Below are 288,358 nucleotides of genomic sequence, written 5' to 3' on the forward strand. Positions count from 1 at the left end.
AGTGGCACACTGCCTTCCAGAGCACCTGAGGACAGGCACCCTGGCAGCAGCACTCGTAGGTCCTGTCTGCCTGAAAATGTCTTAAACTTGGTGTTCCAGAGCACGGAGATGCGGGCCAGAAACATTTATCTCCACATCTTCTTTTGCTAATTTGAACTTTTGACACAGGGTATCACACTGTAGCCCACAGAGTCTTGTCTTTTTCCTGATCCTCCTGCCAAGTGCTGGGAGTGCAGGGGCCATCATGGCTGGCTTCAAAGTACTAGCATAGTTCTCTGTTAAGCCCAGAACCATCTTGCTTTTGTGATTCCTGGGCCTGGACACCTGAAATGCCTCGGAAGATCCTAAAGTCTGATTATAAATATTTGTTTGCAATCTTCTCCACTGTTCTGGATGCTGGGTGAGTTTTTTGCATATAGACACTGTGTCCTACTGGCCTGGTAAACTTTTAGGTGTAATGTCCTTGATAACATCTTCATTCTGCTCTTACATTCTAGACTTTTCTCTGGGTAGTTGTTGGAATTTCTAGGTGGAGCTATACATTTTGTTGTATTTATTTATTTTTTTTAAATGTCCTACATTGGATTTAAAACACATTTTTTCCCTCATGATTTCCATTTGCTTTGTCTTCTACTCTTGTATTTGATGCTGTTCTTTTCTATTTGGCTTGATTTTCAATAGTTCTTTTCTACTGTACTTACCTTCTTCACAGTTTCCTTGTGTCTAGATGCAACACACACACACACACACACACACACACACACGGGAGGGAGGGAGGGAGGGAGGGAGGGAGGGAGAGGGAGAGAGGGAGAAGGAGAGCATTAGTTCACTGTTGGTGGGAGTGTAAACTGGCTCAACTAGTTTGGGAATCAATGTGGAGATTCCTCAAAAAGCTAGAAGTAGTTGATAAATCTATCATCTGTGTGGTGGTTTGGATAGAGATGCTCCTTTCAGAAGGCAAATTTTGCCAAGTAAAAAGCCTAGTGCCAGGTTTGAGATACCTCCCTTCAAGTTGTTAGGGAGATCCCCGGGGGGAAAGTCCAAAATAATACAAGCTATATTGCCATTTGTGATGGGTACTCTTGGCTTTCAACTTGACTACATCTGGTATGAGTTACAACTCAAGCAGCTGGGAACACCTGTGAGGGATTTTTCTTAATTAAATCATTTGAAGTGGGAAGACCCACCTTTAATCTGGTTCACACTTTCTGTGGCAGCCTATATCAAGCATGGTGTGATGGGGCATGCCTTTAAGTCTGTGAGTTCAAGGGCAGCCTTGTCTACAGAGCGAGTTTCTGGACAGCCAGGGCCATTACACATTAAACCCTGTCTTGAAAGAAAAGGAACTTTGGCTCTTAGTCTGCTTGAGCTCATTCTTTCTGGCAACTTCCTTCCTTCATTGGTATTAGAGCCTACTTCTGCAGGATTTTGGAGTATACTGAGGACTACTTGAGACATCCAGACTCCTGGAGTGAACAACTGTTGGATTCTTGGACTTTCCATTGGTTGACAGCCCTTGTTGAACTAACTGCACCACAGCCTGTAAGCCATTTTAATAAACCCCCTTTATACCATTCCCTAAGTCATTCGTTCTATCAATCCTGTGTTTCTAGACAATTCTTTCTAATGCTCCGTTGATCTTGATTTCTGTCTAGAACTTGAAGGTAAGACTCTATTGCTGAAGACACCATATACTTTGGCCACTGGATATAGAGAATTCAGCTGGCACTGAGAGGAAAACATCCTCCCTGCTGGCTAGGTTTCATAGTTCTGAGAAATGCTTCCAGGAGAGAAAACAGTTATAAACACTGCAGGCTACAGCAATGACCAGCCTGGAAAATCTGCCCAAGGGCACAGCAGTGGCACTCACGTTGTAGGAGTAGCCAATGGCCTTTTGATTGGATTTAAAGCTTGCTCCACAGGAGAAAAAACACATTAATATGTCCAAGAACACATGTCTGGAGGAGTTAATAAACCCTAGGGGTTCACCCACTATTATTAGTTTGATAAATGGACATAATATCAAAGTGTCCTTCAAATCTCTATTAGTGAGGCTCTCACTCCTTATCAGGGAAGGGAAGCTTCTTTGTGCACTATCTGGTGGCTAACACAGACATTCACAGCTGTTCAAAGAGCAGCGCATGTGTCTGTGTTATGTGCTCAACCATAAACAGGACATCAATATCATACCCATCACCTCTAAAGCTCAGGAAACATCACAGAAGCAAAGATGTGATACTTGTAAGAGCCAGCAACTGGAGAGATCCAGGACAAAGCCGTGTCTTCTAAATATGACTAAATCACTGGACTCAAGAACCCACCACAACTGTGGTTACCTGCATAACACTTGTCCTAGATCAAACCAATGAACATTCCAACCTGGATGGGCCAGGAGCGCCAAGAGTCTAGTCTTCCCACCTACAGAAGGAGATATTAATGCTTACTGGATGCTAGGGGAGGAAGTGTCAGTTTTCTTTAATGATGTGGTCCCTGGTAGGCTGGCCACATTCTAGTGGGTACAACACAAATGAGGCTCTGAAGGTTATTATTATTTTTAAGAGGACATAAAATTAGGAGAGGAACTCTGATGGGATGAGATGGAGTAGATCCAGTAGGGGTTAGGGGAGGAGTGTGTGTTTGCCTGTGCCTGTGCCTGTGCCTGTGCCCGTGCGTGTGCTTGTGCGTGTGTGTGTGTGTGATAAGAAAGCTTTGTAATCATGTATACAATTTTAAAAAGAATTAATAGAACCATTATACTAAAAATAGGTGGCATGCTAGAGCAGGGCTTGTGATGCTAACCTCTAACACAGCCACGTGTCCAAAGATCGGGGCAGGAGGATCAAAAGTTAAGGCCAGCTTGCTCAAGAGAGTTCAAGACCAGCTTAGATGAGGGAAGTTTACTTTGGTTCGTGGTTTCAGAGGGGTCAGTCCATGTTCACTGGGCTCCATTGCTTCTGGACTGTGCTGAGGTAACTCATCATGTGAGGGCTTGGAGCCAGCAGAGCAGAGCTGCTTACGTCAGAATGGCCATGAAGGAGACAGAGTGAAAACGAGAAAGAAGATGATGGCAATGTACAGCCCCTAAGATCTCAACACCTTCCACCAAGTAGGCACGGCCTTCTTGTCAGCACTTCCTCACCATGCCATTTAATTATAAATCTATCCTCGAATCCATCGATGGATGCAGAGCCCTTGTGTTCTGATCATCTCTGTAGAGCCCCTCTTCTGACTGCTGATGCATTAGAGCACATCTTCAACACCTGGGCTCAGGGAGGGATGTTCACACTCAACCACAGAGAATCACTATTGTATGTGTGCGTGTGCATGTTTTCCCAGCATTATTTTAATCTCCTGTTTGTTTAGTTTGCTTTCCTTTTGTTTATTTCACAGTGTGTCTGGACTTCAGTCTGAAGTAGCAGGATCTCCTCAGATGTCTGATAGCCTTTAGTTTTAGAATCTTTCGTCATCTTCTTGAAAGTTTTGCTTCCTCTCTTTTCAGCTGACTCCTCTATGTCCTGAATCACAGACTTCCTATTTCTTGGTTAATTTCTTTCTTTGGAGTAGCATTTGCCAGGAACTTTCTAAGAAACACAGAGGAGGTGATTTTGTGAGCTCTTAACATCTGACTACACATATTTTCCTTCTTTTATTCATTGTTTTACCTATAGGATGAGTGGCTTGATTAGAGATGGAATTCTAGGTTGCAAATGAGCTTCTGTGGAGCCTTCCGATGTTTCACTCAGTCATGCTCAGGCTTCCAGTGTTGCCGTGGAAACGCCTGATGCCATTTTAAGCCCTGCCCTGTGTACACCATCAATCAGTTCTCCTCTTGTTTAATTTTTTTTTCTGTCCCTGATGTTCTGAATTTCATGCCTTCTCATGTCTTCAGTGATTTGTTCCATAATTCATGGGCGTTTTCAAAGCAGAAACTCACATCCGTGAATTCTGGAAAATCTTCTCTCTTCTGTTTGAAGGTATAGTTCCCTGTCTTCTCGCTGCTCTCCCACTCTGAAACTCCTGCCAATGAGATATTAGGCTTTATGCTTTGAAGCCCCCATTTCATATCGCTCCTTACTCGTCATCTTATACTACTTTCCAAAAATATATTTCATGCAACCTTTCTGCTTTTTAACTGAAGGTTTACTTCAAGATGTGATTCTTTTCTATTTATTCTCTAAGAATTTTGTGTAGTCTCTGGGTATTCAGTTAAAAATAGCATTCTGTTTTAAAAGAATGTTTCTCCAATAGTCTTTATTAACTTTTCCAAGACATTAGCTTCAACTTCAGCTTTTCCACATTACCTGTTTTTGTGTCCTCTCACTTGAGTCCTCTATCTGAATCCTTCTTTGCTTCTCTCTTTGTCACAGACCCTTCATATTGGAGCCATTTCTAATGTGTAAAGGATTCTATAAAGGTCTGTATCCCAGACAGAGATACTCATCATCTGAGAGAGTCCGTGCAGAGACACAGCTTGCCACATTCCAGCTTCTCTGGGGGCATTCTGGTGGTGTGGTGGTTTGAGTAAGAATGGCTCCTGTAGGTTCATGTATTGGAGTGCTTGATCTCTAGTTTATGGAACTATTTGGGAAGGATTAGGGAATATGGTTTTGTTGGAGGAGGTGTGTTACGGGAGTTTGAGGTTTCAAAAGTCCACACCATTCCCAGTTAGCACTCTGTCTGCCTCTCTGTCTGTGTCTGTCTGTCTGTCTGTCTGTCTGTCTCTCCCTCTCTCCCTCCCACCCCAAACCTCCTGCCTTGTGCTTTTGGCTCAGCTACTGCTCTAGTGCCATGTACACCTGCTGTCATGCTCCCCACCATCAGAAAATGAACACTAAACCTCTGGAGCTTTGACCAACCCCACAAACTAAGGACTTTCTTCGATAAGTTATCTTGGTCATGTGATTTATCTGGCAACAGAAAGAAAATAAGACAGGTGGAAGGACTGAGTGTCTCTTTCTTGAGGTCTTTCCTTTTGAACTGGCAAACTTTTCCTGAGGAAACTTTCCATGCCTCATGGGGATGTTGGATAGAAGCTGGAGGCTTAAGTCCTACCTCTTGTTTGTAACTTCTGGTTACAAACAAATCCCTTGTAACTTCTGGTGCTTTATTTCCAGTACCTTCTTGCCATCCCAGAGACACAACACACAACATCTCTGGGCCAAGTTATCCTGAGAGTCACCCATGTAGTAGCTCACTTAGATAGGAAGGGGATCTAGAGGTTGGTGTGGGTCAGGCCTGATGCCTTTCTAAAGAATATGTGCACTACTGACTCTATGTTCAGTTCCACTTATGCTTCTGGAAGCATCTGGAAGCTCTGTGCCTTAAGCCTTTGAGGCACCTGAGCAGATTCTGGCTGGCTGCTTATGCTGTCCTCTCTCCCTAGACATTTCGCTTACTTTTTGGGTTTCCCCTTCCAGCTGTCTTTGTCCTTTTCTGGCTTCTTAGTGGAGGTGGAGGAAAGAAATATATAATCAAATGTGATTATGCCACAGGACTGTAGACTCCATGCTGATATCAGACACCTCTGCAGTCTGTTCCTTTCCCTAGTTCCATTCTGACTTGGGGTTAAGTTTATCTCTTTACCAAGTTCCTCCCTTATGTTGTTTCCCTGCCTTCTGCTCTTCCTCTCATCCTCCATGTCTGGTGTCTCCTTTTTGACACTCTCCAGCTGTGTTCTGCCTTCTAAGAAGTCTTCCTTAACCCTGTCCTGGCCCTGACTGGCCAAGATTAAGGAAAAGACCTTGCTCTGCTGTCTTCAACTTGGTGCCAATGCCCCCTTGGCCCACCAGTCTTGCTTGCCATGGAATTGTCAGCTTTATGAAGGAGGGCTTGCTGCAGACTTGCGGAAGGTATGTGCTCCCATTTACCCTGTCTCCCCAGCTGAACCCAGTGCTAGGGTAAAGAAGCTTCGGATTTGTTGGATTCATAAATGAATGCTATAATTAAAGTATGATTATATATAAATTATATACTTAATATATAATTATGCAAGTCATAGATTGATGTTATAGCTCATTTATGGGAACATTAAATACTTGACAACTTAATGAGCCTATAGTCATGAATGACCGAAGTCCATTTTGGTATGGGCAGAGGGCAGAAAATGGGGAACCACCCAGGAGTTCTCAAAGAAGTCCCTATAAGTCACCCAGACCTGGCCTCCCTGAGCCCCTAAAGAGAAAGCAGACGGGAGTTGAGCCACAACAATTCATCTTCTATAGCTGACTTGCTGCTGGAGGTGGAGCAGAAGATCCAGGGTTGGGGCACTATGTGTGCCTCCTGCACCAGCTCCATCTGGTCTTCTGAATGAAGCCAGAGAGGCAGAGTGTCTCCATGGGGAACCAGAGAGTCTGGACAGTGCCTCCAGCCCTCTCCCTTGGCATTCTGATATTGCTTGTGCTGCTATTTCATGCCATCACAAAATTCTCTGACCATCTCAAATCCCCAGCCCCTCTTTCCACTGCTCCAACTGCAGGGGCTAGTTGTCAGTCTGGCTGGCTCAGTCTCCTAGCAAACATTTTTTGTTCCTACTACCTGACACATTGCCTGTCTTGGGTGGACCTTGGCAGGAGCACAAACAGGCACAGGGCCAGGACTCTGGAGTGAATGTCTGGGTGTGGTACAAGAGTCCCTTACCACCCCTGCCCTGGTTTTCTTGTCTATAAACCATGTGTGAAAACGACATCAATTTATTGGATTGTTGAGTGGGTTAGCCACAAATTGCTGAGAACTCTGCCTGGTTCACACCCACCTTACAAAGTGTTTCCCATGATCACCAAGCAAGTGCTTAGGAAAGATCTGCTGGGTTAATTGAATCAGGTGTTAGCAGTGGGATTATCACTCTGCTCTGGCAACCATGGCCTCCCTGTTGGACTTTCTGCCTCCCTCTGATCTCTTTCAGTCTGCCCTCTGTTCTGGATGCTCACAGCTTTGGGGAGGTCAAGCCTATTCTGCTCAACACTGTTCTGTTTCTCTGCCTCTCCCCAATCCCACATGCACATGTGCACACAGATTGCTGAATGTGTTCACATCCATGGGAGTATTTGCTCTTCCCATGCTCTCTTATGCTCCAGTCTGATCCCATTCTCCCAGCTTTCTCTCCTCTCTCTGCAAGCTGCTGTCCAGTTTTTGGTCCTGGAAGCCCTCATGATGCCTTTGGCTCTGTTATCTTCATCCCTGGAAGGCAATTATTTTCAGCTATATCTAGTGCTAGAGAGGTTCCCCTGTTAGACTTTCCCATTTTGTTACTCTCCTGAACTTCTTGAGGAGGCTCCCATCACAACTCTTTGGCCTATAGGAGCCCTCCACCCCCATTTTTCGATGAGCCCCACATGGACCTTAGGAAGAGCGTTGACCATCTCGGCCACAGTGACTTCCTTCTGCTTCAGTGGCTTTCTGTTCACCTGGGGAACAGTATTCTGAGGGCTTCAGGCTAAAGCAGTTCTCTTGTTTGTCTTGGCTGGGTCTCAGAGTTCTACTGGGCTCAGGACTGGGTTTGCCTTTTCTGCTCACCACTTCTGCACTATCCCATTCATCTCTCCCGTCTCTAGGCCCTTCCCTCATTACCCAACTTAGACTTAAAGGCTTAGGGCAGAGTTGAGGGGGAGCTGTCCTGTTCCATCAGCAGCTTCGCCTATGCCCCCCCCCCCACCATCATACCTTCCCATCTGCTCTTTGCCCAGCTCCTGAGTTGTTGAGGAGACAATGGAAGTAAAGCAAGGGAAAGGACTTGCACAGAGGTAGCGAGTGGAGCTAGGATTGAGTTGTTTCAGTTGTGGGTATGAAGAGTATTCCCTGGCCTCCCGTCCCCCACACCCTGGCAGCATCTCTCTTCTCCCATTGACATTAACTCTTCAGTACTCCACTTGCTACTGGACCACTTGTGCCATCCTGAAGGCATGGCCAAAAGTATTATGTGGTGAGGAGCTGTCCTGAGGCTGAAGTGCTGAGGGATCAAGCACCAGTGCACACGAAGGGCACTGTCCAGGGTGGGTCCCGGAGTGAGTGCCTACTCCAGTGTTCCTTTCAGAGGGTGCAAGGTTTGTTTGCTCTGTGGGACTTGAAGTCTCATCTCAAAGGCCTTTTGCATGGCCACCTACAGCTCATCTGTCACTTTTACCTTAGTGTGAATGAGATCATGTTTTTTCTGTGAGTGCAGCCTCTCATTATTGAGGGCCCTAGAGATGGAGATGGAAATATATTTCCTGAGTTCACAGCCTACGCCAGGTGGTCTAGAAAGACTCCCTAAGCCTACATCTCACAGCCAAGGCTGCTCCTCTGGGCCCCCTGAGACACCCTTGTCACCATTCTCTGCCTGTGCTCCCTGAAAGGAGACACTGAGTAGACACACAGGAAGCTGCAGGGTGGCTATGGGCATGAGGAAAAGAGAGCAGACCCAGGGAGAAAAATGAAGTCCCTTGAACATTAGCAAACCTCTACTCTCTGCCTTGACCTAGCACAAATCCCCAAATTCCCAGGGTTGCCTTTCTTTGGGGAGGACTGTGGGAGGAAGGGATAGTCTTTGTTTTGGGCCCCAGCCTGGCCTTGTGCCCTTTCCCTCTGAACTGAGGGTTATGTCTTCATTGTTGTTTTTGCAGTGTTTTTGGCATCTAGAGTGAACTCTGGTTGCCATGGCAACTCCAGCAAGGGAAAAAGGGAGAGGGTTGAGGGTACTGAATATATTCCACTCTCGGCTCCTTTTCTATGTGGGGGTCTATGGAGGGCTAAGGCTAAGACTTTCCCCCAGATTCCCCCCCCCCAGCACCCCATATCTCTCCTGCCTGGCTTGACTTCATGCTGGCCACATCACCTTGCTAGCAAGATTCCTTTTCGAGTGAAACCTGGGCTTCCTTCCCTGCAGCCGAAGGATGTGTTAGAATGGGGGAGGGGGGAGACCTCAAAGAAACATCCCCAGTTGGGAAACCACACAGACCCCTAGTTCTTCTGGGTACAAGGGAACAACAGGCAGGGCAGGAAGCCATCTAATTGCTTAGAGAGTCAAGAGGCCTTGCTCTCCCTTCTAGGCCTCAGCAACAAAGGTGTGGAAATCACTCTAGTGACTTGAGAGTCAGGTTTCTCAGGGTATCCAGGGAGCCCTCCAACACCTCAGGCTTCAGAGGCCTCTGCTGAAGTTCTTGCCTACATGTTCTACACTGAGAGGAAGGAGCCAGTGTACCAGGCTCGTCCTTTGCTGACTAGGGTTTGGCCATTTTCTTTCTATTCTCAATCTCTAGCACAAGTCTGTCCCCAAACAAGATCTGCAAGGATGCCTGCTGGGTGAAGGAAGGGGTTCTTACAGGAAAAAGTGAGCAAGTCTAGGGGAGACTCAGGTGAGGGTGGGGGGTGGGGGGACACTATGTCTCTGTGGAAGATGCACTTTTGAAGATGCTCCAGGTAACAGAGACTGGCCGGCCACTTCAGAGCACCTTTGGCTCTATATTCTATACCCCTGACACCAGTTGGTAGTGGCTGTCTGCCCATATATTTCACCTCCTTCCTTGGGTGATCCAGTGAGGGAGAGGCAGAGGCTTGGGGAAGCAAATGAAGAAGGTAGAAAAGAAAACCAGAAGCAGAACTAGTAGGGGGGAGGGGGCGGAGGGGAGGGGGCGGAGGGGAGGGGGCGGAGGGGACAGGGGAAAGGAAGGATACAAAGCAGAGGAGTTGCAAGAGGGAGTATCCAGAAACATGATGAAGCGGTTCCACATCTCAGTCTGTGCCACCTTCAGCCTGACAAAGCAGAATCTGTGTGTCTGTTGTGAATGTGTCCTTGGGGTGTCTTTATCTGGTGAGTTTAGATTCTTAGGCTGTACATCAGATCACTCTAGGGCTCTAACCTAGTTCCTTGAGCAAGCTGACCAGAAACTGGCTGCTTCCCTGGTCTTTAGATACCCCGTCCTTGGAACCAAGAGGCTTGTGATATCTAAGAGAATGTAGGATAAATCTACCCAGGCTTAGATGCCTCCCAGATGATCTCTAAGTGATTCAATGGCAAATACTTTAAATGCTTTCAGCTTCTGTGTGATAGTATCTAAATGGGACCATACCAATACTTTCCCTTGGAGGTGGTGTGAGGTTCGAATTAGGCAATCCAGGTAGAGCATTAAGCCTGGGCATCATAAGGATTGTAGAAGTCTGTGCTTTTGTTCCTCAGAACCTTCTGTGTGGATGAGGAAGAAGCCTACACTGAACTGCGCATGGTTCCTTGCTCACAGAGAGGGGTCAGTGATCCTGGCTCAGAAAGCAGCCAAGGATAGCATTAGAGCTCATGCTAAACAGGAGCAAGCAGCACGTTTCCAATGTCTGATCCCCTCCTGGGCTTTTAAAAACATTTCCTTTCCTCCTCTATCTTTGATGAAGTGTCCACTGTACAGATGAGGAAACTCAGGCTGGAGGAAGAGAGGGGCTTGCTCGGGTCACATGGAAGATCCAAACAACTAAAGAAGTGGGGACTCACTGCCCAGGAGGTTCCTTTCAATGTGGACTCTGGCAGAGAGCTTGGGGACTGTAGGAGGACAGGGGACAGGCTCAGTTCCTGCCAACGGCACTCATTACCTCCCACTTACTGTTCTTTTGCTGATTCTGAACAGCAGGTACCAGGTCTTAATGCCACCATTGCCTCTCCACATCAGGAAGAGAAAATTGGACTAAAATGGCTTGGTGCTTTTACCTCACTGTTTGGAAGGGAATGAAATGACAGCATAGGGCAAGTAGGCAGAGAAAGGATGGTTTCTGGATGGAATCAAGGCATGCCAGACTGCAAGGGGCTCAAAAGCGGCAGTCCCTGACCTGATACCTGGGGAGAGGCAAAGGTAAGGGCTTAGCAGGGCTCAGACCTCTCACTTACAAGATTTAGGTGTCTGAACCTCCTCCAGTGAATGAATGGTCTTTAAATATATTGGAGGGCATCTCCATGTGGGGCCTGTCAGAAAGACAAGGTTCACCTATAAATATAAGGTGGTTGAAACCACTGAGGAGAAGACAAAGCTTGGTACTCAGCTGGATTAGTGAAGGGAACAGGGAAGCACCAGAGCACCAAGCAAAGATGTCAACTTTCCCTGGGGCTGGGAAGAGAGGAGCCTCACTTGCCTAGCATGCAGTGTGCAAGAGAGGCCATAAACGCTGGGCGTTAGCTTCTCTTATTCATGCATCATCCTGAGACTTTCAGCCTGTGGCTCAGGACAAACTAACTATACAGTGCACTTCCTACAGAGATTGGGTTCTGTCCCCAGTGCAGGGGCAGCCTAAGTGCTACTGATAAGATGATGGCTGGTGGACCACTGTCATTGAGAGGCAATCAGGGGAGAATCAGAGGCACAGGAGGAATGGTAAAAGGGCTGAAGGTCTGCTCATTGTCATCCAGTGCTCCAGAGGCAAGTGAAGCAAGGTATGGGCCTGGTAGGAGCTTGTGGAAACCTGTCATAGCATGAAGTCTGTGGATAGAAAAGCCCAGATCTCAGAAGCCATGGCAGGACAACTGTTTCTGCTCCCGAGGAGCAGTTTGGGGGACATCTTAAACATCCTGAAATGTTCCTTCTCCCATCACTGTGAACAAATATACCTGAGCAAAAGCAACCTAAAGGGGGAAAGGTTTCTTTTGGCTTGTGGTTCAGAAGTCATGGCAGGGAAGACAAGAAGATGGAATGCTTGGTCTGTGGTGCACCTAGAAAACAGAGAAAGGATAATGACAGTGTTCAGTGGGCTCCTTCCTCCTTTTCTGTGTGCGTATATCATCTGCATGTATGTGTACAGTGTGTGCAGGAATGTACATGTCTGTGAATGTGTGTGTGCAGGGGTGGCTAGAAGTCAATGTCACTGCCTCTCTATTGCTCTCTATCTTATCTTTTGAGATAAATGTTTCTTACATAACTGGAATATCTCTAGTTTGGCTAGACTAGATCCAAGCTTCCAGGATCCACACTTCTGTCTTTCAGGAGTGGGATTACAGGTAAACACCATCATGCTCAGTCCATTATGGACGCTTGGACATCCAAATGCAGGCATTAGTGCTTATGAGACAGGCACTTTTACAACGCCATCTTCCTGGTACCCCCTCTGCTTTGGATTCAGTATGGAACTCCAGCATTTTAGATGGTGCTGTAGTTACTTTTCCATTGCTGTGACATAACACCATCATGGAGACAATGGAAGAGAGAATTTATTTGGGCTTTCAGTTTTAGAGGGAGAGTCTATAATGATGATAGAGGCATGGTAGGAAGCTAGAGCAGGAAGCTGAGAAATGACACTTTCAACCACACACATGAAGCAGAGAGCTAACTGGAAGTAGGATGACATTATGAACTCTGAAGGTCCATTCCCAATGACATATTCCTCCAACAAGGCTGCACTTTCTAAAGGTTCTATAACATCCCCAAAATAGAGCTATCAACTAGGTACCAAGTGTTCCAATAACTGAACCTACGGGGACTTTTCTCATTCAAATCACTACAGATGGTGCCATCTATATTCAGGTGAGCTTTCCCTCCTCAGTTAAGCCACAGTGGAAACATCTCACAGATATGCCAGAGATAACAGATGTTCATCATTAATGTCCCACGTGTTTACTAATCCTATCTAGTCCACAACTGAAACTCATGAGTCTTATCCCTTTCAGCTTGACACTCAAACATCATAAATTGTAATATTTAACCCATAACATTCCATCCATCATCCTTCTTAGGCTCATGGAGATCTCACAAATGGAAAAATGCATTCATTAGAGCATCAGAAGTTCTCATAGTCTTAAATACTAACACTTGTTCCAAAGCCCAAAGGTTCTTTCAAGACTCAAGGCAATCTCTATACAAAAGCATGTTGAAACATCTAAACCACAATAGCTCATGGTAAATATCCCCTTACCCAAATGAAGCAAGGAAAGATCTGGCTAAAGCAAGGCCAAAACACAAGAGGGAAAACATTAAGTCTTTCAGCTCCATCCATGTTCAGCCCCTGGGGATCTTAATGACATCATCTGGGCTCCAATAGCCATTCCTCTGTTGATGCTACACGCAGCATATATCAACTCTCTTTCTCTTGGTCCAGATCCATTCAATGCAGCAGCTTCCTTCTACAGATTTCCCATGGTTTTAACATCACCAGCAGCCATAGGTCTCTACCGAAGCCTAGGCTTCACCCATTACATTTTCACATAACTGAGACACACACACATGGACTGCCCTAGGTTGCTTTCTGAAAACGTGACCCAGCCTCCATGCCCCTCAGCTTGTATTGTGCAAATCTGCAAAGCAGCACCACATGGATGATACCTCTAAGTTCTGCTCCCAGCTTGAGATGTAGCATGGGACCTTTATGCCACAGTGGTACTGGTCTCTATGCCAGCTGGGGTTGTCTCTTACAGGAAGCTTAGCTGATCTCTGCCTCTTGATCTGCTGTTCTGCAGGGGTCTCTCAGCAGTCCCTACCTCTTATCAAAGTTTGGAGAAGTAGGAACCTGGTGAATCTGATCAGTTTCAGGGATCAGAAAGATAACAAACAAACAAACATGAATGAACCTGAAAAAACAAAACAAAACAACAAAACCTTCCTTCATGTTTGTCTAACATAAGGACTCCCACATTCCCTTTAGTGAACAGGAAACCCCTGAAGAATTTTCAGCCCACTCTCTAGTCTTTGAAAAGACTTTGCATTCCTAAAATATTTTATTTTTTCCTACTTGTAATTATGTGTGTGTATATGCATTTGAGTATGTGCAGGTGATAGTAGGTGCCCATGGTATTTAGAGACATTGGATTCCTCAGTACTACAGAGTTGTGAACTGTTTGATTTGATGCCAAGAACTGTACTAGGCTTCTCTGCAAAAGAAGTATGCAATCTAGCCTTTGAGCCATCTCTCCAGTCTTGAATATGCAGTTTTTTAAGGGGGATCCTTCGAAGTGTGGGGTCTTACCATCAAGGAGAGTAAATGTTTGGTTTCTCTGTAACTGTTCTAACTTCATTAACAGTTATGGTAGGCATATCTACACGCCCCTGTTTACAACTTTAAATTGCCTCATGCTGTTTCCTTGTCAGGCTGCACAGAGGTTTTTCATTTGGTTGTTTCTTATCTTTCTGATCCCTGAAACTGATCAGATGCACCAGGTTTCTAGTTCTCCAAGCTTTGATAAGAGGTAGGGACTGCTGAGAGACCCCTGCAGAACAGCAGGGCAAGAGGCAGAGACCAGCTAAGCTGCCTGGGAGAGACACTCCCCAACCTTCGGAGCTACTCTCAAGTTTTGGGTTTTCAGATTTTGTGAGCTATCACCCATGCTAGGATGAGATGAGATTTGGGTAATGCAACCACCTTGGAGTCATTTCTGCCTCTATATGTAATCCATCATCTGCACTCCTGCCAGCAACCCAATAAAGCTCATTGGTTCATAAGTTTGGACTCTGCTGTCACCCTTACTTTGCTCTGTTATCAATTCCCTATCTCAGGTTAGTGGGATTTAATTCACATTTTCCCGGAAATACTATCACACAACAAGTTGACAGTCAAAATTAGCAATTATATGGAAATGATGTAGAAGCCAAGATTATAAGGAGTCTATTCTTGTGTGTGTTCAAAATTCATTATTTAATTATATGTATATACATATATACATACATACATATATATACACATACATATACATACACACATATATGTATGTACATACATATATGTGTATAATGTTCTTATATAATATATTTTGATCACATTCTTTCCCTTACTTAAGCTCCTCTCATATACTTACTACTTCCCTACCTGTCAAACTTAATGGTTTTTTTTCTTTTTCTCTTTAAAAAAAAAAAACACCTAGAAAAGTAAAAACAGAAACAGAAAATGAAAAATGAAAATCAAAACAGACAAACCTAAAAAAGAGAAAATAAATTAAAAAATAGCAAAACAGAACAAAACTAAAAAGTACAGGGAAAGAGGGGACATGGGGAACTGTCTTAGTTAGGGTTTTACTGCTGTGAACAAACACCATGACCAAGGCAAGTCTTATAAAAAACAACATTTAATTGGGGCTGGCTTACAGGTTCAGAGGTTCAGTCCATTATCATCAAGGTGGGAACATGGCAGTATCCAGGCAGGCATGGCACAGGAGGAGCTGAGAGTTCTATGTCTTCATCCAAAGGCTGCTAGTGGAAGACAGACTTCCAGGCAATTAGGGTGAGGATCTTATACCCACACCCACAGTGACACACCCCTTCCAACCAGGTCACACCTATTCCAACAAGGCCACACCGTCAGATGGTGCCACTCCCTGGTCCAAGGATATACAAACCGTCACATTCCACTCCCTGGTCCGCATAGACTTGTTCAAAAACATGAGTCTATGGGGGCCATACTTAAACATAGCATAATGCAAACTGCATTTAGTCCAACTTTCAAAGTCCTCAATAGTCTATAGCAGTTGCAACAATGTTAAAAGTCCAAAGTTCAAGGTCTCTTCTGAGATTCATTCAACTTAATTAACTGTAATCTCCAAAGCAAGGCAGGAAACCAGCATGGGCAAACTCCAAACTCTGCATCTCCGTGGCTGATGTCAAAGTGGTCTTCAGATCGCCACTCCTTTTTCATCTTTGTTGACTGCAACAAACTGCTTTCTCCTGGGCTGGTTCCACTCCCTGTTAGCAGCTTTCCTCAGCATGTATCCCATGGCTCTGGCATCTTTAACATCTTTGAGTCTCCAAGGCAATTTCAATGTTACAGATTCTTGTTTCAGTGTCTGGGATTCCACTTGATATTTTGGACTCCTCCTAAGGACTGACATCACTTTTCCAGCTCTGCCCTCTGTAGCACTCTAAGCTCCGGTTGATCCACTCCACTATGACTGCTGTTCTTGGTGATCATCCCATGGTACTGACATCTCCAATACACTGGGGTGTTCCACTCCAACTAGGCTTCACCAATAGCCTCTCATAGGCTCTCTTCAGGGTGCCAAGCCTCAAATCCTTTGCATGACCCCTTCAATCCTGGGCCATCAACTACAGCTGAGGCTTCACCTTCTCCAATGGCCTTCCCTGGCCTCGCACAGTGCTAAGCCTCAGCTGTTCTTCATTACACCTTCATGCCTTCAAAACCAGTACCACCTGGGTGACTCTTATACATTACCAATTCCAGCTGCAGCACGAGGTACAACCTTGGCTATCTCTGGAACACAGCTTCTTTGTGCTCCCAGAAAACAACTCCCAGATTTCAACTCAGTGATGCTGGTCTCTTCTTAATCATTGCTAATGTCTTAGCTCCTGCTAACCAGCATCAATTGTCTCAGTAGTTCCTTCCATTCTTAACTCTAGAGCCAGAGCCACATGGCTGAAGCTCCCAAGTTCTGCTGCTTACAGGATCTAGAACATGATTCCCTTGTTAAGACTGGTTTTATGTTTTCTAAATCCTTCACTGCCTAAGCTTGGCTATCCTGGTTCTTGCTCTGTAGATTGACCTTGAATGCAGAGATCAGCATGATTGTCTCATGGGATTAAAGGTATGTACCGACATGCCTGGATCTAATTAAGCTGGGTAGAATCTTGCCCCAAGGTCCCACTTCCTTAATCTGTTATCTCCTAGAACACAAGATTTTGCTCCATTTCACTTCCTGGTACTCCTTTAATACTCGAACCATATATTTTATATTTTGCCTTTCTAAGCTTGCTATGCTTGTTCAAACTTCTCTTTGTGAGAATTAACCAGAGAACAAAGTCTCTGCTGGGCTTTTTTGAAACTTCCTTTGTCAATGCAATTAATGCAATTAATCCAAGCCTCTTCACCTTAGCCTCAGGCAGACTTTTCAGACAAGGGTAAAAAGTAGCCACATTCTTCACCAAAATACCACAAAAACAGTCTTTATGCCACATACTGAAAATCTTCTCCTTTGAAATCTCTTGGGCCAGGTCAACACAGTTTAAATTACTCCCAACAACAAAGTCTTCCGTATTCCTACTAGGATGACCCATTAAGCCCCATTTAAAGCATTCCACTGAGTTCCAAATCCAAAGTCCAAAAATCCACATTCTTTCAGATAAAAGCATGGTCAGGCCTATCACAGCAATACCCCACTCCCAGTACCAACTTCTGTCTTAGTTAGGGTTTTACTGCTGTGAACAGACACCATGACCAAGGCAAGTCTTATAAAAAACAACATTTAATTGGGGCTGGCTTACAGGTTCAGAGGTTCAGTCCATTATCATCAAGGTGGGAACATGGCAGTATCCAGGCAGGCATGGCACAGGAGGAGCTGAGAGTTCTATGTCTTCATCCAAAGGCTGCTAGTGGAAGACAAGACTTCCAGGCAATTAGGGTGAGGATCTTATACCCACACCTACAGTGACACACCCATTCCAACCAGGTCACACCTATTCCAACAAGGCCACACCTTCAGATGGTGCCACTCCCTGGTCCAAGGATATACAAACCGTCACAGGCACATAGAGTTCTTTTATCACAGCCAACTTCCTATAGCCTGCCCTGGGTGTTTTTGATAAGCCTAGTGATACTCCATTGGAAAACCTGAATCAATTACAAATAGCTTTCTTGTTAGGAGCAGGACTTTGTGCCCACTTCCTCTTCTTGGGGCTGGTAGTTTGTCTGGCCTTGTGTATGCTGCCACAGTCCCTGTGAGTTCATGTATGTTTCCGTACTGTTGTTGTTGTTTTGGAGTTGTCTGCCATCTCTGGCTGTTAGAATCTGTCTGCACTCTCTTTTGTACAGATGCCTGAGCCTTGATGGAATGGATATGATACAAATATCTCACAGGGCCAAGTGCTCCAAAGTCTCTTACCCATGGCATGATGCAGTATGGCTTTCTTTGCTAGTTACTATCTTCTACAAGAAAACACTTCTTTAACATGGTTTGGGTGATGCTCTGATCTGTAGGCAGAGCACTTAGGAGTCATTTTATTGCTGTGTTCTTTTAGAAAAATAATATTAAGTTTTTTATAGACTCATGACCTATCTAAAAAATCAGGGTTTTGGCCACTTTCTTAGTGTCATGTATGGCGTAAATCCAAGTTTAAAAAATGGTTGCTTACTCCCATGACATTTGTGCCCTTATTGTACCAGAATGTTACAGGTCGGGCTCTTGTTGTAGGTTTCAGACTTTATAGCTTGGTGAAATTAGTGAACACCTTTCTCCTTCTATAGTGTGCTAAGTACCTTTCAGCACCCCAAATGCTAGTCAGTAGGTGTGAAGTTTCTGGCACCAGCTTAAAGTTCCCATGTTCAATGACATAAATTGTGTCTTCAAAAATAAGGCCTTATCATGAGGCTCAGACAGCCAATCGCCTTGGTAATAGCATGCTATGTTTGGGGAGAATCTGTAGGCAATGCCTCAAGAATGTAACTCATTTCTGGCACTGAAGGTTTTACTTGGTGGAATATGATGTCTAGTTTGGGCAATGTTTACCCCATTATACGGTGACTCCATTTAAATTCCTTTTATTTATGTTTGTATTTCACGGTGCTTCTGGAGTAGTAAGTTTCTGTATGACTTTGCAAAAGGCCTTTGTTATTAATTGTCCTTCCCCATACTTCCCCATTTACCCTGATTTCCCAACACCCTCCCCATTTAATCCTCCCATTCCAGGTTCCCATTTATGTTTTTGTAAAACTATAAGCTATTTCCCTCCTTTGGAAGATCGCCTTCTACTCTCTAGGTCCTTACTCGGCAGCTAACCTATGGGGTTTTATGGAGAAACACATATATAAAAAAATCTTGAGAGATAACATCTATATTTATGAGACAGCATACAACTTTTCTTTTATTTAGGTTTTGGTTAAGGAGGTTAATCTTGTACTTGTGAGATAAGACACGACTATGCAGCTGCTCTGTCCTCTCACAGATCATCTACTCTGCATCTTTCCTCTGCCCTCTTTCCTTCTTTTTTCTCCCCCTCACACTTTTAGAATAGACCTCACACTAGGAAGAATAGAACACACATGTCGGAGTATGTCAGCATCTAGTGGCCTGGACTTTCTCCCCTAAGGGTATAGGTTTATACAGAGATGGTGTCTGCATTTCATACTGGCACACCCACAAGCTATCACTTGGCATCTCTGATAGATATTTAGAAGAACACTTAGGCTGGGACCAGATTTTGAAATAACAAAGACCTCCTGCATATTGAACATTAGGGTACTGTCCAGGAGAGTTCAGATGCCCTGTGTAGTTTGGTACAATAGTCAAAGCCCTGTACCTGACATACCATGAATGATAGAGACTATTAGCATCCTGTAGTGGGTGCTGATAGCACAGGCCCTTGGCTCTATACTTGGAGCTCCTGATGTTTTTTGTAGCAGCTGTATTATTCTCCTAGCTGATATGCCTGGATACTCAGTCCACTAGTGAGTAGTGGTTTATCTGGATTGAAAACCTGAAGAGGGAGGACCAAGGGAGGTTCCTTATACTCATGCCCTCAACTGTAGCACTTTCTCCAGAGACTCCCTGGATTCTACTCTAGAACTCAAGCATTTTTCAATTATGGAGAATGCCAGGATATGTCCAAACTATGGCTTGCTTGAAAGTGGCTGACTGACAACATAAAGGAGCCCAGAGGGCTGTAAAAGCATGGAAGGGCTTCAGAGAATGCTGTCCAGTATGGTTTCTAAGCATGTTTAACATCAGGGCTACAAATCTAACCAGGCAACTCAGTGACTAAGACAGATGACAGCAGAATGAATCTGACTACAGTAGGTTCTGGCCCAAGGCCTGCTGACTGATCTCACACTTCCTGCCCAGCCAGGACAACCCTTGGAATGTCCTTGGTTATCCCCTTGGGATAACCCTGGGGAGTCCTAAACTGGTTGTATTTAGTGCTGTTTGAGATGCTGTCTTAGAATTCCCATTGCCAAAATGAAACATCATGACCCAAAGTATGTTTGGGCTGAAAGAATTTATTTGGCTTATACTTCCACATTGTAGCTCACCGTTGAAGAAAGTCAGGCAGGAATCTAAAATCAGGACTGATGCAGAGGCTGTGGAAGGGTGCTGCTTACTGGCCTGCTCTTCCTAGCTTGCTCAGTCTGTTATAGAACCCAGAGGTGATCTTACTCACAATGGGTTGGACCCTCCCACATCAATCACTAACTAAGAAAATGCCCTACAGACTTGCCTTACAGCCTGAACTTATGGAAGCATTTTCTTAATTAAGGTTCCCTACTCTCAAATGACTTTAGCTTGTGTCAAGTTGACATAAAACTACCCAGCATAGATGTTGTCCACAGATTTCTACTTCTCACATTCCATATCCACCTAAATGGTTTTCAGATAGGTTCATTGGGGTTAAGACAAAGGAGTAACTTACAAAAATGGCTTTGGCATAGCCAGGGACACCAATGTAGGTTCCTACATCTTAGCCTGGCTTCTCCCAGATGCCCCAGAAAACTCCATCTTCCTGCCTGATGATTGAATTCCAACATCTCTGTTTTAGAGAATAATTTTATTGTCCTGATTATGCATTTCAATGTTCTAAGCCACCTCCCATCTGCTTTGGAGGCAGGCCGAGGAAACACTATAAACGCCTATATACAATCATTATGCTCCCATTGACCATTCAACTCTGGCATCTGTTACCTTGTGCAATGGAATAAAGGAAGATGAATCTGATCATGGATCTCAACAGGATCATAGTCAGTGTGAGGTTAGCAGCAGAGGTGCTAGACCCTGGGCCCACCCAGTGGGAAGATGGGATGTCATAGCCCATATACCTGGCAGGCATTGTGATGGTCTGTAGGCCCATGGTGGTTACGTACCATCCCTGCTTTTAGCACGAGTCCTATAGGATCCACTGGCTACAATCTTTGCTAAGTTTGCTAATGTTCCATGCCTCAGTTTCCTCATTGGCATTGTGATAATAAAATCAGCCCTCTTGTTTGAGGCTTGAACCTTGGAGCTTTGGCTTGGACTGTGGCAAGCAGAGGCCTGTCCCAGAAAGCAAAAGTCTAGGGGGGGGGGAACCCAATTCTTCACTCTGTTCTGGGATCTCATAGGCCTGTGTGCCATCTGAAACATTGTTTTGTTGAATCTGTGTGAGTGCTACTTTGGGTAAATGTGTAACAGGCAGAGTAGCCCTTTGCTTGCCACAATGGACGAATTTAAGGAGTGTTAGTTTCCTCTGCATTAAGACATACAGGCTATCCTGAACGCCATGAGGTGGGAAAGAATATTAGAGGTGATGGGAGCAGCTGAGAAGGCCAGGCTAGACCAGAGGAAAATTCCATACTTATCAATTCACCCATTTTCTGGATATGATCTATGTCTGGTCCCTGGTTGGTATCCTGGGGTAGGTAAGTATGTCTTTATAGGTCTTGCCCACAGTAGCCCCTATGCCAGGGGAAACAGGGTAGATATACAAAAGCTTGCCTGGTGTGTGGAGACACCAGAGGCTGGGGTTGAAGTACAGCTCTAATAACATGTAAATGCCAAACTGATTGAAAGGCATCCCGAGTGGAAGGAGCACATAGACAAACAGGGACAGGAGACCATCAGGTTGCAGCAAGTTGCCTCCCGACTGCTTCCCTTGGCCACCTCATTCAGTGAGCTCAGCACTCTTCCTGGGGGCGTCTCCCTTCCTGGAGGAAAATTCAGAGCTGTAGTAAACGATCGACTGTCTAGTCTAGTTCTGAAACAGAGATCAAACCTCAGTGCTGCACAGATTAACAGTATATATGCAAACTCAAAGTCTCACCAGGACCTTGGAGAATCAGAGAGGCCAGCGGGAAGCCCGAGTAAGGCTAACAGGGGCCCAAAGGCTTCTGGGAACAGGGGATGCCAGAAGAGGAGAAAGCCTTACTAGGAGAGCTGAGGTTACTCAGCCCCATCGCACGGCAGATGCAAGCTGGGAGCTTCTTCATATTATGCCTCACTAAGGAGACAGGCCTCTTCTCAGGCACAAGGCTGACATGTTTTGTTTTCCCCAGATGGGGATAATCAGCCTGTTAGGGAGTAGGGATGACAGCTCCAGCAGCAGGCGGGGGCTGGGGGTGGGAGGCCCCAGGCTGCAGGCAGCTTCCAGCTCTCAAGGGAGCCCAGGCTGCCTGTGTGACAACCTCCAGCAGGTGGGGATTTCTGTTTGCACCACAGAGAGGGCTGTGGAGTAATTTAACTCAGTTACATGAGCCCTGAGAATCAGCCTGGATCCCCTTTCCCTTTAATTTATGCCCAAGTGTCTGATTGAAGAGCAGCAAGCCAGTCTTCCCCAGTTCCTCTGGAAAGGTTGATCAGTGGCCCTGCCTCGGGCTGAACTGGGCATCTCTAGATCTTGTGCAGAAATGTTGAGTCTGGCTGCCCTCTTCACTTCTTTGGGAAGACGGCCATAACTCCTAGTCCCTTGCTGAGATTCTCCTACCCCTACCAGCTCCCCAGCCCTCAGCTTCCAGTCCCATATCCCATCCCTTCACTAGGATCTGTGTAAGGTTCTTTCTTGGTTCTGGTTCTGGTTCTGGTAAGGGTGAGGGCAGAGGTTCCTGCCACTTAAGGGGACGATGCCCAGGCAAGCCTGTTCTGAAGCTTGGCCAAGGTCTTTGGCTTGCTGATAAGCGTTTCTGAGCACTAGGCTAGGAGGACATTTGTATCTTGTCCTGAGTCAGGGCAGAGCCAATGTGATGTCAGTCATTCTTCACCCTGAGGATAATGGGTTTCCTCCTTGAGGGTCTCTAGGGATCTCAGAAGACCCAGCATCTGCAGACTGCAATGGGCTCTTTTTCTATTTTCTTATCATCCTATGTCAGCTTTCATTATAGGAGATCAGGGTAGGTTGGCCTTTCTGAGGGGCTTCATCCCTGGCTCTGTCAAAAAATCCTCCCAATTCTAGGGCCGAGCCAACTCAAGGTTTCTCTGTCATAGCCCTTGGCTTCTTTCCCCAATCTCTTCTCAGCACCCCCTTTCTGGGTCCCACCCAGGATGCAATTTCCATCTCTATGTTTACTCATTGGCTTTCTGCATATCAGAGTTTGGAGTCTCCTTCCATCTCCAGCTGTTCCTGGGAACAAGTTTAATAAGGACCTTTAATAAAGTCTGGGGTCTTAACCGGGAAAACCTGCACGTTTATACCCAAGCCTGTGTGTTCCTCTGTCTGTGTACCTGGCCATCAGAGCCCAGGGTGAGCCAGAGTACTAGCTTAGTCTTCAGCACTTCCCCTCAGTGAGCTGGTTAGCCAGGCTCTGCACCTCAGTCCCTCATGTACTTAGTGGTTGCATCCCTGTGAGACCCCAGCAGTATGCAGACAAGGTTGTTGTCCCCCCAAAAAAGCACCTCTGGGACCCCAGGCCATCTGGCCTTCTGCAGCCTCGTGGAACAGCTTTTCTCCTCTGTGGTCTCCCTGGCAACACAGAGCCACCTGCCAAGCCTGCTGCCGGGGCCTGGTGCCCGAGCCGATCTTTAGTGCCACATAGAGATGGCTGATGGCAGGAGCCAGGGTGAGGCTCAGCCTTCCCAGCTGTCGCAGTCAGCAAATCACACAAAGGCTGAGTTGGTGGGGGTGGGGTGCTAGGGCCAGGGGTCCTGGGAAAATAGCTTTGAGGTCCTGGCTGTACCCCTCACAGTGACCTTTGCTCTCCAAAACACTCTGTGGGCTTTTGTGACCTGGACCTCGGTTTCCCTACCTACCAAAGGAAGGAGCAAATTATCTATCTCTCCAGTTTAATGACTGAAGACAAGAATGGAGTTTAGATACAGAATAGACCTCAGGTAGCTAGTGGCCTTTGGACAGCTGCCCTAACTGCCCTACAGGTCTTTGTAGGGTGCATGTCTAATGGGCATTTATTACCAAATATCCCCAAGACCCAGAAGCTACTATGACCATTGCTTCAGACTGCTGGGAAAGCATTCTTTCCCAGTCTCTCCCAAGACCACCAGCTTCTGGTGGCTGAGCATCTATCAGATCATAGGCACTCTGTTAAGGACACCATTGCTTTCCTGTCTTGAGAAATTAAGATGTTAGAGCTGCTTCTGAGAAAGGAGTCCAAAGGAAGGGTAGGTGTCCGGGAGAGCTCCGGAGACTGCTGCTTCTGAGCACAGACAACTGGGCAGATCAAGGACAGGACAGGAGGTGCCATTATACTTCAGCAGACTTCCAGGTTCAGAGCAATGATTCAGTAGCTTCATCTAGCCTGCGGCCCATAGGTTCCTAGTCAGGCCTTGGATAGCAGTGGAAATGGCTGATTGTAGAGGGTTTCCTTTGGAATTAGGTAACTATTACCAAACAGCAAGTCCATGGGGGTTCCCCTCAGCTGCCGTAGCCCCTTTATGTAAAAGAAAAAGATGCTCTCTTTTTCCCAGACTTGACTCTATGGTGAGTGGTCTTCATTCACTTACACCTCCACAGGCTATAATTGAACCAGAATTGCTATCCATTGCAGACGGCCAAGCAGAAACTGAAGAGCAGCAACTCCTTGACCAAATACTAGAAAATCCAGGGGCAATTCCTGACCAGTCTCATGGGGGAGGTTATGTTGATATTGAGCCTGAGACCCAGAGGCCAGAACAAGGGCTTCAGTTCCTTCAACAAACACTAATTGAGATCACCTGCCTTTGCAAAGGAAGGGCTTGAATCAAGACAGACAAGGTCTCTTTGGTTTTGGTGCTTGTGCTATATAGAGAAGAGACTAGAATAACAGCATGGGAGGTGGGCATGGAGATAGCTATACCTTGGGATGAATAGTGACCGTAGAGTATTGGTAGATCCGGCATGAAGAAACACATCTAGCAAGATGCTTAGAGCTCTAAGCTACAACCCATGTAAGAAGATGGATAAACAGAGTAAAGGTCAAAGGGAGAAGCAAAGCACGTGGAGAGAACAGGTGGAGAGAATGAACTTGACCTGTCTCATATCACGTGAGGAGGCTGCAGGAACTGCAGCTAACGGTTGAGGAGGATGGAGGTGATGCCCTCTGCAAACTAGGGCCAGATGTGACACTGTCAGCTCCAGGGAAGGGCTGGGACTTTATCTTCAGCACGGTGGGAAGCCACGGCAGCAATTTACAGTGCTTGAGTGAATATGCTGTGGGGGAACCATAAAGCAAGGGGACTATTTGCACTCCTACTGGCCAGTGCCATCATCACTAGGCACACGTGGTACTTGAATGTTCTGCACATGGCTGGTTCAAATGCAGATGTGGTGGGAATGTAAAATAAATGCTGGATTTCAGACTTGGCAATGAAAAAGAAGGCAAAACAACTCATTCATAGTTTATGCTGGTAGAATTTTGAAATAACATTTTGAATTTAGTGGGCTTAATAATATATACTATTAAAGTGATTCCCCATGTTTCATTTTAACACAGCTACTAAATGTTTTGAAATTTTACATATGACTCCATTGTGGCTCCCATATTTTTCAGTGGGGGCAATGACAAGTGGCCAGAGATAATCTTGATTAACAGGTTCCTATTTCTAAGCACCACCCTGGTTTCCACATACCACTTGATTTTCACAACTGCATAAGGGACATATCATTCTTATCTTTGATTTATACATGGGGAAGCTGTGTCCCGGAGAGGCTAATTAACTCACCCAAGGCTGCACAGACACTAAGCACATAGCTGGCTGCATAGTCTGGGTGCTGAATCACTTCCTCTGGGGATGAGGTCTGCCCGGGGTGGAAGTGGTGGGGAGGGGTGAGGAGGAGTGAGTCAGAACCTGCGGGGGCTCAGCAGGCATCAGTGTGGGACCACAGCAGGTACAGGGAAGCCTAAGGAAAGACAAGGGATCCAAAAGGCACAGGGGATCTAGGTGTGGACAGCAAGAAAGAGTGCTGCCATTCATAGAGATGGAGCATGAAGGCTGAGAAGAGAGCCCCAGGAGATCTGTGTGTCCTGTCGAGAAGGTGGATAGATTTTCAATGAGATGTGGAGTGTAGCTAGGTATTGTGGGCAGAGAGCCTTAGAGGTCAGCAGGACGACCTAGAGAGTTCAGATGTTGAGTGAAGGTCCTGAGTACAGCAGGAAGAAAAAATGGGGGCTAGGAGAGGACCTCGGAGGCAAGGACAGAGAGGCAAGGGGCAAATGCATCAGGGTGGAGGTGATGGTGGGCATAGTTCACTTTCACGCTCATTGGAGACATCTTGAGAGATGCCCAAGGCAGGGCATCCTCAAGCTAAGCCCTACAGGCACCAAGCTCATCCTTGATCCCCAAAAGCTAGGTAGCCAGCCCTTCCCATGAAGGGCTATGTCAAGTAGCCTCAGATATATACGAGCTCTTCAGAATAGACAGTGACCCCAGAAACTTATTCATTTGGGTGTTGGACACACACTTTCCTGGGAACACTACTTATACAACAAGACTGGATTCTGGTTTGACAAAAGACTTGTGGTCACCTGATTCCTGGTGCAGCCTTGTCTGGCTTCTACTCTTAGCTGGCCTGTTCCTGTCTGTCTAGGGCTGGATTGGGCTCTCCCACCCTTTCATTAGAGCTGCCACCCCAGCTCTCCAGGTCCTCTGTCCCCATCTGTCCCCATCGCTAATCTCTCCATCTCTGGCTTCTCTTCAACTGCACTGCCTGTGGAAACAAGTGCCTTGTCGATGGAAAAGCCCTTTGGGGACAAACACAGGAAATTAAGGAGTATGCACAGTAAGAAAATCCATTCTTCTTGGATTTCTGAAATCTGTGTTATGGCTTCTGCTGAATGAGTGGGATCTTTTAGCCATTACTTAGGCCCATGAGGTTGGCCACGTGGATACTATTAGGATAGTATCTGTTGGGGATACTACTGGGATAGATCTGGTGAGATTCCGCCACACTTTGTCTGTGCTTCTGGGGCTGAAAGGCCAATGGTTGTCAAGATGTCTTTGGTAAAATGAGCCTTCAGGTCATTGGCTAACACCCAGGGCAGATTTGCTGATGGTCAGCTGAGACGGGAGTATTGTGACAGAGGAGACATATGCACAAGTATCCAAGATGTATGACTCTGAGTGTGATGTGCTAAGGGATAGTTTTCCTCAGGGATGAGATGGAACCAACCACCCTAGGTTTCAGTTCATCGGGTTACTGTTGCTCTTTGGGACTCTGGTTCTGACTACAAAATGAAGGTACAAAATGGATGGGTTTGGTTTAAGGTCATTTCATATATCACTCAGTCAGAAGCCTTGGCTGTTCATCTCTATGCTAAGACTCACAAGAGCCCCAGTGAATAGTGTCCAGAGCCCTGAATATAAAGGCAGAAACTGCTCCCCTCTCACTTCCCAGGCCAAATGCTACTTTGAAACCAGGCTTAGATGGCAGCTTGCAACCAATGTATCTGAAGCCTCTGCCCAGCAAGGGGGATCAGCTGTGTGAGTTCTAAAACCTCGTGGAGGGCAGAGAAACATGGCTAAGCTGTGCATGAAGAAATAGAAACATGGCTGCCATAATAGCAGGTGACCCAACAAGGGAGGTGATAAAGTACAGGGGGACACAGTAGCCTTACCTGAAGGAGGAAAGGCAGAGTTGGGTGGTTGAGGTAGAGACTCCTTTAATTTACTTGAGTTGTTTCAATATATCCCAGTGGGGTAGCCTGTTAGGACTTCCATGAAGAAGGGGGAATCAGCCACTCACTGTCCTGGCCTCAATTCCTTTTTGTTGTCTCACCAGTGTTCCAGGAGCCATCTTATTAGATCTAATGCCATATACAGCAGATCAGGACTCTTCGAGGAGTCACAGGAGCCTCATCAGGCAGGGCTTTCATTGGGGCACAGTGACAGCATCACGAGATACAATTGACTAAGGATTTAGAGTTTGAGATTGGCTCAAACACTCTATATAAGTGTATGTGCTGTGCAATAAACTCAAATCTGCACCCTGATTCCTGGGATGTGAGCCTCTCACTACCGCCTCCCCCATCCCTGCTCCTGTTCCCACATCTACCCTGGGGAGCAACAACAGTAGAAGATGGGGGCAGAAGAACCATTAGGATGGGGTCTGTGAGGCTAGTTTCACAGGCAACCTTGTGTCTTGGTAGGGCTAACCATAGTTCTCTTCCTTTGTAGATGGGATCAACAAAACCACACGGTCAGTTATAAGGGGAGGAACTGATAGCTTGAATGCTTGTGAGCCTGCAGTATACACCAGTGCTTTCAGACAGGACAGCAGCTGCAGTGACAGAACTCACATACTGGTCCTACACAAAGGGCTCCTTCCTAAGGAGTCCCGTGGTGGTGCACATTCCCTGGTCGTCGTTGCCTAGGTCAGCTGCAATGCCTAGAGAAGCTCCTGACATGCTGTGTGTGGGAGGGAAGTAGGCAAAGAAAAGAGGGTGATGCCACTCCAGAGCCCTTTATTGCTGAGAGGACAATATATGTCCAATCTGATTTCCCTGTCATGTTCCCCATGGCCATTGCCATGGGCTGACTGGGCAATGGCTAAGGGTCATCACTCTTTTCTCATCACCAGGCAGGAAGAGGAGGTGTGAGAGGCCCTGTGGGGACAGGTGCTGAGTTCAGGTCTTCTCACTGTGCCCCTCCTCCCTGAGCCTTCTATCCTGGTGTTTCAGTTATCATCTATCCAAGTAGTTCTGCCCTTGGTTGCTCATGAGAGTCGAATGGGGAGCTTTAAGAAATCCCAATGCCAGATCTTGTCTCAAATCCCTTCCATCAGAATTTATACATTGTGCCTGGTTAGCCGAATTCTGAAATAGTCTTGCGCTGCCAGGGTGAAGAACTCCTGATTTGTTTCTAACCTCGTGCTTGCTCTTCCAAATTCAATCTTTCCTGAGATCCCCATTTGCCCCATTGATATCCCTTCCTGAGCTTCCTTTAGGATGCCTCAAACCCATCTGGCCCAAGTCCAGTTCTTAATCCACGTGAAGTCTCTCTCTCTCTCTCTCTCTCTCTCTCTCTCTCTCTCTCTCTCTCTCTCTCTCTCTCCAGGCTCCTGCCCCCATCAATGTATCTACCAGGTAGACAATCACACAGCCTGGTGACAGCCATAGAATCTGCCAGCTTCAACCTCCAAATGCCTCGTGGCTAGTCCATCATTCTGAAGATCTGCCTCATCAATAGTAACAGTGAGCAGCGGTGTCAGAATGAGAGAGAAGCAGACGCCTTCCTTGCATACTAATCCAGAAGGGCAATTCACACATAAGCCGGGTCCTTCTTGTGAAGAAGCAACACTCTCCTCTTCACAAGGTTACTCTGGGCTACACGATCACACGTCTGTTCCCGCCAATGGGAAGAAGAAAGCGAATGGTGCATCCGTGATTCTCCCTTCAATAGAATATACTCAATGTTTTCATCCCAGTGCCCTGGACGCTATCACATACTCATACCACCTGCTCCTCAGCCCCACTAGCTGTGCTCTTTAGATGGCCTCTTGTTTCTCCATCTCTTTCTCTCTCTCTCCTTTCTACAATCTCCTAGTTCAGACTCAACCTGACTCTGCAGCCAGCCTTTAAGTTTTGTCCTCTGCACCCTCCAGCCTCCTTTCTTTTTTGCATCTTGGGAAATACTGGTCCTCTCTTTAACTGCTTTCCTCCAAGCTGAAGGTTAAGACCCCTGACCATGTGATCTAACTCTATAGCTCAAATTCAGTACCTGTCTTTTGCTGACTCTCTAAGCACATGGTCTGGGTACAGTGGGTCCCATGCATGCTGTACCTTTTCTCCATGGTCTGTGTTTTATGTTTTTTCCACTATAGTTCTCCTGACTCATGCTATTTCCCTGACTTGACCTTCAAATCTAAGATCAGGCAACTTCTTTGGGACAGCATCTTGAAATCTGGTTGGGATCCGAATGACCTGCTTCCCAATGTCAACATTCTAGTTGTGTTCCATTAAGAGCTTAGTCATTGCTTAAATGCTGTGCATTCCATTTGACAAAATGGCCTAAAGGATGCATCCCAGCAATTTCAGTGTGGCACTGTGACTAGCCCTTGAAAATCCTCACTGACACTGCTTGCTGCACAGATTATGAGCAATATACGTGGGAGTAAAACTCAGGGTCCCGACTCCCTAAGAACTCAAAGGAGATACCTTTGAGTAGGGGATGAGCAATGGGAAGTGTGGCGATAGCAGACTCTTGTGTTCAACGTGGAAATACAGGCCTGGACGTGTCCCAGACCTGCTAGGATCAAAAGGGCTGCTACACATGTGGGTCTGGACCTCTGGAGTGATGTCCTGCTTGGATCAATGAACACTGAATTCTCTATCTGGATTAAGGAACTCGAAAAAGGTAGATGCTTACTGAAAATGTAGTGTGATGGATAGTCTTTATTGCCAGCTTACTTAGACAGAGAGACATGACCTAGAGAATTAGTCGAAAAAGTCTATGGGTGTGTCCATGAGGGTGTTAATAGAGAGGTACTTGACCTGTGGGATAGGAAGTGATGTGGGAGACTTGCCTTAACTGTGAGTGGCATCATCTATTAGCCTGGGGACCTGGACAGAATGAAAGAAGGAAGAAGTCAGCTAATGCACAGCGTGCAAAGTGTTGCCATGTCTCCCTCCCCTTTCCCTCCTCCCCCCTTCCTTCTCTCCCCTCATGGCCACCAGGAGGTAAGTGACTTCACTCCAGGTGGTGCTGAGTTTAGTCAGCAAATAGCTTCTAGGAATGGCCTCAGCTTGGGTGCTGAGGGAACGAAGAAAACACAACCACCCAGATACATAAAGAAGCTGGAATTGGGTGGGCTCTCAAATGAAGAAACCTCAGTACCCCAGAAGCTTAGCATGACTATTATAAAGAATTGTTAGAGAGAGGCAGAGTGAATCAGTCATTGCAATTGTGAACAAGACACAAGATCATTAGATACAGATAAATAAGGAGGTAAGGTTTATAGCAAACAGCTTGGTCAATGAGGCAGGTTTAGCTAATATCAGCATGAGCAGTCTCTGTAGGGAACAGTCTTCAGGCTGTAAACATCTATGAGGAGAAAGCTATGGTGGAAATTTTCCACACACTCTATCAACATCTACTAATGGGGCAGAAAGGAAGGCTTTGGAATTTCTTCTCTAGCCCAGAGTCTCACTTCCAGTGGGGAAAGAGGAATTTGCTGTTTTCTGAAGGGTCTGAAACTAGGGTCCTGGATGTGGCTGTGTTCATGTCAACAGCACACTTTCACTCAGGACCTACAGAGTGGTTTCCTTCATAGTCGCTCACCAATTCTATTACCAGACTGCATCTCCATCTCCAACAAGATGACGCTGTTCCCATCATCCATGTCTTGACTCTGGGTGGGACTAACATCTGCCCACTGACCTTCTCTTAGACTCTGGAAAGAGACTGGAAGGACATTTGGCACAAAGCTACTTCTGAAATTAATGACACACACACAGCAGGGCAGGATGAGTTCAGGAGCACGGGAAGGGAGCCTAAGCTGCTGTTACTTTCTAGAAGCGAGCAGGTCTCAGGGAACAGACGGTTCTGTAAGAAGAATCCTGCCTTCTGAGAGAGCTCTATGGAGCTGGAAGAAGTTCAAAGATGCCCACTGCTTGGAGACTCTGAGTAGGGTCAGGGCTCTGTCCTGAATGAAGATTACAGGTCATTTTGTGGCCTGAGCCAAGGCTTTCTCAGAAGCTAGGATTAGAGGCCAGTTTGAGACAGGGTAGGGGGCCAGGCCTGGCTGGGATGCAGTAATGGCTGGCTTGAGTCTATTGTGGGCATGCTCAGGGCTTCTTAGGAACTTCTGCCATCTTTTCTGGGCTCAGTCTTTCTACTCTCCAGGCTCTGGGTGTCACCGTCCTTGCCTTAACCTCCCAGTCATTCGTGGCACAGACTCAGGGCTTGAGAATTCAGCTACAGAAAACCTTCAGTATCTAAGGTTCTCTGCTGACTGAATCTGAGGACTGTCCTGATCAGGGGGGAGAGGGAAGTGCTGGGGCCTGGGGTCCTGCCAGCACTGGCAGCTGGATGAGCAGCTGTAATGGGATTAGGACCAGTTTTGCCCACCTCCCTCCCCCAGTAGCCTCATTAGGATGCAGTGTTGGCTCTGCTGACTGGGCCAGGCAGCTCTGTCCCCTCCCCCAGCTCTGCCAGTGCCTAGCAACCCTCACAGGGGAGCCCTTTCCCACCATTCTGTCCACCAGCCCAGCCCTAGGCACACACAAGCATCACTTGCCTTTAAAAAAAGAAAAAAAAAAAAAACACTGAAAGGGAGCCAGCTGGTCTCTCCAGATCTTCCCATGATCCAGTTCTGAGTTTCTTCTGAAAGTCTAGGTTTCCTTTCCAAGTGTCCTGCTTCCTATCAGTGATGCTCGGGTAGTTTTATTGTGGAATCTCTGAGTCATGTAGTCTATTCTAGAAAGCCAAAACCTTCAGGATTTTAGGGCAGGGGTCTCAGACTTGTTAGGCTGGACTGTGGTACTTGGTGACTGTGTCGCAGAGGAGTGTATGATCTAGAAATGGGGCCTATGGCTGTGGATCAGAGTGACACAGCCAAGAGATGCTGGGAAAACAGAAACTTCCTTTTATTCTCTGGAAATTCGGTTTCTGAGGGTGCCTAGGGAAGCTGGGATTCAGTCTTCAGTTTCACAACAGTGTCCAGCTCCCCTACGCTGGGGCTGGAGCAACAAGTGAAGGAAGCCTTGGTCCTCAGGCAGTTTGTGTTGGCTTAGGGGAGACAAGTCTTACAGAAAGAAACAGGTGGTGCATAGCATGTGCACAGAGAATGATGTGGAAGAAAAGGGCAACAGTGGTGTAGCTGTGCATTAACCCTAGCACTGCCAGGAAGGAAGGAAGGAAGGAAGGAAGGAAGGAAGGAAGGAAGGAAGGAAGGAAGGAAGGGGATCTTTGGTCTAGCCTGGGCTAAGTAGGGAGAGCCTGCCAAAAGCAAGCAAGCAAGTAAACAAACAAAAGTAAAGCAAACAAATTGACAAAAACAATATAAAAAAAGAAAATTAGCAAGCAAGGAAAAAACCTAACTTTATTTTTACATGCTTACCCTATGCTAAGCATCATACATCTCTCCAAGATACAAAGACATACACAGGCACACACACACACACACACACACACACACACACACAAATACACACACACACACACACACACACACACACACACACACACACATTTCCCTAACAACCTTAACTACCCAACACTTTTATTTAGTTTTGCTTTCTCAGTGAGGAAATAGAGGCACAGGAAGTTAAATGTGTCAAACTGGCAGTTTGAACCCTGAAGGCTAGTTCTGAAGTGTCTGTCTTGCCAGTATTGCTTGCTTCAGTGAAGCAGGAGGAGATGACAGGGCTCATGGTGTCCGCGATATGTGAGCAAGACTGAGGAAGGTAATGAATGCAGAGATCTGAAGAAAGGGTTCTGAGCAGATGGGTCCCTTCGGGAGTGGGCTGGTGGCTTCTCCCAGCAATAAGGATGATGGAGGTAGCCCCTTAGTCTGGCACTGAGGGAGGCTTCCCACAGGGGGACTAGTAGAAGCAGCAGGCTCAAAGAGATACTGAGACTAGCATCTTATGAAGATGCCTCAGCTCACCCCTGGCCAGAATCCTTCTGTAACCTTTCCCTCCAGGCCAATGCAGATTAGTTTCCTCATTCTGTGGAAGTGTCCTCAAAACACAAAGAAGCGGCTAAAGAGACAGCCTGGTGACAGAGATGGTCAGTCAGGCTAATTAAGAATAATTGCAAACACCTCTCTCTCTCTGTGGTGGCCATGCCAGGGTGAAACAGATCCAGGGCTGATTTCCACAGGAACCTGAAGAGAAGGGCAGGGGTCGGGGAGGTAGCTGAGCATCTTCGACTCTTCTTGCACATCTATCTCCTGATACACAGAAGTAGCATCAGTGACATTAGGGTTGAACTGAGAGGGCTGGCAGCACCTTTGGACAAACGACTTTGTCTATCCAAGACTTGGGTTCTTCATCTGCATACATATGATTACCATGTCCCTAACCTATACAGCTTGATGAGTTCCTAAGATGACATCCCAGAGCCTGTCACATTGTAAGCTCCTGAAGAGTGCTGCATACATTGTTTCAGCCTTACCCTCTGTGGCTTTGGACAGGTTGATGTAGTTATTTTTCTCTGTCCAGGGCTTTGGACTTCCCACCGAGGTATAATAGCCACAGGGGTTGGAGACTCACTTGTAATCAGCCCAGAGTGGATGCCCAATACTGGGTATGCAACCAGATAAGCACAGCCTCTGACTTCAGAGACCTGCTGTAGCAGGGAGTTCCAGTCCAGCCCTCATACTCCATGATCCAGAAGATGGGGACTGTGGTAGGTTAAAACTTAAGTACCTACAGTCCCTGCCCCTGGTGTGCAGTCCCATATTCTCCCACCCTCTTGGGTGTGGACAGGACCTATAATATTGCGTGATTTTGATTTCCTGATTGGAGCTCTTATGAGTCAAAGGGCAATGGATCTTGCTGATGTTACTGAGTCTGTTTCCCAGTGAGTTGCCTTTAGGTGTGGGAACAGGGAACTTTGAAAGATCTTAAGCCCATCAGATGAGCCCTTTGAGAGAGATATCAAGGGCTGAGAGGCAGCATAATGCTGAGGGTTACAGTGGCAAGATTGGGCTCTCAGCAGCACCTCTAAAAGCTAAGGCCCAAGTTCTACAACCACAATCGACTTAATTTAGCCAACCCCCTTGGGATAAGACCCTGTGCCTCCATGGAAACCCTGGGCTAGGTCTCCTTTTGGTTGATTCCTTATAACATTCCAAGCAGAACCAATCCCTGAATCCATGGAACTGTGACGCATACCGGGTATATTACCTTAAGCCATTAAGTTTTCAGTAACATTTTGAGTGACACTAGAACATCAAAACCATACATACTCGGTCTTGAGTATTTGCAAAGCCTTACGCCAGACCCTTCCCACCAGCTCAGGGTCTAGAGCCCAAGGACCCTATGAATTTTTTGCAGATAGTTCTCCCCATCAGTCACAGCAAAACCATTATTTTATCAGCGGCCAACATGTTCCCAAAGTTGATCATCAAATAACATTCTATTTGCTCTACTTTTAATATAATTATCAACATCATTTGTATGACATCGACTCAGGTCTCAGCCTGTAATAGGCCCTCCATTATTCTGAACTGCTTTTTTTGGGAATGGCTGTATTCATGCCTCACACAGGCTGCCTCCTCCCACACGAATTATCTGCAATTTCTATACCCCTGTGCCTGCAGAGGCTCTTTATTAGAGCCAGGAATGGTGTGGGGCTGGGGCAAACTGTCATTTTTAGCGCAGTTAAGACAGACTTCAGGAAAGTGCAGGGGCAGTAAGTGGGAACTGGCTTTGACTGTGGTATCTGCAAGGAGGGGGCAGACGTGATGTACGAATTTATTGTGACAGGAGCTAGAGCTAGCCAGGGGTAGCAGACCCACTCCTAGCTGAGGGTAGGTATGTGCAAAGTGGCCTTGAATTCATGTGTCCGATTTGTGATATAGGCTGGAGTGGTACTTTCTGCAACTGAAGAGGCTGTGCACAAATACCAGGTGTGAAGAAGACAGAGCAAGGGATGTAGGGATATGAAAAGAATCCTATGGGGCAGGGGCGGGAGCAGGAGAGAGAGAGGGGGAGGGAGGGAGGGAGGGAGAGAGAGAGAGAGAGAGAGAGAGAGAGAGAGAGAGAGAGAGAGAGAGAGAGAGAGAGAGGAGATGGTGTGAGACAAGAACTATTTCATTCTCCATCAACTATGGGTTCTAAGAACGTCTGGCTCCCATGAGTAACCAGTTGAGTCCCTGGGGAAGGCACTACAGAAGGTGAATGGGAAATGTCACTCATTCTCTGACAAGCATTGCCTGAGAGTGATGAAGCCCTGCCTCTGCAGACAGGCCCTGCGGTCTGCTTTCGATCCCTCAGGAGGGAAGATCTCTATCCCAGAGGAGAAGATGTATATTCTGAGCATGAATCTGCGTGTGGTACCACCCACTGGCTCACACCTCTGGGGGTGCATGCTGCATGGAAAGGCGCACTGAGTATGCATATTTGCCTCTGCACTCCTCCGGGCTGGACAGACGATTTGCACATCTATGTACCTAGGTCGGAGAGATGTAGGTCTGCACACAGGTCTCTTGCTTTTCCTCCGGGATCCAAGGAATTATTTATCTCATCCAGTCTACCCTGACGCCCATACGTTCCAACTTCCCAGATGCGTAAGTTTTTATCTACGAGTTAGGGAGGCACAGGGCTGGTTCTGATCGGAGACCTGCTCTGCTGGTAGCTATAATGCCTTGTAACTGGAGCATCATTTCTGGTCCTGAGCCTTATGAGTGACAGCCCTAACTCTTGCCCCTGTCACCCCCCCCCCCCTGCTTCTCATTCCAAGTAGTCTTTGCCTCACTCATCTCTATCCAGGGCTGGGCTGTGGAATGGGTAGGGGCCAGAGAACTTAAGCCTGGTCTTTGAGGAATGCCCAGTCCCTCTGAAGATGCTTCTCTCCTTCTCAACTCCAGGTAGCTTCCAGGGCACCTCAGGGCATTTCAAGTACACCAAGGCCACCATCTGCACAGCATGGTTCTAGACAGAGAACTAACATGCGTTTCCTTTTATCTCAGGGTGTCCCTAGGTCTGGGGATCAGACCCACCAGGTCCCTGCTCTGACTGTGTGAGCAGACCACTTTGGGAGGCTTGCACGCAAGGCATGGGGAGGGCTTCTCACAGTGTTCCAGAGCACTCCAGCTGTATGTTAAAATACCCTAGGGAGCTTTCAAAAAACACTCCTACCCGAGCCTCTCCACAGACCAATTATCTAATTATCTGTGGTGGTGAGGCCTGGGCAGGGGTGTTTTTTCAAAGCTTGTGAAGAGATTCTGTTGAGAATAGTTAAGAAGGGTCCTTTCTCTGAGCAGACTTGGTTCTACAGAGTGGGAGCCTGCCAGGGATGCCAGGTCTTTACCCCGAGACACCTGTGTTCTGGAAGGTACCGCTTATGTCTGAGTGGCGCCAGGGCTGGGCTTGTGTCACGGAAGGAATGGCTGTGCAGGAGAGATGAATGCTGGGTAGGGTGACCTGGCATTCATCTCCCTCAGTCCCTCATCTCAGGAAATTGAATTAAAACCCATATTTTTCAGCTGCTGCCTGCCCAGCTGGCTGGCTTGTGGAGAGGGATGAGGTAGTGAGCACCTCAGGGTAGGAACCATGAGTTTCCTCATTCTCCAATTCTGGGAGGGAAGGCACCTCAAGAGGGCTCTGGGAACCTTTCGTTCCTACCCCAATGCTTTCCAGAGCCAGGCAGCGAGGGTGGGGACGGTAAGCTGCGAAGCATGGAGAGTCAAGGTTAGAATTTGAAGTTGGCTTTTTGGGTGAGTGACCATAGAGATAATGGGAAATCTTGGCTCTGTTCTTGGTTTGGGGCACCAGAATTGGTGTAGTTCTTATTCATAGGAACACATTTGTTAGGAGAGCCAGAGACAAATCCCCGAGTCAGGCACATGACAAAGAAGCCCATGCTGGGCCTACAGAATGATGGAGGGCATAACTCACAACACATTCATCTGCTGGGGTCTGGTAAGTCATCTTTGTGCTCCTGTGAGGTGAATCAACTAGGAAAAAGCATCGCTCTTGGATGACTTCAGGCATACCTGGCTCTTAGGTTGGGTACAAGTAGTAAGTCTGACTGTCCTCTACCTGGAGTCTGCCAGGGACTCACCTTCAGGCCATAGGCTGTGAAGCAAAGGGAAGACATGTGGGTTTACATGAATGTCTCATTTCTTTCTGCACAGCTGGTTGCCTGGATAGAGGAAGACACCCACCATGACTGTCTTTCTCATATTCCATGATGTGCACCTGCTAACACACAACAGAAAGCAGGGCTCTGGTTCCCAGACACAGACATGAAGAACCAGCAGTATGTAATGAGCCAGGAACTGGATGCACAAACTCAAAGCGTCAGGATTCCCGTAGTGGAGTGATCTGATCTACTGTGGGTAAGTGATTGCATCTCCCCCTCCCTGGCAGCCCCTAGTGCCAATGTCCCATGTTTCATGTTCCACTTCCTATGTGGAGGCTATCAACAGCCCTGCCTCCCCTTGAATGTCTCGCAGTTTGCAGAGTACTTTCACAGGTGACATCTCATTTGATCCGTCCTACATCAAGGCTGGAGGCCAAGTAGAGAAGCTGACCTCCAGTTTGGGAAAACAGACCAGAGAGAGATGCAGTGCGTTCTAGAGCTGCTCCTGATTGACTGCTGACTTCTGCCCAGCGTCTAGCTGTACTCTCCCTAGAGGGGGTCCTGACCACTCTTAAGAGAGAAGACATATTCTCCACTGCTCTTCCTTTGGAACATGGCCTGAAAGAACACAAGCGAGTGCCAGCTGTCTACGAGGTGACCAGTGCTTCCTGGACTAAGTGGGGAATCATAAACTTGCTGTCTGTATATAGGACACTCCATACATCTTTCTGGAGCATCAGGTTGCTTCCTATTCTTAGCCTTTCTGTTTTCATTGTGAAGTCGGATGTAAAATGATCATGTAGGTCTTACCAGTTAGGGTTCTGTGTGGCTCCCATTCATGGGTCTTCTCCATCTCCTTGTCCTTTTGTTTTCAGCTAGACTGACCTTGCTAACAAAAGGCTCAAGTTCTTTCTCCTTCCCTCTTCTTCCTTGAAGGTTCTTCAGAAGGACACACATCAAGGGTGGCTCAGAACTTGCCTGAACAGGCAATGACAGAAGCCAGTTGAGACTAAGTGATGGGGATACAAAGAACTCAGGATGCTGTGACTGGACACAGTTATGCCAAACTGGAGGTGGCAGGATATTGGCACTGTGACCTTATTTGACTGAGTTCTGCTCATTAAGCTCCTGCTTATCAAATTGTACCAGAAGAAGGGTGAGTACACCATATCACCAACAACAATAGTAATTTGTTTAGCATCAGTGAATATATGAGCCTAGTACAAGTTTGCTACTGGCACACAGACTGTTCCTACACAATGTTGTTCTTCTCATGAGCCCAGAAATAGAAACGATGTGGTGCAGGTGAAGAAGTGGAGGCTCAGAAACATCAGGCCGCACACCCAAACTCCCAGAGCTGGCAGGGCAGTCTCATTTATTTTTAACAGACTTCCCGTAAGCACCTCTACTCCTTTTCTGGCTATAGAGGTGTTCTCTGGGGTGTCACATTCGAGGACATCTAGATAGGCACCTGCAATTCATCCCTTCTAGACCCCTGACTGTGAGCAGAGGAGGGCCCAAAGAGGGCCAGGGACTTGCTCAGGTGGCAGGTTGCCAGAGGAGGCTTGGAACACAGAGAAGAGAGGGAGAGGGCTTTCTCTAGTGGATGTTTTGCTGTTGGACAGAAAGGTGGTGAGCCCTGAGGAAGGCACAACTCAGCCCGGAAGCTCTGCGACAGAACTGGGAAAGGGGGGCTGTTACCTCCGCCTCCGCGCCCTGGGTCCCTGCTGCAGCTCTGGCTTGTGTCAGCGCGGTGGTCCTCATCCAGCTCCCCATCTCTGCCCCCGGCCTAACCCCGCCCCCCGGGCTCTCATTGGCCTGCACCCCACCCCCCGCCTGCGAGGTCTGCCGGGGAGGCGGTGGTCTATCGCCTCCCTCGGCCCCGGGCCTGGCTGCGCAGCAGAGGCGGCGCCTCTCCCGCAGGACAGAGCCGGTCGAGTGGCACAGGGTGGGCTAAAGGAGACGAGGGACGCCTCGCTCCGATTCCCGACTGCGACTGGCTGCGACTTTGGAGCAGCGCGGTCCCTTGTGCAGTACGCACACACCGCGGCGCAGGGACACACAGACTTGGCTGCTCGCGGCCACACGCACCGAGAGACCAGGCTCGGCGCGCGCTCCGCGGCGCACACGCTCCAGCCAGTGCGGCTCTGGGCGCGGATTCGCGGGTTGCGCGTCCTCCTGCACCTTCAGCCCCTGCGCCCAGCAGTCCCGACCAGCCCCGAGGCCATCAGGTAAGGACCACTCCTGGCCTGTCCTTCTGCTCCGCACTCGCCCAGCGCCAGACCCTTTTCCAGCGGGGCCCTTGGACCCCTCCTTCAGCCCAGAGGTCTCCAGGAGCCGCGTGCTCTGCCAAACCCAAAGCCAGCGAGGGCCAACGCGGGGCACAGAGTCGGAGCCCATCCTCTCCCGCCGCCGCGGGCTGCCTACGCTTCTCTCTGCTCCATCCAAGTGTCGGACCGTGGCTTGGAGCACATTATTGTAGACCATTCAGTGAGTATCGGCCTAGCTGTCTCAGCCTTTTCTGGTGCCAGAAAGAGGCATTCAGGGGCACGAATGACACTACGGCCAGAGATCCCCCAGAGCTCGATCTCCCTGTCTCCAGGTCGGACCAAAGCGCCTACGTGGATTTGGAAAGAAATGCTGGAGGGTCTCTTGGGAACTCGGTTCTACAGTCTGCAGGGCGTTTGAGGGATGAGCTGCGGAGATAAGATAGGGATCAATTTAGTTTGTGCCCCCAATAGAGATAAGCTTTAGCATTGTTTTTAAAAGGATAGCCCTACGGCTATAGGACTATCCTAAGGATAGTCTTTCCCCGGGGCTCGGGGAGAGGTTGACCAAGAGACGCTTGGGGGTTGGTGGTCTAACAAGGAAACGCCCTGCAGGGCCTGTGGGGGAAAATCGCTGTGGGAGTGGGGTTGCTGTAGTGGGCCCCTCCGAGACCCCTGATGTTTGTTTTAAAGGCCCAGGCTCTGCAGTAGCTAGCTGACTACTGGGAGCAGGATCATATTGTCAGCAAGAGCAAGGGACCAGGCACCAGTTCGTGGAACTAGATCTTCAGGAGCAAACACGCAGGAAGGGGATGGCGATGGCATTTCCCTCGCTGCTAGGGAGTGGAGCTTCAGTTCTAGGAACCCAGAGCCTTCTGGACCACCTTGGCATGAGAGGGGGTCTGGCTAATTCCTCAGTCCATTTCAGGGCTGCTGTGACTACTTTTCTTTACTTCAGGCTGTATGTCCCATAATTCCCTCATGGCCTAAAGAGAGAGAAATAGGCATCTGTTTGGATTTTTTTTTCCCTGTGGCAGCTCAGGTGCATTCCTGTGAGGGTATGTAGGAATTTAGAGCCCATACAGAGGACGTGGAAGGCAGTCTGCCCCCAGACTGCAGTTGGACTGAGGCAGACCATTCGGAAGGTCAAGCTGCAGGCTGGAGGGTGGCTGTGGGTTTGGGACAAGGGTTACTTGTACTGTGATGAGGCCTTTTGGAGCCCAGGGATAGCAGGTAGCTCTTTGCTCAGAAGGCCTTGAGATGCATCTGATATGGTGGCAGGTAAGGCTGGAGGAGCCCCCATTCCCAAGTGCAGGCCTAGGACTCCTGCTCCTCATTGACCTTGGAAAGAACAGGCAAAGGCCCCAGTCTGGACACAAGCCAAACTCTGAACACACAAATTAAAGACAGGACATGCTGGAGCCGGCCTTGAGCCAGATCTTCTGACCAATCCATCAACAAGTGTGTGTGGTGTGACCAGGAGTCAGATGTGGTCCCTCCTACTTTCTGCCATCAGTAGTGGTTCATGGGTGGTGGTGCATCTGTGCTGAGATCCCCAAGGGTCTGTCTGTCTGTCTGTCTCTGTGTATCGAGGAAACATGTCTGTGGTGAGCCTGGAGGAGGACCTTTTCCTGTACTCCCAAGACTGAGCCAGGCTAAAGCTCGCATTCACATCCTGTTTTGTGTGTGTGTGTGTGTGTGTGTGTGTGTGTGTGTGTGTGTGTGTGTGTGTGTGTGTGTTTCAGGCTCGTGGGGGGCTGATTGGGGAAGCACTTTGGAGCTCTTGTTTTCTCACATGGTCACCTCTCTGTCATGCTCCTACTTCTGGACACTCCTTTCTTCCATTTGTATTGAATGGTGACATGGACTCAGTGGATATTTATAGATCAGCACCCAGGTGGGAGTCTAGAAAGGACAGTAGCTAGGGCCACAAGGCGGTTTTCTCACTGAGGAGGTGGTCTGGCAGGGATGCGTTCTGTTCATCGTTCAGGATTGTTGACCAAATGGCAGAACCCAGGGTGCCCAGTGCAGAGGTTTGCCTAGGATCAGGAGTGTCATGCTCACCTGAGAGTCACTGGCTTTGGAGCTGACCCTGAGGTGACTGAAGGGCCTGAGGATATGTGTGAGGAGAGCTGTGATGCCCCAGGCAGGAGAGGTGGGGGCTTTTTTACCCCCAGAAGGCAGAGAGGCCTCAGAAGCTTCCAGCCACCTCTGACTAAAAGGAGCTGGGCTTGTACGTCTGAATGGATTGGCCCTCACGCTCCAGCTGCCTGGGAACATGGAGGCAGGAAAACCCTTCGCTGTGATGTGTTTGTACTGAGCTCTGGATGCCGTCAGAAGCACACAATAATACCCACCCCCACACTGACACACAGAGGAGTGACACACAGCTGGGAAGGCATGTACGCGTCCCTTGATACCTGCCTGGGCGCCGGGATGAGAGAGGGAAGTAGGCAGCAACAGAAAGACATTCTCACGAAAGGTCTGGGAACATTTGGTCACAAAGCCAGCCTTAATGAAGGTTCAGGTGTGTGTGTGTGTGTGTGTGTGTGTGTGTGTGTGTGTGTGTGTATACACTGTGTTGCAGGAGCCTAGAACATGGGATGTGACTCCCCCCTCACCCTCCCGTGAATCTAGTTAGTATTTTAGACTCTGTGGGCATTGCACTTGACTATAATGACTTTGTCCTGCACAGAGGATATATGAACAGAAACTAAACTTGACTATGTTTTAACAAACATTGCAGACACCCAATATTTTGATTTCATGCAATTCATTATTCAGGCAATTCCTTTTTTAAAAAAAATTCCTGGCTACTTAAAAAATGCATTGATTAGAATCTGTACTTGACTTTCTGGCTGTTCAAAAATTAGGAACAAAGTGAATCTGAGCAGCCAGGAAGATTTGCTAGCCCCTGGGATGGAAGGTTAGAGGTGAGAGGGTCTAAAAGGTTGAAGAGAAAGGATGTCTGATCTGAGGGCTCAAGATGCCTGAGCACAAGCTGTTCCACTTGGTCTCCAAGAGGCATCTGTCTGTCAGTCCTGGGGGAAGTCTCCACTGTACTCAGGGGATGCCCCCACCCTTGCAGTGTAGCTGGAGCCAGCACACCTTAAATACCTCTGATGTTGTCTTAGCATGCTAATTCGTTCTTGAACCCCTTCTCCTGTTCCTCTTAAGAGGGAGAAGGCAACCCTAAATCTCACCTTGGGTCTCACAGTAAACTTGGCAAGACCTCAACAGCCTTGTTCAGGGCTGGGGGCCAGAGGGTAGAGCGAGTAAGTGCACTGGTGGGCTTCCAGGAGGTGGTGTTCCAAGGCTGGGGTGGTCTCTCTCCTCCCTGCTCTCCTTGAATTCTGAGTAGTACCTGGCTTCCTCAACCTTCTCTCTGGCAGATGGGCATGTAGCGTACTGGCTGAGAGTACTGGCAGCCACTATGCACCTTGGAATCTCCTCACTGAGAACCTATGGCTCGCAAGCTCACCCTCCCCTCTGCTTCTCTCTTGCCCTGCTGTCCTCCTGGGACCTTTCTTTCCTGACACATCTTCCAGGGATACTTCGTTGTCATGTTGTCTCAGACCTCAGAATTCTGCCCACTTTCCATCAACCTAGTCCTTATCCCAAATGGCTCTCCGGTGGCTCCGCTCAGTGGCCATGAAAATCTCTTCCCTTGGTGGGGGTGTAGCAATAGTTTCTCATTCAGTGCCATCCCCCTTTCCTGGCATAGCCCTTCAGTGTCCCTAGCTGTTAGACTGGCTCCAGACTCCCCTACCTCCTCCCTGCCTCCTGCTGTTTTGCTCTAGAGGTGGCTCTAGTGGAGGGCATGTGTGGAATCCAAGTCTGTATGGAGAAGGGAGGGATGGACCCCTGATGTGCTCTGTCCTCTTTAGGTGCTCCTTAGGGCGAAGGAATTCAGGGTGCAGGAAGGATGCAGAGAGACACCAGACTTCCACTGATTGTCTGGAGCAGCTGAGGGAGGAGTTGTGAGTGGCCTGCAGCAGAAGCCATGCCCCCGCTGAGAGTAGAAGGTGGCCTCTGCTGGGTTTGGTGCAGTGAGGGTGCTGAAGGGTCTGCAGATCCCCCCTTCTTCTGACTAGGAATGTCTCGAGGTCTGTGAGTCACCAGTTCTTCAGTGCTGACTGGTGATGCAGCCCTGGCTCTCAGTCCCTGCTCAGCTCAGCTTCAGGACTGCTAGGGCCCAGGGAGGGCAGACTTTCTCTGGGTGGAGGGGTGGGCATGTTCTGGGGGTCTCCAACACTCCCCGCAGTCCAGTCCACATCCCATTCCTGCTTGGCACATCTCTAGGCTCGCTATCCCATGTAACCTTGGGGAACACCCTTCCTACTGGGATGCTTTCTGTGTCTTAGTTTCACAGTGATGAAGCAGCTTTTCAAGTTGATCTCAGGCAGGATGGAAATGTTCTGTTCATAGCTGCTCTTCCTGAAGATTGGGCAGGTACAGGTAGGCTTCACATCTCTGCATGTGACAGCCAGGAGCAAAAGATCTTCACACCTCTGATGGTGTGAGAGGTCACATGGGGGTTCAGCAGGCTCCTTTCCAAATGACAGAGCAGCAGAAGTAGAGGGGTTTGGAGCCACATTTTAGTTCTCTGGGATGCTCTCTGTGTGACCTTGGAGAAGTTGCACAGACTTTCTGGGCCTCTGTTGCCTCCCCTATAGAACGAGGAGAGTGCCAGGATCTCCTTCGTGTCAGTCAAGTTACAGGAGTTGATGGGTATTCAACTTGGAGGTGTACACAGCACATACTGACCATTAGGAGATAACGAGCAGCAGGCTGGCTGTGCCCAGTGAATGTGATACAGGGTGGAGGTGATTGTGCAGTGGCACAAGAATCATGAGCACAGAGAGGGAGACACCTCACAGACGCCAGGCTGTGGCACATCCTCGAAGTGCTGCCCATGGATCAGGCATGGCTGTCATTCCCACTTTGCAGACAACATGCAGAGGCTGAGCAGGAAGCTTAAGTACCTGGCCTGGGGTCAAGGCTAAAATCTACAGGGGAAACTTCCCACCTCCGTTCCACTAGGAGCTTGGAGGCAGAGCTTCCCTGTTCTCTGAGCCACCTGCCCGGCACAATTTGAACCCCAGAGAGAGAGAGCAGGGGGCATGCAGGGGAGTCAAGAAAGGGCCTGATGTCCCTCCTTAGGGTGGGGTATTTGACAGATCTGTGGTGGCCTGACTTAGTCCATGACAGGGACACCTGCATCTCTAAGGAGTTGTGAGGCAGAGGTAGCCTGGGAAAAGAGGAGCATCAGTGTCACATCTTGGAAGGCACAGAACACTGTGCCCCACAGAACACTGGAATGCAAGCACCAGGGGCCGCTGGGAAAGGGTAGGGACTGGAGAAAAACACCCGGAAGAGCAGAGAGTGGTGCTCTGTGAGGTCTTCAGAGACAGGAAGAGAAGTCAGGGACTAGATGAGGCAGCAGTGGTATCCAGGACCCTTGCTCAGTGATCGCCCCATCTGAGACATTCACCCGTGTGCATTCATGGCTCCTGTGTCAGCACCATGGATATCTCCCTGGGTTATGATCTGTCTAGGAGACTGTACCATAGAACTGAGGGTTCCTGTACATATCCATGGAGGCATGCATGATATGTCTGAGCTCATATCCTCACAGGAACATTTACTGTACATGGTTCGGGGTTTCCGTGAAGGGACATATGAGGAGAGGGGAGGGAAGTTGCCATCGCAGATGATCATATTGATGCTTTCAAGTGGAAGCCCTGGGATAAAGGTGCTTTAGTGTTTGTGGATCTGACATGTTTTTATGCTCCTTTGCTTAAAAATGAGGTGCATGGAGAGAGAGAGAGAGAGAGAGAGAGAGAGAGAGAGAGAGAGAGAGAGAGAGAGAGAGAGAGAGAGAGACTCCCTACCATCATGTTCCCGCCACCAGAGGGAACCTTAGAGCTTCAGCTCTGTGTCCCTGTGTAAGTCCCAAGGTTCTCACACAGGTTAAAACAGACCCACTGTAATCCACATGGCATCAGCTGAAGGGCCAGCCTGGCAGGGGTCCCAGGCTGCACTAGGCTGAGAGGGTCTGGGATGCAGAGGAAGTAGAAGGTATGCCTGGTCCTGAAGGGCTTCCCTGGGGGCCACAGCTCTGTTTTGGAGTCTTTAGATTACTCAAGGTGAACCCTGAGTTCAGAGGACATCCCATTCTTACTGGTTTTTCTGACCTGAACTAGCTGGGAAAGATGGCCTCTAACTGAGGCCTGCTGAGGTCCCCAGAACTCGATCGTCTCCCATCCTAACCAAGCCTGAGGTCATTTCTGCAGACAGGGTCGGGATCTCAGACTGGTACAGGCAATTGAATACTTTTGAGGAACCACCAGTGTTGCACCCATGGTGCCTGTACCCACTAGGAGTGGATGGGGCCTTGGGGGAGGTGCAGGCCCTTAAGCCTGTGTGCCTGACCCCTTTTCATCCCCCGGCTTCTCCCAATCTACTGAACCCTACGTGCTCCCTTCCCTGGGTACCTATCAGCTATCGGAGATCTCCTTACCATCTCCGAGTGAGTGAGCTGGAGAGGGGCACTCTTCTCTCTTTTTCTTCTTGTCACTGGTTTTCTTCCTTATTTTGGATGTCTGTTTATTACCCAATTGAGCCAAAAAAAATGTTGAAAGAGGGTGTTAAGGCCAGGCACTTAAGGCACAGAGGCATGGGAGGTAAAAGCTGGACCCATACGGTGCATGGGATATAGGGGCAGGCTTGTTTCACATCCTCGAGGCGTCCATAGTGAAGAGCTTTTTGTGTTAGCTGTGCTCTGAATAGGGCTACTTAATAATCCTTCCCACAGCAATGGAGTAATGACCACCATCGCTCTGAAGGGATGACAGCACTCTGCTTAGCAGGGGCAGTGTGTTGCTGCTGCAACGAGTAGCCTCATGTACGTTGCTCTCTGTCCAAGGGCAAACCTTTCCCAGTGCAGAGCTCCTGAGTGGCCAGGCATTTGTGTCAATGGTCAATTTTAGAAGCAGAGCAGGCTCAGGTGGAGTGTGAGCTCGGTCCCCACCATTTCTCTGGTCCCTCCTGGGGTCCTGGTCCTCATACACCTGTCCTTGAGGTCCAACAGCACTGTGATGTGACCACACCCTTTAGAAGTCAAAGTGTTGTGAGACGGGGTAAAAGGAGAACGTGATTGTCCCAAGTCTGCACTGAGAGCAAAGAGGCCCTTTCAGAGTGAACAGATGGTATAGAAGCTTGCTTCTCCATACCAGAGCTGTGTGGAGTTAGCTAGGTCACACAGGCTAGAGAGGCGTCTCGCTGTCCCAGTCCGCTCAGGGATGCTGGCTTCTATCCCGTTGTCATCCTCTAACCCCCGGGACATTATTCAGTCTGCCATGGAAGAGGTGGACCCTGTACTTAAGTGAAGCAGCGGACAAGACATGTGCCTGGAACAAGGGAGCCTGCGAAATGTCACTGCTAGGTGGGCATGCATATGCCAGCCAAAACTCTGCTTCTGTGTGGCGGCAGAGAATGCTGAGACGTGGAGACAGCTGGTCTATGCAGAGGAATTAGCTGCTCTGGAGTGCTCTAGTAGCCCGGTGGCTGAGCTGGCATGTACCCACCACATTCAGTGCCCTACTGTGGGCGCAGGGCATATGGTGCTCAACTCGTGTTGGTGGGATGGAAGAGTAAAGGGGTGCAGGCCCCAAGGGTTAACCAGGGCTGGAATCCTGGCCTGGGAACCCCCTGCAGGTGACACGGTGTGCTGTCTTTCCTTCCCTTCAGCGCTGCATGCACAGTGGAGGGTGGTGACTGACTCCCCAAGGCTGGGAGCAACAGCCAGAGACAGTGGCTGGGAAGCACCATGGCCAGAACCCTGCAGCTCTCCCTGACTGCTCTCCTCCTGCTGCCTATGGTAAGGGCCCGGCGTCTGCCTCTACGACTGTACCGAGCCTCCCTCCACCTGGAGGACCAGTGACTTCTGAGTACTCTCAGCCAAGCCGACCCAAAGCTGGCATTTCTGCCAACAACCCTCCCTCACCCCGGTCCCTTTCCGCACACACCACAGAGTTGTTACAGAACTTGCAAATCTGTTAAGATGGTGACGTGTGCTATGGCACCTAGAGTTGCATGGTATCTGGCTAGCTCAGCCGTGCTCAGGGTCCCTGGTTAGGACCACATGATGGTCTTCTGGTCCTCATGCCACGAGGCCCTCTGACACCTAAATTCAGAATCCTGTCCTCTGTTCGTATCTCTCTTGAGCAAGGGTGAAGATCGGGAGTGAGAGGAAGAGGGTTCCATTTAGCTCCATTTGGGCCAGGGCGAGGCTGACCTCAGAGCCTGAGGTCACCCTCCTACTCCTCTTCCTTGCATGTCAGGACATGCACATCTCACTTGCAGTGAGCAGGTGGGATTGGATCTGTCTTTGTACATGGTCCTTGGCAGCTCAGATTCCTTGCCAAGAGAATCATTCCTGACTTAGGGTTTGATGGACATGAACTTGAACATCATCTATCATGATAGCAGGGTATGGCTGTGAAGACGCTGGACCTGCTCTGGGACCTGAGCTGAGCTTTGTACCTGTCTTTCCCCTTCTGAAATTGAGTGGAGAGGAGACCTGTGAATCTGACCGTTACCCTTTTGTCTGCCGTGGAAGGGCTTTTGTTAACGTAGTTCTCAGTTCATTAGCCCTCACCTCCCCATAAAGTGCAGCAGGAGCCAGAACATCAGATTCAAATCCTGTTACCCTGCCTACTAAGTCATGTGACTTGAAACAAGTTAAATAACATCTCGACTTGGTTACACGTTTGCAACAGAAAATGAAGTAAACAAAAGTAGTTCCTTCTTCCTAGTGTTTCTGCGTTTCTAGCATGGATGCACATACATACCCAGCCACTAGAGGGCAGTGCATGCAATTGTTAATGTCACTATAGCATGGAGACTGAGGTTTAGGGGCCTGTGGGACTCACACATTGAGTTGGGGCCTGGGGATAGCCCTCATGGCATCTGTTACACAGCAGATGTTGGTCTGTCACCCTCCTGCCACACCCATCCCTAACACGCTTCTCCTGAGTTGAAGCAGAGGGGCTGTCAGTGGGCTCCATGTCCTCTCATCGTTTGTTCTCCATATCCTATAGGCTATTGCTATGCACTCTGACTGCATCTTCAAGAAGGAGCAAGCCATGTGCCTGGAGAGGATCCAGAGGGCCAACGACCTGATGGGCCTAAATGAGTCTTCCCCAGGTGAGTGAGGCAGGGGACAGTCTTGGTGTCCTCAGCGTCCACAGGTTAGCCTTGTAAGACTGGTGGAAGGGTGTGCATCTCTGTAGAAACTGGGGCCACAGTGCCCCATATCTGCAACTCTCAGTGACATTAGGTGGCTCTCCTTGTGCCAGTTTGAGCTGAGATGTTCTGGGTGGCTTAACGTGGCTGCTGTTTTCTCCTGGGTCTGGTCTGGAGAGCAGCTGCCAGCACACTTGTTCATAGGCCACCTGGGACCAGCCGCAGCAGGAATGCAGCTGTTACAGTGGCTGGGCTACAGACTATCTGACCAGCAGGAGTTCCTACTTGCTGGCTCTAGCAGAAGCCAGGGTGGAAGGCAGCAGTCAACCCCAGGGCTTCCCCCAGTGTGGGGCTTCTATGGCAGCTGCTGTGTCAGATGCTGCATGTATGGTCCTATACACCTTTACTCTGTCCCTCCAAATGATTCCGAGGATTTCAGACAGTACCTTCTAACAAGTTCATGTCCTGAGGGAGAGGCACAACTTCTGGTAAGATTCTAGGGATCTTCTTCCATCTGCCCCAGAAGGAGCAGGGGAGGTTGGGTGGGCATCTTGGTTATGCCATGCCTTTCTCCTGCTCTGGCCTGCAGAACAGGCTAAAGCTACCTAGTGGTGGGGCTCCAGGGCTCCACTAGAGCCTTAGTGGTACACCTTTCCCTCTGGACTCAATAACCATCTGCCTGAAGACTTTATTAATCTGCAGCCCAGTTAAACAGAATTCCTGCTGGGCCAGATTCATGCAGCTTCTTCGCAAAGACTGACCAGGGGAAGGTGCTCCCAACATAGCAGGGCTGCTTTGCTGCCAGACTAGAACTTTAGCCCATATCAACCAGGGAGACTGAGGAATGGGGACAGATGGGTACACAGTGGGAGGAAACCCAAAAACTGTGTGAAGAATCTATGATCTAAGTGTCTTGTTTGTGTGGGTGGGAAACTAGGTCCTGAAGGCAATAGCTACCCAGTGCCTGTCTACCATGTGGGTAGAAACCATAAAGCCTGCCTCCTGACATGGAGTTGTTGGTCCCAAATGGTGGCTCTTAGAGGGGGAGGGGAGAGAGATGAGGGCTTACTGTGTGAGCCTGTGCACAGTGTAATTACACTCCTCAGCTGAACTCAGGTCCAAAGGAGCTGACAGGACAGGCTTGCTCGTAGGTCTGAGCATAGCCCTAATGAAAGGATAGGCAGATGCTAGTGGGAGGGGCTCCCCTGGTAGCTTCAGAGAAGAAGAGGTAAGGACTGGGAGGAGCAGGTAGGGCTTGAATAGCCTGGAATACCCAGAGGACCTTTTAGGAGACCATCCACAAACCACAGTGCAGATTAACCTAGAATCTTAGCTTGGCATAGTTAACTGACATTCAGCAGCTCCCAGGAGGTTCTGGTGAGGCGCTAGAGCCATGAAAGCCAATCCAAGGGAGGGGTGGATGTCGGACTTCAGGTGAGCCGGGAGCAGAGGAGAACACTGACGGTGCAGGGCATGTGTAATCACTCCTACTTCATAGATGAAGAAAGGGGTGTAAAGAGAGCCTGCACATTACTTAAGACTGTAGTTCATTGTGAGCAGAGCCTGAATTTAGACAGTTGATGTCCTCAGTCACTGGAATGTACCGCCTTAGGACAGCACACCCTGAACCCTAGCATGATTTCTACGTCACCTGAAGACATGTGCTGCCTTAATTTTCTTGGGCGAAATGGAGGGGAGAGTGATACCTAGCAGCTGCAGTCTACAGGAAGCTGTAGAGGCTTGAGGACTTCAGGGTCACTACATCTGTGAGGCTCCACATAGTGCAGAAAGCTCCAGGCTTCCCACCTTCTTGCTAGGTCAGAGGTAGATGCCATTTGGAGAGCTGAGAACCAGCTCTGGTTTCAGAGAGCTGAGGAGAGGAGGGAGGGTGAGAGATGGAACCTAGGCAGGGGTAGCCTAACTTATCCAGGTGAGAGCTGTGGGCTAGCACTTACAGAGCAAGCTGTAGCAGAGCAGACATGTGTCCTCAGCGTTCATACGTGTACTCAGCTTGTCAGCCTAAGTGAGCAGTGATGGGCGTTTCCTTCCATCTGAGGGCGCCCACTCGGAGTTCCTTTCTTGCTTCTTTGCCCATCACCTTGAAGCCCACACCAGGGTGGTAGAGCCTGTGTGTACTTTGGGATAGGTCCAGAGGTACCAGCTCCCCCAGGCCACTCCAATACTGCAACTGGAGAGGCAAAGTCTTTCTGCTAACAGATTTCTTCCCTGCTGGACGCATAAGCAGGAGAGAAGTTTGTGGAGGAGAAGAAGGTCTTAGGTCTGTGTTCAAGAGGGGCCTGCACTGATCAGAGCAGAGCCCCATGAAGGCAAAGGGTGCTTGCATAAGTGCTTCAGTGGTGGAAGGGTCTATTGAGGAAGGGCGAGGGCAGAGGAATGGAGTCCCCGGGGAAGGACATGCTGAGTGTAGCATCCCTCAAGTCCCTGTCTGAAAGTCCCATGGTATGATCTGCAAAAACAGGCATCTGGGCAGGCAGGCGCTGGGCACCTTGCCAGGGTTCAGGGTTTAGGACAGCTAAACCCCGTTGTCAGCCCCCAAGGGAGAGCCTTCATGTCTTCTGAGCCTCATATGAGGCTCACGCCTGCCTTTAGGAATGAATGTCTTCACCCGGGTCTTTGAACTAAACAATGTGTCCCTAAAGCAGGGCCCATCTCACTGTGCTGTGCCGTGCCATTGAAGTCCTTAGGTACACTTTAAGGTGTCTGTCAATGAACAGTCCTTCAGCACACACAGCCAAGGTCAGAAACATCTGGACTCAGATTCCAAGGAGGTGTGTCCTCAGAGCCTGCCTCTGTCTGACTGTAAAGTTTATACAAGTGTAACCACCCTAGAGAGGGAGCACCCCTACTGCTGGGCCCATGCGATGTCGGATGGGCGAGAAAAGGCCAAGGAGCAGGTGAATCGGCCCAAGATCTCATTATATTTGGACGTGACACAGGATTAAGAGCCGTGTTGATAGCCTTGGTTGGGGAGAGCAGGGGATCAGTGAACTGTACTCTCTCTCCCCTTGCCTCTCCAACTATGTTGTCCCTGAGCAGTGACCAGCACAGACAGTACCAGAAAGTAGTGACAACTTGGAGACACATTTGAAAATGAAGAAGAAAGCCTGCCAGTTTGCTTCGGTGCCTGCCCGGGACTGTAAACACAGCGCAGCTTTCATGCTTATGCACACACAGCCATTCGGCAGCTTCTCAGTGTCAGGGCCAGCTGAGAAGGGTGGGGTTGGGCAGGCTCTGAAACCACCACACAGCTCAAGAATACAGACCTCGGTGGTTGGGTCCGCACTTTGTGCAGTCGGGAGACTGTAAACAGGAGACATGAGTGTAAGTGGCGTGGAACAATGCTTTATCCTGTGAAATAATGATAAAAGTGCAGTTCACTAGATCTGTGGACCCAGAGCCTAGTCAGTTATTTTACACCGTACGTAAATGTGCTTTTTCACATGACTGGCAATGAGGTTGTGTTCCCACCAGCATCCACACAAGCAGGCTGCTGGTGGGGATTTCTCAGCTCTAGTATAGGTTAGGAGACAGCCATGGCATATCTAGGAAGCTGAGTCTGTTGTAGTAAAAGCTTGGGTTTTTTGGAAGCAAGGACCATATGTGACACTGTGTGGTGGTCCCCATATTCTCTCATCTCCCTGTCTTCAGGGTTGGAGACGCCACCCCACCGTCTTGGGCATGTGTTGCAGGGGACTCTTGGGAGGAAGATCAGGGATGGAGGTTTATTTCATTTCTCATTCCAAATCCCTGAGCCCATCTCCGAGCCTGGCTCTGCCACATGACATATGAAGCAGTTAGAGCCAGAGGTGCTGTCACTAACGAGTCACATGCAGAGTCTCAGCCAGCCCTGGGTGGGTGCCCAGAACTCCTGACTGGGGAGTTCCCTTTCTGCTGCACTGCCTGTGCCCTTGGAGGAAGAGGAGAAGGAGTTGGGGCTGGTCTATGCACAGCAGGCCATGTAGGCTCATTCTTTGATCCTTCCATCTGGATCAGGGCTTGTTTGTCTAGACTGTAGCCAGTAGGGCCTTGGACTGTGAGCATGGGGACCTTCCTGTGTCCAGGAAGAGCTGGTCTTGCTAGGTTTCAGTACATACCACATGCTCAAATCGATGAGCAAGGTCTGAAGTATTGTGGCCGGTCAGGAGATAGGTCTTCATGCTGCCTTTCTAGACTTGTCCCAGAGAGCGTTCAGGTGCCTTGACCAGCTCCCCACCCCCATTGGCCTTCTAGCTGCTCCAACACTGACCAGGACCAACCACGAGAGACCCTTGCTCTGAGAATCTTACCCTACGTAGGGTTCATAGGAACCTGACTGAGGGGTTTTCTCAGACTCATATTTTCCAGAGCTGGTCCTGTCAGAACTCTCCTGACGGTTTGTTAAGCACAGACTTTTGTGGTCCCAGGGTATCTCGTACCTAGGTCTGAGTGGGGCCTGAGTGTCTGCAATCCGGGAGGCTACCAGTTGTGTTTCTGGCTTTGGGTCACACTTGGAGACCTGTTGCCTTCAGCTCTGCTTTTTCTCTCCCATTATCAGAGGGGGAGGGGAGGGGGAGGGGGAGGGCTGCTCATTCGATGAAACAAGAAACCTTGACTGTCAAGTGAATTTCAGGAAATTGAGTTGTTTTTCACTTTCAAATTGTGTGCACAAATGAAGGCCTTTCTTTAAGAAAGCCTGAATATCCCTGGATGGGTCCTGAAAGGAAGGGAGGATCTTGGCTTTGTCTGTCACTCTGGTGTCTCTGGGCTCAAGAGTTTTGAACTCTATGTGGAACTGGACAGAAGCATCACCATGACAACCTCTGATTAGCTCTTCATTCTGTATCCTTCAAAGACTAATGGCTCATGCATTCTCTCTCAGCTCTATTCCTGAGTATATTCTGCCCCCCCCAGCCCCCCTTTTCCCCACTCCCTGCTGTCACAGGAGTCACTGCTGCTTGGCATAGAGTGTCAGGGGGAATGTGGGCACAATCTTTGAACTGTGCAGTAGCACTCCCTGGCCCATGGTGCTCTCATTTCTCAGTGGGGTTTGTGTAGATGGAGCTGGGAGAGTTAGGGGTGGGGCTGGAGTAGAACTGCAGGGGAAAGGGGTTAGGGTGGGGGAGGAATCAAGTGAAGCTAGCTCTAAAGAAACAAGGCCTGCCTTAGAGGAGGGCAGGGAGGAGGGTGTTGGAGCATCTCTCTGGAACTGGCGTACCTGGCTGCTGTGTCCTGCTTTTCCTCTGCTGTCTTCTTTGCCAGCTCCACTTCTAAGCCTTGGCATTCTTGTGTGTTCTGTGAACTCATTCTCTCACTGGATAATCATCTACCTACCCTGACCACCTCACCCATTCTTGTCTGGTTTAATTTTGGCTCTTACTATCATCTCAATCCAGCATATGTGAGACCAAACATGATTCTCAACTTGTCTAAATTCTCAAAATTTGACTGCTAACTGGTCCTTTTATTGTGGTCGTCTAACCAGCCACCTACTTTTCTACTTACCATCTACCCACCCATTGCCCACATATCCATTTACCTATCTATACATTCAAACATCCATCCATCCATCCATCCATCCATCTGTCTATCCATCCATCTTCCCACCCATTTATGTCTTCATCAGTCCATACAGGTGCCCAAGTCAAAAGCCAGCCTGACATCCATCAGCACTTTCTTACCGCCTTTGTAAGTGAGTCAGTGAAGCACAGGGTATACTGCAGTTATGAGCCAACTTACAACTCCAGAGTGACTTTTTTTTTTTTTTTTTTTTTTTTTTTTTTTTTTTTGCTTATACAAGTCATAGATTGCTATGTTAGCTTTAGTGAGGAGTTAGAATTTAGCTTTGCCTGGACATTAAGAGACCCAGGTTCCCTGCTGGAACACTGATACCCTTTGTATGTGGTCTCGAGGATGCTACTGAGAAGAAAGAGATAGAAAGATAGAGGTCCTTGAGGGTAGCATTAGAGACTAGGTCACCTCTTTGATATCCTTTCCAAGGGCTTAGAGTTCAGGGTAGTAGTCACATGAGTGACATGGGTGAGTACCAGTCATCTGTGGCACACTCCAGCTCTGTCCTTCATGCCCCGCTGTTCCTGTCTCCAAACTGTCCTACATAGTCCTATCTATCTTTGCTGCCATTACTCCGAATCAAGCCCTTTCATCCTCCCTGGGATACTACAATACCCTGGCATGGCCTTCTGTCTCACTCTTGCTTATCTCTCTGAACCACAAACCTGGATACTCGGTCTGTCTGTCTGTCTGTCTGTCTGGATCTCTGCCCTCTATGGCAGGCAAAGAAAGGTCCTCTGCTACTATCTAGAGATAAATGTTAACTCTCAGCTCCCTAAACCTGCAAATGTTACCTTACCTGACAGGGTTTTAGTGTGAGTTCTGATGATAGGGAGAGTGTCCTGGGTTGCTTGGGAGAATGTGGTATGAAGTCATTAGCATCTTTAAAAGTGAGAGAAGACAGGAGAGCTGAAGAGCCTTAGGATGCCAGGCTGCTAATTTTGAAGCTGGAGGAAGGGACCATAAACCAAAGAACAGTGGTGACCACTTGAATTTGGGGCTGTTGAGGAAAGGCTCCTTCCCACAAGCCTCCAGCAGTCTTGCTGATGCTCAGTTTTAACTAGGTGAGACTCATTTTAGGCCCCTGACCTCCAGCATGGTATGACAGTAACTTGTGCTACCCCAAAACACTGAGTTGTCCCCCATCCCCAGTAGGAAATGAGCCTACACCTCACCCAGCAGAGCACTCCTAACCACTGTGAGCTCCGTGAGGCCCAGATTGGCTGCTTTATCATCCTGCCCTGCAGGACTCATTCACCGAATCTCTTGTACTAATGAATTAGTGAGAAAATGAGAAAGCAAAGTAGAAAGGGGAGAGAGAGAGAAGGGGAGAGGAGAGGGAAGCTTAGGCATTGTGAAGGCTTCTGCTGCCACTAAAATTAACTGCACTGCGCTGTGGAAACTGCATGCATTCTGTGTGCGTGGTGGGGACATAGGTTTCTGTCCTCAGCTAGAAAACCTCAAGGCCCTCTTGTGAGCCTGCCTTCTGCCCCAAGTCCAAAGGTGGTCAGTTGTTGTGAGTGAGGTCTTTACTAGGTTCTGGGGTCCTAGAGATCTTGTTCTGGGCTTTCTTTCTATCCTGGCCTCGTGAGAAGACAAAACTGGCAACAGAGAAAAGGACTGGGAGAGTTTCCAGGCTTGTGACAGGTAGATCATTGGGAATTTCAGACAAGGAACTAGACAGAGGAGCCAGAAAGTAGTCCCAGTGGCATTTGCTATTCCTAAGACACCAGCAAGTCCTGTTAGCCCACAGTTCCTGATTTCAGCTCTGACAAATCCAAGTTGGGGTACCAACAGATACTCAGCCCTTGTTCTGACACTAACCTGTAAATCACAGCCTAGAAGACCACAACATAAATCTGGTGTCTCCTAGGCAGGTTCAGAACGGGGGCCCTGCCTTTCCTCCAACCTTGTCCTCTTATAGCTTCTTGTGCATCTAACACAGGAAAGGCACGCAAAACTCTTATTAAGGACGTGCATTATTTTACCCTGCCTCTACCTCTGATCCGCAGCTCTGGATCCTGGCTGCTGCCACTCCCTGCTCCCCAGCCCTCACATTCATGCCCTCTCACCCCAGCATTGTCAGCTGGAATAGCATCTGGTTGTGCCAGGGCCTAATGTTCCACATTACGGGAACATCTGCTGGCCAGGGATTCTGGAGTATGGGCCAGACATGGTCATACTCCATGGGCATTTCACAGTCAGCATGGGCCATTGCAGCCGAAGATGTACTGTTGGGTCTCTTTCAAGGACATGATGTCACGGCCAACTGTGCTTTGCTGGCGAGACATCCTGGGTAGACAGGAATCATTGATAGCTGCTTGTGGAGAAAGGTGGCTTTCCTCCTCTGGTCCTCCGAGTCCTTGTCCACTTGGCCTCAGCATACAGAGGTTCACAGCATACAGAGCTTTAGCATGTCTCCTAGCTCCTAGAGGGCGTCACTGTATGAGCAGGATGCCACAGGCCAGTGTCGCTAGTGTGAATGCCAAAGTGGCAAGAGCTAACTTCTGAGAGACCTAGAAGCTGGGGATGTCTTCTGCTGCCGGAAGTCATGACTTGGACAGAGGAACCATGATGACATGAAGCCTGCCCCAGGCCGTCACACTCAGGTTTCCTCTGAGCTTCTCAGTAGGTGGCCATTTAACTTCTGTCTCCCCAGTGGGGTCACCCCTCTCCTAAGGCCTGATTCCCAGAAGCCTCTAGTGGCAATCAAGGAATTAAGGTCAGTGGTAACTCCAACGTGTATGGATTGTGGTGCTGTTCATAGAATTGTCTACGTTGGAACTCATTTGTTCCCCTAACAGTACTGGGAGGCAGTATGTGGGCATTCACTCACTTCCCGATGGGACACAGGTTCTCCTGTCTGTATACTCCCTGTACATAGGTCAGGTTGCTTTCCTGAAGGTCTCTGCTGCTCTCTGACCTCCTGTGTTTCTGCATCGCTCTCCAGCCCACTGTACCTTTGTCATATGCTCTTTGTTAAACCCCAAGTATGGTGTCCTGGGGCTCCCTCCTCCTTGCTCTTCTTCATCACATCCTTTCCTTGGGAGACATGACTCATGGACTGGAAAGATGGCTCATCCATTAAAGGCTAGGCTCGCAACCAAAAGACATGTTGTCTCACCACTCAATTGCTCAAGGGAAGCAGGCCTGGCAAGGCCAGGTAGGGATAAGGACAACAGGTGTCATACCTAGGAACTGTGGTGTGAGGCATACCGATTTTCAAGGTGGATGATATGGAGTCACCAAGCTCTATGTGTATTTGGAAAGGATTTGCTCCTAGCTGAGAGAGATCTAGGAAGAGGCTGTGGCTGTGATGTCAGCAAGAGCTTCTAGCTCTGATGGATGTCTGAAGGGAACCAAGCAGGACTTGATGCCACCCATGATGTAATGGGAGTGAATGACTCTCAGGGATCTAGCTGGGCTGAAACAGTGTGGGTTTAGTAGGAGGGTCTGGGTGGATTCTAGGACTCCCACGTTGGACTTGGCTTTGGCCCCTCAAAGTGGGAACATGTAGCAAAAAGCTGACCCTGGGGTTAACACAGAGAATGGCTGGAGGCCAAAGACTGGAGATGTCTACATGTCATTCTGTTATGTCCCTGAGCAGGGTGAGCTCATCCAAGGTGAGTGGGCGGGTAGCCCAAGACAGGATGACTTCCAGAAGCTATAGCCAGTCAAGTGGGCAGAGTCTAGGTTGGCTGGGGTTAGAATTGTTCTTCAGACTTGGCAGCCAAGAGGTTGTCGATGACCTTGATGAGTGTTGCTGCAGTGTAGAGGAGGGGCAGAGAGATGGTGGCCAGAGGACAGCAGAGGGCTCTGTCCAGGAGCCGTCAGACCCAATCGGAACCAGTCAAGCCTGACACTCTCTTCTTCCTCACTGCTTACCCTAGGGAGACTTAGTGATTCCTGAGTACCTCTCTGTGAACCTGTCCCTTCCCCTCTGCCAGCTGATCCCCACGACAAGGCTTTGACCTTGGCCTCTTCCAGGACTCTGCCTCCATCGCCTTTCTGTTCCAAGTCTTTCCACAGTCACTTCTGAGCGAGCGTCTCTCAGCTGGGCAAGCTGTGACCTCACTCCAGGTGCCAGCTTTGTGGGTGGCAGCTTCTTGCTCTAGGTCTGGGCTGAGAGGGAGGTGGGCTATGGGGGGCAGCCTCAGAGCTGGTTTGACCTCAACCCCACCTTCACGGAGAAATGAGCCTCACTGTGGTGGCTATGAGGCCAGACCCCAGAATGGCAGCCAGGCTGGGAGGACAAGAAGAGGAGGCCTTCTACAGGGACCCCTGCCCTGCAGTTCTTGCAGTGCCTTTGTGGACTACTCTTGGGGTGTTTTTCTAGGTGCGGGAGCAAGCCTTCCTCACACAGGAAGACTCACCTTCTCTCCTTGTAAGCTCTTTGCTCTCTGCAAGAGCCAGCTTCACAGCAGTCCATGCTAAATGTGCTCATGTGTGTGTGTGTGTGTGTGTGTGTGTGTGTTGGGGGGGGGGGGCAGAGTGCGCTCTCAATACCTAATAGAAATAACTTAAGGGAAGATGATTTATTTTAGCTCTCAGTTTCAGGGGCTTTGTGTCTGGTCAGGGAGGCACAGGGGAGCAGCCCAGCTCACATTATGGTGCCTCAGAAGTACAGGGATCAGTGGGTGCCAGCACTCCATTAGTTTTCTCCTTTCCTCCTGCCCACCCACAGATAGTACTGCCCAGGTTCACGGTGGCTCTTTCCTCCTATGTTAATCCTCTCTGATGATGCTCCCACCATCACCAGAGCAGGGCGAGCTTATATTTAAAACTAGCCACTACAGAGGGGCATCTCAGTGTACACATCAGTTTTATATATACACCACACACACACACACACACACACACACACACACACACACACACCACTCACACACACACATGTGAGTGAGTGGTGTGTGTGTGTGTGAGTTTTGTGCCTGTGTTTACCTGCACACGTGGGATGTGTATGGTGTATCTGTATCTGATTGTGGCCCTCTCCTCCAGGTTGCCCTGGCATGTGGGACAATATCACATGTTGGAAGCCTGCTCAAATAGGTGAGATGGTCCTTGTGAGCTGCCCTGAGGTCTTCCGGATCTTCAACCCGGACCAAGGTAAGGAGAACTCAGAATCTCTCCCAACTGTGCTGGTTTAACCTGCAATCCACACAGCCATGCCTCTTCCTGGAACTAAGCTTTAAAAACTCAGCTGCCCCCCAGGTGGCAGCTGATAGCTGGCCGGCAGGATGGAATGGTGCCCTTCATGCTGGTATAGGGAGAACATGGAGACACCACTTCTCCAGCACTTCACCTAGTGCCAGGTCTGCATTGCCAGGTGTCTCTCAGGGCACGTGAGAGCAATCTGGGCTTAGGCACAGAGTCCATGGCAACACTATTGTCTACCCCACTGGGCACCTTCAGCAAGGCAGATTATCACTCAAATTGTTGGCCTGCCAGATGGCCATGTGACACAGTGGCTGTTTCCCCAGGTGGTCTGTGAGGATAAAGCCAGGTCACCTATGGAGATGTATGTAGCACAGCACCTGGTGCATTTTGCATATTTAATAGTAAAGTTAGCTGACATCATCATAGTTACCATGATGACGACATAGGCAGAGATGTCTCAGAGGCCCGTCGGAAGATATGGATGGGACTGTATGACCAAACACCCTGTTTTTTTGTTTTTGTTTTTTTTTTTTTGTTTTTTGTTTTTTTTTTTCTGAGACAGGGTTTGTCTGTATAGCTCTGGCTGTCCTGGAACTCACTTTGTAGACCAGGCTGGCCTCGAACTCAGAAATCCGCCTGCCTCTGCCTCCCGAGTGCTGGGATTAAAGGCGTGCACCACTATGCCCAGAAAAACACCCTGGTTATAGTTAGGGTTTCTATTGCTGTGAAGAGACACCGTGACTACATTCTTTAACCACTTGATGTGGGCAGATGCCCAACCCTCCAGCCTAGCAGCAGTCTGCTAGTCCACCAGCACACACACACATGCTAAGAAAGGGCCGTCTCTGGTCCTTGCTGCCCTCAGATGGTCATGAGGATTTAGAGGAGGAGGAGAGAGGTCCTGCTCCACTAACCCAGGCTGTCTAAGAGATGGCCTCAGACACCAAGGAAAGTAGCCTGTGACATGTAGATATAGGCTTCAGGGACATATGTGAAGGCCTGGTGCCAGGAAACCAAAGCTGTCGACTGCAGACTTCTGTGGAACTCACATGTCATGTCTGCTCATGGTCTCTGGTACCAGGGACCATGATGTCACTGTAGAGTTCCCGGGACAAATTGGGATCCCATGAGTGGGTGCAGTGGCGAAGCTGTGATATTGGATCCAGAAATGTGACTAGGTTGGAAGAAGACAGGACCCCCATGGGCCTGACTTCATGGAGGGGATATCTGGCCCTGCCTGTGAGGCCACCACCAGTGGCTTGCAGGGGGAGGGGAGAAAGAATAGTATGCATTAGAGTCTGGAGCCTCCATCCTTGACTTTCTATCCAGAGCCCAGAGAAGGCAGGGTTTATCTTGATACCCCACCTCTCCTTATCCCACATCTTACCCTCCTCCTGCTAGTTGGGTTTCTGAATGCTCCCATCCTGAGGGCTCTGTGACGGAGAGCAGGCCAGGGGGTAAGCGCTGGAGGAGGCTGTAAGCAGAGAGAGTGAATAGGGGGAAGATGGAGGCTGTCAGCGACAGGGCCTGTGATTCAGCTCGCTCCTAAGATTGATTCCTCTGCACGGCAGCTTAATCACTTCCTCCATGTGCCCATTGCTTTACTTCAGTTAGTTATGGGAAGCTCGTGGCACATCCTCTCTTCGGCAGGATTCCAGCCACAAACCCTTCCTTTCCTACAGCCGCAGTCACAAGAGCTGACAGGAAGGAGGGTAAAATGATTTCCCTCAGCTGCTCCCGCCTCAGGGAGCAGGGATGTTATTTACACCTGCCTCTTAATGGTTCATTAAAGCAGGGCCTTTAGCGCCTCTCTTCACAAGCTTGGTAGTGAGACTTGCCCTCCCCACGGAAGCGACTGCTGTCTCATTTGCTCTCACCTTCCCAGGAAGCTCACTCATGGTGCTGTTGGCCTCCCTGTGGTGCTGGCTTTCTGGGGGCCCTGGTCAGTGCCTCCCCTTCCTCCTGTGCTGACCTGGAGGTGGAGTTAGATCTGCCCCTGCCCCTGCGAACTTGCTAGGTTGTAGCATGGGTTCCTCAGGCCTTTGGGACCCTACCTGGGGTTTCTCAGAGTTGGGGCAAGGGGTGGCGCGAATAGCCTGTGAGAACAGATCTGACGTCAGTCCTGGTCACCTCTGCATTTCTACTCATGTTCTCTCTCTTTCTCTCTTTCTCTACATACAGTCTGGATGACAGAAACCATAGGTAAGAGGACCCCTGGGAGGGCAGACGGAGTTTCACTAGCCCCTCAGAGCCCAGCCTGAGGATGCTCCTGGATGCTGGGATGATGGTGGGGCAGCAATCATAGAAGGATCATCAGGGATCAACTCCTTCCCTCCTCCCCAGAATTTGCCCATCCTGGAGGGGGTAGGAGGGATGGAAGACACAGTGTTGGGCTTCAAGGCCCTTTCAAGCTGGGTCAGGTGTTTGAATCACCAATGGAGAGATTGGAAAACATCTGTTTGTGTGCATAGTGCATGCATGTTCCTATGTGCAGGACAGCCCTGTTCTTGAGTTCACACAGACTCTTTCATCCCAGCAGCTACGAGGTGGGAATGCACAAGGTAGATTATGCAGTCAGGACAGGAAGGAGGTCAGGGCAGACTTCCTGAAGGAGGTAACACTTCAGCTTAGAAATGGGATTTTGAAAAGTCGAGAGGAAATGGGATTAACTTCTAGGCCATCTTTAGATAAATATAAAGGTTATGGAGTGGGGAGAAAACTGTCTACAGATAAACTCTTTGGGCTTTGGGTGTCCCTTTGGTGAAAAACAGACTTGGAGTAGAGGCAGGATTTGAACTTCAAAGAAAACTTCCAAGCCCCAGGCTTATTCACTCCATTTCCTCCCTCCATGAAGGCTCTCTGGTGGGGACCATTACCACACACCACTGTGAGCATCACAGCCATGCAGCTGCTGCTCTGGTGAGACTGGAGCTGCCAGAGACAGTGAGCCAGAGGGAAGTGTGGCTCCCGAGGTTCCGTCTCTTGATCCCCCGCCCACTCTCCACAGACTGGGCAGCCCTAGTCTTAGCTGATGGGGCAACTGATAGGCAGGCACAGCATTCTGACTGACCCATGCTTGTGTTCGCAGGGGATTCTGGCTTTGCTGATAGTAATTCCTTGGAGATCACAGGTGAGGGATGTGCTGGAGTCACCTTGGGCTGGTGGGGTGGAGGGCAGCTGCTTTGTAGCGGGGCTTTCTCCTCCGTGTGCTCTAGAGTGTGTACCTTCTCTGATAGAGCTGTGTGTTGTCTTCTTGGAAGATGGTGCCCAAGTACCCAGAGAAAAGACTCCATCATGCCTGTAACCATGTGCTGTGGGGGAGTCATGGGTATCTTGGGGCCTATCATGGACTGTAAGTGGGGAGCCTTTGTACTACAAGGCCTTTGGTGGTTTTGAACTCCCCGTAGAAGTTCTCAGGGTTCAGCTTTGCACTTCAGTCAACTGGATGGGGCCGAGCCATGCACCACTCTGAGCATCACAGCCCATCACCCACAGCCCTGGTGAGCCTGGAGCTGCAAGAGGCAGGGTGTCAGGAGGATGTATGGCTTCCCTGTCCCAATCCAGCTCTCTGCAGACTCAGTAAAGGGCAGATTCCGGGGTCTCACCGGAGTCTCTGATTTAGCCAGCTGGGTGGAGGCCAGATGCTTGGCTACCATATCTAGACGTTATGGTGGGACACTATCAGGGAACGTGCTATGCTGCTATGATGATGCTGGAGCCAAACAGTCTAGCGAAAGAGATGCTGTCATTCAAGGTTTGGCAATCTGGAGAGCGCCCCATCTTCCGGAGATTTCTATCAGAACAATATTCATAGAGCAATTTTGGGAACAAAAACGTTTATGTTTTTTCAAGTCTACTTCGTGTTATTAAAATAAAGAGGGAAAATAACAGAAAAGAAATGGCTTTTCCCTCTAGGAAGCTTTTTTTTTAAAAATTGATTTTCAAGTTTCTGTACCCTCTGTCTCTTTCTTCCTCTTACCTCTATGAGGTGGGCACGTCGGAGTTTACTGAAGCCCAGGGAGGGCAGTGGCTCAGCCACTCTGACTCTCAGTTGAGATGGGGGAGGCATTCAGACATTCTGAACTGTTCCGGGGACCTTGCAGGGAGGCTGCCAGCAGCAGCTGGAGACATACTTTTCTGAAAAAGAGACAATCTGATGAAATTGCTAACAGTGACCCAGGCTGCTGCAGTCCCTTCTTGGCTTGTGTCACGGGTGTCAGAGAAGCTGCAGAGACTCTCCCATTCTGGGTAGACTGTTCTTGTGGACAGGCTCTCTGCTCTATCATTCCTCCCAGGAAGGGTATGTCCAACTCTCTGACACCTTCCAAGTCCACCAGCAGGAGTAGATGCTGGTTAGAAAAGAGAGGGGGTAGCCAGGTGGTGGTGGTGCACGCCTTTAATCCCAGCACTCAGGAGGTAGAGCCAGGCAGATCCCTGAGTTCAAGGCCAGCCTGGTCTACAGAGTGAGATCCAGAAGAGCAAGGACTACTGTCTGGAAAAATGAGGAGTCTTTTCCTCTCTCTTTTGTTCTGCACTGACCTATTGCCTCCTTGTAGAGCTTTCCAGAGACCACCTTGATCACAGAGGACAAGCAGTGTGTGCTCCAAACACCCTGTCCACCGAGGTCTCTTACCACACACTAGTCACTTGCCCCTGAGACCCATAGACTGACTGTATCACACACTCCAGGATGAGGCTGTAGCATCTACACTCTACCAAGTCCACAAGGTGCTACAACTGAAATTTGAAAAATCTTGATTTTTGTCTCTGGAGATTTAAGATAACCCTGAATCCTGTTCCTTTCCATATGCCCTAAGAGATTGGTAGCTCTTGGGCTGCCAGGTAGGGGCCATACTCAGGTGCTAGCAGGAAGAAAAGGCCTACTTGCTACGTGCTCTCTTGGACCTTAGTAGCTCTCACCAGCTCGGGAGAATGACGTGATGTCATTCAAGGCCGAAGCAACCCACTTATGTGAAAAATAGCCTGCACTCTGCTTTGCAGGTAACAAGCGCCTCTTTCAGTAGCTGTGACTGCTCCATCCCTCCAGCCTCCCACACAATGAACTTTAAGTCAATCCAAAGAGAAGGAATGCACATTGGTGATGGGAGGCAGACGAAAACTCTGAAAGGCAAAAATGAAACAACAAACAAAACTCCACTGAGTTTGTATCTTTGTAAGGCTGGCGGTAAAATAGAGTATGCCTGGGCTTGCTAAAAAGCAATAAAGCCAGGGGATTCATTGGTGTGAGATGTTACAGCTGCTGGTAGACACCCAACAGTCACCCACAGAAGGAGGCCTTGAATATCCTGAATGGCTTGTTAGGGACCCTGGGGTTTGGCTTGAGCATAGCATTTGTGACAAGTTTCTAGGTGGTTTCTGCACATTGACATTTTGAGTAGTGCTGATCTAGGGTCCTGGGTGGGCTCCAGATCTTATTCTGTTCAGTGTTCAGGAATATTACAGGAGAGATACAGACATGCTGGATTCTCAATTAAGGGATCAGGTCGCTCATTCACCTACTCTCCATCTCCCTTGCCATTAGTGAAGGACACATGCCAATCTTCGGCAATCACTCCATCTCATGCCTTCTAGCTTGAGCCACCCCGTTGAACACATGGACTTTCAGGAAGTCCCACTATGAAATCATTTTCAGGGTCATTTTGAGCCATTCACACGCCTTGCCTAGTTTTCTGTTCTCTGCAGACATGGGGGTCGTGGGCCGGAACTGCACTGAGGATGGCTGGTCGGAGCCCTTCCCCCATTACTTCGATGCTTGTGGGTTTGATGACTATGAGCCCGAGTCTGGGGATCAGGTAAGTAAGGTGATGGCTTAGTTCTGAAGAGCTCAGGGCTGTGGGAAGCACTCATGAGTGCCTGCCTGCTGTATACTGAGCCTGGGGCATAGAGGGTAGGATGTTGTTCATTCACCCTGTTGGGTTCTGTCCCCACAAGTTGCCCAAGTACCCTCAACCATGGCTACTTGTTCAGGACACTGTCCTCCAGATAGCCCAGAAACTGATGACTTAATTCTGGGTTTAGCAGGGAGCTTCTTCAACCTGTATTCAGGCTAGGGCTGTGTTCAGGTCTGATTGATCAGTGCCCTGCCTTCAGTACATTCTGAAAAGGTTTAGAGTACTGACCCTATACAGAGAGGAACAGGCATCCAGCCAGGAGTGGAGTGATGGCAGAGATGGGGGAGATGTTGGGCCCTAGGGCCTGGTCTGGGACACTGGGTGTGGGCCCTAGGGTGGCAGTGACTGGTCCCAAGCAGAGCCCTGCATGTCCTGTGCCCTGCTCCAGGATTATTACTACCTGTCGGTGAAGGCCCTCTACACAGTCGGCTACAGCACCTCCCTCGTCACCCTCACCACTGCCATGGTCATCTTGTGCCGCTTCCGGTGAGAGCCCAGTAGAGTTAGAGCCAGAATTGTCCATCCCATCATCCCTGGAAAGTCCCTTGGAAGGCAGACCCTGTCCCTAGTAGAGCAGATGGGAAGGTGGCCTGAGAGGGCAGCTGTATGGGACCACACAGTCAGACAATCCCTTCCAGAATTTCCTTTGCTTGCTTGCTCTAATCTTCCTGGTTTAGGTAGAGAGGCTATAGGAGGGAGAAGTCTGGCCAGTGGATGACCAGGGTGGGGAAGGCAGAGGGTTATCGAGGTGGGAGAAGAGGGTAGTCTGGGAGAGGGACCCCATTAAGACAAACCATGAGTAGGCCCAGACCAGCCCCACCCTGAGGGTTCGAAGTACTGGGAACTCATGGCCTTCCCATCCTGGTCCATGTAGGAAGCTGCACTGTACCCGTAACTTCATCCACATGAACCTGTTTGTATCCTTCATGCTGAGAGCTATCTCTGTCTTCATCAAAGACTGGATCTTGTATGCCGAGCAGGACAGCAGTCATTGCTTCGTTTCCACCGTAAGTGAGTGAAGCAACTCAGTACCCCAGGACTCTGTCCTGATAATACCCTACAGGGAATGTGTTTATGCAGGTGAAGGTCTTATCCTAAGTCTTGTGAAAGTTCAGGAGTTACAGAGTGGTTACCATAGCCAGTATATAACCCCACTCCAATACAAAACACAGCCAGGCCCTTAGCCTCGTTCTTGGGCCAGGAGGGCTAGGTGAGAATGAGGCTCAGATAGGGATAAGCTAGTCCCTTGGCATGCTACCAGTCATGTGGCATTTTGTGTGCCAGCTGCCCAGGGTCTTTGTCAGTGCCTTCCCAAGCACAGATGTGTGAAGGAGGTATATGCAGAAGACTGGCTTTTGATACGCTGGGATAAGAACAGACTAGCCTCGGGGGCTTCATTAGAAGGACATGTTTGGAGGATCTGATTGAGAAGAGATTTTCCATGGCTAAGGTATGTGTCTCCACCTTCGATGTGTCCAGATCCTCGTTTTGTAAGCAGTCTCCTGTGGGGGAATGCCTACAGTTTTAGGCTTTGAGATACCTGAAGCTGGGTATGCCAGTGCTGACAGGCCTCAGGATTTCCCTTCATCCTGTAGAGCTGCACTTCAGGATTTACCTGGGGACAGGGCAGGGAGCTCAGCTTTCTTCTCTGGCTGCCTCTGTAGGTGGAATGCAAAGCTGTCATGGTTTTCTTTCACTACTGCGTGGTGTCCAACTACTTCTGGCTGTTCATTGAAGGCCTATACCTCTTTACACTGCTGGTGGAGACCTTCTTCCCTGAGAGGAGATATTTCTACTGGTATACCATCATTGGCTGGGGTAGGTCACTGCCTGGGTCTGGATGGGCTCAGGCCACTTGGTCACCTGTGTCCTTGGTCCTAGCTTAGGAGGCATTGGATAATAGAGCCCATACGAGGCTGTGAGCTTCTTGTTTCCTAGAACCCTCACTTTTTAACTTTCTTTTTGTGGGACCCCCATTATACTTAGGAATCATGTTAGGAGACAAGATGGTCTGAAGCTGGAGGAGACAGAAAGTATGGGAAGAAGCTGGACTATGAGGAATAATAGGATCCCCAGGAACCCCAAGGCTAAGAGTATCCTGGGCAAATGGGGCTTCCTTTTCTTGCCCTCCAGGGACACCTACTGTGTGTGTAACTGTGTGGGCTGTGCTGAGGCTCTACTTTGATGATGCGGGGTAAGTACAACCAGTGAATCAGGCTGTAGTAGAGTCTATTGTATGCATGGGCTTCAGTGTCTGCCTGGCTTCATGTGAACCCCCCAATGTGTTGATCTGACCAAAGTGCAGCCTTGGGTACCACCTGAGTCCTCACCCCATGGATCAGTCCTGTCTCAGCTCCAGACCAAAGCTTGCCCTCAGGCCCTTCTCCAGCCCTTACTCTTCGTGGTTAGCCTTGTCTTAATTGACAATCCAGCAGGAGAATGGGTACATTTCTGAGCTCATCTACTTTGGGGCAAATTTGGTGAAGCTCTGAACATCTGGTATCGTTTGGAGGTCAGGAGAAGGATGTTGAGTGTGAGGTCACTCTCAACCCCAAGGACCCCGGATCCGAATGGGAGATATGTCATTTCCTACGATCTCACTATGACCCTGATTCTTGGACTACAGTCTCTGCCATGACAGGAACAGAGAAAAAGCAGGCCTTGGGTGAAGGGTCTTCTAGCCAGACTACCTCAACCTCCAGATTTCTCTGGTCAGGGGTACACAGAGGGTGAGAAGGGCAGGCACCCAGCTAGTCATGTGCTGCTCTGCGGGGTCTGTTATGATTTCTCCTCTTTGCCCATCTTTCAGATGCTGGGATATGAATGACAGCACAGCTCTGTGGTGGGTGATCAAAGGCCCTGTAGTTGGCTCTATAATGGTGAGTGTCTTTGGGGCAAAGGGGGGTGGGCAGAGCAGGCAGAGAGTATAGAGAGAAGGGAAAGAAAGGGTCTTTGTCACAGCTGTATTATATTCTGTAGCACTGGCACACAAATTATTCAGTTACTCTAGTGTTGGATAAGCCTATTATTCTATTTTTAATCCTCATGGAAGGTGCAATCCTTATGGAAGCTGCTACTAGGAATAATTTCATGAATATTTATGAGCATTTGTAAGATTTTTTTTTTCTTTAAAACGGATCTCTAGAGGCGGAATTGCTGGTCAAATGGATATAGATTTAACATTTCAGATATTTTAGCATTTTGTAAATGTGCTTTAACAGTTTACATCTCCTCTGGAAAGGTGACTCCATCCCCCAGTCACTCCCTGTACTCCCAGTACCATCATTTGATGGTGTATGGTCCTGTGGAGGGGGAGGGAGGCTCCTGAAGAGCATGTCTGTTCCTCTGTGTTGGATGTGGGTTTAAGCACTTAGGCTAAACAGCATTTTGGTGGCTTATGCTTATGTCATTCTTGTGAACTTTTGTTCTGTCCTCTAGCAGATTGTCTTTTTGATCAGGCAAAGAGCAGTGACTTCTCTTCTATACTTTGTCATGTTCCTGGCCAGCATGACTCCCTGCCCTGGGATCCTTGGGCTTCCCCTCTCTGATTGTCGGCCTTATTTCTTGTTTATGGAGGATTCCCATCAGCGTGAGCTATACAAATCTCGTAATTGCTTCACAGCATTGTTGTGGTGTAGGTTAACAAGATGTATCTTTAAGAAAGGTTCTATTAAATCTCTGTCTTTACTAAAATGCTATATATATATTTTTTACATTTCTATTTTTGATGGCTGCAAATTTCCCATTCTCAGTCACTTTACATAAACGTATAGGTTGAAAAGTTATCATTGTGGACTGGAGACCTTCACTTTCATACTACTAATATGCTTGCCCAGGGGACTGTGCCAGCTACTGTGACCCTGTATGTTTTACCAGGTTATATACAAATTTCTCATTTGTTCTGTTGAATTTTTTTTTTTTTTTTTGCACATCCACTTAGTTAGGTAGACTTTTGGACAGGAAGTGACTTGACTTTTAACTCATAAGAAAAGGTCTGGTGAAGATCTGCGTTGAATTATATACCAATTTGGAGGAAAATCGATTGTCTCCAAGAATATAGCAAAACACCCTGTCTGTCCAGGTTTTCTTTGCTTCCTCTGAGATATTCTCCAGCCTGGGCACTGATTGAGTCTAGGGTTCTTTCCTGCCCTGTATCATCTGGTGGGTTATTGGGGCCATCCAGGGAAGAGATCAGCTTTTGTGGCTTCTTGGCTTAGTTACATTTTTGAATTCTCTCAAGAGTTTAATCCCCTTTTTATTTGGTTCACATGGGGTTTCTACATAGCAAATTATGCAACCTGTAAATGAAAACAGCCTTTTGCCCATCTTTCCCAATGTTTGTTCCTTTTATTCCTTGTTTTTATGGAGGACAATGTTGGCTCTGGTTTTTGGCAGTTGCCTTGCATGCAATTGGGCAAGTTTCTTTTCCTGGTTGGCTTTTGTGTGTGTTATAAAACCAAGCACGGGTACTTCATTTTATCAGACATGCTGAAGAGATCATGCTGTTATGACAGAATAGCACAAATGTACTATTTTGGTTTTTCTCTAGTGCTGTGGATATATTCACCTGACTTTGAGCATGTGTGGTTGTGTCTTTGCGATAAATCGCTAGGAATAAGATTCTGGGACACAGACTCTGGGCGCTTACTGTTCACATGGCTATGGCCAGGGAGCAAGAGGCATCCTTCCTGTGTTCCCACCTCTGTGCTGATGTCTCTATTACTAATTGCTTGCCAGTCTCTCAGGGATGGTGGAGCCTGTTCTTCTCATTGACATAGAAGGCATAGCAGAGCGTTTCTTTGTATTCTAAGGGTGAGATCTTTGTGGGCATGATCCACCTGCTCTTTCCATGTACCACCAATTTCTTCTGTTCCTTAAAGGTTCTTCACTATTCACCAGGTGTATTAAATGTCTGTGTGGGCTTAGTCTTGCATTCCTGCATGGCTTTTGTTTTGTTTTGCCTTTTGAAATAGGGTCACACTACATAGCCAAGGTTAGCCACAAACTCATGGTCTTCCTTTTCCTACCCCCTTCTTTGTCTGTATCTGTCCCCACCCCCCCCCCTCTCTCTCTCTGTGTGTGTGTGTGTGTGTGTGTGTGTGTGTGGGTCCGAGACCAATCTCTAGTGTTACTCTTCAGAATTCTGCCTATTTGGATTTTTTCTTTTTTTGGAAGGGTTTCTCACTGGCTTGGAATCCAGTCCAGGATCTGCCTGTCTCTGCCTCTTCAGCCCGGGGTTTCTAAGTACACGCTGCCATACCTATCTTTTCCCCATTTCTTAGCCTGAGTCACCAGGAATCACACTCAGTCCTCGCCCTTGGGAGGCTTTACTGGCTGAGCTAGCCCTGTGTCCTCTTTTTGTTTGGTTTTTGAAGCAGGATCTTTGAGACTTTGTGCTTGTATGCTCTGAAATAATTCCACGTCTGGGAAGCCGCCTTTTGCTTACACGTTTGTAAGGTGACCTAGGCCTGGTGCACAGGCTGTGGACGACAGTTAAGCGTCCTGATGATGCCATTGCTCTTCTTGCTTTCCCCCTTAGAGGCTGGCTTTCCTTTAGGGAAGCTGATCCTGTTCTTGCTCAGTTTAGTTTTCTGGGTTTGGTCAACGGTCTCTCGTGATTTGAAATAGTCTGTTTATCTCTTGTCTTGTCCTCTTCCTCACCCCTAGATATTTAATTGTACTTTCTCCTTGGCAATATTTGCTGAGTTAATTCCAACATTAATTAGACAGCGGCAGAAGCAGGAACAAGCATGGTAGGGCAGGGGTGTGCTTTGTTGTTCTAACTGATCCAGGAAACAAAGAAAAAAAGCAAACAGGAGCTTTTCTGAGTAAGCCTGCTATGGTTTCCAGTTTCCTTATCGTGACTTTTTACCTTCATCAGTTTCTTTCTTAGACTCAACTTGAAGGCAATCCTTCCGATCATTCCTCGGCTTTTGGTTGCTTAGTTGTTTTTAGTAGCTGTTATTGTTTTTTAAAGAATCGTGTTGTTCTTTTCTTGAGGGCGACTTTGGCTCTGGCCCAGAGATGTGGCTGTGCCGTGCAGTCTTCTTGTTATGCCTCCTTTGCATTTATTTGCAGCCCTCCCTCCCTCCTCCTTTCTCAGTGCACAGGCAGCTTCCCACTTTGTTTGGGAAAGCATCTGTCCCTGATGGCACACGCTGCTGTTGCTGTTCCCAGGCAGCCCTCTAATTAGGAATGCTGTGGCTGCTTTCCTGTATTCCACTACTCTGAACATGAACTTTCTCTCCCCACCCCACCCCACCTCTTTATCTCTGAGGCAAGGTCTTGCTATATATACAAGGCTTCCCTGGAATGCCCTATCCTCCTGCTTTGGCCTTGAGAGTGCTGGGATTACAGACCTGCATCAGCACCACCGGGCTGGGCTTGGGGTCACCTGTGTGACACCTCTTCTCCATCACCTTTCTCTTTCTGCTTCAGAAAGTGCTCGCCCCCTGGCTTACTCTCCGTGCTCTCTATTTCCAGGTTTTTGTGTAGAATTATTATTATTATTATGTTGGATGTTTTCCTTCATTTGAATGACTCAGTGAGAAGCAGAGAAGTCTGCAAGGGAAGTTGCGTGGCTAGAGAGGGTCCTGTTAGGGAGTCCCAGGCTGGGCGGAGATTTGAGTCTGTCTTTCTTTCACTCCCTAGGTTAACTTTGTGCTTTTCATCGGCATCATCATCATCCTTGTGCAGAAGCTGCAGTCCCCAGACATGGGAGGCAATGAGTCGAGCATCTACTTGTAAGTATGCCATGCGGATATGGGACTGCCACAGCCGTTTCCGACCACATGGCCTGCACGCAGGTCACAGGCAGGACAAAGCTTGAACTTTGCTGGCAGGTTGACCTAGCATGGGCAATTGCAAGATTTCTTCCTGATTAAAGTGCCTGTGAACTACAACTGCCCTGCCAGGCCTGAGCCAACGCAGAGCGCCTCAGCTCCATGGACATTGCATGGAAAGGGAAAGAGAGAAAGGGAGACAGAACCTCTACAATGGCAGGAAAATTATTGGAGAGCCCCAGATTCCCTGGGGTAGCTAAGGCCTTGGTTGTTTGGAAGCTGGCTTTCCTTTGTGGAAGCTGATTCTGAGAAGATGAGCAGATGGAGGCGTGGCTGTGATAGGACACACCCCACATCCATGGGCGGAAGCTTCTAAGTGCCTGGCAGTCAGCAGGGGGACTTTCTCCTTGGTTATACACTGCATGGGGATTCTCTTTCTGGTACCTTGCCTCAGGACAGCCCTGTCCACCTCTGTATCTGTGTGGTTTTTCTGCCTCAACACCTTCTGTCCCTATCAGAGGAACATCAGCTCTGTGATTGCTACTGAGTTCAAGGCTTCCGCTGCGTTTATAGACATTTGTGTTCCAAGAACCAGCTTTTCAGTGGCTACCCTAAAAACACATGACTACCTCAATCCCAGCCCTGTCCTGTTCTGAAATCAGACAGAGCTCCTGCTGCCTCACCTTCGGGGCTCAGGAATGGGTTATGGGGTATGGAGATACATCTCCACACTGATGCCAAAGAGAAAGGTCATGGGGCTCTGTAAGGTGAATCTGAAGGGTGTAGCAGCCAAGGATAGCTGAGAGGTGTGAGATTCTCACAGCATCACTGGGGTCTTCCTTAGAGATCCACCCTCAGGCTCACAACCTTCATGGCTTCCCTGAGAAAAAGGAGGAGGATCATAGAGAGAGTGAAGCAGAGGGTTCTACTAGCCATTCTCTTAGGGAGAGAAAGAGCTCTGCAAAGAGACTGAGTGCCAGGTCCTCCTCCAGGCTCCTTTGACGGGGAATGAAACTGCCTTTCGTCCTTCTAGACTGCAGGGTACCACCTCTTCTCCTATGCTGGTGGTTAGCACAGTGCTTTTATTATATAACACATGTTCTCTGCCTCTGCAATAATGGCACAACATTGAAAAAGGACAACATTGTGGTTTTTTCGCTGCCCATCCCCATCCCTGTTTCATGTTTTTGTTATTTATTTATCCGCTTATTTATTTATTTGCCAACTCTTTATTTGTTCATTTTTTCATGTTTTGCCAGTTATCTATTTATTATCTTAACCAACCCTCACTTCTGTATCTGTGATGTAACAGGAAGTTAACATGGGATATAAGCCATGACATCTTGGTAGGGCAACGGTTCTGTTGTTCCTTGCCCTGCACTAGAGAGATAACCTTGTCCCAGAGTCACAAAACAGGCCTCTTGTTCCCCTCTCCTGCCTCCCTGTCTAGTGTAGGAAGCTGAAGTCATGCCTTTATGTCTGGCCTCAGTTTCTCCTGCTTGCCTGTGAACTGGCTCCCCTACTGACTGTCACCTCTTTGCAATTGGGACTGTCGAGAAGCTAAGTTAGCCTCATTCTCTCCTGAGCACTGCCAACCTTTCTTTGTCTCCTCCCCTTCCTGGTAGGATTTGGGTCTTCTAAGGCTTCTGAGCCATCTTCTTTGGGCTCAATGGAAAGATTCCTCCAGCTTCTCCCTACTTTGCCTATGTAGAGATATGCATGGGAGCTCAGCCTTAGTAAATAAAGATGCTCTGGGAAGTCTAATCATATTTGCCATCTCAAATGCCCTGTCCCAGACAGCAACACTTACTCCTGGCCTAATGGGTCCCTTCCTAATGCATGGATAAGAACCACTTGTGATTAGCACATGGTTTATATATTTGATGTTTTCCAGAACAATAAAGAAGCAGCTAGTTGGTTTACTCTTTAATGTAAAAACTGTACAGGCTTAGCCAGGGCTATTTGGTAGAGAAAACCAAACCTATGATAATCTCCAAAGACTAAAAACTCAGGTGGATGATGTCTGTAAGCTAGGGAAAGGCTAAGGCTAGACCAGGGATCAGCTTGCACCTGTTGGATTCAGCCATATGTCTGGTGTCACCAGGTTCAAGGATACCATGTCAATCCTGGCGACAAAGCCTCCGAGAGCTGCAGAGCATGTAAAAGCACTTGCACACAGTTGATGCTCACAGACAGTACAGAGCCATGGCAAGCTGGGCAAGCCATCACCAAGTAGAAGCCTCTTTTACAGCAGAGGGCATAGTGTCCCATGAAGCTTGGTGAATCCTGCAGGAAGGAGCTAGGCTGTGGTTACAGTGCAAGCAGTGGGCACCAGAGCTGGCTTGTGTTGTCCTTCCCTCATAGACTAGATGCCCCCCCTTCCTTAATATAGAAGTACTCCACTCCAAGGGCTTTAGGGGATCTGGCTCTAAGGGGAGGCTCCTGCACTGGGGAAGAGGGAGAACCTAGGGTGGGCTTGGTGGGAGATTCCAGGGCTGTGCCTGGGGCCCCAGATGTGTGTATTCTTCTGTAAAGCCCTTCCTGGTCTGCCCACAATAGCTCTCTGGTTTTTTCCTCTGTTTCCAGAACAAATTTAAGACTGAGAGTCCCCAAGAAAGCCCGAGAGGACCCCCTGCCTGTGCCCTCAGACCAGCATTCACCCCCTTTCCTGTAGGTTGGTTCCAGCCATTCAGATGCTAAGGGTTTGTTCACTGTCAACCAATGTGCTCCTGACTCAGCCTTGAAGGACCTGCTGGAAATGGGGCCTTGCCAAGGGCGGGGTGGGGAGACTGGGCCTGCTTTAGGGTCAGCAGGGCCTCAGATTAGGGCTGTGTAAGCATTCGGTTCTGGGCTGGGCAGAGTTAGCTTGTTTTGGCCTGAAGCCAGGCACAGCTCCCTGACTCTGGAGGGTGGAGGGGAACGAGGTTTTCTGGAAGACTCAGAGTGAGAAAGGAGTGGCTCAGGCCAGTCACAGAGTACCTTGGCTTCGTTCTCATTGCCATGACCTGCTCTACTCTTAGAGACGGGCGTTGGTATCTACCTCTTAGGTCTGAGGTGGGGCCAGGAAACCTATGTGTAACCTTCTTAGGGATTCCTCCATCACATCCTTGGACAGGCTCTGTGTTGCATGGTAGGCTTTCAGTCAGGATGTCCAGCAAGAGGCTTTGCCTACAGGTCTAGTCTCTGCCTTCTAGTCCCTGCACCCCATAATGCCCACCCTGTTAAGGAACATCTGCCCCCAGAGCTCTGTCAGGGATGATTTAGGGAACTTGTCATCCAAAAAAAACCAACCAACCTAATAATAATAATAATAATAATAGTAATAATAATAATAAACCCTGGAAAAGAAAACTGCCCACTAAGTCAGGGGTCACAAAAAATTGAGCCTGGTATGGACCCCCTCAGGGAACCCAGGTTCATTCTGCCTACGCGAGGAGGAGGAAGTGGTGTTGAACCATACCCCAGCAGGGATGCTATTTCTGAGAACTGCTTCCTGCAGACCGGGCAGAGTTGCAGGGAAGAGTAGTTAGCATCAGAAAACTACCACGTTCTATAGACTGCCAAGGAAGCACTATTACATGAATTCCTAGGGTCCAAGGTGGAGAAGATGGGAATGCTCTCTGCACAGGCAAGGGCAGTGTCTGTATACTCTCCTATAGGATGTTTCCTGGGGCTGCAGTCCAGCCAGGTCTTTACATAAAAGGCTCTGTAGAAACCGTGTGCCAAATCACTGGGAATAGACGTGAGAGCCGAGACCCTGGAATAAATAGCCTTGACCTTCTTGCAGATGAAGAGAAGCCATGCCAGAGCTGGGTGGGCCTGGAAGCTGAGGCTCCCTCATCTTCAGATGAGCCTCTGCGTCAGCCACTAGCCAAATTCCCACAGGCCAGCAACTCCCACTGACCAGCAGAGGTCTCTGTCTTGAGTCTCCCATGCTTCCTTGGACTCAGGGTGGCCCTCCAGGCTGACCTACGTGATCTCTAGGTGACACCGTGCTCCCTTCTTGCTTAGTTGTCCTTCGAGTTCCATGCTCACCTTTCCCACGCTCCAGGTCAGCTCTTCTGCCCCTGGGCATCTTGTTGCTTGTCAGCGAGTCTGTTTGTAAGTCACTGCAGGCCAGGGTCAGGGTCTTGGGAGAGGGCCTCTTCCCCTCTTTCTCTGGAGACAGTCTCCCCTGAGATCCCTCTGGATGTCACCCTTGCTTTTGTTGCTCCTTTAGGTGACCTTCCTGTCCCATTCCAGTGAACTTCTCATTAAACTGTCCTTTCGCTATTTTCAAGATAATTTAAAGGAAAATCAGAGGAGCCCATTCTTACTATAAGATGTCATGGATTCCCCAAAGGGAGGGACACGGGAAGTGTTGGGGGAAGGGGAGAGGTCTTAGAGGAGAAAGGCTAAAGCTTAGAATTCAAGGTGGCACTAGTTGAGCAACAGATATGCAGATGTGCAGTAACTCAGACTGGTCTTGGCTCTGGTGTCACACACACACACACACACACACACTCACACACACACACACACACACACACACACACACACACACACACACACACACACCAATCCCTTGTCATTCACAAGAAACTTCTGAGATCCATGAATACCTTACAATAGGGCTTCCTCAGTCCATTCCCAGACTGTGATTGAAATGCAGCTCCTGAGCTGGTGGGTCAGTAGGCCAAGGAGGCATGTAGTCAAGTACTGTTCCTGCTGCTGGGCTAGGGACTCCTTGAGTAGCAAGGTATTGAATAACACCTACAAAATGGGCCTCCAGCATCCACCAGCTTATAGGTGATATGAAATGAAAGATGCCGTCTATTGAATGAGCACCACAAGCTTGGAAGGAAACAGCCTGCTGGGCAGACTGCAGTTTGCTTGGCTTATCTGGAAATTAGCAATATGTGCTCTTGCCTCAGCAGAATAACATGTCCCCAGACACTAGTTGTCTTTAGATCCACTCTCAGCTGGAGTCAGACAGCAGCATGTCTTTGGATGTCCAGTACCTAACTGCGTCTGCATATTTGTCCTCATTGGCATCTAACACCTGATTATGCATTCACTAGGCAGTATGAGGTGCCTCAGTTATCTCTGCATGGAGATTGTTATCTAAGCTGACAAAATTCTTGATCTCCGGTAGGGAAACTAGTGTCCCTGGGTTATGCCAGCTCAAGCCTGAGCAGGACCAGAAAGAATCAGCAGAAGCAGGAGGAGTATGTCTAGATGCCTGTAACTGAAGGCAGTAGGATGCACAGCCAGCCTGGGCCCTGTGCTGCCTCCTCAAAGCAATGTGTGTCCTCAGGCTTTTGCTCTTCATTCCTGTTCATATACCTGGATGGAGCAGTCTAGCTGAGCATTGTCCTATGGCACTCTGCAAATGGCCTGTGTTTCTGTGTCCAGCATCACCACTAGCCATATGTGACTAGTAAGCCCTGATACCGTGACTAGAATGATCGAGGAAGTAGAGTTTTCTTTCTATTGGATTTTGATTAATTTTCATTTGAATAGCCACTTAGGATAGTGGCTACCTTAATAGGTAAGTAGAGGTCTAGACTAATGATCAGCCCATTAAGCCCGGCTTGCCCCTGCTCTCCTGGCTTACACTGAGAGGAGGTTGGAGTGAGGCGAGGAGAGATAGTCACAACACATGTGGTGATCCTTGCTATCAAGCCCGGAAGTCTATCTCCTCATGCCAGCCATGTGTGAGATCTACATTGTGAGTGTCCAGTTATTCATCTTACTGGGTGACCTTGGCAAAGCGATGTTCTAAGTCTGGGGCTGATACCAGAGGTAGCCTCTGGCTTCCTGTCTGAATCCTATCTCAGGCCTCATCTCTCCTGAACATATCTACTTTTACTATCTACTTGCCTATTAGTGGCTCCAGTGTGTGTTTATGTGTGTTTGTGTGTGTTTGTGTGTGTGTGTATTACAACCATGTACACACATGTATACTTATGGAAATACATTCCCTTGTCCAAAGCTGACTGTTTTATTCCTTGGCTTCCCCATCTTACTCTGGTTGACGTCCTTAGCTTGTCACCATCTCCTCACTTCTCTGCCCTCCCCATGCCCTGTGAATTGAGTCTTGCCAAGTCCTACTGCAGTTTCTTCATTGCCCAATGTCCCCAGCTGACAGAAGTGCTAATCTTGTCACACCCAGCAGCTGCGTGCAGAAATGCTACTGCAAGCCACAGCGGGCTCAGCAGCACTCTTGCAAGATGTCAGAACTATCCACCATTACTCTGTAAGTGTGTGTGGCCGTGGCTGTGGCCGGGTGTCCTGGAGGGTTGGGGGATTTGCATGTTGCTGTTGTCGCCACTGCCTGGTGCTTGTGTTCTGCTGGGCTGGAGGAGTGTGGAGAGCCTCCCCGAGCCTCCCAGCCTACCCAATTCCTGGCTGTTGCATGTTGATATGTGCCTTGTGAGTTCCTTGCAGTCTTGTGGGTGGGGCTGAAGGGCATGTGGGTATTGGAGCTGTGGCCTCGCAGGGACATCTTGACCTGGCTGCTACTGATGCCTACCTACCTCGCTCCACCGTCAGCAGTTAGTGGCCCCCACTTCTCTGGGCTTTAGTCTTGGCAGCTGCAAAACTGTAAAAGCTCAGAGCTGGGATGAACTCACCATGTGCTGAGCACGTTGTGTGCAGCTTGGCTAAAGCTCAGTCTCCACAGGGCTCCTATAAGGTGGCTCCTTATGCAGTCTCCATTCTATAGATGAGAAACTGGAGCTTGACGAGGTGGAGTAAGTCATGTGACTGGGACGGCAAGGACAGGAGCATCCTAAGAATCACACCTTAAGTCACCCATGACACCCACAGAGTAGGAAGTGTGGCCTTCCTGGAAATCTACTGACATAGCATGGATAGCTCTGATGTTTTTGGAGCTGTAGGACTCCTCTTCCTCTTTGTGAGAGGAGGGCAGAGGTAGAGGCTGTGTCATGGTCTCTCTGGGTTGGTCACAGTTCACGGTGTATCAGCTCAGAGGTCTACAGGTCCCACACACTGGGTTCACGAATCCTCCTCATCTGTCACCACTCCCTGTCTGCCAATGGCCCCTGAGGTATCCCTGGCTGGCATCTCTGCCTATGCCAGAGCAGCATCAGAGCTGTGAAAGGGGACATACTGCTCGTGGGCCACACCCTGGGAAACCCTCTACTCAGAGGCTGTGGCTGGGAAGGGTCTGGAACTGTCCCTGAACCCAAGAAATCTAATGCCACTATGAATACTGGAGAGGCTTGGCATTTGGTACCCAGGTTCTGTTTGTCTCTGCTGGAGCAAGAACCCGGAGTGGGTCCACTGTAGAAGGGAAGCAGGGAGCAGAAAGCAGGACCCTCACCTGCTCCAGGACCCAACAGAACCCCCATGCACATACTTTTCTAGGCACCTCTTTCAGCTCTTCCAACTTCCATTCTATCTCCAGACACACCCTGCTGCTTTCTGGTGCCACATCCTGGGCACTGAGAGGCAAGCAGGACCTGGTTTCAGGGAGAGGTTGAGTTTTAAGGGTTCTAGCTTATGACTCTGGGTAGTTCTGTTGCTCTTCCATAGAATGGACATTTCCGTTGTTGACTATGTGCCTAAAGATATTTGCTGTGAGACCTAACAGATAAAAGAGGGGCCTTCTTCAGGGCCACTAGGTATGGACAGCCATGAGGACAGACTGCTAGAAACCTGAGTGGGCTCATTGCAGGAACTCACTCAGATCCCATTGGCCCTGTCCTGGTCTAGGGACCCTCAGTGACTATAGAATGTGCTGCCTTTGAGCAAGGAGAGGACTGTGAGACCCATAGTTGTAGGCTTCCTCTTTTCTGGGCTGAACCTTCTCCTAAAGGTCACCTCAAGCTCATTTTCCCCCTTTCCTTCTTCCCCAACCCCTGCTCTCTGTTCCTCTCCCTCCTCCTTCTTGTCTTCCCTCTAATAGAAGGTAAGACATCAAGGACCTGATACAGAAGCTAGTGATTTGACTTTTCTAGAAATCTGGATTCCATCAGCCAATGGAATGCTTTCTCCCCCAGAAAGACTCAGAGTGGGAGATGAGGGGCATACGGTAGACTTGCTCTCAGTCAAATAAATGGTTACTCTTATATATGCTGTCCATGTCTGAGGGCTCAACTGTGACAAGATATGGTGAAGCCAATGGTCCCGGGAGGATGGGTACAGCTGAGGGAAAACATCTAGAGAGGAGAGCTTGGCTTTTTGGGGGAGGCTACAGGGGGCCAGTGTCCTGGGAAGGGCAGAAATGGGGCCCTACTCTAGGAAGACCCTGTAATAATTTACTCCCCCAGCCCATGTGTATCTGATGTCCTCACTTTGGACTTCTGCCCCTGTACTATTATACAGGGTCTTGCCCTGCTCTTGGCTCTACACCAAGAGCTGAGAGCAGGAGAGGATCACAGAAGAACTGGTGGGCTCTCTTGCTGTCCCATCCTCAGGGTGGACATCCTTCCCACCCATTGACTCAGCTTCTGGGGCAGCGTCTCTCTCCTGTGCAGGCAGAGTTTCTGCTCAGTCTTCCAGTCCTTCCTTGAAGCCCTCCCAAGTTCTTCTTTAGCCTACTTAGAACCCTCCCTCCTGGTCACCAGCAATACACCAAATGTCCCTAGCTATACCCAGGCACAGAAGAGTCCTATTCCCAGGGGTCTTAGGAGAGCTATTTTTGATTTCATGTTGCTTCCTTCTGAGACAGGATAGGTTTGCTTTGGCCCAGGACTCTGGAATCCCATCCTGAGTTTTCCTGTGACTTTATACATTACTCAAGAGAGCTCTATGAATGGAACATTTTCAGTGGTCCTGGAGGATACCAACTAGGTACCCTGCAGACTGGGGAGGCCCCCACACAGCATCCTAGAGACCCTGGGCTAGGTCGCTTCCAAACTCTCTGCACCAGTAAAGGATGCCAAGTAGTCTGTAAACAGGAGCACTGAAGGGTAGCTAGGACCAACGTCAGGCCCTCTGCCCTCCATGCTCCCAAGCCCTGCAGTCCCCAGAACAGATGTTTGCTTTTTCCTGACAGACGGCTGGCCCGCTCCACCCTGCTGCTCATCCCACTCTTTGGAATCCACTACACAGTATTTGCCTTCTCTCCAGAGAACGTCAGCAAGAGGGAAAGACTTGTGTTTGAGCTTGGGCTGGGCTCCTTCCAGGTAGGCATGGTATATGCAGAGGGCATAGTTTGTTGGAAACTAAGCCCTGACCTCTGACCTACTGCCACCCCTGTAACCTTGTGAACCCTGACTTCTAACCTCAGGGTTTGTCTCTGGCATGAGTACCAGAGCAGATGTCCTCTGTAGTTCTGTCTGCTACTGTAAGAAGATGTAATGAAGTTTGCCTGTCACTGTGCCTGGGATCCTGACCGGGGACCCCTGAGTGACTTGAGAGGAAATCTCTCCATAAAGCCCAGGCGTTAGGATCCTGTGCTGTGTCCACATCCCAACTTCAGCCACACATTCCAGCAACAGGAGGACTGGAATTCTGTCTTATCCACTCTGGCACAGGCGATCCAGATACAGGGCTGGACACAGAGAAATGAATGGGCTGGATGTGTCTGGGCTGATGCTTAAATGAATGGGCACATGGTGCAGGGCAAGAGGAGGACAAGAACAAGGAGCGCTTAAGCAGCAGAGAATAGGCAGCTGTAAGCAAGTGTGTGCCTCGCAGAATGAAGCAGTTGCAGTGGGCTGTAAAGGGGAGTGTCCTTTCACTTGTTTAAATTAGCACTTGAGCTTGACAGGTCAGAAAATACTCTGTGCAATTGACTTTGGTTTTCACTCAAAGCTGTTTTCCCGGATTCACGTCCTTACTCTGATGAGAATGAGAGTCTTAGAGATGAAGTTCTGACCTAGAAATTACACTCCAAGGCTCCCATCTTTGTGTTCACTGGCATATTCCAACCATTTTTCCTCTGGCATTTCTAAATGACAGCCCGAGGCACTGAGGTGCTATGGACCTGGTTTTCCGCATTCAGGAAAAGGTTGCTTTGTTTGGTGTAGAAGAGCTAAATTCATACTTACCTGATGAAGTACTTACCACACATCCCTTGCTTCACTGTGTTGTGTATAGATGCAGCTTGCCAATGGAGGGCAGAGGAGGGAGTAGTGATAGATGAAGATAATGCGTGTCTATTCTGTTTAGGAGGAGTCCTGCTCCCAGGAGCCTGAGCACCAGTGACTTCCTCTAGAAAGGGCGAGTAGCTTTCATAGGACATGGGATGAAGGTAGTCTTTGGTGAGGGCAAGTGTTTTTCTAAGTGAGTGTGAGATCCGAGATGAGGTGTTTATCAGTGGGAGCTGCTCTATCAGCCATTTGGCTTCACAGAAGTGCTTGTCTTAGTGGACCAGGGCATTCTCAGCCTTACTTAGTGCCTTGGGCAGGTATACCCTGTCTAGACTGTGGTGTTTTCTTCTTTCTGGTATCTTTTTTAGCGCTTGTCCTCCCTAGTGCCCACAGTGTGTCCGGGGGTGTGGATGGGTCTCTTGCTGGTCGGCTCATGGCTGTTTGTCTTCTCTCCCCAGGGCTTTGTGGTGGCTGTACTCTACTGCTTCCTGAATGGGGAGGTAAGGCAGTTTGGCCACCTTTCTCAGCAGTACAGGTGGGGTTCATTGGGGAGAGACTGGGAGCAGATTTGTCAGGTGAGATCGTCCAGGTTGCCAGTAGTGAGGACAGGGAGTGAGTGGCTTAGCTATCAGTGTTATATGCTACCAACATCTCCTGACATCTCCCACCACTTCCAGAATCATTCCACTTCTGCCGATTGAGGCTACAAGTGCAGACAGAGCACTTCACTATACAGATATAGTGAAGACTCCATATCTGCTGAGAGCACAACCCCAGGTCTTCTCCAAAATGCATACCTTAGTGGGTAGGAGTGAGTGCCTATAGGTCATCAGGCTGTGATGGGCCATGCTGCTGAGCCACAGTGGGCCAGTTTGTCTGTCTATCCCTGCTAGAGCAGAGCTTACGGAGAAACCTGTAACCTTCCAGAGGTGATTCATTTCCAGAGCTATCTTTTGGGGGCCCCCTCTCTAGCCTGTTGGGGTAATAATCTGGAGCAGAGCCTAGGATAGAGGTGCCTGGGAAGTGATGGGGGCTGGCTCAATGGAGAGGAGCATTTGCCCTGAGGCTCTGGTCCAAACTTGGTCTTAGCAGGTTCTTCCTCTTATTTGCATCTAAGACTCAGGACAGCTAGCCTCCATGATGGGAAGGCCAACCTATAGTGAAGATCAGGATATAACAGATCAGATCAAGAGAACCCAGAGAGAGCCTTGCTTAAAGATCTTTGGGGAGCCAAGATGTGGGAGTATGGGCAGCTGGGTGGGAGTTTGCCAAGGGAGTGGAAGCACGAAGTGGGGAAACTGGGCACGGGTGTTGCTTCTAGTCGTGCGGCTTGTGTACTGCATAAAGGTTTTGGCTGGATGGCATATGGGGACTGAGGCTTTCTTGGCATGACCACCATTTACTATATGGAGAGCTACATGGGGAGGGGGGATATTTGTCAAGAGACATGGACTCTTTTATAACTCTGAGTCTCAGAAGTCTTCTCATCTTGAAAGCATCCAAACCTGTGGATTTCTAGGTCCTCTTCAGAGATGTTGATACCACCGTTCACGGGCTTTGGGCGCCTGGGATATTTCAGGCTGAGTAAATCTTATCTACATCCCAAAGTGGTAAACAAGGGCGAGGATCTTTAGTTGATGCAGATGCTTCGAGAAGTTGCTAGGAAAGACTTCTTGATAATTCTCAACAACCGGTGTTGGAGAGGCCCAATCAGCAGGAACTTTGCCAAGACAGAGCAGGGCAAAGCTGATGGAAACAGCTGGGGTGTGGGAGGTGGGTGGGCAGCCATGATGCGATGGCAGCTGGTGAAGCGCCAGGCCAGTTCACAGAAGGTACTGGGAAGCCACATGAATGTTGCTCATTGCAGGTACAGGCAGAGATTAAGAGGAAATGGAGGAGCTGGAAGGTGAACCGTTACTTCACTATGGACTTCAAGCACCGGCATCCATCCCTGGCCAGCAGTGGAGTGAACGGGGGCACCCAGCTGTCCATCCTGAGCAAGAGCAGCTCCCAGCTCCGCATGTCCAGCCTCCCGGCCGACAACTTGGCCACCTGAGCCCTGTCTCCCTTCTTCTTCTGCACAGGCTGGGGCTGCGGGCCAGTGCCTGCGCATGTTTGTGCCTCTCCCCTCTCCTTGGGCAGGCCCTGGGTAGGAAGCTGGGCTCCTCCTCAAAGGGGAAGAGAGAGATAGGGTATAGGCTGATATTGCCCCTCCTGTTTGGGTCCCATCTACTGTGGTCCACTGAGCCCAATTTGATATGTAAATACACCTCAAATTTGGAAAGTTGCCCCATCTCTCCCCCCCAACCCATGCCCCTGCTCACCTCTGCCAGGTCCCAGCTTGACCTACTGGGTCAAGGCCAGCCTCGGTGATGGCCTGATCCCAGGTACAAGGCCTTGTGAACTGAGTTTGAAACATGCCTGCTTTGGAGAGACTGGGGCAGTGAACACCCCAGCAGCCTTTCAGCAAATTGGCTTTGGACATGGACCCTTCTCAGCCTGTACCAAGTACTGCAGCTCAGTGTCATGAGCATCCTTTGGAGCAGGTCAACCTGAGGCTCCTTTGGCTTACATCTAAGTTGTCCAGGTGCTCAGCTCCTGTGTGCCTGGATGATGAGAGGGCTCTAGGGCTCTTTCAGTCAGAGACTTACATTGAGGTGGGGTGAGGGTCAGAGAAAGTTCTGGTGCTTTTCCTGTGCTCTAAGAGCTGAGAGCCAGAAATGCAGATTCAATTTGGAAGGAGATGGGATAGCTGAAGAACTTACCACGTCCATGACTGTGCCCTGACTCAAGACCGTATCATGTGGTGGCTTTATTTCTACACTTCTTGCCCACCATGGATGGCCTGAAGAAGCTGTTCTCCAGCCACAACAACCACAGAAAGCCCCTCGCTCTCCCCTCTCTGTTTTCCCATTAATCAAAGCCATGTCTAGAATGGGCCAGCCACCTTGCAGTAAAATCAATGAGTTCTGAAGCAACCTTCAATTTTCATAAGCCAAGTCTTGGGTCCAGGGAACTCCACAGTGCTCCCACCCCCACCCCCTCTACTGATTACAAGGAATCCTACATGCCATCTTCAGCCTGGACTCAATTACTAAACTCGGATTTGTCTGCAAGACTTTCTCCACGTGCCCTTGACATTGGAATCACTTGTGGGGCCTCCTAGGGTGTTTGGAGGTGATATGGTGTCTATCATGTGCATAGGCAGAAGCTGCTGGTAGAGGGAGTGGTGGCTTTCTAGTGCCCATCTTGGCTCTCCAGCTGCAAGTTGCACAGCCATAACCTAAGACTTTAAAATAAGGCCACACCCAGATTTGGGAAGGTAGAGGGGGAAAAAAAGTAGTGCCATGGGGCCACGGGGCCCAGCTTATTCCGTGTAGATGCTTGTTTTTGTCCCTGCCTCCGAGGAACTTGTTCATGATTGTGCTCTGAACTGCATGGGGAGTGTGGGGTGCTGCCTTGCTCGCTGTTATATTAAGTAGAAGGAGTTTTAGGATATTCGAGACAGTGCTTCTGGAGGAGCCATTGGAAAGACTGGAGAAGATTCTAATGGATAGGATTTAGAGATGTGTTCTGTGTTCTTGACCAGTGAAGTATGCTCTTGGGTCTTTGGCAAAGCTGGAAAGAGAAAGGGCCTCCTTGTTCTTTCCCAGAAACATTCAGTGGCTTGGACCAACCCCTGAGTATATACATTGGCTCTTTCCCCCCTGTACCTTATCTCTCCCCTCCATCCCCTCCCCTGTTCTGAGAACCAGGTTATCAGCCAAACAAGAATCAGTTGATCCCCTTGCACTTTGGACACTTCAATGGAGCCTGAGCTGCTTAGAAGCCTTGGTTCAGGATTCCAGCTGGGTTCATGACTGTGAACACAATGTGCCCTGTGCTGGGCCACAGCTTCCTTGTTTATGAAGTGAGGTGGTTTCTAGTGCTTTTCCAGGTTCTGCCTTAGTTAAAAACTAAGGCAGGTAAACAGAGATGAATCCTTGTGAAAAGCATCTAAGGGGTGTGTGTGTGTGTGTGTGTGTGTGTGTGTGTGTGTGTGTGTGTGCGTGCATGTGTGTATTAAGAGGGATGACATCCTGTTTATTTTCCCATTTGGATGCCACATGGTATCCAAAGCTGGTAGAGCAGCTATCATGCCTCAGGCCATGGACATTTGAATGGGAGCCTCAGGCATGATGTGCAGAAATAGCCTTCTACACCAGGCAGGGACAGGTTGCCTGTGGCCCCCTCAATCTGAGGTGCACCCCTTGGGCTATGGACCCCATTCCCTTGCCATCACCCCCGCCAGTGGGTCTGCTTCACTGTGGAAGGAGAAACTGTGACTTTCTGGTTGCATTACTGCAAAACAGCAAAAACCGAATAACCCGAGCCCTGCTGCTTTCTGAGCCCTGGGCCTGTGTCCTCCTAGAACTTCCAGGTTCCCGTTGCTTTGTTTTTCTGTCTGAAGGAATCTTTTTCTTAGTCTTGTGAGCAGATGTACCTGAAGGATTCTGCTGTTCCATGAGGGTCTGGCTCTCAGGCTGTAGGCAGTGATGGGGCAGCACAAGGCTGGATAAATCCCTTCCCTATTGACCTTCTTACATAGTGCAAGCAATAAGACTTATTGATCTGTGTGTATCCCAGTGTTCCTCTGGGGTTCTGTCTAAACACCAACCATCTTCTCTTGGAATGGGCCCCAGGCAAGGCTTGCAGCAATATAGCCTGGACCCAGAAAAGGGAAAACGATAAGGAAATTCTGTCTGGTAGGTGCAAAGGGCTTCATGGATTTGGAAACCTGGAGGCAGGAACATAGCAGATTTAAGGGGTACCCAGCTGTGGAAGGTCATTCCTGAGAAGTGGGGGCTTGTTTTATGAAACCTTAAAGGCCAAACGGACTGTCCCATTTTGGGGATCAGGACATCCCTGTCCTTATCTCCTGTCATAGCTGTCCAACTGCAGGGTAAGGAGCAAGTTGTGAGGAAAGGTCCTCAGAACATGGGATTCCACATGAGGAATCCTTAGGCTGCCAGGAAGCCAGAGGGGTTTAGAGGTGCTCAGCTTTGAGCCCCAGTATGCACTATGCTTAAGCTCTGACGACTCTTGCGTGCAGCGAGGAGGTCCTCCCTGACATGCTCAGCATCCCGCAGTGATTCCTCTCATAGCTCTGGGATGGGGCTTGGTTAGGGTGTCGTGATGGAAATAAACCTGAACCTGTTGCCCAGTACCAGGGCCTCTGCTGTTTGGTCTTCACTCTCTCTTCCTTGGAGGGAAAGCTACAAGAGACTCTCTTTTTAATTCCTTGAGTACCCTTTGCCCCACTTCCAAGAGAGGACAGCAAGTCCCCTGACACTGCAAATTTCATTTGAGCCTAGGGAGCTGGGAAAACAGTTGGGCCTAGTCTGTTTTTGAATTGCATTGCATTGAGTTGTACCGGTATTGCACAGCCCTGCGTGTGAGCCAGATGTAACACTCCAAGCAGCTGTGAAATGCAATGTTCCTTTTGCAGGAGTGGCTGTACCTGCAGAAAGCCCAGGGGTCCACAGTACAGTGCAGGAGAAGCAGCTGAGTTGGCCTGGTCTAAGGATACCCCCTAGCAAACTTGGCCCTCTCCATCTGTTCTGGGACTCTATACTTCCCTAACCTGGATCCCTGCTCTGCAATGAGGTGGCCGTGGTTACACCATCATCTACCCTCTAGCTAGGGATGAGGTGGAGGTAAAATGCTCCCTGTGAGTTTGCAAGCTCTGAAAACAACACCGCTGTGTGCTCATTCTTAGAGTGAAGACCCTGAAAGGTATCCCTTTGCAGCCTGTCTCCTGTTTTGAGCCCTTTAGGGGTAACTCATTTGTAAAACCACCAGCCTGAGCTCAAGGATGAGGCCACAGGGCTCTGGTGGACTTCAAATCCCAGCTTTACCGTCATCACTGTTCAGTTTTCTTCGAAGGTACGGATGAGGAGAAATCTTCTATGAGCAACTCCGTGCTGTCTGCCTAGGAATCCTTCAGTGGTATGGGACACTCCTCAAGTGAGCCAAATGCCCGTTCTTTCTCCCTTCCTTGAACTCCAGGTCCTGTGCTGTGTCTGTACTCAGCCATGTGTGTTTTGTCTGCTGTCTGTCTTCTGAGGCTTAGCATCTGTCAGGGCTGGGGTTGGTTCAGCCCTTGGTACTCCAGATGTGGTTCCAGGCTCCCTTGTGGGAGCTGGACCGGTCTGGGTTTAATCTCCCACAATAAAGATAAACCCCACGGACCTCACTGCTACTGCTGCCTCCATTAACGCTGTGCTCACACATTGTCTGGGATTTTAAGGATGTCAAACTGCTGTAGATGACTCAATAAATGTCTTATCGTTTTTCTTGGTGCCTGTAAATTGCTGAAAGTGGAGGGCAGGGGAAAGAGGCAGGAGGGGAGGGGACTCCGCCTCCCCCTTCCCATCTGATTATTCCACAGTAATGTAGTCTGCAAGGCCTTTGGATTCTGGAAGAGGGAAATGAGGATGGAGTTGGGACAGGTGAAGATGGAAGGGTGAAAGAAAGGAAGCCTTGGCCTTGAAAGGCCATTCACATGATGTGTGGAGCTCGGTTCACTTGGGCGTCTGAAAATGGAAGTGGCTTACCCCAAAGTCTTTGATGCTTCATGGCCTTTATGTTGTTTGGTGGGAGCAGCTGACAGATTCAGAAAGCTTGCCATCAGGGAGTGTTTCAGCTCAGCCCAGGTATGCCCTTGGCTGTCAGTGTTCCTGAGAGTGAGAGCCACCCCTCTCCCTGTCACACAAGGTAATGAATTCCAAGTAGCTCTCCTTTCCTCGAGGGCCAAGTGATTGTTTATAATTCTCTAGCTCATGATGTTAGTAAAATTTTAATTGCCAACAAAAGAATGTTAGGAAACGTCACAGAATTCATGTCAGGGGGAAGAACCAAGATGAGTTACCCAAAGCTACATGCCATGCCAGGAAACTGATGACCAGGTTGTTGTCACAGCAGCTGTCACAATCCCAACTGATGAGTCTGTTATGCTGGGGTATTGACATTGCAGTTGCCACTGCCTCTGAAGTCCACTGCTTGAGACATTTTTCCAGGAAAGTTGCTTCAGATATTTTGCCAGCAAAGCATCCCACATGTAGCACCCTGCCTGTGATGGTGCATTTCTTGTCAAAGCTGCATCTGGTAGCTTTGCAAGGGGCGGTTCTACCTGTGGGCATGACGCTTTAAGGGCTTCATCTGAAAGCAGGTCATGGTTACAAATCTGGGGATTTTAAAATCATTCCCAAAGTATTAAGGAGGCCTGAGAATAGAAAGTACTGGCCACAATGAACTGGAAGTCTACAGTCATTACAGAGCTAACTCCGCCAGCTATTGGACCACTCTGAAGTGACGCCAATGAGATAAATTGAAAGACAACAGATGTCAGTTTTCCACTTGGATAGGTCCTAGAGGCTCTTTCCCCTGTGTCTAGAAGGCTAGCTTGTTCTGCCTTTTGAGGCTGCACCTGCCCTTTTCTTCTTTTGGGACATTGATACGCCGTGTTCCTTGACTCAGTCTGAAAGATAATCTCTCGGTGAGTCAGTCTGCTGGCTGGACTCTTGGAAGACTTTCGTAGAGCGGTGGTCATCTGAACCAGGAAAAATGGAGGCTCCATATTTCATTCTTAGAGGTCATACTCAAGAAGCAAAGCTGACGAGCCAAGTTGGAAATATTGAGTTCCATATTAAAGTGACATTTCCTGGCAAATGTAAGCCTCAATCTTTGTCCTGAGCATGAGGCAGATTTCAGCCTCTTTCTTCCTATGTCCTTCAGAAGTCCCAAACTCCAGTTCTTCCTAGGTAACTCCTGGTTATTCTCTGTTAACAAGTGAAATCCCTTTTAGGCATCCAGGGTTCTCAATCTTTGACTGAACCGGAACTACCCTACATTGCTGGTCACACCTGCACAGTATCTGAAGCAGCATGGCTCTCTTAGTTTGGCTTTTATTGCTCTGAAGAGACACTATGACCATGGCAACTCTTATAAAAGCAAACATTTAATTGGGGTTGGCCTACAGTTTCAGAGTTTTAGTCCATTATGTCATGATGAGAGACAGGGCAGCAAGCACACATGGTGCCAGAGAAGAAGTGGAGAGTTCTACATCTTGATCCACCCACAGCAGAAGGAGACTGTGTGACATCCTGGGTACAACTTTAGCATGTAAGACTTCAAAGCATGCCTCTACAGCGACACACATTTCCTTCAGCAAGGCCATATTTCCTCTTAGGGCCATTCTCTATGGCCAAACATTCACACACATGAGTCTACGGGGGCCATCCCCACTGAAACCACCACAGGGTCTGAGTTTGGTTTTAACAGTGCTTGTGGCTAGCACTGCAAGAACTACTGTTCCACCCATCCTACTCAAGGAGATGTGGCTGGATAAACCAGTCTGTTTGTGAGCCTTGGACTTGAGCAGGGGTTCAACTCTTAAGGGTAGACAGTAAATAGACACTGACGATATGAGGTCACTGTCTCTCTCTCTCTCTCTTTTCTGAAAGTGAAAAGCATCAGGTTTATTTGGGGGCAGCTCTTGGGCTGATTCATCTCTCCTAAGGAGTAGGGCCAGGGAAATCACCAAGCAGATAGGGAGATGTGGGAGGGAGGGGGGATATGCCCATGCAGGGAGAAATTCAGAGAGAGAAATTGGTGAGGAAAGTGGAGAGAGAGAGAGAGACAGAGAGAGAGACAAAGAGAGAGAGACAGAGACATAGACAGAGAGAGACAGACAGAGACAGACAGAGACAGAGCTCACTGTTTCTCTTAAGAGGCCCAAAGATCCACAAGAAGATTGGCCTCTAGATGGCTTTTCAGGCTGAGTTCTGTAGACCACCAGAGATAATCTAAGGATCCAGATTCAAGAATACAAATCAACTTGAGCCACCTTGGAGATAATTAGGGTCAAATTTAGAGGCCATAGCTGAAAACCCCCAATAAAAAAGGCCTAAAGGAAGCAGAATTTTATTTTCCTCACATTGAGTCTGAAGTAGAGAGTCTAGAACTGGTACCGTGGCTTCACTGTCTCCCAAGGGGCTACTCCTTAGCATGTGAGTCCAGGTCCCAAGGTCAAAACGGCAGCTGGAACTCTGGATGGCACTTTACTCAAGAGTGAAGGGACAGAAAGCAAGTATCTTCCCACTTACTTCCCATTGGCCATTGTCTAATCATGTGACCACACCTCACTTCAAGGCAGTTGTCTTAGTCGGTATTCTATTACTGGGAAGATACTCAATAACCACAGCAATTTTTACAAGAGAAAGCATTTAATTGGTGCTGGTTTACAGTTTCAGAGGCTTAGTACATTATCGTCATGGTGGGAAGCATGGCAGCACGCAGGCAGACATGGTGTTGGAGAAGTAGCTGAGAGTTCTACATATAGATCAGCAGGAAGAGAGAGCTACTGGGCCTAGCTCAGGGTTAAGAAACCCCAAAGCTCACCCCCGGTAACACACTTCCTCCAACAAGGCCACACCTCCCAATCCTTCCCAAGTAGTGCCACTCTCTGGTGCCTAAGCATTCAAATGTATGAGCCTATAGGGGGTGGGGTAATTTTTTCTTACTCAAACCATCACAACTGGCAAACTAACATACCTTCTATTATGCTGGAAGGAAAAGTGTACACTGACTATAAAATGGTAGTTTATGTCATACTTTCAAACCCCCGAGTCTCTGGCAAGTCTGATGGTTCTCTCCTGGCTCTTCCCACATTTGTGGGAGGGTAGAGACTGTCTTTCTGTAAATCCCCACTTTATTTGAAACAAACAAGGGGCATGAATTGTCCAATGTGGGTCACAGAATGACCTTGAAGTCCCTCAAGGCTGATTGCTCCTACCCTCTGCAGCCTTGCTTACACCAAGGGATGGACATGTGCTTCAGCATTCTGGGTTTCCTTCAGTCTTTGAGATCCGTCATACGTCTGTATCTGTGAGTGTGCTTTGTGCTGTAGGATCTTCTTTGCTCATTACATTTTAACTTTTAACTTTAACTTTTTAATCAATGATCTCATTAATTAATTAGCTTTTCAATTAGGGTGATCTTAAGAGATAGTTCTTTTGGTGATGAGAACAAACATCATAATTGACATGAATTCATAATTGTCACCTCAAGCCAGACTCAAGCTAAATGCTTCTCAGCTTCTGGCTTTGTTAGGTTGCCCTCTAGTGGACATCAGGGTGTGGTTGTGCTGATGAGAGCTCAGTCCCTATTCAGTTAAGGATGCAAGATTAGGAATTTCCTGTGGGAACCTGGGTACCAGCCACTATTCCTTACACCCATTTTAGGTTAGCAGAGGACTTTTCCAGAAGACAACTTTGTCTTTTAGACATCATCATCATAAAGGTCATGTTTCTTTACCTGTGCATTTATTCCTGGGTTTCCATTAAGAGGAAGACCGGGTACAGCAGTGACCAGGCCTGTGACTTTCATCTGTCTATTCAGTAGCTACTTGTTGAGCCTTCATTCCTCTCTGGACTACTCTGAATGCCCCCGTTCTCCCCCACCCTTCATGTTCTGCTGAGTCAGCCATAAAGAAGGGAACAGAATAGGATTTTTGGTGGAAGTTGGTGCCGTGAAGAAAATGGAACAGTTAAAGAGAGAACACTCCTGGGGCAGGGTAGCAATTTTTAGAGTAGATAACCAGAAAGCCTGAGATGTAGGAATTTGAAAATTATAATGTTTTGAGCTTTACAAGTTTATTAGGATCTCCCAAATAGGCCAATTGGAAGAGCATCCCAGGTAAAGGGCCACCACAGGTGAGTGCTCTGGTGTTGGGGATGAGACTCACTCATTATGTGTAGTGCCTTCCTACAGATACCACGATAAATTGCCACAGGCCGGAGGAGGGGCTGTAAGACATCTGACATCTATTCTCTCACAATTCTTGAGTCTAGACATCAAGCTAAAGTGCTGTCGGGGCCGTGCTCTGCTTGAAGGCTCTGAGGAGAACGTTTATCTTCTATTGTTGAATCCCATATCTTGTAGGTGATTTTCTTTCAGCATTTATTGGCTTGGAGACACATCACCCTGATCTTCTTCCATCACCAGCATGGACTTCTCTACACCCGTGTCTCTGTCCTTGCTGTAATTTATTGTAAGGACACAAGTCCTACTTGATTTAGGGTTCACCACAATCCAGTATGATTTCAACTCATTTCTGCTTGAGAGACTTATTGCCAGTCTGGTTCCATCCATAGACACTCAGAGTCAAGACTTCAGTATGTTATCTTGAGAGATATAACTTACCTGTAGGAATGAAGAAGAGTTTATAGTTTCACTGGCTGACCTGATACTTGGGCTACTCATAAAGATGAGAACCCAAGCCAGGAACCTTGGAGGTAGGAATTGAAGCAGAGACCATGAAGCAACACTGTCTCCTGGCTTGCTTCTCATGGCTTGTTCAGTTTGCATTCTTTTACAACTTAGGACCACATGACTGGAATAGTACTGCTCCGGTGGGCTGGGCCCTCCAATGTATCAAAATTATCAATCAAGAAAATGCCCCATGGAAATACTTACAGGCCACATTGGTGAAGACAACCATGACCTTAATTGCTAACCTGGGCCTAACCTCTAGGCACAGTGCATAGCATGGGCACTTGACTGTGCAGGACTTCCGTGAGCTTCCTGTCCAGCACCACAGACAGCTCCGCGACACTGAGTTTTCTGGAGAATTCCTGTAGGTTGTCTGCTGTGAACCTGGCAGATGGTGGTCCTATGGGGTCTGATATTCCTAATATTTAGGGCTTCCTCTTTGACACAAAACAGGAAAAATGATGTTTTTTCCCCTTTTGTATGGCAACAATCATAAGAACAATGATAACGCTTTGGTGTATTCTTTATTGAACGTTTTTTAAAATGACATTGTTATAGTTAATTGAAATATAGTTTAGTCCTAAAGTTAAAATGGAGGTTTGTTTTTGTTTGTTTTTGATTGGCCTCTCTAGTGATGAAAACAGAATCCTCCAATTAAAAGCTCACATACATAACAGGTGATGGGTGTTTTACAGAATACAGCCTGGGTCCCTGTCTTTTTCCAGTACCAGAGGGCATCTTCATGCCATAATACCCCATGCCATCTAGCCCTGGGTATGGTAGGGAATAGAGCATAACAACTTTAAAGCGAAATAGCCTTTCTTTATCCATAACCCATAAAACCAGGCTGAACAGATCTCTGACAACCTCTCCTTGGATCGGTCACCAATGTGTGAGAGGGTGAGATGGAAGGAAACCGTGGTGCAGTACAGCTGTGTGCTCACCCAATCAGGGACAAACACATTTCTGAGATTCTGGCAACTGGAAACTGAGCAGTGGCTGAGTCCTAAGTCTATTGGTCACCGGAGGAAGAACCTTCCTCTGTTAAAATATATAATGTTCCTCTTCATGGACCCAGAGACTTCTAAGTTTCACCCCCTCGATGACTTTGTACGTTTCAGAAGCATTCAGTCACCCCTTAGATTCAAAACTTCTTGCTCAGCACTAAGAGGTAGTATGAGGAGATACTAACGCCCGTGACAATGTAACACACTTTGCACTCATAGTCACATGGTGTCTCTGTTTGTTTCTCTGTTGCTGGCTAGAAACAAGGTAGGGGGAAAGTGTTTATTTAGCTTACACTCTGAAGTCCATCTTAAGGAAAGTGAAAGTAGCCTTTCAAGGAAGGAAACTGAAGTCAGGAACTGAAAGAGAGATAGTTTCTCTGCTTTCGCTGTGTACTGGCTTGCTCCTCATGGCTTGCACAACCCAGGATCTCCTGATTAAGGGTGCCACTGCTCACAATGGTCTGGACCACCCCTTATCAATAATTTTAATAAAGAAAATGCCCCACAGATAGGCTGCCAGGCCAATCTGATGGAAACAACTCCCCAACTGAGTTTCCACCTTCTCAGGTGACTCTAGTCTGTGTCAAGTTGACAGAAGCTTACCATCACAGATGGAGAAGACTGGAAGAAAACCGATCAACAGTGTATATGATGTCACCATACTTACACCATCTAGGGATCCAGGAGTGTGTGACTAAGATGACTGTTTGTAGTTATCACTTCTATTTCCTACCATTCATTCCAAGAAGTTCCTAACTTGGGGAATAATTGCTCTTTCATAACTGCACAAATTATGCTCTCTCATAACAAGCCCACTTCCTGGTTAAATGGCAGGCCTGTGAGCTGCATGAGAAAGCTGCCTCCCAGGTTTCTAGGAAAGAGGAAGGAGCTCATTAGAGTGTGACATTCAGGTGCCACAGCCATCTGCAGTTAGGAGAGAGGAACTCGGTAGGAAACCCAGAGGTGAATCAGACAATGGTGGAGATGGGAGAGAGGCATAAAGAGAAACAGGGACCCTGGTACTGTCATTTGACCTATTGCATCTAGCCTTGACTGAAGGCTACTCTCCACCTCTATGATTTTTCTATGGACTGATGGTGAAAGGGTTGTTTGAACAGGTTGCACAGAGGTAAAATGTCTTCTTACAATTAATTTTTCAAATAATCGCACCAAAGTATAAAGACACATATGATACATACACAAAACTACTCCAGAGAGAGCACATGAATATATTATCTGCTTTAATTAACCTATTTTTCTTTTTAAAATATTTTGTTAAGTCTTTAAGACTTTCATACAGTTTATTTTAGCTTTGATTATATCTACCTCCTCTTACCTCCTCCCATATCTCTCCTCTCCACCTTTGCTCTCTACTCATTTCACTTTGAGTTTTCTTCTCCTTTCCCATTGAGTACAGTTTGAGTTGCCCAACTACCCTGGGGTATGGGGCCTGCTTTGGAGAGTGGTTGACTTATCAGGGTCATGCTGTTAAAGGAAGACTGTCTTCTGTGGGAGTCTCTGCAGATGCCATAGCCATCCGACTAATGATTCACACGGGGCAAGAAGGAAATACATTTCAAGCCAACACAGTAACTGGTGTTAGTCCAAACTTTTTGTGTCTTTCACACTGGGTAGTTTGTTTTAGCCATATTTAAGCAGAGCACAGTTTCGGGGGAAAATTTTTCCTGATAATCCACTCAATTCCCTAAGTACAATAAAGCTTAAAGCATGTTTACATGGAAACTCTTTATAAAGTACATATGACCTCTTCCATAAAGATGGATTCTATTGACTGAGAAACAATGGTCAAGATAAGAGTCTAGGGAGAACGCATGAGTAAGATAAACATAAAAGTCTGGGAGTCAGGAGTGCCCTGGTACTACAGATAGCACAGAAGTTATCTAAGCTATTGTAAAGCACATGTGACTCGAGGGTGGACTCTATTGACTGAGAAACAGTGCTCAAGTTGAAGGTCTCATGAGCAAGAGTCCGCGCTAAGCATCGTAGTCTGGGGAGACTCAAGTGTGTTCAGACCTTACAGACAGCCCAGGTCACCGGGCTGTTACCTATTTCCATTCTCTGCTTTCTGGGTGGAAAACAGGTATGCTTATCTTTCATTGAATAGACTGCCATGCATACATAGATATGGGGACTTGGGGACAGCTAGCAGGAGGTGCTCTTGGCTCAGGTGAGGGGAGGAAAAGGACCTGGCCTCAGGCTCCTGGCTAGAGCTGAGGAAGGGGGAAGTCTCTTAAGGAAATAGTTTGTCACAAGGAGGCAATGTTCAGTGAAAGGCCAGTCAGGAGAGGTGGAAGGCAGTTCTGATGTGACATCATCCAGACCTGACATCATCAGGAGGCATTGTCAACTTACAAATGCAAGAAAAGCTAAGGGTGGCATTTCTGGTGCTCCCATCTCTCAGCACCAAAGTGAGTGCTCACCCAGAACCAAATTCCACTGTCAGTTGTTGCCCTGTGAATTAAGATGAAAGTCTATCATTGTTTGGATAGCCTTCTGGTCTCAGAACAAAATGGAGGACTCCCTTCCCTGCTAGCTGGGCTTCCACTTTCTCTGACCTTGTTTTGGGGAGCCCAGACTCCCCCCACCCCCCACAACCTTTACCTACAAAATATCATAAAGCCTTAGTCAGATTACAGGTTCAACTTCCTTTCTCCTGATCAGAAGCTGTTCAGCTAGCGCCTGAGATTCCTGGAATGCCTCTCCAGGCTAGTGAGTTATCTCAGTATCTTAAACCTTCAGCCAGTGACTGTTGCCCACCCTGGATATTCTGATCTCTCAGCCCCCCAAGTTATGGAAGCCTTAAATCATCCTAAGTAAAGTTGATCTGCCTGCCCACAGCTGGTCCCTGTGTCGTCATTTCCAGGGTTTCCAACCCCTCTGTCACCTCTGTTCCATTTGCCTGCATAGAATGATTTTGGCTGACAATCACAGGCAGTAGTAAAGAGAGTGCTCTCAGACAGTGCGCTTGGCATTTTGGTGGTCCCTGAAACTGAAGCAGCAACCAGTTCTAATAACCATCCTAGCCACACAGCCTTGGGTCTCCGGATTTTCTTGTCTCCAGGTCTTTAATATCCCCCTTTGGGCCTTTTGATGAAGCACTTTATCCATCCTCCCTGTAGAGAGGATCCCGAGACAGCAGACTGGGGGCTTTTCTGGGACACAGAGAAAGCCACCAAGGAGCTGACAACAGACAGATAATGAGACTCAAGCCCATCAACAGAGGAAGAAAGTACATTGACAGGGGAGTTGAGAAGGAGGACCCCAATAACCAGGTGTGGTTGCCTGTGTCAAGTGCTGTTAAAGGCTCATGATGATTGGGCTACAAAGTATCTGTATTCGTTGTTTAGAAGTCGAGTAGCTTTGTTTTGAGCCACCCCTTGCTCAGGCTGGATGGGCAGGCCATTTTGCTTGTAGGAACAAGAGTAGCCTCCCCAGAAAAAGCGTAGACTCATGTGGCCTCCCAAGGGCTACCACCTGGAAATCTCTTCTAAGTGGCTCTATAGGAGGATGGGTGGGTGGTGGTGGTTTTACAGTCCTCTTTGGATCAGGTTGGTAGAGATAGACCGCACATGCTCAGAACCACAGGACTTCTTCCATTAAAGCGCTCTGCAACTGGTTTGAAGGTCAGAGGCTCTTGCCTCCAGATTGGATGGCCTTAGCCCAGGGAAGATAGAAACTGGGAGATTTCTTTGGAAAGAACCTGGATTCTTCAATCCTCCAGGAAGGAGTGGGCAGATCCAGGCTTCAGAATAAGGGTCTGGAAACATTTATATAATGGAGGAGGTCCCTGCTTGGAAAGAGGTTCCTATTCCCAGCTTCTATTTGCCCCTAAGGACACTGCTGGAAAAGAAACTTTCCACTGAAGCCAGGGGGCTGCAGAGTTAGAGAGAGGGCTAGGACAGACCGGTCTGTGATCTTTGACAGACATAAGTAAACACTCCCTCTGTGGTTCACTTAAGCAATAGGATCTACCCTTGGCCTTCTAATGTTTCCCATTTCGACTTTGAGTGGGTGCCTAAGGACCAGATGGGGCTCATCTCGGGTGGGAAGCACACACTCAAATCTAGGGAGATGTTTGCATGAGATCCGAGTCTCACAAAGTGGCCCGGGCACATGAACCCTGTGACTGATTGCTCCCTGGCCATAAGGCAGCACTCACTGACGACTGGGGTTGGGGTTAGAGGTCAGCCTTGTGAGCTTTTCAGGTGGCATGGTGGTGGAAAAAGCCTAGTCTGTCATTTGGTTATACCTTTTGCATCAGGAGCAGAGGGAGGCCTACAACAGGCCATGGCATGAGCACGGTTTTTAACCCAAGGAGCTAGAGAGAGAGGCGGGAAGCCTTGAGAATACAAGCAAGAACTGGGAAACATTTCCCCTTCCAGCAGTTTCCCTTATCTAGAGTTCTTCCTGGCAGAAAGAGTTTGGGCTGGAGGGAGGGAAGGTTGGAGTGGGGTGGGGGAATCAACTCATAGGTCTGCACTGCCCTCTGGTGGCCATTTTGTTTGATGATCGGTGTAACGCGCGCTTCCAGTCTAGGGAAACTGGCTCATTTCCACACAGTGCCTGGTAATGAGATAATGAGAGAAAGAACAAGCTTAAATATTTTCTATAATTAACACTGGGAAGAGACACTTACATGCGAAATATCTTGTAAGAAGAATGTGACCCACAGTGCACCGTGCAGGGCTTTTCTCGCAGGGCTTTTCTCTTTGGACTTCGCCGGCACACACATTTGTATTTCTGTATGATCACACAGAAAAGTTATTTCTGGAGACTACACATAAGGAGCCCTTTAGGACGTGGATTTGTGTCTAAGAACTTTCGCACTTAATTGTAAGCGTGAACATCTGCATCCATCTGGTTAGGCCTCAGATTTTCACGGCGGGCTTTGCTATTGTCTTCTTACTGAGGTTTTGGAGAAGACAAGTGAGAGAAAGGAGGGCTTCTCCCCAGGAGCTTAATGTCTGTAGGGAGGTTAATGAGTTCGGCTGTTCCTCTGTCCCTGTGGGCTCCTTATCTGTGAATGCAGAAAACCTCGAATGGAAAACTTTCTGGGAAAAGCGGTACTCAGCAGTCATTTGCATAACGCCCACATTGGGCTGAGTAGCGCAAAGGTCTAGACATGATTTGAGTCATCTGGGGGGAGATATGTAGATTATGCACACCATCTCGTACGACAAACTTGTGCAACCATGACACTTGGAAAGGCAGGAACTAGCTCCCTGTGGACGCGAGAATACTGGGAGTGGGTCATGAAGGGCTGCAGCCTGGGAGAATTCGGTATGCAGAGGAGCACACCCAGCAGATGCTACTTCGAATGCCGGATTCTCAACTTTTCTATCTCTCATTAGAAAACAAATAGACATCTAAGGAGAAATAAGAAAATACAATAAGATAAAACAAACAAACAAACAAACAAATTAAAGTATGAACAAAAAAAAAAAAAAACAAGCAAGAACAAGAGCCAACGAAAAAGCACAAGATGCTGAGACACACATGTTTGCACACTTAGCAATCCCATAAAAAACCAGAAGCCAATGTATATGACTGGCAATGTAGAAAATAAAAACTACCCGACTTAACATAATGAGACCAAGAACCTCCAAGCCAAAAAATATACACAAAGGACATGTAGGATTAAAAAGAGAGAGAGAGAAAATAAAAATAAAATAAACATAAAAACTAAAACTATAAGATTAAAAACAAGCCTTGACACAGGCTATGAGCCAAGGGACCTCCACAGGTGCTACCGGCCTTTTCTGCTGGCCATCAACTGCTGGGCTGGCAGCCTACGATTAGGAGTAGTTTGTTTCTCCAGTGATAAAACTTAATTTGCAAGTGTGTTTCAATTGTATTGATTGGAGACGGCTTCTGGGTTAGGGATGGGGGCGTGTGTCCACTTCTCCCTTCAGCTCTAGGATCCCATCTGAGGCAGACCTGTGCCGGCCTTGCGCAGGCTGCCTCAGGCTCTGCGAGGTCATGTCTACATTGATCGGTCCTGCTGTGGTCTTGATTCTTTGGCGTCTTCCGTTTCCCCTGGCTCTTACACTCTCTGCTTCTTCTTCCACCGAGTTCCCAGAGCCCCAAGGGAGTGGATTTGTTTGATACAAACATCCCATTTAGGGCTGAATGTTCCAAGGTCTCTCACTGCCTATTGTCTGCCCGTGGGTCTCGGTATTTGTTCCCAGCTGATTCAGGAGGAAGCTTCCCTGGTGATGGATGAGTAGGACACTGATCTATGAGGATAGTAGAAGGTCACAGGGGTCATTTTATTGTTGCTCTTTCAGTAGAACAGTGTTTGGCTTTCCCCTAGGTCATTGGGCTAACTAGTCTCAGGATCTTGAGTCTGTAAGAGAGCCCCAGGGTAAATCTGTTCTTCATGTCAGCTCCATCTAGGCTGATGCTCTAGAACAACAGAACAGCATGATCCTGCATGCCTTTCTATATCTGCAGCCTTGAGCAAAGGCTTCTCTTTCTGGTTTCCATGTTTTCTAAGTTAGGGTGTGTTTCATTTCCCCCATGCCTACGGGCGCAAGAAAATCCTCCACACAGGATTCAATGGCATCAAGAGCCTCTTTTACTTGTATCCTTCTGACCTGCAATGGCTAAACTCATGCATGTCCTTTTCCCATTAAAAGCCTCCTGCCTTTTCCAGCTGTGGTCCACTGCCCAACATGTTCCTCAGCTCAGAGTGTAGGTCTGGGTCAGAGTACTGTGGGGGCTTGACAGAGATAGGTCCATATATTCAAATACTTGGTCCTTAGTTGGTGTAATTGTTTGAGAATAATTATGAGGTGTGGCATTGTTGGTATTGTGTCATTAAGGGTGGGCTTTAAAGTGTGTGTGTGTGTGTGTGTGTGTGTGTGTGTGTGTGTGTGCGTGTGTAAATAAAGAGGGTTTATATATTAGTGTTGCTTACAGGCTGTAGCCCAGCTAGTTCAAGAATGTCTATCTACCAGTGGGAAGTCCTAGAATCTAGTAGTTGTTCATTCCATAAGGCTGGATATCTTTGCTAGTCTCTAGTACACAAGAATCTCTAATACCATGAAGGAATGGACTTGCCATTGAGAGTAAGGGCAAGCAGGGAAAGGGCAAAAGCTTTATTCTTCCATGTCCTTAATGGAAGCGGAAGGTGTGGCATAGATTAAAGGTGAGTTTTTCTATCTTTTCTAGTGTTTTGAGGAACTTCCCCACTGATTTCACACTGGCTGCACCAGTTTTTATTTTCACCAGCAGTGAATAAGTATTCCTGGAATTACCCCACATCTATTTTAGCATTTGACATTTTTTTTGTTGTTTGTTTTTTGACATTTTTGTTTTTAAGTTTTTAGTTATTCTGACTGGAATAAGATAAAATCTCAAAGCAGTTTTGATTTGAATTTAATGCTATGCATTGAATTAAAAAAATGTTCCCAGTCACTCGAGTTTCATCTTTTAGGAACCTTTTGTTTAGTATTATGCCTCATTTTAAAAATTGGATTAGTTTCTTGAAGTTTTAGTTTTTTGAGTTCTTTATATATTCTAGATACTCATCCTCTGTCAGATACACATTTAGTAAAGACTTTCCCCCATTTTGTATACTGCTTCTACACTCTTGGCTTCCTTTGCACTACAGAAGCTTCACAGTATGGGATCCCATTTATTAATTGTTAGTCTAAATACTTGTGGTAAAAAAGTTTTGTTCAGACATTTATGTCCTGTGTTTTTATACCCAGCTGTGATATATGAGAGCTTCAGCTGTGTTATGTTCTTGCCAGCATTTCATGCTGTTAGGGTTTTAAAGAGCTGTTTGTCCTTATCCTCAGGAGATATGACTGAATACCACAAACTGTACAATTTATTGAAGTCTCATACCATGGTTCTAATATATTTCATTTTCTGGTGGGAGTCTTAGGAGAGGAACTGAGAGGGAAATGAATACATACAAAGAATGGCTGAGGGCAGGTCTAGGTCTGCTTCTAATACCCCACTCTCTGGTGTCTTATGCACAAGCATTAATCCTTCCATAAACATGAGGCCATTTTGACCTAATACCTCTAAAGTCCCTGACCACATCTATTAATACTGTGACATTGGCTTCTGAATGGAGGACAAACCATCTTCCAGATACAGCGCTTTCTTTTTTTTTAAATTTAATACAATACTTTCATTAATTCTTTGAGAATTTCGCACAGTGTATGTTAATTATATTAATATGTTACTCCTTACCCAGACTCTTCCCAAATCCATATCTGACTCCAAATCTTCTCCAAACTTGGTGTCCTCTTTTTTTTTTTTAAACCCATGAACTCCAATCTTTGCTGCCTATAAATTCCTGGGGTGGGTGGGCCCACTGGAGCCTGGTTGATGTATAGGGGCTCTTAAAGAAAACTGACTCTCCTTCCCCTAGCAGCCATCATGTGTCAATAGTACCTCAGCAACAGGTATGCCTGTGGGGACTCACGAGTCCCTCTTCTTGCCTTGCTGGAATGTTTATTTATTTGACCTTGTACAGTTTCTGTGCTGGCAACTATAACTGTTGTGAGTTCATGAGTAGTGCTGTCATGTCCAAAAGTCACTGTTCTATTCTAGTCATCCCCAAACTCTGGTTCTTCCTGCTCCCTCTTTTGTGATGATCCCTGAGCACCTGTTAGTGTGTGTGTGTGTGTGTGTGTGTGTGTGTGTGCGCGTGCGTGTGCGCATGTGTGATCTAGCTGTCTCATTTGAGGCTGAGAACTAACTCACTCACTCTTATATTCTTTATACTTTGATCAGCTGTGAGTTTCTACATTAATCAATGTCCACTGTGCAGAGAAACTTCTCTGTTGGGACCTGAGAGCTGCAGTAATCTATGGGTCCAGAGATATGGATTTAGAGAGTAGTTTGATGCTATGCTCATTCAGTAGAATAACAATAGTAAGTGCACCCCTGAGGTTGATGGTCCCCAGCCATAGGTGTGCAGCCAGGTTTACACTACTGCACATGCATTTCCTCTTATAAAGGTGGCCTTAAATCCAGTCAGAAAGGGTTTGGTTAACCCTATAGTTACATACCACTATTACAACTCAGGGATCCTTTGCTATACTGGTGATTATTGTAGATTATTGTAGTTCACAGGGTTCACAGGTGGGTAAGACTCTTGCTGGATTCCTACCTCCAGACAGCCTACATAGCACCTTCTAGTACTTTAATAGCTAGGCAGCCAGGATGAAGCTTCCTAGTCAATGCCAACTTGGTTTCTCCATGTCCAGTGATCAAATTGTGTGGAATCTTCAGCAATGGATGCTACAGTCAATGTCAGGTAGGAAACTAAAGAGACTCACTGGTAATAACCTGTGGGGAGAACATAGATGTCCAACTACTCATGGTAATGACCATGTGGTACATGTACACAAAGGAGTTTTATTCAGACATAAAGAAAAATGAAATTAAGAAATTTATAGGTAAATAGGTAAAACTAGGAAACATAGAGTTAACCCAGACCTGGAAAGAGAAAAGATGCAAAGTCCTACTCATATGTGAATCCTACCTTTGAATCTTTAGATCTGTGTGTTTAACCCGGCACGCCTGCAGAAGCCACAAAACCAGAAAGAGGACATTGGTGGGCAGCAAAGGGGATCTTTTTTTTTTTTTCCATTTTTTATTAGGTATTTAGCTCATTTACATTTCCAATGCTATACCAAAAGTCCCCCATATCCACCCACCCCCACTCCCCTGCCCACCCACTCCCCCTTTTTGGCCCTGGTATTCCCCTGTACTGGGGCATATAAAGTTTGCAAGTCCAATGGGCCTCTCTTTCCAGTGATGGCCGACTAGGCCATCTTTTGATATATATGCAGCTAGAGTCAAGAGCTCCGGGGTACTGGTTAGCTCATAATGTTGTTCCACCTATAGGGTTGCAGATCCCTTTAGCTCCTTGGCTACTTTCTCTAGCTCCTCCATTGGGAGCCCTATGATCCATCCATTAGCTGACTGTGAGCATCCACTTCTGTGTTTGCTGGGCCCCGGCATAGTCTCACAAGAGACAGCTACATCTGCGTCCTTTCAATAAAATCTTGCTAGTGTATGCAATGGTGTCAGCGTTTGGATGCTGATTATGGGGTGGATCCCTGGCTATGGCAGTCTCTACATGGTCCATCCTTTCATCTCAGCTCCAAACTCCGTCTCTGTAACTCCTTCCATGGGTGTTTTGTTCCCAAATCTAAGGAGGGGCATAGTGTCCACACTTGGAAAACAGTAGAAGACACGTAGTGTGAAGGGGGGGGGGCAGTGTGGAGAAAGGCCTAGGTGGGAAGAGAGGTAAAAGGGCATGGCATTCATCTATTCATGCCTAATCCATTCTTCATCAGATGTGATTTACAAATATTCTTCCCAGCCTGTCTTCATTTCTCTAACAGTATGTTTAGAATCAAAGTTTTATATTTTTACAAAGCTGAGTGTCTTAAATTTCCAGGTTGTTTTTCCTAATTTTGTTTTCAGGGGGTATTTTTTTGTACAGTAAGAAGTAGGAAGTTTTTGAAGAATTTTAAGCAACATTTTGAAAGAAAATTAAAATAAAAATTGGTTCAATTGTAGACAATAAAATGATTGGAGTAGAAGGAAATTTTGAGAAAGAAAAGTTAGCTGTTGAAGTGAATTGAATGTGAAATGGGGGCTTAGGGAGCTCTGAAAAACCACTGTTTAATGCATTAAAATGTCACCTCTCTGCTCAGTTGTAGAATGCCATAGTAGAGAGCTCTATACATCCAAGGCAAGAAGACTCCAAATGGAGTTGTGGAGACCTCTGACTCAAGGGTGTCTTCTTTGCTCAATTCCATGTAGCTCCCTTTCAAATGGATTTCTTCTTGTGAATTTTAGTTTCTGAGTCAGGAAATACATTTTTCTACAATGTATTCTTCCAGTAATGATTATACCAGCTCAATATCCTTAAGGCAGAAATTCCAAGTCATAAACGCTTCCCACCCAAATCTGAAAAAAAAATTAAATGCCACACTCATGCCAAATTGTTAAATTGCATAAAATTGTCGTCCCCCAAGTAAGTTTGAAGGGTGTTACTGAGATAGACCAGTGGGGGAGGTGCCTGCCGTCAAGTCTGAGGATCTGAGTTCAATTCCCAGGACCCACATGGTAGACGGAGAGAACCGGCTCCAGCAAGTTGTCTCCTCATGTCAGCATTCCCTTCATAAAATAAGTAAACAAACAAACAAACAAACAAAAACATAAGAATCAAGAAAAGGAGTGAAGATTTGCCTTCAGGTTTTATATCCGAGGTGCATAAGAAATGACACACATCTTCTGTGGTTAGAATTGGGTCTTATGTCTTAGATATCTTGTTATGCGTATGTAAGAACTCTAAACCCTGAAATATTAGTTAAGATCCGTGCTATTCAACATGTATCCATTAACGCTTGCTTTATCACAAACCACTTCAAAACCCAGGGTCCTAAAATCACTATCGTTTACTTAGCTCAGGAATCTCAGCATTGACTTCTGGGATGTGGATCAGCAGGGACGGACCTCTTCTGGATTTTGCTGGATCCTCTTGCGTAGCTTGATGATTTTGGCTGAGCATGTCATATCTCTGCTTCACCAGGGTAGCCCAGGCCATTTCCTCAGAAGCTGATGGGAATCTAAGAGGTTAGAAATCTTTAAGCCAAACCTGCTGGAGGCCCAGGCTCAATCAGAAACTAACAAAATCATGTCAAAATTAATAAAACTATGTCAAAAGGCAGCAATGTGGAGGGAGGGATGATGCCCAGTCTCTTTGGCAACAAATGTATCTGAGGCATGGGCAATTTTGTGACATTCCTTGGAAAGAAAAGTATCCCAGAGACCCTTCTTTTCAAATTTGTAGTGATATAATTACATGAGAGTCTAACTTTTATTAAATTTGTCCTTACATGATTAGGGTCTTTAAAAAATGAGGCTGATTTAGGATCTGACGTGTAACTTCCAATTTCTGTTCTTCACATAAAACTGAGCAGCAGCGATATTTTCATAGGCTTCGCGTTGCCACAAGTGTTAAGTAACGATTGACCCTCCCTGGAGTTCTCTATTGGGGTACTTGCTGGAAGCTGCTCCAGTAATTTTCAGCAGTGCTTTATCTATGAGATGATCTCCCTCTTAGCTGTGCGGGGCTTTCAGATGCATTAATATAGCTTAATATCTCTTCCTGTTGTGTATCTAATTAAAAGCTTGTTGGATTTTCAAAGAAGAATTCATACACCCAAGCACTGGTAATAAAGTCTGTTAATAACCAGGACGAAAACATCACCATGGGACAACAGCAACTAGACACAAGGGATCAGGCAAAGACAGCCAGCCTCCTGAGCAGGCCACTGCTGCCGAGGTGAGCAGAGGATCGGTGTAGGGGTGTGAGTCCTGTTCCGCTCTGGACCCAAGGGTCCAGGTTCTGGAAAAAGGAGCTCATAAAGCTGCCCATTTGCCTTCCAGCTTCCAAATCCTTCATTCTTTCAGGGCTGCCCTTGGCCTCACAGGTCTTCACAGCGGGTAATGCTGCACTAGTAAGAATTGGCCACCAGATGGCACCAACTCTGCGCTAAAGCGCTCTCGGACTCGCACAGATCCTATGGAAAGAGCTATTCAGGAAGATGGCCTCTCCCGGAATTCCCAGCAGCTTGCTTTTCTCTTCCTCTTTTCACCCCATTAAAAATTAGATTCCTTCCAGAAGCATTTTCGCATGATTTTGGAGTTAGAGGAAATAAGTGTGTGTGTGTGTGTGTGTGTGTGTGTGTGTGTGTGAGAGAGAGAGAGAGAGAGAGGGGGAGAGAGAGAGAGAGAGAGAGAGAGAGAGAGAGAGAGAGAGAGAGAGAGAGAGAGAGAGAGAGAGAGAGAGAGAGAGAGAGAGAGAGAGAGAGAGAGAGAGAGAGAGAGAGAGAGAGAGAGAGAGAGTTGTTGTTAGGCTATCACAGTAGGGATAGAAGAGAAGGAGTTTGTGGGATCACAAGGACTTTAAGGGCAATCCTTCACTCTTACAACGCTAGGGGGCAGCCTCTCCTGGACATTCATAGCAGGTTGCTCTCCTTATATCTCTCTTCAAGTCAAACACTGAATGTCTTTCTCCTCTCCAACCCCAAATTATGTATTTTATTTATTCTTTTCTTCTTCAACATAGGGTAGTGACATCTCATCTATAACATCTGTTACCCACATCGCTTTCACACTCCAAACTCCCCCCGCCCCCCCCCCCCCCGTCTCTGCACAGCTCTCACCCCCAAGCATACCTGTTGCCATTGACAACATCTCCCTCTGCTCTGCCCCTCAGCCTTCCTCTCCTCTCCGCGGTTGCTGAATGGCACTGCCTTTGTTTGACCATAGTTTGATTACACAGGCCTTGATATTGACACCAGGGATCCAGCCGTGACAACTGCAGCTGAACCCTTACAGATGGCTCAAAGTTGGTGAAAGAAACGGAAACTGTGGTGTTCAAATGGTGACTTTGTCCCATGGGATATTTAGCAACGTGTATAGACATTTAAGAAGGGACTTTCCTCCTGGTACCTACTGAAGAGAGGGCAAGACTCCTGCTACTTGTCTTAGGATGCACAACTTGCAACAACAGATTGTCCAGCTCTCAAATGCCACGGGTGCCGAGGCTTACTGGGGGCTGGTAATCACTGCAGGGAGAATGACAGGAGACTCTGGCATATGGAGTCTACTCAAGACTTTCTGGGCCGACGTGCAATACAGAAAGCTGTTGGGCCACTCTCTTAGAACAATAGACATTATTCTAAGGGTCATTGAGTGCCACCGGTGGGAGATTTGGAGCCTTATAACCAGGGAATGAGATGGCTCCGTTTAGTCTCTGGCTTGAATCAGTTCTTGACTGGACCCTATGGAGAATATACTGGTATGTGATGATACTTCTAAAATAAACCGGAATTAACCATATTTATTTATTTATTTTATTAAACGAATAGGTTGGATACACATCTTAAGATATTCTGAAATGTTATCATTCTTTTCTTCATGGTCAGTACTGTGGTTTGGGTAGCGACCCCCAAAGGCATCCATATATCAAGAGCTGTTGCTCAGCCTGCCATGCTAGGCATGGGTAGAATCACTAGGAACTGGGATTTGGTGGAAGAACTTTGCTTCCCAGGATGGGGTGGAGGATGCCCTTGATCTCTGGTTTCCTGGTTACCACGTGGTGAGCAGGACTCCGGTCCTCACTTGATCTTCCCTTTCTAGTTCTCTCCAAATCCAGCCATTATATATATTCTATTCCCTTTCCTAGGGACATCTATCTGCACTCCTAACTCTGCAACTAATTTCTGTGGCTCTATGGATTGTAGCTTGGTTATCATTAACTTAACAGCTACTGAAATATTTATTTTTTTTCAAGACAGGGTTTCTCTGTAGCCCTGGCTGTCCTGGAACTCACTTTGTAGACCAGGCTGGCCTCGAACTCAGAAATCCGCCTGCCTCTGCCTCCCGAGTGCTGGGATTAAAGGCGTGCGCCACCAACAGTTGTGTTTTCACTTCGTTAGCCTGGCAGAAGTCATCCACTGGTTTCACATCTAATATTTCTTTACCCTGTCTTATAGCCTTCTAAGAAGTGGTCATCTTTGCTTAGATTTACTATTGATATCATATCTTTAGTAGTTTGGAAATGTTACTATATTTCATAATTTTCTATTCCAATTGATGCTTCTCTAAAGAAATAAAATGAAAATTTCCAGAAAATGGCCATCATAAACTTACAAATTACTTGTACTTTTAGATGTTTTTCTTGACACAATCATGACATCTGCACACAATCATTTGTCAAAATGGGAAATTATAGTCACAACAACACAGAGACCCGAGGATTGCTCTCATGGTCTGTCACTCCCAGCACGCGATGATTCTGTTTTCAAACTGAGCTTAGATTAGACCCTTGTAAGTTTCTTTGACTCTTACACAGTTGTCTACATTTCTCTAACTAGATTGAAAACACATTTAAACAAATTGTTTATGTCTTATTCAACACTTTTGCCATGAAAGTTCTAGTTTTTTCTTAAGATTTCTTTCTTGGGGTATATAATGTTTCTTTCATATGTGGCTTAGTATTGCTGAAATAAAATAAGAGGTGACCAGGTTTGTAGAATCTCTGAAAAGTCAAGAAAGACAGAGCCAAAGCTTCACCAGCTGAGCAGCCAACAAGCTCACAGAGCCACAGACTTTCTCACAGGGTAGGGAAAACAAAACAATTCTATTACTTTAAGCATTTTTCATAAAGTCTAGAAGCAGCTTGTAGGTGCACATACATGTGTGTGCACATGTGTGTGTGCTTGCATGTGTATGTGTGCCCATTCTTTTTGTTTCTTACATTGAAGTCCTTGATTCATTTGCAGTTGAGTTTTATGTAGCACAAAATGTGTAGCTATGCAGTGTTATTGACACCATTTGCGGAAGATACTATCTTTATGTATATTTTGGCCTCTTTGTCAAAAATCAAGTATTTGTAGGACACATGGACACATATGTGGGCACTCAGTTCTGTTGTGTTGATCAGTGTGATAAATTATGTCAGTAGCATGTTGTTTTTAATCACTATTACTGCGATGTGTAGTATAATTTACAGTCATAAATGGTGATACCCCTAGCAGTTCTTTTTTTTGTTCAGGATCAGTTTGACTATCTTGAATTTATTTGTGGTTCCATGTAAAATTCAAAATTAGTTTTTCAATCTCGGGAAGGAACTATGTTGAAATGTTGATGGGAATTGTGTTAAATCTGTAATTGCTTTCTGTGGGATGGTCATTTTCACAATATTAATCCCACCAATTCATGAGCAGGGGAGGGTTTTCTATCTTCTGGTATTTTCTTCATGTTCTTTCTTTTTATTGGTTATTTTATTTATTTACATTTTAAATGTTATCCCCTTCCAGCTTCCCCTCCACAAGCCCCTTATCCCCTCCTCCCTCCCCCTGCCTCAGGGAGAGTCCTCCCCCACTCGCCTACCCACTTCTGCCTCAGAGTGGCCCAGCGTTTCCCTGTTCTGGGTCATCAAGCCTCCACAGGACCAAGGGACTTCCCTCACAGTGATGCCAGATAAGGCAATCCTATGCTACATATCTAGCTGGAGCCATGGGTACCACCTGTGTACTCTTTGGTTGGTGGTTTAGTTCTTGGGAGCTTTGGAGGGTCTGGTTGGTTGATATTGCTGTTCTTCCTATGAGGTTGCAAACCCCTTCAGCTCCTACAGTCCTTGCCCTAACTCCTCCATTGAGGTCCTCACACTCAGTCCAATGTTTGGCTCTGTACAACTGAATCTGTATTGGTTTGGCTCTGGCAGAGACTCTCAGGAAACAGCTATACTCCTGTCAGTAAGCACTTCTTGGCATCAGCAATAGTGCCTGGGGGTGGTATCAACACATGGGATGGATCCCTAAGTAGGGTAGTCTCTGGATGGCCTTTTCTTCAGTTTCTGCTCCACTCTTTGTCCTTGCATTTTCTTTTGACAGGAGGAATTTTGGATTAATATTTTTGAGGTGGGTGGGTGACCCCATCCCTCAAATGGGCGCCATGCCTATCCACTGGGTATGGTCTCTCCAGGTTCTATCCCTCCCTTGTTGAGTATTTCAGCTAAAGTCCTCCCTGTTGGGTCCTGGGAACCTCTTGGATCCCTGGCATCTAGAACTCTTTAGTGGCTACCCTCTGTTCCCCCTCCCCCACTGCTACACACCTACTTTCAAATTCCTGATCCTCTGTACTTCTCGCCCATCTCCTCTCATATCTGAACTGGATCCCCCTTTCCCCCTCCCCCCTCTCTCCTTCCCAGATCCCTCTCTCCCTCTCCTTCCCAGAGATCATTCTCTTCCCCCTACTGAGTAGTACTGTAGCATCCACACTTTGGTGTGCTTTTCTTTCTTCCTGGGTTTCATATGGTCTGTGAGTTGTATTGTGGGTATTCAGAGATTCTTTTTGGTTAATAGCCACTTATCAGTGAGTACATACTTTGGGTGTTCTTTCATGACTGGGTTACCTCATTCAGGATGATATTTTTCAAGTTCCACCTATTTGCCTCCGAATCTCATGAATTCATTATTTATAGCTGAGTAGTACTCCATTGTGTAAATGTACCACATTTTCTGTTTCCATTCCTCTGTAGAAGAACATCTGGGCTCTTTCCAGCTCCTGGCTATTACAAATAAAGCTGCTATGAACATAGTGTAGCATGTATCCTTGTTATATGTTGGATCATCTTTTGGGTATATGCCCAGGAGTGGTATAGTTGGGTCCTCAGGTAGCACTATGTCCAATTTTCTGAGGAGCCTCCAGATTGATTTCCATAGTGGTTGTACAAGCTTGCAATATCACCAGCAATGGAGGAGTGTTCCTTTTTCTCTGCATCCTCACCAGCATCTGCTGTCATCTGAGGTTTTGATCTTAGCCATTCTGACTGGTGTGAGGTGGAATCTCAGGGTTGTTTTGATTTGCATTTCCCTGATGACTAAGGATGTCGAACATTTCTTTAAGCACTTCTCAGCCATTTGAGATTCCTCAGTTGAGAATTCTCTCTTTAGCTCTGTACCCTATTTGTTTGTTTGTTTGTTCTCTGGATTCTAATCCTTGAGTTCTTTGTATATTTTGAATATTAGCTCTCTATCAGATGTGGGGTTGGTAAAGATCTTTTCCCAATCTATGGGTTGCTATTTTGTTCTATTGACAGTGTCCTTTGCCAGACTTTGGCGTCTATATCTGGGGTCAAAAGTATATGATACCACAAGATTTAGGGGCTCCTGACATCTGGGATCATGGCCACAGGATGCTGGATTGTCACGTAGGTGGAGTGATTGTCAGGTGAATAGCTCTGGGGTTGCAACCTGGGGCTCTTGGTTATAAGATCACTCTATGCTTCCTTTTTGATATTTTTTCTGACTTATTGTGAAGTTACTAATAATTGGGATTCATGGAGCTTTACGTCTGCACTTATTTCTGTACCTATGGTTTGCTGTTAGACACATTTGTTGAGTTTTATATTTAACTGCTGTGTATGTGTGTCTGTTTATGTGAGTGTGTGCATGTTTATGGGTTTGTAGATGCACTTGAATATGTGTGCAAGTTCTGTGGAGGGCAGGGGTCAACCTCAGGAGATTTTTTTTTTTTTTGAGAAAAGATCTTTTACTTGGCCTGGAATTCACTGATACATCTATTCTGCCTGGCAGCAAGCTTTAGGGATCTACCCATCACCCATCTCTGCTAGGGATTACAAGAGCATGCCACAATATCTACATCTATATCATCTATCTCTATCTGTATCCTCTATATCTACGTGTCTATATATCTCTATATACATATATATCACAATATTATAAAGATACTTTAAATATTTATTTTACTTTTGGCGGGAAGTTAAAAGAGTACACTATAGTTTCAATGTAACAATCTAGTTTATACTGAGTTGATCTGAAGTAGTTTTCCAGTTTTTGTAAAGTATTGTCTATTTCTGCCATCCTCAGTTCCAAATACAGGTCCTTTAAGGACCTCAAGGAAAATTCTGTGCTGTTTATCAGAAAGGTTCCTCCAGCTGTTTCTTTTTGATGCTTTTGAGAATTTAGGAAACTGTTACTCATCTCCACTCAGAGCTGCCACCAAGGAACCATCGGCTTTGTCATCAGCCCGGCAGTGTAAAGTTAGGGTCAAGCTCATCTCCTCAAAGTCCTTTTGTCCAAAATCTTGGACTAAGCCTTTAAGCTCTCTATAATTTCCAAACACACACTGAAAATACACACTTGCAAGCACTTCAGTTGGTTTTTAGTAGGGAAGTTGGTTTGAAACCAGATTGTTTCTTTTTTTGCAGAAACCTCTCTACCTTTCTCTCTCTCTCTCTCTCCCTCTCTCTCTCTCTGTCAGATAAGTTTGTAGGAGATTTTAAGAGTTTTGTATAGCATCTAATCAGGAATTTGTATCTAATTAGAGAATTTGAAAAAAGTAAATGCTGGGAAATATCATGTATGTGTGTATGTGTGTACATGTGTGTGTGCGTGTTTAGGCATGGGTGCCACAGGGTGTGTATGCAGGTCAAAGGACAACTTGGTGCATTTGGTTCTCTCTTTCTATCTTCATGTGGCTTCTGAGGTTGCCCTTGGGAACTCAGGCCTTTACAGCAAGCACCTTTACCTGCTGAGCTATCCTGCTGGCCCAGGGAGATTTATTTGCCCCAGGGTTTGATTTAAACTTTGTTTTATATGAACTGGGTAGACACTTGTATGACTTTCCTATTTTACCCATTGATACAAAGTGTTTATAAGCCTGTGAAAGGACGCATGATGGATTATTTACTAACAATACACATGCATTGGCCTACCTGACATTGTGTAGTTGAGCTACATTTGTACAGATCCCATAGAGAGAAATATATCAAAACACTTCTGGTGGTGTGGTGCAGTTTCTCGCTGCTTCTGCAGTGTTTATTTTGACTGTTCTCACCTCTGCCTTACAGGGAGGTACAAGAGGATGGATAGAGGAATCCTGACCTTGCAGGACGGTCTTCATACCAGAAGTATGATCTTATTTGCATTTAAATGGATCATTCCGGCTAACATGTGAGACATTATTTGAAATAGCAAAAGACTGGAATGAATCTAAATGTAAATGAATACAGAGTGGTTAAATAAGTTACAATACATTTATTTAATGAAACATCATAGCAACTAAAAATAATTAGGTAGCTTTCTGTGTGGTAACATGGAACTCTTCCAAGAGTTAGCGAGAAAAGGAAGGTGTCGAACTGGGGAAGCATAGCGCTGCTGATGTCGTTTGCATGAAGAAAGAGCAAGTGAGCATGTTTTTATGAGTACCAAAAGTGTTTTTGGAATACTATGTAAGAATATGTAAAAGTTCCAAATGTCTACAATAGGCCCTTTTGAGGAATGCAGTAAGGTCTCTGAGGACCAAGATCAAGTAACTCTCAGTATACAGTGAATCCTTTGGATTTCCTGTTCTGGGTGTGTGTTGCTCATTTGAAAGTGTAAAGGAGATATACTTGATGTGGAAACTTAAGGGTTCTTGGGAAAATCAGTTGGATGGTGTTTTACTGGGGCAAACATCTAAAGAGAGGTCTACATGACGTGGACACAGGTGAAAGACCAAGGCAGACTTATGAGAGAACATTTAGCTGTGTCTACAGGTGAAAGAAGGTTCTGCTCAAATAAGCCTGTGAAAGGACGCATGATGGATTATTTACTAACAATACACATGTATTGGCCTACCTTACATTGTGTAGTTGAGCTACATTTGTACAGATTCCATAGAGAGAAATATATCAAAAACGTCTGGTGGTGTGGTGCAGTTTCTCGCTGCTTCTGCAGACTTTGGCTAATTGACAGAGTGACATCAGCTGAGACAGACACATGTGCTGAGACAAGACCTGTGGAGGTCATATGATGTTTGGAGGGTATAAATAGGACTCGAAGGACAGTGACTGAGCTTGTCTTACTTATAGAGTTAGCTGTATAATGCTTGTGAGTCTTTGCTGATCTTAGCTTCCCTGACACACAGCAGAGAGAACTACTTTCTGGTATTCCTTCTGGTCCCTCCTGCTGACTCGAGCTGAGGCTGAGGTCTGGCTGTTCCTGTTAGGTTGCTCCACTGTTGCGGATTCTTGTTTGCTATCCCGACTCTCTTGGAACTAGACTACTGGTTTATCTGTGAAGTATTTACGAGTGGATTAAGCTGCCACTACTAACCTGTGAACTGAACTGCCAATTTCCAGACAACACAGATGGGAGTTGCTCTAAAGAACCTTTTAAAACAAGCCCACTTCCCTGGTATTCTTTCTTTTCTACTGCCTTTGGTGGGTGGTGGGTTAAAACAGAGATTAAAACATTTAAGAACCACCGGGCGGTGGTGGCACACGCCTTTAATCCCAGCACTTTGGAGGCAGAGGCAGGCGGATTTCTGAGTTCGAGGTCAGCCTGGTCTACAGAGTGAGTTCCAGGACAGCCAGGGCTACACAGAGAAACCCTGTCTCGAAAAACCAAAAAAAAAAAAAAAAAAAAAAAAATTAAGAACCATCATTAAAAATAGGTTTTTAAAAAATTAAAGTTACATATACTTTAAAAGAAATTATGAGGCTGAAGACAGAGCTCCAAGGTAGTTAGAGTGCTTCTGTAGCATGCACAATGCCCCGTGTTCAACTGCAGAATCAACTAGTTGATCAATAAGCAAATCAAGTGGGTATTTTACCATCCTCTAGGAAAATGACTTTTCCTTGAAGCCTTGCTAAGCTGTGTGTTTCTTTGTTTTATTAAACAGTTATGTTTTATTAGATATACTATATATTTTATATAATTATAAGTGCAATCTTTTATTTTTTTATGAAAAGTGTTAATTTTTTGTTGCTATACTAAAATGCCTGAGATAATCAGCTTATAAAGAGAGAAGGTTCATTCAGGCCCACAATTTGGGAGGTTCTACTGGTTGATTTGATGGCTTTGGACCTGTGTTGAGCTAACAGTCATGGTGGGAGCATGTAGTGGAGCAGAACCTCTCACTCAGAGGCAATGAACAGATGACAAAGGAGGAGAAAGTGGATAGGGTTCCATGCTGCACTGAAAGAGTACTTGCCTACTGACCTGGAAACCCTGTCCATGCTCCATTTCTGGTTCTTTCCACAGTTCCAGGTATCATCACTTTGAGGACAAACTCACTCTGGGGACCAGGTACATGGAGCTTTGTATAACGTTCAAGATCCAAAGCATGGAGGAGTAAAACATTGCTCATATTTTCATAAGGTCTTCCAAACTGTTGCTTAAACATTTTGTTTAGCATTTTGTTTTGTCTATAGTTCACTTAATTCTGCTTTCAAAGTTAGTTGTTTATATTTTAAAGATTTATTTATTATTTTAATTTTTATTCGCTTTACATCCTGATCACAGCCTGCCCCCCTCCCAGTACCATCCCTACAAATACCTTCCCTCCCCCATTGCTGCCTCCCTTTCTCTGAGGAGAAGGGGAGCCCCCCTCATTGGGTACTACTTTGAGACTTCTAGTCCCAGCAGGTCTAGGCATATCCTCTCCCACTGAGGCCCAACCAGGCAGTCCAGGTAGGGGGGAGAGGGTCCAATGGTAGGGAACAGAGACAGAGACTATTCCATACTCCGTTTACTTGGGGACCCACATGAATACCAAGCTATACATTTGCTATAAATGTGTAGGAAGTTTAGGTACAGTTCCTGTATGCTCCCTGGTTGGTGGCTCAGGCTCTGCAAGCCCCCATGGTCCCAGGTTATTTGGTTTTCTGGGTCTTCTTATGGTTGTCCTTGACCCCTCCAGATTCCTCAATTCTATCCCGGAATCTGGCTGTGGGGGTCTCTGCATATGTCTCTGTCTACTGCTGGAAGAAGCCTCTAAGGAGACAGTTATGCTACTTCTTGTCTGTGAGCATAGCAGAGTATCATTAATAGTGTCAGGGGTTGGCTCTCTCACATAGGATGGGTCTCAAGTTGGGGAAGTCATTGATTGGCCATTTTATTTTATTGCAGTGGTTCACAACCTTCCTAATATTGCAATATTTAGTACAGTTCCTCATGCTGTGGCGACCCCCCCACCCATAACATTATTGCTGCTACATAACTGTCACTTTGCTACTGTTATGAATCATAATGTAAATATCTGTGGTTTTAGATGGTCTTAGGTGAACCCTCGAGAGAGGGTCTTCACTCCTCCAAAGGGGTCATGACTCACAGGTTGAGAACCACTGTTTTAATGTCTGATGTAGTTGTGAACACTGTTGTGAATGTCCCTACATTTGCTTCCTATAATTATCTCTAACATGCAGTGATTATTTGGTAAGGTTGAAAACACTGTGAAGAGTTGAGGAATGGTCAGAAATGAATGGAGAACATCCTCTGAGATTCCCAAGTAAGCACAGAGATTTCTGTTTGCTCGAACCTTCCTCTGTAGGGTAAAGCAAACAGAAGTGCTGCTCTTTAAGTATACGTACAGTGAAAATTGAACTCACAGGAAATAGTGTACTTTAAGAATCATTAATTATTACCTAATTACTTGCACCACTGTGGCATGGACAGAAAAATACTCTGTGATGATGAAGTTGTCAATTATAGTTGATAATTAAGGGGCCAGGTGCATGTTTAACGTAACAAGATAAATATCTGCCCAGATGTTGTTTGTCTGCTGCTTCATTACCAGGTAGCTTAGAAGATTTTCACAAACTAGAAAGGCTGGTAAATCTGTAACCTTCTGCACCAAGAACCTTCAGGAAATTTATGACTATAGGCAAGGCTTACTGGGTACTGAGGGTCATCAGATTTTCAGGAGGGCTGAAGGAGCCAACGCATTTGCACTGAGGCTGCCTTTGCATTAGCTGGGTATAAAAAGGTCAAAGGGCAGCAACTCAGAACTAGAGAGTTTGTCTCCTTATGCCAGAGACAGGGAGGGACTTTATGCAAGGTTTTAAATCCTAGTCAAAGAAGAGACAGCAAAGAACCAGTTCATGTCTGACCATCCCAAGGATCCCAAGATCTTTGCAAGAGGTTAAGGCTAGCAGAACTGTAATAAGATAACCCAAGTTAAAAGGGACTCTGGTAGGAAATGGCAGCAGAGGGAGCAATGGAAGTCTGATCACGTGATTCCTTGGCTTCATTTCCTAGGGCTGAAATGAAATGTCCCGGACTGGGTGGCTGAATCAGTGGACATTTGGAGGTCAGAAGTCCAAGGAGAAGAAAGGTGCTGGCGCTGCTGGTGCTGCTGGCATTTTTGAGACCCTCCAGAGGTTGCACATAGCTCCCACTCTGTCTTTGCATGTTCCTTTGTGCATGAAAATTTCATGTGTCTTCTCTTCAGAACACATCTGCCGGCCACACATGAGCCTAGCCTTTAATAGCTGAGCCATCTATCCACCCCTAGGGTCCCATTCTTCTGATCTCTCTTATTCATAATTATATCATTCAATTTCTCTCTCCAAATAGTAATATTTAGTACTTTAGCATATGAGATTGGTGGGGTTACAATTTAATTCATAGCCCTCTTCCTTGAGACTCTCCTATAGGACCTTTGTGGTAGTTCCATGCTGCCTTTCACATACCTCCTAACAGTCTATTTTTGCATCATTCCCTGTGGTCATGTTGATGTGTCTAACACCAAACCTACTGCCTCATGGCTTCTGTGATGGCTTTACTGTCTTTTAGGCTACTACAGCACTAGCTTCCTCCCTGCTGTTCCCTTACTCTAGTTAAAAGAGGTTTTGACAATGACATCATTTCTCATTATCATTATAAAGTCAGGAGCATTGTGTTGGAAGATGTTTTCAAACAAATCAAAGTAGAAGTAATTTTCTATCAAGAGACATTCATGAAAAAGTTGCAGGGAGAGAGAGGGGGGCCTCAGAGCTCAGTGGTTAAGAGCATTGCTGACTATTCTTGTAGAAGACTGAGGTTCCCAGTCATAGTTCCCAGTAGATAGATGGTATGGTGGTTTGAATATGCTTGGCCCAGGGAGTGGCACTATTAGGAGGTGTGGCTTTGTTGGAATAGGTGTGGCCTTGTCAGAGGAAGTATGTCACTGTGGGCATAGGCATAGAGGAGACTGGACTGCCTGAAATAGCCACAGCATAATTGTTTGGCCAGTTGGCTTTAACTGTGATGAATGAATTTTTCATTCTAGAATGAAAAATCTACCAGAAAAACAAAAACTAAAAACAAAACAACACAAAAACCAAAAACCAATCACAACCAAACCAAACCAAACCAAACCAAAAAAATACCCACATAAAAGAACTAGGATAACTAAAGCAACTCAGAACAAAATGACACTGTTGGAGATAGCACATCTGTTTTCAAGTCATACCATAGCTCCATAGTAATAAAAAAGGCATGGCAATGTCACAAAAGAGACACATAGACTATAGAACAGAATGGAAGGCCCAGATAGATGTCAATGTAGCTGCCTGAGTTTTGACAAAAATGTCAAAAATAAATGTTGGAATAAAGATACATCTTCTACAAATGGTGCTGTGAAACATGGCTTTAAACATGGAGAAAAATGAAGCTAGAGCTTTACCTTTGACCCTGTACAAAACTCAATTGCAAATGGATCAAAGACCTCAACATAAGGACATGGAATGGAAATTTTTGGTTTCTTTGGAGACTTAGTTGTGTCATGTGATGTTTTTCTGTCTTATGAAAGTTGCTGAAACAGATACGAAGGAGGATATTATGCTGAGAACAGACATATGGGGTTTTCTAGAAGTTGCATGGAAAAGAAGCAGGTGATGTTTTGCTAGAGTGGATGCTTGAGAGAACACGTGATGTTTGAAGTGGATATAAATATAACCCAATAGACAGTAGATGCTCTGTATGGTATTGGTTCACCTTGCCACTCTTTGCTGGTCATTGTGTGGCATGACTTCATAGAAAGAAATGCCACCAAAGGTTACATATATACACTCCTGATGGTGTTCTGGTGGCTTCTTGCTGCTTCCACATATTCTGGCCGATTGGCAGAGTCTCACAGTTTCTTCTGGGTAGAACTGCCATTGTTGATTCATGAATGGTGTTTGCAAGTGGATCAAGCAGCCAGTGCTGATCACTGTGAACTGCACTGCTGATATCCTGAGAACAAAGACTGGCTTTGCTCCAAATAAATTTTTCCAAACAGATCCACATTCTCCTTTACTTGATTAACCTTTCCTTTCCACTACCTCTGATGGGTGATGGGCTAGAAAGTTACAGCATTTAAGAACGCTTATTGAAAATAGGTTTTGCAAGGAGCTAAAGGGATCTGAAACCCTATAGGTGGAACAACAATATGAACTACCCAATACCCCCCAGAGCTCATGTCTCTAGCTGCATATGTATCAGAAGATGGCCTAGTTGGCCATCAGTGGAAAGAGAGGCCTATTAGTCTTGCAAACTTTATCTGCCTCAGTACAGGGGAACACCAGGGCCAAGAAGTGGGAGTGGGTGGGGGAGCGGGTGGGGGACTTTTGGAATAGCATTGGAAATGTAAATGAAATAAATACCTAATAAAAAACAAAATATAAAAAACAAAAGAAAATAGGTTTTGAAAACTATAAATCTATAAAGACCTGAGACCCAGAAACCATTAGAAGACAAAGTAGATCGCTTCTCGGCCTTTTGGCTAAGATCAAGTGTAGAAGAAAAAGTAGAGAGCATGCTTCAACTTATAGGTGCAGGAAAGGACTTTCTGAATAGTAAATAAGACCATAAAATGGACATCTCACAACACTAGAAAGGTTACATATAGGAAAGAAAGCTGTGGGGAAATGGGTGAGAATGCTGTTGTCAGGAGTCCTTACTGGTAACATGTTTGAAAGTGTGAAGAGTGCTGTGGACACACACTTTCAACATTTCATTTTTGTTTCAACATATTAATTGTGTACATGTATGTCTCCATTCCTAAGTCATTTAAAAAGTATGAATTCTGTCCCTTTTATCCTTCTTATGATTCCCAAGCAATACAAAGTGATGATAGTATTCCTTCCTGTGTATAGGCGCCCATCTGCTCTTTAATTTATACTCATGGGAATCAGTTTTGTATATACAGTGGACTCTGTTCCAAAGGGGATTTTCCAGTCCTGAGAAGTAGTAGCAGTCAAGGCATTTAAATTTCATCACTTACAATAAATTGGTCCCTGTTTGGAAAACACTTGAGAGCTAAATTATTTATTTAATCACTTTCATTTGTGAGAAGAGAACTAAGCATAAGGACCATATAGAAATGACTACTTGAGAAATAGTCAGTTTTTACTGTTCAGAGCCAACTAAAAATCCACATCCAATATTATGTTCATATTTTCCTCTTTTGACTCAGTTCACATAGTGAAGCTTAAGGAAAGACCAGGCAGGTACTCACTAAGTACACTTAGCTTCTCAAGTAGTTAGCTAGAAAAGGCAACATTTAGTAATAATTTACTGTGTAAATGCAATTATTTTTGGATATTAAAACATTTATTAATTTTTATTTTATATGTATAGATATTTGCCTGCACATATGCATATGTGTCATGTGCGGGTTCCCATGATAGTCAGAAGAGAATTTTAGAGCCCCTGGAACTGGAGTCAAACATGGTTGTGAGCTTCTGTGTAAATATTAGGAACAGAATCTGGGTCTAGAACAGAATCTGTTCTTAACGGCTGAGCCACCTCTCCATCCCCAAGTTAGGAAATTCTAGTATTGATTCTTAATTATTTTTACAAGACATTTGTAAGGCATCACTAATTTATTCATTTACTTGTTTAAATTTGTTGATCGATGATTCAAAATATTTCTATGTAGCCCAGTCTATCCTTGGAATACTATGTAGAATAGGCTAACATCAAAGTTGCAGTGAGCTTCCTCCCTTAGCATCCTGTGCCACTATGGCCAGCCCAGTGTCATCACTAGTAAAGTTGATTAAATAGAGGCAAGAGAGGCAAGCATGCTTCCAAGCTGTGATCTTATATGAGCCAGCAATAGAAAGAGGACTTGAGGCACATCTGTGGGACCCCCAAGCTCTCCTCTTTCCACCACCAAAGGTGTTTAGAAGAACTTGAATGTGCCATAGGAGTGGACTGCTGCAGGAAGCACCCTGCTCCAGTTGGCCTGAGGAGCTGGTTCCCACGGCCCTACTACTTGCTGTGTGTCAGACATCCCCCTCAGGCTCAGTTAAGCATCTGCTGCAAGAGGGAATTGTCCTTGCTAAAGTAAACAAATGTAAAATGTGCTCTTCAGTTTGGCTTTCCAGAGGGATCACATCTGCCCCTCTGGGGTAGGACTGGGAGTCACTTCTCAGTGTCTAACCTTGACAGGCTCTTTGTGCAGAGGGTGCTGGTGTGCCAAGGTGCTATGTTCCAGCAGACATGGGACTCCATTTGCATCAGTGGTGCTGACTGGGTGGGCACCTAGGTCCTGACTGTCTTGTATCATGTAGAATGGTCTAAGCAAGAACAAAATTGGATTTGGGTCATTCTATGCTGATGCCTACATGTTTGCTCTTTGAAAAAAAAAAACACAACTTCATGGAGTTACAAACTTATTAGTAATTTGCAAATCACTTTCCCCTAATTATTGTCATACTATATATATTTATGAAAGTGCAGTATAGAAATATATAAGGTAGACCATAAAAGTTTATTTCATTGTCTTACCACAGTTGCTTGTTGCATTTTCCATGCCTTTTATGCTTCATGCACATGCCAGAAATTATTTCTTGAAACAAGTGTATAAAAGGGAATTGTAATTTCTGTTTTTCCAGGTAATAAAAATGAGACACAAGATTCAGTCACCTACCTAAAAGGTCAAGACCATTGTCTTCATCATTGTCCAGGCTGGACTGAATTCTTAACTGCTTAGAAGGCTTTCTGTCTTGGCTGGAACAGTAGGCTTACTTACATGACTTCTCCCATAGCCCAGAATTTGAGTTGGAGCTGCAATAAGTCTGCAGTGTAGGCTTTTCGTATGTCCCCAAGATTCCTTAGGACTTGTTACAAATCCACAGCTGTGTGTGTGTGTGTGTGTGTGTGTGTATCTGTGCGGCGTGTGTGTTGATGTATCTTCTCTTGGACTCTGTGGCTAACATTTCACACACAGAAGTTTTTCACTTCTACATTTAAACCCTCTTCAGTTTTGCCTTGCCAAAAATGTCTTTCAGCTCTCACCAGATAAGCTTCCCATTTACTCAAGCGTAATTATCATCAGCACCAACGTGCTGAAGCAACTCATGAACTGTTCATACATCCAAACTTCCCCGTTCTTCCAGTGTCTCCACTCTCTCTGGGAAGAAGAGTTAAAAACTGCACCTGAACCTTCCTTGGCTTCTCTTTGACTTCTCAAGAAACAGAACTCACTTCAGAAAGAATTAGTGGCTTGTATGTTGTATAAGTACAAGAAGAAGAAGAAGAAGAAGAAGAAGAAGAAGAAGAAGAAGAAGAAGAAGAAGAAGAAGAACAACAACAACAACAACAACAACAACAACAACAACAACAACAAAATCAACAATGGAAAAGGGCTTCTAAGTCATTGGCTGTCAATCTTATCCTTCAGATAAAAGGCCCTTCCTGCCTTTAAAAACAGTAGTCATGTGAAAGTCTACCTAGGAACACTCCTCTCCTGCATCATGGGTTGAGAAGTACACTGGACTCTAGGATCTTTCAAGGTCTGTGTTAAATGAGATCTGTCAGTTCTATCTTGGGAGTAAAACAGCATTGTAGGCCCTGCTGGGGCTGACTCACCCAGAGCAGCACAGGATGCTAGAAAAGCCTTACTTACGGGAGCTTTCCCTTTTCTCTCTATCTTCAGCTGCCCGGTGCTTCCTGGTGATTGCCATCTGAAGTTGAGGTTTCTCTGGCCATGTCTGGCATGCTTTTCTGCAATTATGTAGATGGAAAATGGGCAGAGAGAGACATTACCCACCTAGTGAAGGGAGAAGAGAAACTAGCAACCTCTAAAAGTTGTACAGGAAGCAATATTAATTAAGAAAAAAAAGCCCTAGTTTTTAGAAATCATTTTTTTTGAGAACGATTAGGTCAATCGGAAATGAGAACAGCAGCTCAGCATCCATCATGGGGAACGAAATGAAGATTCCGTGGTTGGTGTGGGCTAAAATTAGTAGCAGGACAGATTTAGAGAGAACTAGCATGTTTTCTCCCTAAAGGGAAATGTGATCATTAGTCAACAGCTAGCTATGTTGGGATATGTACTAACTAAATATACTCTATACTTTGGAATCTCCAAGAATTTTCTAGGAACAAGTGTAGCTGGTTCATCTTTTCTCAATGAGCTGACTGAGGGGCTAAAAAGGGAGAGGAGAAGAAGGTACGCTCGCTTTATTTTTATTTTTATTTTTGTTATGTGAAAATACTCCTGGGATGTTGTGCTAAAATTGAAGGACTGCTTAAATTATTTTGTTAAATTTTAACTTAATTTGATGTTATGTGTATGATGTCTTATAGGCATGTATGTCTGGACATGTGTGTGCCTCGTGCCTATGGAGGCTAAAAGAAGGCATTGGATCTTGTGGAACTGGGGTTAGCGACAGTTGTGAGCTGCCATATGGGTGCTTGGAGTTAAACCTAGGTCTGTAGGAAGAGAAGCAAGTGCTCTTAACCACTGCACCATCTCTTTAGGTCTTGAAGGAACTCTGAGATAAACAGTCTGAGAAACTGATGATACAGGACCTATGATGAAACAGGAGCAAATTGACTTTAAGTCTGTGGAGTTATTCATGACTGTTAACAAATGTTTAAAGCCTTAGCCAGGTAATGTGCACAGTGCTGGGGTTACATGGAAAGGGATAGAACCATATCTCTGTGTTTGGCACACTTGCTATTCTAGAAATAAAATGAGGCTGATTCTATCTACTTCAAAAGAGCAAAGTAGGAATAACAGAGCACTTATGAAGGGCAGCGTTCCTCCTAACACAGGACTAGCATTTTTACATACAGATGTGTCCCACACAGGAAAGGGCTATTTAAGAATCTGCAACTCTTCATGTGGTGTCTGGGGGACTCATGCACATGATTCTTGTTTGGGAGAGGATCTTAGTTCTTTTCCTGTTTCCTGAGCTTGTGTTTCTGAGTCATAACATTTAATATAAGAAAAAAGTTGAAATAGCCAAATAATGAAGGGCTAATGGCTTAAACCAATTAAAACATTGCAAATATTTGCTAACCTTTATGGAGGGTATCCTGGGATGTCGGGAGTACTGAGCCATACTGAGCCATAAATACTTGTCTTACTTCCTTTCTCTGGCTGAGAGAGATGAGCATGTGCCAGCCATTCTGCAGTTGTTGTCATGATCAAATGCTTTAGAGAAACAACTTAAAGGTAGATGAATTTATTTTGATTCATGGTTTCAGAGGTGGAAACTCATTATCGTGGGGCAGGCAGAACAGAACAGCTCAATTCCTGGCAAGCAGGAGAGAGAGAGAGAGAGAGAGAGAGAGAGAGAGAGAGAGAGAGAGAGACAGAGACAGAGACAGAGACAGAGACAGACAGAGACAGACAGAGAGACAGACAGAGAGAGACAGAGAGAGACAGAGAGACAGACAGAGACAGACAGAGAGAGACAGAGACATAGAGGCAGACACAGCAAGGCACAGAATGACAGGGACAGCTAGACTGAGATAAGTAGATAGATAGGTAGATAGATAGATAGATGCCCACATAGGCTGGCTTTCTGCCCCTATTCTTTTATCACAGTCTCCCCTCAGTGAATCATCCTTGGAAATGCCCCCTCAAACAAGTTAGGTATGCCTTACTCCTATCCTAGGCATTTCTCAAATTCATCAAAGCCAGAACTGACCGCCACAAAGCTAACTCATAGGAAGCAAAGGAGCAGGGCTCACGCTGTGCCTTCACTTCCTGTGTAAGTGACTCTGAGACTGAACTTACATTTACTGATAAGTACATTAGCTCATGTGACAGTGTGTCAAAAATGATCAAACTGAGGGACAGGGAGGCCCTGTGGAAAATAGGAGGATTTAGTGTGTGGCTCATACCTAGGTTTTGCTCTATCTCTGCCTCTGTCCTTAATTAGGTGTCTCACAAAAGTGCAAAGAAGAGGAAGGGGACTCCCCAGATATAAAATTTTATTCGTAAACAGAACTCAGCTAGTGGAACAATAGAAACGGAAAACTCCAGTAATTGAAGATATTAAAACAATTCGTTCTGATTGTAGGAGCCATCCAGATCTGCCCCACTGGGGGTCACTTTGCTAGGTATTTCAGACTTAGTGTGGGAGGCATTGAAGGGATGGCTCTTTCCTCCTAAAGGAAGTTGGGAAATGCAGGCAGAGCACAGGAACTGCCTGGAATGTGGGCTGCAGCTTGCCCACTGGCTTTTCTCAAGTATCCCCCTCCACAGGCTTTTGCAATATTAATCAGTGAAGTCTCGAAGTGATCATTTGCTTCCTCCAACACTGCATCTTTCCCGCCTGCGGTCCTTGCCTACCGTCACCCAGCATCGCACGCCAGCAGAGAGATGGGCAGCAGAATGGGAAGCAGATAGATCAAAGCAGCCCGGTTTCCAGGCAGAAGAATTCTTCTGTGTTTCTCAGCAACGGAGGACTCTACCACTCTTGGAGAGTGTGTTGGATGCCAGATAACTGCAGGAGAATACAAATCTTCCTGCATAATAACCACATGCTCATTTTTACTACAACGCGACTGTCCTTTTGCAGAAAAACCTTTGCAGAAGCTGTTGGGAGAAGGGCGAGTTGGGTTGTATTAAGTAGTCTTATGTTAAGTATTTAGTAATCTCATCACCTCTACTAACGTTTCAGAAAATGCCAATACCCTGCCTGAGGAGGCCGGTAGGGAAGCTTCTTTTTATTAGTAGTTTATACTCTTTCATAGGGGGAAAACCCAAATATGGACACACATGTACACATATACACACATACATACACACACAGAGCGAGAGTGAGAGAGAGAGAGAAGAAGAAGAAGTAGGAGGAGGAAGAGGAGGAGGAGGAGGAGGAGGAGGGGGAATGAGAGAGGGAGGGAGAATTTCTGCCAAGTCAGCTTTTCCTTTTCTTGCATGGTTCTCACACCCAGTTTGGATGGAGGGCCTGTTGGCCTAAGTATCTTCCCCACCTGCAGTAACTTTACTGCAATCTCAGTTTTTTCTTGGTGTGTGTGTGTGTGTGTGTGTGTGTGTGTGTGTGTTATAACCTGCTTGGGCTTCTCAGTAGAGACTTGGCATTGTGGTGTTTCTTAGTTGTTCTCAGCAGTGGTTCCTGCTGCAGTGTCAGGCGGTTGGTCAGTACAGCCCGGTTTGTCAGTGATTTAGTGATGTGACCACTAGGCTTACGTGTGTGTGACTTTCTTGCTATATATGCATATTTCTTCTAATACTATTAAACAGATATTGTCCCCTCCCCCTTTCCTCATCCAAACTCTGCATTATGTGGTGGTCGTTTTAAAATGTGCAGAAAAGGACTAGATAACTTCACAGCAGAATTGGAGAGCGTGTGTACCAGGATCTCATCCTTTCTCCTCAGACATTCTACGGTAAAGCCACACAGGTGATGCGATTCGTTGCTGCCATCAGCACTCAAAGCATGTATTGAGAGAAGCCATTTGGGGGCAGAATTAAGGAGTTTAGGCCCTGATAGAGAAATAGCAGCCATGGCTGCCAGGAACAGGGGTGGCTGATCAGGGTGCTCTGGAAGGTCAGGGCCAGCAGAGAGCTCCTGTCTCTAACATTGCCCCTTGAAGATCACTGCTTGTCCTCTCTGTTACAATCTGATGGGAGATGTATGCATGTTGTCCATTTTAGTGAAATGGGCTGGCTGCCGTGTGGGAAGTGGACTGGGCCAGGATAAAGAGAAGCAAAGGAGTGTTAGCTATGGTTGCTACAACTCTGAGGAGAAATGAAGGTGAGGCCAGGAGAAGGGCCAAACTGTGACACAGTTTGACAGAGTTGACAGTGCTGCTGCCACACTGGGTGTGGCTGAGAGGGATCAGTCATGCTCAAACTTTAGCATCAGCAACTGGGCATGTGGAATTGCTGTTTACAGAACATGGAGATGAAGGTGATGACTAGACTATGGAGAAGAAGCAGGAGGTTAACCATGGGCACTGTAAGTGTGAGGGACCAGGTTTTCAGTGGAGGCACTGTGTTGCAGGTGGCTACATAAGCTTCGCATAGGTGGTGAAGGCCAAGGCTATGTGTGTGCTTCAGGATGTTAACGTGGAAAGGGCAGTAAAGGCATGGGTGTACATCTAAGTACATCTAAGTTTCCACATATTAATAGAGAAAAGAGGGGCATCAGGCCTGAGGCAGATCTCAGGGGCATCCTCACTGGAGACCAGAAAGGAGGAAGAGCCACGAGAGGAGACTGGGAAGAAATGGGTAGTGAAATAGAGGGAAAACTACGGACATCTAATTGACCATAACAAACAAAAACAAACAAAAATCCTGGTACAAATGGCCACTACAATGCTGATGAATGCCTAGGAGATTATTTGGGAAGAGAATACAGGGAAGATATCTGGACTGATGACATAGCCATGCATGGACAGATAGAGCAATATGGAGGTGCTCAAGACACTGAGCTGAACATAGGCAGATGACTAGCAATTCCCCTTATTTAGACCAGAGAACCTATGAGCACTGCATGGGGATCTTTATCAGGATTTTTGTTGGAGCAAAGTGTGGGACAACAAGGAATTAGAAGCTACTAAGACACCCAGCAAGAGCAAATTGCATCAAGTGTGTTTTGTGCACAAATGGAATATAATAAAGCAGCCAAAAATAATATGCATGTACACACAAACGTGTATACACGTATATAGGCATATATGCACAGATGTATATATATCAATACTGAATTGATTTCACATGTGATATTTAAATCATTTAAAATTTTCTTGGTGTTAGTGGAAACTGACCCATTGACTCTAGGTACCTTTTCATATGCTATTCAAACACTTTTACACTGAGCTATAACCCTGCCCTCTTTAGACATTTTTTTTTCAAACTTTGAGACAAGATCTCAGTTACCTAGATTGACCCCAGGCTCTTTCTGTACATCCGGTAAGAGTTAAAATGATCCTCTGGCCTCAGCCACATAGATACCTAAGTATCTGGGACCACAGGACTGGCAGAAAGCAAAAGGGAGAGAGGAAGGGAGAGTGAGACAGAGAGGCCACATTTATCATATGATGTTTCCATTATTTCTACTATATAAAGTTTAAAATGAGAACTTTACAACTTGGATGATGCCCAGTTAATATCACTACTTTTGCTTCAGGCCCCAGTGATGGTAACAGAGGAGCTCAGGGAAAACACAAGTAGCTTTTAGGATGATTTTGCATGATTAAAAGCAGGGCCTGTTAGGGATTCTGATGCATGCCATCAGATGTCAAGAGACAAGAAGTGCACACATGTCTGTGTCTCCCTGATCATGTCTGTGTCTCCCTGATCATGTCTGTGTCTCCCTGATCATGTCTGTGTCTCCCTGATCATGTCTGTGTCTCCCTGATCTCTCCTCTTACAAAGTCTCCAGGATTCACTCCCGGGCTCCCTGTTGATGTTGTAGAATCTCGTTCACTTCCAGTGCCCCCACTGCTAAGCATCATGGACCAAGTTTCTACTCTCATGGTGGATTAACTTTTGACACATGCCCCTAGAGGACGCTCAAACCACATCCAAACCACAGTTCCAGCTTTGCATTTCTTCTCAAACCTGCTGGCACTGGTCTCTGGACTCTTCATTTCATGCAGGATGTCTGTTCCCTTGATGCCTAGGTCACTGGTGTGTTTGCTGTGGCATTCCTAATACTTGACCCATAGTGAATGGTCAACACATGCTATGCAGAGATCCCATGACAGAGTGTGTGTGACTTTGTGTTTCTGTTAGTTTCCCACTTCTGTCTTTAGCTTCTTCCCTGATGGAGTTCATGGTGAGGACTAAAATTCCTGGTGAGAGCAGCAGAAATGCGGGTCCACAGGGAAGGAAGGGGGGTTGCCTCAGTCCTGAATAGGAGGCTATTTTGACATTAAAAGTTCTCATAGAAAGTTCTGCCCTGAGATCATCATGTGGCTGGGTGAGGTGCCAGAATTCAAGCTCTTGGGAGTGAAAGTCTTTGAAGCCGGGAGACAAATTTATAGACTTCGGATCATATGCTATTTGTTACAAATGACTTAGCAAAACAAAGTTTAGCGTTCCCAACTGAGCACTTCAAATAAAAATAGAGCCTTGCAGAGAGCATCACACCTTTCATTGCAAGAGAGAATACGTGCAGGCAATGAGCCCTTTCTGAAGAATAGCGTGATAGAATCAGGCAAGGTGGCTGCCCAAGGTGACTGGAGAATATCATGAGGAACTAGAAAACTCCAGTTACCAACACCACCTTACTCAAGCAAAGCATGATGGTTTGAGATGCCCCATGGCAGATCGTTCTCTGGTTCCAGTGTACTTAAAAGAGGTAAACAGGGGGAAGAAGTTCAGTGCAGCTATTTCATCTCTATATATTCAAAGCTTTATTGCTTGTACAAAAGTTAAAGAAGGCTTTGCCTTTTTTCTCCCATCTTGTCATGTCTGTCACTGGCCATGAACAAGCACTTGCAAGAGTCATCACCAGCACTAACAGATTGAATGAAGTGAGCAGAATGTGCTATGCATCTGGAGTGGGCCGCAATCAAAGCTGTCACTCATCTGATGTGCATAGTGGTGAGGCTGTAGTGAGGCGGGGGGGGGGGCATAAATTCTATTCATTCTGTTTCAGTCTTGGTGTCATTTGCACATATCGATCCCATGTTGGGAGCTGATGTTTCTCTGGATGCAGGGACGTCATCTCATGTGAGCCCTGTGTGATTTCACTCTCTGTGTGGCTTTTCTTGACTATCTCCCCCATACCTTTATAAATGGAATTGGCTTTATAAATGGAATCCTCTCTAAGCCCGTTTTGCCATTTATTATTTCTATGCCAGCACTGTAGGAGCCATCGTACACTGAAAATGAGCATTTGACTGTATCCTTCAACCACAGAAGACAGAGATCCAAGTCCTCTCCATTCTATAGCATTAGCCCAGGACTTGAGCCAGAAAGTGATAAATGGATGAGTCCAGGTATCTATAATGGATATGGACTAACTGTCATTTCTACTTTGTGACTAAACTCTTCCATGGGATATCTAATCTAGGTCTGGTGCTGTCCCTCCACCTATAGATAGGGTCGTGACAGGGGAAGTCTTTTGGTCTCTGAGATTAAACTTCCAAGAGTATCCAAGGTGACAAGGGTTACCCTGATGCTGACAAGGGTTACCCACCTGCTGATGGGATGGGTGGAGTCGCTGCTGATACTACAATGTGTGTCTTTTCTATTTTGACTTGAAGGTTTCACTGTCCAGCCTGTTCTAAGTGATTGACACACAGCTGGTACCTGTTTATCATTGCTTTTGGTCTGTCTTTGATTGCATACACATTTTACTGAGATTAGAGCTCACCTTTCTCCTTTAGCTTCCCCTGCATTTCTAAATGCAGTCTCCTTCTTAAAAGAGTGTCTCCTTCTTAAAAGAGTGACCAGACATTTTGAGTAACATTGGAAGGCTTGATACTGGAAGGTAGTGTTATCCATTCCAGGCACTTCTCCACAATGCAGGGTCAAGATGCTAGAGACAGACTCCCTACTTACCCTGAATGCAGAGACTTGTTTGACAAATACGGGGTTCATTTGACTCTCTAGGACCTAGTAAACCACACCGGGTAATTTATCAACAGGCCCTTAAGCTCAACTAATTAAACCTTTCTAAGATCATGTCCTGTCACGATGGCATGTGAGATACCAGTACATAGCTAACGTGACTTTTGATTCTTATTTGAAAAAAATTAATTGATTACTCACTGGTGGAAAGATTTCCCATTGTCTGTCTTGGATCCAGTGTTGTAGAATCACAAAAGTTCTATAGCTGGATGGATGGGGTAAGGATTGTACAAACAGGGCAACAAGAACTCTGCCTTCTATGCTGCCCCTGCCATCATAGAGCTGAGTGGTTTGGACCACTAACTCTACTTCAGTGGGCTTCATTCTGGTCTTTGCAGAAGATTAACATGTCTTCCATCTTCATATCCTCAAGCACAGGAGACCAATATCCATGAATTTGTTTAGTTGTTTTTTCTTTCCTACACTAGAAGGTTAAACTCTCTTTCAACAAACTCCAGGGAGGCAGGCTGTTTTGTTTGGATCTTCCACAGGCTTAACCCTCCTGGGATCCCTGCATCACATACTAGAATCCAGTGGTTCTCCCGAAAAACTACAAGCAAAAACATACCAAAATTTGTCCTTTTTCCATTGATTAAAAACCGACTTTCCATAGCTTCATAGGTGTCTTAGCTAAGTTTTGATTGTTGTAGCACGACAAATTTGGCACTTTGTGAAGAAGTGTGTACAGCTCATGACTCCGAGGCTAGGAATCTCAAGATCTGGGCACTGACATTGCTGGTAAGAGCCTCTGTGCTGCATGATACAATGGCAGAGGGGATCCCATGAGAAGACAGAGCATATGGGCTGGCTTGGACAGTCTCTTTCCTTATAAGGTCGCCAATGATGTTATTGTTCTCTGCTCTCATGACAGCATCTAATTCCTGTTACTTTTTAAGTGCCCTACTTCTAAATATCATTATCATATGGATTTGGGTACAGTTGATCACACGCACACACACACACACACACACACACTCACATACACACACACACACACACACTGGAATAAAAATAGTCCCTTCAACAAATTATGCAGGGAAAACTTGCTATCCATATGTAACAGAATGAAATTAAAACTGTTCATCCTTCACAAAAGTCAATTTGAAATTTATAGGAGGTCATATTGTAACACCTGAAACTCTGGACCTTCTAGATCTAGAAGAAAGTACAGGCAAAACACGTTAAGGTATATGCATAGGTAAGGACTTTGTAAAAAGGATTCCAAACCAACCAACCAGCCAGCCAACCAGCCAGCCAACCAACCAACCAACCAACCAACCAACTAACCAGCCAGTCAGCCAGCCAGCCAGGCAACCAGGCAACCAGCCAACCAACCAACCAACCAACCAACCAACCAACCAACCAGCCAGCCAGCCAGCCAGCCAGCCAGCCAGCCAACCAGCCAGCTAGCCAACCAACCAAACAACCAACCAACCAATCAATCAACCAACCAACCCACCCACTGGACATAAGTCTGAGAACTGACAACCTGAGAACTTACAAATGAAACTGTACAAACCCAAAAAGCTCCCACACAGCAAAAGAAAGCAGCAGGTGAAGAGAATTTGCAGGATGAGAGAAAATCTTTGCCAATTTCATATCTCATAGGGAATTAGTTTCCAGAACTTACGAAGAACTCTGAATATTAAATACCTCCAGGCAAAATCATCCAATCAATAAGTGTCTAATAAAAAGGAAGAAATAGAAACAGCCAGTAGAGATTTTAAAAAAAAAAAAAAACCATGTGCATCATCCTTAGACACCAATCAAGCTACTTTGGGATTCAACCTTGTTCCATTCAGAATGACCATCATCATGAACACACTGGTAAACAGATGCTGTGAAAATGAGGAGAAAGGGGATTCCTTAATCACTACTGGTAAGAGTGTGAGCTATGTAGCCACTGTGGAAGTCAGTTTGGAGGTTCCTTAAAAGAACTAAAATTAGAGTTATCACATAACCTAGCTGTACCACTCCTTGGTATATGATGCAGGGATACTAACATACACATCAATATACATGTAATGAAAAGAGAAGGGGAATGTGAGAAAGAGGAAAAGTCTAAGCGTGGGCAATGGAATTCAAGCATCCTTCAAACTGTAAAGACAAGTATTTAGATGGAGGAAGGCCAGTAGTGAGAGTAAGAATAAAGTATAGTGATATACTACATGCATGCATACATACATACATACATATGAAAATATAACAGTGAAATCTCTTTCTTTGTATGCTAATCAAGAATTAACTAAAAAATGTTCCTGAAATGAACCTCTAGGGGACATGTCCAAACCACAGAAATATCATTTTTGCAGAGAATTGAACTATTTCCTGTAGCAAGTAATGAACAAAGAAATATAGCTGCATCAAATACAGCAGAATTGATAACCTGTGCCTGGCTTCAGTGGTTAAAAGAAATACTCATGTTGAATATCCTCCTGCTTCCTCTCCCTTTTGGTGTTGTCTGGTAGTCACAGCCCCTAACCCCTCCTTGACACCCTCCTACCAGCCCAATCCACTACCAATTCTTCTTTTTATTGATTAATTTATTTATTTACATTTCAAATGTTGTCCCCCTTCTTGGTCTCCCCTCTGAAATCCCACACCCTTCTCCCTCCCCTTTGCCTCTAAGAGGATATTTCCCAACCCACCCATTCCTATCTTACCCCACTAGTGGATTCCCCCTTTGTTGGGCCAACAAGCCTCCTCAGGACCAAGCACCTCCCCTCCCACTCCCCTCCGTCTACTACATATGTAGTGGAGCCATGGACCCACCCACCTATGTATATTCTTTGGTTGATGGTTTAGCCTCCGGGAGCTCTGAGAGATCTGGTTTGCTGTTACTGTTGTTCTTCATTTGGAGTTGCAATCCCCTTTAGCTCCTTCGGTCCTTCCCTAACTCTTCTGTTGAGGTCCATGGGCTGAGTCCAATGGTTGACTTTGAGTGTCTGCATCTGTCTTAGTCAGGTGCTAGCAGAGCCTTTCAGAGGACAGCCCTACTGAGCTCCTGCCTGCAAGCATTTCTTGGCACTAGAAATGGTGTCAGGGTTTGGTGTCTTCGGATGGGATGGATCCCAAGGTAGGGTAGCCTCTGGATGGCCACTACCAATTCTTACGTGTTCCTGTTCCTTCATTTTTGACATCAGTGTGGTTTGCTTTGTCTTCCTTTGTGCAGGGTTTTCTATTCTTCACAGAGATGGCTACAGTGTCTTTTTGCTTTCTGACTTTTGGTTTCTTTTTCAGGTGATGTCAGAGACTTGGTTAGAACATCTCCCACGAGGCCAAGTTCTGGTTAAGACTTACCCAGGGCCTCAGGTGGACCTGACACAGCCTGCTGGCAGTGCTTGGCTGTGGACTGTTTTCATTTCTCTGGGTTTGAGTCTTGGTGGCTTAAATCCTGCTTTATCTGTCTGTGTGCTCACAAGTATCACATGCTTTCTGTAAACATCACTTTGCTTGCTGCAAGGTAGAGTTACTAACTGATCCAGCATTGACACCTAGGGTGAGATGGTTTATTTTGACTGTCATCTCAACTAGATTGAGACATACCTAGATGACTATGTCACATCTCTGGCTGTGTCTGTGACCATTCTAGAGACTGTTAGATCCTGAGGGCTAGGACTCAAGGCTTCAGGAGGCAGTGAGAAGTAGGTCACGAAAGGTGTATCCTTGTGGGCTGTATCTTATTCTGAACACTTCCTGCTCTAATCTACTTCCTGTCCACCGTGTTGTGAGTTTCCCTGCTTCCTGTTTATGGGAGTTAACTAGCATTGCTCCATCACTTCTTCCTTACTGGGATGGTCTGGGCCCTCTGAGGTAAGTGATACGCATCTTTCTTTCTTTCTGGTTGTCAGGTGTTATGATCACAGTGATCACATATGTCTTACAAATATGTTAAGGCTTAAGTGGAAAAATACATGCTTGGCACATAAGAATTATAAACAAAACAAACTAAACAAAGCCCACTAGCTGCACCCCACCCCACCCCAACCCCAGTCTGTCTCATGGTCTTCCAGACTTTGTCCTTTATATTTCTTTTCACACAGGTGTGGTGTGTACTATCCATCTGCCTTTTGTCACAGTGCTCAACTAGATGGTTCATTCTTCCTTACTCTGTACCTGGATGTTTGTTTTTGGATTTGAATACATGCAAGAATTTACATCTGACTCTATACTTATCCAAGGCTAGAACAGTCACTTAGAAAAAAAAAGTATTCTGGGAAATTTCATATATGTCCATATAATAAATAGTGAAACAATCCCCATGCCGTTACCATCCAACCTCAAAAATGATCAGTAAGTGCCGTGGTGACTTCCTTCATCTTTCCTGGAAAGGATCTTTGGGAAGCAGAGCATAGTCTTTGCCCCGTATTGTTCATGAATATTTCAGTACACACCTCAAAGTTATAAAGATCCTTTTTGAAAACAAACACATTTTTAATATCAAAGATCTAATCAGTGTTTAGATTGTTTTGCAAATGTCTTGTCGCTTGATTCAGTCTACTTGTTGTGTTTGTTGATGTGCTTCTCATGTGTCTTACACTCAGTACTTATTCCTCCTCCTCCTGCCCTGACAAGTTAGTTCCTAAAGAAACTGGATCTTTTGTCTTTGGAATTTTCCATGTCCTTATTTTTGTTTATTGCCTTCCTATTGGTGTGGTTTGACATATTCTTCTGTACTCTGTGGGTCTACAGACTCCATCAGGCGCAGGTTAGAGATATTTGTTGAGAATCCTTTATAGGTGACATTATGAAACCCGCCTAAGCCCATGGCGCACGCAGTTCTGGGTGTACAGAGGTATGAGTCACACCTCCTACACTGGGCACATGCTTCTCTTTGTGGCCTGCTTCACTGTTGGGGGTTTTAGCAAATCGACTTTTGCCTGTATCAGAATCTTGCACTGTGAGTTCTCCTTTAGTCTCCGTGATGCTTAATTTAGTAGATACAACATTGTTTCTGATACAGCATCTGAGTGAGTGGTCTGAGCAAGGATTCCCCCCACGCCCACCCCCAATGTGGTTTAACATCACCAGATCTACCAAATGGAAGAAAAATGCAGAAGAGAAGCAAAGTTTCTTTTGAGGTAATGGCACTCCTCTCCTGACAGGAAGTCTTAGAATGCCAGGGTCTATAGCTTTTGGACCCTAGGACTTGTACTGGTGACCCCCTAATTTTCTTAGTCACTGGCTTGGGATTGAGAATTCTGTTATAGGATTCCCCAGTTCTTTGTCTTGCTGATGGCTTGCCTTGGCACTTTTCAGCTTCTACAACCATGCGGTCTAATGTCTTCAGTAAATCTCTTATTACCTATCTCTATAACCCCATCTTTTTGGTTTTGTCTCTCTGGAGAACTGTAACACACATCTTTCCATATGGAAATTGACTTCATAACCAGCTTTTTCTACCACCCCAAACTTGTAGATCCAGATTTGAATAACAGCCCTCAATAATGCTATATTGATCATTGGGGTATTTTCATTTCGAGCTTATCCTGGTCCAGGCACTCACTAAGCCTTTGACATATGGTACTCATCTAACTTCCCGGACAACCTAACTGTGAAGGCACCTCCCTCCATCTTCCCATTGTGGTTTGAGAACTCCAAGGCAGACCATATGGCTCTTAGCCAAAGCAAAGACTAAGTCTATTTGTCAATAATTATTCCCTATGTTGAAAGCTTGCCCACGGAAGTGCCCTCACCTTGTCCTCCCTGCCCCCTGGGATTCTCTCCTTGACTTTCGTTGTGTGCCAGGTGCTAGACCTACTTAGTGGTTTGCTATTAATGATGAGGATGCTGTTAACAGTAGTTTGAGTTTGAAATGCCTTTAGAACTGCAGGGGTTGGGGATGGGGTGAGGTGAAGAAAAGGTGTTTACATACAATAATTAAAGGAGAAAACCGTGTGCTCTGGGGTTTAATCCTGACTTTGATACCTGTAGGCTGAGACTTTGCCAGTCACCATCTCTGTCCCATACAGGTCTCATAATAAAACAAGTAGAATGAAAGAATTCACTGAGGATAGTACTCAGCACATAGTAGGTATTCAGCAAATGTTACCTTTAGTATTCCGTGTTGAGACCCAACAGAAACACCAATAGCTTAACAACAATTTCTGTCTCACAGTGTGAACAGGCCATTTCTTCTTCTTCTGAACTATTTATTTTTTGTTGTTTTTTTCCTTTTTTTCCTTAAACTGGAGTTAGAAGGACGCTGCTGCCCACCCACCCCTCCCCACCACACACATTTTTAATTAAGGTATCTTTCCAGAAGGAATGCTTTAATCCGAAGTGATCACTTTGATACCGAAAGAGACACATTTGGAGGCTTCTTGGCGACGGGGAATTAAAGACAAAGAAGCTGAATAAATAGCAAGCAAAATGTTAATGTTTTGGCTTTGTGGTGTCTGCATGTGAGAGCCCTCCTTGTGTGGCTGTTTTGGCGGGCTCCTGTTGCAAGCCTCCAGAGGCTCCTTTTGTGCGCGGGAGCCCTGGCTGCTGGTTGTCACGCGGCCCCTAGAGGTCAGTCTGATCCAGGGATTGTGTGAACCACGCTGGCCGCGCCAGCAGCTGCTGGGGCCATGGATACTGCTGCAGCCAGGATCTAAGCTGCTCCAGCATCTACGACATTCGCGCTGCCAGAAGGCCTCTTCTTTCTGAAGATGGGTTTGCCAAAGTCTGGAAAGATGGAGTTTTCCCTCAGATGGTGATTAGCCTTGGTAGTAAAAAGAAGATACTTTATATGATTGTCTATATGGCATTGTTCTCTACTAAATTCATACTTTTCACTTTGCTGTGTTCCGTTTACTGAAGGCAAGAGTAACAGCGTGGGGATGGGGTAGAGAGGTTGGGATACCTTTTATCTAGCGCTTCATCTTACAAAGGACCTGAGTGAGGCTCAGATAAGGGGCAAGCAAACCCTGCTTTATGCTGGAGTTTTTGTCAGGGTCCTTTCCACTGCAAGCTTCTAATTGTTCTCTTAAAAACAACACCAAAAAGTCTTTAAGGGCTTTGGACGGATGTAAGAACTAGTTGGTGCTTCACAGGGAACCTAACATGCTATTAAAGAAAAATTATCCGGGAGTGCTTGTTAAGTCGTGGTATGGGTGATTTTACTCAGGACTCTCACAGCATGGAGGGACATGGCAATTCTGCCCTGCACTCAAGGCAGAGAGCTCGGCCTCCTCCAGAAGCGCAGCTGTAGCGAGTAGGGAGCATACCAGGCAAGAGGTCGGGTCCGCAGGTAGAAAAGCACTGAGAGGAAACATCAGGATGGAGGGGATTCAGGCAAAACCTACTTCCAGGATTGCTCGGAGACAGAACAGTGGTACAGATATTACCTGGGGGGAGGTGGAGTCTGAGCGTGTGGTTGGCTTTCATGGGGAAGCAGATATCTGGGTGCCATGTTGGGCTTTCGCTTAGGCTGACTTGGCAGCATACCAGCTAACTGCGGACTTCATGCAGCAATGCACACGTAGAAGGTTGGGAGCTTGACTGAATCTCTGCAGTCCTTAGCAGTGATTGAGATGAGGAACTCGGAGGCAGATCATCTGTACTTGGACGGGAGGTGGAGGAGACCAAACTTACCCACAACTGGGTAGATGGCGTCACTGCCTGCTGGTGCTCTGTGTACTCACCTGGGGATGGAGAAGGGTACAGGGCGTGTTTGCTGATACTGGTCACCATGGTTAGAAACAGTGAGAGGGAAAATTTTGAACTTGGAAGGAAAGGCGCAAGTTCTCTTTTTCATTCTTGGTAGCCCAACCTTCTCTTTCTAGCTTTGTTAAGTTTATTACAATAAATAAATGAATAAATAAATAAATAAATAAATTAAATAAAATAAAGTCCCATTGTTCTATCCCAGACTCCAAACACAAAGCACAAGTAAAGCTGAGGGCGTGTCCCATGGAGACAGAATCAGGATGCAGAAGTTAAGGGTTCGAGAAGAAAATCCTGCTCCAAGACATACTTCCAAGGAGGAACTCCCTAAATGTAGCAGTTTCCCCAAGCTTAGCTCCTAATAATGTCATGAGAGGCAAAGGACTCCCCATAGGACCTGGGTTACTTTACTTCTTTGTTCACCACTCAGCCTCAGGCAATCCACTCTTAACTTCCCAGAGGACACACCTTCCCTTCCACATCACACTTATTTTCCCATGCAGATACTAATGACAACGCTTCTGTTTGTTCCATCTTGTTGAATAAAACACTCACAGTAATGCCCTTAACACTCTTGCTCCACTAACTACTCTCTGCACGCAGACTCCATATCAGACAAGCAGTGCAAGTAGCCATCCACTACTAACCATTGCTGCCTGGCTTTTCTCTCTTGTCTCCTTTGACCTCACTGTGTTTGCAGTGTGTGAAGATCTCGCCACACACACATTCCCTCTCCTTGGCACTTACTCTTCCCTCTGGAGAAGAGCTGGCACTAAATTCTCCTCCCAACTGTCAGGTCTTCATTATTTGATGATTGATCAAGACCCCTCTATTTTTTTCTTTCTCTGCTCTTCAGCCATTCATTCCTCTTGGAATTATCCCCAGATCTGGTTACTCTCTTGCTCACTGGTGTTTCTAGATCGTCTTCTGTTTACCTTTTAGATTTTGGTACCAAGAAGAGATTATGGTGGCATGCAGATGGCCGTTTGTTCCAAGTTCTAGTTAATCTCCTGCTTTCTTATGAGAATTCATGGCATGATTATTAGTGTACTCCAGGAAAGTCTAAGCAGCTTTGATGCACACATTTTCCTCTGGCGTCATGGAGCATGCAGAAAAACCAACCAACCAACCAACCAACCAACCAACCAACCAACCAAAGAAAATTAAAAAAAAAAAAAACCTCCCAAAGTCTTGTCCCCTAACTGTCCATTGAGCACTGCCCTATGCTGTCCTTAATTTGTGAATTGTTTCAATCTCTAAACTTGAATCTTATCTTTTTTTTGGGTGTGTGTGTGTTTGTTTTTGTTTTTTTGTTTTTTGGGTTTTTTTTGAGACAGGGTTTCTCTGTGTAGCCCTGGCTGTTCTGGAACTCACTCTGTAGACCAGGCTGGCCTCGAACTCAGAAATCCACCTGCCTCTGCCTCCCAAGTGCTGGGATTAAAGGCGTGCGCCACCATGCCCAGTGAATCTTATCTTTTTTTTTTTTTTTTTTTCCCGAGATAGGGTTTCTCTGTATAGCCCTGGCTGTCCTGGAACTAAGTCTTATCTTATTACAACAATACCAACAAGTAGTTTTGCAGACTCTGACCAGACAATGAATTGCTTGTGATAAAAAGACTCTATCTCCCAGCTGTGTCCACCACAGAGCCCAGCATTTCAGAGGTGCTTAACAAATACTAGTGGAGGAAGGGAATGAACATGGAAGCCTGTAAACTGAAATTTCTTATTCACAATTATTCAGGTAATATTTTAAGACAGAATATTGTATAACCCAACCACATACCATTTGAAAGAAGCTGAGGAGGAGGGCAACCCCATAGGAAGACCAGCAGTCTCAACTAACCCTGACCCCTGAGATCTCTCAGACACTGAGCCACCAAACCAGTCAGCCTACACCCACTGGTACAAGGCCCCTTGACACATATACAGCAGAGGACTATTACCTGGTCTGGTCTCAGTGAGAGAACATGCACCTAACCCTCGAGAGACTTGAGGCCCCAGGGAGTGCAGAGACCTGGGTATCTTCTTGGAGACCAGAGAGGAGGAATGGGATGAGGAACTGTGAGAGGGGAGACTGGGAGGGGGCGGGCAACAACTGAACTGTAAACAAAACAAAACAAAACAAAACAAAAAACATCAAAACAACAACAACAACAACAAAAAAACTCCCAAAAACCAGAAGATTTTAATTGCAGTGATCAGCACTAACCTGACAATGGTTGATCAATGTATCACACATTCACTTTATTTTGCTAATATATAGCTTACATTTTTGGATCTTGGCAACAGGAATTCCAGTTTGTGCAATGCTGTGTTAAGATAAAGATATGGAGCTACCTAGGGTATTCCTGAGGGTTAAATGCATGCGGGCCAGGGCTGAATGCTGAGCTGTTTCTTTAGGAGGAAAAGCTCCTAATCTTTCATCATTCCTGGTGCGATGGAAGAGCTTTGGACAGACTACTGCAGTATGCCTGGGTTGTGGCGACAGCACAAGAGTATCCATGAAAGCCTTCAGCAAAGAGCCTGACTCACCATGAGCTTAGAGTGATAACCCCTCTATGATTGCTTTTATTTGGACAGATATGAGCCCACTCAATTGGATTAGCACCCAGTAAATTGTGCATTCATCCCGTCAAGTTGGTTTTGATATTTTTTAAATTAGTTTAGCTGGTTTGGTGCGCCTTAGCCAAGGATTGTGGTTGGCTCCATTTTTATCATATCAACCTTTTCTGTTTACTTGTTTGTTTTATTTCTTTGCCTGGAAGAGACAAAAGACCTGAGCGTGTTTCTTGTGAGCAGATGAACATGTTTGTTTAAGCTGGTGGCACAGGGCTGGGGTGAGAACGAGGTAGAATGGCCAGCAGAGAACCTTGTAAACACAGGTCAGGCCAAGGCAAAGAAAATGTTCTGGCTGGCTCTTCTGTGCCTGAATAGGTTGGGAAAACTAAACACAGGGAGTTTCCGCATCTACCGCAAGGTAGTTTAAGCAGAGGGTGCAACGTGCAGCATTCGATGCAGTTACACAAATCCGTGGTTTACCGAGGCAATGGTGACATTTTCTCCTTGTTTCCATCTTCTGGGATATTTTTTTCTTTTACAGGCATCGTTTGGCTGCTTCTGTTGAATGTGACTCAATGTCTACATTTGTCATTAGCGATGGCTCCTGACAGTTGTTCCCATGGACTGGTCTTGACCATTAAACTGTATTCTTAAAATCTGTTTATTCTTACTAATCTTGTTATTACCTAAACTAGATGTGATTAGTCAAACTTTCCATAAGAGCGAGGAGTTGCTTGAAATCACGTGGCTAGTGACGAAGGATGCAGGGTCCGACTGGTTGATGTCAACCTCATCATTCTAAGATTATACAATATGAGGCCCTGTCTCGTGCTTCTTTTACATGTTTTCTTTAGCCATTTCTGCTCATCTCAGGAAATCATGGAGACAGCAGCACACTTAAAAAAATAAACATTTTGGCTCCAAGCTTTAGAGGTTTCAGTCTATGGTCTTTTGTTGCCCATGGAAGGCAGCTCACCACTGGGGAAACTCACATAGTAATACTTATCACGGGCTGGTAAGATAATTCAGTGGTTAAGCACATTGGTTGCTTTTCCAAAGCTCCTGAGTTTGATTCCCAGCAAGAATATGATGGCTCATGACTATCTATGAAGTGATGTGATGCCCTCATGCAGACAAACTCCTCGTACATTAACACACACACACACACACACACACACACACACACACACACACACACAAAGATGGGCAGTGAAATGAGCAAGGAAAAGGAGGCTAATAGCTTCTTTCCCAGCACTAGAAATAGGAAATACATTCCTTATACTAGACCTCATAGCCTATAGGTTCCATTGCTTTCAACTCCATCACTTTCCACACAGCCCCAGGCTGGGGACCAAGCCTTCAATACACAGGCTTTGGAGGCATTTGAGACCAAAGAAGTAGCATAGAGAAAGTCTGATAATGCTGAGAACAAACCCTGGCGTAGGTCTATATGATATATGAGAGCGGCCCACGAGAGCTCTTCACTTTCCACATTACATAACAGTCAGAGTAGTTCTTGCTCGTACTCTGGAAGCGATGTGTGGGACAATGTGACTTGTCAGGGTCAAAGAATTGAGTTGGGATGGGACTTTCTCTCAGAGTGCAGAATGTAATCAGGTTTAGCACCCTGCCTTCCCATGTTCCCTCCACTCATTTGGCCATCAGCAATGGTATGAATTTAGAGGCTCTAGCAGACTGAGTCTCCAATCAAGGAGACCTGGAACAGATAGTGTAGTTGACTCACATCACAAAGCAGGAGTAAGAAACAACGTGTTGTCAAATCATATTTTGTATGCCACATATACTGGGAGATTTTTTGGTTATCTAATCTGTTTTGGTTGACACAGCATGAGATAAATCCACACTAATGTTTGACACTAACTGTTTAACCATCCAAAGACTTCTAGTGCCTGGGATATGCCCTTAATTTATTTCTTTGGATAATTCCACTGAGATGCCTGAGTGACCTGTGTGCTACTATGAATTTTTACTAAAAAGTACCTGTACATTCAGGTGGGAAGGTAGCACACCGGTGAGTGATTGTCACCCATTCACAAAGATCTAGGATTGATCCTCCCTAGTCCATGTAAAAAGGCTGTGCCGATGTGCCCGAATCTCAGCTGGAGAGATGGAGGCAGGTGGATCCACTGGCTTGCTGACAATACCTAGTTGGCAAGCCTCAGGCCCTGGTGGTAGGCATTGTCTCAAAAACAAGGTGGACAGTACCTGAGGACTGAAAGTCATGGTTGACCTTGGTCTCTATATGTATGCATACACATATGCATGCAAACCTGAATACATCCATGCACCGCTCACACAAATGCACATGTGTGTGCATCGTCTCCCTTTCTCCCTCCACATGTACACAATGTGCCAGCAGTGCTATTCTGTGCTACACAATCACCAACAATTTATTTTGGAACGTATTTCCTTAAACTTTCAGTACGTGCTTTCTTTCTCTCTCTCTCTTTCTTTCTTTCTTTCTTTCTTTCTTTCTTTCTTTCTTTCTTTCTTTCTTTCTTTCTTTCTTTCTTTCTTTCTTTCTTTCGTTACTGTGTCCAGCATGGCAAGGTCCTGGGGACCTGACTAGGTGGTGAGGGAATGAAGAAAGGACAGAGATGCTGAAGAAATGGCAAATCACACAGAGACGACCTGGATGCACACTCAGATGGAGCGGCATCAACTAACTACCTTAATAACCAAGCACTTCATGGTGATTTAGGGTTTTTTTTGTTTTTCATACTGTACAGGGGGAAGGGTTAGCTAGTCCTAGTCAGAAGTCTCTAAAGTCTCAGGCTGCAGTCATCTGGAGGAATACGGAAGCTGCAATAGCTAGTTTTTGTACACACTGGCCAATCCTTTGTAAACACTAATACAGAAGGAGAGCTTTACTGATTTTCCACAGATCTGAAGCCTTGGTCCTTGACATGGCTGTGGCCATGCCAGACAACACACATTGACTCAGAATTTCACTTGCTCTCTACACATTCACCTAGGTCTTTCTTGGCAACACACAGTTAGGTACTTGGTTGTTTTTTAGGGTAAAATCCTCTCGTATTAACTTGCATTTCCCCAGTGGATTGATGGTGAGATAGATCAGCACTGTAAGAGCTTTTAGATTCTTATTTCTGTCCCTCTGCTCACTCAAGAGCTTTATGAATATTTCTAGATGTAATCCCTACCATCTCAGTACACAGGACAGCTGGAGGGTGTGCTGTGTCCTCAGTGTAGCTACCACTGGAATCCATGCCTCTTAGTATCTCTCCTTAATGTTGAAAGTTCCCAGGGTCTGGTCTTTCGGGAATGCCAAGGACGGCCAGAGCATGTGTGAGAGCAGAGGCCACTGTCAGAGCCCAGCCACACTGTTAAGACTCTGTCTCTCGTTCTGTTCCTTGAGCATCTCTCCCATTTCAGATTCTCTCATGGAGGACCGGGTGGGCAGCCACGGCAGCAGCTGAAACTTTGACCCTGAGTTCTCCTGGGAGCAGCCAGCAGCTGGTTCCACAGCACATGCTGCAGGGGCTTCAGACTCACTACTCCTCCCAACCTTGCAGAAGGTCACAGCCCAAGGAAATGTCAGCAAGATACTGCTGCTGAATATGGGGGGTGAATCTGCTGAATAGGTCTCTAGCAGAAGTCCAGTGACCTCAGAGATGGGGTCCAAGGGGAAGGAGGTAGCTGCCACGTCTGTGCCATCTCTGCTCCCCTGCATGTAGTTGAGGATGCTGGCCTGCTAAGGCATCTCAAAGCTGAGTGGTTTGAAGGATTTTTACATAGTCATTCACGACAATGGAGCAGGATATATAATTCCTTTAAGGAACACTTGGTACTTTGGGGTGTTTCAGACTCTGTTGCTGGTTGGTTGGAATCAGCAAGTGGGAGGATCAATGATCAGAACTGGGCTATAGAGATGGCTCCTTTGCAAGGAGTATGTATGGCTTTTGTTTGATGTAAATGGCTCACTGTAGCCATATGGGCTTAAGGAAAACTAAGAGCCTTGACCCTGGTTTTCAGCCTATCTCAGCACTGTTGCTGAGGCTACCCATTGCATAAAGCCAACTGGAAACCCAAGAAGAGAACCCACTGGAGTAGTATGCACTAGCAAGAATCCTAGAGATTAGTTTTAGTTAGTTGAGAGTTAGTTTTAGAGGTTGGGGAGGGGTGTGAATCAAACAAAACAGTGACAGGCTATGAAGGGAAAAACAAAACAAAGCCAAAAACAGAAATAGTCACTCGAGACCAAGAGTTTGTGACTTAAAGGCATAACCAGAGTTTGGAGCTTCACTTTGTGGAGGAGGAAGGAGTGGAGCAGAGACACACGAAAAACAAAGGAGAGCAGGAAGACATGATGGAGAGCAGAAGGTATGTATGAGGGAGACATCTTGCTTACGGGAAAATTGTCTGCACTGATAAAAAGCAACCTCTCTTGGTTCCTACAGAGTGGGTTTCTGTTAATTCGGTTGTACTCTTTAGTGACAACCTGCTTTGGCCAGGTGAGGTCCTAGGAACTCAAGTGGCTTCTTCTTAGAACGACTCATACCCCTGCTCAGGGAGCAGGCTGTGTCTTTGGTTTCCAGGAGGTGCTGGCTTGAGCCATTGGAGACTTGAGTACGTCTTCTTTGTGCAGTCCACTGAATCTGGCTCAGAGCCGATCTGCATTCTGGGTAGTCAGTCCTTTTTTTTTTTTTTTTTTTGTCTTGCAACTTTAGAAAATTGTACTGCTTCTAGGACCCATTTTGGATGGAACAAAGAATTGTAGGACACAAAAGTTAGGGACCTTGTTTCCCATAGAGTGAGGGGCACTTTCCGAGTGTGTCTGCCTGAGTACTCTAAGGAAAAGATTCTCTGAACATCGCTAAAAGTTTTTAGAGATCCAAGAGAGTGAAGTTCCCAGGTGTGTGCGTGCATTTTCCAGATGGGAGGGGGGGGGAAACAGATTCGGTGATAGGATTTCCATTGTTAGATGCCTCTTGTTTGTCTGTGAAACTCTCTTGAGGGAGCTATACTGAGCCATGAATACTAAAAACACTGGTGTGTTTTTCCATGTGTGAAAACGTTACCCTTTGAAAAATCCAGGGCCCACCCTGGGCCACACATGTCGACTCCGGAGCTCAGCTGTTCTCAGCTTTTCACCTGCACCAACAGCCAAAGCAAAAGTGCTTTCGGCGCAGACACTGTTTAAAATGGCTGCGTTAAAAATACCACCCCAGCTTCGCGGATTTCTGGAACTGTCAGGCGCGTCTTCATTTATTTGCTCTGATGATGAAGGTAAGTCCTGGAGTAGGGCACAAGCCAGCTAAAAGTGGTGTCCTAAGTGAATGACGCAACAGCTTAGACACCCCCCATCTCCCACCCCCCAGTCACCATGCTTCAAACCTTGAAGAACCTGGCAGCCTGGCCTCTGAGCCCTGAAGTGGCTAAAGAGGCTAGAGGGTCAGCAGTTCAGGGGGACGGGCTAGCTGCCCACTCCCAAGGCTCCCTAGCTCCAGCCTATGGTAGGGAAATAGCACACTATGTGGAGGAAAAGAGATCTGTGTTTGGGGAGGAGGAGTTCCAGAAGTGCTGAGGGGAAAGTTTGTGGTTGCCTGAGGGGAAATGTTCAAAAACTATGTAAGGTTCTGGGTCTGGGTCCTGCATCCTCAGCTCAGGACATGGGCCATAATCTAGGTTTCTGTTTAGTTTCAAAGGCCACGTAGGTTTCAACAATCTCTAAAACAGTCAGTGAACCTAAATTCCAGTGGAACTTGTGGGCCTTTCTCATTGAGTGGCATTCACTTTGCGATTTCAGGCAAACATTTACCAAGTTCCCTTTTAGTCCTCCATAATGACTTCAGCTGCCTACCAGCCCACTAGCCCACCAGACTATTATTCTAATGTTCAATACAGGGTTTCCTCAGCCAAATTACATTCACAAGCACAAGCCTAATACGATTGTCTAGGACTCACAGGCCTTCCAACAGGGGGCGGTCCTGGTCATAGAGCAGGGTACCACTCTCCAGCTGGCCTTTGTGCTGGACTCAGAACTGCCAGCATTTCTCCCAGGGTAGTTGGTTCACTGCCGAGGCTACAAGAAAGAGGAAAGGGTTAAGAAAGGGGGCCAAGGTGAGGACTGCAGGCATATACAGCCTCGAGGATTTACTCCTGAGGAACGGAACAGTTGGCAAATCACCCAGAAGTTAGAGGAAAGGATTGTAAAAGGAGAAGAAAGAGGCAAACTACTCACCATGTGTTGATTATGAATTTTAATTACTGAGTTATCTGTTTAGTCAACGGCAGGGAAAGAAATGTGGGCAGGAAGGGCTCTGTGAATGTTCCAGATGATACAGTTTTGTTTTTTAGGAAATGCACAATTAGACTGTGTCTATACAACCCAAAGTAAAAGCAGATGTATCTGTCATCGGACTATTTTGATTAATGGGGAAATTTGGAACTTAAATTATCTGTTTCCACCAGTTATGTAGATCAAATGAACTGGATCATTGCCAGATCCGTATCCTTGTGGTGGGGTACAGAGAGAAATTTTGGGGTGATGGAGATCTGGGGACAAGATTCATCATGCACAGCAGCGGAACTGAAGTGGGAGGGAGAACACGTCACAAAGTAGATGAGGATGGCACCTGAATCGAATGATGAATAGCCATCCTGAGAGGTCATGGGCTTAGCTCACTTTCGAACCAGGTAGTCAACTTGGCCAGTCACACACTCTAGTTTGGAGCCATGCTCCTCCTATACTTCCCTAGAGCTGCTATCCTGTTGGGGCAGCAGTGGTCATCACCATGTTGGTTTGTGTTGACAGGGTTAAGTGACTGGGTAGAAGCAGAAGAGCTATGGCAGACATCAAATTCTTTCATGTTCACTTACTTTAGAGACGAAGGCAAGGATACAAAGACAGACTTCTTCCAGCATTTTGTTGACCCAGCCAGTTTTATTTCTTGATATGGCAGACAATACTGTCTGTTCTCTGAGGGTGTCAAGGAGCCAATCCTCTTCCTCCTCCTTCTTCCATCTTCCTCCTCCATCCCTCCCCCTTCTTCCTCACCTTTTTCTCTTCCTCCTCCTACTTTGGAACATTCTTATTTGTGTGTACACAGCTAGAGTTACTTTGCAGACTATGGAGTCAGTTACTCTCTTTCATATCAAGACTACTTGTGTACTTGTGTAAAGTAACAAGCCATCTTTGAGAAATGAGAATGATATCTGGGTTGTAGGGAATAGTGTTTCACCCCTCCCCCAATGACTTTTGAAGCAAAAATCTCTTGCAATATGGGTCTTTTTCAAGTTAACTGGTGTCTTTTATCAAAACCAAGAGGGTCAAATTAAAATAAAATGGAGAAAAGTATTGGAAATCAGTAATAAGAATGTATGCTTTGGAAGTGGCTGTAAGGATCAAACACTCATCAATGGGTGAATGGATATGCAGATCATAGGGCACACACAGTGGGGCAGCATACAGCCACGGAAGGAATAGAATACCAGTATATGCTACAACTGATCCATAGATTTTAAAAACATGAAACGAAACGATCCTGACACAAAATGGTACCCAATATATGATCCCATATTTATGAAATGTCTATAGAAACAGAAAACAGCTGGAGGCTTGTTATGGTTTGTATGTGCTTGGCCCAGCAACTGGCACTATTTGGAGGTATGGCCTTGTTGGAGTAGGTGTGTCACTGTGGGTGTGGCTGTAAGACCCTTGTCCTAGCTTCGTGAAAGTTAGTCTTATCCTAGTGCCCTTCTATGAAGATGTAGAACTCTCAGCTCCTCCTGCACCAGGCTTGCCCCAGTTAAATGCTGTCCTTATAAGAGTTTCCTAGATCATGGTGTCTGTTTCCAGCAGTAAAACCCCAAGACAAGGCTGCTGAGGGCAAATGGAAGAGGGGAATGGAATTCCCCTCCAGAGTATTGGGCTTTCTGTTAGGGTAATAAAATTTTCTTAGAGCTAGATGAAGGCGTTGGTTAATGGGTTAGTGGCTATACCAAATACACACTTTAAGCAGTAATCTTTGTGTTATAATTTCGGTTATATCTTAAGAAAACTGTCAAAAAAAAAAAAGCAAACATGTTTGAGTTATGCTAGTCTACTTCCTCTTCCTAATGACAAGGTATGGAGGTTAGGAACACTTTAGGGTTGTTTTCAATATGGAAACAAGGTCAGTTATCTAAAGGACCTTAGCAACCAGATCTTCCCATACTTCCTTTTCGAGGATCAGAAGTGATACAATACTGCCAGGGAAAGTTAGGAACAGATAGATCTAGGTTGGACTCAAATTGCTTGATAACTAGACTAATTTCCAATCCCAGAGAATATAATTGTGCCCTCAAAGAAGATGAGACAGCATTCTGAGACACTTATAATTTAGAACTCAAAAGTTCCTCAATGGGCATATGATGAAAGCTTTGTCAGTGGTCTGGGGTGCTCCTGGGAAGTAATGGGACATTTAGGAGGCAATGCCTAGTGGAAGGAAGGTAGTTCACTGGGAGACCCCTTGCTGGGGACACTGGGATCCTGTGCCATCTTTTTTCTTTGCTTGTTGACCACCAACAAGCAGCTTTGCTTCGTCTCTGCTCCCTGTCGTGCCATTGTTTCTTGCCACTAGTTGGCTCAACTAATGGAGCCAACTCATTGTGCTCGACACATCTAGAACCATGGGCCAAAATGAACTTTTATCCTTAATTTTTTTCTCTGTCCCACTTATTTATTATTTATTTCATGTGTGTGTGTGTGTGTGTGTGTGTATGTGTGTGTGTGTGTGTGTGTGTGTGTGTGTGTGTGTGTGTGTATGTATGTCTGTGTGTGTGTATGTGTCTGCACATATGTGGAGATCAGAGGATGACTTCCAGGAATTGGTTCTTGCCTTCCATCATGTGGGTTCTAGGAATTAAACTAAGTCATTCATTCGACTTGGACGTGAGTGTCTTTGCCTGCTGAGCCAGCTCTCTAGCTCTCTTCCTCCTTTTAAATTGATTCGTTGTAAGTACTTACTACAGAGACTGGACTCTGACCAACATATTTGCTCAATAATTTCTGTGATACTTTGAACCAACACAGTAGTGGCTCTAACAGTAATAATAATGGCAACAAAATAAACATGAGGTAATTAATATTTTAACTCATTTAGCCATTCTATGACATATATTTAAAAATATCACATTAATCATTAGTACACAAATATTATTATTTAAAAATATAATATGAAAATACAATGAATTTATTATAATATAGTTTATTGTGCCCTTGTTAGGTACCGGATAAGTAAAAGCAATACTTTTCTAGGTCTCCAGACCTATGAGGCAAGTGAAGACACTGGGCCCAGGTAAATTAAATGCATTTCCTCAGAGATTCATAGGTTTGGTGTTGAGATTTACCATCACTAGTGGTTATAGTGTTCTTAACTACCATATCCAATTCCTGAGCTCAATACTTTTGGGTTTTTTACACAGTAAAATTTCCAGAAAAAAATAAGGTAGTCATACTCTGTATTGTCTTGTTTGCAAGGTTCTGGTAGACATAGGCAAGATTCCTTTATTTTATGTTTGTTACTAAATATTAACCCCCCCCTGCGTGTGTCGAACCAGAATTACGGTATCAAGAGAAAACATTTTTGCACACCCCCCCGCCCTGTGTGAAATTGTTAAGAAGTATCTACAAATGTGTTTCATGTCCTTAGTAGTCAGGGGATTGCAAAGTAAAACTCCTTTGATAGTTCACTCCCGGCTTTCTAAGGGACAGGTTAGGGGATGTACATGGTCCGAGTGTTCAGGTTGTTAGCACATGCCATGACTCACAGTCTCTTACTTTTTTTCTGGTAGGGAATTTGCTTATGCATTTACGAACTGTATGGATAGCTTATCTAAGAATCTTCTTACTGGAGTCTGTTTTTATAGAACCATTCTGTAGCAGTTAAAGCCCCAGCAAGATCCAGATGTGTCTGTCTGTCTGTCTAGTTGGTGTTACTACAGTAAGATACTCGAGGCTGAAGTCAGTCAGAAAGCACAGGTTTCTTAGCTCACAGCTTTGATAACTACAATGAGAAATTGTATTACCCTGTGCATTGAGTTTCTGGTGAGGACCCTTAGGTTGCATTGTAACATTAGGTAGCTAACCATGGGCCCAGGGTGCATTGCAATAAGGGCAAAACTGCATCGGCACATAGACAGCATGCATATGTCACCACCACATTTGAGCAAGGACAAGGCTGGGGCCATTGCCAGGACAGAGAGAGAAAGAGAGAGAGGGGGAGAGGGAAGGAGGGAGGGAGGGAGAGAGAGAGAGAGACACAGAGAGAGAGAGAGCGCGCGCTAAGAAGAGCTTCACTTAAAAGGGGGTAAGATTTTAAAAGGGAGCAAGACTTTAAAAGGGAGCAGGCTTTGTGGAGAAAAGCATAGCCATTTCTGAATCAAGCTCTAGGAAGGAAGGAAAAAGTGGCTATCTTTGCTCCCACAGTTTTCCAATCAAGGCCTGGGTGCTTTTCTATGCTTAAACCTAACGGGAGGCCAAAACTTGAGAATCCCCAGAGGTGAGACTCATGCTGTATGTATAGCAGGGTAGGAGACAGGCTGGAGGGTAAAAAGACTAAGTACCCATTTATGCATCTCACGTCAGGGCAATGGTTTGCAGTGCAGGCATATCACCAGATAAGGCTGTAGGATGACAGGGGGATGTGAATTTAGGCTCGGGTAATTCATAGATGTGAGATCTGCCAGGACACCATAGGTTCCATGTTTTGACATTAAGATGCCGTAATGAGACTGGAAGAAGCTTAGAAGGCAAACATCCAACGGATGCATGTGTGAATGTCATTTTACTGTCAGAGAGACGAGGGGAAGCTGCAGTTTGAAGACGAGCTTCTAGCGGCTGCCATTTAGTGAATCCAGTCAGGAGGCTGCGAGGGCCACACGCTACAACAGATTGCTCTGGAGGTTTGCTTTTGAAGTTAGAAGCCAAATAGATGCACAGAGCATCCGGTCTTCCTCATTTCTATGCGCATGGAGATTTCATGGTGATATCAAAGAAAGTCAGATTTATATGGAAAGGGGAAATGATTTTTCTTCAGGGCCCCTCTTATTTTTTTTGTCAGACCCCATCAGGATTTGCTTCTTATAAAAATGATACTACCCACTTTAAAAGATTTGACAGAAAGTGACAAAGTCTGATGCCAGGAGTGGGGACTGTCATAATACTGATCACTCTTCACCAGATTCTCGCAGTGATTTCCTTGAAGCCCACCCTGGCTGGCTCTAGAGCTCAAATGCTTAGGCTTAATTTTCTTGCGATTTCAGTGGTAACTCAGTTTAAGATAAGTTTCTATCATTTTTAGTATCTGCTATCTTTCTGTTTTACACATCTAGGATTTCTTCTCAGAAGCTCTGTGGATCCAAAAGTTTTTACAGGTTTATATTTTTATTTCAAGAGCCATAGTAGGGCCAGTCATGGTGGTGCACTCTTGTTATTCCCAGTATCCGGGAGGTGAAGGAACGGCATCAGGCGTTCAGGGCCACCTTGCTACACAGCAAACTTGAGGCTGGCTTGGATTACACAAGACCCTGTATCCAAAATCAAAATAAACAAATGAATAAATGAATGAAAAAGCATCGTATCGGCATATAACTTGCCCTACAGATTTTAATTCATAATTAGGTGATATATAATACCTAATACAATGCAAATAGTTGTTTTACTATATTATTATGTAATAATGACAGGAGAACAAGTCAGCACATGACCAGCGATTGACCAGCGGTTTCCAGCTCTGCAATAGAATCTGCAGATGCTGAGCCGACAGGTTTTCTCTCTCTCTCTCTCTCTCTCTCTCTCTCTCTCTCTCTCTCTCGATGTGTGTATGTGTGTGTGGTATGACTTGCAGAAGTATTCAGTGAATTTGAAGCCTTTCCTGTATACAATGCTAGCAATAGATTCTATTTGTAGCTCATATATTAGTATGGGCTAAAATTTAAAATTAATTATTTATTAGATAAGAAAGACAAGCCATTGCTCAGGTTTTAAAAACATTAAAGGCTAATGTTTACCCATCTCTGCTCTAAGTACTTTATATATTATTTAATTTTATCCCCTTCCAAATCCTAGGAGAGTGAACCTAATAGATTTTGCCTGAGCTTTAGTTGTAATGAACAAGACGTAAAAATTATCCTCAGATTGGAAATTCTTGTTCACATTTGCTCTATTCTTTCACTTGAAGTGGCTGGATTTTACCAGAGCTGGTCAGTTCCAGGTGTGTCTTTGCAGGTTCATTTGTTCTCTAAAAGGATTTTTCAGGTCTTAGTGTTGGCAATAGAACTTCTCCAAGGATAGACCACAGCACAACACCTGGTTTTTACAAAGCCACTTCTGACTTGAGGAAACTTAAGTTCCAGCCGTATCCCTCCAACACTTCCAGTTATTGCAAAATACATATAAAAGACCCCAGGTGAATTTCATCCCAGGTGTATCCATTTGAGAAAAGATACAGTTTTTAAAACCGGTTGCCATCTCAGTAAGCTGGTTAGGCTCTTTGGTCTTCTCTACCATCTACAGGATTTTATCTCCTGACTCCTCACTTTCAGTCAAATTCCTAGTTCCTTGCCATACTCAAAGGTCCAATGGTTTCCTTAAATTGGATTACTTCTAGAAAAAACAACAACAAATTTATGTTTGCTATGATATAATTCTATGCCTATTTTTTTTTGTTTGTTTATTACAAAAATTGAAGACAGTCATTTGGGAACATCAAATGGTTCTTAGTCACTCCTTGGACCAAAGAAAGCAAGGTAGCACTATGAAAATACTTCTCATGCTTTCTCTCCCTGCTCTGAGGCAAAATTATCTCTTACGTGTCAGCAAGAGAGCATCCCACACACAAGTATAACAACTCCTTTTCTTGTCACTGTGACCAAATGTCTGACAGTTTGAGGATCCAGATCATCATGGTGGAAAGGCTTGGTTCAGCAGCACTGTGTAGTGGGAGGGTGTGACTCCGGCTTTCTCAGATCATGGCACACCAGGCAGGTGTGGGGTGGGGGACACAAAGAGGTGCCAGGCTTTACAAGCTCAAGGCCAGTGACCCAATTTCTCTAATGATGCTCTCCCTCTTAAATGTTCTACAACTTCACAAATCATGGCTGGTAGCTGGTGACCAGGGTTCAAGTGCACAAGCACACGGCTGTTATTTTATGCCCATCCTCAAAAACTAGTGTATGTGTGTGTATATGTGTGTGTGTGTACGCATATATGTGTGTGTGTGTGTATGTGTGTGCATATGTGTGTGCATATATATGTATATGTGCGTATGTGTGTATATATGTTTGTATATATGTATGTGTGTATATGTGTGTATTTGCATATATGTGTATGTGTGTGTGTGTGTGTATGTATGTATATATTTACTATGCATTGTGATGGTGTATGCTCCATGGTGTGTGCTCCATCCTGTTGTCCATCTAGCATCAGTGTGTATGTTTGCTGTTTCTGTCATGCACACACAGGGTGACGGAGCCATGGTGCCCATAGGGTACCAACCATACCTAAGGAGAAGGAATCATGTTTCAGCAGAGAGCAGGTTTTCCATCTGATTTGTGCCCAGAACATGTAATAAATGCAGCAGATTGCATGCTGCTTCTACTAAGAAACATACACACGCATTTCAATCACTTACGTTTTATTTTTTTATGATGCATTGGTGAATTGTATCCTGTTGCATTTGTAATTAGAAGGTGGAACAGATGTGATGGCTTTGTTTAAAGTGATATGTCCATTAAAATAACCTATACTACCAAGTAATTGTTTCCTCTAACAAGAGAGTCTGGCCATTGTCCTGCTGTTTTTGAGCAATTTAAGCAGACTATGAAAGAAAACATGTGTGTCTTCAGGAAATGTTGATCAATTATGGATGTCAGGAATTTTCGAGATGGACTTTACGTCTGTTTGTTGTTTTGCTGTGGATGCTCTCCCACTGCCCTTCTAAATTGAGATCATAATCAAAGAGTCAGTCTTTCCTCCAGCATCACTATTCCTTCTCCAATTTAAACAAATCCATCAAACCTATCCATATTTCAAAATAATCTAGGATTTCTTTTCTTTTCTTTTTTTAATTTTAATGAGAGGTGGTTTGTAAAGTAGAATCCTCATCTATCACTTGGTAATCAAACCCGTAGTCAATATTAGCATTGGCTCTTAGTTTGAACCTAAATGAAATGTGGGTTTTTGTTTTGGTCCGTGTCACTTTTCTGAAATCTGCAGTTATGCTTGATTGGGACAGGTTGTGGCAGCCAACACAGTTGCTGGCAGACAATTCTTCAATACAGCACAGACCGGACTGACCCAATTATCAGCCCCCTACCCCAGTACAAATGGCAGGTCCGAAATCTTTTCACCAATTTCTTCTCACAGTGCCAATGAACTTGACATCAATCCAACTAAAATAATCTTACTTGGTAGAACAGGTGCATGCTAATCCTCTGTACCCCTATAATTAAATACCCATGATTCCTATCTTTGCATTAGCGTGCTTGTAGACACATTCCCAAGCTTGAAGTTGCCATTATTTTAATAAAGGAAAATTTATATTAACTACACTCTATGATCAGTACACCAACTGAAAAAAAAACCCAGCATAATTTCATGCAAATTCCATTTAGGCTAAATTATTGTGTCAAATAATTTTTTGGTAAAAATACTCAGAATGGCTTAGTATGGGAAGCAGTGTTGAGGTAGAGCATATTATGATGGTTATAATGTTGGGTTCAGTAGTCTATGGTTTTGTTGTTGTTGGTTTTCTTTTTTTTTGCTTTTAAGAAGTCTGCAGTAATCATTGAGGAAACTACTTTTACTCACATGGGATGAGGAAAGAGTTAACTCTTTAGGACCCCTTTAATCAAACCAATGCAGTTTTATAATTGAGCCTTGGCAAATGTGTCTGGGGGCTTGTTTCCCTTGGTTCCATGATTTACAGTTTTTAAAATATAGCACGACTAGATTTCTGGTTGTGTGTGTAGAACTCCATCTCACCCTATGAGTTACTGGTCCTGAACTGCCAGATAGGGCAGCTCTTCAAGTCTGATCTGGAAGGTAGACACACAGAAGCCTTTGGGTCAAAGGTTATGAGATGACTTGAAACAACTCTGATTTTCAATTTTTCCTGGTCACTGGCTCTTTCTCCACAAAGGGAAATAATGAAAAAATTTCTTCAATTATAATATATGGAAATATGTCTATTTTCTGTATTTGTTTTAAAGAAATCTTTAAAATACCAATGAATCAATTGTCGACAAATTATTGGTAGCTATGAGTATCAAAAAACTAGGACCAAGAAGATATTTATTAACATTCTAATTTAGCATAGCAGTTCACTAACTATTTTTGAACATCCGATAGATAACACAGGAAGCCTCTGGGAAACTCTATGGAATGGCTTTTATTGGTTGTAGAAGTTTATCTGTCTGAAGTTATTTAGACACAATTCAACATGAAACTTTGGCTTTTAAAGCTTATTCACAGGACTTAGAGCTGCCTGTGTATTTAGATTACTTTCTTGTTAAGGTTTGATATTCATTAGGAAATAAAATACATAATGATTATAGCTAACAATAAAATATTATAACTAGGGATTTTTTTTTTCCCTAAATGAGTAAGTCATAGCTACAGTTACATGGGAGCCAGTAACTGAAGTGATTGACAGGTCCATTTGTTGCATCCCATCCCCATTTACTATATGTACATCTTGTAAATATAAAATAAATGTTGTCACTATGATCTTCAAAATAAAAGTTGAACTCTCTTGCATCTCTAAGTTAATTTAAAACTAATTGGTATTCAGTACAAATGCTTTTATTTTACAGTAGTTAAGCATGCCCAGAATTCTCAGTGCCATAGAATGTTTACAACTGTGCATAGATCCACTTGGATAAAATATCATTATTTCTTTCAAGCTGTAACATACAAGTGTAAGGTCCCAAACCAAGAAAATTATATTCAGGGGCCTTCTCCACTCTGAGCATTTGCCTTCTGAGGAAACACACCCATGGTGGTGGCTGGGGACAGACTTTCCCTTCCTGAGCCATGTCAGATGGGCACCATATAGTCAGTCAATGCCTAGATTTACAAAGAGGATACATAAAGCCATGTACCCCAGGGAGGCCTTGTGTAGAGAGAAGAAGCCAAGGAGTGCAGAGGAGTAAGAGAGACATTGGACAAGCTGATGAGATTAAATGGTGAAGAATCAGAGAACACTTAGTAATGTAACCTCCACTGAGCTCCCAAATCTAAATCTAGTCTCTTCTTAGGAGAAGGGGGCCTGACGGGGTGACTTCCGGTATCAACACCAGGAGACTGCAATTCACACGTTTTTCTTTAAATTTTATGAAAGTGTTCAATCTGAGATGGAAACTTTGTCTGTAGAGCATTTTCTTGACTGCTGATTGATGTGGGTGGTGCCTAGGGGGGGGGTATAAGAAAGGTGACAAATAACAAAGGTTCTTCTGTGCTCTCTGCTTCAGCTCCTGCCACCAGGCTCCTGTCTTGAACTCCTGTTCCCGTTTCCCTCGGTGATGAACTGTTATCTGGTGATGAAACAAATCCTTATCTCTCCAAGTTGATTTTGGTCAGGGTTTAATGCCAGCCATGAGAGAAGTGAGTAGGACCGGTGGTAATAACTGGTAGAAGCTAAGCTATTGAGTCTGGATACTTTTATCTCTGATGGTTAAGGAGAAGCTGAGATTTCTACTTCTTGTCCGAGAATGCAAGTAAAAGAGCTGGATGCATTTTCTTCTATAACCCCGGGAGCCCTGTACTTTGCTGAACACGTCGGAGATTTAAATGAGTGCACCTGGAGACGCTCCTTCAAGACTCTAGAGGCATACCAGTGGCCTAGCAAAGGTTCATTCACAAGCACAAACTGTCCTTCTCCACCTCCAAGAAACATAGCGTGCCTTTCTCAGTGACCTTGTTTCCTAAGTGTCCTATAGGTCTTCTTATCCAGACCCCTCATCTGCTTCTCTATTATTTCCCTTGGTGGTTTAATCACTCTCATAGCTTGACCAAGATCTAAATCATTATCTTGACCTTTCTAAGACCTTTCTGAGAATACCCAAGCAAATATAAACAAGTATCATTGGCAGATGATGCCAAGCTAGTGCCTACCTCTAGGTAGAGATTTTGTAACAGATCTACAATTATGCTCTTGTTAGTACCCAACAATTGAAAACATTTGGAAAAATTTTCATCTACATTGAATTTGTATGGTCATCATTAACCAAACAAAATGTACAGAAGTGTAGACATGATTTTCGTACTATTCACGTTGTATTGGGAATTATAAGGGAGCCTGAATTGGGGCTTTCTGTGTGTGTAGCTATGTGTACACACTTTACCACCTTTAATAAAGAACTTGAGCATTTGTGGTTATGCAGGCTTGTCCTCCTCCCACAGCAGAAAGCCAGAGCCTCTCTCAGCTCTCTTTCTCTTCCTTACCTCTCATAGCAAAGTTACCCCTCTCATCCCAGGGACCCTACTTCTCCAATGCCTGCCATTCAGAATCTTTGTATCTTGTACTCATTTCCACAGATCACCAGTCATATTTTTCTAAATAGTTGTTTTTCTCTCCAAATCCTTGTCATGTGACTTTATTAAATTATTAAATAACTTATTAAAATAAGACTAATTTTACCACACATAGTTCAGGTGTTGTAGTTCCATCAGAATAGTTCAGTGGTTTCTCATTGCTTCTGAGCTAACATGCAAAACTATTATTTCTCCTTATTATGTATGTTTTATCCTTTCTCCCCATCCTCTAGTTTAAACTTTAAACACCATGCTTTCTGCATTCAGATGTTTCACTTGCTCTTCGTACCACGAAAACAACTCAGTGTTCCAAGTGCTCACCTTCATCTTTCATGTTGAAGGCTCAGAGGGCAAAGGTGCTTTCTATCGGGCCTGATAACATGAGTCTTATTCCTAGATCCCACTCAGTAGGAAGAAACCTATTTCCACAAGTTGTCCTTTGACTTATGTACATGTTCAGTGACACACACACATACACACACACACACACACACACACACACACACACACACACACACACACCACACCTCCAGTGAATAATTAAGTAAATGTAGCAATCCAAGGTCAATTTGTTAACAGTGTCAATTTCTTTTCAGTACCTCTCCTTGGCTTGTAGGATATCTATCTTCACCCAATTTCCTTCTATCTGATTCTGTGTTTAGATGGGCTTGCACAATAAACTTCATGCTAACTTAATTACTTTTTTTTTTGTAAAAACCTGATGTCACATTCTGAGACACTGGAAACTTTGACAAGTAAATTTTGGGAGGTGTTGCTAAAAGTCTTTACTTGGAAGAGATGTAAACAAGTCTACCTTCCTCCTAAGGGCCCAACAAGGAACTAAGATGTGATGTCATCAATGTCCAATCTAGAGAATCAATGAGTTTATCTGGCTTGCTTATGCAGTGCAGACTGAGCAACTATGGGCTGAAGCATGGGTGCCCTTGAAGCAGTCACGCTGGAAGTCCTGCATCCAGCATGGATGATGGCATCCCTCTCATTCTTTCCCATCTATCTTCTAGCCCTACCCAAAGACCCTGAGGCCACATGCAATTAGGGAAGTATTGCATAGAACTGGTTGAGGAGGGTGAATAGATATTCATATGAGGGTCCCCTGACCCTTTCAGATCCCTTCCAAGAAAGCAGGTCAATAGTCAACAAGCCCAACTATGATGGCCTTTGGTGAGCAGCCCCAGCTGAACTGCTGAAGATGGAGCAGTTCAGCTTGGAGGATAGTTCCGTATAACAGGAGGACACAATTCAGCTCCGAATACCCATAGCAAATCTGTAGCATATCTCACTTTAGGTCTTGCATTCTTGGTTTCCGGAGAATATGTCATAACCTCATGAGAATGTGTGCAGGTTCATGTATTCTACATGACATTTGTCCATGTCAACCCTTAACCATTTAATATGATGCCTTGAATGTAGAATGTATACAATAAAAACTTAAGGTGGTCTAAGACCTCTCATGTGAACTATACAGACTGTAAATAGACAAATGGATTTGGTTTGGAGTCAGTGATTGCATTTTTTTTCAGTCTAGGGGTTAAACGCCAGGCCTTGTACTTGCTGGGCAGAGCTACAGACTCTGCCCTTCATTCAGGCTAACCTGAATCTCATGTGCTTATCTCGCTTTTGCCTCCTGAATACTGTGTTGTAGGTCACATTCATACATGTATGCATGCATGCCTACATACATACATACCAAGAAATGTGAAAAGTTTCAGCCACGAGTTTTCACACACCAACAGTAATTACAGGAGCTATCAACTGTGTGGGTTCTACCACATAATAGCATAAGTGAGCTCCATATATAGTTGGCTCTTCTACTGGTAAATGCAATGCATCCTGGGTCTGGCTCCTGTGCCCGAGCCACAGTAGCTTTAAACATCATTTGATGGCTAACTAATTTAATAATCAAGTTTTTGAGGAAAGTACTATGATGCTTACTTGGGCTATGGAAAAATTGAGGGGTCGATCACCAAACACTAATCAGTAAGCAGCAAAATGAAGCCTTGAACGTGAGCCACCTGGAGCCCTGACTCTCAGCTCTGAGCTCTGATCCCATTTCTATTGTGTAATTCAGTCCCATGCTGAGACATCGTTACTATAAAGTAGTGTTCCAGTGTCTTTGATAAAATAAAAAACTAACTTCCAAGTCATGAAATTGTTCTATACTCCCTTTAGAATTTCTGAAATATAAACACTTTTTTTAAAAAGAGAGTTTAACTTATTCTTCTAGACAGGCAAATTAAGGAGTTGGGGTAAAAAATGGATTTTTTTTTTTTTTTTTTTTTTTTTTTTTTTGGGTTGAACTGAGAAACCAAATCCAAATCTTTTGGGTTCAGACTGCATCTTAGAGACCCTGACCTAAGGTTGAACTTAAGTGAATGAACAGGCCAGAACCTAGCACCAATGTCCAGGTTACCCCTCAACAAGACCTGGGTCTAGCACCAGTTTCCAAGTTGTTACCCAACCAATCTGTACCTCCCGATTACAAGCCTGCCCCTGACACTTCACTTCCCAACGACAACCAATCAGGAGGAAAACAAAAGTTAAGTTTATGGTTTGGATCCCAGCACCAGGCAATTATGTTAAAGGCCATAATGGCCCCCCAACCAGATGTGTACCAGGCTAGATAACCCCTTCTTGCCTCTATAAATGCTTGCCTGAAACTGGGCTTGGGGACCCCTCCTGTTCTCCTGGGTCAGAGACAGTGGTATGACCCAAGCTGGAGCTTGAATAAAGAGATCCTAATGTGAATGCATCAGAATCAACTCCTTGGTGCTCTTTCTAGGGGTTCATGAACGTTTCCTGGCACAATAGAACTATCTGGCTAGCGGCCGGTCCACAGTGATCCTTTCCAAATGTCATAGTCGAAGTGTCACTGCACAGGCAGGGACTATAAAAAGACTCAGTTTTGTCTGCTAGCCAGTCTGTTAGCATATAAACTCAACTCTGGAATGCAATTATAAATTGGTACATTGTTACAGGGATGACTGATTCACTGGAGTATTTTAATGTTAAGAAAACAGATCAATATTAAAATTGACTCTGGTAGAAACGGGCAAGCAGAAAACCACCACCTTTTCAGGTCACCACAGGTGGATCTCTCGAGATGCTGATCACCTTGGGAAATCAGAATAAAAAGCAGTACAGAATTAAGAAAATAAATAGGTGCATAATATATCTTCGCTATTTTGCATGAATCCTGTCTTGATTAGCATATTTGTCCAAATTCTAATGGGGGTGGGGGGGTGTCTGTTATAGAGAAGTCCCAGACTATTTGAGCTGAAACCAACTTTCTGATGTTCTCATATCTTTTCTCCCTCCCTCCCTCCCTCCCTCCCTCCCTCCCTCCCTCCCTCCCTCCCTCCCTCCCTCCCTTCTTCCTCCTCTCCAGCTTCCCTTCCCCTAGTAAGGCTTTATCCAGAAAAGTCTCATTTGTCCTAAGAGCAAACACTGTAACATGGACCCCTTCTTCTCACTTTAGAGGAGAAAGAGCTCTTTTGATGTGCAGCTTTCTGCTGGGCTCAGCATAGCCCTGCCCTCTGGTGACAGCCTCTTGGCAAGTGAGGAGGAAGCAGGGGTGGAGGGAAAGACAAATGCAGGTGAATCAAGCAGGAACAGGTGCCTCCCGGGACTATTTACAAACAAAATCCAGTTAACCTTCTTCTTAGGATAATTCATTATATTTTGTTTAAACTCAAAATGCACAAAAGTAGATAGTTATTTTCAAAGATAATAAACCCTCCAGAGAGTCAAGATTAATATAATACAATAAAATGACCTCCAGGTGTGAAGCCCAGGTGGTATTTTGTAAGTAAGATAGACACAGCTCCTTTCCATATCTGGCGTCTACATCCCTGGATTCCAACAACCACAGGTTGAAAACATTTGAAAGGGAAGTTCATCTATGTTGAACCTGCACAGCGTTGTTTCCCTATCATCATGAACCAAACAATCGGCATAGTGAACTATAGACACGGTTTACATAGCATTTGCATGGCATCAAGCAGGTTGAGCAATGCTAACTTGGTTACAGGAGCATGGGCGTGTCAGCATATGCAAGTTAGTGCTCTACCACCTTATGCGAAGGACTCGAGCCTTCGTGGTTATCAACAAGGGGGTCTGCCTAAGAAAAAAGCCAGAAGAGTTGGCTCTTTTATGGTCTTGTAAGGTCAGTTTTTTTTTAGAAAAAAAAATTATCATTGTCATCATAGTCATCACTACTATCATCATATGCATGGGTATATTGCCTACACCTGTGGCTGAACACTACATATGTGCCTGGTGCCTGTGGGGTGGCCAGAGAGAGTGTTGAATCCTCTGGAAATGGTTATGAGCCACCAATGTGGGTGCTAAGAATTGCACCCAGGTCCTCTAAAAGAGCAGTCAGTGCTTTTAACCACCAAGCCATCTCTCCAGCACTGCAGAGTTAAGTGTTTTTAAAGGTGGTAAGGACGTCCAGGTACCTTAGAACTGTGAGCTTTGGACTGGCATGAAAGCCCAGATCTTGGTCCTCTGCCTGCTTATTGATATTTCTATCCTTTTTATTACTTGAGCAACATTTTGTCTTTGGTTTTATTTTTCAAATGGGGGATGGCTGACTTTTCCCTCTTGGGTGGTTGAGGCAATACTGAAAGAGATACAGTCATAAAGTGTGCCTTCAGGTAGACTCTTGCTAAGTGTCAGTTTTCCAGAGTGACGTGGATGCTGTACATGGGTTTGGTGCATCTTGGGTTTTTTTATTATTGTTATTATTATTATTCAGTTTTCTTAATTGTTAGTGTTTGATGCAAACAGAAGCAAAAGCCACCTGTTTAAATAGAACAGGGTAGGATATAGTGTCCTCATCTTATTTCTGGTAATGAAGAAGACAAGCTTACACAATATTAATTACTCCTTGTCAGCAATACAGTAAGGAGGACAGAGCTGGACACCCACTGAGTCACCATCATGGGATGGCAGGGGTTTGAGCAGAGTAGATATCATGTGTCACACTGTCACTGTCATTCTGTCATTCACTGGTGACTGGGGCCATATGAGGCCCAGAATAGTGCACAGCTGCTCAGCGCAACAACCAAACCAAAGAACATGGCAAGAGTTCATGTTGGGCTGGGCTTGAAAAATTCAGCATAATGTTTTCCTTCAATAACAGTGTGAAGAGACTTAAATTCTTCAATTTATATGTTTCGGTTTTGTGTTCAATTTTAAAGATGCCATATCATTATGTGGTTTTACTTTTCAAAATTGTGTTATTGGGAGACTGAAAATGTTTGTCTGATGATGAGCGAGTCCTTCTACCTGTGAGCCACTAACCCTCTCCAAGGCAGAGACAATATTTTAAGAAGCAAGTGTCATAGCACTTAACTCTATGCAGCTGCCAAACTGCTGGGCTGGTGATCAAACTTAGGGGATAGGTATGAGTTTTGTCAGAAGGAATCTCTGGAAATTTGGTAAAAAAAAAAAAAAAAAAAAAAAAAAAACCAACCCAAACCAAAAAACCATAAAAAAAAAAACAAAAAAAAAAAAAACAGCTGAATTAATTTACAGCCTAACGGCATTTGATCATAATTTCTCTTGGATGTGGTTTCTTGTTGGTAAAATATAGAAAAAAATCGCATGTAACGTCTTAGAGCACATGGAAAGTACATTCTCATGAAATGTACATGATTATATAGTTAAATATTTATGGGAACTTTTCATTTTTTCTTTTGCCATTCAGCCTGCTTTCAAAACATTCAAATATATTTGGCTTTTGTAACTTTGTTAATTAAACCTAAAACAGATGGAATTATAGAAATCTCAGGGTTTAAAATATCATCTTAATTGGTTTACAATCTATGTGACATGGAGTGCCACTCATAGTGTATAAAACAGATACTTTGGCTCCAAAGATGTGGCATGCCAATTAATTTTTCTTCTACTCTTTCAATTAAATTTTGTTCCTTTCATTATGATGTCCTCTTTCCTTTAGCTGGCTCCAAGAGTGTGATCTGCCTTAGCTGTGAGATGAGATGAAGCTTGGTAGCCGGAAGTCACATGGGTGAGCTTCTTTCTGAAAGAAGTTTGGGAGGATGTGAATCTGCTGTTCTAAGGAGAACAAAGGGTGCGAGCACAGCTTTGAAGCAGCACATGAGGTCACCTTGGCCCCAGCTGAGGCTAGCCCCTCTGACAGTGATTGTCTAACACACACAGGTCACCTTGGCCCCAGCTGAGGCTAGCCCCTCTGACAGTGATTGTCTAACACACACAGGTCACTTTGGCCCCAGCTGAGGCTAGCCCCTCTGACAGTGATTGTCTAACACACACAGGTGACCTTGGCTGCAGCTGAGGCTAGCCCTTCTGACAGCGATTGTCTAACACATACAGGCAATCCCAGCCCTTCTGCTTTTCTGGAATGGTATTGATTTCAAATACTCTTTCTCAAGACTCCACTAAGAACATTAATCTGTATCAGGCCTGTGTTCTGTTGCATCTGAACTGGCCCAGTAGTGGTGACTAGATATTGGTCTGGGGAGGTTTGAACAGGATATTTCATGTGTATCTAGGAGCCTTAAGATCAGGCATTTGGTCAGAATCTCCCAGTCTACTATTGATTATGATTGTGAGGCCCACAGCGAAGGCCTCCATTAAGTAAACCCACTTTCTCCAGCAAAGGGATGGTCATTAAAAAAATATCACCCTACAATTTTTTTTTTTTTTTGCTAACAAAATTAAACCCGACTGTTTGTTTCAAATATCTCAATTTGCCATTTAGATGTGATTTTAAACCCACCATTCCCCCCCCCATGTTGCCATGGTAACAGGTTTGGGCCCTCATGGGTGACAGAAAACCACCATAGTACCAGTTCTTGTTTGAACACACATGTTCACTGGCTTTCCTTCTGCCTTGAGGCAGGAGGAGCGGCAAGCCTGGAATCACCGCCTCCACAGCAAGGTAGATCCCAGCATCAAATAGCACTCAGAGCTGGGAAATCGCCCACAGCAGGGACAGATTACCTCTTACAGTCACTACAGAGAACATTCACATTCGAGCTTTAATGATCCCAGATAGAGCCCTTCTCCTCCCCACCAATGTGACATTTTGCAGACATTTTATATATCAAGGAAATATTTAATTGAAACGTGTTTCTGAGAGTGCCTACCGAGCTGGCTCCAGGCATCTTCCAACATGGCAGGGGTCAATTAAAAGAACCAATTGAGTGTTTTTTGACAACTTTAAAATATTTTTATAAAACAAGGCGGGGGAAGGAAGTGGACAAAAGTAAGGTGGAATCGCACGGAGCGTGACTAATGGCGCTCGCATGTTAAAGTCATGGGGAAAATGTCCTTGGAAGACAAATGAATTTTCAGCAGAATAATTAACTTAATTAACAAATTTGCATGCATATTCATCAGGCTATTGAAGTCTTTCCAGCCCAGCTTGATGAGCGTTGGTGTAATAATTGTCTCATTTACATTCTGCAATCTACTACAATTTAGGGCATGCAAAAAAGCCGACCTCTTCCCTTTGACTTTCTTTAGGACCCACGCAGTCCTAGAATCTTAGCCTTTGCCCACTCAGGAGCCTTCAGCTCAGGCCTTTGGAGAGAACCCCCAGAGATTTCACCATGACTTCCCATCCCCCACCCCTCCCTGCATCTCCTTTCTTTTCTTTTCTTTCTTTCTTTCTTTCTTTCTTTCTTTTTTTTTTCCCCCCTTTTGGTCCAGGTTTTTTTTTTTTTTTTTTTTTGCCTCTGCTTGCTCTCCTGGGTAAATCTTGGCACCAGTTCTGACTTCAAATCTCTTGGGTCGCCAGACTGCATCATGTAAAAATTGCCATTTCCCTCTATCTCTGCAGGGCAATCTTTAAAGGCAGCAAGGTGTGACGGCCCAGACTGGCAGCTTGGCACGTCGGAGCCCATGGATACCAGCACACGGGAATCTGGACTGTTCTCTCTCTCTCTCTCTCTCTCTCTCTCTCTCTCTCTCTCTCTCTCTCTCTCTCTGACAGCAGTCAGCAATGGGAACAAAAGGAATGGAGGGGGAAAAGCACAAATGTAGTTTTACATATTGTAGGCATATGGCCACAAGACCAGCAGAAATATATTTAATTACCAATTGCACGCATTAAAGAGAAAAACATTGGGGAGGGGGGAGAGAGACTGTAAGCACGGCAATATTATTCCCCTTTAACTTTTCACCTCTGTCTTTTCCTTTCTTCTAGTAATTGAGGATAAAAGGAAATGCGGATTAGAATTATAAAGGCTTATCTGCTGGAATCCCATCCAAGGTAATGGGGGCTTTGGCCTGACATGCTCAACAGTGGTAACATTATCTAAGGAGATGTAATAGACTTCTTTTACTGATTTTACTAATGAAATAGTTTTACAGTGGTATTTTGGGAGGCAAAGGAACCAAATTAGAAATAGACCATTTAGATCATCTTGCTGTGTGTTAAAACTCTATTTCTGATGTGACTAGCACACTAGTTCAGGCCTTGACAATGAACAAATAGTATTTTGAATTTTACATTCTTCTCCTTTGTTATGAAATCATAACAGTTGGCCCCCCCACCCCCGCACAATGGAGGTCCAGAGGTGAATCAGAGAGAGTCCTTGCACTGAGCGAGCACAAGCTTTCTGATCCAAACATGTATGTATATGTAGGATTATAACTGTGGACTATTAATTTATTAAGTGTTCCAAAATTATAAGTAATTAAAGTCAGAATCCTAATTCATGAGCTATCATGGCGCTGTGGCCCCAAGGTTCAGAAACGTGGATCAATCACACCCAAAGTCTGGGGAGCATAGATGTAAAGGGAGAATGGGGAGAAAATGCCGGGTAAGAGGGAGCTCACTGAATGCTTTGCAGAGCAAGGGACTGCTGGCAACCCATTTCCTAGGGTGCGATGAAGAACAGATGTCAAATACAGTGGGAGAGCAGACTGCTCTTGGGAACAGGGAGACCCTTGTGCTTTGGGGAAGAAGAAGGGGCAGAGAGAAGCTCTTACACTCAAGAAAGCAGATGCTAGGATTCTTCCTCCCGGTAGCACTTTCTTCCCAAAGCCCTTTTGGCTGGGGTCTCTAGTCCCCCGGCTGTGGGCTGCTATTGCCCTTGAGAGCAGAGCTGATGGGATTGTATCCAGCTGATCTTCCTTGGAGCCTGTCTCTGGACCGGAAACTTGTGATAGATGCTTTACTTTACGCAACAACTATAGTCCTGAAAAGTTTTTTGTTGTTGTTGTTTTTTTTGTTTTTTTGTTTTTTTGTAAACTTACTATTTTTGGAAAATCAACCTACATAATGAAAGCATTAGGAGGGCTGACTATTTAAAGGAACCCTGTTGTGAGTCTTTTCATACCGTACAAACCATTCCTTAATTAATCTTCCCACCCCACTATTATGCCAGCTCTACCTGGGCCTGCCTTTTAAGAGGCATATGACGATATAGTATCAAATGCATGGGGCTGTAAGTCAGGATTCAGAGCTAGTATGAGGCACTGCAGGTGCTACTGAACTGGGAATGTGCATGAATTTTGGCCCCTTCCATTGTCTACCAAAGGATTGTCCTAGAGGCCTGGGCAGGAACTATGGTTCCAGCATTCACGGTTGTCTTGTCCTTTTGGATTTTCAGCTTTCCATTTAGAAATAGGATTGCTATACAAAACAAAGAAACACATCTCTCTGGGTTCCTGGCACAACAGATATTGCTAAGGGTTAGTTTGTCCCTGCCTTTTCTGTTTTATTCACCTCTTAAAGACCACCTGAGAAAAAGACAGAAGTTCAGAGTGGTAGCAACAATCTCAGCTGATCTTAGCAGAAGGAAACATGTGAGCCAGGAGCCCTCTCCTATCCCCATGCTTCCTCAGAAGAAGATGCAGTGATACCCATCTTTTAGTGCTTTCCTTATCTTGAGCCATGAAGAGCTGACTTATTAGTGAGTTTGTAGACTTAGCCATTGGGGGAAGGTCTGTACATTCCAATATGGTAGCATTGGGCCACCTGCTTGCATGCTTTATGTGGACTGAACTCTGCTTGCTTGACTCTCCTCTTTGTTATCTGGCCCATCTCCATGGCACTGTGGTAGCTTTCACCTAAGGAAAGGTATGGAGATGTCCCACAATACCTCCCCCGTCCCGCTTCATCCTTCTTAGTCCAGTTGTAAAACTGTGTCTGAGTCAGCTTACTGGAACTTCCTACTTCTTTAGTGGCCCGTGGCTGAGGAAGGCAGGCTTGGACAGTTTATTGGTCCCCCAAAGAACTGTACAGAGCAAGTGAATCTAGTGCTCTGAATTTGACATAGTGTGTCTCCCAAACGCTCACATGCTAGAAATATCCTCAGTGAGGAGGTTCTGAAGTGGTGCAGGCAGCCTTTACAAAGCAGAACCTCCAGGAGGGCGATTAGACCCCTGAGGGTGCTGCCTTCAGGACGAATTAATACTGTCTCACTCTTGTGAGGGTAGCATATTATATAAAAAAATAAGACTGGTCCCTTCTCTCCATCTTTATTTGTCTTGCCATGTCATTTCTTCTGCTCATGGCTGTTTCTCTTGCTGTTTCTCTATGTTTTATGCAGTTGTAAGGGACGAGAGTCCTTACCAGGGTCTAGGCAGATTGGTCCCCTTACTTTTGGACTTTTAACTCACATTCCCAATTAAGAATAGAATAACCATATTTTATGAGGAATCCAGTTTCAGGTATTACAATACATAATGAAATAATACTTCTGGTTGCCTGTACATTGGAAGCTGGGGTCGTAGCTGTGCTTGGGGTTCAGGTCTCTGTGGATCACAGCATCCTAATAGTACTGGAGAGCGAGACCCTTGTAGGAAAGGGACAGCATCTCTGGCACTGCGGTAGGATGAAGGACCAAAGAGATAGCCACAGATTAACTTTGTGTCAACTTGGCACAAGACAGAGTAGCTTGGAAAGAGGGGACTTCAGCTGAGAAGATTCCTCAAATATATTGGACTGTGGGCATATCTGTGGAGGCATTTTCTTGATAAATGACTGATAGGTGGTACCAGCCCAGACAGGTCCTGGGTTGTATATGAAAAGCAAGCTGTGCAAGCCATAGAGAGCAAGCCAGGAGGTGGTGTTCCTCCATGGCCTCTGATTCAATTTTGGCAGTTAGTTCCTGCCCTGGCTTCCCTTCATGGTGGACTCTATGCTATTTAATGAAATAATTCTTTCCTCTCCTGGTTAATTTTCGTCAGTACTCTTTAGAACCAACAGAAAAAGAACTAGATCAGATCCAGTGAAGGTGTTGGAGAGCAAGACTCCTGCAGTGGGGAGACGGCAGCCAAGCACTGAAATGGGGTTAAGGACATGGTTTCTTGATGAGGAAGAGAGATCCCAAGGATCAGGGTGGAGAAACAGGTCCCAGCACGCTAATGTCCAGGCTCTGGTTCTTCCAGCCTGATAGACACCACCTGTCAACTATTCCCTTTGATCGGCATTTCTAAGAATCATGTGACCAGCTCTTTCCTTCTCTCTTCCTGATTTCTTGTTTTCTTATAGTTACTACCACATTTTACTTTACTTTTTTTTTTAATTAGGTATTTTCTTCATTTACATTTCAAATGCTATCCCAAAAGTCCCCCAAACCCTCCTCCCCCCACTCCCCTACCCACCCATCCCACTTCTTGGCCCTGGCGTTCCCCTGTACTGGGGCATATAAAGTTTGCAAGACCAATGGGCCTCTCTTTCCAATGATGGCCAACTAGGTCATCTTCTGATACATATGCAGCTAGAGACACGAGCTCCGGGGGTACTGGTTAGTTCATGTTGTTGTTCCACCTATAGGGTTGCAGACCCGTTTAGCTCCTTGGGTACTTTCTCTAGCTCGTCCATTGGGGGCCCTGTGTTCTTTTCCTGATTTCTAAGGGGAATGTTGGAAGTGAAGACACAGAGAGCCTTATAATCCTGGGACTGAAGTATTTTCGATCTTCAGCTGAAGCATATCTTTAGGGTACTTTTGTTTTATTTGGAGGCTTGGTTTTAGAAAGGGCAACATGGAAGAAAAAAGCCAAGGTTATGGTATAATAGATGCCATTTCTTGCTGAATCAGTTGTCAGAGAGCTCAAGTTTGCTTGGGGACTGCCCTGAACCATTGAAATGGTTGTAGGTTAAGAGTTTGCTGAAGTTACCTACCTGTTTAATGTACTTCTGAAAAATAGATCAGAAGAGATTCAGAGTCCTGAATGCTTACTCATTCATTAGCTTACTTGGGGTTTCTCAAGGACTTGCTCAATGCCAGGTACTGTCCCGATATTGGAGAGACAATGGCAAATGAAACAGAGCACTAGTCTCTGCTTTTCAATGACCGAGGTCTGGTGGGAGGGAGGGAAGGGGGCACCTCGTAAGTAAGGGATGACCACCTCTGGCAAGAGGTCTAAGCAATACAGGTCATGGATAACAGGGGCAGCTGACTCAGTGTAGATGGACACTGGATATTTTAGAGAAAATGATCTCTGACATTAGATCATGTAGTTCTCTACTCATATATACACAAGGCAAACAGTTGTGAATTATTTGGTCCTGTGCTTGTACTTTTAGGGCTGGGATTGAGTGATGAAAAAGTCCCTGCTCACAGTCCACATTAAAATGATTCTAGCACATCAATGTAAAATTTTATGGATTTAACCATCATGATGATGTGTGATGGATGAATTCTGGGTTAATCAACTTACATGATTCTTTATGGTTTACAAAATGTTTTCACACATCATTACAACCCACGTCTCCGTGTGGTAGCATTGAGAGGTTTTCAGGTATAATTCAACATTCAGATTCGAAAGGATGTTTCTAGTACCGGGTGCTGATAGATCATGGAAGCATTGTTTGTGCTTACATTTTTCCATTAGAGATGCCATGCTTGAGAGCCTGTTTCAGAAATTAGCAAGAAAGTCGGCTAGCAAATGCCACGAGAGACCTTAACATACCTCCATGTGCTTAAGGGCTGAGCACTGCACTTAGTAATACTTGTTTTAATGAACATGATAATTTTCTTCACATCCCATGAATCACTGCAGGACTTTTGGCAAAATGTGAGATCCTTGTGTGAGGCACAGCTAAGAAACATTACTGGATGTTGAGTGACAACCGTTTGTCCCTCTTTCAAGTCTTGTGGTCACTTAAGCTCTCCGGCCTTCTTGCCTCCATCCTCAGCATGCCTGCTGTGCACAATGGGTGCAGATTCAGTTTCCTTTATAGGAAATTACCCCACATGTATTTGGCAGACCTTGGTTATTTGGTGATTCAGAACGCTCTTAAACTGTAGCCCTACACCCTCCTCTGATTCAAGAATGTTTAATGCAGAGCCTTCAAGAAGGAACAGGTACATGCATCCATAAACACGAGTGGCTAACATGTAAATAGTGTGATTCTGCAGCTAGGATCATCCAGAACTTTCTTGGTTTCTGTTCTAGGAACCACCCTCTAATCTCCATACTTAGGCAACAAGGACTAGAAGTCATTACATAAATACAGAAACGTGCTTATATAATCAAACCTCAAGAGTGAAAAACCACTATCACCAAGAAAAACACAACCATGTAGTAATATTTAGTGTCCTCATTTGGAGCTTTCTGGAAGCCAGCCTTCACTGTAGGATTCTAGTGCAAATGGATTATGCGAATTGACCCCAGAAAGCATTAGCAAGAAAGAGGGAGATGAGACAGGAAAACAAGTTGCCATTTGGGCATCTGGGCCAGGAAACCATGGAATGGGGCAGCTTGTGCATGTGCCTCCCAACCATGCTTTCAGGGGTAAGCACCAGCTGTGTGGGCTGGCATTAATTTGATTGGTTGAGCCTAAGAACGGAATTGACCTCAGCTGTCAGGGAAAGCTTCCAACAGAAAGATGCAGGGAATGCAGATAGACATACTGCCTTTGTGGACTGACGTGGCACCAGCAGAGAGACGAGGAAACATGGACAGCCCTGCTATAGCTGTCCCTTCACCTCTTACTGTGCAGACCAGCTAGCCCTCCCTTTGATGATCAGCTAACCAATCCTCTTCCATATGTAATGGTGAGGACCAGGCTATTGGAGGTCTAAAAAGTACGACAGGATAATACTTTGGGATCATTAGCTATACATGAATACATACACGAGTCCCTCTCCATCCATGCTGGGATTTTGATTAGCTTGGTCTCATAAAGGTTGTGTGCATACAGTCACATGTGTACACTGAGCATGCCTGATGACTGTCATGTTCAGAAAACACTATTTCACTGTTGGCATCTACTTCCTCTGGCTCTTACGATGTATCTTTTTTTATGGTTCCTTAAGTTCCACAGCATATTATTCTTATGTGCAGAGTGAAGTGCAGTGTTAACTCTGCAGCCAGGCATCCAGACCAGATATCTGAGTTAGTGCCCAGGCCATGCCCTACCATCTAACCTGATCATGGATTTCCCACATGACCTATAAACACCTCCGCCAAATGAAAGTGCTTGAGTCTTTTTGCAGGAGGAAGGCTCAACCGTAATACCAGTGTTCAAGTAGCTTAACAGAGGCAGTGGGTGAGCTGAATCTATAGCAACCAGAGCTTGATGGCAGAGGGGGTGGGGCAGTTGTAGCTGTTGGCTTCCTTTGTAGGCCTTGAAGGGTGATCAGGGTTTCCTTGCCAGAGATGAAAGCGATTAAAGAGACTTCTTAAAAGACTATCCACTGTCTTGAGTTTTGATGTGAAGCTATTGGGTCCATTGTCTGCACTCTTTAGTTCCTACACAAAGTCTCACAAGAAATCTTGCTGAGTAGAGGAATGTAGCTGTTGGTCTTCTTCAACTTGAAAGAGCCTGATGAACAGGTCTTTTATACAGATGAAATCACTTTTTCCCCCTGATAGATCAAATTATTTTAGCCCCATCAGTAGTTTTTGTTGTTGTTGTTTCTGTTTCTTTGTTTTACTTAATTCTATCAGGCTCATCAACAGTGATCGTTCAGGTATAAAGACCAATGAATTCAGTCTTTATTCTTGAAGTCCTACCTGGTGTGCACAGGGAGTAAAGTAGTGTAGCTATGAGGTTAATAAGACACCGTCTCAATGCTGGATCTGCCTGTCTGTGGACACATGCTCCTGGGTAAGTCTCTTCCTTTTTGTGATGCTAAGGTAGGTTATTTTTAGTTCATCAACATTAATTTTTATTGGTTTTCATAAAATAATGTGTATGAAAAATTTTCCTTATCCCATCCCTGAACTCACATATGTTAGATGAAAGACAAAATGTCATGATAAAGAAATACACTCTAATGATAAAAAAGAACATGAAAGGATAAGAATCCAACACCCGGTAAATCGAGACAAGCAAGTGAAGTGAGACTATGATAATGAAGAGGAGTGGGCACAACAGTCACACCCCAGGGCAGCAAAACCAAACACATATCGTGAAGTGAGAAGGCCGTTTAATTTCTCTGGCTTAATTGTAACCTGCATTCTTACATGTTTCCTGTTGTAAGACACAGAAGATCGTAGGCAGAAAAAGAGCCCTGTAACCCATTTTCCCATTTCTTTCCCTCTGTTTCACTTTACTGACTGATTTATTGATTGATTGTGTGTGTGTGTGTGTGCGCGCGCGTGCACACGTGCTCACGTGTGTGTGTGTGTGTGTGTGTGAGCATGCATGCACATACCCTGAGTCTACCTGATAGTCCGTGGACAACTTGCAGTAACTTGTTCTCTCCTTTCAACATGGAGGTTCCAGGTGTTGCATTCAAGTGAGTTTACCTCTTGAGCCATCTCTCTGGCTTCTTCCTTACTATGTGGACTGTAGATAAAGCCCGGAATGTAGGCTTGTGCTAAGAGTGCTTGAAGGTATTGTTGTAGAGAATTCAGAGACATAGGTTTTTCAATAAAGACAGGCATCAATCTGACATAGAGGAGCTACAGGGCTTGGTTGGCTTATATTCTCTCTCTAATTATTTAATAGAGCTGCCTTGCTACCCCTTGGACTGCATCTGCTTCCTGTGTCTCCTCCTTATGGTATAACCAGGATTGCATTTTTAATGTACTCCTCTCATTATGCCTCTTTCAAACTTTAAGCAATTCCTACAGCCTTCATGTCAACTCTTTCTTTCTTAATTGTGTTTTCCATTTCATTTTGCTCATTCTCCTTTGCCTGAAATGGGCAGCTGTATTGTTAAGCAGATTGCCAAATTATCATCCCCTTTGGGAGTCAAATCACATAGCATCACCTCTCAAAAGCCATCTTTGGCATCTCTTCTTTCCAATGTCTGAATTCAGTTTCTCTTCTCCTGTTCTCTTAGCCAGTATTCTTTTATTATTTCCTATGCACTTGTGCATCAGGAATGCCACTGGAGGACATTTATTAAACTCTGTGTTAGTATAGCCCTACAACAAAAACAACTTGCAATCGTTATCCTATAGACTAAGGTAAGAAATAAAATAAGAATGCATTTGGTTCCATAATTATTTACATTATTTTATAAAAATTTAAACCAGTGTATGAGATACAAAATAAAAACAGAATGAAAGTAGAAAATGTATTTTATAAATAATATTAACCAACTCTTGGAAATATAAGAATATTTCCTATACAAATCTGTTAAACTATAAAAAATGTAACTCTAAAAATGTATGTTGCCAATGATTACAAATCATGAGTAAACAGTAGAAGAACAACTTGGAAAATATGATAAAGATTGGGTAACAACTTAGGAAAAAGCTGCATAAAAACATGTATGAATTAAATCAAATTTTAATAATCAGCCTAGAGAAGACCCATAACCTAAAGCGTGCTCCTGAATGGCATCAGCAGCAGGCTGGACCAACGTAGTGATTCAATGCAGTGATGCTATGACACCTAATTTTGAACTTGGCAAAGTACTTTTGGAGTTCATTGGCAGATAAAGTAGCAAAGAAAACGTAAAAAAAAAAGGGGGGGGGGAGACAATTAGAGGAAGCCAGCAGTTCAGTTTTTAAATTGTATTGAAGTTGTAATTCTTAAAATCATATTATTTGGTCAGCCCTCAGTAGCCAGGGACACAATACTCACAGAATCAAACAAATGTGGTTCAAAAACTTCTGAAAAATCTGCATGTGTTCTGAACACACAAGACTCCTTTCACAGTTTGGCAGTTATTATAAATTATCTAGAAGTGATTCAAAGAATCCAACAGAGTGAGGTCAGATCACATGCAACTGGTGGACCATTTCACTCGTGTATCACAGGTCTGGGTATCTACAGGGGTCCTGGAATCAGTCCCTGCACATAGCATATGCATGAATAGTCTACCAGATACCAGAAGGCACCCAACTATCAGAAGTGCTACTACCTAAAACGAGTGTAAAACAAAAGTGCACTTACCCATAAATACAAGAATGGGTGAAGCTGCGGGAATTGCAAAAAATTATTAAGCTTTACATTTTGCTCTTAAAGTTCATGCTGTGTACAATTTCCAGATTAATAAGTTAAACATAGAAGCAGTAAATCACTGGACTAAGGGAAAATGTACTTTGAATTTAAAACATTTTAAAAATATAAAATTTTATTAATTCTCTGAGAATCCCATACATTGTTAGAGTTTCCCTCTGTTTTCAATTTGTGTTTAATACATTGGCTTTCCAGCCCCATTCAGCATTCCATCTCCACCCAACTTTATGTCCTTTTTTTTGGTTGTTGTTATTTTTAACCCACCCTGTACAATTAGTACTGGTTACGTACTCTTGCGAGTGGCTGAGTATGTTCCAACAACAAGGGGCCACATACAGAAATAAATCTAACTCTCCCTCTCCTAGCATGTATAAATTGCCAGAAGATGGTAATTACTATGGCACATTGAAAAGACAAAGGATATAGGATGCTAGAAATATAGGGGTAGGAGGGTGAGGTGAATGGATGATGGTTTTGCCTGGAATGGTCCATGTCTCATGAAAAGACAGTGCAGAGTACAGATGTCTTATCAATGTAAATTTAAAAAACTTATTACTAATAAAAGGCAAATCCAACATAATAACATTTCACTTTTATATGACATGCACTTGAAAATAAAAGGTTGATGATGGTCTATGGAGATTTTATGTAATACAAGGAAATCCTGATTCGTGTAATTGTTCATGAAAGCAACGGGGTAATAGGATTAAAAAGGATTACCATTGTTTAAATATAATTGTTCTATACTGATGAATGCCTAATTAAAGTGTCATTAGAAATGTTAATGAAATTATGTAAAATTATTTATTTGTAATTTCAAAATTTGGGTCTAGTACACATTTTCCACAATGGGGACAAACTAGGAGTTATTATGGTAATCCAGTTAATGTAATGCTAAGCAATCTTTAAGACTGATGAAATACTGTAAAAAACACCTAATGAGTTGAAAATACATTTGTGCATAGAAAATGTTCCAAAAGAATATATTGGTATTAACTATAGGTTTAAACCTCTGAAGATAAGGTTATGGATGCTTACAAATAATTTCTCTTCTGATGTTTGTGCATGATACTTTGTAAAATTATATATAGTATGTATTAAAGACTGATTGTCAAATATGAAAATGGTAGAAAAGCTTAAAAGGCAATACATTGTTTGGCTTTTTGGTCTTGTTTTTATTAAAGTTTTATTGGTTTGTATTCTTTCAGATCCACCATCACCTTCCTTCTCAGCTCCTTTATTCTTTCCTTGGCTTTCCTCCGCTCCTTATGCATCTTCCTCTGCCTTGCTTCTGATGGGCAGGAATCACAGTGTGCGCACATTCTTTACACACTGTCAGACTGCAGCCAACAGAGGCATTTGGAATACCAGCCTCGCTCCTCATTCTCTGCAGCTTAGGAGAATCTTCCTATGTACTTTCTATGTTGTTTCTTGAGTTTCCTTTTCTGTGAATTTGTTTTCTACAGCCCTTATTTTGTTGTCTGCCTGCTAGTCCATCTATCTATCTACCTACCTATCTATCTATCTATCTATCTATCTATCTATCTATCTATCTATCTATCTATCATCATTTACCATGTATGTATGTATGTATGTATGTATGTATGTATGCATGCATGCATGCATGCATTTTGCTGTCTGCTACCATGACAGAATAACTGAGATCTTGAACTTAAAAGGGAAAACTGTTTTAGCTCAGAGTTTTTGATCCATGGTCTTATGGAATGTGGCTCTGTGCCTGTGATAGCACAGTAGACCATGATGTACACGTCAGTCAAAGGAGATCAGTTTGTGTTGTTGTATCTGTGAAGCAAAGAGAAAAAAAGGAATTCTTTATAAGTTCTTCCAGTGGCATGACTCCCTTTCTCTAGGCTTGAACTATCAAAGGCACCACAGGCTGATGTCAAAGCCTCTAACTCATGAACTTCAGAGGCTTTCTGGCCTAGACTTTGGCACTCTTTTACTCGTCTGTCTGTCTATTCATCTTGCTAATTTGGAAGTATCCTTTTCAGCCCTATTAAGCACCATTTTGCAGATCATCCCTTTCCTGAACTTTCTACAATGTCTATAGAGGAAACTAAGCTTTGACCTATCATTTTTTTAATTGTCTACCATTTCATCACTTTGTATTTCAGTCCAATCTCTGAGTTTTTATATCCCTTATTTCCTCTTTCCTTTCTCACATCTTTGATTTTTTTTTCTGAATTTCTCTGTCTATGGCAATACAAACTGATTAAGTTATTTTCTTTTACTTCGTTAAGCAAAGATTTTTACAAGTTTCTTTCTGTTATCCTTTTCCTCCCAAGTCTTCTGAAAAGTCCTTTTTCTATAATTCTTTTCCTTTTGGGGTTGCTCCATTCTCAGATGGAAACAGGTGGGAGGATGCTTAGCCCCTCTGCTCTGACCACTGGCATAGTGGCTGAGTCTCTTGGCTGGAGACACAGATGGCGGGTAGGTTGGTGAGCCCAGCAACTCACACATTTCCTGTCTACTTCTGCTCTCTCAGACAGAAATGGGATCCACTCCTACGTCCACTGCCGGCTTGCTAGCATATGAAACAGATGGACTGCATGGAAAACTCTAGCCCTGGTTTTTACTGATTCTATTTCTGTCTCCTCCCTGGCCCATAGTGCTTTATTTATGGGGACTACTATGCTGGTAGCCTACAGCCCAAGTCTTGCCCAGGTGTTTTCTGAAGAGTCGCCCTCTCTGTAGATAGGAATGGGGATCTGTGAGATGAGAAATCACCATCTGGATGTCTTAAAAAAAATATCATGTTCTCAGTGAATGACAAGCTGCTGGCTTTCTGGCCAATGGCATCCATGCACTCCTCAATGGAGGATCATGTGGTGGAGAAGATGCAGAAGTTCTTCTATAATCCTGATAGACAGTTTAGACTTTTCTTTCCTCCTAGGCAACAATGCACAAGGGGTTTCCTCCTGTTGTATGAGGCCTCATGCCAAAAAGGTCAGATTCTCGCACTTTGTTACTATATTCTTTGTTCTAGTTTTCATGGGTGTTAATGGAATTTATTACATCTTCAGTGCAGTTTGAATGCATCACTGGGGAAGGTACCACTGAAAGCTGATCCCTAGCTTAAGAGGCCTTATTTCATTCCTTATTTTGGATCATCAATGATCTCTACACTGAACGTTCTTAAGGAATGCTGGTCAGCCAGGCCAAGGCAGTCACAAAGAATGGTATGTTTGGGCTATTCTAAGTATTTAAGCAAATAACTTTTCATGAGTAAGATGCTTTTTCTAAGAGATTTTGAAATAGGTTTTTACTATTATTATTGTTGTTATAAATCAGGGTCTCACTAGGTTGCCCTAGCTTGCTTAGAACTTGCTATGTAGACCAGGCTGGCCTTGTACTCACAGAGGTTTGCCTGTCTCTGCCTCTGGAATTTTGGGACATATCTTAACTACTGCTTCTAAGATGTTCTTTTTCATTAATTTACTTATTTATTCACTTTATATCCTAATCATAGCTCCTTCCTCCTCTCCTCCCAGACTCACCCTCCCACTCCCTCTTCTTTGATCCTCAGCTCCCCTTCTTGGAGCACTCCCCCCACCAACCCTCCCTGGCAGATCAAGTATCATCAGGACTAAGAGCATCCTCTCCCACAAAGTCCAGACAGGACAGCCCAGCTAGGAAGAATCAGAAACAGCCCCTGATCCAATTATTGGGGAACCCATATGAAGACCAAGCTGCATATCTGCTGCATATGTGTAGGGGCCTAGGTCTAGTCCAATCATGCTCTTCAGTTGGTGGTCCAGTCTCTGTGAGCCCCCATGGACCATATTAATTGACTCTGAAGGTCTTTTGTGGTATCCTTGACCCCTCCAGCTCCCTCAATCCTTCCCCTGACTCTTCCACTAGACTCCCTGAGCTCTGCCTAATGTTTGGCTGTGGGTCTCTGCATCTGTTTCCTTGAGCTGCTGGATGAATCCTCTTAGATCACACTTGTGCGAGGCTCCTGTCTTTAAGCATATCAGAGTATCATTAATTGGGCCAGGGGTTGGCACTTTCCCATGGGGTGAGAAATTGAGTAAACAGAGTTTTGACTATCATTCTTTTATTGGTCTATCATTTTTATTATGTTACATTTCAGTCTAATCTCTGAGTTTTGTATCCCTTATTTTCATCTTTCATTCCTCACATCTTTGTCTTTTTCTACTGAATCTATCTATGGCAATGCAAACTAATTAAATTAATTTGTCTCAAATTGAGCCAGTCAATGGTTGACCCCTTCCTCAGTGTTTGCTCCATCAGTGTCCCTGAACATCCTGTAGGACAGACCTTGTTTCTAAGGTTCTGTGAGAATGCTGGTGTCCCCCTTCTTCCACTGGAAGTCCCACCTTGCCACATGAGGTATCTTTCCTTTATACAAACAATAAACAGGGTGAGAAAGAAATTAGAGAAACAACACCCTTCACAATATTCACAAATAATATAAAATATCGTGGTGTTACGCCTCTGAGGTGTAACTTCAATCAAGCAAGTGTAAGACTTTCATGACAAGATCTTCAAGTCTCTAAAGAAAGAAACTGAAGAAGATATCAGAAGATGGAAAGATCTCCTATGCTCATGAATCAGTAGGATTATCATAGTAAAAATAGCCATCTTGCCAAAAGCAATCTACAGATTCAATGCAATTCTCATCAAAATTTCAACACAATTCTTTACAGGCCTTGAAAGAGCAATTCTCAACTTCATATAAAAATAATAAAAAACTAGGATAACGAATATAATACTGCATAATAAAAGAACTTTTGAAGGTGTCGCCATCCCTGATTTTAAGCTGTATTATAGAGCAATAAACAGTAACAAAACCCACATGGTATTGACATAATAATAGACAGATTGATCAGTGGAATAGAATTGAAGACCCAGAAATAAACCCACACATCTATGGACACTTGGTTTTTGACAAAGGAGCCAAAATTATATAATGGAAAAAGGAAAGCATCTTCAACAAATGGTGCTGGTCTAACTGGATGTCTGAATATAGAGGAATGAAAATAGATATTTATCACCTTGCACAAAATTCAAGTCCAAGTAGATCAAAGACCTCAACATAAATTGGATACACTAAATGTAATAGAAGAGAAATTGGGAAATAGCCTTGAATGTATTGGTACAGAAGACAACTTCCTAAACAGAACACCAACAACTCAGGCACTAAGATCAACAATTAATTAATGGGACTTCATGAAACTGAACAGTGTCTGTAAGGCAAAGGATACTGTCAACTGGACAAAATGGCAGTCTACGGAATGGGAAAAGTTCTTCATCAACCCTATATATGATAAAGGACTAATATCCAAAATACATAAAGAACCCAAGAAATTAAATACTAACAACACAAATGACCCAATTAAAAATGGGGTACAGGTTTAAACAGAGAATTCTCAACAGAGGAATCTTGAATGGCCTAGAAGTGCTTAAAGAAATGTTCAATGTCCTTAGTCATCATGAAAATGCAAGTCAAAATGACTCTGAGATTTCATCTTATACCCATCAGAATGGCTAAGATAAAAATCTCAAGAGATGGCACATGCTGGCCAGGATGTAGAGCAAGGGGAAAACTTCTCCATTGCTTGAGGGTGTGCAAAGTTGTATAATCACTTTATAAATCAATCTTGTATTTTAAGAAAATTTGGAATAGTTCTCCCTAAAGACCCAACTATACCACTCCTGGGAATATATCCAAAAGACACTCTACCATACCACAAGGTATTCTACTATGTTCATAGCAGCTGTATTTATAATAGCCAGAAACTGAAAACAACCAAGATGTTCCTCAACCAAAGAATGGATAAAGAAAATGTAGTACATTTACACAATGGAATACGACTGTGTTATTAAAACAAGGACATCATGCATTTTCAGGCAAATGGATAGGATTAGAAAAATATCATCTTGAATGAAGTCACCCAGACCAAGAAAGACATGCCTGGTATAGATTCACTTGTAAGTGGATAGTGGCCAAAAAATACAGGACACCCTCACTACACTATACAGACTCAAAGAAGCTAAGGGCCCAAGGGTGGATGCTTAAATCTCACTCAGAAGGGGAAATAAAATAGACTTTGGAAGTGGATAGAAAGAGGGAACTGGGTGGGGCTAGGGGTAGGGAGGGAAATGGAGGTAGGGATCAGGTATGGATAGAACAGAGGTGGGCATGAGAGGGCTAGAGAGAGAAAGGGATTGGTGGGAGGGGTGCATCTCTGGACAAACCAAAGACTTGGGACAGGAGAGGCTCCTAGGAAGATATGGTGGTGACCTCCCCCCACCTTTGTTTTTAAAGATTTGAACTTAAAAAACAATGTGTGTTTCTGAACTCTTCTGAACTATCTGTAGATAAAAGTATAAAAATGAATAAATGCTTGAATCTGTAGTAAGAGTTGACAGCAAAGATGATACAAATGAAAAACCTAACGCTGAATGAGTGTGTGAGGTTAGGTATATTGCATGAATACTTTTGGTGCTGTCATCTCTGCAAGTACATACAGTTTTGTACCATTTAATAGATAGAAATGAAAGGTGACAGTAGCCTTTGCTCCAGTTCAATAAGGTTGGTGTCTGTTATAAGTAATATGACCATAGAAAATGAAGCAGACTCACCTGAGTTTGAATTTCAGAGAGATCATGAATATAATGTTTAGTATGATTGTATCCCAGTATTCGGGACTTGTAGGAGGTATCTGAACACTTGTAGTGACACCTTAAAGTTAAAACAGAGAAAAGGCCGAGGCGGCCAGGTGCTAGACGTTTGGAGACATTTGGTAGATTCAGTGCCGCTGCCACTGGGAAGAGAGGAGTCTATATCTTTGCAGCAGAGCATCCTGAGATGAGCCTGGAGACTCCTCACTTGTAGTCCAAGCCAGAAGGAGGTAGCGTGTTATGTTCCTGGATCACTGCAATTGGAAGACTGGATAGAACTATGTACCTAGCAATAGACCAAGGAGGTGAGGCTCCTTTTAGAGCTGTGCCTGCAAGACAGCCAGGATGGGGACCATATTTCCTTTGGATCAGACACTGTTCCATGGAGGCACTGAGCTTCCAGATGCTTTGCAAAATAATTCCACTGATGAGTACTTTCTTCATCAATAGATGACATCAACCAAAAAGAGATACCCCTCCAATTATAGATGGAGAAGTTTGCTCCAGATGATACCTAGTAAAGGGGGGGGGTATAGAAGGTAGGGTAGGAGGAATTCCTGTGAGAACTGGCTGGGTGGGCTAGAGAAAAGCCCAGAGAATGACCAGGGAGCCTGCATACAGATCCCTCACTCCCTTGGGTGGATCTTCATTCCTTATCACATATTAAGTGGATGCTATGTAGGTAATTTTGTACTGCCCGCTAGGCAATCACTTTTCTATTTTGGGGGATATGTCAAGGGATCAGGAGACACAGACACTTGTTCTTTAAGAGCATCTCACTAGAATACATCACAGATGGTATGCCAAGCTTGGTGAGCACGAAATTGATTCTATGCTCTACTTTTAGGCGGAATCAGAAGTCTGGGGGTGGCAGTGTACCAGTATTAACTAGAGAGCTCAGTGTTGATTGGACAGCCAAGGCTCAAGAGAAAAGGCTATACTACCCTATGAAGTATGTCAAATGGGTTTGTGCCCAGTTCATTTAAAATCTTAAGGAATAAATTCATACATAGTATAAATGCGATAATCATTTGGAACATATGCCATGCCTTTTCAATTGGCCAGAAAACAGTACATGAATAGTACTAGTGAAAGCTCCCAGATGCAACCATCAAATATTATAGAATGTATTTGTTATTGTTCTCATTGTAACAACAAAACACCTGACAAAAAAGCAAGTTCAAGAAGGGAGGGTTTATTCTGGCTTATGGTTCAGTGGAATGCAGTCTATCTTAGCATGGAAGGCTAGGGGTGGTGTGGTCTTTGGCCTTGGTCAGGACAAAGATGAATGTAGTACTTGGCTGGATTTCTTCCTGTTCCCTGTTTCTTCTTCATTTGACAATCAAAATTTATTATCACAGAAAGAAATGGGAGTTTTTGTTTTCTGGAGAAAAATGTTATTGTCAGTCCCTTTCTTTCTAATTCTTCACCTCCATGGATCATGGCTATGGAAGTGTGAAGACAAGGAGAGAGATTAAAAATCTGAGTGTGGTGGTTCATGCTCACCCTAGTGAGGAAAAGGCAGAAGGGGAAGAAAAAGATGAAGGGGTGGATGGAGGAAGAGGAGGAGGGAGGAAATGGATGAGGGAGGGAGAAAAAAGGGAGGAAAGACTTCAAGTTCTTGGGCAGCTTGGGCTATGGGGGTTGGTGGTAGTGATGGTTGTGGAGGTGATAGAGATGTTGGAGGTAGTGATAGAGGTGTTGGAGGTGGTAGGGTGGTGGAGGTGGAGGTGCTGTGATGTGGGCGGTTATGGTGGTGGTGTGGGAGGTGGAGGTAAGTAGTGACAGTGGTGGTGGTGGGGATAACTGAGTCTCGGCTACTTTTCTCTTAGTAACAGAAGGTGGAAACAACAGTAGCCAGCAAAGGTGGATAGTACCATTGAATAGGAACAACATTTGAAATGGCAAGACATGAGTGAGAGATTGAAAGAGAAGCATACTTTAAAATATGCACTTAAATAAGAAAAGTGTGAAGTTGGAGGGAGAACGTGGTGAAAGAGTTGAAGGGGAATGGAGGATAGATTTGATAAAAATTCATTACATTCATGAATAACTATTAAATAAAATATTTAAAAGGAGGCATTTAAATATATACAGTATATTTACAGAGAAAAGGATACAGTTTAATTTGAGCCTTCAGTTATGGCCTTTCAATTATTTTTGCTTGTCAAAATACTGAGTTCTAGCCAGTGTCATGGTTCCATTTATCAAGTGTTACACTCATGGGAACACATTCTGTTGATGATTAAAAAGGTAAGATATAAATAAAATGTGGTATAGGCCATCAATAGATTGGCTAAGTTCATGTGAGTTGATTCCAATTTTCAACTCTGATATTTTGAGGTATAAAAAGATGGAAAAAAAGTAATTGTGTAAGATCATGAATATAATTTAACACATCCACAAATCTGTTTTATAACACACAGCATTTAAGTATAGTGACTGTGTATATAAAAGGTAATTGATAAATATAGTACAGAGAGACCAGTTAAGGCTATCGGCTACTCAATAGCTACTAACAAGGTTCAAGGTCAAGCTGACTTCTTTGACCCAGAGAGATTCGCTGCTCTGAGGCTCAACTGCCTTGCAGCCTCCCTCTGTTTGGATGCCTCTGGATGCTGGTGTGCCCTTAGATGATCCAAAGAAGTCACTGTGAAGTTATTTTGTATTTCTAGTTAGTTATGTGGGCTACAGTATGGATTCTGCACCCATTTGAGAAGCTGAAAACTTGTGTAAGCCATCAAGGTAAGGTGAACCTGCATCTGCAGAGAAGTTTAGCCCTTGCCTCTAAAGGTTTAGTCATTCAGACTGGAGAAACAAATGAACAACAAGCAGATTTATAGGAGGAAAGGCTTTTAAAAATACCTTATTTATGTCCCAAATGTTGCCTCCCTCCTTGTCCCCCCACCTAGAGTTCTTCACCTGCTTCCCACTCCCCTTCAGCTCTGAGAGTGCTCTCCAACAACTCCCCAGAACCCCCCTTCCCTGGGGCATCACATCTCTACAGGATTAGGTGCATCCTCTCCCACTGAGGCCAGACAAGTCAGTCCTCTGCTTCATATATGCTGGGGGCCTTGGACCAGCCCATGTACGCTCTTTGGTTGGAGGAAAGGCTTTACAATTCATTGAGTTACATAAATGCACAAAGCCAGTTTGTAAGGCCTGTAGGCCTTCTTCATGCAGAACTCTATAGGGGCAAGGGTATAGACAATGTTACAAGGGCAGTAAATGACTATTAGGGAACAACAACAACAACAACAACAGAACAAGCCTAAGGGACCAGCAATATCTTCAAAGCTCTTGAGTGGTACTAGACTTACGTTCTTTTCCTCTTGATATGACTTTAATATTTCTTGGGAAAAGACCTTTCCATGGGACTGAAAACAATTGCCTTCTGTGGATGCTGAGCTAGCTGCTAGGTAAACGAAGGAACTTCAGAGAGTGTTCCTTGTACTTTAGAGGAACAAAGACGACCTGGAGACAAGAAGGCAGAAAGACGGCAAAGGGACCTTAGTTTTGAGAATTCTCTAGCTTGGCTTGTCTAAGTTTCACCCTTTGGAGGTACTGTTTTCCAGACCCTGCAATAATTGCTGTAGGTGACTAGGGTGTCAGTGTTTTTTTTTTTTTTTTAATAATTCTCTGATCCTCTCAGCAGCTATTGCTAGAACACTGGGAATAATGGATAGTTATCATAGGGTCGCAGTGAAATATCAGAACTTAATACACTCCTGTAATGATCGCTATATCCCTGAGACTCTTTGGGTGTCAGGGCAAACTGAGTCTACCTGGAAACTAAGCTCTGAGGGGAACAAACCTTCCTTGTGATAGCCCATTAGATATCTCCTGCTGGGATCTTGGTTCTTTATCCTGTCCTCTCAACTCACTGTTGTGGAGATATTTGCCTACAAAGAAAGCTTATCATGTTAATTTTCATGTAAGTCAGCAAGCTGCTAGCTTCCTGGCCTCCTGTTCCAGAACTTAGTCTTAACACTGTCTGTACTGCTTGTGAAACCTAAGTAGATGTGAGAAGTACCTTCCACTCCTGGAGTCAACTGTTGGCATTCAAATTCTGTGTGGTTTGCATAATGGAATACATTTCACCATATATTGTATTTTAAATTGTTTTAAAAACTCATACAATAGAAACAATTTGGTTATTTCAGTGTGGAATTTACTGAGGAATTATTGACAGTAATTGCATATGTATTAAATGTACGCAAGGAGATGTTGAAACACAAAGCACATGGTGAAATAACCAGGCAAATTAAATAACAGGTCAGTCACCGTAAAAAATTACTTTGTAGTGTGTGACTGTCTGTGCATGTGTGTAGAACAGTTAGACGCGACGCTATCTGGCCAGTTTTGTGTGTGGGCACATTGTTATTGATTATGGTCATCATGGTGTGTGTGTGTGTGTGTGTGTGTGTGTGTGTAAAGCAGTTAGAATATATCTGGCCAGTTTCGTGTGTGGGCACATTGTTATTGACTATGGTCATCATGTTGCCTATGATTATCTGCAATGTTTCTTCTTAGAGCTGAAGGCTTGGATTAGTTGGTCAACATCTCTCCATTTCCCCCAGTTCTTCATTTCTGTCAATCCTCAGCTACTCTTTCCTGACATGTGTGTGAGACTTGTTTCTCTGGGCATGAGTTATTTCACTTTACCAGCCCTCTGGGTTCATCAAAACTGCTGCATGTGAGAGGATTTCTTTCTTGTTTAAGACTGAGTAATGCTTAACTGCATACAAAGATTCTATATCTTTATCTGTCCATCCACTGATGACCACTTAGGTTGATTCTGTAACTTAGGTTTTGTCAGTAATGTTGCAATGAATGTACAAATATTTCTTTGCTATAATTATTCATTTCCTTTGACTATGCACCCCAAAATTGAGTTGCTGGATCATATGGTAGTTCTATCTTTAATTTTTGAAGAACCTCATACTGTTTTCCATAATGGATGTACTAATTTAAATCTCATCAACAAAGTGAGAAGAAAAAAATTGAGATGTCCTAAATTTAGTGACAACCCATAATAAGAAAGAAACTTTTGCCTCACTGCCTTGTGCTGAGATTACAAGTGTGAGCCACCATTGGCTTTTTACTTGGGTGTTGGGGATCGAACCCAGGCCTTCACACTTGTATAACGAACACCCATACCTTCTCTTAGCTCCTTAAGCAGATTTCATTTAGTGGCTAAAAAAAGTGTAAAAGAATGAAACAAAAGACAAATACTTCTGGTAGAAGACCAGCAGTCCAAAACACAGCTCATGAGTTCCTGGGAAACACACCCACCTTGTAGCTGTTAATCTTTAAGTACACATTGTTGATGGTTGCACTTCAACAACATTCTGATGGCTTCCCAAAACTACTTCAAAACCACAACTCAGATGTTTCCTCATCGGATCAGCTCAATCTAAGTTTAATTGTACAAAAGGGTTTAGATATATCCTAACTAGGCCACAAGCAACATGCTACTGGATCTTTCTCTAAAATAAGGATTTATTTCCATTAAATAAGGAAAGAAACCGTGGAGAGACCAAGTCCAAATAGCTATCTATGTATATTGTTTAACAGTAGGAGAAACACTTTACAGCTACGTTACAAATGGTCTTGCAAACTTTATATGCCTCAGTACAGGGGAACACCAGGGAGTGGGTGGGTAGGGGACCTGGGATGGGGAGGGTATGGGAGACTTTTGGGATAGCATTGAAAATATAAATGAAGAAAATACCTAATAAAAATAAAAATAATAAAATAGAAAAAAAAAAGAAAAGGCAGATGAAAACTTTTGTACAAGAAATCCAACCCATGCATCCATGTCTTCCTGTTGCTCTTCTTTCCAGAGTTGGTTTGACAAGTGCTGTCAGGGTCTGTTTTCCTGGCCCTTTCAGCAGCTTATTTATCTACTCAGTTCTTTCCAAGCTTTGATATCACACAGCAAAGCTCTGCTGCACTTGCTCAGCCACTTCTGTCCTTCCTGACTGCATGGAACATGTCCTTTTCATTGTCTGTGACTTCCAACACTCTTGATGTCATTGACAAAAGTCCAGAGAAATCATTTGTGCAGTTACATTGGCATATACTTTAGTAATCCTGCCCTTCAACTTGGCTTTTGTGGAATTCTGCCTGGGAGACCCCAATACATTACATGATTTCTTTCTTGTCACAGCTCAATCACTGTCCTTGCCAAATAGCAAAAAGGCTCCTTTGAGTTGTGCAGTTTGCTCTTTTGGTGGTTGGTCAACCATACTATTAGGATTTCTGGTTTTCCAAGCAGATCTAAATACCATGGGCTTTCTTGATTCCCCAGGATTTGGCTCCATGCTTCTCAGAAACATCACCCTAGGGAGCAATCTTTTTTCACATGGACCTTTGGGAGACATTAGTATATCCACATTATACTTCCTTAGAATAAAATTCTCTTGGATGCTGGATTCAATTGCTAATTTATATTATACTAGAGTTTGGATTCTATATTTGTGCAACATAATGGTGTACTTTTTTTCCTTTCTTGAATTAGGTTGTTAAGGTTTAATATAATATGGCAGTCTTATACCATAGCTATTGAAATGTATTCTCATTGCTGCGTTTCTGAAATTGTGTATAATATATTGACATTTTTCCCTTAAGTATTTGATAGAAATTTATCTAGACTGTTTTTATTGATCTGGATACCTTTTTGATGAGATAATTATCTGTCACAGATATGTATATATGACACACACATATATATACTCATAAAAATTTTCATTTCTTCTTGTGTCAGTTTTAGTATATTTTGTTTTACTAAAACATTTCTAGAATTTTTTTTATTTCATTAACAGCTTCAAATCTGTTGCCATTCAATTGCTCATAATATCTTCTAATTATAGAATTATCTAATTATATTCATAATACCTTCTGTATTAAAACCCATCTGATCTATAATGTCAGTTTTTTTCTTTATTTCTTGTTATGGTTATTTTTATCTCTTCTTTGGCTCTTGTTTTTGTAAAAGCAGAGTCACTAGGAACTTAACAATTTTATTAGATTTTTGCCTTTTTGATTTTTCTTATTGTTCCTCCTGATTCATTATTAGACTCCTATTGCTTTTATTTCCTCTTAACCCTGTTTTTCTAAATTTTATTGAGGTCATCAGTTGATTTATTTACTTCTAAGAATTTAAAACAAATTCCAGAATGTACATCTAAGGCACTGAATTTTTGTAATTGTGACTGTAGTTGCATTCTCTAAGATTTGATCTATTTGATACATTTGATTCATTACCATCCCAGTTTAAAATCCTTTTAACTTTCTTTTATGCATTTATATTTTTATCATGTTTCTCTTAAGTATCACATAGTAAGGTTTTATCTTAATTATTTAATACTAAAACATCTGTTTTAATTAGAAATTTTGATTTTATAAATATGTAATTATAAATACTAACAATGTAAAACTTTCAAATGATCTTTCTCTTCTGTTTTTTGTTCCTTGGTTTTGAAGTGATTGGTAATTTTTCTTCTTATTTTCCACTAGCTTGTTTGTGTGTTCATGTTTTGGTAATTTTCCTAGAGATGGCCATTCGTTATCTGTATTTGTTAATAATAAGTGAATTTTTATCATATCTAAGACAAAATAGGAACTTCAAAGGACACAGACCTAACATTCCCCTATCCCAAGCCTTTCTGATATCATTGTCCCATATTGCAAATCCTCTTATTATTGTGTAGTGCTGTCTTGACTTAGCCACAGCACACACATAGTCATGCCATTGCTCTTTGTCTCCCTGTGTTTTTCCCTGACTGGTAGTGTAGTCTCTTTAGTTAATGAATTTTTATTACTATTTACTTTATCTTGAAATTCTGGGGGCAATCTCTTCTGGAAGTTTAGAAGGTTGTTTTTTTATTCTATTTTATTTGGACTCAATTAAAAAAAAAGCTTTTCCTAAGTGAAGAATTCTAGTTGGGTAATTATCTTTATTAAATATTGTCTTCTATCACTCATGTTTCTTTTCAAAAGTCACATATCAATCTTTTAATGTTTTTCTTTTTGCAGGTGCTATGTTCATTTTGAAAGACTGTTTTAATGATTTTTAATTTTGCTGAGATTAATCATATTAAAGACTTCATGTTTTTACTTAGAATGACTTCTATTTGACCTGGCTGGAGTTTATAGTGATTTAACACATTTTATACATCTTGGAAATGTTTCAACCATAATCTTTTTTGAACATTAAATATTTGTCTCCTTTTCTATGATTCTCATTATGTGTGTGTGTGTGTGTGCTTGTGTGTAAGACAGTTCTGTTTTTAATATGTTCTATAACTGAGTACTGCGCACAGCTTAGTACCCTTGAATAATGAAATGCAACATGAAATGAAAGCAAGAGACTCATATTTGGATTCCTTGTTCTCCTCGCCACTTGTGGAGCCTGCTGAGGCGGCCCCTGCTCCCGAGTCTCAGCCCTCAATACTTCTTTCCCCTGTTTCTTTCTCATTTGCAAAATTGCAACTGAGTAGAGTCACCTGTTCTCTCCCCTCCTTTTACATCAGTCTTCATTGGTACCTCCTGTTGTCTTTAACTATTTTTTTTTTCTAAATTCAGTTATTTTAGTTCTTAATAGCACATAAGGTCTCACAGAAACCGAACCCAGTTGCCAACAATGGATTGCATTTTACTATTTTCCTATGTGGCATAATGTATCATTGTATAAATATTCTAAAATTTATGCATACTTATGAGTACTTACTTAGGTTGTTTTCATTATTTTTTTTTTTACTACAAAACAAAGAGCATAGAGTAACTTTATATGTATATTATTCCCCATCTGCAAATACTTAAAATCTTGAAATTACCAGAATCATACTGATTGATCATATAGGATGTATGGAGCTGAAGATTTGGCTCAGTTGATTGAGCGCCTAGCATTCAGGGGGCCCTGAGTTCAGGGGCCCCAGAACCACATAAACAGAATGTGACTACTTATCACAACACTCTGGAGGTGGAAAGCATGAGAATCCAAAGTTAAGGTCATCTCCGTACACAGCAAAGCTGAGGTCAGCCTTTTATAGAGGAGACTCTTTATAAAAAAGCAGCAATTAAAAACCAAAGAGAATATGCACTTGCATTTGGATGCATATTGCCATATTGTCTTCCTTGAAATGTTTACCAGTTTACGTTCCAAATATTGCACATGAACATGCCTATGCCCACAGCCTGACAACACAGTGTATTCTTTTACTTTTGGTATTTGTCAATTTGGTTGTTAAAGTTTGCCTCTTATTATAGTTTCAATTAGTGTTACTGTTTTTGTGTGAGAGATTGAACACCTTTCTCATGATCCAAGTTCCAAGTTAGCACACTGCTCTAGGGATTTGTCATAGACAATCAACATTTTCCAGGGCATGCTTCAGTGAATCTACTCGAAATTTTCTGCAAAAGAAGAGCTGCATCTTATAGCTCATTATTATGACATTTCTTTAAAAACCTGTAAGAAAAGGAGCACATTTTGAAGAATTTACTGTGGTTAAAAATTACAGCCATACATAGCATAGTATTTAATATGTTAGCTAGTCATTATAGTGGCTAATCCCCGGTGCACTCACAACGCTGTATAATTATTATTCAGGTCTTTTTCATCGTCTTGACACTGTGCCTACCAACAGTCTGCCCTCTGTCCTCTCCACACTTGGTATCCTCTGTTCACCTGGTTGCTGTATCATCTTTTGTTCTAGATTCTCCTCGGTGGAATTATATCTGTCCTTCCTTGAATGGATTATGTTAGTAAGTATATTCGCACGGGGCATCCTTATTATAGTTATCTATTAAAAACCCAGACATTTTCATGGATGATAGAATTCTCATATCTATTTACATTTTCTTTGACTTCCCACTTGTGTGTCAAATCTGTGAGGTTGTTATCAATGTTTTCTTTTTAGTGTTCCACAGTTTCAGCCTTTGATATGTTTTAAAAGAATGTCTAAATTCTCAAAGTGCTGTGAACAGGGATTTCATGATGCCAAAGGTCTCCTCTGCGGAAGTGATTCCTTTCTTCCAGCTTTATATGGGTTCTGGGGGATCAAACTCAGGTCTCTAGACTTGGGCAGTAAACATGTTTACCCACAGAGCCACTTTGTGAGCCCCAAGGTTCTCTTCAGATGTTGTGAATGTACTGCAGTTCTACATTTTGCGTGTAGATATATCCAGATTTTCTGGTCTCATCCAGTGGTAAAAGGGCCTTTTAGCTATTAATTATCTTCCTACTTCTGGGGAAAATCAATTGACATGTATGAGAGTTCACTTCTGGCTTCTATATTCCATTGGGTTGGTGCACACGTGTCAATCACTATAGCTTTGTAGTAAGTTTAGAAGTCAAGACATGCTTCTCCTCCAACTTTACTGTTCTCTCCTCAGCTTGTGTTCAATACTCAGGAGCCTTCCCAATTCCATATGAATAAGAGGATAAGGTTTTTGACTTTTGGGAAGAAATTGTTGTTCTGATAGGGATTTGGGGTAATCACCAAATCAGAAGATGCTTCAAGTGTTACTGGCATCCTGCCACTGTTAAATCTCTTATTGATGGCACAAGCTGTTACACGTATTCAGATATTTAAATTCTTTCTGCAGCACGAAGTTTCTTTTAGGGACAGGATATTCATTCGCCATTTCTGTCTCTTCCTAAGTGTTTCACTTCTCCAGTGACTTACTTCAGATCGAAATTGCTGTCTTAATTTCTTATACAGATTGTTTGTTGCTATTGTATGAAAACACAACTGTCTTGTGTATTGATCCCGTGCTCTGGAACTTTGCTGAATTTGTTAGCTCTAATAATTGTTTTCTTGATTTTGTGAATTTTTATATACAAAAGCATGTAGCCATTGAATAGGCACAGAATTTCCTCTTCCTTTCCTCACTGGCTCCCTTTATTTCCTTTCCTTCCCCTCTAGATCTTACTGGAGTTTCTGGTGCAGCACTGAAGAGCATAGCTGAATCAGCATCCCTTTCTGAGTTCTCTGGGTGGGGGAAGGGGAGCCGGGCTGGGGAGGACCTACAGTCTTTAGCTACTGAACATTGGCCATTTAACTTTGTGTAACCCAGGGTCTTCCAAATGCATTTGCTTATGGCTAAGCTACTCCTCACATTGGGGAACACATGTATTGATAGATTAGTACCTAGAATTAGTCTAAGATATCTGACCATTAGATCAAATTTCTGGTGTTCAGAATAATATACGCAACCTTTGACGCTTATCTGGTGACTTCACTTTTTAAGGTATTTTAATTTTATCTGACACCTAGCAGCTGTGCATATGTAAGGGTGTATTCTGACCCCTCAGTACATGCCTACAAATTTCAGTGATCATATCAGGCTAATTGGTAGACAGTCTCCACCTCAGTCCTTATATCTCTGCACAGGTATTATTCAAAATTCTGCCTGCTAGTTGCTTTGAAATATACACCTAATACTGTTAGTCATGCTTATTCCATATACAATACAATGTTAGAAGTTACTTCTCTTACTCTACTGTACCCTTGTGCCTCATGACTGTCTTTTTTTTCCAGGTTTCTCTAGCATCATCTTATTGCTTTTGTAACCAGTGTGGCCGTTTCCACTTCTGTTATCACCTTCGTAGCTTTGACATAGAAATGAGAACTTGTCTCTTTCTGCCTGGCTTATTTCACTTAACCCAATGCCCTTTAGGTTTGTCTATGTCCCTGCAAACCTAAGAATTTAATTTCTGTTCATGGATGAATAATATCCCATTGTTTATGTATACCACATTTTTTCAATGGATGCCTAAGTTGGTTCTGTATTTCTGTTCCACTATTTTTAAGGAAGCCATTTTATCTGATTCATCAGTTTCACCTATCTTTTAGCCAAATTCACAAGTTTAAAAAGAAGGAACTATAATCAAGCAAGCAAGCAAGCAAGCAAGCAAGCAAGCAAGCAAGCAGAAGTGACAACAGGCTAAAACCATGGAGTGGGTTGTAGCTGGTTCTGAGGGGTGGGCTGTCCTGGGTCTTGCTCTGGTCCTCTTGGTGTGCTTGCATGTCACAGAAGGAGAGCTTCAGAGTTTGTCTTTAATAACATGGTGTGAAACTTTGGGTATTTTCTTCTCCGATCACGTTTCCTTCCTCCGTCAGAACCCATCAGTTTTCATAGCACGCCTCTTCTCTGTGTATAACATTATCCCTCTAACTGTTGCGATCAGGACACTGCAAAGTCCCCCATGAGCACATTACTCCCAGAGAGTGAAAGGATAAGTAAGGACAGTGGTGGAAATGTTGACTTGCAAACTGGTGACAGGAGGACAGGCAGGTGGAAGACCTCACAGTGACCAAGCACAGTGACAGTGCTGTCAGAACGGGCTCAGCAGATCCCTCCAGCCTTGGGTGCACAGCCGCGTGATTGTATTTCTGTGGGGTTGACTCATAGAGCTCTTGTCAAATACGATCCTAACACTGATTTGTGTTAACAGGTCTCAGTTTTATCTGGTTTCTGTATGTACTCCATTTATTTGGGAAGTCAGACTCATAGAAAGTGTTACTTTTCTTTCCCCACTTGACATCTTTTTCCTCTCTTGCTTCCCACGGGAACACCTGAAGTTCCTCCGTCTCCTCCAGTGTTGTTGCTTTGTTTGGTCTTTCTGCCTGGGGTGGTTTGAGCCTTGATGACTTAGGGACATGTTCATCAGTCTTTCTTAGTGAGCCCCCAACACTTACCACCTATTACTCTGTCTCTCTTCTTCTGTAGATGTTTCCTGCATGCCTGCTAAGCAAGGAGATGGGTAAGCTATTTCAGAAGGAAGGGGGATTTGCTGACTCACTGATGTGGTCTGTGCAGACTTATCTTGATTGAACACACCCAAAGTCCCTAAAGCACTCCTTCTGTCACTTGGCTAGACATACTTGAACCAAACACCGTGATCAAGGGGTAGAAATTCATCTGGTGCCAGCCTGAGCCACTTTTGCCCATTCTGATGCCTAAGCAAAGCTCTTATTAGTGGGGTGAGTTGGTTCTTCACAAATCATCAGAGAAGAGGTACTAGAACGAATGAAAGAATGGCAGAAAGGCAACGCCTCAGTTTCAGGAAACTGATACAAGAAAGATTTAATTCAATCCTGAGTTAGGAGCACTGTGCCTGTGTTTTGTTGGCATCTGGTGATGCTTGCTGAGACTGGCATAGGAAACCTGTTTGTGGCACAGGAGCTGACACAGGAACCAAATGAGGGACTAACCTCTATGCCACAGGCAATGCTGAGACTGGGGACAAATTAAATCCCTAACTAGCCCTCTGCTTCTATCTGCCCCCTCTTCCTGACAGAACTTACCTCCTTCCAGTATATTTTAGGACTTCATTGTCTGTTCCTCTCTCAACCTCTCAGAATGTAAATTAATTCATATTTCTAGATCCCAGAACTCTGCCTGGAAGAGAATAGCACCAGGAAATTATTTGTTTGATAAAGCGTTCAGGAGTTGAACACAGATGTTTTGTTTAATTTTTCTGTGTGTTCTGGGTTGATGATTGTTATTCTATCTGATATTTCCCTCATTTCTTTGCAATGTTTTAGTGGGGTTTTCTTTTCTTTCCATGTTCTCATACTAGGAGTTGAATCCAGAACTTCACACCTACTGAGCAAGCACCCAGTGGATGAGCTACAAACCTTGTTCTATTTTTCTCTTTCATACTAATTTCTATGATCTTCAAAATAATAGATATTCACATATAACACCCTTAAAGTACCTTGGACAGCACCAGCACACACACAAGTCATGCATGGTAGCTTTATAGTAATTTTCACTATAAATTTTGCAGACACATAATGATCCTCTGTGATCAGAGTTCCATGTATTCTTTTTCCATTCTCAGCTGTCATTAATTCAAAGATTTCTGAACTTGCTGCTTCGGTTTTTTTGTACTACAAAAAGCACAAAGGAAGATGGGAGCCAAATTTGGTTTCCTTATAAACTAGACACTTAAATTGAGAAATTTTTTATAGTGGGCTGGATAGTTGTGGCTTTTTGTAGGGACTCAACCATGTTAGTAACCCAGAAGAGTCTTCCCGTTCTAATTATTTTCCATTCCATAGATGAGCAGTTCGAGCTGGGGCTTCCTCTCCTCTCAGCTCTATTCTGTCTCTGGTATATGGAATGCTTTGTCCTCACTGCTCCGTTCTCCTTACAAAAGTTTGGCATGCTGCCAATCCTCCCATAAGAAAAACATATTATGATCTTGCCCTGTTTTTCTCTTTTGTTCCAAGTCTATTAGAATTAACTGAATTTAAGTGAGTGACTTTACATACATCATGCAAGAACCAATTCATCTGAAGTCTTGCTTACTTTATAATCCCAATTTTACACTTCTGTCTAACTTACTCACTGTGCCAGTAATTTGGTTGTGAGTTTAAAGTTGTTTCAGAAATAAAAAGTTATAAAATGAGCCAACTAAATTTTCATTTGTGATGTCTAATTTAATGTGATGGTCACTGGGATATTCACTTGTGTTGGAATGGAGATCCAAGCCAAGGGGACCTTCTACATCCTTGAGTTTATAGTGGTGTTTGTGGAATGGTTTTAGCGTGGACTGAAGGCTCCTGAATCACAGTATTCCATAGATAATGATGGCTGCAGGCTACTCAGGATGATCTTAGCCTTTCCAAGTGAAGAAACTTCTTTTTGGCTCAGAAGATGTTGTACCCATCAGGGCAGACTATGCCGAGTATAAGTAACAAGCAACGTGTTAATGTCAGTCACTCACAACTACCAATTTCATTTCTGGATCGGGCTGCTACACAGCCATCTTGAATTAATGGACTTGACGTTACTATACTCACCTATAGTCACTGGTAGCTAGGCTGATGGCAGTGGTTTGAATAAGAATGGCCTCTATAGTTGAGTACTTAGTTACCAGGGCATAGCACTACTTGAGAAGGATTAGGAGGTGTGGCCAGTACTGAAGGAAGTGTGCCCCTGAGGGTGGGCTTTGAAGTTTTAAAAGTCCATCCTAGACTCATTCTATTTCTTTCTGTCTACAGATCAGGTTGTAGAATCCTCAACTACCTCTTGAATACCAGGTCTCTGTGTGTGTGTGTGCTGCCATGCTCCCTGCTATGGTAATAATGGACTAACCTTGGAAACTGTGAGTAGGCCCCAATTAAATGCCTTCTTTTACAGGAGTTGCCTTTGCCATGGTGTCTCTGTACAGCAATAGAACAGTGACTAAACAGAAGTTGGCACCAGAGAGTGGGGTATTGCTTTCTTGGACCTGACCATGTTGCTTGTTGGAAGAATATGGAAGACTTTGAGCTAGAGAAGTAATGGAACACTTTAAGTGAGGATTAATTGTCCATACTAGTAGGAACATGAAAGACTGTTGTAGAGAGCAATATAAATATGACCGTCCAGCTTAAGAGGTTTCAGAGGGGAAGAATATTTTTTAGTAAGTGACCTAGAGATAATTTTTTTTTAATTTGGGCAAAGAATGTGATTGCTCTTTGTCTTTGTTCTAAAAAATCAGCCTGAGACTAAATTGAAAAGTTTTAGATTAATGACCTTGGCAGAGGAGATTTAAAGATAGGCTATTGTTGATTCTGCCTTGTGGTTATCAGTGGTCATCCTCATGCAAATTTATAATGAAAAGGAGGAAGCTGGACAAAGAGAAATAAAAAATATATGGCTTGAGGAGGAAAGGAGCATCAGAAAATGTAACCAAGTAAAGACCAGCGCTCAAGGAGATAAAAAAGATTAAAAACAACAACAACAACAACAACAACAACAACAACAACCACCACTGCCTGATGCCAAATGGAATAAAGGGAGTAGTGACCTCAGACCTCAGGGAATTAAAGAAAAGAAAAAGCTTAGGCAGTTGAGGAAACCATTATCAACAGGAAGCCGGTGCAAAGGTAACTGAACAGGGTGGCCAATCCAGTACCACCAAGCAGCAGACGGTGGCAGCTTTAGCCACATATTTCTGGCTTTAGAGTCAAAGATACAAAATATGAGTAATGGAATCTCCCTCTCAGGCTAAGGAAAGACACACGACTGAGAACTGAGGTCAGGCATGAGTCAGGGTGAGCCTGCATGGACGCCCAGAGAGGCCATTATGTGAAGCTCTGAAGGAAAAGCCTGGACTGTTTTGCCTGATGTTGCAGATGCCAGAGTTGTGGGATACCTGTCGAGCAAAGCTTCAGTCAGATCGGTGTGGAACCAGTCCAAATGAGAGAAGTGGGTTTAAGTCAAGAAAGCTATGAGAAAATAACCCCTTCCCTACATCTTTCCAATGATCTAAATCACAATCAGGTGAAAGCAGGGTGAAACAGACAGGTGTAGCTACATAGAAGCCAGGAGCAGACACTTCCCTCAAGACTTCAGACAAACTCTGTGGACCAGTGGGGTACTCAGGAATAAGCAGGGCTCAGTAAAAACGACAACAAGCAACTTAGAAAAGAACGTAGACACTTTAAAAACAGAACAGAACGGAACGGAACGGAACGGAACGGAACGGAACAGAACAGAACAGAACAGAACAACAACACTCAGTGAAAGAATTTAATGACTGCACTAAAGTTAATAAAAGCTAACTGGAATGAAGTAGAAAACAAAGACTGGTGGAAAAAAGGAACCAACCCCCTTTGGAAGCTGAAAACAACAGCAAAGCCAGTGTATGGCAGAGTTTAAGTTTGAGAAAGAGGAGAGGGAATGACAGCAATGGTAAAAGGCCCTGGTGGGTGCTGAGGTGAGCGAGCACAGGATGCTTAGAATCTCAAAGCACAGAGATATGTATGGCCCTTGAAGGATGCCGTTCCTGAGTTCTTCATCTTCTCCTGGCCACACGAAAGGATGTAAAACTCTACACTCTTTTCAGAATGATGTGTAACAGAATATAAAACCTGACGGTGACTGTTTAAAAATGAAAACTACAAAATGACTGTCATTAAGAAAGAGCATCAATTTAAACAGTTGTCAGTGAAATATTTCCAAACTGAACAGGACTGTCCATCAAAATCATCCTACAGCACAGCGAGGCAGGCTTCACCACAGAATCCACAGATGAATGCTAAGTATCTATTAACTCAATCCGTCAGCATCTAAGACGGGAACCAGAATGGAAGCGTCACACTGGAGGTGTCACAGTGGCAGAGGAAGATGGTTAGCGTCGATCTCTGATTGAAATATCTCCCCACAATATTCGACGAAATGGGAGATTTTTTTTCCCCTCACCTGAGGAGCCACACAGACTCAGAAGCAACAAGCACACGGAGCCATTCTTATGGAAATAAAGATAAGAACATGCTTTGTTACCACTAGTGAGCACTTTCTTGAAATCTTGATAATGCAATGAAGATGAACTTGATATAAGATGATATCAAGAGCAAGTGGAACAGCCATGATTTCTAAGTGACATAGCCTTTCTGTGAGGCACTAATAAGACCATCTTGGCACTAATAAGACCATCTTGAATGAGTATATTCATTTATTGTGATAGTTTGAGTAAGAATGACCCTCATAGGTTCATATATCTGAATGGTTAGTTATCAGGGAGTGGCACTACCTGAGAAGGATTAGGAGGTGTGGCCTTGTTGGAGTAGGTATGGCCTTATTAGAGGAAGTGTGTGACTGGGTATGGGTATAGGGTTTTCAGAAGCTCATACAGGCCCACTGCTCTTTTTTGTCCAAATGTAGAACTCTTAGTTACTTCTCCAGAACCATGCCCTTCTTCATGACACCATGCTCCACACTGATAGCAATGGACTAAACCACTGAAACTATAAGCAAGACCCAATTAAATGCTTTCTTTTCTAAGAGTTGCAGTGGCCACGGTGTCCCTTCACAGAACACTGATCAAAACTCACATCATGCGTAATCTTATTTGAAAATTTAATCAACATATATATGCTACATCCACTCCAGTAGTGACAAGTGCGACAGGCCCCCTGAAAACCTGGGCGTTGTCCCGAGGCGAAAAGTTCACGGAAACTTAGTCTCCTTGGAATCATGGCATCCTGTATAAAGAATGCTCCAATGTCCGTGCTTTAATTGGTAAATGGATCTGTGCACTTTCCCTTAATATTGCTTTATTACAAGTGCTCCTAAGGATTGATTTTTTGACATAGCTAAGTTAGATTCTAGGCAGTCCTTGATCCGACATTGGGCATGGATAGCTAAGTTATTGCCCTACACAGGAATTTACCATTATCTAGGAAGAAGGAAGTTTGTGATCTAAGAAGGAACCAGAGGAGATACTTGGAACTATAGATAGCTGAGTTACACCCATATACAAGTATTTACAATGGCCTTGGGGGAAGGTGGACTATACAATAGACTAGAATAGGAACTATGGTGAGGGCACGAAGCCCTTGCCCCTGGCTTCTAAGATTAAGTGGACCTTAGGTGGAGCTGTTTTTGATCCCAGTTGTTAACATTGAATTTTATCCCCGTTGGTTCCTGCCAGTCCTTCTGTGTTTGCATTCCTCTGTTTTGTGTAAGAATCCAGTAACCTCCTTGTACCTTGTCAGTGTGTCACCTAACTTCCCTATTTTCTTCTGTATAAAAAGTTTGTTGCTCAATTTGACAAATTACATTCAGATCCACATTCCCTTGTGTCCAGTCTGTTTGTCACCCCAATTCCCGCCGACTCTATGTCCATCTGCCAGAACCCCTGATTCCCACAGATTGAGGGGGGTCGATTAGGCTCGGTCCATGGCATACACACACACACACACACACACACATACACACACACACACACACACACACACACACACACACATATATATATATATATATATATATATTAGAACATACATATTTATTTATAGATTGCGTGTAATTTTTTTCACACACACACATACTGTAAAATATTTAAATTAGAATAAATATCTCTTATACAAGATTAAACATATTTATCTTTTTAGATTTTAAAAATATATGATAATGAACTTTTAGGTTAAATAATATAACAAGTTAGAGAAGAAATATATTAACTATTATACTATCAGTGTTCAGTGGAAAATTCATTGGGATATATTCATGCTTAAAAGAGTGAGGAGAGATGGCTCAGTGGTTGAGAGCACTTACTGTTCTTCTAGAGGTCCTGGGTTCAAATCCCAGCAACCATATGGTGGCTCACAACCACCTGTAATGAGATCTGATGCCCTCTTCTGGTGTGTCTGAAAATAGCTACAGTGTACTTATATATAATAAATAAATAAGTCTTAAAAAAAAAGAGGTGGGACAATTGCCTAGGACAATGCTCATTTGAATTATCTACTGCTTACACCAGGGTGGGCTGGGCACCTCTACCTGAGTCTACCTCTCTACTGAATTTAAAGGACTTCTCAGAGCTATAAGAATGATACTTAAAAATGGACTTTTCCCTCTCAAATTGCAGTAAAAACGATTCCAAATGAAAAATCGACATGATTTATTTATTTATTTATTTATTTATTTATTTATTTACTTCTTTTTGAGAGCATGAGATAGGTGGAAACAATAAAATGTTTAAAAACAATACAAAAAATAAATAGACTCTCATGGTCAGGCACATTTCTGAGGTATGATATATTATATCTAACTTAATCTTTACAAATTTTTAAGTCTCAATTTGGCCTCAGAAAGTGTGCTGTATATTTTTATGTCATTGTGACCCAAGCTGAAGTCATTAGAGATGAGGGAACCTCAATTGAGAAAATGCCTCCCTAAGACTGGCTGTAGTTAAGCCTATAGGGTATTTTCTTAATAAGTGATTATAGGAGAAGGCCCAGCCCATTGTGGGTGGTGCTGGGCTGGTGGTCCTGGGTTATATAAGAGAGCAAGGTGAGCAAGCCAGGGGAAGCAAACCAGTAAGTAGCATTCCTCCACGGCTTCTGCACCAGCTCCTGCTTCCAGGTTCCTATCCTGTTCGAGTTCCTGTCCTAACTCAACTTCTTTCAGTGATGAAAGCCACAGTGTGGAAGTGTAAGCCAAATAAACCCTTTCTTCCCAGCCTGCTTTTTGTTCAATGGTGTTTCATCACAGCAGTAGCAACCCTAACTAAGATAGAAAGGGATACCTGGTGGGTAGCTTTGGAGCTTTAATGCAGTGTAAAAAGGGCTTAATACCGAGGTGTATTAATTGCTGTACACGACACGATCAGTTGGATTTGGATTTCCTACGTCAACAATCGTGTGGAGACATGATACAACAGTTCATGTTGTGTGTCGCGTTAACTGCTTGCAGAGGACCCCAGTTTGGGTCTCATCACCCATGTCTGGTGGCCTACAACCACCTTAAGTCCAGCCCAGGAGGGATCAACACCCTCCGCTGGCCTCCCCTGGTACCTGCACTCTCACGTGCAATTAAAAATAGTGTGAATCATGTCTAGAGCCCAGAAAAAGAAACTGCACAAAATGGTGTTATATTTCACTTACGGTTTATTCAAACAGAGATTTTCAGGAATTTTGTTTGTTGTTGTTGCTTTTTACTTTATACTTAAAATATTTATCTTCACGTGTTTGTGTGTTTTGTCTGCATGCATATATGGGCCTCACATGCCTACCTGGTGACTATGGAGATCAGAGAAACATTGTATCTCCTGGAGCTAGAGTTACAGATGGATTTGAGTCACTGTGTGGTTGCTTAGAGTCAAACTCAGGTCATCTGCAAGAGCCACAAGTGCTCTTAATCATTGAGCCATCTCTCTAGCCCCTGTATCCAGTGTTTAGAGGTGCAGGGTCTCACATAGACCCCCCTGCCTGGCCCTGTATCTAGTTAGCTATGAAGCTATGGATGACCTTGAATTCCGTTTTCTTCTGCTTGCCCTTCTTGAGAGCTGGATTACCCGTCTGCCCTGATGTGTGCTGTTTCTTTGACTACTCTGAAATAGCAGACCCCTGAAAAGCTGCATGTAATACAGTTAAGAAAGGCTTATATACAGCCCACATGTTACATTAATAACAATAGAGCCTTTTCATAGAAAGCAGAAAAGACCTAATCAATTTCATGAAAATATTTATATCCTAAACATTATATATTAAAGTTGAGATGTTAATATTCTAGAATGCTAATTGTGGGCAATGTAAAATTATATTCCCATTGTTCATATTTCTACAGCCAATTCTCTTCAAAGCAGAAGCATTTAAAAAAGAATAGCTCCTTTTAAGTTGAAGAATATAGTAAGTTTAACTTGTTTCCCTAGTTTGAGTTTATAATGAAAAATTGAACCAATACACATATTTTTTCTGCTTAAAAAGAAGTGGTAGTAGTAATACAGTTATTTGAGTGATTGTATTTGTGAAAACTGTCAAATCCAATTACCTTGCTTTTTAGCCATTTTGTTATTGGAAAGTGAAAACAAGCATTTTAATATGGGAACCAAGGGAAATTCTACCCTGCGTTTGTTTTCGAAATGGGTCTTGTCACCTTGCAAGGCTGTTTTAAGGAACCGTGTTTTTCCCTGGAAAGACAAAACCCTGATATGCTTCTTGGCTGGGGTTCCAGGGATCGGTAGGGCACCTGGGCTCTGGGGTGCTGTGTTCCACTAGGCAGGTTCTGTGATTGTGCACGGTCCCTGCGAGTGCCCAGTGCTGCGTGCTCTCCCGGCACAGCTCTCCATGTTAACACGCTTCTTAGCAAGACCTTAAATGCTGACTTCCACACAGCCGCTCTTGAGCTCGCTCCTGCCTCTCCTGTTTCCTTTTTGTTTGCTGCTATAAAACTGAACAAATGGGACCCAGGGACGTTGGCAGGGATCCAAACCAGAGTGAAACGCATCCTGAATTGGCCCCTTGCCCAAAAGTATAATTTTCAGCTGTGAGCTGCCCTTAATTTTGAAAATCATCCTGTAGCTTCAGGTTTTTAGAAGCATAGCAGCATTGTGTCGGTTCTCCAGGCACCCGGCTCTCGAGAAAATGAAAACAAACACCATCTCTTGCTTTGTCTTTGCATTAGCTCAGACTTCTTTGACTAGAGGATGCGGCAACTAAGGAAGTTCAAATGTAAGACAGCCAGCTTTTTGGCCCAAGTAACCTAGTCCAGTCAGCTTCCACTTGGAGCCTACCAGGATTCCCAGCTTGATTGCTGGCATGCTTTAAAACTAGATTTCGCCGGGCGTGGTGGCGCACGCCTTTAATTTCAGCACTCGGGAGGCAGAGGCAGGCGGATTTCTGAGTTCGAGGCCAGCCTACTCTACAGAGTGAGTTCCAGGACAGCCAGGGCTACACAGAGAAACCCAGAATCGGAAAACCAAAAAAAAAAAAAAAAAAAAAAAAAAAAAAAAAAAAAAAAAAAAATCAAAAAAACTAGATTTCTCTGTTTAGCAACAGTCTTAATATCAGTTTCAAGTATGTTGGGAGGACTAACAAATTGTTCTGCAATTGACAATATATTATTCAGTAAGCAGAACTAGGGTATAAAAGCATCAACATTGCTCTTATAATGGCATTTTATCAGGCTGTGTAGGGTAAGAACTTCCTAACTTCCTGGCTCCAACTTTCTGCTTTTATTGCCAAGTATTTGTTTTTAATCATTCAGAGTAGAGTCTTCAATTTCTTTTTCTTTTTTCTATTGGATATTTTATTTATTTACATTTCAAATGTTATCCCCTTTCCTGGTAAACCCCCTATCCCATCTTCATCCCCCTGCTTCTATGAGGGTGCTCCCCCACCAACACACCCACTCCCACCTCACTGCCTTGGCATTCCCCTGCACTCAGGCATCGAGCCTTCACAGGACCAAGGGCTTCTAGTTTAGCCAATTAAGACTCTCTTCTTTCCTCAGATGATGTCTGTAAGAACTGGAGGAATTTTCTGGTTGCCATTTTGCCTTTAATATTTATTAGCAGTAAGTTGTGCTGGTTTTCTGTTCTATCAAGTTAACGTCACATCTGGCAAGCTGATGGAAAAATCATTTGACAAAATACCATTGGCTAATGTTACATTCTTTTATTCTCCAAGTTGAAAAACAAACACACACAAGTGAAATTACTAACCATTTGAATTTGCAATTCAGATACAAATACATACAATAGACACTTCTGACTTCCAATTCCCAGGGTATGGGGGTTAGCTCACACAGCTGGTAACTGTTGACAAGTGGCATTCACTAGTTGCACGAATCATATCTTATAGTCTCTGAACAATATGGAAAACTACTCTCTCCTTTTGCAAAAGGGCTAAGGCATGCTTTGTTTCTAAGATTTTAAGAGTAGTAGAAACTTGTTTTAGAAAACAAGAAGAGTTGAATTCTTCTTCCAGCCTTTTTCCTTTCATGGCCTTGGAAGGAAAAATAAGCCACATTCAATTAAATGGCGGCGACGGTGGCAGCAGCAGCCGCAGTCACTGCAGCTGCAGCAGCCAAGTCCCAGCTTCGGTGCTGGGAAATCGCCTCTTATGGTTTGTGGTCTGCAGGGTTTGGGACTGTAGAGAGTCAGTGACAAACCTCTCGAACTGAGTATTTCAGATATTCCTGGAGAAGAGACAGCCCTTTGGTCCATGTTGCCTCCTCCCCTGCCTCTCTTGAGTTACTGATTTCTTACGGCTCTATTTTAACTTGTTTATTGGCTCATTTGCTATGACACATTTGCAGTTTCAGTTTGTCTTAGTGTTTGTTGTGTGACTCACACTCTACCTTCGAATTCTATCTAACCACTTTGTGCAGTGTATATGGACTTGGCAGCAGTGTGTGTCTTTTTCTTTTGCCCTGTGTGCTATCTTTGCTGCATATTTTACCTCTGAGTTTGCTATAAATACTTCCGTGTATTGGTTTTGTTTTAGAAAAATAAGTCCTCTAAAAAAAAGATAAAATGTTGAAGGATTGCATATTAGAGAATTTCTATACTGCTTTATTATTCAAGATAAAAAAGTACCCGTTCCCCAAGTTCTTTTAAGTTTGACTATATTGTAACCGTATCCATTGGTCTTTATTCCTATGGATAGTGTCAGATTTTCAACAGGTATTTTTAAAAATAATTTTCCATCTGCCTACAAGGCTGTTTGAGCTCACTGAAAATCTGTCTCTGGAAGGGGGTTTGTCTCTCCCATTTCAGAGCCAAACATGTTTGTGTCAAATTGTCCTCTGAGACCCCTTGTCTGGGCTTGCGCTGACCCTCTGACAGGGAGGAGAACAGAAGAGCAGCTGAAGAGTAAAGACATCATGTCCTTGAGAACAGCTGGACAGCAGTCCATGCCCAGCAGATGTTCCTAGTGTTATCCCATGAGAGCAAAGTCTCTTCAGTAAAAAAAGAGAAGCTGGAAGTTTAGTAGCACGAAGCTCATTCATGAAGAGCAAGCTCAGGTTTGAAATCCAGCTGCCTGCCTCCCGCAGCAGGGCTTCCCCAGTCAATTTCTGCTGGAAGCTTCAAGATCCCTGTTTAATGATGTTTATCCATCTATCTCTTGATTCATCTATCTTTCTTTCCTTCTCTATCTATCTATCTATCTATCTATCTATCTATCTATCTATCCACCTATCATCTAGAACACACACTAAGTGAGTCACAAGCTGTTTACAATTGTCCTTTCTCGCTGCTTATTTATTTTACTCATTTTCTGTGTTTCACTTTTGGTGACTTCTTTCCCTGTGCTTTATATTAATTATTCTTTTCTTTTTATATTATCTGAGTTGCTGTTGATGTCATCCAGTGTATCTCCCCTCACAGACATTGCGGTTTTCATTCTCGAGAAGTTATGCTTGGGTGTTAGTATTTTGCATGTCTCTACTTAATATGTTTCCTATTTCTTCTACATAAGGAAACAATTGTGGTAGTTTCTACTCCAGCCATCAGCATCATTTTGACACCTATTTTCATTGGTTAATTTGTTCCTTATTATAGACCATGTCTTTCCACCTCTTTAGATGCCTAGTGGCTTTTTTTTTTTTGTACTGGATGACAGATAATGTGACTTTTAGTTTCATAAATGTCTTAGGTACTTGTCTCACTGCTGTGACCCAATACTGCAGCAGAAGCAACTTAAAAGAGAAAGAGATTTCTTTGGTTTTGTGGTTTGAGGATACAGCCCCATCATGGCATGGAAGACATGGCAGCACAAGTGTGGGGTATCTCTCATATTGTGTCTGTAGTTAGGAAGCAAAGAGAGAGTAATGCTAATGTTCTTGGTTCTCCCAGTCCATTTGGTCCAGGGCCCTATGCAATGGTTCCCCTTCCCAGCTTCCCAGTTAACTCCGTCTAGAAACTCTCTGATGACATGCTCCAAAGTTTGTTTTCTTTTTAGCCCTAGATCTTGTCAAGTTGGCAACATTCACCATCATGGTAGACATTGGGGTTCTGTAAATATCCTTTAGTTTTGTTCTGGGAAACAGTTAAATGACTCTGAAACTGCTGGAGCTTTACCAGGCAAGGAGAGGAGCAGTGTTTATCTTACAGTTATTTTCCTGGAACTACTGAGGCACTGATTTTTCTGCTTCTCTGTGCAATGCTTTACTACTTACATGGATTTTCCTACTGGCTGGTAGAGAGGCAAATTATATAAGTCATTGACTATGTTCATATTTTGTATGGGCACTTTATACATGAGCACTGGATCTATATCACTCCATTCCCTACCTCCCCATATCCAACACCTCTTGTGTCCCCCTTTATGGGACACTCTTTTAAACTGAGATCCTATAACGGACTCAGCATTCAATATACTTTTTTTTTTCACAAACCTTTCTGGTGTCCAAGGTACTATATATTTCTTTTGTGGATGTATTGAGAATCAGAGAATTAGGCTTGGGTGGCACTCGCTGTATACACACATACAGACCTTCAATCTTGGTAATATTACTAGAGAGAGTATGGTGAAGCTTACTCGTCCTTTCTCTTCTAGATAGTGTGTGTCTACCGAGTGCCAAAGCAAAAGGCTAGAGAAACTGGGCTTCATATAGGATTTCTTAAAAATTGCCCAGCCAGAAGCTATCAAGCAAGGACACAAATTCCCATCGTTTTGCTAATCCAAGGGACTGCAACCTTCTGATTTCAAGATATGACACCACGGTCTGTAAAGTGTTGGGCTGCATTTGTTGCTATACTGGGAGGCAAGAGGCCTATGGGCCATAGGTTGGACATGCCTGCTCCAACAGTCCTGTTCACCACAACCATAGACTCTCTCTTTCTTCTCCTTCCTCTTCCTCTTCCTCTTCCTCTTCCTCTTCCTCTTCCTCTTCCTCCTCCTCCTCCTCCTCCTCCTCCTCCTCCTCCTCCTCCTCCTCCTCCTCCCTTTTAGTACTTTGCCTTGAGAACACCAGCAACATGTTTCTTTCTGACTTCCAGCAAAGCCCTTCAACAAATGTAGACTCTGGCTCCTCACAGCTTCCCTTAGTGAATCCTGGCCTAGCCTGGCAACTCTCTGGGAAGTCAGCTGGTGTAATTGCATGGCTCAATTCATTTGAGCTCTATTCTCCACCATCAACTCTGTCCTGTTTTGTTCGTTGTCCAGTGTCTAGAACTGTGATTAATACATCTTGACAGATTACTTAGTTGTTGTTGTTGTTGTTGTTGTTGTGTGTGAGTGAGTGTGTGTGTGTGTGTGTGTGTGTGTGTATGAATGTATGCACAGTAGATGGTTAAATCCGTTTTCTTTTCTTTCAACTGGATGGCAATGTAAATACTCTTAGAGTAGGTTATAGAAATTATATATGATCTTCTGAGACTATATTAATCTGAAGTTATAAGCTTTCAATAGAGAGCACAGAAATTAACAAATGTATTTTTTCTCCAGTTTATTTGGGTAAAAAAATCATCAGGACCCTCTAATGACTATCAACAAATTAATTTTAACATCCAAACTAGACTTAGAAGTGAAAATTGATTCTGAGTCTGTACCTTCTACTTGCTATGCTTTTAATATTCATTAAATATATCCAAGACACCCCTTTGGGAGATAAGAAGCCCAGTTTCACTAGCCTTTTGCTTCGGCCCTCGGTAGACACACACTATATAGAAGAGAAAGGACGAGGACGCCTCACCATACTCTCTCTAGTAATATTACCAAAATGAATGCAGGATTGAAGGTCTCTATGAGTGTATACAGGGAATGCCACCGAAGCCTAATTCAATGAAGCCTAAATATTTTAGTGACTATTGCTGGGTCATAAATAAATTTGGTGGAAGATGGATATATGTTAATTGACAGAAATAGAAGACAGTAAATGACGATTTTAATGGAGATTTGGGAAAGGGTACCTTGGATGGGAAGAATGCTGAATGTGTAAGTCCTTGAAACTCTGCTTACAGCTCAGAGCAGTGAGCAGATTCCCTGCTTCTCAGCATTGTAGGTGTAGCTAACCTTACTGCTTCAGAACCCTGACTCAGGACCACCATATCAATACAGTCAATACAGTCAATACACGAGTGATGGAGAAAAGCCTGGTGAGAAAGAGGGAAAGAGAAATCATAAGGATGGCTTTCCTGGGCAGGGAAACCAGGCACTCCTTGATTGGGCAGTGTTCCTTTTCTTTCAGTGATTTTGCTGTGGGAAGTGTTTTTCATGGCTGGCATGAGACTCCATCTTTAAGCTTTGTGGTAGCCATTAGTGATTAAGATGGGCCAATGGCTCTGGTTATCTCAGCATACAACTTGTAAAGAATTGGTTTAAAGAGTCAATAACATCTGCCTGGGGACTGGCTTTTCTTTGGATTGCTATGAAGAGACTCTAAACCACCCAGAGTGTCTAAGAGAGCAAGAATGAGGTTGAGAGATCTTTAAACTGAATACAATTGCAAAAAATTTGAAGAATACGTAAACTGACTTATACATGATTAAGTTTGGTACAGAGGCTAAACATTTTGCTGTTTAAATAATGAATTTCATTGACATTGTTCTCAAAATAGCACAGAAAATACTGTATACAATCTAAGCACATGGGGGCTAGGAAAAAAACATGGACCAACTACAGCAACTGGGGTATTGGCCTTAAAGTGAGTGTTAGTTAAATATGCATGCATACATTTAAAATTCAACAAAGAAAGAACAATCATTGCATAATTTTAATTAAATTAGAATTGTTCATTTTATAAATGAAATATTCAGAAAGTCATTTTTCACATATGGGAATCCAATCTTTGTGGTAAATGTCTGTATTATTTTTATGTTTTAAGGTTTAATAAAGCTTATTATAAAGACTTTATTCATTATTGTCTTAGGGTTTTATAGCTGTGATCAGACACCATGACCAAGTAAAGTCTTATAAAGAACAACATTTAATTGGGGCTGGCTTATAGGTTCAGAGGTTCAGTCCATTATTATCAAGGTGGGAGCATTGTAGTATCTAGGCAGGCATGGCACAGGCAGAGGTGAGAGCTCTACATCTTCATCTGAAGGCTGCTAGTGGAAGATTGACTTCCAGTCGATTAGTATGAGGGTCTTAAAGCCCACATCCATAGTGACACACATACTCCAACAAGGCCACACCTACTCCAATAGAGCCACACTTTCTAATAGTGCCACTCCCTGGGCTGAGCACATACAAACCATCACAATCAGTATGAGAATCATAAGCATTTTCACATTCTCAATGAATTACTGAAAATAATTAAAAATAGTTTATTAAAATCTTAATTGAAATATACATATAGCATGTTTGTTTCCAAATTTATAAAGTACTTAAAAAACAAACAACAAAATTGTTCAAACAGTGCCACTGTTGTATCTTCAGACTGCTGCCGTGGTCACATAGAAGTTGGTGCTGATGCAGCTCAGTGAGAGGGACTGGAACCTGGTGACATGGTAGCAGCAGCTACCATGACCTGATTCTGCATCCCATGAGGAGGCAAAGCACTGTGTGCAGGCATTGAGAGATACCAGCTGTCAATTCGGCATCACATCTTCTGGACAGTGCTGGGTGCCATTGAGCAGGTGTAGCTGTTATTACTGAAGACTTGGCACCACAGCTATCAGCAATACGGGGTCTAACTGGCTTTCATAAGACAAAACTTGCTGCTGAGCATGGTGAGACATAGGTAAAAATTTGAAGGCATTTTTATAATTTCCAATGGAGTCTGAACATTGTGTCTTCAGCAACATCAGATCACAGGTATGCAGGCCTCACCGAGAATCTGCTACTGTCCTATGAGAGTCTGAAGGACACTATTCTCAGAGCACTGTCCTTCTGGAGTAAGGAAATTGACTCCCAGATCATGGAGGGGAATTGAGCCCTGATTGCAGCTCATGGCGACAGCCTTACAGGCAAAATCAAACATCTACAACAGTGTTTCTTAGCCTTCCTAAAACTGTGACCCTCATGGAGTTTCCACATCTTATGTTGATACACTACCCTAAAGTTATTTTTGTTACTGTAATTTTGCTACTGTTATGAATCATAGTGTAAATATTTTGGAGATAGAGGTTTGCCGAAGGGATCATAACCGACAGGTTGAGAACCGCGATGTAGAGGGTCTCCTAGGAGTGACCATTATGGATCTGAATCTGGCAACAGTATTCTCATGGTCTATGAACTGGACTGGGACATGAAGCCTATCAATCCCATGCAGTTCCTTGGAGATAAAGAGCCCATGCACAAACCCATTGAAATTGTGACTGTCCAGGGCCAAGTCAAGAAATGAAGGTGAATAGACAGACTCCTGTTTCAAGAACGAGTCCTTTGCCTGTTCGTGCCCCTGCGTCCTCCTGTCTGTCTGTTCATGCCTCCTACATCCTCCTGCCTGTTCATGTTTCTAGTATCCTTTCCAACACCAGTCACACTGACTACATCTTTAGATTCTTAAGTTTCAGCTGCAGATAGGACCAGTGGCTCCCATGTTTATGATGGTGTTTTTCCCTTGCACCTACTTGTATTATTAGAATAGAATCTCTCAGGTATCTTAGTCCAAGCCCAGTAAAGGCTTCTTTTATTATAGAAAGTTACAGTTTTTCTTGGTGATTTGTTTACTAAGAGCCTGCTTGGAAACAGATGTGGAGAACTCATGTAGTCTGATCAGTGAGGAGAAGCTGGTGTCCAGTCTTATCCCTGGAGCCTGTCCTGTGCTCTTCTGCAGTTGGATGATTGAGGGCTGTGGCTGTTCCAGGATAGGATAAATACAACTTGTATGGCAATTTGAAAAGTATTATTTCCTCCCTGACCATAAAGGAGGGAGTCCCAGAAGGCTGGGATCAATTCTGAATTAAGCTTATGTTTTAGATTTACTATTATAAATTATATAATGTGTCAGTACACAAAAACCCTTCTGAGGTTTCTAATGGTGGTTGAAATGGTCCCACATGTGGTCACCAGAAAATAAACTGTTCCTTATATCAAATAGGACAAGTTTACCTCCTGCTATATATCTTACGATCCCCCTGCTTTGCTTTCCAGCAGCAAAATGCTCTTGGTCATGTTCAAATGAGTCTTTTACTATCTCATGAGTCATATTTCAGTTGCTGGAACCTACTGTCGACTGCATGCTCATTTTGGCCCTAACTGTATTAATTCTTTTTTTTCAAGATCAATATAGTAGTAACAAAGTTATGTTATAGTTCAATATTAAAACAAAACAACACGAAAACCAATAGCTTAAAAAAAAAGGTTACCGGTCTATGTTACTTTGCCGAGCAAAACTTGGATGTACTCAGAACTAATTGAGTCAGAGATATAAGCACCTACACTACAAAAGATACCATGTAAGCCTGTGACCTTGGTATCAAGAGGTTCATCAGCCCTGTCTGTTAGATTGCACTGCAACTCTCCTAAGTACGGAATAGCTTCATTATTCCTTCAGATCTTGTTTTAGGAAGATACATGGCTAGCAACTCAAAAGAAGTTAAGGTTGAATCCCAAGACACTCATATTATATTTCCACATCTTTTAGATATTAGCCTCCTCTCTCAGTCTGGTAAGAACATGACATAACTGGTCAGGGCCATGCTACTTTAGGGCCTTGGGTTTCTGTAAAACACTCTCTTACTATTAAAGATAACTTGAGTATGTTCTCTGAGATAATAAGAGAATGATAATAAGCCTCACCTCGTCAATGTGCTTTTGGTACACACTGTCCAGCAGTCTCTATGTGATTTATCAATAAGCAGCAGCTGCCCACGATTTCAGACGAGCACTAGATGTATCTGGTTAGGGATCATGGAAGGGGAGTACTCGAGAATTGTGAAGAAGCTTACTCAGAACTAAGCATGATAGTTCTGACAGCCAGAAGCTGGTTAGGGCATTTCCTGTTAGATCAAGAACAATAAGACACTCATTCTCACTCTTATTTGAAACACCGAGAAGTTTCAAGTAAGTGACATACAACAAGAAAAGCAACCCTGGCAGTCTAGATGGTGTAACATGAGAGGACCTCTGACTGGCTGCTGCCAATTGCCACCACATACCTATAAAATACAAGTGTGTGTTTCAACGTTATTATTAAAGCTAGCAGAATTTATTAAATTGTCGGAGTACCACAACACTCTTCCGAATCAATAGATTTGCCATCTGCTAACAATAACTACTAAAAATTGAAATGAATAACAAATAACAGCTCCTTCACAATGGCTCAGAAACCATAAACTATTGGGAATGGATCTAATAAGAAAAAGAAAATATTCATAAAAAGAAATATTGTGGAACCACATCATATGCTCAGTTGCAAAATTTAATTCAATGTTGCAATTCTCTCTCTCTCTATAAATATATATGCACACATATATGCATATATACACACATATATATGCATACACACATATGTATATATATATATATATATATGTATGTATATATACATATGTGTATGTGTGTATGTGTATGTATACATATATGGTAGAGTTCTCACCAAACTAATTCCTTCATTAGGTACTCAGTGCAGGATGTATTTTAACTGCTATAGGAATATGTGATTGTCCAGTTTCTTGTTAGGTATTACATCTGTATGTTATTCTTCAAGGTGGTTTAGATTTTCCAGGATAATTTCACCTATATGCAATTGTGACTCATAATTCTGGTTTTGGAAACCAATCCCTGGGTAGAGTGAGATTCTACTGTGGCATGAAATTTTTCTGAAGGAGTCAAGGTGGGGGTAGGGTGATGGAGTCTGATGCTTTTAACTGTTTATATCGTTTTTATGAAAATAAAATGGGTGATAGAGGAGAAGCAGGAAACCATCAAACTCTGATCCCCCCTTCCCATTTTCATTACTGGAGGCATCCTAAGGCAGGATGCTCAGGCTTGCCAGACAGCTGCTTCTCTTTTATTGCTTTTCTCCTGGGCTAATTGAGTTACAGAGTCTCCATTATTAAGACAGCATGCCTGCCTTTAGACCTCAGAACCACTGAAGCTCTCTGGAAACCAGACTTCAGGTAGTAAGGGTAGAGGCTTGCAGCTTCCTCTGGTGGCTGCATGTATCCTGGTAGAGACCACACTACTTGGTCTCCATTGCTCATAGTGGTTTTGTGTGTGAATGATTGTATGTGAACGATAGGAACAGCCACGGGAGGTGAGATGCAGGAAGTTACAAGGTTTGAAGAAAAGGAGGGAAGTCTTTGGACACAATGTGCAGGTGAGGGCAAGCACTTCTGAGACAACGCTTTCCCCCTTTATCATTTCTGTGCAGTGTTTGCATGTTGTGTGAGAAGAGATTGTTTCTGGATACCTCAAGTCGATTTCTCTGTCTTGAGGATAAGAAAAACCTCCAAATGATGTCAGCTAACTGACTGCCACACATATGCCCTGGAGGATACTCCCACAACTGGGGAGAAGGCGACCTGGATAACAGGATAGGAAACAATAAAAACAGACGACAGGGTTCATTCCCAGATGGGGACAGTCACAATGCCCTAACATTCACAGTGCACACTGTCCTTTCTGTTTGGTTGTCTTTGGCTGGACAAGCTGGTGTGACAGTTGTCAGGAGAAACTTTAAAAAGAACGAACGGAAACCATTTGGCCTGTCAGCTATCAATAGATGCTGAAGTTGCTATACATGATGATACAACATGCTATAATGATACTTCTAAGGCCCAGAAGTAGAAATGGAGAAGAAGCCATGAAAAGCTGTGATGACAGCCTCGTTGGCATCACTCAGCAGTGAGTAACTTACCAGGTGGCCTCTGCTTCACTATCACTAGTTCAAAACCTGTTCCACACAGTCACTGTCTTCCCAGAGCTTGCAGTTGGTAGGGCAAGCTTTAGGCTGAACATTTCCAAAGCCCAGAAAATGCTTGTGGGGGAAAGAACACAGCTTGCTAGGACACAAACAGAGTGGTTCATGCCCGTGTGGAATCCGAGAGGAGCCTCCCTCAGACGCTGCCTTCCGAGGCACTACTGTGTCAGCCAGGTAAAGAAGGTCATGCAGGGCCCTGGAAAAGGCATCACTCTACCTGGGGATCATTAGGCATGGACAGAAACTCAACAATTAATTTATTTCTGGGAAAATTTCCAGGGCCTTCAGAGGCCGAGAGAGCTGCTTTCATTTTAACACATGACAACCCACACATGCCCTTAAGTTTCCTTGTCTTTTGGCTATTGTTCTTTTATGGGTCTCTTGGCAATTTCCATCTATTTACTTCTTTGATATAGAATAAGGCTTTAAAAATATTGGTAAATATAAAAGTACTAAAAACTATCTCACCACTGGAAATATTACTTTTGTTTGACTTTTTTTTTTTTTGCCTGCCCTTATTCTTCCTTGGCTTTTTCCTCCAGCTTATATTCCAATGAAAATGTGTGTGTGTGTGTGTGTGTGTGTGTGTGTGTGTGTGTTGTTAATGTTTTGTTACAGTCTGAAATCATTTTTCAAAAGATTGGCCAAGTTAAAATTATTAAGATTAATGCAAAAACCCTAAGTAAACTATATGTCAAAATTTGAAATAAACATAGGAATATAATTCTGTTTAGCTCACTCTGCCTTAGTTGACTGCCTGGTTTCTTTCATTAGCTTTAAAATTCAACAGTGAACTATGGGAGCAGGACTAGCTGGCTAAATTAGTTTTATAGCAAACCTATTGTAATTTAACAGTGCATCTGAATAATCAGAATTTAATAATGCTTTTACAAAATACTATGCAAAAATTCCTGAAAAGTTAAAAATGGTGAACATAGAAGGACTGCTCAGGGGATAAGAACACTTACTATGCAAGCATGAGGGCCTGGGTTAAATCTGCAAAACTTGCTTACCACCATCTGGGCAAAACTGTGTGCCCTATAACCTCAGAACTGGGGCCAGAGACTGGGACCCAAGCAACTTAGCAGCCAATCAGCATAGCTGAAACTGTAAGCTTCAGAGAGGGGGGATGGTGAGGGAGGGAAGGTAAGAGAGGGAGAGGGAGAGGGAGAGGGAGAGGGAGAGGGAGAGGGAGAGTAAGCATCTATCTAAAGCTTTATGGCATATGCATAGAGATACAGTATATGCAGTTGTACCCGCAACCATACACACACACACACACACACACACACACACACACACACACACACACACACACACACACACACACACACACACACACACACACACACACACACACACACACACACACACACACACACACACACACACACACCCAGAGACACACACACACACACACACACAGACACACACACACACACACACACAGACACACACACACACACACACACACACACACACACACACACACACACACACACACAGACACACACACGCAACACAGACAAACACTCCCACAGAGACACACACACACACACCCAAGACACACACCAGACACACACCCAGACACACACACACACACCCAGATACACACACACACACACACACACACAGACACACACACATACCCAGATACACACACACCCAGACACACACCCAAACACACCCAGACACACACACACACACAAACACACACACACAGACACACACACACACCATGCACATTCATCATCTACATCCACCATCCACACTGATAATAACAGTATTTTATAATGTATACATTTACTTTTATTTGCTATCTACTTATACTCTTTCCAGTGATTTTTAGAATCTGGACTTGTAGTTTAGTGTTGTTGTGTTTGAACTTAACCCCTGGGCTTCACGTGTGAGAGCTGGACCACAGCCTGTATGACCAACAGTGGTCTCTTCTGATGGAAAGTCCTAGAATTCAGTAGTTGCTCAGTCCACGAAGCTGGATGTCTCAGCTTGTCTTCAGTGTATGCTGGGATCCTGAAGAAATTTCATGCATGAATGCCAGTGGCAAAATGACCTTGTCAGCAAGAGTGAGGGCAAACACAGAAAGAGCAAGCTTCCTTCTTTCATGCCCTTTATATAGGCTGCCACTTGAAGGTATGGCCTGGATTAATGGTAGATCTTCCCACCTCAAAAATATCTGAATGAAAAGTGTGTCTTACCACTTGAAATGATTCAGTGGAGAAAGGTTCTCTCACAGCTGTATGCAGCTGCTTCAGTTTTAGTTAATTCCAGATGTACCCTAGTTGACAGCTGAGAAAAGCCATCACTGTTGACATCATTAAGCTGTACAATGCTTACAATAATTGTTCACCTTAATCATGTTTTGCTAGTTTCATTGTCCATGTCTCTTATTTTTTCTCATTAGTTCTATATTCATCACCTTTCATTGTTTATAATTGTTGTCACTTGAATACGTGAATAAAAAATTTTCCCTAGTGGTTTTAATTTTTTTTCAGAAAATAGATGTAAACGATACATTTTCAGTCTGGTCTTTGAATGTCCTAAAGTGTCCTACTTTTCATATCTTACATAACCAGCTGTCAGTCACAGAACTGGAAGATGAAATTACTGTTTCACTTTGTGAACACACCTCCCCATTTATTTTGACTTAGCCCAACACCCTTCTGGTCTCCTTGTCATTTATGCAGAAATTTGAGAATGTCTGCATGGTACAACTAAAATGTGGCATCTGTATTCTTGTCCAGTGCATCTTAGATGGACTCCAGTTTATTCTTACCCATCTTCCTATGTTTTAATAATAGTATCTACTTAAATGGGGAATTCAAGATCTCCAATCACCTGAGTATATTAGACATTACAGATGCTGCCCCACCCCACCCCTGCATTCATCTCCCATGCCTGAACTTTCTGGGCTGATGGCTCCCAACCATTCAGAGTTTATCACCTGACTCAGGCTGGACCCATCTCTCTCCCTTCCCCCCATTTCCTTTTTAACTAGAACTAAGGGAAGCAAGGCAGTCCTCCTGAATAGAGGAAGAGAGGCAGACAGCTTTTTACTTGTAACTGGCTCCGTGTTCTACCATGGTGACTGTGTCCATCTACATTAGAAAATGTGAAGAAGGGAAAAAGACAGTAGCTGGGATGTTTTGTCAGTATGGTTGGATTAAGAGAGGCCACATGGCCGAGAGTATATGGGAAGCACAAGCTGTACTTAATGTGCTTAGAGGAAAGAAAAGAGAACACAAAATCGGGTAGGTAAGAAGGGAGAGGTGGATCTGGTTGGATGGAGGAAGATGGCCAATATGACCAAAAGCCATTGTATGAGATTCTCAAAGAACTAATAAAAAGAAGGGATGGGGGAACTCATGCTTCCAAAAGCAGAAAGAAAGGAAGAAAGAGAGGAAGAAGAAAATGCCTAGGGGATTAACACTGCACACTTGTGGCTCTGAGAACACTCACCAAGTCCCCTAGATTGTGTCCAGTGTATTGGTTTGAAGTAATAGAGATTTAAGCACTGACAGACTTCATGTGACTGCACATTTGGTGCAGTTGGTAGAACTATAGAAGAGCTATAGACCTGTCTAGAAGAAGTGGCCCACTAGGGGCATTACTGTGAGTTTAGATTCTGTCCTGGTCCCTTGCTATGACTGCTTCCCTCTGATTTTTATCCATGGTCATGGGAAAGAAGTCTTCACCTCGTGCTCTGTTGCCATGAGGCTCTGCCTGTGCATATGAAACTTAACCACCACCAACAAAAAAATCCTTTTATCTTCTAAGCTGTTTATACATTGAGTATTTTTGTCTTTGCTATGCACAAGTAACTAATACAGATGACATTTGAAAATTGGTTCCTGATGTTTCTTTTTTAAGTCAAGAGGAGAATCAAAATTTCATTTCATTTATTTATTTTTAAATTAATTTATTTTCTTACACTCTATATTTTATTCCCGCCCCCCATCTGCCCTATGACTGTTCCACACCCTACACCTCCTCCCCATCCTCCTGTCTCCACGTGGATGTCCCAACCCCCACCCCACCTGACCTCTAAACCCCCAGGAGCCTCCAGTCTCTTGAGGGTTAGGTACATCATCTCTGAATGAACACAGACCTGGAAGTCCTCTACTGTATGTGTTTGGGGGGGTGCTCATATCAGCTGATGTATGCTGCCTGTTTGGTGGTCCAGTGTTTGAGAGATCTCAGGGGTCCAGATTAATTGAGACTGCTGGTCCTCCTACAGGATCACCCTTTTCCTCAGCTTCTTTCAGCCTTCCCTAATTCAACAACAGGGGTCAGCAGTTTCTGTTCATTGGTTGGGTGCAAATATCTGCATCTGACTCTTTTGGCTGCTTCCTGGGTCTTTCCGAGGACAGTCATGATAGATCCCTTTTGTGAGTGCTCCATAGCCTCAGTAATAGTGTCAGGCCTTGGGACCTCCCCTTGAGCTGGATCCCACTTTGGGCCTGTCATTGGACCTTCTTTTCCTCAGGATCTTCTCCATTTCCATCCCTGTAATTCTTTCAGACAGGAACAATTATGGATCAGAGTTGTGACTGTGGGATGGCCCCCCTCTCCCTCACTTGATGTCCTGCCTTCCTGCTGGAAGTGGGCTCTATAAGTTCCCTCTCCCTACTGTTGGGCATTTCATTTAAGGTCCCTCCCTTTGAGTCCTGAGAGTCTGTCACCTCCCAGGTCTCTGGTGCATTCTAGGGGTGGGTCCCCTCAACCTCCTATTTCCCAAGGTTGCTTGTTTCCATTCTTTTTTGCTGGCCCTCAAGGCTTCAGTCTCCTTTCCTCACCCAATACCAGATCAGGTTCCCTTTCTCCCAACTCCCCTCCCCCCTGTCCACTTACCCTCCCAGGTCCCTCCCTCCCTGTTTGTGGTTGCTTTCTTCTCCCTCCCAAGTGGGACTGAGGTGTCCTCACTTGGGCACTTCAACTTGCTGACCTTTTTGAGTTCTGTGGACTGTATCTTGGGTATTCTGTACTTTTCTTGGCTAATATCCACTTATTAGTGAGTACATACCATGCACATGCACATACTGATACTAGCATGGACATGCCAAGAGAAAGATGACAGGGAACACAGTCTGGAGGATATGTTTATGGTTCCCACAAGAGGTGGCTCATGTCCCTGTCTGAGGCTGCATTTACAGGGATAGGTTAAAAACTTAAAAAGGAGTTGAAACTGCTGGGCTCAGAGCTGGAGTGAAGAGAGTAGGTGTGCCTCACAAGGAGCTTGGGCCACTTGAGAGTATAATTAGAACCACAAGATAAGAGCAACGTTGATGAGGAAGTCAGTTCATGTAAGCAAGCACAGCACTGTATAAATACTGTCTATGGATTCTTATCAGTTTGGCAAATGTATATCTACTGCAAAGGGTTACAAGGTGGCTTCTGAGGATAGTGACAACACTCTGCCATTGAAGCTTGAGGCCTGTCCATTGTATAAAACAAAATAATTAAGTAGTAGGCATATGCTATTGGCAGGAAGGAATAAAGGGTAAAAGACCTAGGGGGTGGCTAGGATGGTTTCTACTCTGGATGCTCTGAATGTGAAAGTGCCTTTCTAAGTCTTCTGGTCCTCAAAGTCTGGTTTTCAGAAAACCATCAGGATCACTCAGGCTTCAGTTAGGCAAGCATATCTGTGGCTTCCATCTCAGGTGTGGCGTCTTGAATCCTGAGGGCAGGACTCAGCAAGCTCCCAGACAATTCTAACATACGTTAGCGTTTGTGGGTCACTGCCATAAGAGAGCAAGACAGAGATGTTAGAATGAACATGAGATGAGAACTGAGCTAGAGGTTCAAGTTTATGACCTGCATCGTTTAGTTGAAATAGTCTATGAAGACAGGAGCATGAATCATCTCCCTCATGAACATTATATTTAGTGAAAAACCAAAATGTCAAGTCATGGGATCAGCTGAGGTGCCCACTGGTAGGTGAGTGAACAAAGAAAATAATGCACATGTAGACAATGGAGTCTTATTTTCAGAAAGAGTGAAATTCTGTTACTTGTCATATCGAGGAGAGAACTGGAGAACATAATGCGAAGCAAGGTGAGGTAGTCACGAAAAGGCAAACCCTGCATGTTCTTACTTACATGGAAGCATATATGCTGACCTTGGTGGTCACTGGGGGATGTAAAACAGAAGAGGAACGGCTGAGATCGAGTAAGAAGTTCCAGGGTAAGGCACACGGGAGGAGCGAGCCTGATGCTGCATGTGCATGTGCGCGCATACACACACACACACACACACACACACACACACACACACACACAGATACAGACACAGTGGGCCAGCTTGGATTTCAGCTATACTCCAAACAAGAAAGAAGAGAGAAATCGAAGCTTCCTAAGGCAAAGAGATGATAAATGTTGTTCAACAGAGAGAAAGTGCCCATTCCCAGTGGTTTCCATGAGCATGGTATCGTGTACACTGGATTATTTGTCATGCACTGAACTATGTGTCAGGTATAATGAATGTCCATCCAGTCATCACCCTGCACTGCATAAAGATCTACAGATAGTATCAATTTGAAAGTTTTCTGGAGGAATTTTGATAAGTAAGAATAGCTTATCGTAAATCTGAAGCAAGTATTAACAAAATGTGTGGAATTTCACACTTAAGTGATGGTCACTTTTGTTTTCAGCTAGATTATACTAATTATGTACAATTAAAGTATTTTATAAGAAAAATTATTTGTAATAAATTCTTAAGGCTGGCAAGATGGCACAGTGGATAAAGGAGCTTGTTGGGGAGCCCAGTGACCCACATTCTATTGTCAGAACCTGCATGGTGGATAGAACTGATTCCCGCAGGCTACTTTCTAAGTCCACATGTTCATCAGCACATGTTCACCTTCCCCATAAGAAAGAAAGAAAGAGAGAGAGAAAGAGAGAAAGAGAGAAAGAGAGAAAGAGAGAAGGAAAGAAAGGAAGAAAGAAGCCACTTAATGAAATGACATTCGAAATAAAGTTTTTAAAGAAAAGGGCAATCATCACGGTTTGGGAATTGTGCCACGGTATCAGGCACAGGTAGCAATGAGGGACAGCCCCCAGAGAGGACAGTGGGTGTCTCACGTAAGCAGATGTACTCGGGAATCAGCAATATTGCCACATAAGCAAGATGTGAGGAACGGCGACAGCAATCGACAAGCCAGAGTGGATGGGGAGGTCCACATGAAGCTCACACCTAGATTCATACCATGAAGCATTAATGACTATGAAGAGAGGGAGAACCGGTCTACTTCAAGGATGAGCCCCATGGTACGTGGTCCAATCCCAACTGGCCAAACCTCAAGGCATATACAAGCAACACTAAACGGACTCAAAAAGATGTATCTATGTATCTACTCTCTCTCTCTCTCTCTCTCTCTCTCTCTCTCTCTCTCTCCTGTGTGTGTTACAATAACAAAGAAAAAAGAGGCCATGAATTTGAGAGGGAATGGGGCATGTGCAAGGAGTTGGAGGGAAGGGGAAATTATATTAGTACAGTTCTCCTATATGAAATTCTCAAAAAAAAAAAAAAGAATAAAATCCAGAACAAAAAGGTGTTGAATTTGAACATTCGTTGGAGCATGCAATGAAACAAGATTTTTGTTTCCTTCCTTTGCTTATAGAGACCTCTTTCTATCAAATGTGAACATACTTTGAATTTTGTAAATAAAGAGAGAAAACCATATAATTGTTTAGAAAAGATAAAAGATATCTCATGACCGTGAAACGATGCAAAACAGACGTGAAGAAAATGCGGTTTGGAGATGAAAAGCCCCATTGTGAAGCTATAAACTATAATGGGGATGGGAAATTGGGTGCTTCAGAAAAGGGAAGCAGCTCCCTGGAAGATGAGATCGGTAAACTCATGGACTGTAAAAACAAAGGGCAAGAAGCAGGGCAGAGAGCGAGCAGACAGGAGACATGTGTGACACAGAGACCCAGGGAGAGCTGGTCAGGGTGGCTCCTAGGGCTGCTTCCCCCCTTTCTGGCTCAGTAGCTGCAGTTACTAACTGATCATTCCCTGAGCCTGGTCAGTCATGCTGCTTACAACCCAGGAGGGAATCAGCACTGTCCCTCAGGTGAACACTAACCTGTGGCCTGCAAGTCCCGTCCACCCTCCCAGGCTGTCTCTCTTCTTCTTTTTTTTATTAGATGTTTTCTTTGTTTAGATTTCAAATGTTATCCCCTTTTCTGGTTTCCCTTCTGAAAACCCTCTATCCTCTTCCCCCTCCCTCCACTCGCCAATCCACCCACTCCTACTTCCTGGCCCTGGCATTCCCTATACTGGGGAATAGAGCCTTCACAGGACCAAGGGCCTTTCCTCCCATTGATGACTGAGTAGGCCATCCTCTGCTACATATGCAACTGGAGCCATGAGTCCCACCATGTGTTTTCTTTGGTTGGTGTTTTAGTCCCAGGGAGCTCTGGGGGTACTGGCTAGTTCATATTGTTGTTCCTCCTATAGGGCTGCAAATCCCTTCAGCTCATTAGGTACTTTCTGTAGCTCCTTCATTGAGGACCCTGTGCTCAGTCCAATGGATGGCTGTGAGCATCCACTTCTGTATTTGTCAGGCACTGGCAGAGCCTCTCAGGAGACAGCTATATCTGGCTCCTGTCAGAAAGCTCTTGTTGGCTTCCACAATAGTGTCTGGGTTTGGTGCTTGTATATGGGATGGATCCCCCGGTGGGGCAGTCTCTGGATGGTCCTTCCTTCAGTCTCTGCTTCACACTTGGAACAGAGTGTTGAGCACTCTGTAAGGTGGTTGGTAATGCAGCAGCTCTCCTCTGTCCTTCAGATCTCAGTATAAGTGCAACTTCAGCCTTAGGGGGTCCTCTGTTTTCCCTGTCCTTTAAGCTCATGTCATTTTAAATGCCTATCAGTGACTGTGCAGTTTGCACCACAAGGTGAGCTTAGTGTGAATAGGACCATGTTTTACCAGCAGATGTGTCTCATGCGTGCTTTGTACCCATAGAAGGCAGAAGACGGTGTCAGATTCTGTAAAACTGAAGCTATGGATGAATGTTGGGAATCAAACCCAGGTCCTCTGGAAGATCAGCTAATGCTCTGAACCACTGAGCCATCTCTCTAGCCCCTCTTTTAATAAAGACCTTTTGATTTATGGGCATGAACGGTTTGCCTGCTTCTATGTCTGTGCTCCAGTGTGTACAGTGACCCCAGAGACCAAAAGAGGGTATCAGGTCCCCTGGAACTGGAGCTTTGGAGATGTGAGAGCCACCAGCAGGTGCTGGGAGATGAACTTTGGGTCCTCTGGAAGTGCAGCCAGTACTGCTAATCTCTGAGCTATCACTCCAGCCCTATTTTATTTTTACTATTATGTTTATGTATGGTGTTTTCATGAATGTGTGCCACAGTTTGTCAGGCACACTGATGGGACTGGTCAGGAGACAACTTGTCAGAGTGTTCTTCTTCCACCAGGAGATTTGAGCATTAAACTCAGGTCATCTGGCATGTATGGTAAGCACCTGAACTGGCTGGGCTGTCCTGCTAGTTCTTCATGGATCTTTGAAAGGAAGGTGGAAGATGGATTCCCCTACATCTGTGTTAACACCCCCCACCTTCCACAAGCCCTACCAGACATGACTGTTTAATTGCAGCTCCTCCTATTGCATACATGAATTTCTGGGAGTCAGATAACTGAATTTTAGAAGCTGTGCTGTCCACTTGGACTTTCTGACTGAGTGACCCAGATGGTCTGAGGAATGAAGCAACTTGAAAACTGCCTGGTATCATCTCAGCAAGTAGTGTATGCGTGATAGACTCTCCTCCAACTAGCAGCGGCAGCAGCGAGCTTTTAATCATGTTGCTTCCACTCCATCATCTAAACCATTCCTACTCAAATTGCAGGTGTCTTAGAGAGGCCTATTGATTTAATGGCTAGTTAATAGATATGTTTTCTTGTGTAATTTTTACTTACAATCTCTAGTAAATAAATACATGAATAAATAAGTAATCTAATTATTTAATTACTGATCATCTCTCATCACCAGATGAAGATTCTTTTCCTACAAAAACACTCCTGAAATAAGGGAGGGATTAACCAATTCTCCAGCAAAGGCAATAATTGACATTGTGATGTTTCAAAATGTCTCCAAAATGTTCTTTGTTTCTTTTATATTATTTGTAGTAGTCATCTATTGTTGTAGTACAGATCCTCCTCTTCTCTAACAGCGCATACAACGATAGATGTCTGTTCCACTAGAGCTTCCGTAGGGCCAGAATGCAGATCAGCTGTACTGGTACAGGCCAGCTCATCTGGATCCTTTCACTCAGGGCGCTTCACAAGAGTGTGGCGACTTCAATACCGGGCTAATGTATATAAATTAAATATAGTGAACACACATATACAAAAGATAAAGATCTATGCAGGAAAGGACAAGTTGATCAGTCAATGAGAACGACGAACTAAGACAGAACCTAGAGAAAGTGGGATCCAACCTTGTACGTGGACACTTGATATATGGAAGAGGACCATTTGAAAGTTTTTACAAGCAGATTACTTAGTGAAATAGAATTACTTTTCCATATTGAGACAAATGAAGATAAATTCTACTTTGCACTATGTACAAAAACCATCACTGAACAATACAACCTTAGAAGAAGATATCTAAGTTAAACTATTTTTTTTTAAAATCTCTGGTTAGGAAAAGTTTTTTAGTATGCAAAAATATTGGACTTAAATTAAAATAAAGTGAATTAAATCACGAAAGTCAATTTTAAACAAACGTTTAAAAAAATCCCAGAGAGCTATTACATCTAATCATATCAATGACTAGAATATTACACTGTAGTGAAAGAATGTGTGTTTTTAAAGCATTAATGGTACATGTAAGAATTATAACACACAGTGAGTGGCAAGGAAACAAGCTAAGACTGCTCCCCTCCAGAGTCCCCTACTGTGATTAACTAAACCTGCCTCCCATGTTGCTGTATGCAATAACTCTGCTTCCCCATTCAATTGTGTATAATACACAGAGCTTCCGGGTTACTGTGGCTTCTCCCTCTGAGAGTCCAGTCCATCCAACCACAGCTTTTCTGTCTGTGTCTCTGTGTTTGTCTTTTCTTCATTCCCTCACTGCCCCAGCAAGTCAGGCTGGAGCTGTGCAGAAAGCCCCACGATGCACTTTATCTTAGGGAACAACTCACTGCAGTCTCCACTGCCCAGAGCACACAGACACGCTGGGCAATACCTGATGGAGGCTGACCCAGAGGCTTCTCTCTAGGATGCTGCTGTCCAGTTCCCTTCAGTTGGTCCCGGTCTTCTGCTCTGTTTCCTGGCTCTTCCCTTACTGGCCTGACATCTACCTAATGTCAGGAATTTGCATCAATCTGGCACTGGACCTTGTTTTGTTGGTAAGCTCTTTTCTTCAAGAACTAATTATGGGCATGAATTATAATATTTCTTCCTTTTCTAATTTTTACACTGACTTTGCTTAGAAGTTAGGAGAAAAAAACTAAAAAAAAAAAAAAAAAAAACTAAAAAAAAAAAAAAAGTAAAATCTCCCAAGAAACACAGAGAGATGGAAATCCTGTCTGGAGACAGCACTGAAAGCTATAGGCAGTAGGAAGGCACTTGTGTAAGTCTCTGAAGTGTGAAAGGAAATCAATGGAGATGTGATGTGACAATGGCCACTTAGTGGATGACAAACAGCAGAACCAGAAAGCATTCTGACTGCATTCTGACTCTTCACCTGGTGACAGGACTCCAGGGTTTCTGGTGCTCCTGAGCACAATCATACACTATATCAGAAAGATGCTACGGGAGAGAGCAGCAAACAGAACAGAACGTAGAGACTGTTTACCTTGCTGTGGGTTTGACACAGGAGAGGAAGGGAAGTGGTTAATCTCTTTTAAGGGTGTTACCTTGTTCCTCCATCACACACGTCCATATTTGGTTAGAGGGTCTTTCCTGTCTTCAGTCTCAGTCTGTCCTCGTCATTCCTTGGACATGCCTCTAAGATGGAGGTGGCCGTCTCTGGGGTAATATTGCCAACAGCTGCCTGGAAGCTGGTTAGAATTACTGTTTCTGTAAACGAATCTCAGAGCTATCAATCAACATTGAGGAAGGACTCAGCAGGGTTTGTTTTTAACTAGCCCTCTGAGGGGTCTGTTGAGAGCAGTTTGAGAACTATGGTTTTCCAGGTGGAAGTTAAAGACTTCAAGTAGCCAAATGTGGACGGTCTCTACAACTGTAAAAAGATTCAACCTAAAGCAAATATAAAGGGCCTGCCCTACAGAATGGGCAGTGTTTCAGGAAGGGAACTTTACCATGTGCTTGTGGTAATTCCAACCTTCATTAAGAGTTACAAGCCTACTCCCAAACATCAGGAATAAAATAATTCTGAGTGCACTCTTTGCTGCAGTCAAATGAACCAAAGTGTGTGTCACTGATCAAAATCCGACAGGAACCTGAAGATGGCTCCTCAGAGCCCACATAGAGGACAACTGGTCAAGAATCTGAAATCCTGACTCTCCTATGTCAAGATGGAGGTACAGCCAGGAGACTGTGGAACTCAACCTCCATGTGTACACTGTAGACATGTGCATGTCTGCCAGGGCAGACACATATACACAGTAAAATATTTAAAAAGCTGCATATGTATCAAAAGATGGCCTAGTCGGCCATCACTGGAAAGAGAGGCCCATTGGACACGCAGACTTTGTGTGCCCCGGTACAGGGGAACGCCAGGGCCAAAGGGGGGGAGTGGGGGTGGGTGGGTAAGGGGGACTTTTGGTATAGCATTGGAAATGTAAATGAGCTAAATACCTAATAAAAAATGGAAAAAAAAATATTTAAAAAGAAAAAAATCAAAATGATTTTTTTCTTTCCCACCTTTGCCTTTATGTAAGAGATATAGTTTAAGTATTTCTCAGGCTTCTTTCATGTAGAGAAAAGCACTTCGCCATAGCAAAGTATTCAGAAAATTGTAGGCAGATTCCTCATTGTCTTAAATCTGCTAGAGTGCATGGTACAGTGTATACCACACCCTTCAGTCTATTTTGTTTGGGAATGGCTTTTTATTGTGGCATGATACACAGATCTGAGACACTATGTAACTGATGCCAGGCCTGGGATTTACAGTATCTTGAGCAGCATGTTCACATCAAATGGCCATCTATCCCCACTTCCTGTTTCTAGAACTTTCTAATCATCTTAGGCAGAGACTCTGAACACACAAGCAATAATAATGGCCCATTTTTCTCCCATAAGCCTGGGGAACCTCTATTTTTCTTGTCCTCACAAATCTTCATATTCTTATGTAGTGGGATCTTATGGTGTCTGTCCTTTGTGTCCAGTGCATCTCACTTTGCATGTTTTCAAAAATGCATGCCTGCTACAGCAGGGCTGAGTAACATTCCATTCTTGCACCCACCTCATTAGTTATCTGTTGAGAGATACCTGCCTCATTTCAACTCCAGCTGCTCAGAGTAGACCTGTTGTGAACCTCTCGTCTAGGCATCTTCCTGGGTCTCTTTTCAATTCTTTGGGGATGGCAATGCCTATGAGTGGAATTGGTGTATTGAATGGCAGTTTTGTTTAACTATTTGAGGAAGTGACAAGTAGCATGGCTTGGACCATTCTTCATTTCTACCAGCATCGTATGAGCCATCCAGTCAGAATTATACTTTCTGTACTAATCTCGTGTGATTTTTGTCCAAGATAACAACGTATGTAAAGGTTAGCTTTCACCTACAGGTAAAGAGCAGTGGTTAAGTAGAAAACAAAAGTAGGAGGCGAGGGAAGATTTGTAGTTTCTTTCTGTTTGGCGAACTTTCCAGGAATCTGCAAGTGCTGCTGGCACAAGCTCCTTTGTCAGTAGGTAACGTGAAAATTGAATTTGCTGTTGGTGATAAAGTTCGTGCCTGTTTTCTTTGGGGGGACATTGATTTGAGATTATAGTCTACTGTAACCTGGTAATTTCAGTAATGCAAATGCAACAAAATGTTACTTTAAAACAGAGCATAAATTCAATCAGGGGGCCCAGGCAATTACAGGAACACACTCTATTCGAATGTCCTTCTGGGGCTCCGTGGCAGCTGCAGCCAGTATTGAACAGGGGGGAGCAGCAGCTGCTTACACATGCCCTAGCAAGGCGAGGCTTTGGAACTCCATCACAGAACATCTCCTGGGCAAAAGAAAGGCCAAAACTGCTGGAGAGGGAGGAAAGCTAAGGGCTCCAGGTAAACTTAATCTTCAAGAACAACTCAAGGTGCTAAGACAGAGCCTGGCTGCTGCTGCACTCAAATCTGGGCTCTTTCTTGTAACCAGAAAGCTGACTTAGGTGGAGAAGTGTGGAAACACGCCCGTATCTCCCAGGGTATTAGTAGCTCACGTCCAGCCAAGACAGGTGATATTTATTAACTCAGTTTTCATTTAGAATATGCTTGAGTCTTGGCCTTGGCTAAAGACAGTGTTAGGGTTTAAGCTACCTGTGGATTAGAAGACTGTCAAGTTTTGGAAGGTGTACCTAATCAGTTCAAAATCCATAATTTCTTGAAAGCCAATTACTTGTAGCTTATAGCTTTGGCAACAAAAAGCCTTTCACTGAAAACTGCATAGTTTCCAATTAGGAATATGAGAGTGAAAGGCGTTTGGTCTGGTCTCAGGACTGGCCTGCGAGGAGATGGGCTGCCACTGCTTGGGACTCTGGTGACCTCATACTCTGCCAAGAGCACACACCAGGCAGGACAGGAGCTACCTCACTAATTCAGCAAATTGTATCTATGGTCTCATCTGGCCATCCCCAGTGGCCCAGGAGTGTGACTTTTGGTCATTACACCCAGCTGTATATGTGGTTGTCATGTTAAAAAGACAAACAAAACAGACACAAAATCAGTTTGTTGTCTGGTAAGACAGGGGGGCTTCAGAGCAAGGAGGAAGACCCCAATGCCCATGGGGTAAAAACCAGAAAGGTCAATTTAGTTTATTAAAGAGCTGATCCTTTTAGGTTCAGGATATAATATACTTCCTTAAATGCCATCTAATAGGAAATCAGAAACAGCCCAAAAGCACACTATTCCCTCTGGAGAAATTGACACAAAATTAGCAGTAACAGACCAGACTCCAGCCCTTTTCAGTACAGAGGCCTGTCAAGCAAATACCATTTAGCTTCTCAGAGTCAAATTTGAAGCCTGGACCATGGAGGTGTTCTGGTAGGCATATGTTTATCTCTATATACATAATACATATGTACATATGTATGTACGTGCATGCATGTGTGTGTGTGTGTGTGTGTGTGTATCTGTATAGATGCAAAGGCAAGTAAGTTATATTTTGAAGTAATATGATAGATTCATGGTATTTTAGAAAAATCACAAAGAAATACATTTCCCCATAAATAGCACATCAGTGAACATATATGAGCCAGCTCCTGACTTTGTGGCTTAGCACCATGGGGATAGATCAACTAAGAAGGCCCACGAAAGAAGAATGAATAGGCTGATGCAAAGATGAAGGTCTCAGGGCTAAGTTCTGATAAGACGGGGCCCCCTAAGAGAAGGCCCCAATCAAAAGGTTAGTCAGAGAGAGCAGACCCTCACAGCAGCAGGGCTCTCATGCACCCATGGTGTTTGCCAATGAGGATAGACACACATATATCCTATATGCAGTCTTCATGTGAAATGAACCCCATCCCTGTGTGGCTGGGAATACTGGCCTATCACATGTGAAGCAACCCGAGAATACATTGGCCAGTGAAACAATGGGGCCACATAATAGGCTTGCAACAATGCTAAGAGGTTCAGCCTGGTCAGTAAGATCTTCACCCAGAAGGGAGCTGCACATCCTTCATTAGCAAGATGATGAAGGGTTGGAGAGACATTGAGGCTAAATGGACAGTATGCTCAGAAGCCCTGGAGCTGAAATGATGCTGATGGTGTCTGCATGGATCATGGAGGACTAACCTTGGGCGAGCTCAGCACTGTGGAAGCCATAGTACTTAGCCCATAGATCCTTTGGTGCCTAAAGAACCTAAGGAAAATGGAATGTTCTCAGGTGTGAACTGAGCTAAGAAAGCCCTGGAGACGATGTGAGTGCGGATGCGAAGTGGGAGAATCGCAGACACAGGAAAAAGGATCTGAGGAACCACACAGCCCAGTGAGGTGGCCTAGAATCACGCCAGTGTGGACTCTGAAATGGTATGTGGTTTGAGAGAGGTTTACAGGTTATGAATTTTGGTTAAATATGAAGTAAGAAAGAGACAAGAACCAAGGATGACTTGAGAACTGTAAGTCTTGGTAAGAGGGAGGCCAGAGAAGGGACCCTTTCCATGTGAGCACTGGGCAGAAGAGCTGGGAGTGCCATATTGCACAGAGCAATGTTGGAATGCCACGTGCACACCCACACGGGAGGGTCCGTTGGATTGCCAGGGAGATGCTCCAAAAGCTGAAGTGATGTTCAGGACTGGAAGCCTAGGTTTAAACACATTCCAACTCTCAGTAGTTACACCGACATGGCGCAGGTCCCCAGTAATTCTTTTTGTTGTCGTTGTTCCATGTGGAAACTGAGTTTGTGTTTTCAAGAGAGCTGAGTGGTGTTTTCTCTTTATCTGAAGGCAGAATGACCAAGCAGTGCCCTTGGTACAAGAACGGGAGAGAGGAAATCCCAGCTCCCTTGCAACCTATGCCTCACTGTGGCTTTGGATCAGGTTCCTGGTGAGTACTGAGCCTTAATGCTGGGTGTGCAGCTATGAAAGAGAAAGGAGCCAGGCTGCTCATCACTCTTTAAGGACTCTGTTAGAAATTTCACAAAATGAGGCTGCAGGCTCCTCCTCCATGGAATCTGGCCTCTCAGAGTAAGCCTCACTTCTCTTAGGGAGTGAACGTCTGAACGTCTTTAACCTAAACAGGTTGTTTGTCTCCTCCGTGAGGTGCTCTTCCCAGAGAAATCTGTTGTTTAGTGTATACAGGTTGATTTGGTGGAATGATGTTTGTGTGCAGTGTTATGTAAATAGATGTATAGCCCGTCTTTCTGATAGTAGCACAGGCTAGAATTAGGATTATGTGCCCATGAAAAGAGGGGTGTGTGTATGTGTGTGTGCGTGCACGTGCATGTGGAGGGGCCAGGAGGTGGGAAGAAGCAGAAGTGAACCCGTGCTAAAGTTCTTGATGTAAAGAAAGTCGCCAATTCACAAAGGAATTTGATTATCTCTATCCATTATACACACACAGTGAGCGAGCGTGCTCCTCGCCATCTGTCATCGATTTCATTTACATCACCAGCACCTGGCCTGTTTATCTGCTACAGTCGTTTCTTCACCCAATTCTTACGCTGCTTTAATAAAATACAGAAATGTTATTGTTAAAAACCAATTAATTTACAATCCTCCAAAGAGATAGTATTACTTATAATTCAATTTGGCTTCTAATGATCTGCTTTCTTGCAAAATGACTTAATTCTTGTGTCAAAGATTAGTTATTAGATATTACCCCGCTGTACCAGCCGTGCACTGCTGAGGCGGCAGAGCAGCTTGGGATGTCCCTGGCCATTAATCAGAAGTCAGAATCTTTCCTTGTTTAACTCTTCAGGAACTTGGTCGCAGGTTCACTGCCCTTAACTTCCTTGGTTAAATATTCCCTTAACTCTGTTAGGTTTCTCTTTCCTTTTAATTAAAAATACATATGCACATATATAATTTGAAAATATTACTGGCTCTGTCTATCTGTAAGCATTTTTATTTGAGCGTTGCATACTCATCTACCTTTTCTGGCCAGCTATGTTGTGAATGCAGTGTGTAAAGATCCCCACTTTGTAAACTCTTGTCTTTAGCTGACAACTTGGCCGGATTTCCGTGCCACGGAGTGGGGAGGGGTGGGGGTTGGTTCCCTTGTTCTAACAGATTATCTGCACCCATCACAGAGGCAGGCCTGCTCAGAGAGGCAGTCTGGCAGCCCTCAGCCGCTTGTCCACACATTTCACAAATGGAATTGCTAAACATATGGCTATAGCCAGCATATTCTAGAAACATCAGCTTGGGCTAGAGGTATCTGAGAGAAAATTTATTCTTACAGATTGAAAATCCTTAAATGCCTTTAAAATACTTTTTCTTTCCCCACCAAAACATTCTTAAGCTGCTCATGTCTTTACTTTTTCATCCCTTCTGATGTTACCCAGAATTGAGCATGAGAACTCTTAGGTCCTTTGTCAGTTTAGTTTGTATATACACAATGCAGACCAGCACTGGAAAACACGTATTTAAAGCATCATACTGCCTGCACAGACAGAGAATATAAACTATAAGCATTTATGTTTATAAAGTACTTTCAATCGTGGCTCTAGAGACATGAACCTGCCCTGTTTCATAGCAACTCTGTTGCTATGAAGAAACAGGAAAGCACAACAATAAAGACAGGATCAGTTTTACCTGAGGAGGGGTGTTTCCTTCAATGTGCAGTGTCTCAATTAGCGGAGCCTGAAGATGCTAGGAAACTCAATAGAATGGGCGGAAAGCAGAGTTCCACTGGACTGTGCAGGGGAATTCTTTTTGCTAATGAGCTAAGACTCTACTAGTCTACATTTACAGAACCCAGTTTTTAAGCCGTTCGCTCGCCCATCTTCTGCTTGGCTTTAGTTTGATGAAGTGTGGCTGCTGCCAACTCTGAGCCAAAGCTGTGTTAAAGCTATAGGGGGTGATTGAGGTGGTGGCAGGCTCATTCTGACTTGTCTGGATTGCATTACATTCAAAGCATGAAATGCTCATTATTTTACAAAGCCAGGGGACCCAGCTCTGTAACGGCGAGAGCTGGAAACCTACTTTGTTTGTTTGTACATGATAGTAAGGGAAGTGAGCCTAGCACCTCACAGTCCACCTACATAGATAGGTACCAGGGTTTCCACAACTGCTCAAGCCTATTGGTCAACTCTAAGAGATGATCTTATCTCTCATCTGGAACCCCAATTAACTATAGGCAGTATTCTTTGCATCTTGTCCTGTTTGCTCATACATACCCCACACCTTTCTGCCACTAAATTCAAACCCAAAAGACCATTCTGAATTACACTGGGCAGACTTAGAACTTGGGGGAATTAAAAATTAAGTCTGATGGGGTCAAAGAAAGAAAATTACAGAACAAGTGGTATTGAAATCAGTTTTCTGGCTTCTCAGTAGCTCAGATCAATGTGACTTAAACTTCTTTTGGGATAATAATAATTCACATTTCTGAATGATTGCTCTATATGCAAAATAGGGATGGGAACTAGATAAAAATTATGTCTCCCTCCAAGGAATAATCCCCCAATAAGTCCTGTTTTCCAAAGTTGGTTCCTCAAATCCAGACAACGCACCATCAACCTCAGAAGCAGGAATCGAGCCAAACAAGTCGCAATCTAATATGGAAATGTGGTCCTGGCCCCAGCACTGTGCCTTTCCTCTGAATGGGCTCACCTGCACCCATCCCTCCTAGGAGAAAATTTCAAACAGAGTTAGCTCCTTAAACCTTCTAATTAAAATGAGAACTCCCCAGGCTTCCATGACTCAGCCTCAGAAAAAGATTATTAGGAATTTAATGGGGGAAAATATAGCATCCCAGACCATCTGTGACCCAGGGCTCTGTGCGAATTTAAAGAAAACTGGAGGGAGGCAGCACACACTCCAACGCACGCTTGAGGAGTGCTTTGTAGGGGCTGCAATAAATCAACATAGTTAGAGTACAGCCTTTTTCAGATTTAATTACTGTTACATAATTATTAGCAAAGTATTCTCCTCTGAAACTGTAAAACTCATTACATCAAAAATCCCCAAGCTCCTGATGGAATTTATGAAGTAGTTCCTTCCTTCCTAGCTCTGGGAAAACTGTGGAATGGAGTCCAGATTTGTCTCCAGCTTTTTAGGAGCAGAGGGGGCTTCCTTCCCCCGCCTGGTTTGTACCATTTAAATGGGTTTCTGAATTGAATTTATATATATATATATAGATCATTCTCTTAGACATTTATGTACGGTCTCATCTAGGTACTTGCTCAATTGATTGTACTCCTCTGCCAGGTAGAAGGCACTGAGCAAGGGCAGTTCCAAGTGTGCTGACAAGAAGTTGGCAAATTTTCAACAGAGTCTGGGGTAAATGGCTTTTAGGGGTCTATGATTGTTTTTGAATGTTCAGAACAGGGAACAGACAGGGCCTGCCTTGGAAAGGCAGGTGTCAACATGGCAGGGATGTGTTTATAGTTGTTCACGGGACCTTTAGAGTACCATGTGTGTCGCGATGGCATTCCAGTGAGCTGACTGTGGTGGGGTTTGTCATAATTGAGGCTTTTTCTCTGACGAGCCAGTTGTTAAACCCTTGCCAGGGCAGTGCTGTTACTGTGTTCAATGGTGACATAGAGCAAATGTCAGTCATGTTGACTATCTAGCTCCAGCAGACACGCCAGTATAAATCTCCTTCAAGGGTGCATCTACGCATTAAATGTTAACAAAAACAGGCTTCTTTAAAGTCCGTCTTTGGCTTCTTCGGTGCTTGTTCTTGGAAGTGGGCTCTCCTGTGGAATTGGGACTGCTTGAGAAGGCAGGTGAGAGCATCCAGCAGGCACTGCTCACTCCTGTGCGAGTCTGCAGCTCTCTGGGATCCTTGCCCCTTCCCTTACCTGCAGAGAATGGCAGCTGCTGGAAAAAGCATTTGCTCCCACACTCAGAATATCTAGCCAGATGTTTTCTGTTGTATTTGGACGCTCTCCTGGGATTAGCTCATCAGAGTGAAAGGAAGATAAAGGCAGCTGAGGCTTGACAGTCAGCTGCCTTGTACTGCCTCCCCCTATTTCTTCTGCATGCCTACTTAGTGTCTTCTTGCTAGCCCCAGACAGCCTTGGTTTCTCTCTGGGGATCCTCTAGCCCATGCTCCTGCAGGGTCTTCCACTGGTCTTTCTACTTGTAAACACCCGTGCTCCCAAACGAAATGACTCCTCACTTGGAGCACACCCTGCATTCTCTTATCTTTGTTCTTGATAAAGCAAATGTGTCTGGTGCTGTTGACAATGTCTAGGGGTCTGGTTTGGTGTTCAGTGTGAACCTCGTGAACTTCAGATTGTCCATTGGTTGTTTTGTTTTCTCTTCTAGAAATCTGTCTTTACCAATGTTCTCACTGCTTGTTTTGTTTTTAAGGTTGCCTGCTCCTTCTTTTTATATTCAGGAAATGTCATAGCTGCTCAGATGGCTTAGTGAATAATGTATGGAAAGTTATCTTTTGTCTCCATTGTTAACTCTGTGATTTCTGGATGTGGCTCTTCTATTTGCTAGTTATTGTGTCTTTTCATGCACAAGTTTTTTGTTTTTTGGGTTTTTGTTTTTGTTTTTTGTTTTTCTGGAAAAATTGACAGTTCTTTACAGGCAGTTTCTAGTACTGAGCACTTTATGTAAGCGATATTGTGAAGAAGAGTGAAACTTCCTGACTGCCCAGAGGCTGGTGCTCTAACTTGGAAAACCTGCTTCTGGTGGCTATCAGGAGGAAGAGTGGAGATGCACCTGGGAGCCAGGATCTCTTCTCAAGACTCGGGTGACTTTCTTCTACTTACAAAGACTAATTTCTTGGTGAGCATGAGCTGATTGCAGCTTGCCTCTACTGCCCCTTTCCATTTAAGCTTCTCTCTGAGATTAGAGCTGTAAAAATGGTTCACTCTACAAATGCCAGCTCCTGAGGCATGGGGGTGAGGGGACTGCCATAACATAGGTTTTGGTCATTTAGTTCATTAAATAACTGACCTCCATGGCTGGCCCTGTTTGGACCATTGCTTTGGGGCTAGAGGCCAGTGCAGTTTTGGATGGGTCTTTATGGGAGATGGTACTCTCTCCCTTCCTTGGAAGGGCTGCAGCTTAACATTGTGGGTTTTTTCTTCTGTCGCAGATTTAGGAATTCATTCTTCATTCTCATCTGCTGTGCACAGTTCCCACTCCTCTGTTGTGATTGTGAGTCTCATCTTCCATCCCTGCCACAAATGCTCATGGATACAAGAGGAAGTGATGAAGACACATGGTCTCAGCAATCCCAACCCTGAAATTTGTGTCCTTTTATATAAAATAGTATATTTGTGGCTATAACTTAGAAAAATAGAGTTGAACTATATAGCACCATGAACATTTTCAGTTCAGTGGTCTGAAAATATATGATTGATAAAATGGGATTAATCACACAAAATACCAAGAGTTTGTGATTAGGAAACCTAACATGGGCCTGCTTGTCTACTCCACATTTTCCTACTTTAAACAAAAGAAAATTCTATTTTTATGTAAGCTTATTATAAGGTTTGAGACACATCAGAAAGAATTGTATAATTTTTATTTCTTTCTTAAAATTTTTAAAACATTTAGCCATGTATTAAGTGACTTTTACTTTATTTTATTTATATTTTAATAGGAAACCATTCTGAAATAATCTATGAAACATTTTTTGGAGCTAGAGTAATTGGAATCTATACTTTAATATTGGATAAAATTTAATCCATCTGATATAATATACAATGTCTAGTCCTTTTTATTGGGTGTAACTTATAATAATTTTAATTGCTATAAATAATGTTGCAATAAATGTTTCTGTCTATATAGCTTTTTATTTTCCTGTGAATTATCTCCTTAGAATATATTCCCAAGGATACCATTCCTGGAACACTATCATCTATCTCTCTATCTATCTATCAATCAATACATTTTAACCTATTTAAAACTATTATTAATTAATTATTAATTATTATATCCCAAATGTTACCCCACTCCTGGTCCTCCTTCATAGAGTTCTTCCCTCCTCCCTCCCCCTTCACCTATGAGAGGGATCCCACCCTGGGTATCCCCCCTCCCTGGAGCATCAAGTCTCTACTGGATTAGGCTTATCTACTCCCACTGAAGTCAGACAGAGCAATCTTCTGCTACATATGTGCCAAGGGCCATGGACCAGCCCATGTATGCTCTTTGATTGGAGGCAAAACAAGGACATCATGCAGGCAAATGAATAAAACTAGAAAATATCATCCTGAGTGAGGTAACCCAGACCTAAAAGGACATGTATGGTATATACTTACTGATAAATGGATATTAGCCAAAAAAGTACAGAATACACATAACACACCTCACAGACCTTAAGAAGTTTAACAAGAAGGAAAGCCCAAGTGAGGATACTTCAATCCCACTTAGAAGGGGTGGAAATAATCATGGAAGGCAGAAGGAGGGAGGGAGGGAGGGTGAGGGGAAAAGGAGTAGGATCAGATATGGGGGAGACAGGAGAGAAGCTCAGAGGGCCAGGAGAATGATGGAAATATCCAGTGCCGGGGGTGGGTAGTAGAGTAGGTAGGGAGTAGGGACATCTCTAGATTTCCCTTCCACTTTAGGCTATCTATTGATTGCCACTGTTTTGTGAGGTAGTCTCTCCAGGCTAGTTTTTAAGTGAAAGGATGTATACTAAAAATGATGAGGAAGGATTCTAATCTTCAGCAGAATTCTGTTTGAACAGGAAATTCTAAACTATTATTGTAAATAATCAGTGGTGGAACGGAGAGTCTGCTCTGCGATCACGTGGCTAGCATGTTTCAGCTTTACTGCCATGACAATTAACCGCTTGGAGAGTTAGTCTGTTTGTGTAGTTTTCACGTTGCCGGGTGGATGGAAAAAGTTCAGTGTAAATCTAGAATTCTAACATCCGGCTGAGAGAATAAACACCATGCTTTAAATTGGTCAGTGTGGCAATGCAGAGGGATGCTGGAGGCTTGCAGATGAGACCAATCTTTGCTACACTCATGGCTAATTTGATATCCTGCTCGCCATGATCTCCCATCAGTGTAACACTGTGTGACCTGCCAGTGTCTCAGCCACAGTGTGACCAGGCTAAAGACAAAGCAATTTGTTCAGTCAAACTTATTTGGTTCCTATCTGACTCGGGTTTTATAGAAACTCATCTTGGCTTGATCCAACCTCATTTTATCACAGTCTAGAGAGAAGGTGTTTGATTAAAGGTGACATGGATCATGTATCCAGCCCTAATGGAGTCAAGCCCTGGTACTGGGCTTATTGTTAGTATTTAAACTCTATTATTTCATGGATCTTGTATTAGTCAGGGTTCTCTAGAGTCACAGAACTTACGGATAGTCTCTAGTTAGTAAAGGAATTTATTGATAACTTACAGTCGGCAGCCCAATTCCTTACAATTGTTCAGTCGCAGCTGTGAATGGAAATCCAAGGATCTAGCAGTTACTCAGTCTCACACGGCAAGCAGGCGAAGGAGCAAGAGCAAGAGCTAGACTCCCTTCTTCCAATGTCCTTATATTGTCTCCAGCAGAAGGTGTAGCTCAGATTAAAGGTGTGTTCCGCCACACCTTTAATCCCAGATGGAAGGTGTAGCCCAGATTAAAGGTGTGTTCCTTAAACTCGGAGATTCAATCTTCTGGAATCCATAGCCACTATGGCTCAAGATCTTCAAACCAAGATCCAGATAAGGATCTCCAAGCCTCCAGATAAGGGTCACTGGTGAGCCTTCCAATTCCGGACTGTAGTTCATTCCAAATATTGTCAAGTTGACAACCAGGAATAGCCACTACAATCCACCCCTTGTCAACTTGACACAAATAATATCTCATGTTCACATGAAACAATAACAAGGTTGTAAATACGCCTAACATGATATAACTATCCCTCGTACAATCGCAAACGCATTAGTAAATTTACAATGGGCATTCATATTACTTTATAATCCTCGTTTCTGCAACTGGTTACGTGGCCTTAATTGGTATTTATAACTACCTTCCTCTACTACCCATTCTGTATTTCCTTCACCTTCAGCCAGCACCTCAGCAGGTCTTGGCTCTTTTCCTGGAGGATTGACCCATACCTTCATTCCTGATGGGTCTGCGTCCTTTGTCATCCTGCTTGGATTAGGCTGTTGTAGTTTCCCATTGACTTTAATCACAGGACATGGTAGTACTAAGAGACGCCCTAAGGGATCTCCTGCACTCCAGACATAATCTTGCTTACCACCATTGTGAAGAGGTAATCCAATTTCCCCATGGTAATCTGGATCTATCACCCCTCCTAACACTGTTATTCCTTTTTTAGCCTGTTGGTTTAAGGGCATTAGAAGCCCAAAATGACCAGGGGGAAGTCTGAGCTTCCAGTTCAATGAAATGTTTGTTGTAGCTCCTGGTAGGAGCACTCCCCTCTCTGGAGCCAAAACTTCTAAGCCAGCAGAACCTAGAGTTATGGGGACAGGAAGCAAAAATTTTCCTAGAGGGTCACTAGGAGTGATAGTAAGTGGAACTATTCCGTTTTCCACCCCTTGATTCCTGGACCCATGAATCCTGGCTATGGGTGAAACTGTACCATATATCGAGCGCTGATTCAAAGCATATACTGCCTTCTGAAGAACTCTGCCCCAGCCTTCCAAGCTGTTACCACCTAATTGGCGCTGTAACTGCGTCTTCAAAAGGCCATTCCATCTTTCTATCAGCCCAGCTGCTTCAGGATGATGGGGAATGTGGTAAGACCAGTGAATTCCATGATCGTGAGCCCACTGTCGTACTTCTCTGGCTGTGAAATGAGTTCCTTGGTCAGAAGCAATACTGTGTGGAATACCATGACGATAGATGAGGCATTCTGTCAGTCCGTGAATGGTGGTTTTAGCAGAGGCATTACGTGCAGGAAAGGCAAATCCATAACCAGAATAAGTATCTACTCCAGTAAGAACAAAACGCTGTCCTTTCCACGAAGGAAGTGGTCCAATGTAGTCAACCTGCCACCAGGTTGCTGGCTGGTCACCTCGAGGAATGGTGCCATATCTGGGGCTCAGTGTTGGTTTCTGCTGTTGGCAGATCTGGCAATCAGCAGCAGCTGTAGCCAGGTCAGCCTTGGTGAGTGGAAGCCCATGTTGCTGAGCCCAAGCATAACCTCCATCTCGACCACCATGGCCACTTTGTTCATGTGCCCATTGAGCAATGACAGGGATGGCTGGGGAGAGAGGCTGATTGTCCACAGAACGGGTCATCTTATCCACTTGATTATTGAACTCCTCCTCAGCTGAAGTCACCTTTTGGTGAGCATTTACATGGGACACAAATATCTTCACATCCTTTGCCCATTTGGAGAGATCTATCCACATACTTCTTCCCCAGATGTCTTTCTCACCAATTTTCCAATTGTGATCTTTCCAAGTCCCTGACCATCCAGCCAATCCATTGGCTACAGCCCATGAGTCAGTGTATAATCGTACATCTGGCCATTTCTTCTTGCAAACAAACTGTAATACCATGTGTACTGCCCGAAGTTCTGCCCACTGTGAAGATTTCCCTTCACCTGTGTCTTTCAAGGTTGTCCCAGAAAGGGGTTGTAATGCTGCAGCTGTCCACTTCTGGGTGGTGCCTGCATAACGTGCAGAGCCATCAGTAAACCAGGCTCTAGTCTTCTCCTCTTCAGTCAGTTGATCATAGGGAACACCCCATGAGGCTATAGGTGCATGCTTGGCAGCAGATGGCATTGTAACAGGAGTAGAAACCATAGGCATTTGAGCAACTTCTTCATGTAACTTGCTTGTGCCTTCAGGACCTGCTCTGGCCCGATCACGTATATACCACTTCCATTTGATAATAGACTGCTGCTGTGCACGTCCCACTTTATGACTTGCAGGGTCTGATAGTACCCAGCTCATGATGGGTAGTTCAGGTCGCATAGTGACTTGGTGTCCTATTGTCAGACGTTCAGTTTCCACTAAGGCCCAATAGCAGGCCAAGAGCTGTTTTTCAAAGGGAGAATAGTTGTCTGCAGATGATGGTAGAGCTTTGCTCCAAAATCCCAAAGGCCTTTTCTGTGATTCACCTACAGGGGCCTGCCAGAGGCTCCAAACAGCATCTCTATCAGCCACAGACACCTCAAGTACCATCGGATCTGCTGGGTCATATGGTCCAAGTGGTAGAGCAGCCTGCACAGCAGCCTGGACCTGTTGAAGGGCCTTCTCCTGTTCCAGGCCCCACACAAAGCTAGCAGCTTTCCGAGTCACTTGGTAAATAGGCCTAAGTAACACACCCAAGTGAGGGATGTGTTGTCTCCAGAATCCAAATAGACCCACTAAACGTTGTGCTTCTTTCTTGGTTGTAGGAGGGGCCAGGTGCAATAACTTATCTTTCACCTTAGAAGGAATATCTCTGCATGCCCCACACCACTGGACTCCTAAGAATTTCACTGAGGTAGATGGTCCTTGAATTTTGGTTGGATTTATTTCCCATCCTCTGATACGCATATGTGTTACCAATGAGTCCAAAGTGGTTGCTACTTCCTGCTCACTTGGTCCAATCAGCATAATGTCATCAATATAGTGCACCAATGTGATATTTTGTGGAAGATCCAAACGATCAAGATCCCTTCTAACTAAATTATGACACAGGGCAGGAGAGTTAATATATCCTTGAGGCAAAACTGTGAAGGTATACTGTTGGCCTTGCCAACTGAAAGCAAATTGCTTCTGGTGGTCCTTATGGACAGGTACTGAGAAGAAGGCATTTGCCAGATCAATAGCCGCATACCAGGTGCCAGGAGATGTGTTAATTTGCTCAAGTAAGGAAACTACATCTGGTACAGCAGCTGCAATTGGAGTTACTACCTGATTTAGTTTTCGGTAATCAACTGTCATTCTCCATGATCCATCTGTTTTCTGCACTGGCCAGATAGGAGAGTTAAATGGAGATGTGGTGGGAACCACCACCCCTGCATCTTTCAAGTCCTTGATAGTGGCAGTAATTTCTGCAATTCCTCCAGGAATACGATACTGTTTTTGATTCACTATTTTCTTTGGCAGAGGCAACTCTAAAGGCTTCCATTTGGCCTTTCCAACCATAATAGCCCTCACTCTACAGTTCAGGGAACCAATATGAGAATTCTGCCAATTTCTGAGTATATCTATCCCAATTATACATTCTGGAACTGGGGAAATCACCACAGGATGTGTCCGGGGACCTATTGGACCTACTGTGAGTCGGACATCAGTCAAAACTCCATTAATCACCTGCCCTCCATAAGCCCCTACTTTAACTGGAGGGCCACAATGTTTCTTGGGATCCCCTGGGATCAGTGTCAATTCAGAACCAGTATCCAGCAGACCCCGAAAAGTCTGATTATTTCCTTTTCCCCAGTGTACAGTTACCCTTGTAAAAGGCCGTAGGTCCCTCTGGGGAAGAATTGGAGAAAGGGTAACAGCAAAACCTTTGGGTGTCTTATCAAGATCCTTCCTCAGCGGAACCTGGCCACCCCTTCATTCAAGGGGTTCTGGATCTGCAAACTGTCTCAAGTCTGGAAATTGATTCACTGGCCGAGATTGCTGTTTACCACGATCTAATGTAGCCTTTCTTTCATTTGGCTGTTTACCACGATCTAATGTAGCCTTTCTTTCATTTGTTTGAGAATTTTTCTGCTTATACAGATCAAACAAATATGCAGTAGGCTTCCTATGTATTTCATTCCTGGAAACACCATGATTGGTTAGCCAGTACCAAAGGTCCAACCGAGTCATGCCATTATAAATTTCACCTCTCCTGTGCTGACTATTACTGGGTATGTTATTATAAACATTCTTTTGTCTACGCTGTCCATTATAATAACTAGAATCACCTTGTCTCGGGCGATTCAATGCTGCCACCTGGCCCTTGTTACCTCGGAATCCAACTAAACCCAGTGAATTTAATTCATCTAATTGAGCAGAAGCATCTCCAATGCTAAGATCTGGCACAAGGAAAAGGGAAAGAACAAAACCCTTCAAATGTGCTGGTGCCCCTCTCACCAATTTGCGTCTTATAGAGCTAGTGAAAGGCATATCTTCTGGACCTTCCCATTGTGGACAATTATGCTTTACACAATATATCCACTCTAGCATTGCAATTTCCCTAAGTCTTAAAATCCCTTCATCAACACTAAGCCACGGAATATCAGGCATCTCCAAGTCATTTCCAGTAGGCCATCTTTTGATAAACACCTCAGCCAACCATTCAAACAAACTTTTGACACCTTTTTTAACTATGCGAGCTTCCGTATTAAACCTAGAATCTCTACTCAGAGGACCCATGTCAATAAACTCAGCCTGCTCTAGTTTTATGTTCCTTCCACCCTTATCCCACACCCTTAAAATCCATTCCCACACATATTCACCAGGTTTCTGCTTGAATGAATTAGCAAACTCATTAAGCTCCTTAGTAGTGTAGCGAATTTCCTCATGGACTACACTTTCTACCTCCCCTCTAGGAGCCTGTTTTGCTTTGAGTCTGGTTACAGGTCTAGAAGAAACTATTGGTGGGCCGTGAGCAGACTCTGCAAAATTAATTTCCTCATGTGGGGAAGGCATTATTTCAAGAGGTGGGGCTGAGGGTACTACTTCCTCAGGTGGGGCAAACCCTTGAGAATCTGAGGATTCAAAATTCTCAGCTTCAACATGGTCTTCCCACACATCCCCATCCCATGTTGTAGGATCCCATTCTTTGCCAATTAGAGCCCTTACTTTAACTGTCGACACACTCTGAGGCTGAGACTTGAATTTTCGCTGTAGTTCAGCCAATCTTACAATGAGAGTTTCCGTTTGATTTTCTGCAACTTGAGCTCTATTGCTACAAGAGAGAAGATTCTCCTCAAGGACACACTTAGCAACTTTTAGATCGTTTACTTGTGTCTGGAGCCTTTCGATTTTATCACACAACTCCTTCCTTTCATTCATCATTCTTTCCACAGATACTAAGAGCAGCCAGCCAGTAAAATCATTTTTCGATTTTTTCCCCATCTTGTAGAAAGCTTTGTGCACTGAATCACCTAATTCATTAAGAAAATCAAGGGCATTAGCTTCTTTAAGTTCGGAATATAGTTTCAACCATGGGTCTTCAAAATTCTCTGAGCTCCCAGGAGGGAGAGAATCTGGAGAGGTTTCAATAGTTGAAAGTGCTGGTGGATCAACAAGCCAATTCCAGTATTTTAAAAGATTCATCCTTGTACTTCTGTTACTCTAGACCCCACTCCTGGTACCAACTTCTGTATTAGTCAGGGTTCTCTAGAGTCACAGAACTTACGGATAGTCTCTAGTTAGTAAAGGAATTTATTGATAACTTACAGTCGGCAGCCCAATTCCTTACAATTGTTCAGTCGCAGCTGTGAATGGAAATCCAAGGATCTAGCAGTTACTCAGTCTCACACGGCAAGCAGGCGAAGGAGCAAGAGCAAGAGCTAGACTCCCTTCTTCCAATGTCCTTATATTGTCTCCAGCAGAAGGTGTAGCTCAGATTAAAGGTGTGTTCCGCCACACCTTTAATCCCAGATGGAAGGTGTAGCCCAGATTAAAGGTGTGTTCCTTAAACTCGGAGATTCAATCTTCTGGAATCCATAGCCACTATGGCTCAAGATCTTCAAACCAAGATCCAGATAAGGATCTCCAAGCCTCCAGATAAGGGTCACTGGTGAGCCTTCCAATTCCGGACTGTAGTTCATTCCAAATATTGTCAAGTTGACAACCAGGAATAGCCACTACAGATCTCTCATATGAACTTTATGAGGAAGAGACAGCTATTTTGGATTACATAAATGTGAGGAAACTGAGGCCCAGGGAGAATAAGTCACAAAGCTGTTGTGTGGAGGAGGTGTGTCACCTCATGGAGTGCATCTCAGTCCACCTGTTTTTATCATCCTTGCTTCAAGAAACATAGTTGTATCAGGCATACTAGTGCACACCTTTAATCTCAGTAGTCAGGAGGCAGAGGTAGGCAGAGCTCTATGATTTCCAGGCTAGCTTGGTCTACATTGTGAGTTCCAGGTCACCAGAGCTACAGTGTTTGTTTGTTTGTTTGTTTGTTTGTCTCCAAACAAACAAACAAAAAGTTTAAAGTAAATAAAAATATGGCTGTATTTGGAATTCTAGGAGCTAACTGTCACTATGCTAAAGTGATGAGCAGGCCCAAATAGCAAATACATGCCATTGAACTTACTCAACGCCACATTTCTGTTAGAGACATCTATTGCTCATTTACTTAGTCTGTGCTGACTGTTGCCTTCTCTTAGTTTGAATACATTAGGATTTATGTGATGTTTCTGTTCCAGATTTAATAATATCTCTCTCTCTATCCCTTTCAACTCTGGTGTGTCCATACCTCCTTGGACCTTAATTCACCCCCAAGGCTTGGTACGCCATACCTCTGAGCACCTATTTCAACCCTAACCTATATTCAGCACAGGGTTTGTGGAATCTGGAGCCTTTGCTATTAACAGGGAGGGAGATATCCCCCAAAAAATAAAAAATGAAAACTACAATCAGACCCCAAAATGAGCATATTCTTAACTGTGTGGGAAACTCAGAATATTATAGATGTTTTAAAAGCTAGAAAATATCACACATTTTATGAAGTCAGAAATGTGTATGTATAATACTTAATAAATGGTTGATGGCATTAAGATATCCCTTCCTCAAGTATATTTTGATGAATCATTTGATTGTGCATTTTTTAATAGAAAAAGAAGCCAACATTTCTTCTACCTTATCTGATCAGAATATGGCTTTTATTTAGTGTCCTAACATATCATTTTTTTTCCTGCATTTCTGTGTGTGTACAGATAAATTTAATAATTAATAAAGAAGCTATTCTTCACATATGTTCGAATCAGCATATGATAATTTTGCATTTGTTCATTGCACATTCTAAAATATCTTTACAAATGGCAATTGACATGAATTTTTCTTTTTAGCTTTAGCAAATGTGCTATTGTGTCATGAGGGAAATGCTTGCTGCATTGAGACATGGATGGGACTGAAGTATCACAATGACACATAGTGATCTTTGGAAGGGCTTTCCACTGGCTTCTTGGCTTTCCTCCAGCACCATACATGGCAGCTGCTGTAGGACACAGTCCCGGGGTGACCTGACCTCTGCTGCTGCAGCTTTCTTTCTCAGTACACGGGTAGCCAACAGAGGGTGACAATGAACATTTCCAGAGAAGTCAAATTTAAAATCTAAGCACCATTTTCTGTGTTGTATAACATGCAGAGAATGGATCAGAGAGCTAGCCAGAGTGATAAGTACTGGACCCCCACATAATATATCAGAGTTAAAGCAAACTAAATGTATCCCATAGCTACATTTTCTTACTCAGGCTCCTAAAATGTCAAAAGTGTTTAGTGAAGAAGAGCTGAAGGGACACTGGCCATAGCAGCCAGGATTTCCAGGCTATTGGTCAAAATTCCACAGAGATGTTATCTCAGCTTCAGGGGGATGAGTCAGTAGGACAGACACAATGGGGCTTGGGCAGGCTTCCACACGGACTGCTCACAATGGCTGGTACAGAGTGAGTAGACAAAGCCCCAGAATTTACTACTTGCTGCAATCTTGCTCCTCAGTAAAGATCTCAGAGCGAGATTGCCACCAGACAATCAGGATGGGCACCCAAAATTCCAATGATCACGGAGCCAAATGTTAGAAGCCAGTGAAAAGAGATCATTCCTGGGAGAAAGGAAAGTAATCTATTGATGAAACCTAGGCCAAAAGATCTGAATGGAAGTCCACGTTTTTAAATTCCAAGGTGACTGAACATCCATTTTATGAAGACTCAGAGCAGTAGTCCGTGCAGAAGAATGAAGCAGACTTGGGTGTCTTATGTCTTATGCTCACCATTCAGCTCCCATGGCCAGCTGGGTCACCCCTTGTTACAGCATGAGAGGGCCTGGGCTTGACATTCTGCTCAGTTCTGAGTTATGAGCCTTTCTGGATGCACACTGGCTATGATGACTGGCTGGGGAGATGGGATCCTCATCAGGACTTTGGAGTATGGTTCCCAGCTAACTGCGATTTCCCTCTGCTTCCTTAGTTCCCCATATAGTCAGGAACCTGCCCTTCCGAGCTCAGTTTTCCTTCCATGCTCAGAGAGCTTGGGAGTGGTCACCAGTCCTATTAATAGCCTCTGGGTTTTACTTCCTGGCCTCTGATTGAACTTTAACCTCAATGATTTCTTAAATATAATATTTTCTAAATTTACCAAATATATATATTTTTTACTTCACTAAAGTCCATGAAAAGTGACTCCATTTCCTTCTGAAGTCTCCTGGAGAAAAGGACATAATTGAAATACATCTATCTGTTCCTCATGCCATGCAGTGCTTTTCCACACTGTCTGTATTTTAGACTCTGCATGATAACTCAGGTTCTTGGCGTTCCGGAAGCTAATAAGAAATTGGTCTTTTAAACTGATTCAAACCCCAAAGAAACCCTTACCTCCTCTGATAGGAAAATTGGTGAATACACAGGGCACATTCTGGATATAAGTAGATTTGTCTCAGCACTGTGCTCCTGCTACACTTAGAATATTATAGGGGATATGACAAGGACCAGGACATAGAGTCTAATCAAAAACACATGACCTCACATGGATTGCTCTGGTACTTGAAAGGATCACCGAGCAAGCAAGTCCAGTATGCAGTGATAGGGCAAGTACCCAGAAAACCAAGACAAGGTGATGAACAGTTGTTCAGATTAGGGAAGTATGTGTAGTGGGGGTCCAGATACTCACTTCCTCTGATGTCTTCCTATCCAACGTCTTTCCCCAGCTCCTGTAATAAGCCATGCGTCTTGGGTCTGTTCCAGGCTGAGACCCTTATCCATACCCCACTATCTCCAAAGGGATAGATGTATAACATTGACAAATGTCAACGTGGGTTTGTCGTAAAATGTTCAGTGAAATCTAGTTGATACTTAAGTTTATAAAGCAACTATGATGCTGTAATCATTTTAGGAAAGGCAGCACTTCACTAAAATAACAAAATTAGATACGGACCTGGGCTATTTTTAATAGTGAAAAGTGGGAATAGAAGATTTGTTTGACTTGGCGACAATGGGAAGAGGTACACAGAGATCCAGTGAGCCTTGTAAGTCTGTCCTTCAGGCTGACATAATAGTAAGGTTTAAATAGAAGCTAAGAGATAAGCCTAACTAAACAGTGCAGCAAAGGTGTGGTCCCTGCTCACCATTGTCCCAGCTTCAGGTCTCTCTTACAATGTCAATGTCAAGCTGTAACTCTTTCTCCACAGACAAGTTCTACCTCTGACTGTCTCTAGGGCTCCAACTTCACTCTCCTCCAGCAGGAGGTTCCTGAGAGAATTCTAATGTCTTGGGGTCCATTCTTTCAATAGAGAGCTGGGGGTCAGGGAGTAGGCAGCAGATGTGTCTGGTTATGTCCTCCAGTCTTTGTTTTAAGTCCCCAATCTTGAGCTATAATATGCACGTATCTGAAACAAAGATAAAGAGACTACAAATAAAAGTCAAGGTTAGAACATACCTTGTTAGTGTCGGGTAGCCATGCTTATAGCTTCTTGGCTTTTAGTTACGTTTAAAGGGCTGGCACAGGCAACTCCATCTTGTTGTTTTGAAATAAGGCCTTGTGCTGAAGTCTAAACTTACAATCCTCCTGCTTCAGCTTCTCAAGTCCTAGGATGACCGGCAAGCTTCACCGTGCATTGTGTGATTTCATTTCAGTTCTGACAATTTGCCTTCTCTATGAACAGTATTCTCTGAAGACAATGTTGATTAAGCATGGGATGGTTTGTTTTCTACTGACCCCTATTACTGAGACTAGAGCTACCCTGGCTCATCTATTTGATCCCATGTTGCAGAAGAAGGGAGATTTAGTTAGCGCCAATAAACCCTTTAGGCCCGATTTTAAGCAACTAGGAGAGAGAAGGAGTCCTATCTCAGACACAACTGGAGTTTATTTTGCTTGTCTTGTGGGTAATGTCCTACGTCTTAAAACCGTTGTCAGGTTTCTTTGTCAGAAACTGGTTTTCTGCAGAATGCTGAAAGGTAACAACTAGTCATAAGGTCTTATAAAAACACAACTACCAAGAGCAGACACTTCTGTAGACTACTAGCAGACAATAAGCAAACGTTTGGTTTCTAATGAGTTTCAGTTTTGCTAACTGTGGCTTTGCTAAGCTTTATAACTATTGCCTATTATCCCAGATATTTTGAGTAATATTTGGGAAGGACTGTGAGCCTGTCTGGTGAAGGATCTGGCTGTATATGACATTGAGAAAAGAGACCAAGACAGGGTAATGTAAGGTTGATGAGGGAGGACACACGAAGGCAAAAAGACACATGAGCTATCCCGGCAGTGGTGGCGAACGCCTTTAATCCCAGCACTTGGGAGGCAGAGGCAGGCGGATTTCTAAGTTCGAGGCCAGCCTGGTCTACAGAGTGAGTTCCAGGACAGCCAGGGCTACACAGGGAAACCCTGTCTCAAAAAAACAAAAACACCAAAAAAAAAAAAAAACCAACAACAACAAAAAGACATGTGAGCTATATAAATATATAAAAGGATATAAACCTGTTTTTTCTAGTTTCAACTGTGCCATAGTTCTTATTTACTTTTTTTGTGGTGGATAATGGCATAAAGGTATAATTGCAAAAGAGAGTATAAAACCCCAAGTGAGACACTGCTTTTCAGAATCGATATTTCAATGGTACAGAACTTCACTTACATTTATGAAGTCTTGCAACTGGACAGTGTTTCTGTGAGTGACTACCTTAATCTAGCAGTGTGATGTTTTTTATCTGTGAGTTCATTACCACAAAGTGGTTTTATTTAATAATAAAATATCTGGCTGTAATTTCAAGTCTGCCACTCGCTAACGGTGCAAGCTAGTGAACCACCTAATCTCTCTCTGTGTCTCCACATCTGAGCAGACAATTACATTTATTACCACAATGTGTCGAAAAGTTATTGACATGGTTTACATAAAATGATACTTGAAGGTGTCATTCCAGCTTGGAGGTCTGCAGCTTAATGCAGAGTTCTTGTCTAGCCTGGGCAAGGTGTAACACCCAGCACCGAGGGAAACCTCTTCACGTGTCCAAAGGCAGAAGCCTTTATTGTAATGTATCAAAATAAGCTTCTGCATATAGCCTGCTTCTTTCACCCCTACTCTCTAACCATCCATTTCTTCACATGTCTTTGTTAATTAAAAAAAAAAAGGCTCCATAATTTACAGCTTAGGATCCAAACCAAGGACATCTTTGCAGATGTGTGCACCTTACTGGTCCATTGAGAACAGCATCCTCACTTCCTTCTCTCTGAAAATCATGGTTCGCTGCAAACCAGAGGAAAGATGAACATCCCTGCCATCTCAGTTCCCCCATCCTTGCTTTGGCATCCTCTGCCTCACCCTTGTGAACCAGGAGCCAAAGGGGACAATCAACAAAAAACCTTGAGTGGACAAATGTCTGTTATGAAGTGTTGACTGATTTTGAGGTTCTCTTGTCAGTTTAACCTCTGCAAGTGACAGTAGAAAAGAAGGTCACGGACTTTGGCAAAATGGCTCAGTGGGTAAAGATCTCTGCCACCAAGCCCGATGCCCTGAATGCCATTCCTGAGAACTATGTGGTAGAAGGAAAGAAACAAGCTCCTAAGAGGTGTCCATTGACTTCCACACATGTACCAAGACATGTAGCACTCCTCCTGACAATAAATAAATAAATGTAGTACAAATTTTCAAAATAATATCATGAGGCTAACAACATAATATAGCAACATAATCTCAGACTCCATCATCCTTCACATGGGATACAGGCTGATTCTATAGGCTGAGTGCTTTGGGATGTCTGGTCTGCTCTTTCCAGTCTTCCTGCCGGGAATGACAAAGCAGGAAATCAGAAACAGTAACTCTAATATTCTAGTAATTCTGGGAAAGCTGTTCAAGAAACACAAGGTCCCCAGACAATTCAAGAAAAAAACAAGTGAGATTTGGAGTCTTCTTTGTTACATCTAACAGTATAATGTAATTGTCATGTTTGTCTGTTTATGTAAAGGATTAGACAGTGGAGCTTTCATTCACTATAGGACTTGATCTTTTAATGGAGCCGTGACTAGCACGTCATAAAGAAGATGGCTGAAACTCTGAAAAGTGTTACTTCAAACTTCTTAAATCAAATGTGAATGTGTGTGTGTGTGCGCACACATTTGGTATGTGTGTATGTATGTGTATCTATGTGTATGCATGTGTTGTGTGTACATGTCATGTTTGTAGGCATGTGTGCATGTGAATGTTGTATGAGCATGTATAGGTATATGTGTGCACACAAGAAGTGTGTGTAAGTGTTTTACTTCTTTTTTACCCTTTCAAAGAAAAAGATCGAGAAAAGGAAGGGGACAGAGAACCAGGACACATAGGGGAGTCTTAGTGCATCTTGAAGGCTGGATGCTTTTGGATTTCTGCATCAATTAATCTCTAAACAATAATGAGCCTATAGATTTGAAGCATGTGCTCATTCACCATGATGAAAGCATGTAAAAGCTACCTTTACCTCCACAGTTCAGAAAATTCTTCCCATTCTGCTTAGATGAAGCTTAGATGTGCTGGCCGTTCTGCAAATGATCGAAAGAGTGACCAGAAACGAGAAATTGGAGCCATATGGAAACTTGCTGCGCATATTTAATTGCGTGTAGCAGTGTTAACAGCATCTTGATTTGTGGCTGCAAGTAATAAATAAATTATATTAATTTTGTAGCTCTGAGCTAATTTCTCCAGAATTACTTTTTAATAACCAGCATCATGTTCACTGGTAAAATTTAAATACATCTAGCAACAAATTTGTAGACTTTTAAGTAACTCTAGATTATTATTTTGAAATCTGAAGGGTTCATTTACTAGTTCTCCCAACACCAAACTTTTAGAGAGGAAATTCTTTGGCTTAGACAGGACACTTCTGTTGAAAATAATAGTGTGCCTTCTCAGGGGTGGTCCCCACCCTATGACAGCCAGGTGGGAATACACTGTTTGAGGGAATTTTTTGCCTTTACTTTATAGATGATTTGTCTTTATTATGTAACTTGTCGTTTCCTCTCCCCAGGTAGGTTGAAGCTAATCATGCTTTAATGCCAGTGTGAAGCCTAGAACATCGCGATTGGTTCTGTTAAGCGAGGCACTTCATCCTGGAGTGATGCGTGAGGTCTGCAGGCAGCTCTCGGAAGCAGCGCTCATTCTACTACAGTGGCCTCTGCCCTACTTTCTGTGTCCCAGTTTCCCCCTGGTAGAGACAATAACTGTATACCCCTAAATGAGGATGCACATGTCAAGTACTTGTATGTGCTGTCAAATATGAATATGTTCTGTTTTTCAAAGTTTCCTATGCTGGGAGCTTGGTCCTCACCCATGGGTGAGGTGAGGAGTAGGGGCTTAGGATGTGGAACCTGGTGAGAGCCCCTTTCGTCAGTTGTAAGCATTTAAAGTCATTATAGATTGTGGGCTACTGGTCTTCATGGTTTCCTATTTTGCCATGTGATAGTCCCTTGTTAATACTCCTCCACAATGCTATCTGCCACTAGGGCTTCCTCAGAGGGGTGACCTAAAGCACTTCTTTTCTTTGTAAGTAGGTGCCTCAGATACTCTATTATAGAGTTAGAAATCGACTAGCAGCACATTACATCCTTCCCTGGAGAAACCTCACTGAACACGAACGTCTGCTGTCAGTATCAGAGGGTGAAGCACAGATCTGCCTCCTGTGGACTCTGAGTTTGGGCAAATTGCTTCCCTGCTCTGAGATTCAGTCTTTGACTGCAAAATGAACATTTTTACACCAAGCATCTTTCCCCACACTGCTGAGGGCAGAGCTAGGTTACATGGGATGCCATGTGACAGTGTGACAATGCTGAGGGTCCTCAGTGGCTTCAGTGACTCCTCAGTGTGTTCATGTGTCTTCCTGAGCAGTGGCCTCACTGCTGTCATTTGGAGTGGAAAGGGTGGCCATGGATCTCCTCTAAGTCAAATGGCCTATTTTCCATTTTTATTTGGCTCCATGCCAAAGGAGATCTCTGAAAATAGGAAAAAGTGGTGAAAACGACTTTAACAAATAATATCACTTATATATGACTGAAAATACACTAATTATTTTCCATATATAGAAATCAAAGACTCCCCAGAGGACTACAGTATTTCACACTTAACAAGAGTTTTCTGCTAGGCAAGCTCTATGTAATAGTCTAATGAAACACTGAGGTTGTCTATGTATAAAGGAAAGAAGCTAACCAGGTATGGTAGCACTTGCCTGCAATCCTGGCACTTGGGAAGTAGAGACAGAAGAATTAGAAGTCTAGGGCTAGGCTCATCTAGATAATGAACTCCAGCCTTGATTATGTAAGACAAAGCAAACACACACACACACACACACACACACACACACACACACACACACACACACAGAGAGAGAGAGAGAGAGAGAGAGAGAGAGAGAGAGAGAGAGAGAGAGAGAGAGAGAGAGAGAGGAGTCATTGGCTTTACATTTTACAGGCTGAATGTTTGACATTGGGTGTCCCTAGTGATACTGTCTTAATCCATATTATAGATTTCTATAAGAGAACATCCAAGACTAGGTAATTAATTTATAAAGGAAAGAAATACTTTTAACTTAGATTTGGCAATTAGAAGCCCAAGACTAGCCAACTCCAACTTGAAAGTGCTTCTTATGCTGTACAGCAACAGGGCAGAAAGGCGGAAAGACAAGGGGGCAGATTGGGAAGGGAGTTAGTTTTCCTGCTTCATATCACTCCTGTCCATAAGAGCCTCATTAATCTCTTAAAGGCATCACTTCCAAACACTGTCACCATAGCCATTTTCAATGTGAGCACTGGAGATGACATGCCATATTTAAACGGTAGCTTCACTTAAGTTACCGCTCCTGTAGTGACTTCTGACATAGCCGGCTTTTCCCGTGGATATTTAACAGGGAGAATCAATTCAGAGTAAAAACCACCACTAAACAGCACTGTGCTGTGGCTCCTATGGTCTGCCTCCTAGTGTATCTCCGCACTGACTACTCTGTAAGCATCCCTCCTCTCTACTCCCCTGTCACCTTTTCCTGGAACTACTTCAGAATTGGTTTCTGGGTCTTACAGCTCTCACTATAGTGATGCTTCCGAAATGCAAAGCTGCTGAAGAACCCCATTATGTGGGTCCCGCTGCAGACTCTTCTGCAGCTCTTCAAGGCTTTCTGTGACAGTGACTTGGCCAGCTTCCCCAGGTTCCTCATGGGCACATCCCTCCATGACTCCAAACACTCCTGTTGCATGGAACCTTGCAATTCCTAAAGGTAATGTTTATCTGCCACCACTGGACATTCACTGCTCCCTTGAGCTTCCTTCTGTTAATCTTATGTGAGGGTTCTTAATACATGACAACTCTTCCAAGCCAATAGTTTAATGAAGGGGGGTTCACTCTGCATCTGCCCCTTGTGCGACACCTGGGCAGAGCACCAGAGGCAGGGTGGTGGCTATGTGAAGGGCATAGACATCTTTGCTACACTAGAAATTCCATGAGAAGAGGTATCTATCCTCACCCTATCTCACTGAATCTTCAGTGCCTTACACCAAAGCATATCAGAGTAAGGACTAAAATAATTGTCAAATGAAGGAACAATCCTTATAGTAGAGAGAGAAGGCCATGGAGACTAAGAGCTATTACTCTGGATAGTGCCCAGCTTGTATCTAGTGTACCTGGAGCTATCTGACTCAGACAGTAAGAACTTATTTTTTGCTCCAAAGTTTAATTTCTCAGAAGTGTCTGGCTAGTCTATGGCACCACTCGATGAGCCGTTCTCCATCTGTGGGTCACAACCTTTTGGCAAGCCTCTATCTCCAAAAATGTTTACACTATGATTTATAACAGTAGCAAATTACAGTTATGAAGTAGTGACAAAAAATAATTTAAAAGTTGAGGGAGGGGTAGCCATGGCATGAGGAACTGTAGTAAAGGGTCACAGCATTAGGAAGGTGAGAACCACTACATTAGATTATTTTTGACATGACATCGGGACCCAAGAACTGGATTTGTATGCATTTGCAAGTCTCCAAGCCACAGTAGAGAATGAAATGTTAAAAATTCGATAGTGCCAATCCTAGTCTATGGGCCTAGTAGAGTATGGTGACATGGTCAAAGAAAAGTTTAGTAAAGTATGGCAATATGCCCAAAGACAAGGTTTTCCATCATGGCAAGCATGCAGCCCTCATTGGTAGCCAGTGGTCTTGTCTTTAAATCACTTCCATGAGGGTGGCTACATTGGGTGCATACAAGCTTGTGATGCCTGCGTTTCTTCTTCTCACATGAGGAGATATGGTACCGCCAGCTTAGGAGCTACCAGGAGCATCCTGTTATCTCAAATTGTGAGATAAACATAAAACACAACTGTAAAAGATTCCCACGACTAATTTACTTCCTTAGATGTTAAAGAAATCAGAATTTTTCAGAAGTTGCATTTTAGAATGCATATTTTAAGGTAAAGGCTGAAGATCATGGCTCTATAGTGACAGAGTAGGGTGGAACACATACCTCCATGCTTTGTCTATATACCACTGACTACTCAGATGCTAGAACGAACATCCACAGTAGGCCAGTGCTTCATCCTCTGTGGAGCGTCTTGGCCACTGATGATGGTTTACAAAGACTGGGGTGCCATTCTTGGACTTCCTTCTTCCTTCTCTCACAAATGCCAATAGGTAATCGAATTTCTCCTTCTTCCTGACATTCATATTGTGGCATTGGGCACTGAAGATTTTTTCCTGCCGTACTGGACTTCACCTGCCACCCTATGACTGTGTTCGTTGCTTGGTACTGTATCTGGATCTAGAAAGGTCCCGATTAGCCAGTATGTAAAAGATAGGATTCCTATTCCGTGACACATGGAAAGTGGTGGAAATGTTAACAGATAGATTAATATTAGGATATTTTAGTTCATTGGAGGTGGTGATTTGCTCTTGAAGAGAATTTCGGGGCCCCAGTCCTTCCTCTTCTTCTTTTTCATTTCTGAATATGAGATGAAGAGTCAGGCACTTCTATCACCACAGGCCTACAGCAAAAGGATGAATAGGCAATTGACTAGAACCCCCAAGGCTTTGAGTCAAATTAATTCTTTTGTCTTTGTCTCATGCATTTGAGGCACGAAAGGAAAGCTTGCTAACACCCATAGTAGTGAAATATTTGTGGTACTGACCCTCAGGCACATCATAGACTGTAATGAAGAGGCTGGTTTTGTATGTGATGTAGAACCTGAGAACCGATGTTCTAGAAACAGACCCTTGAATGGTAGTGATGCTCAGGAAATTGTGAGCACGCTGGAAAATACAATATTGGATCAAATTCCTGCAGGTATCAGTAAAAGTCCTCCAAACTAAACTAGTTTTCCCTTATTCCTTGTACTTCAGTTTAAGGGCACTGCACTTTCTCAAACATAGCACTGCCTGATCCAAACTCCAGAAAAAAAATAGAAATAAAGTACCCGACACAGTGTCTGATAGGTTCTTGCTGCACAGGATAGAAGACAACTCAAGCACTCTTACCTTTCTGATGTGATGGGTTAAAGATGTAACAGAGCTTGGAAGCAGGCTACAGGCACCACAGAACATATTACACAGAAGAGGAGGTGCTTTTGAGCATACAAATCTGACTGCACTTCCTGCATTGGACATACTAATGACCTCTCTGTATCTCTCTGTCTCTCTGTCTCTCTCTGTCTCTCTCACACATACAAACACACACAGTCACACACACACACACCTTTTTTTTTTCAAGACAGGGTTTCTCTGTGTAGCCCTGGTTGTCCTGGAACTCACTCTGTAGACCAGGCTGGCCTCAACTCAGAAATCCACCTGACTCTGCCTCCCAAGTGCTAGGATTAAATGTGTGCACCACCACTGCCCAGCTCACACACAACTTTCAAATAAGCTGGTAATATTACCACATATGTGTATATATAAACTCTAAATTCAGTACTATTAAAATATACAGTTAATATCCATTGAACTAAATTTGTTTCACAATCCTGCTGCCCAGCTCTAGCCTGCATTTGTTAACAGTGTTCATATCTAACAGAAGTGTCTTACACTAGTGAATTGAAAGCTGTAGCTACTTTTCTCAATGGCCTGCATTACTGACTCACGATATCAGCTAATGATGTCTCATCAGTGATCTCATTTATTCTTTACAGAATCATGGAAACATGGGTGTCAACATTCTTACTTCAAAGATGAAGGATCTGAGTCTTACTGTGGTTGCTCTGTGTCCGTCCGCTTTTGCTCAATGCAAAAGGCCAGTGATTCTCTGCATTATTCCATAAAAGAACAAGAGTTTATATCCCCAATTATAGTCAATAGGTTGGGAATTCTATAGTTCTGGATAGAGATGGAGAGAGGAAGAAACATTGACCTTGGTCCCTAGGAGCGAACAATGCAGTCATATTTGTATGTTCAAAAGCAGCTCACGATCCAGATAAGACTTGAAATGTCATATGCCTTGGATAATTGAGTCTACACCAGTAGGGCTGTGAGCAACAAGATGCCATTACAGCAAGACAAAGGTGAAGGGTTCCATGTGACAGATGCCCTGGGAAGTTCATGTGATTTTGAGACCTTGGAGATGAGAACCTCCATAACAGGTAGAGTAAGACAGACAGACGTGGGAAGCAGGGCCTCATTCTTCAGAGACATGGGCAAGGCTAGGGCATTTCATCTCCTGGACGTCCACACCATCTTCACCATCACTAGGAAGCGTTTGTGTGTATACCTGACTCCTAAGATATTGCCTGAATAAAGTTGTCTTGTTGCTCTAATGAAGAGTATGCTGTGCATGCTGTCACATGTTTGTGATCTCAGCCCTGGGTAGCCTGAGGCAGGGGGGAGTGCAAGCTTGAGGCCAACTTGGGGTACATAGTGAGATCCTGTTTTAAAAGGTTAGTTAACTAGTAGTTGAACAGACAACCACTGGTCATTGATGTAATGAAGCAAAATGCAAGGTTTAAAAGTGGTCTTTGTTACTGAAGGGCTATGGAATATTGCTTCAAGGTTACAGTGTGAGGCTCCAGCTACTATATATATAAGATTTTATTCATGGCTTGTGACTCCACTTTTATTTCTAAGGCTATAGAAAGTGAATTCTAATCTCCCTGTTCCTGAATGGACTTGGCCATAAAGAAATTCTCTGACCTCTTCTCATCTGATAAGAAGTCATGAGGCCTTCTTCATTCTAGGGGTCCCTGATCCAAACCACAGAGAAAAAGAATGTTGCACAGGAAGGGACAGAAAAAATGCTGGGACAGATCCCATTTCCTGCACTCAGTCTATCTGCCTCATATCAGGCTCTTTCTGTCTCATCACAGTTAAATACAGATAGCCATGCTTCAGTTGAATCTCCTGATAATTTCCACAGCGACCCAAAAGGACAGGATTTGGACTTTCCAGGCAGTTGAACATGGGTGGAGCGGTCCTGGAGGTGGTGTTCCAGTAGGGACATGGATCATTCCTAAGTATTCTAAACTGTCCTACCAGGTTAATTAAGATGGAGGAGGACTTCTTGGTCTGGAGATGATTGGTCAAAAATACCAGGTCAGAAAAATAAAAAAAAAACGTTAACATACGGTGACTGATATAACAGGAGGCAAGTATCCTTGAGGACTGTGCCTACAATGGTGGGTGCTGGTGCTATCTTAGTGTCAGAACTAAATGGGGTTAAGGGACACTCAGCTGGTGCCTACGGCAGAATTGCCTGCTTGCATTGCATGTTCGTGAGGAGAGATCCTTCTGTGCTGACAGTGATGTGAAGGTAGATGAAAATCTAACCTTTGCTCTGCTCTGTGCCTGGGGAAAAGGGATGCAAAGTTTCTGCTCCCCAGTTTCTAGTAATGCGGACGTCATATGGCTAACAATAACGAGTCTCTGAAAATGCTTTATTAGCTCTAAACCATGGTGAATGCACAGTTGTTTTCAGTTTTAATAGGGAAGATGAAGACCGAACAAAAAAATTAAGATGAATTTATTTTGCCAGGTGGAAAAGGGGAACCATGAGAGGCATTATTACAAGGGTTTGGTGTGTTGGGGTATTTTAAGAAAGTTAATTTGGCACCGAGTAAAGGATTAGGAAAAACAAATGGAGCTGGGTAACTAAAATGGAGGCCAGTACATTGGTCCAGGGGAGATGAGCCTAGGTCCTGAGATCAATGGGATGACCAGAAACATAACAAAAAAAAATGAGGAAAATGTGCAGTATTATTTCTTTCAGATATAGATCACTGTTCCTAGAAAGAATTTGAACTTTGCTATGAATTTGGGTTTTTCTGTGGGGGAGAGAGGATACCTATGCATGGGAAAAGTGTAGGACACAGTGAAGCCAACTCAGAATGGATCTGTGAAGAAACATGCTGTAATACTGTATAGTGCACTAGGCTGTACTTTTGAACCTTCCCCAACACAGCCTCCTTTGGAAGACAAGTGTCCTAGACTTAGAGGCTAATGGTTAAAGCAAAACTAACCAATCAACTAACCAACCAAAAAACTAACCAACCAACTAACCAACAAACTAACCAACCAACCAACTAAAACCTCTTCGTTGGAGCTTGAATACTATGTGCTCTGCAAGCTGTCTTATAGTTCAGAGGAAGGCAATGAAAGAGACAGAGAAAGCAGCTTTGTGGGAAGGTAGCAATGCCCAGAAGGTGCTCAGTTACAGAGAGGTTGGTCTTCACCAATCAGCCTCGTGCAAGATGAATGGCAGATGATATGTTTTCCTTTCACACCTTGGAAACACTTAAGGGGCCCAGGGTCCTGGATTTAAAGATGGTACTTACCTAGACTCCACAAGCTGGGAGGTCCTGGGATCTCATTTGCTAACAGAAATATATGTGTTCCAAGAGGGTAGAAACAGAAAGATGATTAGCAGGTAGGGGTGGGTGGCTATAAGGTCCCAGCAAGGGAAGCAAGTAACTGTGTTGACAGCAGCCAAAAAGGCATGTCTAGGTGTCTTTCCAATCTCATTTTTCCCCCTCATTTTACTGACAGGAACTGATTTTACTCCTGGTAGAAGTATATTCCGCAAAAAGAATAAGCTTCCCCTAGCTTATGTTAAATCTAGTTGACAGCTAGATCTAAGTAGACACTTGTTATTTGCACGGGACTTTCATAAATATTTCCAAGTGGGTGTGTGTGATCATTTGAATGTGTATCCTTTAGCCATTTTCTTTCCTTCCTAATTGGAATGAGGAATCACTAGTTAAATCCAAGCCCAAAGAGGAGAAGCTCAATCCATATGGAAGACTGCAGCTATGGTGTTTTCTGTTGAGTGGTGGAGAGACACAGTACCACAGGCAAAGATGATGAAGGATGCCATTCAAACATAGCTGAAGCCATGCTTCCTGGCTCCTGGACCCTTTATACCCTGCTGCCTCTTCCTTTCACCTTTCAAAGTAGTTTTTCAGCATAGCATCTAGGATGCATTGTATAAACAACTCACAGGATTTCTTAGCACTGTGAATTGCTGAAGAAAATTGACTTAGGGTCAAGGGTGATATGTCATGGGAGCGGCTGGTTGGTTCTAGTGCCGGGTCCAGAAGAGGCATCTAAATGTTGACTAAGCATGGGATCCTGGCCGCATACACCCAACGTCCAACAGCATGACTGCATCTGCCAGAGACACAGGGAGCATGCACACACAAGACGGATGTGTCTAGATTCTAGATGTCTTCACGTCTCTGGGGTCGGCTTCTGTAATCCGCACTCTGAAATCTGGAGTTTCTCGTGAACTGAGCTCCGAGATAAACTTGCCCAGAGCACTGGATTCTTCCTCATTCTGCCAGCTGCTTCTCATCTTTGCTCTTCCACTTGCCAGAAGGGAGACGGAAGACCTATCTCCTGATGCAATCTCTGTTTCCAACAAGAATCTGTGACCTTGGAAAGAGTGCAGGTCTCAAATGCTTGTCTGAGCCAACATGACACTGAGCAGGTGCGGTGCTGTTTAGGCCAGGCCAGCGGGTACACTACAGCAAGGATAGGAGACCAGGAAACCACACCTACTCTATCAGAGAGGAAATGATATTGGAATGGCATGGGACAGGGAGGATATTCCTTTTCCAGATGCCTCCTCCCTCCACCTTCCCCTTTCCCCTCTCAGAATGAGCAGTGACCCGGTTCCTAAGTCTGAAGGGCCACAAAGAGTCCGGCACTGCTGGACCAAGTCCCAGGGAGAGCAGCTTTTGTGCACATATGGGAGGAAGTGGGCGAAAGTCTTCCTGTGCCCAGGCAGGCAGAGGGGACAGAAGGCTCTGTACCTTGGGCAAACTTCTCTCCACTTTGTCAGGGCACAGTCCCTTTTTTTTACCTCGGTTTCCTTCCCCTGCCTCATGGGAGCAAAGTGAACAGGTGCTCACACATGGGCTTGGAGGGCAGTTCATCACCAGGGAGTCCCGAGCCAGCAGCTGCTCAGCCCCTTCCCTGCTTTCAGGCAGCAGCTTTGCTCACTGAAGGCCCCTGGGTTCCAGCAGGGGGTGGCAGGGACTGGGTTAAGTAGGAGGCCTTCTGGAGACTGGGGCAAGGACCTCAAGTCTGCACTCCCTGAGTCCCACCAGCTGCCGGGCAGGAGAACAGGGTCAGCTCTGGGCAGCACCGGGGCGGGCTGGAGCTGCGTCAGACCATCAAACGGAGATGCCACCCGCTTCCCAACTCAGCAGCTGAATAGGGTGTAGGGAGAGTCCCTCAGCCAGGGCTGCGGTGCCCGCTAGATGGGCGAGGCCCCAGACTGCAGGGCGCCCACTGCGGGCGGAATTCGGGCAGCGCAGCCGGAGTTCTGGAGACCACGGAGGCTGTGGGAGGTCACCTGCGTCCTGCAGCCCTGTCTGAGTGGCCAGGATGGGACTGCGCTGGCTCAGGCAGTGCCCGTGGAATCTTGCGCTGCAGTGCGCTTGGCCCGCTGTTCTCCACAGGCCGCGCGCAGATGCCCACTTCCCACACCCTAGGAAGCAGACCTGCCCAGACAGCCTCTCGAAGGAGGAGGAGGAGGAGGAGGAAGAGGAGGAGGAGGAAGAGGAGGAGGAGGAGGTCACACCACCTTGCTTTATATTCCAGGAGCGGCTCAGTCCTGTTTTAAGAATCTAGCTCTTCGGGCATATTAAACGAAGTTTTTCCTTGCCTTTTGTTAGGAAACTTTTAATCACACATAAATTAGAATTTAGGTTCTAATCGGCCAGGCGTTTAACAGGCCCAGGGAAAAAGCTTCCCTTTTAAACACCGACTCTGGGGGCTGCTGGAAAACTGCCACCGAATTTAGGCAGGAGTTGAAGGTTAGCTGGATTTACCATTGTTTCCCCAGGGTGTTTAACACTCACTGTCCCCTTTTCTTTCATTTAGGATACTTTCCAAAAGAAAATTCTGGAAAACACTTTGGCGATTTTGTTTTTTTTAAAGAAATTTGTTTGAACCTTTTCAATTTAATCCAAAAAGATTCCTGAAATAGGGAGGTGGGAGCATTGGAGACTGGAAGCAGCTGTGTGGCAGGAAATAAGTATCATGCAAAAATACCATGCTAATAAATATCCTTTGTAAGTGGAAATATCTATGTTTAATTGCTTTTAAACTGTAGGATGGAAAACACAATTATACACTGTAACAAACCTGTACAGAAAAATCCTGAACAATACAAAACAAGTGCTAATATTTTTTTTCTTCATGATTGAATTAATTGTCCCCAAATTATGACACTGATAACCTCCCCCAAATACCGTGTTTCCTCCTCTGAAAATGCTTGAAGAGGAATAGTTGTTACCAACTGAATACACTTATTTTTGTCCCTAATAAACAGAAAATTGCATAGCTTTTGATACCGTTGTGCATCCCCAAATGCACCTTTTAATTTCATGGTTAGCTCTTAATATTTTAAAAACTAAAATTTCAGAGATACATATATGAATCCTAGTAATTATAAACACATTTTACTCATCTGATTTTTATAACATGCATTTTCATCATAACTGTACAACTGAAATAGACATTGAAGTATGCTGTGTGCATGTCTTTATTCAGCAACATCTTAGACACCTTGTTCAAACAAATTAAGTGAATTTGAAAGAAACTAAAACAAGAAAGAAATATTCTGCCAGTAAGAGAGAGAGAGAGAGAGAGAGAGAGAGAGAGAGAGAGAGAATCACAGTGTGATACAGACAAGAGGGAAGGAAAGGAAGTTCTCATACGAAAAGGGATTTATTATGACATAGAAAATGGTCACAATCTTTGAGACACACTTCAGAAACTAGTAAACACCTTAGATAGAGTTGTGCCAATTACGCAGCCCACAAGCATCTGCTTTGCCTTAATTAGAGTGGGAGGTGAATGACCACTGTTTATTTTCATTTTCCTCATTAATTATGAAAAACTGCATTTAATTCATCTTGCATAGTGAGAGATTGGCTGCGCAGATGTAAGTCGTAAGGGAAGTGGCTGTCGGTGGGCAACCTGAACATGGCACCCTGCCCAAGGGGACCCCTGGGTGGCACTGCACAGTAATGCATGCCATAATTGTAATTTTTGCCATAGTCCAAGGTTTCTTCTTGCTTCAGGGAAAATATCCCATTATAGTTAATTGGGGGAGGACTTAAGGGACCTTCAAACTGAGGGCTGGCACACTCAGGGGAGGTACTTTCATAGAAGGATTCATATGCACTGCAGTAATTGTAGGGTTTCATGGACTTGGAATTATCAAGAGTCCCATGCCCTGGGGGAGTGGCCAGCTCAGGGCTGTGGTAGGGTGGGTAGAATGTGGAGTAGGGTGACCTTGTGTGGTGGGCAGCCTCCCCACCCTGACCCATCAGGAAACTTCTGGCGTTGAGCTGTAAGCAGCCTGCCACCAAGTTTGTAGTTGGCTGGGAAAGACCTTTGCATAAGTTTTGGACGAACGTGAGCAGATCCGGTCTCTTGCCAATCCTCAGAATTTCAGAAAGTGCCCAGATGTAATTTTTGGCCAGTCGTAAAGTTTCTATTTTGGACAGTTTTTGGGTTTTAGAGTAACAGGGGACCACTTTTCGCAAATTGTCCAGAGCATCATTGAGGCCGTGCATCCGGTTCCTCTCGCGCGCATTAGCTTCCTGTCTCCTGAACTTGACCCTTTCCAGTCGTAGTTTGGTGGTCTTTTTTTTCCTGAGCCCCCTCCTTCTGGACAAGCCATTCTCATCTTCTTCCTCTCTGTCTTCTTCCTCCTCTTCTTTCTCGGTTTCTTCTCCAGGGGCCCTTTTAATGCTCTTTCCTCGAAGGACAACTTGTTTTGGAAAGCTCTCTGGTTTCTTAATTTGTTTCTGGTCCTCACATTGTCTAGCAAACTTTCTGCACATCTGGGATTCGGGCATTACGACAGACTCGTCAAACGGTAGTGTTAACATGGTTCTTTAACCTTAATTTACCTGAAAAAAAATGCCAGCACAGTATGTAAAGTGTTTTCATTTTTAGCATTGATATACTTCAAAATATATTTGATGACTAAATCGTTAAGACTCCAAGAGCAGAATGAAAAAGACTGATTCCAGGACTCTTATATTAAATAAAAAATTTGAGTTTTCACAGACCAACAATCATAAAGACATTGATCTATGCAGAAGCCTTAATTTATACAGGCAAGTTATTATCAAAAGAAAATATAAAAGAAAATACTTATTAGAGACGATCGCATTTTCTATTTCTCTTGGATTTTAAACTGGATTTTTAATACACATGGAGTGGAGTTAAAGCAAATAAAAGCAGGACACAATAATGCAGACCTTCATTAATTCTAATTCCCCCGAGAACAAAATAGAAAAGAAACCAATGTTTAAAACGAAAAGTGTTCTCTCTCCCTTAAGCTAACAAACGGAGGGGGTTTTGTTAGAAAAAAATATTCCCCAACTTTATTTTCTGTTAACCTCAAACTGGGAATTTAGATAAGTGACTGTAGAACATGCAGATTTAAAGAAAAGATCAATCAGATCAAATTTAAAATTGATTTTTTTTCCTGATGAGTGAAGAACTATGCAAGAGAGTGCTGCCCTCCCAGCCTCGAGGAAAGGAAAGGGGAGTAGAGTCATTCGAAAATAAAACTATAAACAAATGGGAAAAAAACTCACAAACATTACTGGCATTTTTTTTTTAAATCAAAGCAAATGTTGCGACTGCTTTAACATCTAAGAATTCCCTCAATGTAATTGTCTGTTTACTGCTGTTCCGCTCCTAGTGTTTTTGTTCTAAGAGCCACGGAAGTCTCCCTCTAGCTAATATCGGACAGGGACGGTCCACGGATTCTGGCTGCAATTGTGCACGTGTGTTCAGAATCCCAAATGAAAGGGGAAAATAATTTGTGTTTAAAATGCATTTTTTTTTGTTTTTGTTGGGTAAAGCAGCAAATATTTTTCATCTAAAGTCTTCAACCAAATAGGCACATTAAAACAGAGACTTTTAATTTAACAATCTCCAGCCCCTCACTACACATACACACACACACACACACACACACACACACACACACACACACACAAAATATACACATATTTGCAATGTTACATAATAGTAATGAAAGTATGTGATAATTATATCATAAGAATGAAATATGATAAGAACTTATAGATGGCAAAGAACATAGAAATACTCTAAGACAGTGATACTGTATCTTTAAATACTTGCATGCAAAGCCAGCATCAATTGAGTAGATCTTTATTTATATTACCTTAGGTTTTAATTTCATTCAATAATCAGTTTTCATTTTGGATCTTCCAAATCTTTTCAGGCTGAGTGTCGCATCGTCTCCTGGAGCCTCTAGATCTGTGTGTATCTGCACTATCTCATTGATCTCTAAAAAGTGACATTGATGCCAACTGCCAGAGCTGGTACCCATGCCATCTGCTAGTGACGTCACAGGGCAGAGAGAGCCATGTGATCCTCTCTTGGGACCTTCATTCTGCACTGATCATCTGGCATCCCTGTAAGTGGGTACCAGCATTCATGCATCAACACAGGAGGTTAGACTGATAGGGAAAAAATCTGCACCAGCCTTTTACATACAGTAGGTGTGTTTCTCTTCTAGCTGCTCGGGTCTCACTGGCAATCTGTAGAAAGAGCTGTGTTAGTGATGTGTTTCGCCCTGCCAATGGTGCAACTGTTAGGCAGTCGTTAATATTCCATTCATTTGCAAGGTGGGCTTTTGTGTGAGTGAGAGAGGTTTTTGTTGTTTGTGGGGTTGTTGTTTTGCAAGGATCACCAGCTCCTCCTGGTGCATCTGGGTACCAGGGAAGGAGAGCCTTGTGTGGGAACTAGAAGCTGGGGTTGGATACTGAAGGAAACCAAGATTAAGGTCGACAAAGGGGTCAGCAAAGGGCTTCTTATTTCCCTGTTTTGCTTTACGGCATGTAACTTGTGGGTGTGTGCCTGTGTATTTTTCTACTCCCGACTTCTTTGCTTCTCAGGATTTCAGAATAAAAGATCAGTTTATCCATCTGGGGTCTGTGAAAGACATCTTCAAATGCTCCCTTACACTTGCTGCTGTCTTTTCCGCAACTTTTCAGAGGGAGTGTATGCAGACAGAACTGCACACAGACCAATTGTAGAGCTAAAGTGAGTCTTTGGTTAGATTTTGCTCACCGCTGAGCCACTAACTCCTCTCAGTTCCTCTCCCTGATCTCCTGGTGTTTAACCTGCTTGTGCTTTCTCCTTTCAGACACAATAAACAGGAAAACCATCGCTTCAATCTGCTGTTTTTCTCCCCTTGACATGTGGCAGCAGCACATTTTATTTATTCTTTTAAACCAAAGGTTTAATTTCCTTAATTTTTGGAGCTTTCATTATTTTTTTTCTCTGCCCTACTAATTTTATCCTTGCTACATTGTTTTCTCTAGACCCAGATTCACTTAAGTATCTTATTGTTTTAACATCAGTGTTCTGTTCTATTTCTCCTTTTCCCTCGTTCCCCCTCCTGGTGCCTTTTTAACGAAGCAGGGCAGAAGCAGTTAAGCAGAGCTGGCAAAGCCCTTCTAATGAAACAGGATGTAAAGCTAGGGGCCCTCTCTCTCCACTCCTCTCCTCCTCTGAGACATCTCCTTCCCGAACGGACATGGAATTTTAGGCACACCAGAAAATGGCAAAATGTGAACTTTTGAAAAAGTGAAACAAACAAACAAATAAAGACAAGCCGCATTGTTTGACAGTTGCACAATCTCTGGCTCTAATGTGGAAAAGCATGCTCTTGGTCCCAGTATAATTCCTGGCAGCCTGGCATGGTTGAGGTCGTGTTAGCACTTCCCTTATAAATCCCACCTTTGAAAGATTTAGAATTCGGCCGCTTTAATACACTTTGGATTCAACCAAACTGGCACCCAGGTTCAATTCTGCTCCTTTTACCCTACTCAGGTCTATCCCCTTAAAAAAGTTTGCCTGACCTTTCCTGAAAGGTTGTAGAAAAGATCGAGGGTTGACCAAAAGAAAGATGCTAGGGAAAAGTGCTTTTCATCTCTCTTAAAGAGGCAGTAAAAAAAAGAGCAAAAATTTAAAACACTAGTAGACCTATTAATTTATAGATTAAAATAGGTCAGTGGGGCTAGCTTGTATTTCACACTAAAACTTGTCACATCAGTCATTTTAGAATTTGCAGCTCAGTTTTACTAGTGACGTTTTAAATATATTTTGTGTAGCTTTTGGTTCAACATCTAAATGTGATTTTGCATAAATACCAAGAATATCAATAGAAAGGCAGATGCTGGTGTCAGTTGTTCTCGTGTGTGATTTAATTTTTAAATGTGAAGGAGGGGAAAACATCAGATTCCTGAGCTACAAAGGCAGGCAGAGCCGCCTTGGATCTCCCATGTTACAACTGTTCTAAGTCCCCAGGAGCTAGCTGTATTGTATTAAATGTGTCACAGACACAAAAGTCAAAAGCCAGTAACAATCTGATTTGATATTTCTGTAGAAAATTATTACCAATGTAACAGACGGGAAAACGGGAAAGACTGATCCTATATTTTACGTTTACATGGGGGACGGAGAGAGAGAGAGAGAGAGAGAGAGAGAGAGAGAGAGAGAGAGAGAGAGAGAGAGAGAGAGAGAGAGAGAGAGAATATTGGTGGCTCTTCTATTCCGGCTGGTAACATGAAAGAAAAGCCTTTGGTGCTGAAGTAATGAAGTGATGAGGGGCCAGGGGGACAAAGAGTGTTCATGGATTGTGATTGTTTATTATTACATGAAACACTTAATTTTTCTTTATTCTTAAAAAAAAAAAAAAAGGCAGGGGTAGAGACTAACAACTGTTAGGTGAGGGTTCATCCAGGATTCAGGGTGTTTATACAGTAACTTTTCCAAAAATGTTCTTGTGCATTTCCTAGGGTAGTTCCAGGTATGCAAATGCCTGTGGTGTCTGTACCATCCACCAGAGTGGCTCTTCTAATCTCTGCTAAGAAAGCACATTAACACCCAGGCTCCCACCAGGTTTACACACAGACACCCTCACGCCTTGGCCGGGAAGTTGTCAGCTCCTCGCTCATGTTTCCTCTCATTTCCTAGGCTTCCCTCATATGAAACTTTCCCTCTCCATATTGATTCAGTGTCACCGCTATGATTCTTTGGTTAACAGTTTTCTGTTGTTGTTTCTGTGGTCATGGAATTTCATGTTTTTGCAGTGTCCGGTGCCTGTCTGTCTACCGTTTCTTGTGCCACTGACCAGTGCTTACATATTAGTTACAGAAATAAGCTGCAGACAATTTCAACATGATTTGACTTGGATTTCTGCAAGAGAATGGAGAGCCCAAGTTCAAAATCGAAGGCTCAGCTTCTGTTAATTTCTGTGCTTCCGTGGCAAAGGGCAATAGGACAGAATTCTTAGCAAAACCCCAGAACACAGTTCCTTTTGTGGATGTGGGCAACTCTTAGGGGTTGGATTATTTTTACATTTAGGCAAGTGCTCCAGGCAGTCAGGAGACACTTGAACAAGCTCAGTGTAGGTCCACTGAGTTTTAACTCTTTGATTTCCACTGTCTCGACAGGGTTTGATGGTGTGGTAGAATATATCCTGCTTTGGAAAAGCAGCCCTCAGATTAAAGAAAATCATTTTTTAAAAAATGAAGCAAGTCGAAAAGCATCCTTTCTCCTCTTGACTCTTTTAAGGGCTTAAAATAGACGGAACATAGATGTGGCAATGTTTTGTTCACACCCTCATACAGGTTACTTAATAAACAGCCCTTTAGACTCCCCATTGTGCAGGATGAACGGCAGGGCACGAGGCCTACTAGTCTCACACAAGCCCACGCCTATCAGTGTTCTGCTGCAAGCTTTTGTGCAAAGCGATGCTGGGTTCTTCTTCCCAGAAGCACAGTTCATCATTTTCCCCTACAGAAGGTACGTTTCATTTATTCATCCAACACGTGTGTTAGGATCATTTTCTAATTTGTTATTAAATTAAAGCACCTAAATCTATGGACTGGAAATTTCTATGACTAAAAAACATGGGTATGTGTAGGGTGATTATTTTAATCCAGTTTAAAGGCAAGAATCAATATTTTATTAACTTTTTAGTATCACTACAAGAAAATATCTAATTTCCTTTTGGCTTTAAAAATTAGGAAATCCGATTTGTTAAGCCTGATTTCTATTCTTTACTGATACTGAACTAACTATTTTTGTTATATTTCAGCATATGTAATGTAATGGTTATTTAATGTGTGTGTGACGTTGTGTGCTACCACTCTCTTGCTACCACGAGTGCACGTGCACACCAGTGTATTCGTGCATGAACCTACTCCATGCACACATGTGAGCTATGTGTATAGGTGATTGTATACAATGGAGGTCAGAGGTCAACATGGTATATCTTCCTCTATCAATCCACATCTTGCTTTTGGAGATAAAGTCTCTCTCACTGAGCCTAGAATTCACTGAGACTCAGCTAGAGTGGTTATTGGTGCACTCTGGGAACCTGACTGTCTCAAGCCCTCCAAACCAAAGCTGCATATGCTGCTACCACACCCAGGGCATCCGTAGGTGATTGGAATCCAAACTCAAGTCTGGGTACTAATATATTATATACACCAAACAGCCTCCTCAGCTCACAATCAATATTTTAAATATGGAAAATAGAAAAACACTATTTCTTTTTCTGTTACATTGCATTTTGTGAAATTGGAGCAGGCACTTTAGACAAGAGATCTTTTTGAAGATTTTTTTTTTCAGAACTGCCCTGCTTTTGATAGCACAGGGCCCAGGCTGTTCTGAGACTTGTGACACTTTCGTCCTGCTTCTGTCTCACAAGGCTGCTGGCAAGTGACACTGCACAGGTGAAAATTGTACTTTTATACTAACAATTTTTAAATTGGAATACAAGGTATTAGAGATATCATTGTGGTAGTCTAGAGCATAGAGTATTTTAGCAGGCTTTCCATCCCCCTCAGCGTCCCCCACCTCTCTGCTTCCCATAACCCCTTGCTTCCTTCCATAACCCTCTCTTGCTACCTTCCTCGGCCTCTTTTCATCTTTCATGTCCTACGACTCCTGTCACCCTCCCCTCATCCTTCCCCACCACCTATTTGTTTCCATCATAGGTTTTAGGTTTTTCTATTTACAGGCGTGTTTGTGTGTGTGTGTGTGTGTGTGTGTGTGTGTGTGTGTGTGTGTGTGTGTGTGTAAAACAGACTATGATACACATATGAGCAAGAACATGTGGCTTTGTTTTCATGTTACTTCTATCAATTTTAAGCTTTCCAAACTACACATATTCCTGCAGATTCTCGAAGAACAAAATTCCATTGTGTCTATCACATTTGTATGTGTCTTCATCTCTTCCATGTCCTTTCTAACTATACTTCCGAAATCACACCTCCTGCCATGACTGACTGAGAGAGTACAGGGGTTTCTCAAATGAGGATTCTTGGATGTCCTCAAACAAGAATTCCTAGATGTCCTCAAACAGAGATTCCTGAAAGTCCTCAAACAGCAATTCACGGATGATGTTCAAGAGGTCCTCGTGCTGCCTGCGGTGCAGTGTAACGGTGCATACATGAGTACAGAAAAACATTTCTATAGGCAGGTTCCCACTCTGACTCTAGGAGAGTGATAAATACATCTCACAGACCTCGGAGTGGGGCTCAGGCCTGCTCTTCCGTGACTAGCTACCTGTCACACATTTGTTCTTTCATTGACTTACCTCCTCTCCAAATACTTAGCAAATAGCTATTTTGGAGTAAATCTTGACTCTTCCCTCAGGCATCTGCTCTGCACTCTGTCTCTGACAGCCCACAAATAGTGTTCAAGTCAGCCCCAGAGGCAGCCAGTGTACACAGAAGCCAGACTGTGTCTATGCTCAACCCCCCAGTGACACTCTGTTCTGATTAGGTTTTACTCAACTTGACACAAGCTCAACTCATCTGGGATGAGAGATCCTCAATTGAGAAAATGTCTCCATCATATTGGCCTATGGGCAACTCAGTGGGGGGTGTTTTCTTTATCAACAACTGATATGGGAATGAGTCACATCTCGGTTAAGAAGTGATATGTGTCATGAAGAAAATCCAAACTACTTTATAGGCAGGAAGGAACCCATGTATGAAATGGGATCAACACACACTGAGTCAAGACATGGGTTACAATTACAGGTTAGTGATGAGTATTTAGAGGCACATAGGGCAGTCCAGGCTGTAGTGCTGGGGAGTTGGTAGTCTTCACAGAGAGACAGATAACAAAGATGCATGAAATTTCCCCATTGGAGAGGGACAGATGGCAAACACACATGGAATTTCCCTACTGGAAGGTACAGCAAATTTAGGGAAGATCTATTCAGTTGAAGGATCTGTAGTGCTCTCTGCATCTTTCCCATGGTTGGGAGGAAGGACAGGGCAGAGGCCAGAGCAAGTGTTATCTTCCCTGTTTTCTGGGAGGACCAGCAGCTTTATAGCATGAGCTGGGCTCGGATCATGAAAGATTTTGTAGGTCACAGTGATGTTTTCAGAGATTAGAGGACACAGTACACTGTAACATTTGCAAAGTTCAACCTGGGCTAGGGTGTGGCTCCATGGTAGAGCATATGATCAGGATGAATTCATTAGGTCCTGGGTTTCATCTATGGAAGCGAACCCAAACCCAAAACAAAACAAGGAACAAAAAATGAGAAAGAAAAGCTCACTGTAGATGCCCTGAGGAGATTTGGATGGGAAAAAGAAGGAAGAAGGAAAAGACTGACTGGGCATGCTGAAACCTAAGGACTTTGGGGAAACTGCAGAAAAAAAAAAGCCTCTTTTACTGTCCCTCCATTTCATTTCCTCCCAGAAGCAGGAGATAAGATTCTCATGGAAGAGTCATCCTCCCTACATCCCATCACCAAGGAAAGCATTGCCCCTCCCTTTTAAGACACACAGACACAGAAGAATTTGCAAAACAGGCTTTCCAAAGTATGATCTCTTTGGTTGTCAAAGCGATTGTTAGGGCTTTAGTAAAGAACACCAGGGAGTGGATAAAACCAAAAGAGGAAGTCCTGCCATGAGTAGGCACAGCACTATCCCATATGCTGGACACACACACACACACACACACACACACACACACACACACAAAAAAAAAAACAGGTCCTTCCTGGCTTCCATGATGTGAGCTGTTCTGATCCAACAGAAACCTCTAGAACCATAATCCAAATGAAATCCCCTCTTAAGTCTCTTTATGAGAAGGTAATTCTCTAAGTTCTCATCACTAGGCCTCACTTTATCCCCTTCACCTCCGCATAACCTCTATAATTCACCAGCCCTACTACAGAAAATGTCAAGGCATAACTGTCTCTTGGTGCTTCATTCCTTAGTAGGGTGCCTACATTGCATAACATTTACTGAAGAAAATGTGTGCTTTACTCTGTCCTTTTTATATAGTCTCTTCCAAGAATTTACAGTTGGTTAGTGATTATTTTCTTTACCTACAGAATTTACAAAGACTGGAGAGAACAAGACAGGGAGGACCATGGATCACTGAAGGCCTTAGGGATGGAAAGGAGACACAAGGTATTTTGGTGAAAAAAAATCAATAGAGTTTTAACACAGAGTTTTAACAAGTTAACAAAAATTAACAGAATAGGTCTGGATTGACATAGGAATGTTTCTATATAACCGACAATGATGAAGATGGTGGTGATGATGATGTTAGCATGATGATAATGTAGTTACTAGCAATATGCCCATTGTCAGGATGAGTGTTCCACAAGCATACGTTCATTCCATCACATGGTACATACAACTTCCCCTATAGGAGACTATGAGACCTAATCTATTTGATCAGGGATACTCAGGCTTGAAGTGGGAAAGTCATAGTTTAAACATGGGTATCTCTGCCTACAAATCCCATTTTCCTGACTCAGACACCTGACAAAGTTAATAATTGACACCTGACATGATGTTGCAGCTGGGAATTGAGATGAGATTGTGGGTTCAAGGCTACCATGGGCTACCCCACAGAAAGGCCCAATTCCCTTTGGTTCAATCCAAACCAAACCATATCACATTAGATATAATAGAAAGACTTAACCTTGAATCCATGTGCAAAGTCCACAAAGAATGCCCTTATTAATGCATCTAGTGAATGAACAACTACATGTTGTTTTTTACATTTGTGTGCACAGGTGAGTGACAGATTGTTGGGACATGAAATCATCTTTCACCATAGTGACCATCACCATCATCATGACACCAAAGCTTGGCTGCTTAGAGGAATGGAGGCTTGAGTTGCTCATTTATTCTTTCCTTTCTCTTCATTTCCATTGAAGCAACAGGGTACCCAGGGCTGGGTGCTTAAAATAAAAGGGGTTAGTTCAGTGTACTATTTCAGATGCATAATACTAGCCCTGGCTAGGACCTTATGGTGAATGGTACCACAATGGCATGAATACATGGGAGAGGGAGAGATCATATTGACAGATGGGAAGCTAAGAGCAAAACTCAAGCTTGCTCTCATAGCAACTTGCTGTCTGAAGAACCAGGTCAGGAGCCATCACAACTATCTTAATCTCATGTGAGGACTATGCTGTCAACCCACTACTAGGCCTCCAGTTCCTAAAGGGCCAAGCACCTTAACATGCAAAAGCCCAATTCATTATTCGTCTTTTAGTATTTTGGACTTCTGGTTGGTTTGCTCTATTTTGTTAGAGAATCTCATCTAATTACAATATATTCTTCATTTGTGTTTTAAAATAGCAATGCCAACCCACTGTTATTATAACATATGTGGCAAGTTGTTGTTCCTGGGGTGGTGATAAATTTGAAGCGATCCATTCACATCCTTGTGGGTTGGAATTAATTGTTCTCTTCTGATTTCCCACTTTATTTTATGCTTCTATTACTGTGGTTCTCATAATTTGCTTTGTAGTAGCTGTTTGCGAATGCATCTGTCGCCTGTACTGGCCTGGATTTCTATTTGTTTGTTTGCTTTACTTTGTTTTGTTGTGAGTACATCACACAACACACTAAATTACATAGTAGGGATTCAGTATATATTAGCAGTAGAGTCAAGTTGACCAGTTGTAGTTATGGCATATTTGGCTGCAGACTACTTTACAGCAATGAGGCCCATCTGTCAATCAAAGCTGTGATCTTTGCTTCATTAGCACTGGGATTGAGTAGAGTCAGTGACAAAGAGCTACATGCCCTACATCGCATTGAATTAGATTGTAGATTATATAATTCTTTCAACTAAATAATCTACTGTGGGAAACAAGAGTTCTAGCTTGGGACAGTACAGACCCATGATTCTACCCAGTCAGCCTATGAAATTTGAACCCAGCACTGGTGGTTCTTCTTCCCCCCAAAAGTCTGATCCGGAACTAATTATTTCCTTAAAAAGTTGGAGCAACTCTTTCACTGAGCAGTTTGCATCCCATTTTGGCCACCAGTACTAGTATAAGATCCAGTCTAAGACAGTGACTGACACATGGCTTCAAACTCTCTTATTAGCCAGTGTTGCTTTCTGGAAGAAATGCATCATTAGCCTTTCTATTCAAAGTTTAAGCACTCCTCAGGCTGGCTTCTCTGTTATTGGCAAAATGTGAGTTTGGCATGCTGCAAGGGAAGATAGCTTGTGTTTGGTGGCTCTGTTTTCTGCAGCTCTCTGTGTGGAGGTAGACATGGTGGATGAAGGGGAATACTGTCCCCCACACACTCCTCACTGTGTTGGTTACTAAGCTGCTCAGAAATACATATGTTTAGTGGAATAATGAGAGTGAGAGGCAAATAATGTTCACAATAGTCCTCTGCTTTCCAAAACCACCCGCCTTCCAGAATAACATCTCTCTTACAAGCACTCCAGGCGGAGCGGGTTCTGAAAAACCCAGTGAATGAGGTGAAATAGAAAAGGAGATGTGTTACACATTTGGAATTAAAGGCCAGGCAGATCATTTGAAAAGGATGTCATGACCCAATTGCAATTATAGCTTGTCTAGTATGGTCAATAAATAGAACGTGATCCCTTCAGAACTCTCTAGCCTTTGGGGCATTTAAAATCAGGCAGACATATTTATTCTTTATATTTGTTTTTGGACTATTAGAGCCTTGAGCATGTCACATAGTCTCCCTCACTACTCTAGTTTTATTTTGTATTTTGAGACAGAGTCTCACTGAACTTCGAAGACAAGCCTTGGGCTATCTCTCTCTCTCTCTCTCTCTCTCTCTCTCTCATCCAGACTAGCCTTGAACTTATGATTGTTCCACCTTACTGCAGCCTTTGAGCAGCTGGGATTCCAAGCTTGTATCACACAATGTAGTTCTCACAGACACATTTCCAAGGCAGCAGAATGGTAATGTGCTGCAGTGTCTAAAGTGACCCTAGACATTTGTGGAGCTGATGTTAATGAAAACACAGAGCAGCCCAGGGGAAGTCCTGATGGGATGAACATTGTAGCATCGATTTTCTACACTAGGAGAAGCAGATGGAAAAAGACATTCTCCCTGTGGAGTGAGAGTGGCCTCAGGTGGGTCACTTACAACTGTTTCCTTGGAGAACAGAGATTAGGTCTTATCTTTTATATTGAAACTTGAGATAAAACTACTTGAAGAGTGAAAACTGAATAAGGAAATATTTCTAGTAAAACTGAATTCCTGGGAAGTCCAGAATTAGAACTTATAAGGGCTGCATGGGCCTCTTCTTGAATAAAAATAATAATAAAAATGTCATTTTATGTTTATATTGGTGGTGTAAAAATATAATTCAAGCTTTGTTATATTTACTTAAAGAAAAGCTTGGGAGAAGGATTAAAAGCTATTATGGACCCTGGCATTGTACTATCAAAAGGCTTAAAACTATTATGGATCTTGGCACTGTACTATTCCTGTTAGTAAAGTGGGGTCTCATTTGTCCCTGGAAATAGGGTGTGATGAATAGCAATTTTAAATTATAACTGGTTGAGAATCATACTTTTGAGCTTCAGAGGGACTTGGATTAATTTTGGACATAACTGTCTCCTCCAAATCTAGCTTCCACAGGTTGCCTTCCCTCCAACTTTAAAAGGACATGGCTGGAGATGATGACAGAATGGATAGGCAGCTAAAACAGATGGACAGACTCAGCTGATGAAAATGCAGAGCACCCAGCTAGATTTGAAGTTCAGCATTGTTTATATATGGCACAAATCCATAATAAAAGAATGAGTTACTCACTTGAAATTGTAGACTTAAATTTTTATTTTTCTAAACCTATCTTATTTAGGTTCTTGAACACTTCGACTTCACATCTTGCTCACCGACCAGAGGTAGAAGAAGAAAGTTTTTAGGAAAAGGAGTTAGTGGACGTGTTCAGAAGTAGTTCTTTGAGGACAATTCCACTCTCCATTGTCAGGATACCAGCAGTCTAGTCTAATAGCAAATAGCAAATATGAATCAGTAGCAGTGGCATGATCCAGCAGAAACCTCAAGGCTCTATCGAATTGGCAAGAATCAGCAGAAGCGGTAAGAATCAGCTAGAATACCATGGGAAGTTCTTCAGTGTGTTTCTCTCTATAAAGTGAAGCCCATTGAAGCCTAACAAAGCCCAGCAATGCATTGCAAGGCATTGCAACGAAAGAGCATCCTTTTACTGTGTGTGTGATTCTATTTATACTCTTTCCAGATATCACATGGCCTCTCACATGTCTGCCCTAGCAAAACATACTATCACAAGACAGGGTCTACATCACGTGACCTTTCGCGAGACAAATTCCAGAAAAACATTATGTGACATAACTTGAGTTTCCAAAGAAACCAGAAATTTCTACTTCATGAAATTCCATCTTAACTCAGCATCTTTACCTGGCAACTCTGCTTTTGTTATTGTTGGAACCCAGGTTGCTTTTCATCACTTTTCTGATGAAGATTCCGTGCTCGTGGGTCTCTAATGCCCATTCTTTTGGATTCTCTCATTTGTTGGTCTTTCATGATTCCCCAGAGCTGTGGATGTTAGAAGCCTTCTTTCCCCAAATTTACATAACTAACTAAATCATGTACTGTCTCTGAGTTTCTGGTGGGACAGCAAGGTTGTTTTTTTTGTTTGTTTGTTTTTGTTTTTGTTTTTTGTTTTTTGTTTGTTTTTTGAGACAGGGTTTCTCTGTGTAGCCCTGGCTGTCCTGGAACTCACTCTGTAGACCAGGCTGCCTTGAACTCAGAGATCCGCCTGCCTCTGCCTCCCAAGTGCTGGGATTAAAGGCATGCACCACCACTCCCAGCTGACAGCAAGTTTTGATGGAACATTTTCATGGCCACCATAAATTACCATGTTTTCCTCTGTGATAAATGTAATGAGTGTTTGGAGTTTCCCTCACTGGTTTACTTTGCTTTCTTCTCTTTTGTGCTTATGCATGACGCCACCCACCTTTCTCTCTCATCTCAGTGTATTCACCATCTGCTCCATAACTGGGGTCAGCTTAGCCAGGGCTGGAGTTCTCAGTGTCAACTTACCTTACAGGAAATCCCCTTTTTGCTGGATAAAGGGCATAAGGCAATGTCAGAGCCGGCTAGATAAACATAGCCCTAGAGCCAAGAAAGATGTACTGCCCCTCATTCACAGGTACTAAAACTTTCAAAATGGCCAGAACAGAGCATAAAACCAAGCTCAAGGGCCTTTTCAAACTCACAGATGGAATGTACTAACAGCTTGTGCTACTACAGTGCTGTCATCAGGGTGGTAAAACCAGGGAGTCTTCAATTGGAAAAGCCTTGAGGAAATGCCCAGACTGTTCATGGGCATTATTAGAAACCTAGAGGCCATAGAGGAAATGAGATCACAGGACCAGACCCAGCGGTCACAAGACATTTTCATATATTTTTCATGGATGTTTGCTTGATTTTTTGATTTTTTTTTAATCTTGATTTTTGTGTATTTTTGTTTTATCAATTACAGCAACACAACACAGTGGGTGCTATAACATGAGAAATTTATTTCTCGTGGTTGATGGACTAGAAAGTCAAAGGTCAGGTCGAAGTTGACTCGTCCCCAGTGAAGGCTCTTCATCTCCCTGGTTGGAAGAGAGGTGCCATCTCTCTGTATGTGCATAAGACCTTTCATCTCATCCTGTGTGGGAAGAGAAGCAGAGGGGAAAGAAGAAAGAAGAAACAAGAAAGAGGAGAGATAGTCTCCTATAAGGCTGCTAAGAAGGCCCTGTCATCATCTCATGGATTCTCAGTCACTCCCTAGAGCCCCCATTGGAAAAGTGATGGCAGCTTCAGCACAGGCTCTCGAGGGGACTCAACCATCCATACAGGAGCCACTTACATTTTACAAATGTTGGGTGATGCTCTGCTTGCTTCCTTCAGTGACCAGTTTCACTGGCATTACTGAATCTAAGCAATGTATTTTAAAAGAGACATGTTTTCTTTGTGTGCATAACTCACATAGAGATATATATGTTCATACATAGATGACTATATAAATATGTGAGTAAATTAATAAACTATGAAATGTATCTATACATTAATAAATAGGGCTTATTGGAAATAGCTGTCAGAAAAATCTAGGAATATTATTCAAGAAGATTTCAAATAGAAATGGAAAATGTAAGATAATATCTTGCTATATTGAAAAGTATATTTATATTATTCTTTGTCTCAAGTAAAGGAGGTTTCTCTTGTTTTGTTTTGTTTTTTAAGGTTTCTTTCCAATTCCTCTGAAACTAGAATTACAGTCAGTTGTGAGCCACTTGGCATGGGTGCTGGGAACCAAACTTAGATACTCTGGAAGAGCAGCAAGAGTTCTTTACTGCTGAGCCATCTTCAGCCCAGAAGGGCAGACTCTTCAAACCATTTTTTGAAATATATGGACACACACGTTTTGTCTGCTAATTCATCTGTTTAATATATTTTGTTGTTTTTATATCAAAAGTTGACACATTTATCATACTTTGTGTGTGTGCTTGTGTTTGTGAGTGTGTGTGTGTGTGTGTGTGTGTGTGTGTGTGTAGTTTGAGACTTGATAGCCCACATTTGCTTTGAGCTCAAGGTAATCCCCCTGCCTCAGCTGCCTCAATGCTGGGATTACACACATGTGATACCACACCCAATTTTAATCATATTTTCTAAAGGAGGCTCGTCTTATTTAACAAATCACAGCTTTAGCTATTTTCTGAAGCTTCTAGACCACAGTTGGTATATTGTTTTGATTTTTTTCTTTCTTGTAGTGGCCATCTGTTTATACGTGCCAAGAATATTTTGGAAAATACTCTTTTCTTTTGCAGATGAGCCTCTTGCAATTTTAGCCTCCATGCTCATCTATAGGCCTTGGACAGAGTAAAAACCTCCAAGATGACAGGTTAATCTGAGAGCCCATCCTTGACAGGTCAGCAAATTCTGTTTGGAGACATGGATGGTTTAGGTATCACCACCCAACCTAAGTATGCACTCTGCAAGTCAACCAGCACAGGGGCTTGCATCCTACTGTGCTTGCTGAGCTGGAAGCATTGCTTGAGCTGGGGGTACAGCACAGTCACTCTCCAGGGCAGGCAGATTGAAAAGAATATAATGTAGAGGGAAGCCAAAACACAGAGCAGAACAGGCATCCAATGCCTGGATCATGACCAAAGAAGATCTATATGAACTTCAAGTTATTGGTGTCAAAACATGTATTTAAAAGAAAAACTCTGTCAGTCTCTCTGCTGTGCTGTGGAAAATTCCCAGGAGGCCTGCATTTGTTTGGGTAGCATCAGAAAATGTTCTTAATTGGTGCCTATTTGCTGTCCATGTCCATAGTCTAATGTCACAACAATCATATAGGTATCTGGGCAATTTTAGTTATTTATCTGAAACCTTAATGTTTAAAAATACATTTACACACACACACACACACACACACACACACACACACACACCATTTGAGGTAATAATGTCAATAGCCTTTAACTATCAAATATAACCTCATTTTCAGGCATAGGGAACCTTGTTTCAGTTGTTGGTTAGGGGAGTTGAAGGCAATGATAAAATATTATAAGCTACACCACAGAGGACTTGGAGGAAAAAATTGGGAAGCCTCCTCCTTGCATACTAGTTCTCACAGGACTAGAACCATAGGACGGTGCTATGCAAGCTGCCAAGAGAGAAAACTCTCAGTCATACTACCCAACACAAAGCCTATCAATCCCACATGACTAACGATACAAAATATTCTCAACCGTGCAACAGGGGTGCTTGGACCTTGGGGTAACCAACAGCTATCTAATTGGACTTAAAGCCTTACCAATAGGAAAGAATTCATACCCAGTCCGTAAACTTAGTCGACTCCCTAAGACTAGTGATATCACGTTCTAGAGGAGACTCCATTACTGCCACTTTCCTAAATCAATGTAACTTCTAACTTCATTCTAAATATTTATTTTTATACGTACAGGTAAGTTTAACTCTCACTCCTCGTCAGAGAAAGCTCGTTTTTTAAAGATGTAGATTGTTACAGAAATCCACAACCAGTCAAAATGCAGAGAATAGCCAACCATCAAGAATCACAAACCCAACTGATACATCCACAACACAACTCCTATGCCTAAGGCTCAGAGAACATCAGAAAAGAGGTGGACGGAAAGTTTCTTAGAGCCAGAGGACCAGGGCATCTGCTGTGAGCTAGATCCTCTATATATGGCAGGGAAGTTACACATATAAAATCTCAAAATCCATTTCTCTGAACAAGGAGCGAACAATGATAGCGTTAGTTTACATGCCACTGAGGATGGGAAAAGTCTCACAAGACCCTTTCTGCAGAGGAAGAGTTATAGGCAATTCATGGCTGACACTGGGAAAATCATCCTCCATTGATGAGACTCTTAATATGTTATCCAAACCCACTAGCCCTAGACATATATACAAATGAATGACACTAAGTAGACTCATATATGGACACACATGTTTTCTTTGCTAATTCATCTGTCTAATATATTTTGTTGTTTTTATATTAAAAGTTGGCTCATTAGTCATTTTGTGTGTGTGTGTCTATAATTGAAGAAAAGGACATAAATTTGAGATGGAGTTATGGGGACATGGGAGAAGTTGCAAGGAAAAGTATGGGGTGGAAATATATAAATACGGTACTCATGTATGAAAATTCTCAATATTTTAAAAGATTAAAAGTTTTAATTTGATTGAGTGTGTCCATGCATGCAGTGTATGTATGTATGTATGTATGTATGTATGTATGTATGTATGTATGTATGTGTGTGTGTGTACAGATATCTGAATACATCTGGAAGATGTCAGTTCTTTCCTACTATGTAGATTCTGGAGATATTGAATTCAGGATTTCAGACTTGACAGCAGGTGTCTTTACCCAGTGGATCATCTTGCCAGTCTTTATTTGTTTACAAAGTGTGTGTGTGTGTGTGTGTGTGTGTGTGTGTGTGTGTGTGTGTCACAGCATATATGTGAAGATCAGAGAATACCTTGTGGGAGTTGATTCTCTCCTTCTACCACATGTATTTTAGATTTACCATTTTGTGGCCTAAGATTTAGCTCAATTGTAGAGCAGTTGACTACAAAGTAAAAGTTCAGTCCTTAGCTGCTAAAAACCAAAAGAAAACAGAAAATCCCCTTAGTAAAAATATTTTTTAAACTAAGAATATATATAAAACTAAAATTGACAGCAGGCATTTAAAAACATATATTTGTACATTATATTCATGAGTTCTTTAAGACAGAGACAGTAAACTTTCTCTCTGTAAAGACAGATAGAAACTGTTTAAAGCTTTTCTCAGATAATGTTTCTGTTGCCATACCAATGTAAAGGTAACCATTATAATCATGAAATACAGTTTTTCTTTTGATACCATCTAGCCATTTTAAAATATATTACTGTTGCTTGTTCTATGCACACAAAATCTAGAATGATTTTTACTCTAAGCAGAGATTTTTGTGTCCAAGTTTAAATCTTAGAATATGCCTTTTCAATAGACACTCAATTTGAGTTATCCATGTAACTTAAATTTTTTTCATACTTAGAAAAGCAAGTGAATTCAAAATAAGCAAATTCAATCTTGTTAACATTTGACTTGCTCCAGAATGACAGATTATGATTTTAACATGCATTGACTACAAATATTGTTTACTAAGCAATTTGTATTATTTGTGTGTCGACTTCAAAAATTGGGATGTATTTATGGTCTAGTGTGTCTCTGTGTGCATTTTCACCAGAAATATTCAAATAATATTTGAGTTTATAAAGTTTAGTTACAAGACAGACTCTGAGATGTTAAGCTGTTTTCCAAAAACTGTAACTTTTTCATTAGGAGATGAAGAGATTGCTCAGACTTGAGAGTGCTGGCAACGGACCTAGCATATAGGTGAGGACCTAGCATATAGGTGAGGACCTAGCATATAGGTACACTGTCCTGTTGGAATCTTTGCCTATGCTCAGTCTTCTGGAAGACCACTGCAGCCAGTCCTTATGACTTTTATGAAAACTTCATTACACAGGAATGATTATGTCATTGGACAGTAGTCAACTCAACCTTAAGCCCCTCTGCCCATCTACTTGGTTTGAATGAACCCGGTGAGTCAGGAACCTCTAATATTGCCTTGGTCCCTTCTGTTGCCAGTGCCCAGTCACCCTGAAGATTCCAACTCTTTCAGGGTGTATGGCAAAAAAGAGGAGTAGGAAAGAGAGTATTTTTCACAAAATGATCACCACTATAATATTCTTTGGGTTCAGGAATATTTTGATCTCTGCCACAGTTGGATACTTGATTGAAAATGTTGTCATTGTCTTCAAGCATTTTAGGTTGTTTGTGAGGAATAAATCTGCTTTGGTCTCATATTGGGAGAACACCCTGGCTTCACTGTGGAAGCATTGTATCTGGAGCATAGTGACCAAGACAATGAAGGTAGGAGGGAGTATGAGAGACATGAAACCGCAGTTCTGTACAGCCTGGTCAGCAAAGCCGAGGATTTCACATATCCTGATCTCATAGACAGCAACCAGAGGATGTGAGCATGTGTTTTATTGCCACTACTATCTGGGGAACAGGTTTTGAGGGAGCCCAAGTGACTAGGGCAGTCATGGGTTCTTCTGAGTGATCATGATGAAGGCAAAACCATCATATGTGGGAGCCCTCCAGGTCCTACTTGAAGGTCACTTTCATAGGGTTATGAAAGTTCACTTGGGATTTAAAGAGGAGAAAGTCTTGTCAAGTTTCCAGTACATGACTCTAACATAACTCAAAGGAACACAAATTAACCAGATCAGAACCACAAATTAACAAGAGCAAAGTCTATGCTTGGTGTCTATGTCTAATGTAATATAGAGGACAATGGTGTACATGTTTGGGGCCAGCTGTGGTTTTGCATACTTTGTTTCCTGTTTAAAATGTCCAGACACCACTGTACACCAGGCTGGAAGGATGAAGTGGAGTCCAGAACATGTGAGTCTACAGGATCCCATCTGAATGGGAGTGAGTTCCTTCTTCAGGATTCTAGTGTTACAGCTCTTTTTTATTATATTCAATGGAACAGCTCTATTAGATGATCTTCAGTGAAAAACTTGGTGCACATATACTTTATTCATATAAAGGGCTATATAAGAACCTTGGAGAGTGGGAAGGAGTTTTGTCAGGGTGAATGTAAAATCATTGGCGAGAGTTTAAAGTACTTTGAATGCTTCATTTGTATGGAGAGGCAATCCAGGAATCCCAGGGACTTACTGGGTGGGTTCTTACTGAGAATGAGAAAGTTGAACTTGTAGATTTGCCAAGAACTATGTGACACCCATCAGGTAGAAGATTGCGGGTTGGAATCCCCAGGTGGGACAGAGAAGAAGAAGCCCTGCTAAGGGAGTCCTCCATTTTGTGCTGAGCTCAGCTATTGAAACATAGTAGATTACAACCTTAGTGAGGTGCAACAGGGGCCTTCAGAAATGAAGAGCCAATGAAAGACAATGTATTTTTATAGTAGGGTTGCTTAAGAGTGGACAGTAAGAAGGGGCAGAGAGGGAAGGTTAGAGTTGACAAACTGAGAAAAACTTGGATTCCTCTCTATGATCCTGTGCCCTCTAGGGACTCCTTCCCTACAGATGAAACAAGAAACTCTCACTTGAAAACAGCTTGTAAACAGCTTCAAGGCTACATTAAACTGTTAGCTGCCCCCCCCCCGCGTTTCCTTGTTGGTACCATACTTTGAAACCTCGTGTCCATAGTCTCAGTACTGAACATGAGTACCTCCTGACATTTTGACCCTGGTGACTTGAAAAAAAGGAATTCCACTAGAAAGTGAGAGAAGCAACCAAAAATTGGCATATATTTCGAAGAGACCCTAGACTCAACAGATAGAGCAGGCACTGAAGGAAAGTGAAAAGGAAAGGGCCATAGAAACTATTGTATTTGGGGGTTCACTGTAAACCTGACCATCCTCACAACTGCATGGCTAGTCATTCCTGGTTCACTGGGAAGTTTATCAAAGCACAGAGTTCTCTCAAAGCTAGAGGATCTTTCACTGGACACATTTTGAAATTGTAGCATTAGTCAGCCCCAATCCTCTTCATTATGACAAAAGTCATACTTAGTATAAAGCTGCAGGGTTCCCAGTTTCTTTTTGTGGTGAACCAGTAGCCTGGGTTTGTCCCTTAATGCCACTTCCAAGAAGCTCAGCAGCAACAGAGACCAAGGGTAACATCACTACATTAACTTGATTCTGCCCTGCTGGAAAGTAAAGGCTGCAGGGACCTTTCACCTAGCAAAGCTCAGGCACTGGTCACCCATTGCCCAGCTTCCAGAGGGAGGGAGGGAGGGAGGGAGGGAGGGAGGGAGGGAGGGAGGGAGGAAGCCTCCAATTGGCTCTTCAGCCACTTCTGAGTGAGTCCTGGAAATCCAACCTGGTTCTCATTCCTCCCCCATCCTCTTTACCCCTTCCCTCTCCCATTTAAATTCCATTTTACAACACACAAAGCAAGATAGCCTTTGTTAAAAAGTTTAATGTTCTTAATTAGTTGAATCGGTTAGGCTAATTAGAATACCAATTAGAACTGGCAGGGCTATCGTTAATTTGAAAGTGCTGTGGTCTAGTGTTAATCGCTATTAAACCTTATAGTTTGTGAAAGATAGAGAGGGGATGAATTCACACAACACTACTTGAAACGAGAAAGGTCTGTGGTCAGAAGGATTAGCTGTCAGTGAGTGTTCCAGGAAAGCAGAAACCACAGAGGCCAGGCAGGTCTTCAAGTCTCCAGCCATACAAGGCACCCCAGCCTCCCTTTTCAAATGATGCTAAAAGGCTGGAGACTGTTTTACTGAAATAGCCAAAGTGTGTAATTCACC

At 44.1% G+C, this 288,358-nt stretch overlaps 2 protein-coding genes, 3 long non-coding RNA genes and 1 pseudogene across 19 annotated transcripts in view; 5 read left to right on the forward strand and 1 right to left on the reverse strand.

The window, feature by feature from the left end:
- The first annotated feature begins 38,876 nt into the window (after positions 1–38,876).
- On the forward strand, positions 38,877–88,831 carry Adcyap1r1 (adenylate cyclase activating polypeptide 1 receptor 1). 10 transcript variants are annotated; one of them, XM_011241150.1, is made up of 18 exons: positions 38,877–39,744; positions 47,533–47,662; positions 48,885–48,990; positions 59,596–59,703; positions 61,936–61,956; positions 62,843–62,884; positions 65,458–65,567; positions 66,055–66,152; positions 66,541–66,673; positions 67,331–67,484; positions 67,800–67,860; positions 68,476–68,545; positions 72,318–72,409; positions 75,035–75,118; positions 78,606–78,686; positions 81,453–81,582; positions 82,950–82,991; positions 84,359–88,827. In XM_011241150.1, exons 2-18 carry the CDS (start codon positions 47,612–47,614, stop codon positions 84,545–84,547), a joined length of 1,572 nt encoding a protein of 523 aa, XP_011239452.1. In that variant the 5' UTR covers positions 38,877–39,744; positions 47,533–47,611; the 3' UTR covers positions 84,548–88,827. The 10 variants fall into 10 exon arrangements, with proteins under 10 accessions (XP_011239452.1, XP_006505451.1, XP_011239453.1 ...); XM_006505388.3 differs by having other exon boundaries at positions 39,139–40,003; XM_011241152.3 differs by lacking the exon at positions 75,035–75,118 and having other exon boundaries at positions 39,142–39,744.
- A 35,587-nt stretch (positions 88,832–124,418) lies between these two features.
- On the forward strand, positions 124,419–239,161 carry Gm34441. 5 transcript variants are annotated; one of them, XR_377705.2, is made up of 8 exons: positions 124,419–124,595; positions 165,740–165,808; positions 167,606–168,037; positions 196,553–196,586; positions 198,835–198,938; positions 233,449–233,548; positions 238,325–238,410; positions 238,724–239,161. It is a non-coding gene; the product is annotated as a predicted gene, 34441 (long non-coding RNA). The 5 variants fall into 5 exon arrangements; XR_869122.1 differs by lacking the exon at positions 196,553–196,586; XR_001785262.1 differs by lacking the exon at positions 196,553–196,586 and having other exon boundaries at positions 233,453–233,548.
- Gm3729 (predicted gene 3729) lies at positions 212,455–212,983 on the forward strand (annotated as a pseudogene).
- Positions 239,162–265,193: 26,032 nt separating the features above from the next.
- Positions 265,194–268,639, reverse strand: Neurod6 (neurogenic differentiation 6). Its single transcript, NM_009717.2, has 2 exons — positions 268,340–268,639; positions 265,194–267,047 (listed from the first exon to the last, which is right to left on the reverse strand). The coding sequence occupies exon 2, from the start codon at positions 267,024–267,026 to the stop codon at positions 266,013–266,015; it is 1,014 nt and encodes a 337-aa protein (NP_033847.1). The 5' UTR covers positions 267,027–267,047; positions 268,340–268,639; the 3' UTR covers positions 265,194–266,012.
- A 3,307-nt stretch (positions 268,640–271,946) lies between these two features.
- On the forward strand, positions 271,947–281,950 carry Gm3279 (predicted gene 3279). The gene is made up of 3 exons (NR_046071.1): positions 271,947–271,992; positions 275,552–275,630; positions 280,984–281,950. It is a non-coding gene; the product is annotated as a predicted gene 3279 (long non-coding RNA).
- Positions 281,951–287,941: 5,991 nt separating this feature from the next.
- Gm34676 overlaps positions 287,942–288,358 on the forward strand; it is a 5,320-nt gene continuing 4,903 nt past the window's right edge. For both annotated transcript variants that reach the window (XR_377712.3, XR_377711.3), the window contains exon 1: positions 287,942–288,358. This exon is cut by the window's right edge. This is a non-coding gene — a long non-coding RNA (predicted gene, 34676).

The sequence above is a fragment of the Mus musculus genome, chromosome 6 (genome assembly GCF_000001635.26).
Source record: "Mus musculus strain C57BL/6J chromosome 6, GRCm38.p6 C57BL/6J".
NCBI classification, from domain to species: domain Eukaryota; kingdom Metazoa; phylum Chordata; class Mammalia; order Rodentia; family Muridae; genus Mus; species Mus musculus.

What these genes read in the sequence shown, in the direction of transcription:
- Adcyap1r1 (XM_011241150.1), top strand. Translation starts at nt 47,612, where the DNA reads ATGGCCAGAACCCTGCAGCTCTCCCTGACTGCTCTCCTCCTGCTGCCT. An exon ending in CTCTCCTCCTGCTGCCTATG is followed by an intron (nt 47,663 to 48,884) that starts GTAAGGGCCCGG and finishes CATATCCTATAG; the next exon opens with GCTATTGCTATGCACTCTGA. An exon ending in GTATACCATCATTGGCTGGG is followed by an intron (nt 67,485 to 67,799) that starts GTAGGTCACTGC and finishes CTTGCCCTCCAG; the next exon opens with GGACACCTACTGTGTGTGTA.
- Neurod6 (NM_009717.2), bottom strand. Translation starts at nt 267,026, where the DNA reads ATGTTAACACTACCGTTTGACGAGTCTGTCGTAATGCCCGAATCCCAG.